At 33.8% G+C, this 246,608-nt stretch overlaps 2 protein-coding genes, 2 long non-coding RNA genes and 1 other non-coding gene across 16 annotated transcripts; 3 read left to right on the top strand and 2 right to left on the bottom strand.

Annotated features, from left to right (window-relative positions):
- Nucleotides 1-7,330: 7,330 nt before the first annotated feature.
- Nucleotides 7,331-231,833, bottom strand: LOC119067177 (cAMP-specific 3',5'-cyclic phosphodiesterase). 12 transcript variants are annotated; one of them, XM_037169998.1, is made up of 15 exons: nt 230,556-231,829; nt 193,382-193,458; nt 170,443-171,755; nt 40,947-41,123; nt 35,725-35,763; nt 30,151-30,255; nt 29,890-30,052; nt 29,717-29,810; nt 11,990-12,312; nt 11,648-11,912; nt 11,374-11,488; nt 11,121-11,283; nt 10,806-11,051; nt 10,611-10,724; nt 7,331-10,005 (listed from the first exon to the last, which is right to left on the bottom strand). In XM_037169998.1, exons 3-15 carry the CDS (start codon nt 170,529-170,531, stop codon nt 9,898-9,900), a joined length of 2,001 nt encoding a protein of 666 aa, XP_037025893.1. In that variant the 5' UTR covers nt 170,532-171,755; nt 193,382-193,458; nt 230,556-231,829; the 3' UTR covers nt 7,331-9,897. The 12 variants fall into 12 exon arrangements, with proteins under 12 accessions (XP_037025893.1, XP_037025895.1, XP_037025892.1 ...); XM_037170000.1 differs by lacking the exon at nt 230,556-231,829 and adding an exon at nt 202,568-202,761; XM_037169997.1 differs by lacking the exon at nt 193,382-193,458 and having other exon boundaries at nt 230,556-231,833.
- On the top strand, nt 17,021-20,487 carry LOC119067179. The gene is made up of 2 exons (XM_037170004.1): nt 17,021-17,437; nt 20,192-20,487. The coding sequence occupies exons 1-2, from the start codon at nt 17,147-17,149 to the stop codon at nt 20,450-20,452; spliced, it is 552 nt and encodes a 183-aa protein (XP_037025899.1). The 5' UTR covers nt 17,021-17,146; the 3' UTR covers nt 20,453-20,487.
- On the top strand, nt 40,644-41,322 carry LOC119067181. The gene is made up of 2 exons (XR_005085884.1): nt 40,644-40,887; nt 40,937-41,322. It is a non-coding gene; the product is annotated as an uncharacterized LOC119067181 (long non-coding RNA).
- LOC119067607 lies at nt 94,591-94,722 on the bottom strand. The gene has a single exon (XR_005085972.1). It is a non-coding gene; the product is annotated as a U1 spliceosomal RNA (small nuclear RNA).
- Nucleotides 172,618-186,871, top strand: LOC119067182. Its single transcript, XR_005085885.1, has 3 exons — nt 172,618-172,628; nt 177,695-177,698; nt 186,684-186,871. It is a non-coding gene; the product is annotated as an uncharacterized LOC119067182 (long non-coding RNA).
- Nucleotides 231,834-246,608: the final 14,775 nt, after the last annotated feature.

Raw genomic sequence — 246,608 nt, 5'->3', positions numbered from 1 at the left:
GCTAACACTTTATTTGACTAAAATCCTCCAAGAAAAATTCAATAATTTTTCTCTTGATATTACTAATAGTGGATCTGATATATTCGTGACATAGCGACTCGTTTTTCTATACATAATTTTCATGACCTTGTAAACGTCAGACACGATCCCAGCTGTCAGAAATGTCGAAAAATATCGATTGAATTGAACGATTTTAAGGACTACTTGACGAAAAATTAAGTGTGGTTGAGTACCGTATAATGAAAATGATCTATTGATAACGTAAAAGAATAGTAGACGATTAAAAATAACTGCCGTAGTACCATTCTTGGATGCAAATAGTCACTTCGTTAATCATTATTACAAAATTCTTACAATATTTATAGTTGAAATGCTCTAACATAAAATCTGACAAAGTTGCAATGAAGCTTTGCACTTTTAAGTGCTTATTCCACTTAAAAAAAGTACGCCGTGAGAGAGCCATTAGAGCGCCGTGAGAGAGCAAACTGTCAAATAAACAAAGAAAAATTGAAAAAAATTCAATTTTGTCGCTCACACGGAGTACTTTTTTTGGTAAGAGGAAACTAAGCATTCAAAACAAATGGGGAGCCATGTAAACAGATGTTTTCTAATAAACTGTCTCGCCATTTCTAAAGGATACAGCGAAAGCGTAAGTTTTTGAGTATTGAAAAACACAGTATGAAAAAAAAACAATCATTTCTTTGAAAAACTAAAATTGTGTTACCGAAAAAGGGCCCCTTTGCGAAATTAGGGCCACCTGAAATTACTTCCACCCTAGTAAAATCTCGATTATCTCGATATATCTGTTCGGTACATAACTTCCAAATCGTCAAAATAAACATTTTAGACAGAGGTTCATAATCTACTATTTTCTAATTAATATTCTGATACAAAGATTGTAGAAATACATTAATAATATTTGATTTCGAAAGTTGTCAATACGTAATTTTCTGACACGATCATCTTCTGGTCATTTATATCATCATTTCTCCTTTTGTTTCATCATCTATCCATACATTTTCAGTTTCTGATCGAATACTGTTCCTAAAATATATTTGGATTCGTGTTCCTTACCTTACAGTGTGCGAATAGCGAAGAAGAGGCGAATAATGCGAATAGTCGTATTATAATACTTTGGCTATTATCACAATGTGCGAATAGTCTCTTCTTGGCTATTCGTGCAATGTACGAAAAGCCAAAGTATGATAAAGTAACTATTCGCCACAATATGATACAAAATGACTATTCGTATTTAAAAAGGATTTTTTTAGCGAAATGAATTCCAGAACGAGCCTCTGGAGAAAAACATTGCATGCAACTTAATGATAAGTGATTTTTTAGGCACAGGATGTTTATGGTCACACTCGGTCTCTTGCTTCGACTGCATCAATATGTATGACATCATTCATTCTCAGCCATACCAATGAAGTTCGTTGCTTATTTGTATGGACATTTGTCGATAGCAAATAAGTACCGATTCCGATAGGTTGATGTGCGGTTATCGGCCAATAATGGTGACTTAAATCAGTGTTAAGCTGCGACAGCATAAATTTAAGTAATACTTCCGAGAAAAAATTTCATAATTGTACGTGACTCCCTTTCCACGTATTTCTGTATTTACGAAAGGCAAATGTATCGAAATTTGGACATCTAGTCTACTACTTCTTCTGTTTAAAGTTTCGCCCATGCATCTCACAAAATAGGACTTTTACTTCAGATGACTAGTTTTTCCTTGAAGCTTAAAGTTTCATAAATATCGCTCAAAAATACCCTCAAGCACCGGTGCAGATTCCAAGAATGTTTGTCTGAACAATTCGTCGTAGTGCAAATTGTTATCAGAATCGTTTCCTTCTAAGACTCAAAGTATTTTTGAAATTTTACGAGATCTAGGAGTTTTAAGGAGGTGTGGAAGGCCTCCTAATTGCACGTATACATATAACAGCTGATCTAATAAACAAAGTTATAAAGTCTTCTTCATTTGAAAATCTTTCAATGTAACATCAACAAAGGTCTGGTCTGATGAGTACTGAATTTTATGAGGCGAAGTATATCGATGTGTGTCACACCAGCCTGTCACCAGCCAACTAAAACAAAAACATTACTTACCAATGGGACAAATGATGGGCCCCTTGATTGGGAGGACGTAAAAAGTCTCAGAAAAACGGTCGAATAAAAACGCATTTTGATTTTTATCTTTAATTTCCATTTTATTTATTTCATAGAGTCAAAGAAAAACATTTCAATATTTGGCTAAACACAAACAGAGAATTCATTCAAAACCTAAGTATAAAAAAATAGCAACAAATCAAACTTTAATAAATTCTTTGTTATTACAAACAGATTTTTCTTGTATATTTTTTGTGTATGTTTTCTATTTCACATTAATTTTTTTTTTTTGAAATTTATTTTCATGTTTTGTTTAGTTTTTTTTTTCATTTAACTATTCTAAATTCACATAACTATGTCCTTTTGTTTAACATTAAATGTAATTATAATTTCTTTTACTTTTTACCTTTCATTTTATTCTTTTCCTTTTACTTCTTCTTCTACCTTTCATTTCCTTTTCCTTTCTTTTCATTTCCTTTCATCTTCTTCAAGAAAGTTATTATTTTTCATGACGCCAGCGCCATTTAACGATTATTACTTGTTGGTTGGGTTTGGTTTTTATGCAAATTACATTCATATAATTGTTATTATATTTTAAATATATTATTTATTTACAAGAAGATACCTAAAAAGGTGAACGTTCATGAACAAAAATTAAAATCTCATCCGTTATTCATTAAAGAAAAGGTTTTTACAGAGACCAGTTTTACTACGTGAAGTTCATTGGTTAAATCAATTTTTGCATTTGAAAAACTATTTAAAAATAAATTGAATGATATGGAAAAATGATCGAACAACAACACTGTTTGTGGATGATTCGCCTCAAGGATGTGTACATCAGAAGGTAGAGCCAATCAGTATTTTATGTGGATGCGCGGAATCATGTCACATCAATACAAATGAATTCACCTCCCACGATGTAGTAAAAATTTTTATACAGAAAGTCGGATTTCATTTGCGGATCTGTATCGACGCACTTTTCAAAGTACAAACAACCTTGAGTTTGACATTCATTGATCAATCAAACAATTCAATTGTACAGCAATTTTAAATTGTGAATGTTTAGGAGATCAGTTCGCCTTTCAATTCTTGCACTTCTCGGCATTAATAAACGGTAACTTTTACCAAACAAAAAGATGCAAAGAGATTGGTAGATTGTTGTTGGGTAAGAATGAGGAGAGAATCCTCAACTACAAGTCTTCAAGTTGGTTTAGAATTGAATGGAAGATTCACCGGATTCTAACTGTTATCGATAGCGATGATAAAAATAAACGATTGGCTCTCGCTAATTAGATAGCAAAATATTTGTTAGAACTTAATGAAGTAATAGATTTTGCAAAATTATATTAGGTAGAAAGAAGTAACAGATTCGATATAATTATGCCATCTGTATGAACTTACAAAATTAAAAGACGAAAGATCTCCTAAAATTTGCCTTGCGACTATTACGGGAACCGGGAACGAATTGGACGCTTTATCTCTTCATAACTTCAAGTTCCAGATGTTGCTCGATACGTAATATTTTTCCCTGTCTAATTTTTGTCCTGTCTAATTTGATATATGCATGAGTAAGTTTGGCTATAACGTCTCTCCGTTCGAAAAAAAAGGAATTCGCCTAAATAGAGACAGACTTACTCATGTTCACATCAAATAAAAATTGTTTCTAAATTATATCTTGAAAAACGGTATTTCGACGAAAAAATTGTTTCTTTTTTCTTCTTCTAATTTCAAAGAAATCGTCACCTTACTCTTAGTTGTGTGAATATTTTTCATTTGTTTTCATTCAATATGCATAAAAATGACAAGAAATTGATATTTTGTTCACAACAATTATTGAATAGAACACTGCCATCAGACCGTAAAAAATAATTCGAAAAGAAAAATGTATGCGCAAAACAGTAGGAAATTCAAATAAAGGTTTACTTTTTATTGTTGATGTTGTTGCAGAACAAAAGAATATTTTGCTTTAAATTCAACCAACTCACTTTTATTAAGTGTTCCGGCTTTGAAATGCTACACTTCACCTCTTTATCTGACGTAGTCGTTCGCATTGACCACTAACTTTTCGCTCCAACAATTTCTGAAACCTCACATTTTAATGTGTCTTTATAGGCTGTTTGTCTCCACACACGATTCGCACGGAAAATGTTTCTGACAATTTCCTCGACAATTATTGCTCGTTGAAAGTATTAAGTCATTAATAGTAACGAATCAGCTGCTGTTGCGAATATTTCAGAATAATTTAATCAAATTATCTGCGGATAATTCATCAAATATTCCTTAGAATACTTGTGTCATCCATGACTTTGAAAATGCAGATTGAAAATGCATGATAGAATTTCTGGAAGTACCCCATTCCGAATAATTCTGGAAAAATTCAGAAAATAAATTTTGGAATTCAATTTCCCAAAAATTAGATGGCTTATTAGATTGTCTTAAAAACGAATCGTCAAGAAAAATATTTCTGTTTTGAATGACGTCGATATGAAGCCTCGACATCTATGAACAAATTACAGTTACTGTCTTATAAATCATGTACAGTGGTTTATTTTCTGAGCACAGCAAAACTATAATGTTCAGTGTTACTATTTCAGTAATAGTGGATATATGCTGCTACGACGGTTGATTTAATTTAACATTTAATTCGCAAACTATCTTGAATTGGAATACAAATTTGGAAAGACAACGCGCTAGGCGTTGTGTGTAGTTTAGCACTCCTGTAGCTAGAATCAAATAAAGAGGTTTACGAGCACTGTATATCAGAAAGAAAACTTAATAAAAGTCAGCCCTTCTTTGCTGCTCAAATTGACGAGTGTAATCAAAATGTGTATTGAGTTAAAAAGAACGTTTTTCTCATTGTTTATAGATTTGATGTTTTAAATATTAATGAATAATTTAAATTAATTTTTTTCAATCATTTTTTTATATTTTATTTTCAGGGATCCTGCCCTTATTTCATTAATAAAATTACAGTCGAAAGCAGTCAATTTTCAGCATAAATTAGCTTCAGCTGTTTTTCAGCTGATCCATACAAACAATCACAACCGTTTATACGTCTTTATACGGTTTTACCACTATCATGCGCGTGCGTGTAGCAGCTTCAACCGTATGAACAAGGAAAACCAGTTTTGATTGTATGTGTGGATCAGCTGAAAAACAGCTGAAGCAAATTTATGCTGAAAATTGACTGCCTCTGACTGTAGTATTTTTCCATTGTTTCTTTTTGTTTTATTGTTTTTCATTTTTAACTTAAATTTTTGTAGTGTTTTCTTGTTGTAATGTGAAAATTGTGTTTACGAAAAAAAAACAGCCAAAAAAATCAGCTTCGTGTTTCTTCCTTTAATTTCAAAAACCGAATATTCTCATTTCAATTGATTAATTTTTATTATTAAATATATTATTAAGCGGAAAAGTCTTTTCACATAAATATTTCTCATTCTAAAATATTTTATTAAATTTATATTTTTATGATTATTAAATTAAATAATTTAGTTTTCAAGGAAAGCTTCATAAATATGTGGCCAGTCGCAATAAAAAAAAAATTCACAACCATTCATGTCCAAAATTTTTTTTTATTCTTTTCATTTCATAATCAGTATAAGGTCTTTTTGCCATACTGTTCACATTTGATAAACAGAAGTGCAACGAAAATATTATTATTTTTTAACGTTTTACTGTTCATCCCTGCCAACCAACACAATGGCAAAAAGACCTCCGACCTAAATAGACTAGTTATGCCCGTATACATTGAATATCGGATCAATCGACCATTTAGAAACGGTTGGTGAACGATAACATCCAGTTTTATTGTGAACTCACAATCAGTGTCAAAACTACTGAAGTGAAAGTTGTTGTAATCAAACATTTAGGGGTTTTGTAAGCAACAGGAGTAACAGATGTGAACACTGCGATGTGCTGTGCCCGTCGTTTTTAACAAAATTCAGATTTGAATGTCATTCCAGACTCCACAAACAACCACAACGGGGCAGATACAGATGTAGTACATTTAGAAAATCGAGTCTGGTGCTCGAGGTACATCTTAATTACATTAAAAGAAGACTAACCACGCGGTTAAATTGATCATTTTTGGGATTGAAAACAGCCATTTGGACCTGTTCCGCAAACGCAGGCAAGCTTATAACAGATATTTATGCAACTTCAGAGGAATTCTCTTATGGCACAGTTCACCGTAGAAGAACGCTATAAGGCTGTTGAACACATTTGCGGACAAATTTTCAAATTTACTACACAAGGACAACCGTTTTCGGATAAATAAAATCGAGCAAACGAAGTGTGGCAGCTCAACTATGTAATATGAATTTGATATCATAGTCCTGAATGTGATATTTCATACCGGATCGTTTGAAAGTTAAAGAAAAATAGACTAAACTGGTTTCTACTTGACTTTTCGGTCATACTACTTATTGACAAATTTTTGTCATTAAAGAAAACGATTTTCTATCGCACATTGTACTATTGAAGTCGAAATTCTAATTACGATTCCACTACAATCAGTAGCAAAAAAATTTTGTGCAAAAAAGGGAACATTTTGGATACCTGAGACCGAGTCTTTGGATTAGCTACTTCTTGATAGACCATCCTATTCAAGTGAATCGTCATATGGATTTTTCCTCGATAAAGCTCGGTGAACCCATTTTTTTCCGACTATTTACGAACGTCAGGTAACCGGGTAGATAGGATATATTTGATATTTGGTAAGAAATGATTTTTTTGTAAACTGCCAAGCTTTTTTTAATAGAACGACCAATACATCAAGTATATAAAACCATATAGAAACTAAGAAAAATATTGAAAAATTCAGTGGTGCCACAATTTAATCAGATTTCCTTTCGTTGACAATTTTAATATTAATTTTATTAGTTTCTTTACTCTTCTTTCATTTTAACAAAGATTACTAGCTGTATAACTGGGTTTTTTCCACATTTTTTTTTAAATAAATATTTTTAACTTATTTTTTGAATAAAAACCGTATCACGCCAGCATGACTAGTTTCTATCATTTAAAACTTTACTAACTTTTCATTTAAAAAATATAATAAAACATTTTACCGTTTTAAATTATTTTTAGTTTTATTTTGTGTTTTCTTGTTTTTTTCGTCATTATATTTGTTTTTGTAGACTTTTTTCTGTAATTAAAATTAGTCTTGATACACACACCATTGTTAAACTCATTTTTTTGTTTTGTTTTTAGTGTAAATTACACTGTGTAATATTTTTACGAACAAAATTAAGTTCTTTCCTTTCATTTTATTAATAAAAAAAAATTGAAAAAAGAAATTGTAAAACTTTTGCTTGTATGATAGAAGGCAGAACATTCCAAAAGAAATACGAAACAAAATTTGAAGCAATCGATTTTTTTTTTACTTTTACTTTAAAATTCTTGTCTTATACCTCTAATATTTTTGGTAAATTCGAGTTTTATTACAATCAAAAACAACTAACGATGTCCAATGCAATTCATCACTTTCGACCGACTAAAATTAAAGTTAAAAATACAATTTTTAACAACAAAAGTCGAGGTGAATAAAATGGGCAGCGTATTACGAAATGGATCCGTTGAAAATGTTTCACATACATTACATATAGAATCAATTTTTGTGAATCCACAACTTAAGCCAAGTGTTCATCGAGTTGCTGAAACGAACTTTATACAAAACAAAATTTTAAAAAATTCAAGAAAAATTGTCGTCCATTTCAAATTGTAATTACGTTTCATCAATTTTTCAATATGTTTTCCATTCAATTCAGTAAAAATTATTTAAAAATTATAAATAGCAAGTGTGGTCACGTCCTCCCAGCTCGGCTGAATACTGGGCTTTTGCGCGGAAAATTGTAAAAACTTTCAAACTATATTTAACCTTGAAAAATGCATAAGAAGCAAACGGTGGAGGGTGGGTTTCAAGAACTGTCGCTTGATATCGCAAGGAGTTACGGTAATTTAAATAAAAAATAGACAAAAATTACTTCTAAGCGCCTTGGACCTTTGATAGTGCAGAATTACAATCGGTTCACTCAATTTCTCCATTAATTATGTGGCAACTTCATTTTATCGCGTGACCCACTATTTATCAAGAACTTTTATTCGCTCTGAAAGATGTACTGAACTGTAAATGGTTGACCAACATTTTGAAAATATCAATTCGAATAGTGTCTCACTCAAACGGAAGTGATATTAAAAGCATTACTCTGAGTGGGCAAATATGATGTGAACAAACATAGAGTGTTAAGGAATAGCGAAAATCAGTTAAATTTAACTGATCTCGGGGTCAGCTGTCCATTATTTGTGAATGAAAATAGTTATTTATTAACCAGCCGTCCGAAGTTTCAACTGAAATAAGAAAATCACTCTTCTCTCACCTACGTTGTGAACGATAAATTGAGTTCGCAGCTCAGTTATCTGGTTATCTGTTTGTCATTTCTTGTATTTTGACGTGCGTGACTGCGATATCAGTTGAAGTAAAGTAGTCAGAAATCACACTCCTCTACCACTCTATATTCGATTGGGTAGTGGTACATAAGACATTTCAAATACGTCAAAACTAGCGATAAGCTGAGCTTAACAGATGGCCAAAATAATTGATCGATTAGAGTAGACAAGCAGAAAGCTTATTTTTGAGAAAATATTTTCTTGAATTTCACGGATTTTTCTCGACAATTTTTGAAAACTTTCTCAAAAAGAAAAACCAAGAAAATATTTTCGTACAAAAATAGGTTATGAGACAACTTCAACTCCATTCATTTAACGCTTTTGGCCTGTCCAGTTCAGCTTATAACTAGGCGTTTTATTGAATAGCCCAATTTTGATGGTTCGATTTCGTAGTTGATGAGAAATAATAAATCGAATCTGTTCGTCGGTACAGAAATCAAGAGTCAGTAAAATTCACTATCAATTGTGTCCTCTGAGGCGATATGTTTCCAGACTTATCTGTTGTTTTTGTTGTTTGTATTTAATTTACTTTTGTTTTACTATAATTTCATTGAATATTTCTGTATAATATATAATATATTGTAAATAGTCGTACAAGGTTTTCTTTTTGTTCAGCGAAAAATTCAAATAATTTTCTTTTTATCGATTGTTAGAACACGGACATTTCTTCTTTTTTTTAAGAGAAATCTAAACGAATAAAGCCACACTCACACACAAAGTCAAAATTTTTTGTGTTTTTTTTTGTTATATTTCTGGTTTACCAATTATATTATTCTTTTATGATTTACTAAGCAGCATTTTTATTATAATTTTCTTTCTTTTAAATACGAAACAATCGAATTTTAACAAAGTTTTTTTTTCTTTATTTTTCATTTCTCTTTATTTCTAAAAATCGTCAGTTCTATGAATTCATTTTTTTAATTAAATATTTAGACAATTTTCTTGCTTTTACTTGTATTTATAGGTACATTTAAACACTCATTAGGAATTATCTTTTTGTTTTTCATATTTTTTTTTAAAACATTTTTTTTCATTTTTTTACTTTTACATTTTAGATTTAATTTCTCTTTGCAATATTTATTTTCCTTTTTTAGCATTTTTATTTGTGCAATTTCAATTTTTTCTTTTAATTTTATGTGAAATTATGTCACTGCTAAAAAAAAATATTAATTTTTTACGATTATCCAAAACAAAAGTTTTTTGTTTTTTCAATCAAACAATTTTGTTTTCTAAAAAAATTCTCTCTCTCTCTCTTTCTTTAAATTAAAACCGAAATATTCATCTGATTAACCAAAATGTTTGAGCTTTTTCTGAAAGCTTACGGCATAAACCCACTACTCTCCGTCACATTCCTGATGGATGTGATTGGCTTTGACTGACTGACGGCTGACCGTCTTCCTTATCATCATCATCGTCTTGATCACCTTCATTATCCGATTCTTCTAAGGTTACCTTTATAACCGAAAAAAAACACAAATAAAATAAATTGAAAATTCGAAATTATAAAAATCAAATCTCTACTGAAAAAACAGGTTTTCCATTTCTTTTTCTGTTGCTTTGGTTGCTACAAAATTTTACTTTTTCTGTTCCAAGTTTTTTTTTTTGTTTTTTTTAGTTTAGCCTCTATTGCGATTAGTACACATTCATTTTCTATATGTGGATCATTGATATTATTTTTAGGTTATAGTTCTAAAATAGCGCCAGGCAGTGCTATGTTTTATATTTTTAAATTGTTTTTTTTGTCCTTACATCAAAGCATGTAAATCCATCACATCTCAGTTCTATTCTAGTTTTGTTTATCGTAATATATTCGAAAACGCACAAAAAACACACACAGTTCTTTAGTTGGGGAAATTCTTTTTCTTTCTTCAAAGAAATGTTATAGATGGTAGAATGTCACCAGTTATATAAATATGGTTCGGCTTATACATTTGATTCATTCAAAGTATAAGTGTTGGTGGAAATTCTACTTTTAAAGGATGGTTGGTTCATTCGGTTTTTTTTAGATTTTGGTTTGTTAGTGGAGTTTTTGTTTGTTTTTATTTTTTTTAACATACCTGAAAACGAATCCTTTCGTCACCATCGTCATCACCCGTGGGTGGCGACGGCGGTATCATACTTTGATAGTAATCGCGATTCTCTTCCAGTGTATCTAAAATATCTTGTGCGTCCTATTAACAAAATCCCACAAAGACAAAATAAAAAATTAGAATTTGTTTTCGATCGATTCAAGTTTTGATTCGAAAACATACCGGATGTACAAGATCGGCCCATGTTTCCCACAACGGATGTACAATATAATCGATGAATCCCACTTGAGACTTTTCAATTGTAGCATTATGACGATCGCACATTGGACTAATGTCCAAACCCATTTCGCGTTCTTTGTCGCCTTGTTGAAAGAATTCCTCCATCAATAAACTGATCCAACTTTTGTATAATGGTAACGGTTTTGTTGGATTACTAAGATCAGCACAATGTACAAGATTTTCTAAGACCTGTGAATATGGTCAAATGGAATTAGAATTGATGGTCGTGTCATGGATGCAATTGGCAAATCAACTAACTTGAATTCGATCCGTATAATTATCTAATAATAGCACACCAGAACCGGCAACCTTTTTAGTCTCAACCATAGTCTTCAAATCGGCTAATAAGCTCATATGCTTCGACATGTCTGTCGACAGTACAATATCGATCACCATTTTTCGCAACGTTTGACGTTGTTTTCTGTAATAAATAAGCAAAAAATAAATAATTCGTTACAATTTATTTCGGTCGTGATTTAACGAAAACAAAATTCGCAACGACATGACTCACTTCTGTATATTACAAAATATATCACATCCTGTATTTTGGAGTAATTTAAAGGCAACAGCTAAATGGTGATTTTCCAAAACAGATTCATCGTTATACATTAATGCTAATTCCGAGCCTGAAATTATTGATTGAAAAAAAAATAAAAATTAATTACAAAGGACATCAGATGATATATAGCTTGTAGGTGTCCACTCATACTGAAGGATTTTCTTTTACAGAAACCGGAAAGTAGAAGAGAGTAAATTGCGAGTTCACTACTTGCTCCATTACTTACTTGAATTTATCAAAAATTGATTGGTTAAACCAGGATGATCGACGTCATGTATACAAGCTGCAAACAACGCTCCGCCAACTTCCAATGGTGTAAAGACACCTTCCAAAGCTGGAGTATTTAATAGAACATTCGTACTTTGGGCCACATCGGCCGCATGTAATGAATTGTGAAAAGGATTGTCTTTGACGTAATGATCTTCAAGAGTAGCCATAAATGTAATGAATGTTTTCGGTGGTATCATTAAAGCGTTTAATAAATCTCTACTCTGTATGGGGCGAAAACGATTGAAATCTTTAGACCTTTTGTCCAGTTTTTTTTTGTGTTCAAAATTCACATTTTTACCTGAAACACGGTAAAGGCGACACAGGTCAATGGTCTCGATAAACTAAGATCTCCAATTTTAAATATGTCTATGCCCCATGTGTCGATTTCTCCCAAATAAGTTCCTAATGCATTTTCATGCGGCGTTTCCACACCATGCGTGGGTAAACGTTCACCAGTAAATGAGTTTGTGTGTGATAATGGCCGCTTAACGCCTGATATTTGAGACATTGGCGGACCACCGCCAACGCCTCGTGGCGAACGACTACGTTGTTGAGCTTGTTGAGTAGCAATTTCATTCTCGTCGATACGCAACGATGGTAAATCGAACTCTTGTTGTTTATCTGCAACAGAGAGAAAATACATTTATCAATGGTTGTACGTTAGTAGATTGTTTGAAGACAATAGGGAGGCTGTTAGGGGATCTCCTAATAGATGGTAAATTTGTGTTCGAATTAAAAAACATTTAGCTTCGGCAATCGGCATCGGTACTGTACTGTTTACTGCAACTTCGCTTTTGAACTGGAATTGTGTCATGTTATTCCTTTCATTTACAGTCCCAGAGCTTGAGAGATAGATACTCGAGTAGAATCAGAGACTATTTTCAAAAAATTAATTTTTTAGTAAATTTTAGAAATTTTTCAAAAATAGGCCCTGCGTAAGAGTGACATCGATTTCAAAAGATTCTATAAAATAATGGATCCGCGACTGTTGGAACACAGTAACTTAACCCTTAACACCTTCTTAACGAAACCCATATCACGATAACACATTAAATTAATTAACAAAAACTGTATCAGTCATTCAAATTATGTTAAATTGGTGGTCGAAGTCCAACGAACCATAAAATCTATTTATTTATGCAATCAATAACGATGCCAAATGATGCATACAGACCAAAATGAATTTGAATAGATTATTGGCGATATATGTTGTTGACCCAAGGTAACGTTTGTGTTGGGGACAATTTTGGCTACATATTATTATAAGAATCAACAATTTGAGCGACAATTATTTAATTTAAAATGCAATTGCTTTTTGAACTGAAATTGTATGTACAAGGACAAATTAACCTAAGACATGACTATTAGGTATTAGATGAAACATTATTAATAAAGTCTATATTAAAGTCTATATAATACATTCTAAGGCTGAAAAAATACGAGCAATTTTGCGATAATGGATTCGACAATTATGCTGCATTTTCCATTGTTCCCATTGTGTTGAATATATGATTCCAATGGAAAACACAGCATAATCGTCGGTCCCATCAACGCAAAATTGCGCTTGTGTTTTCGACCTAACTGATATTCTGTACGTTTCCCGCAGCTCACACTGTTTATTGAACGATAGCAAAACAACATGTGTTTTCAATGAAATTTCAAACATGAAAATAAGGGAAACAGTGAAGTTTGCATTATTATGGTCTGTTATACGATCAATTCAAACAAATGGTAGAAGAACCATCTAATCTCTAATGCACGATACTACTTATAAGCATTATGTCCTGACTTGAATGCTTAAAAATTGTTTTAATTAACTTTCAGTCTACTGGCAGAAACCTATCTCTCATGAGGTTGAATAAATTACGTTAACTGCTAAAGCTCCAATTGCACTCATGGCCACTCTAAAAGTATTACGTAAGAATGATGGTTTGTACTCGGGCTTGTACGGGAAACCTAAATTAATCGATTGTAATATACGATAGTAGGGAAGAGAATTCCAATTTCAAACAATTTCAATGCAATTAGTGATTAGACATTCGATGCGCTATTTATAGTCAAGTTCTTAAGTCTTGTAAATAGACATGATTTAACAGTCGTAACAGGATCCAAATTGATTGATTAACTAAATGGATTCGAAGGATAAAATTAGGGGCAAACGAAAATTATTTAAACTACCTTGGGGATAAGTTTGTGCATGTTGTTGTTATTCTGTTCCTTTTGTTTAACTGGTTTGACTAAACATTTCCTGACCGCATGTATAAGTTCGTCATATAGTAGACACATACAAAAATACTATTTGAAAGTCGTCGTGTGTAACAACAACCTACGTTTAATTTTTTTTATGTTTCTATTGTCCTTCCTGGTTCGTTAATAACACCCCGAAGCCATTAATACCATGCAGACGATTACGGTGGAGTTCTTACTTTTCGCCCAGAGGGTGCAATTTTCAAATGCATTTTTCTTACATTTTATCTCTTAAGTTAATCTGGACTCGTCTAACACTACGTGTCGTTTAGGAAGTGTTACACAGAATATGAATATGAGGAATTTTGAGGAAGTCGACGAGAACACTGGAAGTTCACAGAGGAAATGAAAAGTATGGATGAAGGTACATAGTGTGCATGTATTGTAGCAAGCCTAGAATCCAGCTGAAAAACGTTTTCTCATTGTCGACAGTAGTCTACATAGTTCGTCTCCGAGAAGATCGCATAGAATTTAAAATTTCTTCAATAACAGGCCTCAAAGGCGGCCATAATATTTGCAAACATCTACGACAGAATTGAAGAATTTTTAACAAAAACCTGGCAGTATGTAAATTAGATGTAACTGAAATCGAAAAAAAAAATTGTTCTCTATGTTTTATATGAGAAAGTTACGCAGACGCGAGTGCAGTTATCGCAAAGTGTCTTTTCTGAAATTTCTATACCAACTTTTAGTTAAACTTCAGGTACTGAAAAATGGCGGTGATTAAGTAACATATTTTGTATGCCAACTGAGAGTAGATCCCACAGCACATTGTAACAGAAATCTTTTTTATCGGCGAAAGGAATATCTCCCAAAATATGACATTTACAGAAAAACTTTGTTCTAGAGAGTTGCGTCATATTGTTAGTAGAATATATTGCTCAAATTGGAAATTCAATATGGCCGCCACTAAACCGGAAGTTGGTTTGTATTTCACAAAATATGCTAATTAGAGTAAAACTTTGTTCTGGTGATCTCTTCTTTATTATTAGCTGAATATATTGAGCAAATAAAAAATTCAAAATGGCCGCCGCTAAACCGGAAGTTGGTCAATATATTACAAAATACGTTAATTAGATGAAAACTTTGTTCTAGTGATCTGTTCTTTATTGTTAGCTGAATATATTGAGCAAATAAAAAATTCAAAATGGCCGCCGCTAAACCGGAAGTTGGTCAATATATTACAAAATACGCTAATTAGATGAAAACTTTGTTCTAGTGATCTGTTCTTTATTGTTAGCTGAATATATTGAGCAAATAAAAAAATCAAAATGGCCGCCGCTAAACCGGAAGTTGGTCAATATATTACAAAATACGCTAATTAGAGGAAAACTTTGTTCTGGTGATCTGTTCTTTATTGTTAGCTGAATATATTGAGCAAATAAAAAATTCGAAATGGCCGCCGCTAAACCGGAAGTTGGTCAATATATTACAAAATACGCTAATTAGAGGACAACTTTGTTCTAGGGATTTGTTCTTTATTGTCAACTGAACATATTGAGCAAATAAAAAATTCGAAATGGCCGCCGCTAAACCGGAAGTTGGTCAATATATTACAAAATACGCTAATTAGAGGACAACTTTGTTCTAGGGATTTGTTCTTTATTGTCAACTGAACATATTGAGCAAATAAAAAATTCTGCCGACACTAAACCGGAAGTTGGTCAGTATTTTGCAAAATATGCTAAGTAGAGGAAAACTGTGTTCTGCAAACTTTCCATATTGTTTACTGAATGTATTGAGCGCAAATAAAAAAAATCAATATGGTCGCCACTAAACCGGAAGTTGCTTTGTATTTTTACAAAATATGGTAATTAGAATAAGAATTTCTTCTCAAATATTCAACTCAACCAAACTTTATAAAAGCTGATAATTGATAAAAAAAAATCTGACACCGACCGGAAAATAAAGGTCGGTTAAGGCTTTTATTAATTGAGGACCGGATGCCAATTTTGTCTAAAATCAATGTCAGTAACCAATTTTCTAATAAAGCTTGGCATGGGGTCTTGCCTGTAAAACGTTAACGCTTTAATCAATAGAGTATATTACAGATGCCAATTATTCCATTATTCTGATGACGACTTAATAGAATTTCGGCCAACAACAAACGGTGCTCCTGACTAGTTTTAAGGAATTTTTATGGAAGTAATTTGTTGAGGCTCAATACATGAGTCAATGTAGTGTTGTGTGCCGCGGTTCATTTGATGTGAAATGAAAAATTAATACACATACCCAGAAGGCTTTTGAGTTTGTTTCCATATACTTTCCTAGGAAATCTGGTGAGTTGGTGACTTTATTTATAGCTTGTAGGAGAGTTATTTTAATGTCAACCGTTTAAAATTCAGTATATTTCAATATAGTGGTTGTGCCTTTCACTAATCAGTTGACATAAAAGTTGTAACCTATACGTATATTCTGCGATGTTTTTAGTTTGCATAAGATGATAGCTTTGTGAGTGATCATGCTAGGAGCAGTGCTATGCCTTTACTCGTTATCTTATGCACGATCTTGTTTAGCCAACTTAATCGAGCTGTCATCTATTTCATATTATTTGTATTTGCTAAACATAACTTGCCCATATAATACCAAAAAACGCTTTCACAGTATCAGAGCTTTCGGGTGCATTTGGGCAAAGAAGCTTTAACATTAATATGCAATATGTTGAAAGGCTCATACTCATACACTCAATCAATTTATGTAACTCAGTATCATAATTTGCAAACTTTAGATTCCTCTGTTGCATTAATCGTTAAATGAATTTCGGTGCAAGGTACTCTATATGTTGTCCAAAGCTAGATGTTGAGGAGCTTCGGTACACTTGAAGTATATTATGACAAACGGCGTACGGCCTTGTGTATTATAATTACACATCTAGAGCCTAATCAAGTACTTTGCACTCGATGATGTCATAAAATAACCATTAATTTCTTGTGTTTCAATATTCTTGTTTTTGCCTAATCCCGCTCAAATGATACTGTGTTTCTTCGTCGTGTCGCGTCGTAAGAGAAAAGGCTATGTGTTGTGACCATCTTTCTTCTCTTTCATTATGACACATCATAGCAGCAACCTTTTCGTTTGATTCACTTTAAACGCAACGATTCGACCGACCGGTGCGATCAGTCGCTAAATATTTTCTAAAATAGTATTTTTCAATACTTTTCGTTTAGAAATTTTGTGTTTTACGTTTTACGTGTGCTTTCGAGTGAATATGGAGTACACAACAAGTCCGATTGATTTAACATACAAAAACATTCTACGGAAGTTCTTCATGGCGGACGAAAAATTGATTGCGCAACGAAACGAGAGAATTGAGAAAGCGTTCCAATTTGTTGTGCACAATACACCGAATCGTGACCTGTCTGAATATTTACAAGATGTCGTAAGGAATAAGGTTGCTTCTTTTGAAATAACTTTTTTCAAAAAGTGGCGAGCATCCAAATGCAAATCCGTAGCAGAGTTCGAGCAACAGCACGAGAAATGGATTCACCTGGATCTGAAGGTAGCGTACTCGTGGATAAATTTTTCCAAAACTTTTTTGTTCATTAATGACGTCAGCGAACAATTTCAGATGTGTAGAGTGAATGGTTAGCTTTGTTTTATCGTTATGATTACCTATAATGTAGGCTTTTTGTTTTTTTCTTTTATCAAATTGATTTTGTAGTCATATTGTCGGTTGCAGTAATAGAAAGTTAAACATTTTGACTGACTAGTGATCGTTTGACAATAATTCGCTTTTTGAAGAAGCTGATATATTTCCGCAATTAATTTTTAGGCCTGTACGAAGTCAGTGTAATACAAATTTTACCGTATATAGCAAACATTCAGTGCCTAATACTTATCGATCGAATTTGAGAATCCTTTAATTTTTTTCATGTGTTGGGGCCGAAAATGAGGGAGTTTTGAGACTCGGGTTTTTGGCCCGGCCCGGCTCACTTCGTTCGGGCTACAGTTCGCGAAATTGCCTAAAATTAATCGTCTAAAACAGATACACAAATAACTACTACTTAACTATTTCCCCTCAATGAATTTTGTGAAATAATTTAAAAAATATGCAAAGTTGACAAAAATAATTGAAAACAAATTATTAAATAAAGTGTTTCGTGTGGACGAAATACTACATTTTGGAAGAAGATATCCATTCAATGTTTATAATTAAACTTGTTCCACATTCGATATCCACATGTTAAAAGCATATATATGAGGCTGGGCTGTATGAAAAACGTTGTTGTTGCACCATAAAATTTGTTATAAATGTTTGTTTGTTGGCAACTTTATTTTTGTTCATTTTCTAAGCTCGAAAATTGCAAATATCCATATTAACGCAAATTTTGTCTATCCTTCATATTCTATTTTCGATTGGTGGAGGATATTAAACTACATCAATCGAAAATACAAACAAATTTACCCAAAAGACACCAGAAAATTTGTGTTTATTGTTTGACATTAATTGTGAGTAAGGTTAAAAAAATTCCTTAATTCGTCGATTGTTCAAAAATCGTGACACCAATTTTAAAGTTGCAATATAACTCTTTCGGACTTATGACACTAATTATAATAGTACGTACTCATAAAAATCGTTTTAGTCAAACAAGTATCTAGACTACCCTTAAGAGGCACCGGTACTTTGCTGAAAAGCATACATTTGGGCATTTTTTTTATAAATACGGAATTTTAGTTTACTTTTGATGATATCTTTCCACCAGAATCCTTTTAATTCAAAAATCCAAAAATTTACGACCGCAATTCCGACCACGAATGTGTTAGCTTTCAACAGAAAATAGATTTGGTTGCAGCAATTTGACCAGCTCTGAGAACAATGAGCAGTTTATGAAGTTTTCATAAACTGCTCACTTTTCTCAGAGCTGGTCAAACGACTACAACCAAAACAAATTTTTATTTAAAGCTAACAGATTCGTGGTCGAATTGCGGTCGTACATTTTTCAAAAAGGAATCTGATGAAAAGATATTAACAAAAAAGAAATACGAAACACTCAAATGTAGGCTACAATTTCAGCTAAGTGCCGGTGCCTCTTAAGGTGGTTCTAATATTTCTACATTTTTTACGCAACGACGCTTTAGCAACGAACCAATATCATTATCGTATGTATGTAGTATGAAGCTGCATTTCAATGAATGTTCAGTAGTGTGTGAGTGTTGTAATTGGAAATGAAAAATTAACCCTTGATATTCAGGAAATAAAACGATAGAGAAATGTGTGTGGCTCTGTGCGAAGTTATATTATGTATATATGCAGTGTACTTGGCGAGTTTGCTGAAATAAAGGTATTTTATACATTTATTATAAGATCTCATACTGCTCGTGCTGGTTCTAGGCATTTACTTGGAAAACAAAATTTTTGCTTTAGTCAAATATTTCATTTAATCCAAGTCAGTGTCTTAAGTAGTCAGTTCAACTGAGATGTCAAAGAACCTATACAGTAGTTGGTAGTCATTAGTGCATTACGTACGTGGTTCCAATTCTTTCTTTCCCCTTTGGGTTATATAAAGTCAAAGTCAAAATTTGAACTCACGTACGTAATAAAAGATTCTTTTGAAAAACGGCCTACCAAAATCGGACCTATTTGTCTAAGTCGATATAAATATAGGACATTTGGCTATAATCCACATTACAATCCTAGAGTTTTATAAAAGAAACCTGAATTATGTTTGAACATCTTGGAACCGAGACCCAAAAAAAGTCTGATTTTGGTGGATTATTTTTCAAAAAATCGCCGGACTGTTTTTTACGTGTTTAGGTAATGTAAATGCATATTTTATAACACGTAAAATCATAAAACTTAGTTTCACACTTTCGGCCAAAAAATCATTTCAACCAATTTTTTACCGCAAATCAAAGATGCAAATTTAGTTTCGAAAGTTTATCAGTTTACAGTCACTAAATATATACACAATCAATGTTGTATAAATTCATTGTCTTCCACATTTCCGTTTTTTTGGCCACAAATGTGTCATTATAGTCGATTTAGCATTTAATCTTAACCAAAAATATTTCACTAAGTCTAAGCCGGATTCTTAACAAAATTGGTTTGTCTGACAGAAACAAACATTATCTTACATTCTTTAATCCTGCAATGTTCATTACGCGTTACTCAACTTAAAATGTTTTCTAAAATGAATAGTAAAGTGTCTAAATATTGCACTACTGTCTGATAATGTTGTTTCTTCAGTCGAACCTTATTTTTAAAATAATAAAATTGCAAATATAATTTTTTTTTTATTAAATAATTTTTTAGCTCCCACCATCAATCACATCAGTAAACAGTCGTGAAACAACACGTGATAAAAAAGGTTTTGGTCAACTGTCGGACCGGCAGAAAAATCGAAGGGTTGACGAGGATTTGAATGGCTTTGATGTGGATCAATTATTGTTGGCATCGTCCAAAGCAGCGCAGAGTTCTAACGAATTAGATTTGTCGTACGTGTTGAGATTGCTGTATCATGACCACAATAAAGCAACTATACTGCGAAACCTCTTAAAAGAAAAAAAGCAATAAAGTCTGTAAAAATAAAAAGAAAACGAAAATAAAATCACAGCCAGCGCAGCGCAAAGTAAAAAAAATGTTTCTCGTTTTGTCTTTACTTTTCGTTTGCAAATGATTTGTTTGGTTGAGCCTCACTACAGTAAATATAGAGTCTCCGGATTTTTTTTAAAACATAAACATAAGAAGGGTAGAGAGAGTACGCAATATTTATATATACAATTCATTTATGATTCAAATTACCGTGAATACAGTTCATAGTACATTACTATACCAGTGAAGTAATTTGATTTCTCGTGTACAGTATAACGTTTTACTTTACGAGCGAGGGAAAAGGCTTTCACTAGTGAAGGAATAGCCACATTACCTCACTAGTAAAGTAATAGTACATTACTATACCAGTGAAGTAATTTGATATCTCGTATCCAGATGAGTAAAAGTATCCGAGGGCTTCGGCCCTAGGTACTTTTACTCATCGTGATACGAGATATCAAATTATTTCACGTGTAAAGTATGGCGTTTTACTTTACGAGCGAGGAAAGGGTCTTCACTAGTGAGGGAAAGGCCACATTACCTCACTAGTAAAGTAAAATAGATTTATAACTCCACACATATCTATCTCTACTACTGTGTTTCTGTATATCAATCAATACACTAATTCATAAATAGCTATCCTTGTTATTACATCTCGTGGGTAGTAGATGTTAGTGCCCAAAACGTTATTGTACCGACCGAGAAGCGAAAACTATTTTTACCGAAATCGAAGCTTTGAGTTGTGTTGTGGGAGATGATTCAAAACCATAAACTAAACATAATATGAACCCTTCTTATTGAGGTATATTGACACAAAAAGTACATGGTCGTGTAGGGTGTCATGGGACAGCTAATTGCATATACTTTCTACGCAAATGTTTTATATGGCTTAAAATTCATCTGGATTGCAAAATTGCAAAATTGATAACCTCTGTAAATTTCTAACGGTTCCCCTACCCAGAAACTTATAAACTTTAAACCGCAGTACGAGTGAATTATACGTTTACCTTTATGTTTGTAACACGTCAGGTCGAAGCCTGAAAATAATATCAAATTATGCAGCAAATTTATACATTAAGATACCGGGGAATATTATGAGCGTTATACACTCGTGTATATGAGACAAAACACGAGTGCAACGAAACGTTTAAGTGAGACGAAAGATGCAGCAGTATCGTTTCAAGATTAATCAATCGGAATGTTTTTTTATGTCGAATCTGAACCAGAAACTCACTGACCTGATTTTTTTAGTTCAGGTTCTGGTCGACTAAAATTCAACCTGAACCTTACCTGAAAAAATCAGGTTGACTGGGTTGACCTGTGCGTCAACTCCAGGTCAGCTTCTTTTTCGACAAAAAGTCAGAAAAATTTCAAACCCACTAGGTAAGCCTGAACCCAACTGGAACAGGTCAACCTACTCAAGCATTTCAGGTTTCAGTTTACAGACAGGTCCAAAACATCAAAACAGGTTCGAGTCAATATCAGGTCGTGACCTGGCCTGAACCTGATCCAGGTCGAATTGACCTGTTCCGATCCTTACTAATCTTGTGGGTACTATTACAAATTTTAGGTTACCTGAATCCTGACCTGAAAAATTTAACCTGCTTCGAGCTATACAAAACATGATTTCATATCTTTTCCTAAGCAAACGTTTCGTTGCACAAGACAGATAAGATCGTATGAGCGAAACTTAAATCTTCCAAATTAATTTATCTGTTAAGAACGATATTGTCGCGTTTATAACTATCTCTAGGGAAAATCTATTTTACTCTGGCTGGCGTCATTAGTGGACAACTACATCTCTTCTTGACTGTAATTTATTTTTAACTTTTAGCTTCCACCATCAATTATGTCAGTAGATAATCTACAGCGGGAAAACACTCACCAGAAGAAGAATTTTGTTGCACTTTCGGACCGACAGAAAAATCGTAGAGCCGAGGAATTCAGTGCTTGTGAGGTCGACCAACTTATACTCGCATCAGTAAAAGCCGCTCAGAAATCCAACGAAATGGATTTGGCGTACGTGTTAAAACTGCTGTATAAGGATCACGGAAAGGCAACGAAAATATTGAGTCTACTTCAGGTAGAAAATTCGTTGGTTGAGCCCACAAAAATAAGTCCTTTGCGTGGATTAACATATCTTTTGGACAACGGCCTCACCACAGCTCAATACACGAACACCAGGGCTATTTCGAAGGAGAATGGATCAAATATATTTCCAGCCTACAATAAAATCGCTGAGACGAAAAAAGAATGTCGACCACCTGTATTGTGTCAGTTAAGTGATACATCTGCCACTTTGCCGCTACAAGCATTATTAGATCACACTGTCTCCCGTTTGTTGCTGTTGCAAAAGGAAGTTATTGAGAGATTGAACGTCGATAACAATAATACTGTAACGTTAAAGTTGCAGGTTAAATGGGGCTGTGACGGATCTGCAGATCATTCGCAGTACAACCAAAAGTACGTCAACGTTGAATCCACCGGAAAAAGCGACGCCAATTTCTTCGCAACAACTCTTGTTCCTCTTCGACTAACGGAAGTAGATGATGGTAATACGATAATTTGGAATAATATGACCCCTCAGTCTCCTCGCTGGTGCAGGCCATTGCGTTTGCATTTTGCCAAGGAGACAGTGATATTTACTTTACAGGAGGTTGAGTTCGTTCGAAAGGAGATAGCGGCGCTAACTCCATTCATAGCCACGGTAGCAGGTGTCCGGATTAGGGTTGTGTATCAACTACATATGACTATGATAGATGGGAAGGTCCTGGCAACAGTCACAAAAACAAAGTCTATGCAACGCTGCTCCATCTGTGACGCGACTCCAACTCAATTCAATAACTTGGAAAATGTGGAAATACGCTTCAAACCAAAGAAAGAAGAATTCTTGGATTATGGACTTAGCGTTTTGCATTTATGGATTCGTTCTTTCGAGTGGCTTCTTCACCTGTCATATAGATATAAAATAAACAAGTGGCAGCTACGTGGAACGGCACTCAAGAACAAAGGCAAAAAACGTAAAGCATTGGTACAAAAAAGATTCACTGAAAAACTGGGTCTTAGGGTGGATTTTCCGTCGACAAGGGGAACTGGAAATTCAAACAACGGGAATGTCTGCCGGAAAGCTTTTTCAGATCCAAAATTACTTTCGAAAATTCTAAATGTGAATGAGAAATTAATAAGAAATATTAGAACAATTCTTATAGCTCTTTCCTGTCAGTTTCCGCTGAACGTAGAACGTTTCAACGAATTTTGCATGGAAACATCCCATCATTATGTGAAACATTACTACTGGTTCCCATTTCCCCAGTCCATCCATAAAGCTCTCATCCACTCGCGAGACATAATGCAAGCTAATGACCTTACAGTTGGAGCTCTAGCAGAGGACGCATCAGAATCATGTAATAAGCTTTACAGGCACAACCGTCTATTCCACGCAAGAAAAAATACCAGACAGAATAATCTTGAGGACGTTTTCAACCGTGCACTCGACTCATCCGATCCAGTCATAGCAAATTTTGGTTTACAGAAGAGGTTAAATTCTAGGCGCAGGAAGAGCCTACCAATTGAAGTTGTGGAACTACTGGAATTAACGAATGATTCAGACCTCACCGTCACCGAAGAGCAGGAGTTGGAGCAAACCAACGAAGAAGACATGGCATACACTAACGAGTATGGGCTACCTACAGAATTCGCTGACAATTTAGATGGGCTGGATTTAGACGAAGACCTCAGCTACGAGGAATACGACAATGAACAATGTGACGATGCTGAAGAATGTGACGACGAAGAATCTGACGACGAAGAATCTGACGATGAAAACTGTGACGATGAAGAATTTTAATTTTATTTCCTTTTTTCAGAAATTTTCATTTTTAATTTAAATTTTTTTATTTATCATTTTACCTCAGCTACGAGGAAAACGACGTTAAAGAATGTGACGACGAAGATTAGCACGATGAAGAATTCTAATTTTATTTCCACTTTTCAGAAATTTGTATTTTATTTTTCATTTCTATTCCAATTATCATAAATTTTTAATTTTCTTGTTTATTTTAAATTTGTAGATTTAATTTTGATATTGGTAGAGGTTAGTTTAGTTTGATTGATGCTGGTTGCAATTAGATTTTTTATTGTTTAAATTATAACTTGAATTCCAGGATTAAGGATTCGGCGTACGACAATTATGAAAAATTAGGAATTATTACATTTCTGTTTTATGTAGGAGCTGATATTTCTAGTCCCACACATACTGACGTCTGTTATATATTGAATAACATTTTTGAATTTTTTCCCAGTCGAAATTTTTGGCCAGTTTATTGGGATAAAAGCCAAAAAACCATTCAATATATTGAAGTTTTTAATTTTTTAATTTTAAAGAATTTTTTGAGTTGAATTTTTGTTCCTGACTACAATTTGTAAAACTGATATATTTGTTGCTGGTCAATACCAAATGATTAACAATATTATGATGGTAACGACCAATAACAAAACTCGATTTTTAGTTTAGTTAAGTTTAATTGATGTTGGTCTTAATTAGATTTTTTTATCGTTTGAATTATAACTTCATTTTCCAGGTTCAATGTACGACGGGTGTGAGTTATAGAAAGAAATTTTTTTGTTAAATAATTTTTTGAATTGAATTTTGGTTTTGTTTACAATTTCTGAAACTGATCTTTTTGTTGCTGGTCAATATCGAATGATTGTAAATACTGCGCAGTGAGAACTTCCAAAAAGAAGTTTAACTGTATTATGATGGTAACGACCAATAGCAAAACGATTGACTCATTTTTTGTAGTTTTGAGAAAGCTAACTGAAATTTTCAATTCAAAATTTCCTTAATAAGAAAATCTACTTTGAAACGCGATATACTATCGACTTTGTATTGGCCATATTTAATACATTTCTTTAAAACATTATGTCCCGCTTTCGTTATTTGTTCAATCAATTCAACTTACGATTAAAAGCGAATCCACAGACCAACGTTTTCATCAGTTAGGATATTTTGCGAAATACTGACCAACTTCCGGCTTAGTGGCGACCATTTTCAAAAATTTGCTCAATATATTCAGCTGACAATATGGCGCAACTCTCCAAAGCAAAATTTTCCTCTACTTAGCATAGTTTGCAAAATACTGGCCAACTTTCGGTTTAGTGTCGGCCACATTGAATTTTTTAATTACTCAATATGTTCAGCTAACAATAAAAAACAAATCCCTAGAACAAAGTTTTCCTCTAATTAGCGTATTTTGTAATATATTGACCAACTTCCGGTTTAGCGGCGGCCATTTTGAATTTTTTATTTGCTCAATATATTCAGCTAACAATAAAGAACAGATCACGAGAACAAAGTTTTCATCTAATTAGCGTATTTTGTAATATATTGACCAACTTCCGGTTTAGCGGCGGCCATTTTGAATTTTTTATTTGCTCAATATATTCAGCTAACAATAAAGAACAGATCACCAGAACAAAGTTTTCCTCTAATTAGCGTATTTTGTAATATATTGACCAACTTCCGGTTTAGCGGCGGCCATTTCGAATTTTTTATTTGCTCAATATATTCAGCTAACAATAAAGAACAGATCACTAGAACAAAGTTTTCATCTAATTAGCGTATTTTGTAATATATTGACCAACTTCCGGTTTAGCGGCGGCCATTTTGAATTTTTTATTTGCTCAATATATTCAGCTAACAATAAAGAACAGATCACCAGAACAAAGTTTTCCTCTAATTAGCATATTTGGTAATTTATTGACCAACTTCCGGTTTAGCGGCGGCCATTTTGACTTTCCAATTTGAGCAATATATTCTACTAACAATATGACACAACTCTCTAGAACAAAGTTTTTCTCTAAATGTCATATTTTGGGAGATATTCCTTTCGCCGATAAAAAAGATTTCTGTTACAATGTGCACAGTAACAAAAGATTAGAAACTGTTTAAAGTTCTGCAGGTTTTCAGTCTTAAACGTTGATCAATTGCAGAACTAAACCAATCCTCTTTTTCGAAAAAGCAAGGAAAAATAAACTGAGAAACGGATGATGTCTTAGATCGGGTATTAGATTGCGGTTAACGATCCTAAAAGATCGGAAATTATCAACACATGGAAATTCTCATTTGACGTTAGGGATTTCGTAATATCTACAATAACCATCAATTACCGTAAGCAGTGAACCAATTGATTATGGAACCGACTGTTTATCACCACCATTTGGCTGCTGATTTACGGATAGTTGCGAGTTGCGACCGTAATTGGCAATCAACTTCTGGATAAATAAAAGGAAATATGTTTGGCACAATTTTGTCAAGTTGTTCGCCCCTGGCAAAAAATTACCTTGATGTCAAGGATTTATGTAAATTTTCCTTGATATTTTTGTAGTTTTTAATAATAAAAAACAACTCTCAACACGTAATGGAAAAGATCCGGTATCTATGTACTTCCTGGCAATTTAATCTCCAGGCTGACACTGCTTTCATTTGTACACAATGCCTGAACTTGAATGTGTAACTAATTTATTGAAATCCATTAGACAAAAGTCTGTAATAATTGATCATTATAATCAACAACATTCAAGCCAATGGAAAAAAGACTATTTGCGTAACTAAGAACCTACGAGGAAACTCTTTTTAGCCCCGTACGAAGTACTGGGGGCTTATAAGATTAATATGCCGTTTGTAACACGTCGAATTGGAAGCAGACAGTAAGGGCAAAGCAGTTGGTTATGTTCATAGACTACGAATCCGCAATAAAAAAACCGTCCGTCCGTCCGTCCGTCTGTGACCCCTCTAGCTTGAGTAAATCACAACCTTTTTTCAAAATTCTTTTTTTCCCCGATTGGTATCGACAAAAGTAAGGTCAAGTTCGAAAATGGGCATGGTAGGGTCGGCCCTTCCAGAGCTAGGGCCCTATAGGTGTTTTTCAGTCTTTCGACGATATCTACCGAAATACGCACGCAATGGCTGCTTGTGATATATCAAATGAAAGGTATTGACGAGTAGAACAAAAATACTGAACATTGTTTTTGGGTAAGATACAACGTGGGCTTCTTGGGAGGGCTCAAAGGTCGGTACTCGGCCCTAAGTGTTTTTTGCACATAAATAGAGTAAATCTCATTCGATTTTGCTAGATTTAGTTTTTTATGGAAGGTAATCGAATACCGAAAAGAAAGTGTCGAAAAAAGTTTCAAATTTGAGCCCTTGGACTAAGGCCGGTACTCGGCCCTAAGTATTTTTTGCACATAAATCGAATAAATCTCATCCGATTTTGCTAGTTTTTGTTTCATTTGATAGATAATTGAATGCCGAATAGAATGATGGCGAAAAAAGTTTCAAATTTGGGCCCTTGGACTAAGGCCGCTACTCGGCCCTAAGTGTTTTTTGCACATAAATCGAGTAAATATCATCCGATTTTGCTAGTTTTTGTTTCGTTTGAGAGATAATTGAATACAGAAAAGAACGTGTCGAAAAAAGTTTCAAATTTGAGCCCTTGGACTAAGGTCGGTACTCGGCCCTAAGTATTTTTTGCACATAAATCGAATAAATCTCATCCGATTTTGCTAGTTTTTGTTTCATTTGATAGATAATTGAATGCCGAATAGAATGATGGCGAAAAAAGTTTCAAATTTGGGCCCTTGGACTAAGGCCGCTACTCGGCCCTAAGTGTTTTTTGCACATAAATCGAGTAAATATCATCCGATTTTGCTAGTTTTTGTTTCGTTTGAGAGATAATTGAATACAGAAAAGAACGTGGCGAAAAAAGTTTCAAATTTGGGCCCTTGTACTAAGGCCGCTACTCGGCTCTAAGTGTTTTTTGCACATAAATCGAGTAAATCTCATCCGATTTTGCTAGTTTTTGTTTCATTTGAGAGATAATTGAATGCCGAATAGAATGATGGCAAAAAAAGTTTTAAATTTGGGTCCTTGGACTAAGGCCGCTACTCGGCTCTAAGTGTTTTTTGCACATAAATCGAGTAAATCTCATCAGATTTTGCTAGTTTTTGTTTCGTTTGAGAGATAATTGAATACCGAAAAGAACGTGGCGAAAAAAGTTTCAAATTTGGGCCCTTGGACTAAGGCCGCTACTCGGCTCTAAGTGTTTTTTGCACATAAATCGAGTAAATCTCATCAGATTTTGCTAGTTTTTGTTTCGTTTGAGAGATAATTGAATACCGAAAAGAACGTGGCGAAAAAAGTTTCAAATTTGGGCCCTTGGACTAAGGCCGCTACTCGGCCCTAAGTGTTTTTTGCACATAAATCGAGTAAATATCATCCGATTTTGCTAGTTTTTGTTTCGTTTGAGAGATAATTGAATACAGAAAAGAACGTGGCGAAAAAAGTTTCAAATTTGGGCCCTTGTACTAAGGCCGCTACTCGGCTCTAAGTGTTTTTTGCACATAAATCGAGTAAATATCATCCGATTTTGCTAATTTTTGTTTTATTTGAGTGGTAATTGAATACCCAATGGAAAGTTGGCAAAAAATTTTGGGTTTCTAAAATAATGTCGTAAATTGTTGGTTTTATTTGAGAGGTACTTCGTACGGGCTTTCGTAATTGCGCTCTGCGCAATTTTAAAAATGAACACTTTCAGTAAATTTGACCATGCCCAACTTGACTTGCATTTTGGTAACAGACGCATTAGAGGGTTGTAGACGTATTAGGAATCCGGGCCTATTACGGCGAAATAGGATTACGGGTCGTACGGGGCTAAGTCGCAGCAAACGCTCCGACTGTTCTGATGCCTTGTTTTTGTGTGAGTGTTATGCAAGGCTTTAACAGGGGAGAAGAATGTAAGAGATAAAAATAATAAAAAAAAATGTACGAAAGCTAAAACAGCCATGAGAAACACACGAAATTCCCGTCGAATCTTGTTAGTGGAAAATATTTTCTCTTCGTAATTTGCTATTTTTGCGATGTGAGCTCTTCGTGCCCTCAAGGGAAAGAAAAACTTTTTACATTTATCTCTACTTATATGTTACATTTTTACAATATGCTTCTGTTTCCTACTTTTGATGAATAGATAAAAGGTGCAAAGGAAAATCTCGTTATATCAGCACGTAAGAGGGTATCGAAATATGTATAGACATGCGAAATGTTCGGAAAATGTATGTAAATTGGTACATACGGAATGCGAGTGAAACAATAATTTATAAGATATTTATACCAAGGGTGTTCAACAGATGTGGTTGTATTATGTGTTCTCAGATTTTTATATTAAAAAGACGAACAAAAAAAAAACTCACCTAAAAATGTCGAACAAATATACTCGGATATTTGATTTCCTGATTTGCTGGATTCACTAAAGTGTGACAATTCTTTATTCAGCATTCGTTTAAACTGTTGGCATAAATTAATGAAATTTTGAGTAAATAATTGATCGTTTAATGTGCATGCATGCCAGCTAAACAATTCTTACTTTCAACGAAGCCATGTCCGAAACACTACGATGTGTTTGAATTGTTTCCAATTGATCTAAGCACCATTCTAATTCTTCCATTGTATCGCCGGCCAATCGCAAATACGCCTCATCACCAGGTACAATTGGCTTTTGTAGAGGAGTAGCCGCAGCTCGTTTCGATCTGTTGAGGTGCCATTGAAATAAATTAACAAAATGTTAGAAAAATTTCGGGTCAAAGATTTGTTGGTTCAAATTTTTTTTTTTTTTTGTCAAACATACTTAACCGACGATACATTGGTGAGACTTAAAAAGTTGTTGCGCACTTGACGAAGACTTGCCAATATTTGGGCGAACGGTGTTACAATCAAATCTTCGCCACCATGACTGAAAATTATATTTGAAATTTTATTAATGAAATGGCTAAAACTTGTAGAAATGTTTCATTTAAACAGCGACATAAGATTATCGTAATGCTAAATTCACAATGAAAGCATATAACAGAGAAAAAAAGAAGATTTGTATAACGTTTCTGTTAGATGAACTTATGGGTGCATTTGAAATGCTTTCGGCGTAATACTTTGAAATTATGCAGGCAGTGCAGCAGTGAAACATTTCCATAAAGGAACGTGAGTCAACTTGTTAAGAGCTATAATCTTGCAAGCTTTTTGTTTCTGTTGAATTTCAATGGCATGAAGGGAATTCCATTCGATTCAAAAGAAGATCAAACTTCGAGAATAAAGCAATAAAAAAAATTACTTTTAGTGGTTTGGCCTGGCATAGTGATTGGAAGCTTAGGGAAATAGGTGAAATGTGTCACGTCCACACTATTTCTTTATTAGCAAATATGAACGTGTTTTCCAATGAAATCTCAGTGGTTGCGTTTGGTTGAATTCACCAATGAAATCTCAATTGTAAAGAACAATTCCACTCAACTAAGAGTCTTTCGATAAAATTATGATTTTTGTTCAATGAACAGTTCATTTATCCATATCGTGTTGTTCATAAGAACTGACTATGAAAAATGCACATAGTGAACTTTTTGGAAAAGTACTAAGCGGCTCCTGAGCGAAGTGAATTTTTCGTGCCAACGTAAGATCATCGGCCTGACTTATAATTGTAAATGGTCAAAATTAAAAAGAAAATAAATTCAACGCCCTTTTCTGTTAGAAACGGGTAGTCATCTGTTATGGACATCAATAACAAAAATAATCAATGAACTGTGGTTGGTCTCGTCTTATATACCAAATGTACGATTAAACAAATCAAGTAACAGATTTTACTATGCTGGTGCATGTAATAAGGCTATTACATGTATAGGCAATAACCTTTACATCACTCGCATAGTAAAACGTAATAAAGTGATATCTCGTATCACGATGAGTAAAAGTACCTCGGGCTGCCGCCCTCGGATACTTTTTCTCATCTGGATACGAGATATCACTTTACTTCCCTTGCATAGTAATGTACTATTGCAGCAAACACTAAGCAATACTTTAAACAATAGAAGTAGCAGATTTAATGATGACATTACGATATGTTTGTCGTTTATGAAAGATTGAAAATTGATTGTGTTGATTGGTATAAGTTAAGATGAATGGTCAGCATTTTTCGTGCATAGGAGATTTCGAAGGGGGAAAACAGCTAGACTTGGTATTTATTGTAAGGTGTCCGACTTCGGAGTAAATGAAAGGAATTCGAAATGTGTGGAAAACTATTTTGTCAGGTATAGTTTCCCTTTCTGGGAAAATCTTCTCATCAAATCTACTTTGTGTAACGAAACCGATGGGCGATAGAAGATGGATTCGGTTTCATTTATCCGGTTTCCATACGACTATGGAAATGGTAATGCTTAGTGTTACGGGATAACACGCAACGAATGCAATGAACAAAGTTTTCTGGAGCGAAACATCAACAAAATGTATATGTATAACCGAAGCAACGTGATATAAAGTATTAGTGCAAACTGTATATAATGTTCTGGAAAACCAACACATTGTTATGTCAATGAAACATATTGTTGGTAATTGAGGCTTTCGTTCATTAAGTTGCCAAAACCGAATCATGAGAATAGTTAGCAAACTTTTCAGCAATTTAAGCACAATTGACCGCAATAACAATAGCAATTCAAATGGTTGAAGCGTTTTTAATGGACAAAACAATGCTTAACAACTTAAGAGGATTCATCTTTCTACAAAGCAGCTTGAACGGCTCACCACATGTGCTGGGAAAAGAGGTCTACGAAAACAAAAAATTGGGCTCATCGTTTTTTGTGATGCTGTCGATAAATTCAATAATTTCGGAGTAATCTTTGATTATGCTGATTCCGACACAAAATCCAAATAAAATAAAAATAAAAATACTGTAAACCTAGAGCGATAACGGGTGAACGATGAATCCATTTTACTAATGCAGTGAAACCATTCCAATTCACACAACTAACTGACCTATCAAAAAAGAAAATCTTACGAGTGTCAAACGATAGGAAATCCGCGGCAACTGTGACCATTTTGACTTGTTTTATTGTCAAGAGAAGAAACTATAAAATTTAAAAGTTTAGAACGAAGAAACGTTTTCGGATACAACACTTTATCAGCAGGTATGCTGTCGTAACGTCATTACTTATTCTCTTTAATATTGGTATTACCACTCTGAACTTCAGAGACAAATTTTATTTTTCTTGCGTCTGCTTTATACGATTTCTTTTTCCAATATAAAATGGATACAAAGTTTCTTTCTTTGGTGATTAAATAAATGTAATGAAACCATATAAGCAAAAGTTGACTATCACACGCTATTCATATTATGGAGTACATTACACATCCGAAATGGAACGTCTGGTGTTGATTGTTGAAATTGAATTTAGCTTCTGGATTATTTTATACTTTTTCGTGCCCTTTATTTAACATAATAAATAATTATTTTGTCGATGTTCGGAATCTATTTGAATAAATTATTCCTAATCAATTGATTAAATCATTTTTCCCGTATAATTTATAGTAATCGAATGAGGATACAGCACCATGTAAAACGTATATTGATTTGGTTTGAACATATACCCGCCTCGTGGGAACACTAATCAACAATATTTATAAATTGTGAAAATGGTTTTATATGATCAAACACGTGTCGTCGTTCACGTTCCAGATGTGTGTATACTATATGCGGTGAAAGGTGATCGCCATGCGTGAATAATCACTGTTGTTACGAGAGAAACAAATCCAAACTATTCTGCAGTGCCGACGAACCATGCTACCATTAGGTGAAAACCTGACAGAACAAACTCTATAGACGAGCACAATAAATAAAATTGAAGACTAGAGTCTTTGAATAGCAAACGAGTATTTTAACAAACTAGCATGGCGTAAATTTGTTCCGGCCCCAGCATGCGATACTTTCTCAGAACATCTCGTGATGGTAATAAATATTGTTTTGGATGTCTGTCTAATGTATACTGTTTGCAGAACATGGCTGGTTAAGCATCTCTTTAAATAATATATGAATGCAATATGCTTGAGTTTAACATCGCAAATTTCTCTAAAGGAACAAAGTATTTGGATGCAGGAATCTTCAACACAAGCAAGTGCCAACGGCTTTATGCATTATATTGGGAGCGTGTGCACCTCATGAACATTTGTTCAACGACTCTTATTTTTGAGCGTTTAGTGGGGCCTAACGTTGGTAGAGTTGTATATCTCCGCCATCATATTCAGTAGAAAATCCAAGTTGGTGTTGAAATGCCAAATGATAAATTTAATTTTCAAATTATCGACTCTGTGTATGGCATGACAGGCCTTTCAATAAATACAGGTTTTTCCGATTGGATTCTTCATTTGGAATCAATACTTTCATTTCCACACGGAAAATCCCAATATACGTGTGAGATCTATAGCACCCCTATTTTTTGTCATATAGCTGTGATATGTATATTGCGAAAACTGTAGTTAAAATAGCTGAGTAACTTATATTATAGCTGTGAGCCGCATTTCAAATCTATCACGATAAATAAAAAAAAAATCCTAAACTTTCATGAATTTTGCGGTCACCCCATCCCAGTACTAACCGCGCCGATTGATACTTAACCCGAGAAACCGACCGTCACCTATGTTGCTGTTGTGCTAACTTTTCTTGTGCTTTAACACGTTCTTATTTCGAAGCGTTGCTAACACAATATAAATTCTGCAGCTTTATTATGCGGCACACATCCTAATTCAAGTTTACAGTTTTCATATTAAGCATTTTTACTTTGGTGAGTACTTGGAGCATTGTTTTAGGTTCCGAAAGAAAGTGAATTGAAACAGCGTGAAGAATCGCCAATTCAATTATTTTCTGTGAAATGACGATTTTGATTTTTAGGAGCAATACTTGGCTAATTACTTAATTCGTTTCTAATGTAGTGAAATTTCTGATATTTTCATTCGTCTGTGTTTCTACGGATTCTGACTATTGAAAAGGTGTTACCATAAACCTGATGATGAAGCCTCATTAGAATAAGCCACGCTATTTTAGAACAGATTTTTCTTTATCCATTAACATAAATATCAATTGAGCATCAGCACGGATGACTTGAATGCATGGTCCCATACATTTTTTGATATGCAGCCCATACGTCAAATATGCGTTACACAGCTATACTATAGAGTACACAGCCACAATATGCAAATGCTAGCTATAACATGTGTTGTCGGTGCGTAATGTAGCTGTGTAATCCATAATATAGTAGCGTAACTCATATTGCACGTAAATAACCAATGTTAATAGAATATGCGTTCAGTAGCTATATTTTTATAAGTCTTGCAGCTACAGCCAAGGACAGTCAAAGAAGTGTATTTTTATGATTTTCGTGTTTATCGATTTCAGCTGTTTTAACAATACAAATTACAATGGCAAAACAGCTGAAATCGATGAAACACGTATAGGAAAGAAATGCACTTTTTTGACTGTCCCAGGCTGTATATTATGAAAATGGCACATTATAAGTTACCCAGCTTTTATCGAAATCCACTAATTTTCCGTGCACATCAACTTCCACACGTACTGTGTGACGGCAGACGAAAACACTGGACCTACTCTCTCGTTAATGCATATACCAACTATTTTTCACATCGGGTAGTGGAACAATACCAGGGCAAGGGCTTATTATTGGGAATTGTAATTCTGAAAGTTCTGACAGAATCCGAAATTCTGAAAAAAAAAATCAAAATTTTTTAAAAACACTTTCAGAACTATTCTGAATTTTTCCGAATTTTCAGAATTTCAATTTCTAATAATAAGCTCTGAATAATTATGGCATTGCTTTCCGACTGATATACAAAATCGAACAAATTTACGCCACGACGAAGAGTCTAAACAATTTTTTTTTTGGTAGAGTTGATATTGGAAAAATAATAGAAATAACAAGTGAGGTTGCCGGGAATACAAATAAATGTTTCTGTGTGCACGTAACGGTCAAAACTATTTCTACCAAAGCAATGCCAACAATAATTGTGTCTCTGAAACAAATTTTACACATAATGGCCAAACGGTGATATTTTTACAAATTCAATAGATCTACACAACGAAATCAATAAAAGCTTTTTTTTGTACAAATTTAGAAAAAATAATGGCAATTTCACACAAAACGCACCATATCGAATGACAAAGTAAATGCAACCATAAATCTACGTATATAAATGGAATGAATTCGAAATACAAAAACAGAAAATGAAAATATAAAAAAAACAATCAAAGCTACAACTTATAGATGATGGAATAATATGAAATCAATTATTTGCCTACACAAAATAAAATTCAAAACAAAATGAACAAAAAAACGATGTCGATGGTATTTCTAGAGGAAAACACTAAAATACATACGATCGATCCACCAGGACTTGTTGCTCTGGCTCTTTGAACCTGAAATAACAGGTAAATTTAGAAAGAATTTAACGAGTTAAATTGTGAAAAACTACAGTTTTGTTTTTGATGAAATAATTTTTTTTTGGTTGAGAATATTTTGATGCAAATATTTCGTTTTTTTTTGTAGCAAATGATTTTCTATTTAAATTCATACTTTTAAGGAAGTGACTTTAAATTCACATGAGACCAGTCGTCATGACAATTTTTTCATTTTATTTTTCGATACTTTGTATAGCTGAGACGAGCGATCTCTTGTTCGCTATATTGTTTGATTTTATTTGTCGCAAAAGTCACATTTATTCAAATATATCGCTCCATCAAGCTAAACCTTTTACCCTTATAAGCAGACAGAATAAGCAAGAAACGAACTCCCATTTTACGTGAAAAAAAATTTCGAAGTCAACTCGACACCATCAATTTCTGAGTAATCTTTTAGCATGTAATCATCGAGACCGTGAAAGTTATTGAAATGGTAAACACTTGATGAGTATTACATTTGAATTCCCTGTAATTGATCAGGTAAATAAAACAATTGACGTGCGTCACTTCCAGCACTGCCTAACCAATAAAATTATGACTAAGTCATGGACGATACATTATTGATGGACATACTTCAGGAGTGCATGCGTTATGAATGCTGATGACGTTAATTTTTCAAACTAAATAAACAGAAGAAATTATATCCCCGCGACCAAGTCTTATTCGACTTCAGATAATTTGTACATAAAGTTGTGGTAAGTGACGACGACATTCGGAGCAATTGAAAAGATTATTATTTTAATGTTGACCGAGACGTTGACGCAAATATTTGTTTACGAGATTATTACCTTGAAACCAACACCTTTACACCACAATAATTACTACGTTAGAGAAACCAACAAATTTGTTTTTTCTCTATTCACTACAATTCGACTGATAGGTTTGTTAATGATGACAAACCTATCAGTCGAATTGATTATCGTACTGATCGTAATATACAACATATGAATCATACGGAAATAATTTCATAACTCTGTCGTCAAATGACTTTTTCCCCCGAGATGTAAATGCGAACTACTGCTGGTATCACTGTACCGATTGACGTATTCCCTTGGCGCAAAATATTTATGTTTGTTGCAATGAGCCTGGTTTTTTTATATATACAAAATAAATTAACGTTCTATAGCTGATTAAATATATCAACTGGCTACGATTTATTATACAGTGATCTAGAACAGAACCCTTTTATCTGCAATCCATTAATAACAACTTTTCAATTACTGTTGATGACATAGACCGCTGCAGATAAAATTTAATTAAAATTACAAATTCAATAAAAAAATATCATCAACTTAAAGCTGACACTGCGCTTCCATTTGTTCGTCTATCATTTTTGTAATGTTTTCAGTTGATTTTTTTTTTTCTTTTTTGCTTACTTTGATTGGACATTCCTCCCGCAAATGAATTTTTCTCGTTTATTCACATTTAAGAAAGGTAATTACATTCTTCTATTTCGACAAAAAGAGAAAAGAAAATTTTAAAATGAGAAATGTAAGATAAATGTTCCTCGAAGCATTGAAACGAAAATTAATTTCGAAACGTTCGTCAATCGTCAAGCGAATGTCTCATTACCTACATATAAGCGCCAGGGGAAGACAATTTTTGTTCGACAGAATCAGATAATTAAAGCATCGTATACAAACGAAAGTTGACAAAATTCTTTTATATCACGTATACCAACCAATGATAAAATGCACACACACCCTAGTGAAAATAGAGTCGGAATTTATTCGAAGCAATTTTCCCTTTTTTTAATATAAAGTTTTGAATTGCTAATAAATTACACTAATGTTACGTTGATTGAAAACTTGGAAAGTGTAAAATGGCCGAGCTGTTTATTTATAAATAAATAAAAGATGAACAGCAGCACAGTCGTTGAATGTAGCATAAAGACTACGTTTCTTAATAGAAAGTTATTCCTTAGCTTATATAATGGAAATGTAATATTATGGTAATGAAGATGTTATGCCGAGAAGGAAGCTGCAGTAATAAAATTATCGTTGGCTGAAAAACATATTTGCCCGAAAAACAGATTTAATGGATTTTTTCCCATCGAAACGAAAATCCTAATTATTTTTTAAAGGAATATGCAAATTGAAAGATTTTTCTTTTTGATTTCATCTATTTATATTCGCAAGAAATAAACACAACATCCGTGGTCGTTTTTTGTAATCGTATTTATCTATAGATTTACTAATCTAACCCTAAGATGCGGGTGCAGTAATCTTCAGTTCTTGAGATTAAACTCTCACTCAAGTGTAGCTGAACTAAAGAAATCATTTGTTCTGAACTTCATCTCGACTAAAACATTCATTTTATCGAACATTAAAATCTTGAAATCAGGATGAAATACAGATTCGACATGCTTGACGACGAAGTATAGGCTTCAATTTTGGAATTTTGATTTCCAAAGGAAGAAATTCTGAGCTTACTACTAACAGCGTAGTTTGAGGTATTTTAAGTTAAGATGTTCTAACTACGGCCCTGGACATTTTGGAACAAGGAAAATATTTTTTATTTGAAATAGAAAAAGTTTAACTTCAAACTAAGTAGTAAAACCTCAACACAGACGAAACCACAAGTCCACGATATGACAAATGGACGAGTTTACAACAATTTTTCTATCGTGCGGTGGGTTTTTCGAATTCAACCACATAACGAATTATACAAACAAATTTTGGAGATTAGTTGTACAATTATTTAAAGCAAAAGTTTATGGGAAAAGTTTCAGAATTTTCCATTCAAAAGTTAATGCTCTTAAATTTAAGCAAAGAAGAAGAAGATTTTCAAAAAAGAAAATATTTCCATGCTTCGCACAACACAGTCACTGACTCATCAATTTACGTTACGTTTTTGAATGGAGAGAACAATTACAAAATTCTGATTACCGTTTCTTATCTTTTGGGGATTGAGTTGTAGCGTTACAATATATGTAGTTCAATGATTCACGTGAAGTGTTTGAGTGTTCAATTGAACCTGTAAATATTTGCCAAACAAATATCCACAAGTTTCCGAGTGATAAATTTTGTTATTTTCAAGAAAATATTTTTATTTTCAGCCATATACGATTCCTTTCCATTCCAATTTTGAGGTTGTTCATCTTCTGGATTTCAATCCATTTATTTTTAAATCTTTTTGACACTCTACATGGAATTTATAAGACATTTATCAAACAAAAGATTTTATTTAAAAACAGAGCTTGATCAATTGGGGTTAGTAATTGTATTACCCATAAAGAGATAACAATGTTTCCAAACAGAAATGCCAATAAACTTTTATTCCATATGAAAAATGTTACATTAAATTCGATTGGTAGATTCCCTAGCACAAAAAAAAACAATTTTTTTGGCTACCAATTCTGAATTTAAGAGATATGCACTGTCATGCAGTAACTAATTTCAAGGGTATTTGCTGAGCTATATTTTCTTTTATATACAGCACAGCTGAAATGGTCTCAATAACAAGAACCATTTCTGGCTACAGTCGAAAAAAAAAGATGAATTTTAGAATCGGTTCAGGTGGTTTCTCTAAAACTAAAATGTCTGAAAACCTGGAAACTGGTGAAGTGTGAAGGGTGTAGTCCTGTTTATTCAGGTAATCATTTATTCGTGATTTTATTATCACAGAACTAGCCGGTGTCGTATGGATCTGCTAATCCTAAAAATTAGTTTCGTTACTTAATACAACCTCCTGGAGAGAAGCTGTACCACATGAGGAAAATGAACGCGTGAGAAAAATTTGGCATACATCTTAGAACGCGACACCGATCCGTTAAATAAATTCCAGAGTTTCAATGTAATCAAATTCTCTTCAGCTGATCTTGTACCGTTATATGTTTCAGTGTATATTTTCTAATACGTCGTTCGACATGTAGGCACGGCTAGTCATCTGCTATCGACGACGAGGATAAAAAGAATCGATGAACTCTGGATAGTGTCGCTTTATAATAGCAACATTTATGCTAAATAAAAATGAAGTAAAAGATTTTGCAATTAGCAGATGTATTATATATACATCATAACGTTACTGCCTGTGAAAGAACGATATGAGAATGCTTTTTGTATTGACTCAACTTTGTCAGTATTTAAAGATTAGATTTTAACTTCCCAGTCACTTTGGATTTTTTTCCATTTAAAATCCAATCAGGATTTTTTCAGATGCTATGAGCACACCTTTTTCGCCATAAAATTTAAAATTTCCCACTCAATTATGGTTTTTTTGCGCCTTTGTATCTAAGTTCGATAATCTGAGGGTATGTATGTTGGCCATTGCTAATTACTTGATAAAAAATAGATGATTCTAATGACATGTTATTCCACGTATTTGTATGTAGTATAACATTGATGCTTTTGATAAATATTTTTACTCGATAACGAAGTGGGCATATTTTATGTGTGTGCTGCCGCGGTAAAATTTGTCTATATATTATGAACATGATTTGAAAAAATTTCTTGTTTGTTATTTTCCTTCTCCAAACATTAAACTGGAAATATTGATTGTAAATATTTCTCGTATACAGTTATGGTATACGCAAAGTTGTTTTTCATTTCGGTAGTATAATAAGACAAAACTGAAATCAAGAAAGGGTTGGTGATGATGCTAATATGGTGCAGGAAAACAGTGTGTTTTAGGGATACACAGTATAAAAATAATGCAGTAAAATAAAAAAATTTGTTAAATAATTACTTGTGCTAAGGTAAGACATTGATAATGTTAGCATGGTATACAAAAGAGTAATGAGAAAATTTATAATATTAAGGTTCTTGCATTCAATTCTTTATTCAGTGTTGCATTAACATTGAAATATAGAAGTCTACAAGTATAGTGAGTATAATATAGAATTTGTCAGATCAATATTTAATAAAATACAACAACAGTATATGTACACACTGTTCGTTATACAAAACTAATGTTATGTACATCGTATACATATATAATATAATAAGTGATTGAGCATACTATAACGTATAAATAGGGTAAATAACCATGTAGCTTAAAAAAATTCTTTCTTTTAAAAGAAAAGAAAAATTATTTCAAATTACAAAATCAAAGACAAAATGATGTTGACATCTAACGTATAACGTGAGTAATGGAAACAAAAATATATTTTTTTAAAGAAATTTTTTTACAGTTGAACATACCTCTCGCTGGCAATGCTTGAATTTCGCGACATTGATTTTGGTGACATTTCGAAATCCGAATCGGATCGGTATAAGAATGATTCTCTACGTTGTGGAAGATTTTGTAAAACAAGTCCGGCACTTGGAGATCCACCCTCCAGGGGTGATCGAGCGCCTTGTCCATTTTCAACATCAAAACTGCGAATGAAAGAGATGAAAAGTTGTTAGTAAAAAAGTGTAATGCTGGTTAATTTTCAAAAAAATATAGGGAATTGCTTAATTGATTAGTTGTCTTGTATATGTTATTGGAAGCGGTATTCAAAGCCATTGAAATAGTAGTAATTTTCAATGACATTTTCGGTTGACATTTTTAGTACTAATTTGGAAAGTTAATTGTTTTTCGATTAAAACTAAAGTTAAAAAAAAAGATTAAGAGCAATCGATGGTACGTTATAATGATAGCCCACAGTTGTGCATATTTTTTGTATTTCCTTTTTCAACTACCTATATAAAATTGCAATCCCGGCCAAACATGTGTCAGCAACAAATATAGAATTGTCTGTGATAATTTGACCAGTTTTGAAAAAAAAGTGAACAGATTGAGCAAATTTCGGGAAAGTGTTCACTTCTCTCAACACTGGTCGAACCATCCCAAACGCAAAACTATTTTCGTCATATGTTGAAGGAAATTTTGCGGAAAGGATGTCAGAATGGCGAACAACAACCGGAGTCGATGTTGAAAACACATCACTTGCAAATCCACATAACACACTAGTTAGGAACAAAATCTTATGTGCGTCAGTGGGATGTTCATTTTTGCAAACGTCACATTTTAGCACTAGTGCGTTTATATATGCGAAAATCACTTTGATCACATTGCAGTAAATAAATTTTATTATTTTATTCAAAGCTAACACAATTGTGGTCAGGACTACGTTTTTTTTATAAAAACTGAGTGTCACCAAAAATACAAAACAAAAAGGCCATAACCTCAGCGTACCATCCAGATTGTCATTAATCGAAAACCTGTATATAATAATTTACCGATCCATTACAAGGTTTTTTTTTAATTTAAAAACCAATGCACAAAAAACCCAAATCCATTTTATTTTTATATAATTTTCATCGACATTTTTAATCCAATTATGTAGCTAAATTTAAAATATTTCTCCATAAAACATTCTTTCACATAAATCATACACAATAACTGCATTATCGAGTACATATTGCTGCCGCACATTCGAAGTATAAAAAAATATAACACAACGGTCGTTCCTCAATTCCACTTAAAATCTCCACTGAGAGTGTAATACAAGAAGCTTGAGTCAATAAAAAAAAATTTACTGTAAATATTTACAAGAATCTAAACGTTTGTTATGATTTGCTATGGATATATTAAAATAACAATCGCTTAACATGGTAATTTTGGGTTATTTATGGCGGGTATGAGAAGTTTTTTTTAATGTTTTTTTTTTTATTTTAATTTTTTATTTAACATTTCGATCTTTTTTCATTTCTTTTGGCAATTACAAATTGATGAAATAAGTTGGTCTCATGATGCGAACCTTATTTTTACTATTTTTATTTTATATTTGTTGAAAGAAGTGGATCGATACATTCAGCATTTGCGTTCAATTTGTGAGCATAACAGTAATCTGATGTCTTTCCCGAGGGGCGGATAATCGTTAGAAATCCTTCGTCACCCGAAAATATCAAACAAAATCCTTCGTGGATACCGTCATAGAATTAGTGCTTCCAACAATTTCAATCTATTTCATCATATTCGAATACATAATGTATTACACATGTGACGTCCTTTTGCCATACATATGTAATCGTAGTATTTATGGGTGAAATGATTAGCATAAGTTGGATTGACATCCTCAGTGAAACTTTCTGAAAATATTCGAACGATTTTCTCTTTAATCACTCGAAGTGACTCTGATTCCGCCCCTCGGTCAGTTTTACAAAGAAGACAAATAATTCCTCTGTGTTAATATGGTTACGAATAATAAAAAAAATCGAGGAATAATTGTCGTCATTCTTCGCTTTCAATTAATTCATTCAGCAGGATTCACTTGTCGCAAAATCTATGACAATAATTTGAACAGACTCATCAACGCGTCATAAAATTTCTAGTGGATCTTAATGTGTACACTAAATAATTCATTGAATCCGGAATGTCAATTTATTATTCAGTGTTTACCATTTTCAAGTTAGCTGCTAGAGCAATTAAGCAAAACATTTTCCATAAGTTTCTAGCGACAAAATGAATAATAATACAAGAAAATGGAAAATCTCTTTCCGTCTTTCGAAAAAAGCATGTTATTATAAAGAAGTTCTTCGATTCGCGACGTGACAATTAAAGCTCCAATAATAATTTATTCACACAACAGTTTTATTCACGAAGCAGGAAGTAATTATTGAAAATGTTTCATTTAATGAAAAAAAAAAACTTTTGTCACATTTTGTGTCTCCTCATTGCTGTGTCATTGCTTTATATTGGCAGCTTTTCCTTGGCTGGTATAAACTCTGTTATGAAATTATCATTTTGTATGTGACAAAATACATTTTTAATTTTTTTTTTTTCAAATACCAGACTGATATTATGTTGTACTTTAGTTATATCTCGTTATTTATTTAAATATGACACATTATTGGAAAACAATATAAAAAAATAATTATTTTTTTCGTCTTATTTAATTATGAATAAAGAAGTAAAGACAAAAAAAAAGTTCGTCGCTGTGTGAATATATAATTATGTTGGCTGGATATCCATCCATACCATTATATACTCAAAAATTTGAATATTATACCGACACAATTTCACCAATTTTTTCCTCAGAAATGCTAACATTTTTTCAATTAAAATTGCTAATTAATTGCACAAACATTAAAATTTATAAAACTTTTAATTTATATCTAATCTAACGACGACCACATCATTTGTTATTTATACATCCATCAACGCGTTGATGTTACTAAAAATAATTTTTTTCGTTTTCTTGATTACTTATATCTGTTCCATTTCGTATGTGTATCTAAATAAAAGTCGTCTATGGTTAGTATATTATATCGCTGGAAAAGGTGACTTCCTATATCACATTTTTGTGTCTAACTATATTTTATATTCACATTTTAATCAGAGGTGTTCGTTTTTTTTAACTTTCAAACTGGCTACAAATATTTGTGGTATATTTTTACTAGACTTACTAAAATGAACATTGGACGATACGTAATAGTATTAATTTAATCATGAATATTGTTGTTTTTGTTTTATCAAAGATAAAAAAGTTGTAAAACAATCCATTCAAATGTGGCTTTAAATTTGGTTGTGTGAGTTAACTCAGTTCTTCATAGTGCACACAATTCGATTAGGTCAAAATCAGTTCAGAGACTGATCTACACCACCAATAATCAGTACATATTCAACAGTTTCTATTGTATTGTTCCAAAATACCCAGGCCCAAACTGGCAACGGTGGGCTTTTACATGAACATTTCAATTTTTTGATCCTTTCACAATTTTCTGAATGCATCGCCCGGTGGGCTTTTCGGAAGTCGGTACTGATAAGAAATTCTGAATCTTGAGGTGGTTCATTGAGTACAATAACTGTAGTGATTTCTTATATATTAAAAATAGTTTTGTACCAACATGAATTTACACAGAATTTTCAACATTTCAGCGGTTGTGAACATCAAATTAATAAATCGGTGGGTTTAAGATAATGTTTGCGGTCAGTTTAAGAAATTGCATGGCACGAAACAGTCGAAAAAAAAAACTAGTTTGGAAACATTTAACGCAGATTCGTTTTTATGTTTCTGGAACCCACAAACATTATTCACATAAAATGAATTTGTGCCAAAGTAATAGATTTAGTCAATACCGTGTACAATGAGCGCGCCTTATTTGTAAATACCAAATCAAGTACTTGAACGTTTAAGAAACACAAGTAATTATGAGTTGAATTGTGGTGGAATTTGAAGTGTTTTGAACGTTGTTTCTCCTGGCGTTGATTCTCTTAAATATGTCATGGCTCTAGCGGCTCTACGTTCATGATGTCTAAAACGCCCTAGTATGTCGCTAGGTCCCATTAATTCCACAACACTTAGCTAACTAGCCCTACGGAGTCACACTACGCAATGCAATGTAAAACTCAATCTGTTTGTGGGTTTTATATAAAACTCAAAATTTTATGGACGACCATAACTTTTGGTATATGACAGAAGGTTTGAATCGTGCACAGAATTAGCCATAATTGTTTTTAGTGGCCGTGCAGAAGTGATTTGCAAGGTGTTCTCAGAAAGTAATCAGTAGAAATTTGACAATTAGTTTACGTATAGCTTCAATAAAGCTATATACAACCCAGTAAAAATATATTAAATATAGAGAATGATATAGATGCAGGACAACGTCTAACGTTGAAATCATACTAGCCAAGTATTATTTAACTCAAACAAATTAATTTTATTTGATCTGTTGGATACTCTGCTTGGCTAATGTCTTATGGCGCTTTTCAATGTGAAACCATAAATATTTACCCGTCCTGAATCTACAAAATTTTTCGAATAATTAAATTCAATCATCAAGTACAGCGCTTACACCCAAATTGGATAAGTTAATTAGTCACAATGGCTCGTTTTTCAATATAACACAAAAATGAATCATTCTAATATAGTCGAAATGGATCCCATGACGGACGATATATTATATTCTGAATAGAAATTAATTTACACTGTTCAAACTTAAACAATAAGACTTTAAAATCCTATATAAATCGCAAAAGAAAATGAAAATTGAAATCTATCGTCAATCTAACCTTCCAGTTGTTCGTCTTCGTGCACCAGCAATTGTCGTGCGCGGTGCATATCTACGAATTCTTCCACTAGACCGACGATGGCTATTTAATCGCGTACCCTCCGAACTTCTGCGGCCATCGGACAATTGCTGTTCCGAAAAAACAGATGTCGATATTGTCGATGCAGTTGAATCACCACGTCGCTTGAACGTACCACTCGATGACGTTGTGGTGGCCGATGAATCACTACGTGAAAATATCGAATGACGGGATTGACCGAGTGAAGACAGTTTGTCTTTAGATTCGGTAGCTGATGAATTGGATTGGTTGGCCTGCTGGTCGTTCGATGGTTGATGTTGATCAATAGGTGGCGAACGTCTCGTCCAACGTATTGACCGTATAAATGCGAATATTAGAAAAAACGTAGCAATCATATCACAGCCATTTACATTTTTTTTGGTAATTAATTTGATTATTTTGGTAGATAAAAATGTTTTCTCTTTTCGATTGCTTGATTTTCCACTATTTTTAGTTCCATCAATATTTCTCACTTCTTTTTATTATTTTTTATTAGGTTTTAATCAGTCTTGTGTTAAGATAAACTTTAGTTGTTGATAGTACGTTACCGAATAACGGTACATACGGCGCAGTGTACTTCAACAACATTGATTTGAAATTATCCGCATCCAACCACCTTATGAAACAATTTTTTTTTTACTGAGTCTCATTTATTCGAGCTCATTTAATGGTTTTATGAAGTCACTGAAGATAAACTAGACAACACAACGTTTTTTTTTGTTGGTTCCCTCGCATGCATAACATACATTGTGACCACTTTAACTCAATCATCATTCATTTGAGAATTTTCAGAATATTTTTGTACCAACGACGGTTAAGTTCGTCAATTTTTTTTAGCCGCGTGAATATACTAAATCGATAATGTAAAACAATAGTGCTTCGAGACAAAATATTACGTAGTCGCAGTTCCTTTGGAGAATCATTCGAAGCCATGATGGTAAGAATCGCATTGTTTATGTGCTTTGAAGAGCTTTAGAGAGCTTTGACATTCTTTTGAATTCCATTGAAAAAGTGGATTATTTCAGTGGGTGGGATCCAAAAAAACTGAAAGCTCTCGAAAGCTCGATAAAAGTAAAGACATAAATGCAATACGATGTTTTTAGTTTGACATAGCAATTAATCTATTAGAATTTAGAATTCCTGAGCTAGGAGAATATAGGACGAATTTAAGCGTGGAAGCTGAATTTATACGGGATAGTGATAATGTGTAACAAGTTGGTAGGACAACTTGACATAGGAAATTCAGATGTAACATCTTGTCACCTCCTAGTATTAGCAGACATCAGCAAATGGCTAATAGCCATATACAGCGTACCACCTTACAGTTAGCATTTATTTAAAACTATTAAGTCTCACTAACCGAAATAGAGAAGAGAAACAATTTGGAAGACTGCAATTCATCTGTTTGAATTAACAACGACAGCAAAAAGAACGACAAGCTTATATAGCACAAATTCCAACGTAAAACAAATGAAGTGAAAGATGTCTCATCAATCTGTTGATACTTGTTATAGATCAAAAGAAGAAATAGAACTGATAATAACCTGCTGATATGTTTGTGAGTCTATGAAATGTTTAAAAAAATTCTGGTCTTCTCTTATCTTCCTTAAAACCCGAGAAGAGTTCATATTGATGCTATACCACACTGAATCAACTTAATTTTGGTGGACTAAATACTGACTACTGTCTAGCCTGTACTGTCTTGAAAGCGATTTTCACAAAATTTCGTCTTCGAATGAAATGTTCTAGAAACGATTCGAACTTTGTTTGATCCACATTTTACATTTTAATTTTTTGACATAATATCTTAGTAGAAAGGGAAATATTCTGCGCTCTAAGAACATTTCTGTGAATCCCATTGACTCGATGTTACCACAAAACAGAGATTAGTGAACAGTTTTGGCTGCATTTGTTTTGTATCGAGATTTGAGTCCGTGCTTGTCTAATAAATGCATTCATCCAATATTCATAAATGTTTTTCAAATGAAAAACAACACTGAGCAGACTGCTATAGCAAATTTGGTAATAAAATTTATCGGAAATACGGAGAGTTTCAGTTTTCATTAATAATCATAATGATTTTCGTATCCTGTCGTCCTTATTTAAAATAAATTCCCATTAAGCCATTGAACAGTAGACGGATATCATTAATTATTTAATCTACCGCCGATGCGAGAAAATGTAGTAAATCTCGGAAAATTGTGATGGAAAATTGCTGTTTGTTATGCGGAATATATATTAATATTCCCATGACCTCTGTTATTATTAAGGGTACCCCATCACCTTGATTTCTTCATTATTATACATGACTTACCCATTTCCATTATTTATTCCATTTTGTGAATGTAGTTTTATAAACAATTTCATTTTGATTTATAATATATAAATCGTCAATATCGTTTGAAATGAATTGTGAAGCTTATTATGAACTCAGAGATATTTTTTTCTTTCGATTATAATCGTATGGTCGGTTCGAAATGAAATCTTTTGATTCTCGTTGCATTATATTTTTTTTCACAAAACAAATTTTTATCTCATCTAACTTTCGAACGAATAATTTCTTAGTTTTTGTTTTAATGTATTGAATCGTAGAAACTTTGATGTGCGTATGTATGTATAGTAATACCACTTGAATGATGGATTTTCTGTTTCAACATATCAAAAATGGACCGAGTTTCTTCGTCGGTTCTCTTCTTCTATTTGTCAATTATAATATCTAACATGTAAACACAATTTAAAGCGTCGTCGTCGTCACAGATTTGTTATGAATAAAAATTTAAAAATGTTTAATTTAAATGAGCTAAATTCTTGCATAACAGAGTAAATATAGCAAGAAACCACGTGATGGAAACGCATCATTGAATCTTGGCAGATTCATATACATATATACCACACATCACATTGTCACGTGTACATCAATGTAAGAATAATAATAATAAAAGCAAAAACACACAACAATAATATTCATGTACTGAATAACTGTTTTTAAACTCTGAATTCAAATTAAAAAAAAAAAAACAAATGAATTGAATGTTTATTTTTGTTCGTATTAAAATTTATCGAAATTTAGCCTTTATGTTGAAATGAATGTCAAAGAATAATCCATCATGTTTACATAGTTAATGTCAAGCAATTTTAAGTGACAAAATTAATTGAAAAATAACATTGTCTCCGTCCAATATAAAAAAAGACGAATTTTACAACGTTCAGCGTAAATGCTTTTGTTTTATTTTATTTTTTGTTCGTTCGTGCCTTTTCTCGTCTATTATATCAAATTAATATGCCCGTCGTCAACCGATACAGCGTTTTTCATCTGCGCAACAAAAATCAGACTAAATTATTTCTTTGGCTTCATTAATTTATCTCTCTACACTGCTTCCCACCCAACACATAGAACTAAAAAATATTGAATTGATGATTGAGTTAAATTTCAGTTGTAATTTTTTTTCTTTCGTTTTCTTTTTGCTTAAACAATTTTCGTTTTACACTTGAGAAACACTACGCGAAGATTTTTAATATTTCACTTTAGTCATTTAAATGAAGTCAAAAAAAAAATTCTCAAAAAATTAACATTCATTACAATCTTCATTATTTTCATATGAGTGTTACGATATTCTCCGTTCGAATGTGTTAATATTAGAGCACTGAGAACAGTGGCGTAAGGTAGACAAATTGCTTGAATGTGGAGATTTTGACGTTGACGGTTCACTCTCTAGACTTTAAGACCAATTAACACTGTGTGGAAATGTGGCCTACATTTCGGCGTTGAAACATTTAAATATTCGATATATTCACTGTTACAAACATATAGTTTGAAGAAAAAAAAAATGAAAGTGTGTCTTTGGCTTTGTAATATTAGTTCTCACATTAAGAATGTGGCTGTTTGTTATAACGTTAACACTAGTTGCTTTAAGAACGTCAAACAGTTTCTGTTAATTTTTACCTAATCGTTATTACAATCAGTAAACTTTCCACGAAGTGTTGCGAACGTTATTCATACAAAATGTGAAAGAGAATTGTCGTCGAATATTTATTGTTTCACCGCCTAAATATAGGCAACATTTCAGTGTAGTACGTACTGCTCTTAAAGAATGAACACTTTATTATAGTCATGACACTGATTTTTATGCGCATTTAAAGTACCCAGTAAACAATTTAAAAAACAAACATGCAGAAACGTAGTTGATGATCTTCAGATGCTTTCAATTGTACAGATAGGCCCAGTAGTAATAGAAGTCTGTACCTATATCAACGCACACACTGATAACCTACTGCCTGATTCATCGTTCATTACATTATTAAGCTGAGATTATATACAACGACCAACCAAAAAGACGAAATTTAAAAGATTGGATGTCGCTCACAAAAATCTTACAAAGTTTCCAGTTTTTCGAAGCTTTAAATTGTTATTGGATATGGACGTTTTTACAACTCAATCATCTTCGAAAATCGAATTCTTCAAAATCTTCTCGTTCGTTCCTTCAATGTCATTCTCTTTCATCAAAAAAAAAAAAGAAATAGGAAAAGTAGAAATGTACACAAACTTGTAACATTTGTTTGTACCTGAACTGCGTGCTGCTGTTTCAACGGAAACTGATCTTTCACAAAAAAAAAAATCAATATTGTGGCGGAAGTGACAACCATCAACGAAATGGTACGTATATTTCTTGTCCAATAAATTTCATTTCGTAGATGCCACAATGTGACGATTTGTATGTTATATGTTAGATAAGATTAAACACTCTCGTGTCGTAATATCCCATGGCTTTTTTCATTCGAATACTGTATGCACTGAAGTAAGGCACAGGTTATACATCGAAAAACTTATTCTTGCCTTTAATTCGAATTGGTTTTTTCTTTCTTTACTTTTCACCTATTCCACGAGAACACGAGATTCTGTTCGAAATTAATCTGAAGAATCAGGAAAATGCTCAGTTTTAATTAAAATTGTAGCCACAAATAGAATAAAAAATTGTATGAGCTCATAACGGTGGAGGTAGTACTGAAATCGAGAACAGATATAGGTATCCAGAGCGACAGTTTTAGGGTTGAGAGAAAGGCATCAGTACAAGAAATGTTAAGAAATTGGAAATAGTTTGTTAAAAGAGTATTAAACCGAGCACGGTGAGCATCATTTGTCTTTGTTCACAGTAAAAGTGATGTAGGATTTATAGTCGCTATGAACCGTAGAAACCGGAAATTTTCTAGATCTAAATCATTTAACATTGCAACAAGAAATATACGACTTTTTAGAATTGCAATCTCACAGTCATTTGTTATCCACAACGACAACAAGAGCGATAAACTCAGGTTAGTGTTATCTTCTGTAGCAAAAAAGGCATGTTCAATGTATGACGGAATAGATTCTGCATATCGAACATTAAAGAAGTAACAGACGCAATGTTATTTTGACGAGATATTACTTTAGGATATGTTTGAAGACCATGACCAAATAATCAAGTCAACCAGCAGATCCTAAGTTTCAAATTTCATAATTAAAAATGTACTTAGCATCGTATGAACTTTCTTTTTCTTCCTAAGTATCCATTATAGAAGAAAAATGACTGACAAACCACGCGTTAGATTTTTTTATTAAAAGAGTTTTTGCCTCGGTTTTACTTAGCTCCATTAAACAAACTTAGGTCACAGTTTTTGTGCAGTTTTTATTCGACGTTAAGAGCATCAAAAAATTTTACGATAGAGTTCACGTTATCAAGTTGACAAGATAGCGTTTATGGGTTTTTAATATCGGCATGTGTCGTCTGTGCACCATATATACATCTATCCTAAGCATAAAATATTTATACCAACATTGAAATGTTTTTCATTTAAATATTAAAGTTTTAAGTCTTTATGGAAGACATTAAACTGTCAGTTATATTTCTTCAAAGAGATAAAGAGAGTATGAGCGAGAGAAAAATAAAGAAATCCGAAGAGAAAACTTTCCTTTCTCAACACATATACACTTCTTGTCTCTTTTGGGCGGTCTATTTTTTTTTAAAGAAAAAGTAATGACATTGAAAAATTGATTAATTTTAGAAATTCATTTCAAATCTCAATTTTTACCCCTTGACGGAACAAACTCGGATGGAAACGCGAGTGTGCATGGACATTAACAAATTGAGATCTATTCAACATCTGGGGATTTTGATTCTTATTTTATGATTTTGCCCATGGCAGTTTCAGCTGTCCAATAATTTTGTTAAAGATCATTCTGAATTCTCATTTTAATGCAATCAAGTATGGCATTTGATTCTACAGTGTAATCATCGAATTGGTATACGAATAGAGAAGTGACACGATAATTTATTTGCGAAATGTGACTAAGAAAATGTATGGCAGCACTGCGTCGCGTCAGTGCTGCAATTATTCAGCTGAGTTGACTGTTGAAACTTGAAAAATCCTGTGTTCGGCTGACTCTCACTGATTTGAGGTTAATACAAGTTCTATAGACTGCGTCAGTCTATTTATTACTGTAGGAGATGTGTAATAGTTATTTTCCGAACGCATGCTAAAAAAGCCTTTAACATAAGACCTTCACTTGGAAGAAATGTCATTTAGCATTTAGAAAAATGTCAGGATTTGACTCATTCCAAGTTAACGTCATAAGTTAGGAACAACGATTTTCCTAAACGACATGGGAAATAAGCGACGAAGTGGATCTCAATTCGAGATCATAATGTTCGATAACTGCAAACTTTAGATCCCTTTCTTGCATAAAACGTTGTATGAATCTCGGTGCGAAGTACTTTATTAGGCTCACGATGGCCTGTGGCCGCGTGTCATAATTACACATATAGAGCTAATAAAGATCTTCGCACGCGATGCCGTAAATAACTATTATATGCTGACGGCTGTGAAATAAAGTTGAAAACGATTTAAAACACGATTAGCCGTTGTCAAACAACTGTGGGGGTGAAGCCTAAATTTATATTAACCGAATAATTGACCGTATCGTCAATAAATATAATACAGATGGCGTTGTTTGACTTTAGCCCATTTTTTAGAAACATTTTAAAACTGTGCACTTTCTATGAATCGATTCACATTTTTCAAGCATCTATCAACTATTTTCAACAAACTGTCTAGAGGAAAAGGTTATGTTGATAGGCATTTAAAATCAACAAATTACGCTCGAGGTCTGTGATCGAATAATTTTTTTTTTTTTACAGAATTGTATAAATCCAAATAAAACTAGAATTGAAAGACGTTCGTAGCTGTGTAAAATAATGAAACAACTTCCAATGCAGTGAATGATGCGGATGTGCGAAATGAATTAGACATTTCAGAATTTCGGCTTTAAAACTAATTTCCGAATCAGCTAACATGAACCCCTTCTAAATGTTCCGACAATGTGGTAAACATCATTATCATTCTTACAAAAGTAAAATACTCATACAGCTAAGATGATTCCGTGAAATTTTGTTGTTGCTGTGTGAAATACAGTGTCATGATATGAGCGATTAAATTTTATGATCACATTGATTACCTAGACGAAAAGTTTCGAACATTAAAATTACTTTGTATGTTTGCTGTTGTAATTTGAACAATCTAATGCATTGTTGCCTGGTCGCAATTAACGATTTTTGGGATTTCAATGACACGCATCCACATTTTTTGGGTCGTATAAGGCTGTATGTGTTGTGATTACCATTGAAGTAGAACGCAATCATTCTGTGCGTAAGAAGAGATATATATTTCGTCCTCTGTTAGATACCCATTTTTGCAGACCTTAAAAATGTTTTTTTAGTTACGTTCAAAAAAAATCAATTTGTCCGTCTAATACACACACTTTGTTTGAGGTGAATCCCTACATACAATGTGTGAAAATTGTCCAACTGAGTGCGCAAAAATCCGCTCAGTACGACAATAAAATTTTTAACGACGTTTTTCTTTTCAATAATTTGTTTCATTTCTCAACCTTTAGAACTTGATAATGTGTAAAGCACATAGTGGAACCGAGAGCAATCATTTTTCGAAATCTTCTGTACATCAAATTGATTTCACAATACTGTTAAGCATAATTCTCATTTTTTTTTAATGTATTATACGTAAACGAAAAACAAGTCCAAAGACATGGCGCTATATATTATATACCGTACACCAATACGTCACCGAGCAAATAAACAAGCAAAATATAAATTCATATATTTTCATTGTCATGAATTATATTTTATATCGTAAACAATGCGATCTAATCCACAGATACACAAAAATCAAATAAAATTCATCTTTTTATGGTTTTATATTCTAATGTGGCAGAGATGATGATGAAATGGTACTCGATGTAAATTATATTATTTTTTGTCGACTTGTTTTACGTTGCTTAATATTGTCATTTCATTAAAAAAGGTTGGCAGAAATAAAATGTGTTATGTTAAGGGATCGGCTCATCAATAACCCAAAAATTGAAGAAAATTATTATCCACAAAACCATAATCATTTTTAGTGTACATTTGGTATGTGAAGCTATTAAATCTGAACGTTGTACTCATTTTTGTATTGAATAGAACCCTGCAGCCTATACACTGCAGAAGGTATTATCAGGGTTTATTTTCCCATGTTTTTGGGAATGAATTTTCGGGAAAACGCACTTAAGATTCGTCTCTACTGAAAAGCTGTTCGCCCTTTAAAATCACTTACATTATCAACTCTTTGCCTTGTTATTATATTCAAATAAATTGCCAGAGGCAATATCGACAGCCCCGTACGAAGTCAAATTTCATAAATACCTATTTAAACAGTTATATACCGCTATATTTACCTATATTTTGCTATAAATAAACACAGATGAATATGCTATCATATAGCTCTATATGCCTCTAGCAATATAGCTGTATATAGTTATGCCCATATATGGAATGCTTGAAGCACCCACACACATAACCAATTCCTTCTATGTTAACAGAATCTCTCTAAGTACCATTTTTCCCGATATATTTCAATTTTACTAAAATCCAATATGGCCGCCGGAAGCCATTTTGTTAGGAGACCGGAAATAGCATTGTCGCTTTACATTCATTAATACCTTTCAAACAAAAAAAATTCATGAAATTCGGTCAAAATTTACTCGACAAAATTTATTGACAAAATACTCCACGTTCACTGTACAGCCGAGTAGCCGGATAAGAGCTCACTCCAAGAGACCTAGCTCACGCTACGGGGAACCTAATCTCTAAAACTTTTTTTCCATGAATGGTACAGTCAATACCTATCTAACAAAGCGAAAGTAGACGAAATATGTTCAAAAACTGCTTGGCCCCCTGTACCTAGTTTATAGAATTTCATGAACTTTTTCTTTGTTTGAAAGGTATTAACGAATGTAAAGCGTCGGTACTATTTCCGATCTCCTAACAAAATGGATGCCGGCGGCCATACTGGATTTTATTAAAAGTGATATATCTAGGGAAAAATTGTACTTAGATAGTTTCTGTTAACATGGAAATAATTTGTTATGTGTGGGGGGTTTTCAGTGATTCGTTATATGGACATCTATATACAGGCAGGTAGAGTTATATAATAGCATATTCATCTGTAAAATGTTTTTTTATATGTAAATATAGCGGTATATAGCTGTTTAAATAGGAATTTATGAAATTTGACTTCGTACGGGGCTGTCGAAATTGCCTCCAGCAATTTATTTGTGTATGATAACAAGAAAAAGAATGGATAATGTAAGTGAAAATTACCTAAGATAGCTTTTCAGTAGAGAATGAAGTAAAAGAAATGAAGAGTTTCACAGTAAAGGCTTTTGATACGAATAGGTGTTTCGTACGGGTCGGCGTTAGCTATGTGTGTGAAATTATGAATGTAATTACGTTACATTTAATACACATAAAAAATCGATAAGACCTGACACTCACCATTTTCGAGTGAAAATTATTTATGCGTCTGCCGCTGAAAGTATCAATTTTTCTAAATTCCCTACCCGCTTTCGCCCATGCTTTTGAATTAAGAATTTTCATTCTTGAATAATCGTTGATTAAAACTTTTAAATATGAAGCTTTCATAAACCAACTGCCCTAACAATTTACAATTGTGACAGGTATTTTAAATTAAGTTAGACTTTCACGTCTTAACACAAAGGAAGCGAAAAAAGAAAGAAATAAAAAAAAACTCCTGGTGATGAATGGTTTACCAAATTTACGAAATTTGAGATGGAGACGAAAATATATATTTGATTTCCACGAGGAATTGCCGTTCAGCGTGGAAATCCAATTAACATACAAGTCATAGAACGATTTTTTTTTGGTTGAAATGCGATAGAAATGGTTTTTAAGAAGATTTAAGAAAAGTGTTTCCGTCATCGATATTGTTATCATTTTTGTTTCTATTATTTTAGACACAAGACACAATGTGAACATTTACATTGCTTCTTTCTTTCGTCGAGGATATAGAAGAAAGTGTTACCTATTCAAATGCAAAACATGCATAGAATCTCTTAAATCTGCTGTGTTCTGGCTACCCTGTGTTCGTTGCATTAAGAAAATTTGTAAAAAGTCCTTCATTGCCCTTTATTCATACACAAAACTGAAAAGCCCGCTTTTTTTTAACTTTTATGCAATTCAGTGATGATATCTACAACTTACACATCCTGTGCGCAATGTTATATGAACGTATTTTATCACAGTAGTGTGATAAAGGATTTGCAAGGGACTTTATCGCACTAGTGCGAGAAAAGTCACGTGTTGCTGATGTCAAACTATGAATTTCTTCGATATTTAAATGATTTTCTTCATCACGAAGCGTATGCTGGTATATAATCGCACACGACGTCTTGCCAACTTCGGCTTCGCCTCGGATTGATAATCTGACATCTAGTACGATAATATAAATTCATACGATTCTTGTTCCATAAATAACTATTAGTTAACGAACTGGTAAAGTTCAACTTAGTTACAGGGAAAAAATCATTGCTTTCAAACCCAAACGAAACAAGCAGAACTTCTAAAATTGGGCCTTTTTAATCGATACTGTTAAACCGATTAGACTTTCCCCACATAACATTTCTATAATCCAATTCCGTTTCAAGGATCAAATCAATTTATTATTTTGAGCCAACGTCTAATATCTTCACTTATTATGAAAAATATCAGGAAAAAAAATCTTTCTTATATTTCCTCACAAAATGTTTATGATTCATCGCCCGTTTGTATGGATTTCTGTATCTATAGAAAGAGACATTCTTCCGACAACAATTCAGTCTGGTGCTACTTACTTGTGTATTTTACTGTAGTGTTGATATAAATGGTATTGTACGAAATTGATTGAACTTTTTGATATGAGAAAATATGACATGAATTTTTCGCTTTTAAAATTTGATCTTATCAATTTTGTATGATGTAATAAGCTCTGACGTGTGTGTATGTGTTGTTTTGATTTGAGGATTATTAGGAAAATTTAGAGACATCGAAATTAGGATTCTTTTCCATTAACTAGCAAGATAGTAAGCAAATGTTTCAATCTCTATATTTCAATCAGAATGATATATACCAGCCAAAAACGCAATCTATTCGAAAAATTGTTGCTCTGCACCTAGAGAGTAACACCGCAGTTAAATATAAATTTTTCCGTTTTGTGCTATTTATGAATATACATATTATGTATAAGCAATTGTTTATGAAACTACGCATAGAAGGTGGGAATGATACAGAGTGTACCATTCATAATCAGCCTTATTATTAAACTGCTCTTGTTATACTACCGCCGGTTGGTGGTATAAATCGTTTTATGTTCATACGTATTTTTAGTCTGTCCGAAATTAGGTTATAGCAATTGTGCATTTGAAATAGATTCTTTTGCGATTGACGACTACAATATGGCAGATTGGGATGTAGGTATCGATAAGTGAGATTTGTCTGAACAGTTTTGTAGGTCACCGTTTTCCAATATTGAAAATGTCTAACAAAAGGACTACAGTATCTTAGTATCTCAGTTTAATGATATCAGAAATAAAACAGAAAAACCAAAACGTATCGAACGATTATGCGATTATAAGAACATCCACTGGCGAATAGCGTTCCACGGAATACTTGCTACAGATAATCTCAATTGCAATCCAAATAGACATACATTCTTAGGACGATGGGTAAAATCAGAGCAGAGGACTTTTATTTGTTGTTGAAAAGATCGTTTTACTGGCTGTACAATTGTGGGCAGTCTTAATTTTCTCTTACAGTTTAATAAATGAGAGGATAAATCCTGTAATAAATTTAAAACAACTAACGTTCAAAGAAGGCTATGCACCTGTTATCAACATAGACAGCAAAGAATTGCCGCCTCATGCAAATGTTCTGTTTAATAACCAACAATGGAAGTAAAAGAATTTGTCACATGCGATACTTTACACAAAGAAAGTAACAGATTTAATGATAGTGTACGCCTCTGAACCACATTGCATATACAAAGTGTGCTGTCTTCTTAGAGAAGGTTGCTAGGCTACACAGCATATCCATCTATAATTATATCAGAAAGAAACTGACATTCGTGCGCTAAATTCAGCAATTAAAATGTCTAATTTGTTCAAAAGTTCGTATCCTTGACAGCATAATGTTTTAACGAGAATTTGATGTGGAGTATAAATTTCGTCTGTGAAAATGTCTGTATGCATGCATACGAGTGTAAGGAAACATAGAACAATTTTCAAAGGGAATGAATTTTAAATTTGGAGAAATTACCGAATGCATGAATTTGTCTCTAGAGAATGATAGCCAATAGCGACTGAAACCGTTCTGTTAGAGAAGCAATAAATTGGTAAATTGGTCTGGCTTCATACATCACAGAGATGAGATGACTGTGAAAATATGCAAAATACGAGACCATTTTTTATCCGGAATACATATTCCCCATCTCTACATCATCAGTTGTTCAACACGTAAGTCACACGTTAGATTCCAGGACTAAGACTCAACTATGTGCTCCGTTAACAAAACGTAGACTAATAAGCTTCTGCAATAAAACACAAGTTGAAGAAACAGCTCCGAATTTGCTCGTCTCTTGGGTAGTGCAAAAAATAAACCAACGAAGTTACCTAAACATTTCGGTTTACCAGTGTACATGTACAAACATCCCCGTTTGGCCCAAAATGGTAATTGATATTTTTGTTCCGAATCTATAGGGAATTCACCTTTTTCGAAAAATGTTACTGGTCGATTATATTGTCGTTCTATTTGCGGTTGAAAAATTGATTCTGCATTACATGAAGCCTATACACATCGACGCAACAGAGAGCATACCGATGACGACCATGTTTTAATACGCTTCCCATTCAAGTTCAAATTCGAACAAATTAATTTAAATTTTCATCGATAAGGGAAAAAAGAAATTCTGTCTATATTCAGAATTGTTCGTGTTCCATCCTCCCCACCCGTTCATGTAATGTAGTTTTCATTCGTGACAAGAAAAGCTTATAAAGTTTTGTCAATAAAATTCACAATAAAACTTGAAAGATATTGCTAAAATTTGTCACCTATTTAAATTGTTTGTCACGTTTGTATTTCCTGTATTTCCGATTGCCGGAAAATTGCAAGAAACTACGTTGTTATATATGATGTACACATGCAACACTAAATAAATTTCCTCGGATATGTACACATGTATGGATAATAGGGGTGTTCGCCGTATGTGAATGCTTGCTTAAATCGCTTACTTACAGAACCCGTCATATATAGTATTATATCTACGAGAAATGGATGGAACAGCATGAACATTATAAATCTAATATATAAAATGAACAGCAGTACAGTATTTTCAAATTTACTTTCCGCACATTGTGTTATATTTATTATCGGAAACCTCATAAGGTGTATAACGCGTATTGTCGCGAATACGAAAAAAAAGCTCATCATTTATGCAGAAATGAGAAAACATAAAAGCGAACGTTGGGAAATGTCGCTCACTGACTCTCTTTTTTTTACTCCATTTATCTCTCTGTCTGTCTTTTCGTTCTCTCGGCAGTACGTAAGCAACATGATGGTTTAATTTTCAGAACAAGGAGCACCATTTTCGCATCGAATTTTCTTTGACACAAAACTTCTCCAAATATTAAATGTATTGACTAGGCACAATATAATTTTTATAGCTTTGCTTTACTTTATATTATCCCCTTAAGTCATGTATTTAGTATATAGGTGTATAATATAGATCTATCTATCTACCTCGAATATTGTACAACTTCTAACATGAACTTCCTTTTCAATAAAGGATTTTTTGTTGTTGTGGCTGTTGCTGAAATGGATGGGGAAAAAAAAGAAGGAAATCAATTTTAAATCTAAATTTACATATAATAGGAAACAGTGTGTAGTAGTACGCTTTATGTACGTGTACGGTGTGGTAGCTATAAGCAACAACAAGAACACCCAACACCCAACAACAACAAAATCTGAATTATGATTCAAGAACGATTCACTGTGCCGAACATAAATAACATTATTATAACATTATGAAGGACACATCATCGTTTTCTGCGATCGTTGTCTTGGTAACTTTGTATGAATTTTCCTTGAAATTGTGGAAAGGAAAAAGAAAACATATTCCTCTTTTACGTACAAGTCAGAGGATAAGACGTTTAATTGGATCGCAAAGAATATATCTGAAGCATCTATAAACTTTCAGATATTCCAATAATGAATAGCTTCTTGCGCGTCACTCAGTTCCTATGAACATAAATTTACTTTTCGAAATGTGTTGCAATTCGATGCAATTTTCTTTAACAACATTGCAACAAACTTTTTATATGCAAAGACTGAAAATGTTTGTAGAAAATAAAAAAAATAAAACTTAAGAAACAAAACAACTAACATTTGCAGAAAATATTTGACTTTAAACCATTTTGTATGCAATATGTTGTTGACTAAATGGTTGTCATATATACATACTTATCGAGCTATGAGACGTTTATATTTTATTGGCATTTGATACAGGTGCAAGTGTACACTTTGAGAACATTTTTATGTTGCAGATTGTTGCATTTGATATAGAGGTATTCGCTTGGATACATCCAGATGAAGATGTGCATTGTTGGGCAAAAAGGAATGATTCAGTTGACATGCTCTTTATAGTGGGATCAATCACGTCCATTTTCAATTGATAAACTTTTAGAGTTTGTAAGGGCAGTCTTTCCTATAAACGATGTTATTCATGACCTCTGACCTCTATGAAGAAAACGATAAAAAATCAAACACTATGAGACAATCTAAACGAAAGAAGTGACAGATTCAGTATGACTATAGTGTGATTCGTTTGCCGGCTTATAAACACATAAGAACAGGAATTGTTTTAAACGTAAGACTTAATGTAACCGACGTGAACAAAACTGCAAAGCGGATTAAACAAATAAAAATAGTAAATTTTTCAGTAACACTTAAACGAAATCATTTTTATATCAAAAGCATATCGTCACAATGGGTGTTCGTTAAGTGACAAAAACGATCGTTGTACATTTTTCGGAAGCGCAATAGATTTGAACGTAAATTGGATAATGAGTTTTCGCTCTGCAAACAATATAAAATCTGCAGGTCTGACTTTTGTTCAGTTCAGACTCCGTAATTGGAATTTTTGTTTTGCATTTTTATTTGATTTACTTTGGTATAAAAAAAAGCGTAACAATGAGATGCACGCACACCGTTTATTTTTCTATGACATGACAATAATGTGATTTTGTTTCTCGTTAACGTATTTCCGCACATTTTTTTGGGATATGGAAAGCAATTTGTCTACGCCAACAGTGACAGAGATTTTTTTTTGATTGTTTGAATGTAACCTAATTTTTCGCGAGTTTTTATTTTAACGAATTGAACCCATAAGTTGGGCACTCAAAATTTTTGTTTAAAAAAGTAACGAAATTGCATACAATATCCCACTCATTTTATAACAATTTCGTTCATAAATGTGGTTCTTTTCCTGTGCATATACTTTCAATTTCATCGTCTAATTTTAGAATACTATACCAATTTATGTGTAACATGTAAAATGATATTTTAACCACATATCAAGACCGTACAGCTCGACCATACCAACTATATATGTATTATGCCAAAATCGGATTCGTTTCAAATCAATAACAACAAATTTATGTTGTAAAAAAAATCAATTTTCACATCATAGCCACAAAAATGAAAGCACTAGCACTGCTGCTCTATATATTTATCATATAGAAAAAAAAAACTTTGTCTTGTCATTAGATACTTGTTTTCAACGTACTTTAAAAACCATCGTGATCATATATGTACATTTATGCTTGCCATTTATATAAATAATTTATAAAAAAACAACCAACAAATCGCAATCTATTTACATTTACACATTTTATACGAACTCTCGGTACACAAATCTTTTAATATCGTACAGTGAAATCATATATGCACGATACAACGAGTCTACATTTTTATGCCTAGGAGGTATACACTATACTACACCGTTGTACACGATTGTACGAGAGATTCAAAATGTTTACTGAACGGCTAATATAAAAAAAATAAACGCGAGCGTAGGTACCTCTGTTAAATATAATAACGTTTGTGCAGAGATACATACAGCACACAGGTCGTGTATATTTCTAAGAAACACATTAACTACTATTACAAAAATTATTATCAGTTGAGTCGTTCGGTGACAAGACTATTACAAATTAAGGTTCAAATGTTTTTTTTTTGTTTTCTCACACACATCTTTTTTTTTAAAAACATTTTTTTCTGTGTCTCCAAATTCTGTGTCACTTATTTTGTGATTATTTTCAAAACTGAACTTTGTGATAATAAATAAGCTCAACGTTCGGTTATTATGATCTTCAGCATAGACGAGAGAACATTAATTTTCAATTTAGCGTATATTCATATTTGATTATTACCACAATAATCTATTCTCTATGTCCCATGTACAGATATACATTACGATTTATGGGCTAACATCATGGCACAATATACAAACAGTATAAGAAAATTTTCTTATGTTATTCTCTTTTTCCGGTTCACAATAATTTTTTTTTTGTCCGTGTGCATTTAATTCAAGTCGGTAAAGTCAGTCATCGGCAAAATAATTCATTTGCATCAATCAAACGTTTATTTATTTTTTATTTAAAGACACTGTTACAGTCATTCTAATTAAATTATTTAGTGAAATACTCAGTTTTTAACCACAAATTTTCACTGGAAAAACGCGAGCCGATGCACTGTTTCGATACGGCGCCATCTTTAAACTGTGATGTCACACAGAGTCTCGTGAGTGAATTTTTCAAACGCTTTCCTGATTATTGAAATTGGCTTAGAGAGAAAAGCTTTCGGTTTTGAGAGCTGAAATTCATTCTCAATTTTGATATGGAAACTTTTTTTTTATCCGTGTCTGTTTTGTTATTATTATGCCATATCACTGGTATAAATATAGATGTATGTATATCAAAAACTGAAGACGTATGGTTGAATATAGAAAAGATTTTTTTTTTTTAAATAAAGGCTGCTAAAATATGAAATATATTTGTTTGTTGTTGAGTCAAAGAAAATATCCATTGAATGGAAAACTTAAGAGGAAAATAGGTCCTTTTATGATTTGCGTGTGTCAGTCTGTGTGTGTATGTGTGTATGGAGAAGCTGATGTATGAGACCAAGACCAACATCTTTCAGTATTTCAGTATAATTGTCATGTTATTATTTATGTGCCTATGCCAAATGAAAATGTTTTTCCTATATATTTTCTGTTAAAGCTTTGTGATGGGGTCGGATCTTCGGTATGCGTGATGAGAGCTAACAGCACAAAGGTACAAAACATTTCATTATTTACTCGTATGTCTCTATAAGTATAATATATTTGAGCATTTTTATATATATTATATACCATGTACCTGTACACACCTTATATGAATGAATGATTCATTCATTCATTCCACACTTGGAATTGTCGTAGAATGAATATTACCATGTGTAGAATGAATGAATGCGGTATTAGATAGAACATGTATAAATGAACCCATAAAAAAGATTTACGTTTTGTCAATGTAGAGTTTGAAATTTTGTTAACACAAATCCTAAAACGATGTACGGTATAATGGACAACGTATTTACAACAAGCTAATGAATTATTCGTTTGTAAAATTACGCTTTCATTGAAAAAAAAAATTGCCATTGGCTACAACGTTTGTGAAGTTAACATTTTTATAATTGTCGGACATTGCTAATTTTTTACATTTTCGCATAATCAAAGGAATAGGATGTATAAGCGCGCTATCTTTTTTCTGTTTGATGTGGATGAGCATTTGACGCAAGTTTTTGTAAAACGCTTTGTCCTAATCGGCACTAATCGGTCCTAAACCTAAGTTGGTGGTGGTGGCTTAATCTGCTTAAACTGAATTTGGCTTCTAATTCATTGGTTTTACCACACATCGTTTCATGGCATTTATTTTCAAAAATAATTTCTTTAACAAATGAACCGCGTAGTTCCAGTGTGTAAACAATTATAAGTAGCTACATTTGAAACATGTACATTTATAGCCCATTAGCCAGAGTTTATTCTGGATGCAGTTGATGAGTAGTCGTTTCTACAAGTTAGGGACAGGACAAACAGTCTACTTCTTCATTTACGAAAAAAATTGGAATCCACCCACATCAACATTCCCTAAACTATATATATCCTTCAGCCGTTGTGTATGCTCTTGAATACAAAGCATTGATCATCTTCCTGGTTCGGACCTTAAACGGAGATATTAGATGAATAATAAATAAAAATGTGAATTATTCCACTGAAGGTGTGTGCGACATCAACCGAACAAATCGCTAGACGTGACCAATGGTCACTGACCATAGCAAAAATATTAAAGGCAACCGTTAACCTATATCTAACAATGAATTCATATTGCTATGAGAACAAAAACCAAATTGAAACGAACGAGAAGCACTTTTAAAGGGCAATAAATGTCTGTGACATCCATAATATAACTTCAACTTGGGTTATGTAATTACCATTCCACGACTTCATTCGTAGCCTATAAATTGTAAAAAAATGACAAAAAACGACATGCAACATGTGCACAATCGCCTAATAAAAAACAGAAACTTTTCACATCGTTTGTTAAAGTATATATTGTGCAATGTGGGTTAATAACGGAATACAGTAAACTAAGTGCAGTTGAACTATAACTATATTCCGGTTATACGGTTGTTGGTTATAGAAAATGATTGAAAGGATTGGAAACAATGGGTGAGAAAGTTGCGAGGATAATTGTCGGTTCGCTTTTTTTTTTAAATATAACATTCCTCATTTGTTTTTATCGGTCCTTATTCAGTATGAGAAACATTTCTGATTTTTTTGAGAATAGGTATCAGAGTTACTTCAATTTGAAAAACAAATTTACGGAAAACTTAGTTTTAAACAAAATTTAGCTTCTTAGTGAAACTGGAGCTACGCGGATCATTTGTTACAGACTTCATTTTATGAAAAAATAAATTAATTGGGACTAAATACAAATACTTCAAATACAAACTTTTAACTCGGCTTCCACGTGAATAATATGGCTGCGTACTTTATTTCGTTACAATCCGTAAATATTTAGGAGGAGAAAAAAGATATCCACTTTATTTTCTGACAGTTCGAGGATCTGCTGAATAACCTAGACTAAACTAGAAGAAAAATATGAAAAAGAAAGGAATGATTCTGTGAAATGAAGAATTCATCGGCGGTGCTATGCTATCGATTCGTAAAGTACCCTCTCTATTCTCTTCTGGGATATGAAAGTATTTCTAATATTCTTCGTCAATTAAAACCTTAAAACCAAAATTTGAACAAAAAAATTTATTTCCTAAAGTCGTCAAGTGAGAATATCACAAAATATAAAACACAAACATAGTATAATGGGCCTACAGAACTTATACCATGACATCAATGTCTATTTAAATAAAACCATTGAACTGTGCAAGCGAATTTTACAGTCAAATTCTCAGGTCGGATCAGTTAGAACTTAAGGTGGGTGACCGGAAAAAGCATAGAGTTGAAAGTAAATTGCCTCTCGGTTTTTGTGTCTAACTTTTCTTGGGATCTATTGATTAATTATAACAAGATTATCATAAAACAAAAATCAAATCTTTCTACAAGCACACATCGTTTCATAATGATATTATATGATCCGTCTATAAACTGTACACAGATATAATAGCGTGGCAGGTCCACTCATAAATGTCTCGCCTATATTATGGATTTTCAGTGTTCAAGTTTAAGAGTTGGAACAAGCCAGAGCAATGTCACCATTACAACAAATTTTTCTCTCTTACAAAACGATATACTTCTGTGAACGAAAGGAAGAATGCAACTGGTTCAATTTTTTCTTTCTTTTTCAAAATAGACCCATAGACGCAAGACTGAAGCTGTATTTGTTACAGTTGCATGCATACATGTAATGCTTAAAATAGTTTTTGTGTCGGCAATGTAGATATTGAGAGCTAACGTGATGCAATTTGCATAATATTTTATATATACGTTCTTGCACCAGTTCCACCTACAATTTTCGCATAGCTGGGGATACATGGAAAATCTATATCTCGTTTGGCCCGGGAACTGTTATGCAAGTGAAATGGTGTGTTTAAGCTTTAGATTTATTGACACTAACATTACGCTGTAACAACTATATTTTAGCATACACAGTTCGATGTGAAACTCTAATTAATCACCGATTTGCCTCGGCTTCATTTGACCGTTCAATAATTTAATTTCACATTTAAAAAGGGTTACATAGGTATACTACGGCGCAAAGCGAATGGTAATAGGAGAAACTAGAAAATTCAATTGTAAATGCAATGAGCATTTCGTTTTCCATAAGAAATATGTGCAGTTCAGAGGTGGAAATGAAGTCTCTCTTGCCTGCATCCATGAAACGAGTGCAAGAAATTGATCTTTTTTTGTGTATACTCCAAACCGCCATTTAGTTATATGTGTTCGTATGTCAGTTCACATCTGATTGTTAGTAATACGATTGACAAAGCGAATATAATCGCGGACGAGTACGACAAAATTCACAAGCAGAACAGGGACATGGGTGATGAAGAGTTTGAAAAATTGGTGACATCTGAGATACACAAGTTTACAGCGTTATCCGAGTCTACCCCACCTAACCCATTTTTAACAGATTTTGATGAAAAGAGTCTCAAGAATTAAAAAAATCCTGCGGACCAGATGCCATTCCGAACATTGTTCTGAAGAAGCTTCCCCCCTCAGCGATAGAATGTCTAACAAATCTGATAAACTGTATCTTACGCGCAGGGCATTACCCTACGTCTTGGAAATCAGCTCATGTTATACCGATTCCAAAACCGGGTAAGCCTGCAAATGAGGCAAAAAACTTGAGACCTATTAGTCTTTTGAATAGCTTGAGCAAAGTACTTGAAAAGGTTCTGCACAATCGTATGCTGAACTTCTGCGATGTTAACGACTTGTTGCCTAACAGCCAATTCGGTTTTAGGAACAAACATTCGACAATGCATGCGCTCTTGAGATTTTACGAAGAGGCAATCATTGGCTTCAACGACAAAAACGACTCATTTACAAATTGATAAAGTTGAATTTCCCCACATATCTTATCAAAATTATATTATCGTACCTCAAGGATAGAAATTTCAGGGTTAAGTTGGGAGAGGCATTGTCGAACCCAGTAACTGTAAACGATGGGGTACCACAGGGTTCTATACTGGGGCCGCTACTGTTTATAATATTCATGTTTGATCTGCCCACACATATGAACACTACCTTGACAATATTTGCTGACGATACGAATACTTTTTCGACTAGAGTATCCCAAAACAAAGCGAGATCAAATGTTCAAGGCCATCTTAACAGGCTACAGAACTACTATGAAAAGTGGAAGATTAGAGTTAATGCCGGAAAGTCCGAAGCACTCCTTATTTGCAGGGCCAACTACCTGAAATTTTCAGAAGGCGTATCTGCTTTGAGAATCAATGATTCGGATATACCATTCAAGAAAAGTGTTCGTTACCTGGGTTATCACATACAACCCAACCTTAAGCATAACGAACATGTGAATAGAACGTTGCTGAAAGCATACTCAGGGTTGCACAAGCTTTATCCAATTATGAGGGTAAATAATGGCATTTCACAAGCTGTGAAGATTAAAACTTATCTAACCATATTGCGACCGGTTCTCACGTATGCTATACCGATTTGGCATAATTTGCCTAAGTATCTTATAAAGAAATTGAAAGTTTTTGAGAATAAATGTCTACGCATGGCAATGGGTTTTCGAAGGTCAGCAACGAACTTCAAGTTTATATCTACTGAAGAATTGCACAGTATCACGAAAGTGCCAAGGCTCAATCTATACCTGTATGACTTGGCGAGGAATATGCTCAAGAAAACGTATTTACATGATAACATTGTCATAAGTCAATTTGGAAATTTTTCAAATGAACGATTTGCTAACAGCACTTACAAGCCTCCCCATGTAATACTGAGGAGTAATGAATCCAAACTATTATCTTTGTAGACGCTCATGATAGTGTATCGATAATGACAGTACTTGATCATAAAAATAATAGCCACTGGCATGGCATATTGATAAATCTTGATTTGATTTGGCTACTTATAGCCATTCGACTTTTGTCGTACCCCTTAGGCTAAGCTTTCTTTCTATATATATAAAAAACGAGAATATTGATTGTTTTTTCGAGTCTTTTTTTCAATCCTCAGGTGGCAACATGTACCAAAGAAATTTCTAAGACAATAATAAATCTCACCATTTTTCTGAATTGTCAAGTTTTAATAACTAATTAATACAAAAGTGTAAAGAAATGTCGTAACATAAATTTGAAAAAGTCTGGAAGGCTGTAAATTTATCTTTATCTAGAATATAATTTTGTGCATATTTTCTAATTTGATTGAATAAACGAATTATATAAAAAAAAAAATCTGAGTGTGTAATGTTTGTATTAAATTCTTACTACTTGATCACAAATTCAATTTCTGTTCACGAAGTTCATTTTCGGGATGACTTTTATCAAATTATATACAACGCCGGAATCGTTGGCATGTATTTGTTTGTATGATTTCTGACAACGCACTTCAAGCATGAGTGATCATACTGGTCAGCCGCAGAAAATACGCTATTTTACATGAAAATGTTTTTACAGAGTTTGTATCGAATTTTGCAAATTTTAAGGTCCGCTATAGCCAGTGTGTGGAAAACGTACATCATCGAAAACTGTGTCCGGGCATGTGGTTGATCCGATTGAGCCCGGGAACAATGTTCTAGCGAAATGTAGAGCTTAAAAAACTCTACAAAACTACCGAAGAAACCGATGGTCCAAAAGGTGTCACTGCCAAGATTACCATCGAAAATTTGACCTTTTGATTTTTGAGACAAATGATTATGTTTAGCTTGTGGTTTAAGGTGGTAGAGGAGGTTGAGCACTGCCAGTACACAAGGCTCGACACTAGGCACGTCCCGGTAGGCAATTCACCTGAAACCACTTTTTTAACATTTTTGAATTGAATTTTTTAAGAGTGCCCACGTCGGAGTCGAGGACACCTTGGCCAATAAGTATACATAATATTCCATGACAGTAGCTGAACTCTTTCACAAAATATTTGCGATTTCGATGGCTCCATCAACCACATGCCCGGACACACTTTTCGATGATCTACGTTTTCCGCACACAGGCTATCGCGGACCTTAAAATTTGCAAAATTCGATACGCCCTATTACACATTTTTACCGGTTTACTTGCAAACGTTGCATACTTTTATCTGTAGACGTTACATTTACAGGTAAATTTCATACACATTTTTTACCAATTTGATTCTAACGTAATGGTCTTGTTTTTTTTTCTCAACGTAAATTTTCTTTAAAAATTCCCACGGAGCCCAAGGAGTCCTACTGAAACAAATTAATATTCCGAAACATTACAACACGTGAAAATATATTTGAAATTACTCATATTCATTCTTCTACTGTATAAATGTGTTAAACAGACGGCTACTTAATCAACCAACATTTAACATATTACTTTGACTTACGACAGACTACTTCAAAAATGCCTTGACAAATTCAAATTTAGCTTAAGTAAGTTACTTACATCATTCAAAAATATGTTTTCCAAAAAAAAACTTACATCAAAACTGAAATTTCTGCATAATTTACTAAAATACACGGATGAAACTTTAAGTTAAATCAGAAGGTGCTTAGTATTCGGATGCGACGCTTTGAATGATTCGACATATCTTTGAAACATTTAAATGGTTTTCGCAAAGCTTTTCCGAACGTTGCAAGAAATTCGAGATGAATTTGCGACGTTTGGACGTTCTGTGCTTTATATCATTCGAAAAAGTGGAATTTAAAAATAGAATTTGAGATAGCAGATATAATATATACACGATAGGAAAACGTCAGGTAAGCGAAGAGTGTGCATGAAATATAGAAATATAATAAAAATTGTATCAAATTTATGTTTGCAGAAGTCAATAATAAACTTTCAATTCGCAACTGCGGAAACTTTCGGAAACTGAAGGACATGCGATGAAGCTTTTTCTTATCAAGTGTGTGTATTTGCAGTCATTTATTAAATTGATATGGAAAAATAAATTTTCTAAAACTTTCGCCATAGCTCCGCACGGTAACTGAGTATTTTTGATTCAAAAATAAATGTAATAGAGCAAAGAAATACGTTTTGATATGGAATAGGTGTTTTTCAACTCAGAAAGTATTGTAATTTATTCTTGAATATCCTTTTCTTTTCCAACTACAAACTAAAACACTTGAATTTCATGTAAATAATGGATGAAGAATAAATACAATCATGAAAGCTTATATGTTTCACAAATAGAATACAATAACTCAAATACGTCTAGCAAAGGAGGGTTTTTCTCACAAAAAAAAAAAACTTTTAGGAACATAAATCTTTCGTAAGAAAACGCAGACACTCGAATATATGTTTGTTGAATTTTCATATCAACCGTATAATTTGTGATGGGATTCGACAAAATCTATCCAAAGTATTAAACGTCGTTGGTTGGAGAAACTATGGCTGTGAACACGGATAAAAGTCCGGGCTTAGATTTAAATCTGTTTGGGATTTAGTAAAGCGATCGAATTTCTTGACTTTAATTTCCCTCTGGAATTACTTTCATTTTACCTTAAAGTGGCAAGTCCTAGAGAAATCTATTTTAAATCCTTTGGGGCCTTAATCAAAGAAAATGTAGATGTGGTGGCACCCTCTTATTATGCGCACCCAAAACACTTTTTCTCAACTCAGTGACGAAAAGTAAAACTTTCGTTGCCCTTTATTGAGAAAAACGTTGTATGTAACTCGGTTATAAACGCTTCTTTAGACGCTAAAGGAATTCGTGTGACAAACTATCGGTTATTGTTATTTAACCCTCAGTTTTTTTGTATAATGTAGAGAATGACATGGGTTTCAGACTGTTTCCAGAACAAGCTTTAAAATGATGAACGATGTCTTTGCATTTTTGTATTTCATAGAAAATAGGCCAGTAACATTTTCAACAATTACAATCCAATTGATCATTCTCATAATTTTTTTTTAAATTTTTTATCAATGCAGAATGTAGTTATGAGTAAAAAAATATTCTAGGATATGCCTCGAAAATGTGTGATGATGAGTTTGTGAATATTTAATGGATTACTCCTGATTTTACACGACTTCTTGAGAATCTTAAATCTGTCATTTAAAAAAAGACGAGCCATTTTCGAGACATGTCGCAGAACAATTGTTTACTCAGGTTTATATTCGGCATCGATGCGGAATGAATAAAGGGAATTGGATTGTAATTGTGACTTTTTGTTGTTCTCCGCCTGTATTTAAAAAAAAATCGTGAAAATAAGGTAACGTTAATGGTTTGTTATACGACTGTATACCGACACATTTGGTGTAGGTATTGGACACTTTCTACTTTCGTGACGATTTATTTCCGAATGCAATTAACCTAAAAACATTAACCTTCAACAAGCTTTCAATGCTACAGTTCGCAAAATTACATTAAAAAAAATAAGTATTAAAATCAATATACGTCTCACCATCAAGCATTGACGCAAATTAATCAGTCTGCTGTGTGTTGTTGCTAGCAAATTTAAATCCCAGTCATGTTTATTTCTAAATAAAAATTCCAGCATATTCACTGACCTTTTACACCTAAAAGTGCACTATTACTACCCTCCACTTGGATTATATATATGGATAAATCAATATCACCCCAACACGAAAATAACTACGAAACACTTTGCTTACGATTCAAACTTCCTTTTTAATCAACTTTAAAACAACAGTGGTGATGTATTCATAAATCGATATACGAAATGAATTTAAATTACGAGATCTTTCAAGCCGGAAAATATTTTCGGATCTCTGCGTCATACACACACACACAACATAATTATACAAATTTTTGAACATACTCATCCAGACATAAACAATGGCAACCTGTGTGTATTAAACGTAAAACATAAACGTATGAACATTTAGCATAAACTCGATGTTCAAATGGATTATTGAACCGGAAGCAAAAGGTTTTCGATGTGAGAATGTGTTCAGCGATAGAGCACAGAAAATTCTCGGGACTAATTAACTTCCACTCAATAAATTTTGATTGAAACCGTAAAATGTAAAACCCTTTTCGGGATAAATTCGCCTTATTATTCATATAGAATATGTTCTACACACATTTCACCATACACTTCCCTGTAGAATATCGGAACGACATATTTTATTATTACTTAATGTTGGCCGAATCAGTTGATGAAATTGTGACATCTGTTGGAACCTATCCTTTGTTTGTATTTGATAGGTTTTTTGAGAGAAGCGGGTGACATTTTAGAACAAATTTATTTTTAATAAAGTTTGTCTCAAGATTTTATGTGGACAAGTAACAACAGACCTGAACAAAACGATGAAGTAAATTTAATCTGGAAAATATGAATTTCCAAGCAAGTAGACACCCATAAGTCTCGTCTGGATTAAAGGGGATTACAGGGGGAAAAATTGGAGGAGGGGTGACATAGCAAAAGTAGGACACACAACACGGTGTGCCTGAACCAAATTTAAACAAAAAAATTTTGAAACAAAAGTTGTTTGTTAGGACCCAAAAAAGTAAAATACGAAGAGAAATCAGAGGTGCAAAATTTTTGATTAAAATTTGGTTCAGGCACACCGTGACAATCATTAAGAAAGTGGAGCAAAGGTATACAGGAAGAATAGAGCCTCCGCATTTATGATGATTACTAATTGAAACTAAGTTTTCAACAGAGATGGCGTTTTGTTGACGGTCTGGTGACAGTTCAGATAAAAAAAATTTGATCTTCTCAACTCTTGTTTTTCCCATGGGGTGAACAAGAGTTTTTTTTTGTCTTTGCAACTGTCACTTTGTTTTGATTTAGAAAAATGGCGGTGTAACAAACTGATGTGTTGTTTCGTGGATAAAAACGGTTATTTACGCCACTCACGGAGGAAAAATTATTGTGTTCGGGGAGAAAAAAGGAAATTCCAACTCCAGCAAATAGCGAACTTTCGCTCTTGTTGGAATTTTCTGTTTTCTCCAAATAACCATTTGGTATGCATATTCACAGAGAAGGAATTCTAAATATCTGATTTGAAAGCAGAATGGATTTGATGGTAATAAAATGACTATACTGTGTATAGAAGGTACTAATTCAATTTTTATCGCAATCGTAAAATTGAATAAGGATTCCGAGGATAGGGATTATGTTTTCAACCTAGTGTTATTTTCTATCGCTTATAATCGACCCTGTTAAGATACGCTGAAGTCTTTTGCAATGAAATGTCAGAAACATCTTACCAATTGCTTCAACGTTTTATTCACGCCGTAAGTGTGCCTAACATTTGAATTTTAAGTGAACGATTCGATGAAAAAGTGAACCGAAAAATACATTTCAACGCTTCATTGTATGAAAATGGCGCTACGTTAGAAAGACCTCCGCACTTTCCATTTTGAATTTCGACCGCACTTACGGCGTTAATTGCTGAATGCGGACCAATTCTACGATAAATTTAAAAAGTAAAGAACTAAATTCGATCTAGACACATTATTAAGAATTAATCCAAGCGAGATAGTTACAGAGAAAGATGTCATCGATTCAGTTCAAAGTTTGGACCAAAATTATCAAATTATTTTCATTTTGTAATTGAAGCAACATGGAATTTTGGCAACACTTACAGGTAGGGAAAATGAGTTAAATGTGTTATGTGAAGGTCCTTTCAACGCAAAAGATGTGAGACTGTCTATCCGAGGCCAGGCCGAGGTTGACGACACATGTACGAAACGACGTCGTCATTTTTATGTTATCGCAATAGGGTAATTCCCAAACATGCTTTGAACATTAAAACTTCCTCCACAAGGCCATGTATAAGGACATTTTATCATTTCATATTCATATTTATATTTATCATTTATTTATCATTTCATATTTGTCCCATATAATGTACTGTTATATAGTGTTCCCAAAAGACAATTAGTAGTAAGAAACAAAGTGGATCTTTGGTGCACTGGCGCCTCGTTATGTTTCGCAGCTGTATATGCTAATTGCTAATTTTGAGATCATAAACAAAACCTGTCGAAATCAATGTAGACTTCAGACGTTTAATAAAATCCATTACCGAATTTACGCTTGTTAGAAATTTTGTGAATCATTATACACATACATATTGAGTAATGACTATCATCAGAGATTAGCTCTGATCTGAATAGCTTTCTCTCCATTAATTTACGTTCAAATTACAAAAGGAACCTAAAATCCATCTGCTTGTAGCATAAATAAATAAGTTGAAAATTAATCACATTTTACGTAGCGAGTATATTTCATCATGTATATTTGAATTCCTTTTGAAACTTATTTGCTGTATTAAAATCTCATTGAAATAAATATTTTCTCTTCATTATAATTCTCTCTTAGCATACCTCCAAATGTTATGGTTACTTATACAAATATTGTATACGGTTACGTTCATCGAGCTTTACACGAGTGAAACAACTGTAAATTTTACCTAACATAATTTATTTAATCCAACTTTATATGCATACATACAAAATCGAAAACTTTTTACATCGAAAATGTTTTCTCTTTTGCGTTTTCAAGTATTCTTTTGTAGAAAAACCCTTTTTCCACTCAAAAATGTTTACCGGATGATATCTCTAAAGCCTATATATATGCCATCAGTGGGTTTATAATGTGATTGTTAATGCTGTGTAATTTCAGCTTTCGGTACTTCACTTATCAAAGTAAGTAGAGTCTTTTGTACTGAGTCAGATCCTTCATTCTGCGTTTCATGTGACATTGTGTTAGGAATTTCAGAAGTTGTGGAATTCAAAGAAATTTTACGTTTTGATGTCACGAAGAATGATTACATTTGATCTATGCGATTAGGCAAATTTAAAAGAAGATAATAGATTATCAACCATATTGCATCTCTGTTATTGAAAATGCCGATGAGCGATGAGCTCTAGGTGATGTTGGCTTACATAGGCAATCTCGGTTCTCCTGTAGGGGCACCACAAATTTTTCAATGCGTCATTCTTTTCGCTATATTTTCTTGTGAAGTTATTCTGGTAGAATATCCATGAAATGTCATAGCAGTGAAGTTGGTTGCAAATGAATAGAGCTCAGACATTAGAAATTCTAGTACTAGAAATGTAACAGAGATGTACCAAAGAAAAACTATTGCATTAGAGCTTTAGTTTTCATGTTTCCAAACAGATTCTTCCTTGGGCGAAACAATAAAGAAAAATCGTTAAGAGAAGTACTAGATTTAATTATTAAAGCTCAAATATAGTAGATTTTCCAAAATTTCTATTACGTTTCGTCATAAAATTACTAATGTCAGAGATCTTTTTTTTTGAACTAACTTCACTGCAATAACGTTACATGGAAATTTACCAGAGAGAAGTTATTTCACCTGAAAATAGAACGCAAAGACTGATGTACTGAAAAAAATTGTGGCGCCTCTACAGGCCAACCGACGTTTCCAACGAACAATATAATCGGGTGCGAATTGTCCAAAAAAGCCGTTTCGCTCATACAGTGAACGACATCTCAAATGTCTCACTGTCATTTTTTTCAGAGAATGTCATTGTGAATTTGCAATGACACAATAAAATTCTCAGAAAAATTTGACAGTGAGACATTTGAGATGTCGTTCACTGTATTGAATGTGAAAAGCGATTTTATGGTTGATTATCGTAGATGCATCGACCAGTAACTCGAATCGCGATGTTGCCAAGCTGGGATCGGCCTGGCAAATCCTATTACATAAAGAGTTATGCTACGGCATTTAAATTCAATTTTAAAGAGCCGAAAGAAGTTTTAGATAACGGCGGCTCCCTGGTCCAAACCAGGCCCATCCCAGCTTTGTAACGTTGCGATTCGAGCTCGTGGCCGACCCACCTACGATAATCAATCATAAAAATTGTTTTTCACATTCAATATGAGCGAAAGGACAACTCGCACCTGACCATTCAGGCGAGACTATGAACGGTCAAAATGAAAATCCGAAAAAATGTGTGAATTTTTTAGTGAAGTTTGGGTAAATATTTATCAATATTAAGGCGCGTACAAGAATTGTATTTCATTCACTGACGTTCACTTTTGTCGCTCAGTTAATAGTATGTCAAAGTTGACTGTAAGGTTAGATTCTACACGGCCGATTTTGTCAGTGAAACTTGACATTTTTGATGTAAAAAGATTTTCGTGTTGATGAATAATAATTCGAGTGATAACATTGTGTTCAAATAGTGAAAATCAATTAATTAAATTTTGTTTTTATTGCAACAACAGTTGTCAAAATTCACTTTCATTAACTCAGCGCATTTACTGAGCGACGAAATAGAATTTCTTAGGTAGGCCCTGGACCGTGAAATAATTGGTGAAATGTTACAGAGATAGTGGATTACGTCCTCGTTTGGAAGGAACTTTTTGTTTTGTCAAGTGTATCACTCAATGAGTCGTTTTCTGGGGGTGCAATGAGTAAACAAAATGTTAAACTGAGAGATGGAAATAACTACTGTTGCTCGCCTTGATGGCTTGCTTAATCAATAATTTTATAATTTCTATGAATAATGGTATAACTGTCGAAATTATTGGGGTAAATGTGGTATTCTATGTATACATCATGCAGAACATTGTATGTGTAAGATGCCAACTACACTCGACCGTATACCGCAACATCGAAAATCTTTACTCGTAGTCGTTCAACTTTAACACTCATCCAAACAACAATAAAACCATTTCTTTTCTGCTTTTATTTTTCATAAGATAATATTGTCATTGTTTGGCGTTTGTTTGTGGCAAATGGTTTTATTATCGTGTGTTCTGTCAATGTGCGATAAGATTGCTTTTGTCTGAAAATGTCAAGTAAATGTAAAAATGTAATTACACCATCAAGGAAATCAGTGCCGTTTTTGATAAAACGCCTGATGTGGCACAACTGGCTAGTCGTAAAACGGAACATTTCTTTTCTTTCAATTTCATTTTAAGGACTGTGGAACACGTTGATTAATTAAAATTTCTTCATTCACGTCAGATTTTCTCATTAAGTTCAGTCAGACCTGGTAATATTTTCATATTGTCGTTATTGCGACTCACTCAATTACGCAAAGTGCCCGTTAATTAAAGAAGGCACTGCAGAGAATCACGGTTAACCATGTCAACTATTGCATGACCTTTGAAAGACCATTCCATTGGGGAGGTGTTTACTGGTACATATTATTCTAACGAATTAGTTCACGCCGAGGTTTGCGCTTAACATAATTTCCCAAAACGAACAGAGAAAAAAAAAAACGAAATCGCCGAATTAAATCTAAATGGAATAGCGTATACGTATATACTCTCCGTATACGACGCTTGAACTTTAGCCCTGGTAACACGACTCACAATAATACATTTTTATATTCGCCGAGGAATAAGCAATAACGAAATGCCAACACAATTCATATAATCTTGGAATTGTCTTATTTTAGACTTGTCTCTGCTACAAAAATGTTATTCAAATAAATGTCATGTTCACAGTAACGCCATTTCGTTTTATATGTCTACAAGTTATAGTAAAAAAAACTAATAAGAAAATCTGGAGATGTTAAGCTGCAACCGCAGATATTTATATTGCTGAGATTGACAACGGTCGTTTCATTTTTGCTCATGCTGTCCACATTTCGGTACACATTTTCGGTGATTATTAAAGTTTTTCTAATGAGCCAAAAAGAAGTTTTTCGTTCAAGATCTGTTTGTCATATGAAGCCACAGTTTACTAATATAATCATTTGTGTAAAGGAAACTAAAACCCCTTTTTGCGATTCGATGTATAAAATCGTCTAAAGATTTAAGCAAAATGATAAAATATAATGCTCGCAATATGCATCTAAAACTTTAGATATGTAATCGAGTCCTCGATGTAGGTATGGTTACTAGTGACGTAGAATCCGCTTTGCATTAAGAAAGCAAACGTCCACCACCCACATTCGAAACAATAAATTCCAGAAGATAAAGCGATAAATAATAAAGTTGCATCAAAACCTATTTATATTGCACGTAACAGCTACGCTTCTATCTCTTTCCGTTGGCTGGTGAATAATGTACAACAATATATCACATGTACACATAGTTGCATTGGGTGTACACTGTACTACAGTGTAAAGTTTATATAGTTTTCTTGCGGTTGAAAACATTTCAAATAGGAACGAAGAATGATGCAATTCTCTTTTTAAATGTGCCCAATGACACCGGAGAACGTGCACGAGGAACTGTATTTTTTGTACGTCAAACCATTTCTGGTAGGTATACCTAAAACAATTTATATTATTCCATGCCGTGATAGTTGGAAAATTAGTTTTATCGTTTTGATTAAAGGCTGCTACATTTTTCGACCTCAACTGTGAATTACTTGGAAATGATTAGTTTAACATTTAAAGGTCTTATCCTTCGTCGCGTGTAAGTAAATATACGCTTAAGAGTTCAAAACTTCCATGCCAGTCATGATACTGACACGGACTGTCAATAAAAGCAAGCATCGCTACACAATAAATTGAACAGCACAAAGTCGCTAGGGTCAAAGTCGTGAACAAGTTTTTCTTTTGTGTTAAAGAAAATTATTTTTTTTGTGAAAAGGAACGTAGTCTTTGTTGTCTTTTATATTTGTTTACCAGCAACGGTAATCTTCATATTATATTACATCTACATTGAGATGTGATGGGTAATTATAAAAAACAGCCATCCTTAGATCTTCCTCCTTTTATCAACATTATGGAAATCATCGTCAGGTCTCTCTATTTTTCAATATTACACGTGATTCTAATGATTGCTGCCGTGACGAGGTGCATCCTTGATTTTACCTCTAATATTTTGCTAGTTTTCAAACAGAAAATTTATATCGACCGATTTCGAGTAACCTTAAAGACATTCGTTCCAGGGCCGTAGCCAGCTGTGGCGCAGAAGAGCGGCGTCCCCTCTAGAAAAATTTGCGCCCCTTCTGGGATTAATGAATTTTCACATTAAAATATTTTTACGAAAGTTTCCAAAATTCTTTTCAAAAAAATTTTCGCTGCGCGGCTAAGCAATTCACTTCATAAGGTTCAAAGTAGTCAGTCGTTTTGAGTTCCTGTACTTTGACAAATTATTTATTCTAATCTCCTATTTTATCTCCACATCACAATTCTACAGGTTTAGCGTTCTAGTACACGCAAACGCTATGTCAAATTACAGCAACTATTATCAAATCATTTACGTTGTAAATTTACTTCCGATGACAGTTTGTTGATTTCTTAAACTGCTCTGAAGTATAATGACATTTTCGGTTAAACTTTTAAAACGACACAACAAAATCCATATTCGGTTCTTAAGTGAAAATTATATTGAAGTGATGTCCTTCCTCAATATTCAAACCATTTTTTCCTAATCGAAGAGCTGCAATTGAAATTTTCTTGTTGTTCTTGTTGTCCTAAGAAATTTTGGTACATTGTTTATGGCTAAAATGCGTATTCTTATGACCACACCGTCGATTTCGACAAATCGTTTTTACCCTGAAAGCTGTAATATCACTACAAAACATGGAGTTTTACATTTCAAGAATGAGGTCTTAGCTAACACTTTCTGAGTCCATATGAGCACATAAACTGTAAAAATGTCAATTTCGGTATATACTTCGCGATTTTTGGCACTAGAGTGCTTGATATCTGTTGCACCATTGGTCGGAAGACTTTTATACATATTTCAAAGTTCTACAAATTAAGACAGGGTTTTTAGAATAAAAAGCTAAAGCTCTTAGTTAATAGAATAAAGTTGAATAGTACCTGACATGCTCGGAATATGCCCTCTAGTCATGACACCCTCTTCTTCCCACTTAATAAAAAAAAAATCTTTAGGGTGCGCGCCCCCTCTGCATTTTAAGTCTGGCTACGGCCCTGATTCGTTCTAAATGCTGAGATGTTCTGGCTAAAAGAAAAGTTTCACGAAATGTTTTTATTCAAATGGGGCCTCCCTGTCCGTTTAGCATAATGTTATTAAGGGAAAAAATATTGGAGAACGGAGAACATTTTAAGAGACTTTCAGATTGACTTGTGATTCTTTGATTTTGTAACATTATTCGATGCCCACGGTTGTATTGGGGCTTAGGGAAGATTTTAAAGTATAGCCTAGCAGTAAAAATGTTACAAAAAGAAACCTTTTTCTTGTACACATCTTTAAGAGTCTAAATTCTTCTTCTTTTTTTTCGTTTCTCGTTAATAAAAAATTTGTTTTCAAATTCAATATTTCGAAAAGCAAAAGAAAAAATTGCTGTGTGTGTCGTGCAAGGTTCAAGATTACATTGAGAGCAAAATACGGCAGAAAACAAATGAAAATTCAAATGTTTCCTTGAGGCATTACAGTGTGTCATGTTATACAGATATAAAGAGTATATACACGAACGAAAAAACATGTATGGTTAGTAATTTGGAATATTAGCTTTTGTTAACAAAATATTTATTTAGAAAAGAAAATACATTTGAACAAATACAAATGAAAGAAAATCAAATCAAACAAACTAATGATCTTCTTTTCGATTAAAATCCATTATGAATGGCATAGTTGTGTGCAAAGGTATGTAGAGGTGAAATTCTTTACAAAAACAAATTCATCAGAGTTTGCCTCTCCCTCTCTCACCAATTTTTTTTTGTGCAAACAATACAGCAAAAGTAAATGGTACGAATATGTGTAGCAGGGAAAGTATCTTATCAATTTTAATTACTGCATAACTCTCATCCAGAAAACCTTAACCATATATTTCGTGGAATCTTAAAGCACTTAATTTCGAGTTTTCGGTTCTCGCAATTTTTTCCTTTCGGAAAAAGTAATTTTTTTTTGCTGAAAATGAAAATTGGATGATATTTTATGCATGGAAATGGAGCTCATGTATTTAAATAGACACTAATGGTTTCTGAGTTGGTATTTCGGTAATAATAAACTAATTAAAATTATAAACGTACTAAAGATGCAATAAAAAGCCGAACATTCGGCCCAGTATTCATACAAAACAAATACTTTTATCGTATCCATGGTAACTTTTTCTGTTACAGGCGTCAAAACGAAGTTTTTCTCTTGAAAGCTACTAATGGTACGAGGTAGTAATCGTACAGCGAAAAAACCGAATTTCATATCATTGCAGTCAAATGAAACTATGAAGATTTAAGCTTCAGCTGGCTACATTTTAAAGTTTGTTTTCGCATCCACTTTTTAAGAATGAAAATGTATGTTGAACTCATTAGTTTACATTGAACTTGTCGGGGGAGACTTGGCATATATTCCTTGTACTTTTAAGAACACAATAACCCATCGCCACGTTAGGCACTGATATTGTGAGCATATACCACGAAATAAGTTTGTAGCTCGGTATGTGCCATTTAATTAGGGAAGAGGAAAAAAGACTATGATCAAAAAACGATTTATACACGTTTGTATACCTGCACATGTCGCTGTTTGACCGACCGTTAATGAGAAAGTCTGTCATTAACATGCAAACGCACAGCACCAGGATTGTATGCCCCACCTTCAAAGTTTCACCGAAACAACTTGTTTCTGGCACAAACCAATTTGTTATGAATCCAAAATTTACTCTTTTGCTTACTCGAAAAGCGACCGAAACTAACGTGCTAAATGATAAAAAGCTGGAATTTAAATTGTCCACTTCTAAAAAAATTAAACAACCAGACATTTTCAGTGGTTGGTGAACTGAACATGTTTTCAGCAATTTCAAATGCATAGCAAATCGGTGGTGTACTAAGCTAGTTATGAAAGTGATGGAATAGTGTGAGTAATTCGTTCACATGAACCAATTATGCCAGAATCCCGGTAATCTGAAGCATGCTGTTTATATCAGTAATTCAGGGATCAATTTTGAAAATGGAACGTATGATTTGCAATTGTGAGTGTGTGTGCGAGAGTCTATTGTGTTTTTTAATTCGATTAACATTACTGAAGCATTTCAATAAAAAATATAAGCCTCGGCCTTGTGATGAGAGAGTTCGTATGTTTCCGCACGAAAACCACCCAAAAAACCATTTACCATCATCATCATCAAAAGCAAATAGCATAAATAATTGGACAATAAATAATGTCAACAGCTTTTCGTAGATAAACCAACTGTTTTCTCGTTCAAATGATGCTTGTTCATTAAAGCTTGTTGAACCTGATAAAAAACAAATACCATCCCTCTTCTCGTATTTATGTCCCTTTTTTTTAACGCTTATGTATTAAAACATCAATGAACAAAATAAATATGGATGGCATGAATATCTCTACGGCTATATCGTCGTCTATGTATAAATAATGTGAGACTAAAGCTCGCAAAAAAAAGGTGAAAGACCGACTTCATTTAACCATTTCACATAAGTAGTTGATGCAAACCGAGCGTTACGTAACAAAAATAACTGCAGTACTACGATTTCCGATTCGTTTTACTCAACGACACAACGTTTACCTCTAACAATGGAATTTTTATTTACTTATCGTTGCAACAACTCACTAAGTCTCCTATATAATACCCATCCACTTCTATTAATGATTTCCATGAGGTTTTGTTAGTTCGACAACTTGATCAGAGACTTTATATCAATGAAAATTGGAAAAGGTAAATAATTCCTTGTTCTCCTCTCAACGGAAAAAAGTTACACTCCATTCACAGTGGTGTATAGTTTCGTAAAAGGTTTGCGCAATAAATATAGCTCGAATTTTGCACAATCAGGGCCGTAGATACATGGGAGCGACGGTGAGTGCATGAAAATTTTCTCATATTGACTTTCGCCCAAAATGCAATGAAAGGGTACTGAAATTTGACTTCGTGTCGGACAACTGTAATACACTGTAAAAACCCATTTCATACGATATATTACTGAGGGATTTTTTTGAAAGCTATTTTTTAGCGACTTAATGTTCTTATATCCACTTTCAACAAAAATCCCTCACTCTATTTGACAGTTGTCGACTCTGATCCTGATCTTTTTTGCTTGAAGTTTGCTTGAAGCTCATATTGATTTTCGACCAAAATTCATTGCCAATTTTCTCACAAAAATTTATTGCGAACTATTTCGAACAATGTTAAACTTCAATTCAATACGTTTTTCCTAAAAGAAATTCAGAATTGCTTATAGTTCATCTTGAAAAGATGGTCGTACTACGGCCCTGTAACACACGGTATTAATTGGATGGAATGAGTTCTACGACTGTAAATTATAAAAATTGTCTGTAATTCGTATCGATCGTCCTTACAAATGAACTATACAGTCGCTGTAGCTGTGCAATACAATTTGTGGTAGCATTTTAAGTCAATGTAGCACAAAAATTCCGTTATGTTTATTGGAATGGAACGACGTACAGTTTGTACAATTAAAATAATTGCCACGGTCCTTTGAAATTCGATACGATTGTGAGACTATTGGATTACAAGAAAAAGAATTTTAAATAATCTTCGTTATGTGAACGGTAAATGCATTCAAAATTTCAGGTAGTAAACAATTTATTGAAAAGCCCACACAGTTTTCCGTCGTGCGGATCTGACACCTCAAAAATTTGTAACATTTTTTAGCCCCGTACGAAGTACGAAGGGGCTTATAGGATTACGATGCCGTGTGTAATTGATGGAATTCGAAGCAGACGGTAAGGGCAAAGTGTTTGCCTATGTTCATAGATGACGAATCCGCAATAAAAATTTGGGCCGTCTGTCCGTCTGTCCGTCTGTCCGTCTGTCCGTCTGTCCGTCTGTCCGTCTGTCCGTCTGTCCGTCACGTCGATATCTTGAGTAAATCAAATCCGATTTCAAAAATTTTTTTTTTCCCTGAAAGATAGTCAAAATAGTGAGGCTAAGTTCGAAGATGGGCATATTCGGGTCGGCCCTTCGTGAGTTGGAAATTTCTAATTACTGCTACCTCTACAGAACGTTTTTCTTGGTTATGTCAACCCAAGTCTTCGATAATCAAAGCGAATCCGAAATCGACGATTACGAGGTCGACGAAGACGAGGTGTTAAAATCGGACCCTGAAGACAACAATAATTCAGATCTTAACAACACGGTCACTAATTTCGGGAAACTGGTGGTAGAGAAGTACATCGAAGTGAATAACGATCGCAACGCAAGCCTCAGTTCCACTACAGTATTTACGTCGACTGGCATTGAAAAGCCGAACAATAAGCAGATTGTAACGAATAAGGAGCCCGACGGTAGTATAATCACCACTCCTGAACTAGTGTTGAATCAATCCAGTAAAACCGACTGCAAAAGAGGAAGAAGCGCGAACAATACACCATCCGATTCGCCAAATCCAGCCAAAAAACATTGTCCGATTATCAACATGCTTCCATCCATGGCTGATGCCCTCAAAGCTGATGGAGGTGGACACATGGTGGACATCGTATCGCTCAAAGATGGTCATCCGCTAACTAAAGATCAAACCGACCTCATCAAGGAAAGATTGACCACCGAGCTTTTTACTAGAGATAACATCTCAAATATCAAAATCGAACCACCGTACTTCGATGGTACTAAATTGCGCGTTATTTGCGCGAACGTTGACTCGAAAGAATGGCTGCTAGACACAGTTGGCAAGCTCGAGAAAAAAATCGAGGGTATCGAAATCGGTACCAAAGAATTAGGCGTTCCGCCGAAGATGATTACTGTCACTATCACAATGCCAGTCAAAACATACGAACCTCCGGTCCTATTCAGTATCATAACAGCTCAGAATTCTGTCGACACAACTTATTGGCGCTACATGTCGCGCACGAAAGCAACGAACGGCAGACAAACCTGGTTTATTAGTGTAGATGAAACGTCACTAAAGCAACTCAAAGAGTTGGGCTACCGCCCGTATGTCGGGCTGGATCGCATCAAATTCAGTGTGCAGAATGGAAATCAGAAATGAATTGCAGACATTCGTTATCGAATTATTGTTAGCCTTCATAAGTAAATCATTATTACCCGGCAATAAATGGCAGCATACTTATTATCGAGCTTATTATGAGTCTTTCATTATTGAAGTAAAATTTAAGAAAATAAAGGCATCAAGAATAAGAATTTTCGGCCTGCTGGTAAAGACAACGAGGACAAACACTGACTCAGAATTCCGTCTCAAAGGTAAAGTTGTTCTTCTGAATAAACCATCATAACAACCCTTTACAAACCTACCATGCCGCAACGAAATAAAAAATTAGAATTTTACCAAATTAACTTACACAAGTCCGCCACACCCACCGCCGACTTAAATAGGATCCTCAACAAGAAAGTATCATTCATTGCCCTTCTGCAAGAACCTTCCTTTAGATCAGGAAAAATCCAGGGACTTAATAGGAGAAGAGGCAATGTCGTCCATGCAGTAGGTAAAGGCTCCCCTAGAGCTTGTATTTACATCTCAAAAGACTGGACAATACAACCGCTGTACCATCTGTGTACCAGAGATTTAAGTGTAGCTCGTCTAAGAGCTAAAAAATTTGGCAATGACATTGAATTACTGATTAGCTCTGCATACTTTCCATATGATTCCATAGAAAAGCCACCTACAGAAGAATATATGAACTTGATCAACTACTGCAAATCGAATGCAATTCCCCTAATAAGTAGTATCGATGCTAATGCTCATCATCATGCCTGGGGAAGCAAGGACATTAATGAAAGAGGCAAAAGTCTCCTGGAATTCATTCTTTCCTCAGACTTAATGATCAATAATGTAGGATGTAAACCAACATTCGTAATTAAAAACAGATCAGAAGTTCTAGACGTGACATTATCGTCGCCCGACCTGTTCTCGTATATCACGGGATGGAAAGTCACTGACGAAATTCTAACTTCGGACCACAAATGCATCCGGTTTGACCTAGATCTTGATACGCAGCCACCACTTCTCTTCAGAAATCCAGCGGCGACCAACTGGAATACTTTTACTCAAACTCTGCAGAGTAAACTTAGCCCGGAACCTACCAATCTAGTTTTACTTAGTACTGACGATGTAGAAAGAGAAGTGGAAAAAGTTCACGTTGAAATCGTTGATTCATATGAAAATGCATGTCCTCTTCACAAACACAAAGCAGGTCATTCACTACCTTATTATACATCAGAAGACAAAGCATTGAGGTCAAAACTTCGTCGCGCCTTTAACGCAGCAAAATCGCCTTTTAGCAAGGTCACCTGGGACGATTTCTATAAGATTCAACGAGAATACAAAATGGCCCTGAAAAAGAAAGAACGAGTTGGCTGGAAAGTACAATGTACGGCTATTGATAACCTTAGAGACTCGGCCAAAATGTTCAAAATTCTATCAAAGGACCCAGTCCAATTAGTAGGATCTCTACAACTCCAATCAGGTAATTATACTGATACTCTAGACGAAACGTACAGGCATCTTGTAGCCTCGCACTTCCCAGGCAGCAGAATCATCGAAGGTGAAGAACCTCTGCCGGACGTTCCTCTAGGAACAGCCATTCCTAATGATAAACTAATTCAAGAAACAATTACAAATGACAGGTTAACTTGGGCAGTAAACACATTTGCACCGTTCAAGTCACCAGGCGAAGATGGAATTTTTCCTGCTCTAATACAAAAGTCCATTCATCTTTTCGTTAACAGATTACGACAAATCTATTCCGCTTGTCTCCACCTAAAATATGTTCCCAAGAGGTGGAGGGGAACCAGAGTAGCATTCACACCTAAGCCAGGTAACATTGATTACTCCAAAGCGAATAACTTCAGGCCTATTAGTCTGACATCATTCTTCTTGAAAATTTTGGAAAAACTCATTGATCGTTATATTAGGGACGGACCACTAAGTATAAAAAAATTACAACCGCAACAACATGCCTATCAGCTGGGCAAGTCTTGTGAAAACGCACTGCATAATCTACTTACTACTGTAGAAGCTGCGCTACTTACAAATGAATACGCACTGGGATGTTTTATAGATATAGCTGGCGCTTTTAACTATATCACGTACCTCGCGATCGTGAACGCTTGTCGTAAATTCGGTATTGATCCAGGTATCACAGATTGGATCTTTTTTATGCTAAAAAGCAGAATTGTCTTTGTTCGCTACGGTGAGACAAAGCTAACGATTGTAGTCACCAAGGGCAGTCCACAAGGTGGAGTACTCCCCCCTCTCTTATGGTGCATGGTAATTGACGGTCTAATTGAATCACTTAATAGCCGTGGATATCAAACAGAAGGTTTTTCCGATGACTTAGCCACGATCCTAAGAGGCAAGTTCGTACCTACTCTTTGTGATATCCTTCAAGGAGTTCTGAACGAGGTGTCGAAGTGGTGCTTGGAAAATGAACTCGAGGTTAATCCTGGTAAGACTAAAATGATTCTCTTCCGGAAAAGTATAAGAAAAATAGAAGCTATCAGAGTACCAACCATTAACGGTATACCGATCTCATTGGTGGACGAAGTGAAATACCTAGGGGTCATTCTGGACTGCTCATTAAGCTGGATACCCAATATTGATTATCGCATTCACAAGGCTACCATAGCACTTTGGCAATGTAGGAAAGCATATGGCAAATCGTGGGGCCTTTCTCCTAAAGTACTCTATTGGATCTACACTTCGGTTGTTAGACCTATTCTACTCTACGGTTCCTTTCTATGGAACCACAAGTGTTGCCTTAAAAATGTCATAGATAAGCTCAATAAATTTCAACGATTGGCATGCAAAGCTATAACTGGAGCATGGCACTCTGCTCCCACTGCAGCTTTAGAAGTAATTCTCGAACTTACTCCTCTGCACATTCTGATAGAAACAGAGGCACTTTCAGTGCTTAGTAGACTCAAAAGGGACTCTAATATCAAACTTAAAGACGCTGGACATTCAGCAATTTGGTACAGGTCCAAGCAATTTCTTCCAGTCATCCATTTGAAGACGGACTACGTTAACCCAATGTTCAAATTCGAACGCAAATTCACACTAAATATACCTGAAAGATCCCACTGGAAGGATAGCCTACTGCCACTGACAAATGGCATACAATTTTACACAGATGGCTCTTTGATAAATGATCAAGCGGGAGCAGGTGTCTTCTGCGAAGCGCCGAGAGTGGAATTGTCCATTCCGCTAGGTAAATATAGCTCCATTTATTTAGCTGAAATCGCGGGTATACTCAAATGTTGTCATGAAGTCTTAAAGCTTAGAACAGTAAATGAAGTGATTTCAATCTACACAGACAGTCAGGCAGCCATCAAAGCATTTAAATCAGTCAAAATAAGTTCGGCTCTGACCCTGAAGTGCTGGCAATCACTAGATGACATCTCGGTTGATAACCAAGTTAACATCACTTGGGTGCCAGGACACTCGGGCATTATAGGTAACGAAAAAGCAGATGAACTGGCCAAACAAGGGCACAAACTGCTATCGAACTTATCCCTGAACCATTAATAGGAATTCCGCCATCAATTATTAAGCGCGAAATAAACAGATACAAATACATGAAATCTACTAAGTACTGGCATGAACAAGAAGGATGCAAACAATCGAAGAATAATGTTACACTGCGTAAGAACCACTCCAAGTTTCTTCTTAACCTTAGCAGAACTAGGCTGAAAGTTTATGTAGGAGTCATGACGGGTCACTTTGATTTTAACAAGCATCTTACGAATATAGGAAAACGACTGGACTCAGGATGTGATCTATGTGGAGCACACATTGATTCAGCCGACCACTACCTATGCCAATGCCCAGCATTTATCCAGTCCAGGTACAAATGTCTTGGCAATTTTACACTTAGAATCGGTACTATTAAATCACTACACCCAAGGATGTCCTAAGCTACATATGTAGTTCGGGAAGATTCCGGGAAAAGTACGGAGTGTAGTATTCTGGCATAATGACGATACATGGGTGGCACAATGGGTCCACAAGAGGCCTACGTGCATATCTGTTTAAGCAATTGAACAGATGCCCTGTTTAATAAATAAATAAATAATAAATAAGTGATTTAAGGTCTTTTGGTGATATTTATGGCAAAATAAACGATGGAAATGTAAATGACACGGCAAATGATAGGTATTGTTAATACCAATCCAGGAAAAAAAAGTTTTTTAAAATCGGGTGAGTGGACCGTGAGTTAGGGCCTTAGAAGTGAAAAGCTGCTAGGGCCCTATGTGTATTTTACATAGAACTCGAGTAAATTTAATCCGTTTTTCGTAATTTTTGTTTCATTTGGAAGGTAATCGAACGCCGAATAGAAAGTTGTTGAAAAATTATTAAATTTGGGTCCTTGGACTAAGGCCACTACTAGGGCCCTATGTGTATTTTACATTGAACTCGAGTAAATTTCATTCGTTTTTCGTAATTTTTGTGTCATTTGGAAGGTAATCAAAGGCCGAATAGAATGTTGTTGAAAAAAAATTAAATTTGGGTCCTCGGACTAAGGCCGCTACTAGGGCCCTATGCGTATTTTACATACAACTCGAGTAAATTTCATCCGTTTTTCGTAATTTTTGTTTCATTTGAAAGATAATCGAACTCCGAATAGAATGTTGTTGAAAAAAAAATGAAATTTGGGTCCTTGGACTAAGGCCGCTACTAGGGCCCTATGTGTATTTTACATATAACTCGAGCAAATTTAATTCGTTTTTCGTAATTTTTGTTTCATTTGGAAGGTAATCAAAGGCCGAATAGAATGTTGTTGAAAAAAAAATTAAATTTGGGTCCTCGGACTAAGGCCGCTACTAGGGCCCTATGTGTATTTTTCATATAACTCGAGCAAATTTCATCCGTTTTTCGTAATTTTTGTTTCATTTGGAAGGTAATCAAAGGCCGAATAGAATGTTGTTGAAAAAAAATTAAATTTGGGTCCTCGGACTAAGGCCGCTACTAGGGCCCTATGTGTATTTTACATATAACTCGAGCAAATTTCATCCGTTTTTCGTAATTTTTGTTTCATTTGGAAGGTAATCAAAGGCCGAATAGAATGTTGTTGAAAAAAATTAAATTTGGGTCCTCGGACTAAGGCCGCTACTAGGGCCCTATGTGTATTTTACATATAACTCGAGCAAATTTCATCCGTTTTTCGTAATTTTTGTTTCATTTGGAAGGTAATCAAAGGCCGAATAGAATGTAGTTGAAAAATAAATTAAATTTGGATCCTCGGACTGAGGCCGATACTAGGCCCTATGTGTATTTATACTCAATAAATTAAAATTTTAAGGCTATTTGAAATTTTGGTTTTATTTGAAAGGAACGTCGTACGGGGCTTCGTAATTGCGCTATGTGCAATTTCTAAGATGTACACATTCCATAATAATTTTACTTTAACTACTTTAACCGGCGCATAGGCTTACGGTCAAAGTAGGGTGACAGACGCACTAGGGTCACGTACGCAATAGATATACGGGTTTGTACGGGGCTCAGTCGCAGCAAACGCTCCGACTGTTCTGATGGCTCGTTTTTAAACATCCATAACACGCCAGAAGCAAAGTACAATTACGTTAAAGTAAAGGATTTTCTGCCTCCCAAAATGAACATTTATTTTCTGAATGTCGTTTGTTCGACACACACAAAATTCCTCATCGCAACGGCAACATGGATTAGCTGTTGCCCACCCCACTATTGACACACATACTCATCCGAATGTGTAGCACATCATATATAGATATACTGAAATGGTGAAAATATTTCGTTTGATCTATTTATATGTATGGTAGAAGATGATGGCAGAAATATTCATCTCTTTTGAAACTTTGGCTTTCAAATTTCGACAACAAAAATGTTAATTGAAAACGTTCATGTACGGAAAATATGAAAAGTTTTCGAATAAACTTCTGGTCATTTTAGATTTTCCATTTACGATATTCAATTGCGAAAATCTGTTATTGGTAGAGCAACGAAAGGAGCACGGATATGGGTTGAGAAGCAACGGTCGGTTATAGCGATTTTGTTCGAAAAAGAATCAACCGATTTTTTTAAATTATTGTGCATCTCAGATTAATTAATGGAGAAATTCTTAAAAATATTGATCGCACTTTTTGATGCTATGAATTCAACGATATAATTGGAACATGAAAATAAATGTAAAATTAGAAAAACTTTCAACTTACGGAAATATGTCTGCCTCGCTGCCGGGAAAACTAATTCTTGGTGATAACGGTGACCGATGTCGCTTCAGCATCATATCATGTAAGCCGGGCGGAGCATGTATAGGACTTAAAATAGTCAATTTTCGATTCGGTGGTGCTAACAGTCCACCGGACAATGTCAGTTGAGTTCGTATTCCCGTCGACAATTTCGACATTTCAATTGTCTCAGCGGACTTCGATATCAATATGGACGATTGCTGCAATCCTTTCGACGTGTGTTCGACACACAAAGTTCCTTGTTCGTTTCCGTCATCGATCTGTGTCGATGCACTGCGGATGCATTTTTCATGCTTGGAACCGGATGTGATGGCACTGGTGCCGGTCTCCGAATGAGCCGATGTTGATCGAACGAATTGACGGACATGTTTCTGTTGCGCTGTCAGAAACGTAGCACCATGAGATGACGATGTGGAATCCGGATGTTGTAGGAAGCTTTGAAATTTTCCTTTTGTTGTTGTTGATTTCTGTTGGACATGTTTTTCGCTGGTAACGATGTTGGCACTGGACTGAGCTTTGTGCTGTTGAATTAATGAGCTGGTTGACGAAACGGACGACTGTTCAACCACTGTACTGGAAGTACTTGACTGTAAGCTGTGACTGCGAGTACTATGTGAAATACTGCGACTTGTCACTGACACTTTACTCTCTTCTTCCGAATCACCGGGAGCGGTTACTATGTATTGAGGTGCCTCGTCAACAGACATTATTGTTAGTTACGATCTTTAATCATCGAACACTTTGAGCAGAATTTATGGATTTTTATTCACTTAGTACAGTATTTGTCTAGCACATTTAATCCTAAGACAAAGGAATACACAAGATCATGAGATTATGTTCTTTTCACTAAATGTCCGTACTGTTAGAAGCAATTGTTTAGTGGAGTTGTTTTTCTTTGGATAAGGGATATTCAGTGCAAAAAGATTTTTCTCTTTTATTTTTCCTTTTTAGGAAAGAAAAACTGTGTACACAACACTGAACATGCCTTATCCAATTATCAAGTTTTGGTAGAGCTCCGTTATTTTGTTAGGTTTAATTGGGTGTTGTTTACTTCTAAAGTGGTACACACGGTACGAACATGTTGCTATGAAGGTATGAATCTGAATATTACGAAGTGAACTTCTACATAATAATTATGCTCGGACCAATTGTTTAGCATATTGTACTGTTATACACGTTTTTATCACTATTTTTTATGGTGTTGCCACTGGCTTTAACTATGATTAAAATATTTTGTTTTTGTTTTTGTTTTTGTGAAAAGGCAGAGACAATTTTTGGGAAAAGTTTTTTTTTTCCTTTTTTTCTCACATTTTCCAACACTTTTTCCATATTTTCCTAAAGATATCCATATCTTTCCAAATATAAATTTTGGGAAAATTAGGAAAAAATGGGAAAATGTTTTCCTAAGAATAGTCCCTGAAACTGATGTTCATGGAACACTTTTCGGATTGTTTGTTTTATTTGTTTCTCATTATTATTGTTTTCCTTTTTTTTTTGCCGTCGACATATTTGCTTTTAAGTTGACGCACAACATTTATTAATGAAAAGCTACAATGGATGGCTACCATATTGCATATGAAATTTAAACATTTGTATGGAATCCAACAGTGAAGTGAGATAAGAAAGTTTTCACATCCCAGTTTGACAATATTTTAATGGTATAAATTCATTTTCAACTATATATAGTTGCGGAGTGATGCAAGGTTAACATTGATAAAAATAAAAGCAGTGGAAAATGCTGACTCAATCCAATATTTTTTTTTTCCTAGAAACTTTTACGCTATAATTGGAGTAACGCCATAAAGGCAATGATAGTTCAAAATTAAAATAACATCCTGGTACTCTCCAGTTACTTCACATCAAATTTTTTTCTTTGTTGAAGTTTGGCTTTACTGCGTCAAACCTATTTATGATTAAAAATTCTGTTTGTTTTTACAACTGCCATAACATGTATGCATTATGCATGTATGCATAGCACTTGCAACAAAGTCTCATGTGTATGTGTATGCAAAAATTGTATGATGAATAATAAACAGAGAAATTAGTTTACCATTTATGATTAGCTGAAGCGGCTGAAGCGTTAGTAATGACAACAAAATCGAAACAAACAAACACACCCATACACACCGTAACCGTAAAAACAGCGACACAAAAGTTTGATTTTGTGTTAATTTCGCTTGCACTACGCTCAAAGCGTATAATAGGGAATAAACTTTTCATTAGCAACAACGCCCATTTATTCAAATTTAAACTCGATAAATGCCGTCAAGCTCTTCCATTTCTCGTTCAAGCATCCCCGCTTTTGTTTGTTATGTTTTCAAATGAAAGCTTCAAGCTTATTCTGCTACATTCGTTTGTATTCAGCAAAATTTTATCATTTAATTTGGTTGGCTGATTTTGCAATTTATTTCTTCAAAAAAAAAAAAAAAAAATGTTTTTGTTAGCAAAAGTGACAGAGTACATTACCGAAACTAGGTATGTGCCAGTATAAATCCGCATTAAATGTTTCAAAAATGTATACACTTAATGGAGAATTACCGAAATGAGAATGTGCATTCAACGGAGATTATGAACGTAACCAAAAGATGGAAGGGAAACATTTTATTATCAAGCATTTTGCCTGGAGGCTGGAGGTCTACAACACTGTTTGTATACTCGAATACAACATGAAAACATTAAAAGAAATTAATTTTTGGCCCAGCAAAATTACTGTGAAGTTGAGTGAATTGATTTTCTAGAAAACCCCGAACATTTATTCATGATTGTTGCAATAAAATTAAATAAAACTCTGACGTAACTTTGCTAGTCTAACTTACATACATTATAGCACTTCATACACTTGTCTTTGCGCAATAAAAAGCTGAAAAATTATGCTTTTTACGTGGTAGGTGATTCGTATGCATAACAGTAAAGAAAAGTACCCGGGTGGAGCAGTTAAACTTTTTCTTTTAGAAATTAATTTTCCAAATGCGTAGTCATGATATTCTAGCTTTCACATCGTGAGATTCCTACCTACACGAATAGAAGAGGAAACAACATTCATTTTTACATAAGTTTTAGAAATTGGAACAAACACGATTTAGAACGTTCTCTGAAACGGTTAAACATCGGATGTGTTTGGGAAGTTCCTATTTAAGTTCGAATATTCTTCATCCGTACAAAAATTGTTGTACTATGTTTCTTTTTGGTTATCGGGTTTCGGGCTTCGTACGACCGAGTTGCAAACATTATAGCTGCGATCGCCATTTTCAGCCCAAGCTAAAGTGCAATGCAAAGGTGTAGACTAGGGGAAACGACCTTATTGATCATCGTAGTCCCGACGCCAGGCAAGTATGGACATTATTTCATCAATGTCACCTATTTCCAACTTATACTCTTTCTGAATCGACTTCGCACCAAAGACTGTTTTTGGGAAAATATTTTCTCAAGTTTTAATAAATTTACTCACATCCGAGTATTCAGTCCTTTACCTCGGAGCTTTTCAGTCCAGTTTTGCTTATATTTCCAGACTTTGACATTCATTTGTTGTAACCATTCTAGAACGCTCGGTTCGAGAAAAACTATCTCTCAATAAAGTATAATTTAGAAAGAGAAAATGATGTAAGTACTCAACAAATGGAAAACTAGGATTTTTAGCTAATATAAAAAAAAAACAAATTCTCATTTGAAGAGAATCTCTGCCATTTAAATATCGTATGGTAACATTTTGTTCGAAAGACGCAACGTAAACTTCAAATCCAATTATTTCACGAGTAACAACATTTTGCAACGATGAACTTTCAGCTCAGCTTATCTTCAATTTGAAACAAAGAAGTGACACCTTTCAAAAGGAAAATGCAGGTGGAATTTTGTGTGAGCGCACAAATCTCATTACAAAGTCAGACCCAGTGATTATTGCAGCATCAAAATCGGATTAAGTGCACATCTTATAGTATTTTCGTGATGTGATTTTGAAATTATTTTCATGGTATAACAAACTACGCCTTCTTGTGTTTCATGTGTAGTGAATCGTGACTATTGGAACGCTGTGATTGTACGTACAATACAATACACATAAGTTTTCTAAACGTGTTTCAAATGTTAAATTTCCATCTCAATAACTACAGCAACTCTATCTCCATGTTGTAAGTGAAACGTGGCCGAATACGCTTAGGCAATAAACCAATCTTTAAAAAAGTTTTCACACTAATAGCACGTCTGTCTACCTTTATTACAGAAATCGAATACAAGTTTAACAGGTGAAAAAGATACCATTTGAACTTCAAAGAAGCAACAATCATTTATACAGAAATGCCTCGTCACTCTCACGCACCACACACACTACAGATTAGATCTCATTTTCGTCTTGTTTGATTACGTCCTTGTTTGGACATTGTTGTTTTGATGATTTTATAGGTGTCGGCCTGGAATCCCACCAGTCAAAATACCAATGTCTAAACGATTCAATACGTTATTTAACTCGCGAGGCTTGCCGAAATTAAAAATTACCACAAATGTCATAATGAAGGTCCCTGGGATGCTGCGAGTTTGAAGTTTTATACACCCTGAGTGTACGATGAGATGTACTAATTGAATCCGTGAAATTGGTCCCGGAAATTTTCTAAAATACATCGGATGCATAAGTCCATGGCTATAGTGTGTACGAATATCTCGTCTCGGCACCCAAAACAGTCGATTTTTTACACCTGAGACATTTACTATAAGACATACATGCACGTGATTATTTGGAATGCTTAGATGACAAACCTCAGGGAGTTATTTTTACTCCTTAATCAATAAATGGTAAGGCTGTGTAACAACAACGTGACATTAAAACCGTTTTAGCAGTTTTTCCCAAAAGAGCTTTCCTTCACGAGTAGGACGAGTACATTTACTCTACTTGGTTAGCAAAGTTTTAATTTAGATTGCCATTTGAACATCAAACAATGAAATGTGTTGCAGTTAAAATAACGGATGTGTGATACTCTGATATTTAGTTTTTCAATTAAATTTTCATTTTATGTAACGTTCGCAATTAATTCTGTTATCTGGACACTGGATGTCATAGCAGGTCTTTACGTAAAATGACACACATGGTGAAAAGGATGCCATTTTAATTCAATAAAACAAATTTAGTGCAAAAGAAGAGTTACATACAAGGCAATGTTTTCCAGATAGTGGTCACTTTAGAGCTTCATAATTTTACAGAAGTTGTACTAAGTAGATTTACCGTCGATGCTGACGTGTAAGTAACACATGTGTGTAATTTCATAGCAGACCGAATGGATCATTCTGCATTTTGCCATATTTGTTTTCCAAAGACTATTTTGTGGCTGAAAATGCAACGTATGGTATGTTCTTTTGTTGAAGAGCTAGTATGTCTTTATTTGGAATTGTGCACAATAAAATGTTGAATGTCAAAAACTTGAACAGTAGTTTCGGACGAATAAAAGAGTGAAACTCTTCACCCGCAGGAAAGGTGCACTGTACATTGGCTTAATACTTTTCGTATTTTCTGAAGCTTAACTTTGATAGAGATGTTCTTAGACCCTAAATATATGAATGGTAAAAAGAAAAGTAAAATGGACGCGTTATGCAAGAACAGAGGAAGTACGACAGTGACCCTTTAATTTCGTTACACATACGTTTGAGGTTTTTGATTCGAACATAAAACCCTTAAAGTGATTCGAGCAGTGAAAATTTTCAGAAATTTTTCAAGAGTTTCGAGAATTTCAAGATTTATTGAGAAGTTCGAGAACTTGTAGAACTCAAATTCTTGAATTTATCGAAATTCTTAATTCGAAAATTTTCAAGAATCACTAGCCCATGATTTCTGTATTGATATAGGTTTGTTCCAAGTAACTGTAAACACGAAATTTGACTGACCGAACGAACACGATTTCATCCACAGAGCTCGGTTTTCATACAAATATTGTTGAGGTTATGTCTCTATGGATGAAATTTGACAGTAATTTGACAGTACGTATGGCATTGGAACAGACCTATTGATTTAGCGATATTTGTCTTCTGAACCGAGTCAACAATATGGAGCCATCTCCCCCCTATTGGTTCTATAGTCGATGCAGTTAGTTTTGTTAGCTAATTTTAAGTTTTGACTGTGGGCGCTAGAACATACGGTCAAATTTATGACAAATGCCGCTAAATTTGGAGTAGGATTATGTGGTATCCACACATAAATCTAGCTTCACAATGTAACGGTTTTCTACTTTTAGTCTAGGTTTTTCCAAAGTCACTTGAACATAAACAAAAGGGGACCAACGACAAAAGATTTTCCGAATCTAAAATATTCTCAAACATCCAACAATAGACCGTGAACAATGTGCTGAATCGAATTGGAGAAAAAATGTATCTCGAATCACATCAATTTTCAACGAAATATAAAAGCAAATAAACGAACAAAATTTATTATGTCCGACTTTTCATTCATGCTCATGCCCGGCACGATTTTACTGAAAAATAAATAATTTGGGTCATAAATATTGACGTAGTTCACTATCTCTGTGTCTTGTGCAACGGAATTGATTTGATATCCACCAGAATTTATCCAAAAATCGGTGTAGGATTTGTTTAAATTAAAAAAAAAAACTAAATTAATAGTAAGCAATCAAATGGAGACTTTTTAAAATAAATTGCGTGTGAAAATGTGTGCTACAAAAGCCAACATGCCAATTACTTTCGTTATTCCAACCAATTTTTTTATTTTTTGATTTCTTCATCGACTTTTGTGTAAGTCATGTATTTTCGGCTCATAAATATGCTAATTGCCGAAGTTAAATCTGCCGAAAAATGTGTGTGTTTATAAATTTGTCTTGGCTACATTGTGTTTAGCGTTTATTTACACACATACGCAACGAACACAATCTTTTATCAATTCATTTACCTGGTCAGAACGATAACCAGATCAACGGATGTTATTTTAAAATTAACAAATAAAATAAAATATTCCGTTAGATCTAATTTAGAACTACACTCGGTTTGTTGATTGGTAGACAAATAAAGTACTTCGTGCACACAAAGAACGGTGGCAAAATTCTCGACCGAGAAATGGTACATTTCCAAGTTACATTCCCTTTAATCGATGTTTTTGAAAGAAAAAAACAACAAACAAAACTTGACCCAAAATTAAGCTGTTCGAAAATTGAAAAAGTTACACGCTATATGCTTTTTCCAAATACACCATGTAACTGTCCCACAGAGATAATATTTTTATTTTTTATCTCTGGTTGCAGATGCTACTAATATTTCAATCTGATATATTTTTCGGTCGTTTTTGTCTATGGATGTACGCGGCGGGTGTACCACTTTACCATAAAAATTGTCGTAAAATACCATCGATGTTAGGCAATTGCCGAAGACAATTAAAAGTTACTATAAACAGAAAAACGTTGTTGCCGAAAACTAACTCAGAAAATTAAAAAACGAGTCGATGTTTTTGAACGACAATAAAAATTGTTCTAAGTTACGGTTACGCCACTTACGCCATCTAATTTTTCACAAGCATCGTGTAGACATTAATAGACATTGAAAAAGTATGAGTTTTTTTGGCAATATTCTCCGAGTTTTCATGTTTTACTGCACTTCAAACATGCGAGAGATTTATTTTTCCTTTGATCGTATGGGAAAACTAAACTGTTTTTAATGTTGAACCTTCGTTGTCTTTGTATTCAATGCATACCAAAGAAAAGAAAAACAATTTCGAAGCCATTGAAACATAAAATTAACTTTAGAATTTTATGAAATTTTTTAGTTTGATCAAACATCAAACCGTTAAAGCTATGAATATGAAAAGTGAAATATTTTGACAGTAATTGCAATATCTCATGAAAGAAAACCGAGTTTGATTAAAAGCGAATGCCATTATTCAAATTGCCAGCAATGATGTGAACGGATATACAGTCAAACCAAGTCTAGTGTTTTCAGATGTGCTAGTGTTTTGATCAGCTGGCCCACAAACACCATAGCACTCTTAGTATGCAATCCATAAACAAGCTACACACAGTATTTGCTAAGTTGATGTCGTATTTGTATAGACATTAGTTTATAGTGAATAGTTAAAGGCAGAAAGTGGACATGTCTAATTAGAGAATTAAAAGGAAAATTAAATTCATATATTTAGCTTCTTTTTAAACAAGCTGACAGGCTGCTATTGACATTGTCAGTCTATTCAAAGCTCAGCTAAAATAAAATTTCTTATAATTGCATTTTCTGCATTTTACAATTATAGTTCAACCATGTCTACGTTTGCTTCTGCTGTTTCACCAACTGGTCCACTCATACCGACACACTGTTTATACGGATTTCATAGTCATATAAAATCATATAATCACGCGCATATGAGTGGACCAGCTGGTAAGACAAGTAAAGGAAACTTAGTTTGTGTTATCATTCTACAGTAAAAACTAACAGAGAGCGTGTGTTTGAGGCTGATGGTAATGCATCTTGATAGAACATAGAAAATTCTTATGATAAAAATTCATCTATTCTCTTCGTCTGAAGAATCGACATCGGCACGACCATAAAACGATTTAAATAATGAAATTTTTGTACTTTACATTCACGCCAAGTCTTTCATACTGTAGTCGAATTGGTTTACTAGTATATATTCATATCTACTCCCGCAAAGCTCACAACTTTTGTTTTTTAAATTATTATACAGTTAAAAAGCAGCGATAGTAGAAGAAGGTACACAGCGAAATATTGTTTTACAAAAATGAGTATGCACGTACACGTACACGTACAATTCCAATTAGTCGAGATGAAAATCATATTCCGTATATTTGAACACGAAATTCAATCTCCACCGAAAAAAGCGAGGAAAATGTACACGATGGAGTCGTATATTTATTCGGTTAGTTTACAGATACATATTTTCACTGTATCAACCACCTGGTTTTCGTTTGTGATAAATGTTAAAGGTGATTTCGAATGTCTTTGTTTTCGTATCTAATCGAAAATAAAACCGAGTGTTTACACACAGTCAGCACAGTAGTAAATTCTAATTTCAACAAATGACTCTGATATATATATATACGGTATAGACAGCGGATATGTAACAAGGCCAAGAAAAATTCAACCGATCAGCATCCAGTGGTATAACTTATTTATAGCCCAAATGAGTGACGATGGACTACTATTCCATCGACAAACACAGTGCAGATTAAATCTCGGTGGTTGGGTATTTTTTTCGTTTGTCATCCTTGCATTTGCAGCGTACATCACATGACCTATCCTGACAAATGTTTTTTGTTTATCACCCCGCAAAGTCATATACCACCAAAATCTGAATCTCTATGCAAAGTTTGTCAAACATTTGTGGAAGTTCAGTAAATGTGATATGTGCAGACACACAAAAGTTTAGCGATACTTAGCCCGAGGACACTTTAGAATCCAGACATTTTCAACTATAAGTCAAATATAAACCATAAATTAGCATCATAAACTTCTTTATAAGCCATAGAAAAACTTTCATATCGATTTTGTCGTGCAAATAACCTGAAACAGATGCGCGCTCTACAAAAAAAAAAAAAACATTTTAAAAAGAAAATATTTCGAAACGAAAACCAACGTTTCTACCTTCCTCGGGAGTGGTTTAAGTTTCTTTTACTAAACATTTATTCAAGTTACAAACAGCATATATGCAACTATTGAGTGTGCACATTTTGTATCCGTTTCGGTATTGTTAGGAAAAAGAAGAAACGACTGGTGCTTTATGTGGAGAACGTTTTGGACGTTAACCTCAAATTTTATTCGGCGCAGTACAAGCTCTACATTAAAAGTAGCTTTTGTTTTTGAGTTTGTTCTGAATCTTCGCCGAATAAGTGGAAAAGTTAAACGAGATATGCATTACAAAATAATATTATTCTCACAAACAGTCGGAAACAAATAGCAAATAAAGGTAAGGATACACTTCACGGAAAAAAAAAATTGTTGAAAAAACGCGGAGACCACACAATTTAGCGAAAAACTATTCTAGTTTTATGTATTCAATTCTAATAAATTTCAGATGGTTTCATCTCTGAACCAGGGACTACTTTTGTTTGTTAAGCTTCGAAAAACTTCGAGAAAATCAGGAAAATTCAAGAAACCAATTTCGGAAAAAAGCCCCCCAAGCAAGAATCACGCTAAGCCCCATGCAATGACTTCATTTTAATCATTATTCCAATTTCTAAAACATTATTTTATGCTTATCACGAACTGTGTACCCATCCTAAAGAATATGCCCACTTTTCCCAGTACGAAGGATTAATATTTTAACTTGTTGAAAATATATTTCCGGTTGATTGAAAGTGTATGTAAGAAAGTATATTTCAGGAATATCAAATATCGAAATATTCCATTCTGAAAACCTGAAATTCCAAATTGGAAATCTAATGTCTACAGGAGCAGAATAAAGGTAAGGCGTACTTATTTCATCTTTTATTCATTGATAGGATAGTGGGGGATGGGATGTCTATCTATATCTATAAATATGTATATGAAGGAAAAAAAAACAAGACTCATTGTCTGTGTCACGGTCAGTGAACGTTAAGGTAAAGGGTAGATTCGTTCATCAATCCACAATATACACGCACAACAAAGTGTATGTTGCAATATACATGTCCTAACTAGAGAGGAGGAAACAGAAATTGTTTGTAAAATACATAGCGATTTTCATAGGCAATTATTTGCGATATATTGGGAAAGAAAGTTGAGTGTACCTTTTCATATGCCCCGCAAGAGAAAAACCACTTTCATTGCGGTATTATAATGGAATGCATGGGATTTCTGAAGTTAAGTTACGACATGGCAAAGTAAAATAGCATTTCCGCAGGATATCCTTAAGACAGGTTTGTTCTTATCAATTATGCATATCACGTAAATCAACAACAAGAAATTATTCTTTTTTTTTCTTTTTTGTTTCTATTCAGATTTTAATGAAAATAAAATCACAAGCAATCCAATCGACAAAGCAAATATTTTATTAAAAAAGGAAGTTTATGTAAAATTCAAATCTTGCCATCATATCAGAAACCATGAAAAGGTAAACCAAAATGTACTTTTCATAGAACTTCTCTTTTCTTCTTCACTTTTTCTCTTCTCTTTTCTTGTTATGTAACACAACTTTTCTATAGAAATTTTTGCATGAATATTTTGTTATCCTGACAATTACAGATAAATTTGCTTTAAAAAAAAACGAATTACTGACTATACCCTCCCGCATGATTCGAGTATAAGTAGCTTAATAAATTTTGTATATAAAAAAAAATCTTCCAGACTTTGTCGTTCTTTTCAGGGTTACCTTTTACAATAGAAACCTTAAAGGGTATAATTCAATAAGATCTACCGAAAGATCGCCATCCTCACAGAAAACGTTTCCATCTTCTGTTTCTTTCCCTTTTTATTTTGAATAAACACAAATGAAGCTAAAAGTCACGAAATACAGGTGCAAAAAAATGGTATGCCGAGTAGGGTACAAAGAAAACTCTGATGAAGTTGACATTGTTGCTGATATAGAAGGAGAAAAAAATTGACTTTTCGTTGAATGCTCATTAATTTTAAGGGTGAGATCTTGAGCAGCAATTACATTTAAAATGTAGGTAATTCTGTTTGTCAAAATATTTACCAAAAGTCTAGAGCACAACATATATGCGATATACGATAAAATATGTTTTATTTAAGCGCACCCAAAGTGCTACGAAATCATGTCGTTGAATTATGGTTAACGACGGTAATATGAATTATTTGGATGAGGGTTAATACAAAACGTTTATGAGATCAGTTTAGATAGTGTTCGTGCGGAGGGTTTCAAAGTGTGTAGCGATTTAAAAGAAACACAGATTAGTCATAATGGATGTTCATTTTTTGTCGGTTTGAAATAAAGTTTAATCGACGCATTAAATACAATACGTGCTCAGTCACGGTGGAAGGTTGCAGGAAACAAAAAATAACCTTTCAACATTCCAACGCGAGCAAAAAAAAAGCTACAATTTTCGTGTCTCAATTACGTCATACACACCCCGGTTAATTATTTATAAAAATCAATGATACCATCACTCATATTTGCGTAATAAACAAGCGAATGTTCCTATTCAATTCACGCACATCTGCAAGCATAAACATTTATGAATAAAACAACAAATCCAATGCTAAATTTGGATCAATTTATGCGAAATCATTTTCTGCCAGTGTATCAAATGTGCCTATGGGTTATGAAATCGAATTAGTGTTCCTTCCTTGTCATCTATACACACACATATGTATGGGTATATTTTTCTCCCATCCGTCTGCCATTAATGACTTACTGTTGCCGTGACATATGAAAAATATATTCCCAAGCATTACAAAGTGCTTAATATCTTCCTAAGTTTTTTACAATTAGGGAAGATGCTTAATAACATGATACATACATACAATAACACTTGACTCCTACACTCCACAACTCTGCTAAAGAAAAATCACCTCTATCACCACCTAAACTTAACCTTTATGGCATGTGTAACCTCTCGTTTTATGCCGTACACATTATGTTATGGTTTAGCATTCTAACATTTTAATTATGCTGTGAGATCAGAGATAATTTACAAGTATCACCGAGTTAAAGCGTTACGCTAATAAATACATGAATAGCAATATCCTTTTGTGTCACGATTTTAAGGACATTATATTCGTTTGAAATGGCTATTTTGATACGTCCTTCAAACAAATTAATTAAAGGATAACCGCACTATTTATAATGTTATAAACATCAAACTCTACGTACGAATTTGTATCTTCCTATGGTTTGTGTCGAAATCAATTGGGAGATTGGATGCAAACAAATTAGAGAATGTCAGATTTTTCAACGCTAAATCCGTACGGTAATGCCAACTGGCATTTTGTTTGAAAAAAATCCGTCTAAAGAAAATTTAATTATTTTCGGTTCATTGTTAAATTTGCCTTTATCGTTGACATTTGCCATTACCGTAGGGATTCAGCGTTAGCGTTAGTGTGTGGGATTTAGTGTTAACAAAATCTGACGTTCTCTATTAGTGTGTACACTCTACAGTAAAATTACGATTTTGTTGATCGAAATCAATTTATTGAAGGAAAGAAATTCAATCGAAATGGAATTAAATTTCTACATTTTCTACATCTCGGGCACAACTTTTTCCAACTTTTTGTTTTGTCTTCCTAATGAAATATAATTTCACCGAACCACCGATTGGAATTGTCCAGTAAATTCTGAGAAACCAGGCTGTCGATTTAATTTACCCCATTGCACGGTATTCGGCAAATATTTGTCCGAAACTTTGAATAAATCGAAAACTTTCGAATGAGCCCTGAAATTTTTTTTTGTAGAAATTTTCGATTTTCCGAATTTGTACAATATTGCAAAGGGGAAACGTGTTTGAATGAAAGGGAATCATTTGCGAAAATTGATTTTATATAAACAAGTGGTAATCTGAAAAGCTTCTAAAAGTTTTACGGAAAGTTATAATAGGTAAATTTATTAACGTCTTGAAAACGATTAAATTTCATTGAGATATAAGAAAACTATGGACCGTAACTTGTTCGTTTGGAAAACCGGGTATATTTATTTGCGTTAAAACTCTTTCGTATGGATGGGTTTTTAATTTGGCATATTTCATAATTGCAGTTGCAAATTTTTTTGTTTTTGTTTTCGTTGAAAGCTCGGAAAAAGGATCTTTTTCATTAAAAAAATGCTGTCAAAGTCGTTGGATGATAAATACGGCGCTCATGACGGCAGAACCTAAATCGTCTTTCAATTTCGAACCAATATTCTCTGGTCATCTAGCCGACAAAAATGAGTTTAAAAAAAAACCTTCGACACCGCAATTCTACCATCTAAACAGATGTACAGATAAGCTGTCAGCGTTACCAGTTATTGGTATTTTGTTCCCCCTACTTTTATGTATTTCGATCCAGTTAGCATATATAAGTAAAACAAAAACTCCAGAAACGATAACTCTTATTTTACAGTAACGTATTAGATTCTATCTCTGTGCACACGGAACGGATAAGAAAAAGCAAAGTCTCCCCTTTCAGAAGAAATCCTTCTAACATATGTAAATTGAATATATTTAATATTTATGAAACTGTCATGATGTCAAAATGTCTTATGTCTTATACGTCTGTGTGACACGGCGAAGCCAACCAAAGGGAAAACTGTTTAACATACACATTATACTTCATTAAACACAATAAATGCGACAATGTTACATTATATTGTCAAATATTGCCATGCTTTAATATCAAATTAGTCACATTAAATTGGACTGATAAATCCATTTCTTCGAAAATCTTCGTTAATTCCATTTATTTCCGATTTCCGTATTCCATTTGGGAAACAAAATGCTAAGTGGAGAGAAATACTTCCTCTGCTTTGCTGTTCCGTTTTTTTTGTTTGTTCTTCTTTCAAATACACAGATCATAATCACGTTACTTACGTCATTTATTCAGTTCAACTTCATACTTTTTGTGTGTACATCTTTCTTTTGAGCCGTTCCTTTAAGAACAGTTGTTTATCTCTTTGTTACAATTTTTATTATGCCTCCTGTATTGAAACAGCGATGATAAAAGGGAAATCAATAAATTTCCCAATAAAATAAAACTAAATTACGGACACCATAAGGTATATTCCAGCACAGAGAAAAAGGTCCATCTCTCTTCATTGTAATTATAGTCATAGGGAGATATCGAAAGATAAATTGAATCAATGTTTGCAAACAAAATGTGGAAATTTTCGGTCATCTATCTTGTGTGATAATGGTTTATTGGTATACATAAAAGCAGAGAGCAGTAGGGCAAAACCGGCAAAACATAAAACTCTATTGCTTTGTTCAGATTAATTGGAAACACTCGTAAGTAAAATGACAAAGACTTTCTACATTTTGTGGTGTTTAATGCAATAATCTTCATTGAGAATGTGATTTTTCAGTGCTAAGCAATCGGATACAATCGGACAAAATATGTAAAATCTACAAGATGTTGCAGTGGCGACAAATTGAGTTAATTTCGAGCAATTATTGTATGATTCACGTTTGTCCACTAACTTCGGACATTATCTTATGAAAATGTTACATTTCGACTGACTTAAACAGTGTCTATTTTTCCTTAATTTTTTCAAATTTCCCAAAACTGTTTTTTTGAAAAATTAAGGAAAATATGGAAAAACCTAAAAATATTTCGGAAACTTCTTCTACCAAAATTGTCTCTGCATTTGAACAAGTCTGACATTATCATAAGAAAATGTTGCACGATTCGGACTGGTAGAAATTTGTCAAGGAATCGTTTCAGCCAATAAACAATCCGGAATAGAGTTTGACTGCATTTCAACGGCAATGCATGAAACAGAGCAGATATAAATTTAATTGTGGTTTTAGCAGAAAAGTTAAATACATAGCAAGACGAATAGCTGGTTCTGGTTCCTGTCAGAGTATTTCACAGTTCATGAATTTAGCTCTTCGATAAACTGGTAATTTGTGTGTGAGTTTGTCGATAAAGTCTGACGGGAATTGAGCTACTATCCCTCCTTTTTTTATTATAATTTAAGGGCCTAAAAATTGCTAACAACATTTCCGCACAGCAAAAGTTGTTACAAAGGGTGCAAACTCAATTGAGATTCACCGACTACGTTTTTTTTTTTGATTAACTTATCGAACGAACCTTATTTACGTATACAAAACGTGGTTACTCTAATAAAAATCCATTTGTCTACCTTTTACCGAGGTTGATAGATGAGGTTATGGAAGATGTGTAAATCTTTTTTCCCGTTATTTCTAATTAGAACCAAACTTTTGTTGTAAAAACGATGAATTACATCAGATGAATGTAGTGTAAATTCAAATTGAGAAGAAAAAAATAGCCACCGCAGACATCTAAGAGTATACCTCCGTATTATCTTTCTGATTAATGTCAGGAGAAGAAACGATTTTTCTTTGTAGTCTATTCCATATGAGGGTCATTTACCCTCAATGCCACCACTTGAAGGATGTAGCAGAATATAATTCTCTCATGTTGCAGGGATGACTGCGGATCAATCATTTCTTTACTATAAAAAATTAAAAGACAAAAATGTTCGTATGCTTCCCGATAATTGGGAGGTGGGTGGTTGTTGAATAACATTTGTATTAAATACTTTGCCATTTTGAATCAAAACACTTAAAAATTCAATTGATAGAGAACTACAAAGTAAATCGTAAAAACGAAAATCAATTCTACGAATTTTCCTTTGTCGAATTAAACGAACGTAGTTATGAATACACAAAGATTCTGACTGCTCCGATTCCGATGACTCACTATATAATCTACAAAATTGTAGAATTGGCGACGTAATTACGTTTAATACAAACTTTCAGACAATACCAGCAAATAGTGAGTATCTATCGATTCTAGCGAATGATTTTCCATTTCGTTTAAAAAGTTATAACTTTTGTTTCTGTCTAATGAATAAATAAGAACACAAGTGGAGTGTTAGTGAATAATTTGTGCACGGAAAAATTATTTGGATATTTTCCAAATAGCTAAATTTGTTGACTCTTCACCGTGTAAAGTCGCACGAACAATAAAACCCGAGTAAAATTGGGTTTTCCGACTTTCGAGTGGAAATAATAGCATGCGAGTGTTAACAATGTCGACGGATTTAATGGCGATGATTCAGAACATTCAAAAGATATGGTTACACAAAACACATTCGAAACATAAAATTGCGGTTTGTTTTCAGTCAACATTACAGCTTTGAATGGCTGTGACATAGAATGCTTGGAAAACCAGTTTAAACGTACAAGATTCGCGTATAAGTTTTCGTCATTATTTTATTTTTGAAAATGTTATTTCAGCAAATTGTGTATAGCTTTCGTAACGAGTAACACTTTAAGGGTAAAACTGCTCAGAAAAGTAGGAAAAAAGAGTTGTAACGTAACACAAAACTCTTGATTTTTCAATTAACCTTAATTCCGTCTGTAAATTCAATTTCCTTCCCAAATTAAAATTTTCAATTTTTACTTCACCTTCAGCATCAATTTTAGATAAATTATCCCGGTTAAATTAATAATTAACTTGCTTTTAATCACGTCGTCATTTGATGTGAAGCTGATGTCTGAGTCTTAAATGATTTTCTCTGCTCAAGTCAAGCTGTTAATGCTACTCTGGTACCAAAGATATATATATACATACAGGATATTAGCTTTGGCAGTTCTTGCATCTTGTTCATTACATGTTACATGTTGATAAGCATTTTACCATATTCAAACAGTTGAATTGGCCTTGTCGGTGTCAGAAATTTCAGCTAATTTAAGAAAAACGTAAGCTCGTATTCGGAAAATCTAATCGTTACCTACTACACATTATTGTGATAAATATTTACTTATTCAAGACTGACATTGAAAGGATTCTTCAAATTCTATTTGCTAGTTATATCGACCCCATTCAGTCTATGAGTATCGGTTACATTAAGCGGACAACATACGGGCCAGCTCTTTAGTTTGTTTATGCGAAACATTCTATTTTGTAGTATAGCGACAGAACATTGCATGAATATAGGAAAGTTGGTATTTGAATTGCTGGGATTGATAATTACAATTGCCCTTGTGTTTGTAGTATTCCGCCTTGAGTAGATCAATATAAATGGAAGAACGTTCGTATGCAGAAATCTCACTTTTAATGTAATTGTTATCTTAAAACAATTCCCAAGAATAATTTCAACATTTCCATTGCGCACATATTTACATAATTTTATTACGGCCGTTGAATCCATACAAAGAATCAATAAACATAAAGCGGTTTTCTCGTAAGTGTCCATTCTCCACTTAGTTTTCATATTTTGCGCACAGACCTAAAATGGAATTTTCGACAAAAGTTTCGGTAAATTTTTCCACCTTTGACGGGATGTGTATAACCGAATGTACAATACAGATTTCCAACTATTTAGAAGTTGGTGGTTTCACAGGGTTTCACTTTAAATGACTTCTCTTTGACCAAGTTTGGATCGTTCCTAAGCAAATATTGACCTGCGTCCTCATTTTCGGTTGATACATACTCGTGACGCACGTATATCATCTTTTACGTTATTTCAAAAGGGCCATAATGAAATATAAACTTGAAATATACAGTTGAGCTGAGTGCCAAAATGGCAGGTGAGATGTCGTTAAAATTTGCATTTACGATAAAAACGTGGCAAAACCGTAATTTTTGTGTTGCATAAGACGGTATATTGAGGTACAAATTCACGTTGCAACGTTGGAATTATCCATCATATTTGTCACTCATTGAAATCAAGAAATATAAAATTATTTTGGTTTATTTTGGGGCGATCATTTACACGTGAGATAGAGAACAGGTTGTACTAGATTATCGATTACAATCTATCTACGTACGATAGCGACTGTGTTCTATTTTGTTAATAGAAAACTATCGCGCTTTTCATGTAACTCAGTTTATGACCAAACAATCAGGGGTTGGTACTAAAAAATAACGCGAAAAATAACGAGGGCTTTTATATGATGAGGTAGCTGTGGTCGTTATCACAAAAGATCTACCGAACTGCGTGTAATTTTCATTCAAAATTCTAGTATAATTTCAGTTCAAATTTCGTGGTCTGCGTTACTTCATAATTATATAACCTTGACTTTTATCAACCCTAAGTCGACGTTAGATGTGACCTCGGGCAGAAGCATAAAAACGAACGAAGCAAAAGATTTCGTATCAAAAACTCGATTTAACTTTAAAGAAAATTTGTCGACAATATGCCGTTCGTAGAAAGAAATAAGTTTCAGGGAAACGAAATCCGAACCGTCAAAAACAAAATTAGTCCCGACTAATACACGACGCAACGTAAAAAAAAACATTATAAAATCTAAATTTTATCACTGGAAAGGTTGTACGACAAAGCCTAATGAATATGACGAAAATTGAATAAGTCGCGTTACTCATGTTCAACTTCAGCAAAAATTATTAGATTAGCATTAATATACATTATATGTATGTTAACATGATTCGTAATAGATTGAATATGGAGTGGCTTATCCCACGTTAACGAAAATGCTATTAACGCTCAATCAGAAAATTATAGCCAATGATTAGATTAGTGAATAATGTGCAAATGCTTCATTTACAAGCAAAAAAGCTTGAAGAGTGTTTCATTTCGCTAGAAAATAATATTTATATCTTTGAACAGGTTGACGTGGTTCGCTATATATTCACCGTTTTATTACTGAATCCAATGACTCGTTTAAATGAGATATGAACTCTTTTTTCTTTCCTCGAATTTATGTGTGTTCCTCTGTTCACACGGCTCATTGTGCCAAAAAATTTGTGTGAATTTGTAACATAGTTCCGAAGATATGGTTGAAAATAATTAAAAAATAATTAGATATGCTACTACCACTTAATGGAAATGAGCCAACATTAATTTTCAGGCTGTTTAATTAAAGACAACACATTCCAATGTGAAATATGTGCTGCTCACGAACAACCGAATGCTAACATTGGGGCCCGAGCATACATACAATCATAGCAAGTGCTAGTGGCCTATGGATATGGTAAATATATGCAACTCCAAGGGGATATGCGGACCATTATCTGTGGTGAATATGGTGACAAGTTGTTTCATTTTGAAAAAACATGACTTTTACTTGCATACCTGAGATCAAATGAAAGAATTGTACTGGAAAACAATAGATATTGGCGCACAGCAAAAGTTATATCCTCGGTCACCCTATACAATAAGAGAAGAATTTGTGGAATTTAAGGAATGCTACGAAATAAGCTCAAGAGTGTAAAATAACGATGAAAGATCAAAGCTACATAGCTCACATATAAGATGTGCTATCTCGTTCAGCGGAAATACCGTTTGCATGCATTTTGCACCGATCTGTAGGGGCCCTCAAACAGCAAAATACCATTTTCCCGAGAATTTTTCACATTTATCATCTATATCATCCGTACCATAAAAGTAGCAGACAATTTTATTAAGTTTTAAGTTGAACAGTAAAGAAAAGTGTAAGAAAATCGCATATTCGAAAATAAAACCCGTTCCGTCGTTTAAAACCGTATTTTCTTCTCTAACAATTTTTCGTTCAGTGTTATATACTCGGGGGGGAAACTAACGTTGGCAAAATAGTTTTTCTTAAATATATCGGATATTCCCATCATTATTTTTCCGATTCCCTGTGGGAAAATCATAAAATTGACTTAAGCTACGATTTCTCGGATGGTACTGAACTATAGGTTTTGCCACGAAAGTTGGTAGAAATTTTTAATATTTTCTTAACTCGCTTGCATCTAGTAACGATTTTTGATTGAGCAATTGATCAAATTTAAAATTTATTGCATTCTAGTAAAGGACAAAATTGAAGAACGTACTCTTCGAAACTTTAAAATTTACGTTGGTGTTATAAAAGCAAGAATGCATGGGAAACGAGAACGTAGACACGATATGTGATGTAAATACGAAAGATGATGGTACGTTGCTGAGGAAGATATGGAATTGTGTACGTTGTACATGTTGAGGGGACAAGGGAATTTTCACAGGAATATGTCAACATCTTTTCAACAAACAAAAGCGTCTTGTATGCTGAACTGACAGGAGTATTCATAACCGTTTCGAAATTACCTTCTCATAAAAGTAAACTTTTATAAAATGACTTTTGTCACCAGATAGGTAATATTGTACACACGTGGTGTAAGAATTTAAGCAAGGTGTTGAATTCAACGAATACATCGAAAGGCGATATAATTATAAAACTGAGGATCTGTGGTGCTGGAACCTGATTTTACACCAGGCCAAAGAGTAGACGTAACACTATTGAAGGAAATGAAGTGTTTAGTATACGCCCGTACGCTCCACAAAAAGTCAACTCAATAATTGTAAGTGCATGAATATTTCATAGTAGCAATTGTAACTGGACTTCTTCGCATTGTTTCCCCCCTCGTACTTACTTATATTAATAACACACACGAGGAAAGAACATAAAATACTAAAATGTTGTGTGCAGTAAAAATTTCTAAAAAGAAAAGTTTCAAGTCTACCGTTAAGGCATGTCAAGATAAGCTCTACATCATCTTGATTTTTTTATAGCAAAATAAAGTCTCCCGATTCTTAGACTTTGCTTTATCAGCAACATACAAATCCTAACGCAAACATTATCACAGAATCGGTGAAGAAAACAAAATTCAAGGCAAGGGAAAAGAAAAAGAAAATGAATCATAAAAATACGGAAACGGTCGTGTAAGTGTAATGCAATAATTTTTTCGACAATGTTGGTTGTCGGTAAACAACACACAATGAGATGAAATTCTACACTCTGTTTTTGTAAAAAAAAAAAAATTCCGATCGATTTAATATCCATTTTATTTTCTCGTTAATATTCTGTGTTGTAGAACGCTCATCGGTAAATAAAATTTAGAGAAATACAAAAAAAAATGTTACTCCATAACAAATTAGGAACAGCTGATTGCTAATTTCGATTTCAATGTCTTCAGACACAACGGTATTGATTTGATTTCAAACCAAATGTTACCTTGTCGTGTTCAAGTATAATTTACTTTGGAAAATATACAATTTTGTAATCTGATTTTAATCGGTTCTCGGTTCAAAAAAAAACAGAACGAAAAAAAATTGATATCGGTTTTGACTGAAACATGTCTGGTTTAAACAGTATTAATTGATATATGTTTCATCATAACACACTCTTTTTTTAAAGTTTATTTATTTATATGGGATATGGGATAGAACACATTTAAAAGTCGTATATACGACGCGACATGATACAGCGCTCTACTCTGTCATGTGATAAAACTGATTAACTGACTTTTAATCGAAAATTATTCAAACAATAAAAATGTTCGAGTAGTTTCACTCGGTATATACCAAATTTTCGCCAGCAAAAAATAATAATTTTAGTACACAGAGACGTACTTTACTACAATACATGTACATCGAAGTTTCGCTGTTTCTATATTTAAAAAAAATTAAACTTAAATTTTTTTAATAAGTTACATAAAACCAGACGACAACACCATCTTAAACGTGTGTTTGAAAACGTTTTATAATAACTTTTACAAAAATGCAAAAGATCTTGTCAATGTTTCTGTGATACACACGACATATACAAAACAATATCTCAACTATTATTATTTTCTCACACCACAACATTCAATTGGAATGTTTTCGTATTAAAAAAAAACGACAACAGACCAAGGTAAAAAAAATGAAGAAATCCCACGCCGCGGCGACACACAGTATCGCGAATTCAAATTTCGTTGCCACAAACAATATTATTGTGTGTGACGAACTTTTAAAGTCAAAAGAAAAAAAAAACTGTTTAAACACAAAATTCTATTATTTTCTTCAATGTTTCAATTCCATCACATCACTTTATGAATAAAATGTTTTTTTTTTATTATTTTATTTCTTCCTCAAACAGAACATTTAATATATAGTATCCCTTAATCAATCAAACGAATAACAATTACACGACAAGCGATAAAACAAACAATAAAACTTCGATTAATTACAAACAGCGAATCAAACTCAAATTTCAATGCTTCGAATTTAACTGTGTGTATACTTTATTGACCGAAGAGTTATCTGAGAGTGAGCACCAATTTCTTTCCGATATATTTTTTTTCGGTGAACATACACAAAAAAATATATATAAATTCGTCTCTCATACACGTGGTGTGTACCCCAGAACGAAGCATTTGAGACTAACCATGGCGCATTGTAGGTAGCAAAATAGCAGCGCGGGTTTCGTTAAATTTAGATGTTGTACTACGCATACCGAGTGAAAAACAGTGAAAATGAAAAAAAGATGTTTTCATCCGTCTGATAATAGGGTTTGCCAATGATCATTATATTATGGGAGAGTAAAATGGGTATAAGCAATGGAAATGGGTGCTTATGGAAGTTTTGATTTTATTTCGACTGGTTTCGTTGGACGTTACTTTGATTTTTTTTTATATACGTTCTGGTTATTTTTTTCTGTCGATGTAAACTGACCACCGAAGTAAAGAGTTTGGTGCTGTTGCTGTTTTTTCTTGATGTGATAGTAGAAATACTCATAAAGTCTAGTAGATAAAATTCAGTTCGAAAGAAATGTGCTTAACGATTTGAGGGTACCTCGCTCTACATTTGTTACCGTGCGTAACATAGTTTGAATTTCGTTCTGGATAGTTTGAATTTTGTTCTGGATATCTTAAAATGCAAAATAGTGAAAGGTATAATTTATCTGTGTGAAAGAGATATGTAATTTTTCAGTGGCATAATTTAAGCGGCAACAAAACGGATTTAAATTTAGAATTAATAAATTCTCACAGTCCGCAGAATTTGTTCGGATGCATTTTAATGCATGAATAAATGGTTATAAAAAACATGTAAATGACAAACACTTTGCGTAAATAATTGGGTGAACAGCAATTTCATCCCCATTCATATAAATTCATTAAACGGTACCGCTACTATTTTACGATGAAATGTTATAAATGGTTTTATTTACAATTGAGTCAAGTATTGGCCGTGCTAAGTGTCTCGTTATATTTTTTTCTCGTGTCGATGCAGGACTTTTTTTTAAAGAAAAGATTTTGTGATTTACATAATACAGAGAGTTTGAAAGATTTGCGAATTGAAACGAATTCGAAGTGAAATATTGACCTCATTGATGAAAACCATATCTTATGCTTTGAATAAAATTGTTATAAATTCCATAAAATTCTTAAAAAAATTTATTTCAGGATTTTGTTAGGCATTTTTAAAGAATTTTTCGGAATTTAGGAAATATGTTAGGACACATCGGACATCGAACTTTAAAAAATATGACATCGTGTTCGTTCTATGGGAGTTAGATTAACAAGACAAACCATGGATAAATAGATTACATTCAAATAAAAATGCTACAGTTTTGTACAAACTCCACGGAAAATCCTGATATGCGTGTGAGAGCTATAAGTGGACTTAGCACCCCAATTTTTTGGCATATAGCTGTGTAATGTATATTGCGAAGACTACAGTTAAAATAGCTGTGTAATTTATATTATAGCTGTGAGGCACATTTCAAATCTATCACGAGAAATAAAATTTTTTTTTCCAAACTTTCATGAATTTTACGGTCACTAAGTACTAACCGCGCCGATTGATGCTTAACCTGAGAATCCGACCGTCATCTATGCTGCCGATGTGCTAATTTTGCTTGTGCTTTAACACTACAAGGATTGTTCTAGGTTCTGAAGGAAAATGAATTGAAACCGCGCGAAGAATCACGAATTCAATTATTTTCTGTGAAATGACGAGTTTGGTTTTTACGATTTGGCTAATTAACTAATTCGTTTCTAATGCAGTGAAATTTCTGATATTCTCATTCGTCTGTGTTTCTACGGATTCTGACTATATTAAAAAGGTATTACTGTAATCTGATCATCAAGCTTCATTACAATCAGCCAAGAAATTTTAGAACAGTTTTTGTTTGTATATTAACATTGAGTCCGACTTGAATGCATGGCCCCATACATTTTCTCATATGCAGCACACAGCTATATTTTTCATACGTCAAATATGATATAGAGTACACAGCTACAATATGCAGATCCTAGCTATAAAATGTGTCCACGGTGCATAATGTAGCTCTGTAATCCATAATATAGTTGTGTAACTCATATTGCATGTAAATAACCAACATTAACAGAATATGTTGCTATATTATGCAGCTATATTATAAAAACTACAGCTATATTATAAGTTACACAGCCTTTATCAAAATTCACGGATTTTCCGTGTCCAGATTCTTCCATTGACTGTCGAATCACTGATACAACAAATAAGGTTCTTATTAATACCGATCATTTTGTCGGTCATCGATCTGTTTGTCAATTTTCAGCGACAAAAATGAAAGACCAACTCTGTTATCGGTCTCTCTGCCTCTCTTACATACTAAAATCTATGTTTAGTACAAGATTTCGTACCACGGACAAGAAAAATTGTTTGAGCAAAGGCCGTAGTATATTTAATTATTGTAACCCAGAGTTGCCAATCAATCGCATCTCCATGTTCGTAAATTCCTTTTTCATAAATTTTTGTGATACTGATGAGCTTTCGAGCGTTTTAATTCTGAATATACCTAAAACAATGCTTGATTGTAGGGACAACAGAAATTTTGCCCTGTGAGTTTGAAATTCTTTCAACCTTTGTAAAGAAAGAAATCGCTACAACAGACACAAAATTATAACAAGAAACCGTTCCACATGAAATTAAATCGAAACTGTACATTCTGTACATGCGCTACAAAGCGTCGGTGAATGTGTTCCAACAACAGTAACACTATCGTATCTCCAAGAAATATTCACTTGAACAATTGCAAACTATTTCCAATTTTGAAATTCTTTCGAAATCTTTCTTTTCAGCATTATGAACGACTTATTAATCGAGTTCCTCAAATCCGCAACACAGAACGAATATAGATCCGATAAATTTGATAATTTTTTTGTAAAAATGTTAAAGTTTTGGTTTGTAATCGAAATGGGACAGGAATGAAACACCAACCACAATAAATCTGAAAATGTGACTTTATACCGCGGACATTGTACTGCATTGAACATACTCAAAACGAAATGGATTCTCACGTACTCACATAAATCATAGGATTTATTAGATACGAGAGTGTATATGTCCAATCCATTTAAGAGAATTAGGATCATAATCATAAATTTAAGAGAAACATATACACCAGACGTTGACATTCTTTAGTTTTGTAAAATGAGGTGTGCTGTGAATAAATAAAACTTTGTTACCTGCCTGCAGCCACAACTTTCGACAAGAATATTTAAATGAATGTAACTGTTACAGTTGTTCCGAGAGTTGTTCGCTCGTTGGCGAAAAATTGAACATTATCACAGAATTTTAATTATGTCTGCAATTTTCATCAAGAAATTTCTACATTAGGATTCCTTGAATGTTTGAAAATTACGTCCTTGTGGGAAAGTTACAATGTCTGGTGGCAGATAAATTTTTTTTATTGCAGTTTATTATGTCTACAGTGGCGTCGCAATCGAAATTAATCACGGCACATTTCGTCGTTAAAGCTAATTCGAAGTACCCTATCGGAGAAAGCTGCAGTAAAAAGCCATGTTACAAATGTTGAGAGATATTCTGAAAATTGTATTCGACTGATCAAAATGTAACAATAAAATCGTAAGTCTAATAACGTGAAAATCCGTACGACGACACAGCAACTTTATGAAGCGATAAGTAATTTCAAATTAAAGGTCATGAGCAATGCATGAATCGGAAGCCAGTCATTATAGAATTATATGCTACAACTGCAACAGCGAATATAAAAGGCGAAAAGATATTGTAGAACCGACAATTAAGCTTAGATGTGTCAACGCTTTTGCTGTTACAAATTATAAAATACAAATGATGGAAACGATGATAAGACTATTTTGCAAAGCACAACACATATACTACATCCATGTTATACCTACAGAGACAGTTTATACTCACAGACAATTTAGACAGTTTCCATCATGTGCTAGACGACACAGTGTTATTATTTTCATTAACTTTGAATATTCATTGCCACTGAAGTATCATCTGTGTTTGAAGTGTGACATATCAAGTTGCAAATATCCATATAAATTGGGAATTTCTGTCAATTATATGGTGTGAATATCGTTCAGCTCTGCGTAAATGGTAGACTTTAGTTGTACAAACAATTATCAAAGGTGGAAGGGAAATTTATCATCGAAAAAGGGAAACACACATTTACGTCGTAGTCAAGGGGACAATGAGTTGAATTTTTTTTACGTAGTCCCATGTGACTAATTAGCTATTTAAGCATCTGTTTCAGCCGATTAATTTTAGGCAATTTCGTTCTCTTACCTCAAATCAACGTTCCAAAACAGACACGTTTTCAACGGAACATGCCCTTAAATGGAACAAAGTTTTAAAATGACCTCGTTGCATATAAGTTATTTTTAAAATCAATCGTTACAAAACAGATACAGTCGAAGAAATTTAGTTTTCGGGTTTTCCAAAGGTATTAATCTTATTTAACCCACACTTTATCCCACAACAATGGAATCCACAAATTTAAATTTAGTTAACTCAGCGGTCGCAATGACGGCGCTGCAGTCACGATTTCAAAATGTGATATAGGGTGGATAAACTAAATTTTGGTTTTGGTTACATTTTCTCTTGGTTTTTAATTATTACATCAGGCTTCTAAATTAAGAGTACCTTTATGCAATATAAACCGTTTGAGTTTGAAAAAAGATGTTTTGTATCAGTGAACGATATAGGAAAGCGTTCAGTACGTCTCAACATACAAAAGAACGTAAAATATAATTGAGCATTTAGCCACCCTACGTCCGTCATCGCTTCTATTGTCTTCAAAAACATATTGTGTGCTTGTCATGATATGTATCAGACGTTTGTTTATTTATGTGTGTCATCTAAAATGCTGGCCAGCAAAATTTTGATCATTAAATTCAACGGCAAAATTGATCAAAATGTTAAAATAATTGTGAATAATAGTGAAGTTAATGTGGTTTTGTTTTCTCTTCATAAAGGAATTTGCATCAGTTCGATGTAAAGTGCGGAGCACCATTAGAAAAAAAAACTTGTCGCTGAAGAATGATCAAAAAGTTGCTGGACGCAGTAGCTACAATTAATGCTTTGCAGGATATAGAATAAAAATTAGAGAAACCCCAAGAGCCATCCATTTGAAATCTTCACAATCATCATTTCAACTAAAGGCTTTTTTTTAAACGAAACGCAGATTCGGAACATTATTTTCGCCAAATTACAATTTGGCATAGGAAATAAATTCAACTCTTTGTATAAGTGAAGCTCATGATTGAGCTCAATCATGAAAACAGAATCTGGTCAGGAATAAGATAAGAATATGAATATATGACGAACTTCAAAGTTCCTGATTTATAATCCTGAGATGCCTGCTCATGCAATTATGCGATTTACGATTTCCAAAGAATTTTAATATCAACTTTTAGACAAAATAACAATTTCAAAGTCTGTTTTCTATTTGATTTATTTGATGTATTTCCGACCTCGTTCTAGGGTAATAAAATTTTCTGTGGATTATTTGTAACTTCATGAAAATATTAAGATGGAAAACCTCAGAAACATTCACATAAAAATTATGCTTTCCTAACTAATGTTGAAATAGCCTTTTTGCACTCATTAGGAACTTAGGAAAATAACTACTGGGCAGTCGAGACGGTTTACTTGTAGTCCGAAATTATATTTTGGCTTCGTAGAACACAGATAAACACAAGAGAGAGGAATTATATGATATGCAGTACATACTGTCCCGTACAATCTTTTTCTAAATAAAAGTTATAGTCAAATCGACAATATTGTATTATTTGGCGATTTGTCATATTTTGGAGTTTCTTCACACTTTGGCGATTTTTCTTGACAATTCATCATATTTAGTTGATTTGTTAAATCATCAAGAAAAGTCTCAGAAGTGTGAAGAAACGCCATAAAGACAAATTTTCAATTCTCTATGATCCTTGGAGTTTCTTTACTCTTTGGCGATATTTCTTGGTTTTTCTTCACATTATGGCGATTTTTCTTGTTGATTTAACAAATCAACCATAATGATGAATTGCCAAGAAAAATCGATAGAGTGTGAAGAGAAAAATCGCCAGAGTGTGAGGAAACGCCAAAGTGTAAAAATACGTTTTTGAAATGTCTCTACATTATCTTTCGTAAAATGATAGTGTCCTCGGGATCTTTCGTTAAAGTATGAATTCCCTAGGATCGAACAAGATGCCGTTACCTGACGTAAAATAAGAGTTTCCTTAGGATCGAACCAGGCAGCTTTTCGTAACTTTTATAAAAGGATAGATTCACTAGCTTCGAACAAATAACGCCTTTTAGATAAATTTCGTAACAGGATAAATTTCCAAGGATTTGTTTAATCACCACGAAGAATCGCCAAAGTGTGAAGAAACGCAACAAAGACAAATTTATCATTCTTTGTTTTTGCCGGCGTTTCTTCATCCCTTGCCAATTTTTTATTTTTGGCGATTCTTCATGGGAATCATGATTAATGACGGCTACGAGCTTTAGCGAAAACGAATGAGATGTTCCGATCCGAATCTGCGAGCGAACTTCCGTTTCGTTAAAAAAAAGCCTTTAGTTGAAATGATGATGATGAAGATTTCAAATGGACGGCTCTTGGTGTTTCTCTAATTTTGATTCTATATCCTGCAAAGCATTAGTTGAAGCTATTGCGTCCAGCAACTTTTTGATCATTCTTCAGCGACAAGTTTTTTTTTCTAATGGTGCTCCGCACTTTACATCGAACTGATGCAAATTCCTTTATGAAGAGAAAACAAAACCACATTAACTTCACTATTATTCACAATTATTTTAACATTTTGATCAATTTTGCCGTTGAATTTAATGATCAAAATTTTGCTGCCGAGCATTTTAGATGAGACACATAAATAAACAAACGTCTGATACATATCATGACAAGCACACAATATGTTTTTGAAGACAATAGAAGCGATGACGGACGTAGGGTGGCTAAATGTTCAATTATATTTTACGTTCTTTTGTATGTTGAGACGTACTGAACGCTTTCCTATATCGTTCACTGATACAAAACATCTTTTTTCAAACTCAAACGGTTTATATTGCATAAAGGTACTCTTAATTTAGAAGCCTGATGTAATAATTAAAAACCAAGAGAAAATGTAACCAAAACCAAAATTTAGTTTATCCACCCTATATCACATTTTGAAATCGTGACTGCAGCGCCGTCATTGCGACCGCTGAGTTAACTAAATTTAAATTTGTGGATTCCATTGTTGTGGGATAAAGTGTGGGTTAAATAAGATTAATACCTTTGGAAAACCCGAAAACTAAATTTCTTCGACTGTACGTAAATAACTACTGTCACGTTTAGTTTAATTTGCCACCACTGATGATAACATTATACCGCCGACAATAATTCGCTTTATACTGCAGCAAAATTCTATGGAAATGAATAAAACAAAAGTGCATCCAAGACAGTAAAAATTGAATGACCTATATATGCCGACCAGTTCGATTCAGATAAGATTACCGTCTTAGTCAAATTCATTCCCGAAATTCATTGATTACGCAAAATTTAAAACAGCGATTAACCGTGATTACTTGGGACAGTTATAAATTAAAAAATCAAGATTTGTAGCTGACTGGCGATTTTTGACCTTGTTAATCAGTGGTTAATCACGTGAATCCCTGCGTAATCCGTGAGCCACCCCTCGCAAATCCCAATATATATTGACAATGTTTCATCAATTTTGCACTTTTGACAGTATCTACTTGACATTTTATCTGTCAAACCATATGGAAAGTTGTAATATCGTGTACATTATATGCGACATGGGTGTAATGTCTTCATATGACTTTTGACGAAGTGTCCCTCTACAGGAGCGCAGACAAAAAATTCTTAGAAACTTGAAAATTGATTTGCCGACTACAAAGGAAAAGTTAGAAAAAAGTTTCACTCTCATGCGTTATTTGACGCGTGAAATGTTTTGCCTATTTACGTTGTGGATGCATTCAAAAAGAGCGTACAGTAATGTCCAGTGAAGTTCACTGTAAAAATTGCGACATGTATTTTTTAAACTTAATGAAGAATTACTGTACGAGCTCTTTCACGGCGAAATATTTTTGTGACGCATAAACATATTTTCGACGCGCAAAATCAAAGTATAAATTAAGTTTACTGGTAATCGTAACTACTAGTTCTCCACTAGTATGGTATAAGTGCACTCTAATAAAAACCGACTAAAGGAAACCATCTGGTTTAATTCGGGCCAAACATGACATTTGTTAAGTAAAAAGCAATCAAAAGCGTCTGCTTCATAAAAAGAAATTATATTTATAGCATTGAGCAGAGAAAAAAACTTAATTAAATATGAATCACTTTTCCACTTTAGTAAAGTGTTACATTAGCTGCATCTATTATTAATATTGTTTTTTTGTGTGTCCCACATATAAGTATTTAAACTCACATCTGTCCCTTTTCACGTTTGCAGTATATGCATGTATTGTCAGAGGTCATGAACGTTTAATTTAGCATAAATAAAATGAAAAGAACAACGTCATCACTGACATCAAATTATTGATTATACTTTTTTGTCTACGGAAAATTATATCTACAACTGAAAACTCTGATGTTACTTACATTTGTTATTAATACAGTGGCCGACTTTCAATTGTGTGCACTATTTTAATTCAGCTGTTTGACCAGCTGGTCCATTCAAACAAACAAAGTCAGTTAATTTTATAATCAGGAGTAGATAAAAATGGCAACAGTGGTTTGTTTATTATCGCTACCAATAAAACTAAAGAGAGTGTATTAGTTGTTTTCTTAATGCAAATGTTTGCTTTGGTTGGTATTTTGTGCCATGGATATACAAGAGAAGAAGGTAACGTCGATACAGCACTAAATTTTAAAATTTTAATTTAAAAAAAATAACAAACTGTTGCCATCGTTATATACTTTTGATTATAGAATTAACTGGCTTTGGTTGTTTACATGGACCAGCTGAATCAAAATAATGCACAAAATTAAAAGTTGGCCACTGTAAAAAAAAATCTGGTTTTTATTGTCGCCATACACACGCCACGCCGCAACTTATATTATGTAAATTGTTTATTATTGTACGTATTTTGAAGGACGTCAGAGGAAACCTGCCTGTAACAAAGCAACCTCATGATAGCACTTATATGCTTACTAGTGTGGAAATGTACACTTCGCTTGATAAACGTCACCTACGGATGGGTTAATGGGAAAATTCACGTGATACTTTTTAGTGATGTTTATAAAATGAGACTTTGGTTCATTTTCTTTTATTATTCACCCTCAACATACATATAGCATTATGTGTAATGTGTACAGACCAGACCACATAGTATTATATGCATGCGTGCTATTCATTACCCAACGTAATGGTACACGTAATAGAAACAACTGAAATTACCAGATAATAACCAGATATTCTCAAACGATTTACTCACCGATAGGATGCTACGTAATGGCTTTTTCAGATTCCGTACGCACACATTGAGCACATTCCGTGCCATTACGTTGGTTCAATTCACGTTTAACTTTCACAATAGTCTGAAAGGACTTGAGAATGTGAATGTTTGAAGTTTCGAACAAGGTTTTACCGATTTGGAATTCAATGCATTACCGCACCGGATCGAATTGTGTAATTGATTCGTTCAAGTAGCTCTAATTAATTTTTCGACCGACTTCTTCGGAACGGAACACGTTCAATGGGATATCTTTATGTACGGATACAGGACACAAGAGAGCACATAAAATCGAGCTCCAAATGGGTTCTGGCTCCCATCAATTTTGTTCACAATAAAAACAACACAAAAATGTACAAATCTACGTTACAGGCGGAGGAAATAAAAAAGTCATGAAATTACAATCCAATTCTCTTTTTTCATTCCACATGTATTACCAGTGTCATGTATGCCTATTGCACATGCATATTGACTTTTTTATTGCATATTGACGTGAATACCACATGTGTAATGAATAACATCAATTGGATCGTAATCGTTGAAAATATCACTTCTTTATATTCTCACACTATATCACCTTATACCTACAAGAAAATAACGAAAGTACTGGCTGTCAAAACCATAGAAATGACCACGCCATCTGTTATCATTTCTCTGGTCAAAACTGAAAGCAAGTCACAGACGCACTATTGTTGAGTATTGACTATTGTTGTAGCAGTACATATACTTACTCATCAATAATCAGTCACCATGTAGTCATCCCGTATCGGAATAGATTAAACATTATCAATTGAGCTCAGAACTATATTCTCCTATAACGAAGTAATAGATTTTCGTACTAGTCAACAAAAGCCATTAAAAGGTTAATCAAATCAACTTTGTTCCAAGTTACTTTCTTCTGGCGAAATAGTAATTTGCATACTCACAAATGATTATCCATCTACTAATCAACTAATTGGTAGAAGAGTTCCAAACTAAAAAAATGAACTTGACGATGAATCCACTCCGAATACTCACCTGGAAAATAAAGAGAAAAAAAAATTATTCATATTAAATTGAATTGAATAGATGTAAATCCAATATGTATTGTATGCGATGAAATGTAATGAATCGGGTTTCAATGGAGCGAATTATGTAGGGCATATTTTACTGAGGTACAGAATAATAAATCGGATTCGGTAACAAAACGGACTCGTGAATTGTAATAAAATGAATACAGACAAGAATGACCTATGGACAAAACAAACTGTGCAGAGGTATCCACGAAACCGATGGGCAGGCCACCTGAATGATGGACTAGTGATGGCTAAACGAATCGCAGAAATACCATGACAACAAATAGCATGGGATTGGGACAGATGAGACTCGGTTTTGTTCACTTTTTTCTTGTTTTAATAGGACAGAATATCCTGCGCATATTCGAAATGTTCGCCCATATTGGAGATAAATACCAAAACTCCATTATTTTTGATATAATATGATCATATTTGCAAAGGTTGATGCGGTTGGTGGTGGCAAAAAAAAAGCAAAACCATTGAATCATGACCATTGCAGCCACATTTTTTAATTTAATTTTTGATATAGTTGGATTTTCTGGGACAAAAGATTATGTTGTCCGATGGGCGATTATCTCGCATTTGCTAAAAAAAACTCTTCAACTCGATTACAACACCGTTGCATCATTCTCTTCATTTTGACTACAATATCGTCCTTGTATAACCCATTTGTTACAATAAGTCTATTTTGGTCAGTCATATTCGTTTAGTTTGGCATAAATTTAACAAAGGGTATCGACAAACAAGATATTTTGATTACAACCAAACTAGATGGGATCAGTAGATTTGTCCATTTCATCTACACTGGCATGACTATCAATTTGCTGCGTAATCCTTTTAAATAAACTTTTGCATAAATCTCCAATTTATTCATCTAAACGTTGTGGTAAAGGTATTACCCATGCTATTCTAGGAAACGGTTTTTATTTCTGACAAAAAAAAATTGTGTAACATAAATGCTATCAGATTACCACACCATAAGCGTGTATTAACGTGAACTGAAGCAATTTGGAATAAAATTGAGTTTTTTAAATGGATTTCATTGCGACACGGATCGATGACGTACAACATTATAGGTTAAAGAGATAAGGCTACTATCCAGATTTAAATTTTTCATTTGTTATTATATGGACGTATCGCACATTTTAAAATTTATATTTTTATGGTTGTTGGATGATTTATTACAGACGTGTCTGTGTGTAATAGTCTAGATTAGAGAGGAGACGTAATGTGATGCAATGCATCAATTTTAAGATTTTATTAACAGCTCTAGTAAGAATTCCATATGAGCGACGTTTTGACTTAGTCAATCAAAAAATCGACGAATCAAAATAAAATCAAAAATATGGATCATATGCATTGAGGTGTAATGAATGAGTCTTGTCTTCAGATAGTCAAGTTACAAATTGTTCAGGTTTATATTACATTTTCTCGCTACAAGGTCCCCATTGGACTCTACAACAACGATACTAGCCTACAATAATATGTTGCTCCGTCTAGTTTTGAGAAAACAATAGGTAATATCAACCGAATTTGCGTGTAAGTTAAGTTTGCTTCAGCTGTTTTACCAGCTGGCTCACTCAATAACACACAGTGCTTACGTGTGCTCTTGTGGTCTTACCACTTCCATGCTCATTGTTTGTATTTCTTTCGCAGCTGACCAGCCCAAAGTCAATTTACTTAGCATCCCTAAGGTTATAATAATCCACTTTAGACACGAGGGAAAAAAATAAGTCATCAACATGACCAAAATTTTAGGTTCTCTTCAAAATCTTTCTTGTGTCAATTCCTCATTTACTATTAACGTAGTAGTTAAAGGAAAGTACAAATGAATAGACAATTATAGACGGAATTCCCTTGTTTCAGAGATATGGCAGCCTGGGCTTCCTCAGAACCCAACAGCCGCCATATCATCACATCAAATTAAAGTTTCTCTGTAGGATGCTCACATTCCTACTTGCTATAGTTTAATAACCGTTTCCAATACATGTGTCTTTATCTAGGAAGTGATTGTTTTTATTTCTATCGCAATATCTACGCCAAACTACCACCACCACAAAGGAAATCCATATCTACAGCTTAAAAGAAATGTTTTCACTTGAAAACAGTACGATGCGATAGTCATATGCAACGGAATTTGAATGGAATAGAAAGAATATTGAAATTTTAAATAAATTGAAAAAATGGAGGAAGGAGAGATACTTGTATGGAGTTGCGATAGCTGAGCGTAATCGGTTTACTTTAGGTAGACACTTTTATTATTCTGGCAGACCATTCAGCATATTCTGTTCGTATCGATTTTCACAATCGCACTTTGCATAATCCGTCCATTTAAAACATGTAAACGAAAAGAAGAAGCTAGATACTTCTAATGTAAAATGAAATTGCAACATTACGAAGTTTGAAATGTCGCACAGTCGAATAAATCTACAAGTTAACTATACCGCAAGCACGAAATAACAAGGATTGTGAAATTGATAGCGACGATGTTAACTTACCCATAAACGTGCTATTAATATCACCATATCATATGTACGTTTTGTACATCTAACCTAACATCAAAGGATTGTATAATAGAAATTCAGTTAAAGTATACAAAACTTTTCAATTTAATAGATCCAAGAGTTAGTTCTCGGCACAGGAAAAATCTCTAAATTGAGAAACGGAACACCGGATGCTCATCTGAATAAAATATAAGAACCAAAATGACGACGTCATCAAATAGTTACTTTTGTTAAGGGAAGAATAGTAGATTACGTTCATGTAATCGACATTGTCATTTTGACCAACGGGAAGTTTTTATAGCCAAAGTGAAGACAGGGGCTTGTTTACTCACTTGACAAACCAACAATGTCCAAGTAATTACGTAAGCTGATTTATAAGCAAGGTCTCGCCTTTATTGACACTGCTTTTACACAAAGTAGCCTAATGACTCAGTATTCTAGACAAAAAATTTTCATGAAACATGGATTCGGATTCGTGGAGATTTCATTTTAACGTTGCGAATTGTTGGATCACACTAAGACACTCCTAGTGGTTGTTTTAACGTTGCAACGAGAAAGTGCAACGGACGCTGTCTTCAACATCACACAGTGTACAGCTAGCTGAAGAGAGAAGAGGCAACCTAACTAGTGAAATGACAAAAGATGCTGGAATAAAAATAATCATCAGAAAGCGCCAATTTCGGCAGCCTAAATTGTATTTAAATGAATCTAAATGTTTAAGAGTACAAATGTAGATTACAAATCAAACCGACCTTTAGAACGACGGATACTATTGTCTCTATCACTGACAAATGGATCTTAAAGTCTTTTAAAAATTGCACAAAACACTTCGACAACGTGCCTCTGGCACCGACGTACAGCCCAATCACTTCTATATTGGCGATGTTATACTTTGAGCTGAAATACGGGATACAAGGTTCATAAATTTCTTTCTTTTCGAGATCGACGGAGTTGAATTGGTCGATGTCTGATTCCATTCTAATTGTCGGGTCGATGATGAAACCTCTATTCGAGATCGGATTGTATGCGAAAATATCGACTCTTCTGCTGACGCCATTGATGTCTATGCATGCCACTTCCTCCAAAACAATCCAGCCTCTCACCCTGAGTTTCGTTGCTAATAGGGACCTGATGCTGTGATGACGATTGTTACGTAAAAGCTCACCACGCGGACATTTGCCAAGGATGTGTCCTAACGTTTCAAACTCGTCAGTGTCTGCAACGGCCATTGCCTTGACCATTTCTGGGGTTTGTTCTTACTGTGAGGACGTTACCAGTCATCTTAATTGCGTTGGTCCATTCGGACGTAGAATTTAGTTGTCTACCACTTGTTCGCGGCGGTGTAGTCACTGAACTGAGCAACGCCACGTCCTTTCGTGGGGAGAGCGCACCAGTCGTCGTATTGTTGTTTTTGCAACTCGCTGCGAATGAGCTTGCATTTTCCTTTGCTGTGTAAGTTGGTTGGTAAGAAGACTGTTGATGGTTGTTCAATATTGAAGACTTGAAATCTTCGGAAAGTGGTAGTTTATCGAGACAGAAACGTTTCTCGGCTTCACTGTTTCTCACTAACGAGAGTACATCTACACCGCAATTTTGTATGAAATCGCTTGAGTTGAATGCCTGGAATGCCAGCGCAACCAATTGATAAGACAAGTACCTTTCATAGCTTAAAGGCTTCATAATTTCTTAGTGAAATGGTAGGGGGTCCATATATTACTGTATTAAGAGCACAAAATTTTAAGAGCACATGTTATCAAAACCGATATTTTTTCACGCAGTTTCACGCAGTTTTCACATTTGAAGATGAAATAAACTAAATCTGAGATGACTAAGCAATACCATAAAATCGTTCATGGACTTACGGACATTTTCGTATTTTGATCTTCAATTACTTGTCCGAACACCAACATTACCCGAATTGTATAGATAGATGCACACAGAGGCTGTTTTTGGGAAATCATTTTCCCATATTTTCTGGAATTTTCCTAGATTTTCCCACATTCTTGGGAAAATTCGGGTAAATGTTGTACCAAAAATAGTCCCTGGATGTACGATAAAATCGATTATGTGAGAAAAGGTACCAAAATTGAAAAACTGATTGTACCATATAACAGAAATGCTTTTCAACTGATAAGAGACATATGACAATCACATCCAATACCATTTTTTTGCACAGTGACCTACATTACTCACTGACATAGCCTGGCAAAAAAACTATTCGTCACAATCGATATTTATTGCAATCGATTAGACTGCCACATTTCTGCCTTTTTTTCTTGGAAAGTCTGCTAAATATTGAAAGTTCCATCTTCAGCTGGAATATGAATTGGAAAATGATGGAAATGTTATATGTTACATTACATATACATATAGTGCCTATATATACGTAGGCACGCGTCAAAACTACGTTATGCCTCATATAAATTTCGGGTTGTGAAATGAGCAGAGTAGACGGAATATGTAATCACATACAGAGAAATATTACGAAAAAGTTAAGTACAACTTAGTCAACCACAACTAATGCTGGTAAACACTTTCAAAGTATTTTCGAATCGTTAACGATCTTTTCACCGTAACAAGGGAATTCTATCTCGACGATTTATTTTCTTTTATGCTATCCAGCTCTCGATAAAAGTGTTTCGATTCGATTTCGTTTTACTGAATTCAAATTGCAGCAACAGAAAATCGAAATAGTCAACATAATAGAAATGTGTTTTTTTGTAGAATGAAAGTATTGACTTCCTCTCGATGATTTGGTGTGGATTTGAAGATGGTATACGTACATTCAGTCGTGTTCGAAATATAATAATTTATTTCGACTAGCTTAGATATTTATCATTTTCTGCTGACTTCTGAATACATTTCTTTTTTACCCAATGGTAGATTTGATAAACATAAATAATTTCGGACTTTTATTTTTATATTTTGCCGATACCATAATAAGGAAGACAAGAATTGACTATTCGCATCTCAAGTATTTTAGTGGATACTACTGGCATTCGGGTGATAGAATTATCGCAGAAAACGGAACTCTTTGGAAAATCCGATTACCTACACGCCTTACTTCGATACGAATTCATATGACTGGAATATCGTATTTTGCATTTCTGTCATTCACTGTAGTGTGTACGATATGTGTAAGTATTACGAGAGTTTCACTGCACTCTGTTAAAAATGGGTAAAAATCTCACCTTCAACAGATAGATCATGGAAATCTAGAATAGCTGCCACAGCTATAGCACTAGGGCCGGACTGGTAACCAAAAGGCGCAACAGACATCGCCCGATCGCCCAGTACAGCCAGTCCGGGACTGTAATAGCACTCCACACACAAAATATTTTAATGACAGATAATATATATTACCCGCTAGGGATATAATTCTGCTTGTAAGATCTCTAAGTGAAATAATTTTACACTAACAATATATACAAATCCTATGCGATAAAAAATATCATAACAAGGTGTGTTGTCAACCTCGGTTTCGCCAAGGGTTAATCGTTTTTAAATGTTTTGCGAAAATTCAAACATTTGTTGGGAAAATAGCTGTTACTTCACTCAATTCTTGGATGAGGTAAGACATGCCGAAAAGAGTTCATTTCCGCCTTTCAATTGCATTAAAGCTTTAAAAAAATCAATTAAATCAATTAGTTCACTTCATCATAAACTTATGAAGTGAACTCCACGAAAAGCTTTAGAAGTGATGCTGTCAGTTTTACCAATAGATTTATTTATTGAACGTGAAGCGTTGACGACGTCACTGAAACTGAAAAACGGAAAATCGGAAACAATTCCAGAGCTAATGATGAGCACCACCAATGTGTTCCACAATATTTTTTTGATTTCACTATCCCCAGTAGAGAAGAATGGGAAAGCAATGTCAGTCTATAAGATCCTAGTGACGTAACTGAGTTTACAGATTGATCTAAGACGACAATCGGACCTGGAGCGGGAATATTTTCTAATACAAAAATCCTGCTCCCTGAACAGGCACTCATCGATAACTCAAGCCGAAACATACGGAGAATACAAAGGACTATCATTAGAGCGACATACTCCAAAAATCACAAAAACGGATGGAAGAACCTTTACAACTGCAGACAATCAAAGATCTTCATAAAAGGACCAAGTATTTCCTAAATTTCTCTAAAACAGTTTTACGGAAACAAATTGGAACTATCTCGGGACACTGCAAATTGTAAAAACACATGCACACTATGAGATTGGCGACGTCGGCTACCTGCAGGTGGAATATGCAACACTGGCGTGGCATCGATTGAGACTATTTGGAACAGCATTTCCGAACCAGGAGCAAATAAGTGAGCTTGCTAGTACAGTTAAGATACGTTCGTCGTCCAAAATTTTTATTTAAACGATGATTGACAGTTAGAATTTTTGGACTTGTGAGGAAAAAGTGGAAGTAGAGTTTTACTGTTCAGCGAAACTTTGTTTCTGCATAAAACAATTTTGGTTGTAAAAGGGGCCTACCCCGTATTTTATATGAATTGCATTGCAATATTCCTTGGAACCAATAAATAAAATCTAATCTGATGATAAAATCACCCGTAAGTCATAGAAAACTCTTTAAATGTGAAAATGCTTTAAAAAAACCAAAATAGAGTTCATCACAATTTATACAGTTACACCTACTCCATCTGACATGAAAATTTATTTGTAAAATAATTCGGATCGAGAATTAAAAAGCTTTACAAGCTTGAGTAGAAGAAACAGAAGCCAACACACTCAGAATGAGCTTTCTAATGAAGCTTTGATAAAAAGTTGAACGTTACTCCATTGGTCATCTGTTGTTTTATCATCATCATCATCACCAGTACCACCACCATCATCAATCCTATGTAATGGTATCGGGATAAAAGATGAAAAGCCTCGTTTTCGTGTGTTTATTGACCTCATCAAAGTCTATGACTTAAACCTCATATTTAGATTCAGAACGTTCACTTTGTTTTATATCGTGTACTAAAAATAATAACCTAGACAAGGAATCATAGTGGTGAAACAGAGCGACATCTATACAAAGTAAATCTCCGATTTTCGAAAATATGTAAAGCTTCCAAACGTTTCAAAGTCAAGCCAACAGATTTACAAAGCTTTTAAACAACACTTACGAAGAAACATATTAACAGTTTGGTCAGTCACTAAAGAAGCTTTTCGTACAACATTTGTATTAAAACAGCTTTTTCCAATCCTAGCAATTGATTAAAAATGATTTTTTTTGCGAGTGTTCAAGAACATTGCTTGAAGAAAGTAATGATTTTCGCCCTAATTAATTCGTAATTGGTTCATCTTAATTAAATTGTAAATTTTGTTCTTTCTTCTTTCATTTTAGTCCGAGCTTCAACCGCAATAATGAGAAAGGATGCAAAACAAATTTTTAGCAAAGCTGTGTAATAATTATGGTTTTTTTTAATTTGATAAATTATGAATCTTAATCAAGGCTTTGGATGGCGTTTTCTGTTATGCAAACATTGTCCATTTGAATTTGAATTTTTTACGTAAATGCTACGAAATATAGAATCTTTTATAATGTCCCGATGCAGTATATACACTCTCGATGTACCCCATTGTGTAATTGTATCAGTTATTGACAACGACGACAATAATAAGCGATGCGCTCTGACTTTTATATTTAGTAGAATTATTTAAAACAGTGTAAAATAAAAGATGTACTGCCGCCATACCATTTCGGAATTTTTACATGAGCGGCTGTACGTTTCGAAGTTTAAACGAACTTATAACAAAAATTGGTGCATTTTTGAGACAATTAGAACAATTTTTTTTTGTGCTTAGAATGGTGTTTTACGTCGATTAAAAATAACTTATAAAAACATCAATCATCCAATGGATTGTCCAATGCATTAAAAATTAGGCGATACTTAAAACAAACGAAATAACAAATCCAGCGATTATACCATGATACACGCAATATAAATTGATATAAATAGACCAAGTTTTTCTCGTCTATTAGTTTATTGGATTCATTTTCTTGTTACATGTATACAATCATCTTCTACTAATCTTGCGTTAAATTTATTTAGAGCACCGAGTTTGTAATTCATTGCCTTTCAAGGCAATGATTGTGGTTGCACTTTGCGGCTAAGAAATGGGACTAATCGTCCACTGACAATGTTGCATGTAAGTGGTAAAATCGTAAATTCAGGTCCAATGAAAATGATCATAACAAACACAATACAGAGATATATAATTAAGAAACCAATCAACACTGCATAGAATCACCGCAAGTGAACCAACGGTTAACTATTTTTAGAGTTCATGGTGTGATTATGGGAGAGTCGTTCCAGCTATCCCGTTACAATGCCATTGTTGTTCATGTGACCCGAGAAATTGAATGAGGTCGGTGGTTAATTAAATGAATTAACAAAACGAGTGAAAATCATTTCAATTTGGGACATTTTATGCATTGTGATGAGTTCAGTGACTATTTTTGCGAAAGCATTTTGTCATATTTTCCACATTTTCCTAAATTTTCATACATTTTTCCATTTTTTTAAATATTTTTTTAAAAAGAAAACTAAGGAAAATAAGGGAAAATTAGGAAAATGTTTGGCCAAAAATAGTTCCTGGGTGAACTACACATAATTCAACGTATAGAAATGTAACGAAATATCATAATTTTGACGATCATAACCAGAAATTATGAAAAGTATTTTCCAATTTGAACTATTTTCAAAGCTTAAAATGTCTCCATAAAGATAATATTTGGAAACGAGTTCGTTACAATATTGTATCCAAATTCGCTTGCTTCGGAAGATGAATCGTAACATTTTACAGAATTGAACTTTAATTGGAACAATCGATCGTATTACCAACGTTGGCTATCGCAGAGCCCTTTTCTTTCAACTATGGGATACTTATACTAAAAGCTGTATCGTTTGTGAGCTTTTCTTGTCTACCTTGTGAAATGAAGTTCTTCGACAGTCTGCCGTCGATTACCACTACGTACTGTATCGGTGTGTGAGGTTCTGCTAACAAGAGAACGCAAAGATCATTTTCTTTCAAAATGTATGGAGGATTTCGGTTTTATCTAGTTTATTCAATTCCTTTGATGTTTACACAATCGAAGTAAATTTTTACTCATTTCCATTGTAATTACACACAAAATAACACTGGATGCAGTAACTTACTAGGCAACAATTTAATTAGAGCTGATAAAAACTAAATTTGTTCATACATTTTGACAGAAAATGATCTTTGCTATTCACGTTTTCTTTTGTTGTTCCGTAAGTCATGTTTTTGTCGGAAGGTGTCGCCCACTTCTACCCCAAGTGCCAATTAAAAGAGGCAAAAATTTCAATGCGATTCTCTCTATTCATTCCACATGCGTAACTACATGAGAACAACGCTATAGATCATTTTCATTATACAGTACCCGTCCACGTAACCCCACTTTAGCTTTCGTCAAACAGTCCTTAACGTCAATTAATTGACGTTAACTGCATTCAATTCACTGGTTTTTACATGAAAAGCATTCGTTCAATTCATTCTATATTTTTCGACATGTCTGACAGCTGGTATCGTGTCTGACGTTTACGTTCTTCGGACGCTGGGAATAAGAGGTTAGCAAAGTGCAGCAAATAACCGGGCACGCTGGAACCGGATTCTCGACCAGGCCAAAGCCCACAAGTGGCTGTAGCGCCGGTAAAGTAAAGTAAGTACGTATGTGTATGTACATGATGAATTGGATTTGAATTTTCGCTTCTTACAGTTCTCTCTCTGTAGCACAGTTCATGTTCATATAACTCACAAGTCACATTTTTGATCAGACTTTTCTCTCTCAATTTTAATGATATTCTATTTAATGGTGAATCATATTTATTCGGATAATTAAACTCATAAATACATTTTAATTATCACATATCACTGGACGAATTAATAATGATGAAAAAGGTGGAAGAACAATTAAATGCATATACATTTTCAATTAACCGTCATTTTTGCATTGACGAAGTGGATACTTTGTGCGTAATACTTTGGTTTAATGACATAACATTTTCGTTGGTAGATATATGAATTCATACTATTTAGGTGCACCGTGGAATTTAAATTTCTGTTTAAGCCCGTGCATAATTTAATCAAAATTAATTAATTCTATTATAGATGTCCGGGGCTATAAATTTAACAGAAAATAAATATTTCAAACAAGCGGTCTTGATTCACAAATGAAAAATAAATAAAAATTACCTCGCATTAATGCACTTCGTCGAACATCGAATGTCAGTTGAACGTAAACTCTTTTTGCGGCTCGACGTAGAATATAAATTTGAATAAAAAATGAAAAATTGTTTCAACAACATAAACGTTAAACATACAAAAAAAAATCATTTTACAGTTTAATCTGTAACAAGTTCATTGTCCAGGTTTGTAATTGAGTAGCTATAATACCTTTTTCATCGACAGCAAGCACAACACCTAATATGATTATTGAATCCTTCATTTCTTTTGATCGGTCAATTTGTTAGTACGTACGAGTCTTGCGACTCTGTGTAATATAATATATTCAAGATTGATCTTGAGTTTTCGTCACGTGTAGTGCTGTATACAAAAACATACACGCTCCAAGACGAAGAACGATAAAGACTCTGCAAAACTTTTTTATGACGTATTAATACAAACGCTTTGCAGGCTTTATCGTAAAATAATCTTGCTTCAAAGCAGGGCCTATTTTTCAGATTTTCTAATGAATTTTAAAGAATTTTGATGAATTTGATGAATTTTAATGAATTTTAATGAATTTAATGAATTTTGATGAATTTTAATGAATTTTAATGAATTTTCAAGAATTGTGATCACAGTGCTGTATATGAAAGTATTTCCAGGATTTCTCATTAATTACAAAATAAAATAAATATCTTAATTCTACGTTAGTTACAACTCGTTTATGACCTGTAAATAAAGATTCAATCTGTTTCCGAGCATCATCGGATCTCTAGATGTTCACACTAAACAGCCTCGATGAAGCTACTTCAAACATTTGCTTAAATATTTTCTAGCCTTTAAAATCGGCATCAGGGAATCTGACACACAGTGCAAAAAGAACGCACTTTTGAACTACGTAAAAGGTGAACTCACACGCGTAAGTTTAATGCTGCAAATGCTTTTTAGCCCTGTCATCGACTTTATGACTCCTTTTACAAAATGTTGGTATTAAAAAATTGTGTGCGAGTTCACATTTTACGTAGTAGAAAAATGCGTTTTTTTTTGCATCGTGTGCCAGATTACACCACGCCTTAAAATCTAAATGTAACTTTTCATCACCATGTTACCAAAAGAATTTGTACTTAGAGCTTTGTTTGATAAATCGGTTAGTTGAAATCGTGAGTCGTATACAGTGGCTACCAAAAGGCGCATCGGGCGGATTGGCTGAAAAGGGCTCAGAGGCGCCTAAATAAACTTTATGCGGAAATGGTTGACGTGCTTTATGTCTGTATACAAAAACCGCGTAAATACAATTTCATTATGTTATATTTTACAGAAATCTCGATTTCCACTTATAATAGACAGTTTGCGCGAATGACGTATAATTCAAAAGTCAACTTATAAGTTGGAAATTACTAGTGAACTTCCAGAACTTCTCGTATGAAGATGTGACTTATAATTTCTAACTTATAAGTTGACTATTATTATTATTAATAATTATTTGTCATTTGCGCAAACTGTCTAATTGGAGATTAAAGATTTGATAAGTTTTTGAAATTAAATTTGACGTAAAACTCAATTTTGAAATAATAAAAACTGTTCATTTTAGAGGCGTTCCGTAGAACAATTTTTTGCTTAGAATAATGTTCTGCTTCGAATTTTTCATAATTCCTCATTACACTTTGACGTAAAAAGTAGAAATTATAAGCTATAATAAGTCATACGATTTTACGTTACGCAACTTCACATGTGAATTGTAAGGAAAAATTGTATTTTACGTCGCTTGCGAATAGTATCTTTATCATTGCGGAAAACACCGTTTCTATTCTTAATCATATAAGAAAGACGAACGTGAAAGCCTATATTTTTAGAGTACAGCTCTAACTACTTGAAAAGCTTGAATTTGAAAAAAATTGATACTGATAAACCTATTAAGCTCACTTTAGCCCTGCGTGGATAAATTTTTGCTAAACTTTTTATTTTCCAACAAATTTGAAACGGAAACGAATTTTAATGAAGCTTAAAGAAATTTAATGAATTTTAATGAAAATCAATGAATTTCATGAATTTTCATGAATTTTAATGAATTTCATGAATTTTCATGAATTTTCATGAATTTTCAAGATTTTTAATGAATTTTATAAATTTTCAAGAATTTGATGAATTTAATGAATTAAAAATAGGCCCTGCTTCAAAGTTTATTACACATTTTACACTTTGCAACGACTCATTGACTCATCACTTGTCATTCAGGCAGGGCATTATTGTACGAGATATTTTACGTTAGATTATGTTGACTAATCAATAATTTGAGTGTATTAATGCATGCTCAAAGTTGAGGAGGCAAGTGCAGAGTGCAAAAGAGAACAAACAAGCTAGTCGCAGTGTGTTTGGTGCCTGCAACGGTGTACACACTGAATGACTCGCATGACGTAACCCTAATACGACTAATACATACGTCTACAGACTGCACTTGTTATCGGTCCTACAAGGATGTTAGTGTTAGTCAGTTCTAAAACCAAACAAATCAAATCAAACAAGTCAATAGGATGGGCCCACCAGTCTCCGGACATGTAGTCTGACACCTACTGTTCTTAAAAAAACGTTTATCAAAAGAGCAATAGGTGTCAGACAACTAGTATATATCCGGATATTACCCTAGTACAAAAACTCTTTGCACGCACAATGTTCCGAAAGCACAATCGGAAAATTATGAAAAATGGGCTTTTGGGAATGTCAACAAACGATATTCATAGTAGCGTAAACAGTCCAAGGTCCAAGTTGACTTGATTTAAATGGATTCTACATACGCACGAACACCTTGTAATGCAAATATTTATTGAGTTATTGTTGTATGGAAGATATAATCTTTTACTTCATTGGCCATCGCGTCATGTATTTTGCTATCACGATGCATCGTTAACAGATGAAAAAGAAGTCCGCATTTTTGTTGGTTTTAGATTCGTCGAAACAAAGAAGTTGATGTTTTCACATCATTCGGTCACATTTTCAGATAATAATACTCATTTCCTAAATTCTCGTAAATTCTAGTAAATACCATCTGTGTGATTCATCGCGGACGCAGTTCACTGTAAGCCAATTCATTGAATGTTTTCCGACTATACAAACCGGTGAGTATTTGTAAATAAATTTTCTTATTATTTTCAGAAATAATATCGAAAAACAAATCTATTTTTGAAATACATTTTTGGTATTTAAGTTTTTAAGGATATTTGTGGCACAGTGCCAGGCACTTCATTATTATTATTATTTTCACATTTGCACATCTCGTGTGTGCTTCATACAAATTTAAAAAAAAAAAATTGCTCGATAATTCAAATGGTTTATATACATTCTTAATGAATGAATTTGATTTTGTGTCACAATTTTAATTTTATTATTATGCGACCCACTTCTTTTTAGCTTATGAGACAATTTAAACGTTTCAATTCAACGTTGGTTTTTCACTCAATTTAAATAATGTAATTTAATGTCAATTAAATATTCTTTTGTGAAGTGCACGCAGAGCAAAATTCAATTAACTTCTTTATTTTATATTTTTGGTGTCGGTGATTAGGATCAACCGTATTTGAAATTTAAAAAAAGCCATAGAGATGTCAATAGGTCATTATGCCAGAAATCATATTTTTGGCATAATCTACTTGATATCATCGAAGCTAAGGTTTTTAGCTGAAAGTTGCGGTAGCCGTGAGTAGCTTTACATGTTAAAAAAATTATTCCACAAATGACGTTCCACGAATACCGTGATTTTTGCTATGAAGTTTCTAATACCACCAAACTATCGGTCTGTCGATATTATATGAAATACCACAAACCACAGTCACCATAATGCGAGCCTTGATGTACTGGAAACATTGAATTTAAATGCGAAAATCCATTTAAAATTAATTAATTATTGATTAATTACGTATCGCAATTAAAGGGAGTTGTGAAATCCAAAAGTGGAGATAAAACAAACAGTTTCGAAGATAAAATTTTGTTAAAGGAAGATATTTTTTGTCACAAGAAATATTACTTTTCATTAATTACGATGCCAAAGGGACAATCTTCACTATAAAAGTGATATTTGCTCATTTCTATGAATAGGCTTCAGGTATTAACGCTTCGAAATTCAAAATATTTAGATTCTCCAACATCCAACTCTCGACCAAATACCTTATGTAACAATGGAAGTCAAACTTGGGTTTATTGTTCACCTGTACATAGCGAGCAAAAACAAAAAGCCGGAAGTATGCACTAAGCCATTTCAATTAAAAATGTAATAAAATCATGCCACTGTCACTGCCCTCACAACTTATATTTAATAACAATCCGCTGGAAATCTCACTTGTCTTGGATTCGTATCACCTAAAATGTGATTATAGTAATTTTTCTGTAAAGTAAGGTATGCTTAAACCCTTCGAAAGTTTTTTTTTTTTTAAAACAACCGAATATTTGATACCCTCGCATCTAGAGTTCATTAAATTTGCATTAAAAAAGAGGTTGATTCTATCGCTATGATGTTTATTGCATAAACAACTTTACTTCTTTTGATCCTAAGTGAACATTTCACGTAGCATCTTTTACTTCCCTACGTTTAATACATCATTCTAGCCGGAATTCATCTCATATTTTTGTTGCCGCTGTCCATAACACGTTATGTCCCAGTTGTCATATTTAAATTAATAAGAAGCGAGGAAGAAAAGAAGAAGTGGAGAGGCTTTTAAAAGATGGATTATAGATCTGGTTATTGGGAAATGATCATCATTGTCACATGTCTCATGTTCGTTTTCACTGTATAAGCAATCGATCTAATGTTCTTAATTAAAGGATTGTTCTTAATTATTGTGGGTGACATTCGACATTTCGAAATCACCTTGGACCAGACTTATTAGTCAAAAGGTCAATTAGTATAAATTTCAATGAATAAATTTCGTACACAACCAGTCGCGAATTTATTCGCGAATGAAACATTAAACTTATTGCTTTTAACTTCCTACATTCTAATTAACAATTTACCTGTTGCCATTTGCGCCAACTTCCTGCTATTTTCTAATAATTTCTTACGTAAGAAAACCTATAGTTTCTTTCCTTGTTCAATTATTGGTTAGTATTTGATGTGCTAAAGCCTAAGTACCGAACTCTTGTTGGATATTGAAATATTTTAATAGAAATTCAACAATAAACGTTTAGTAAACGAATCAAGTTGATTGATAAAAGCTTCAGCAAGGGTAAATGGCAAAACATGCTATGGTATCAAGCAAGTAATATAGCTACGTATACGGTATTTCCGGCTACCATTCCGGCATAATGCAATGATGATGCTTTATGATTTCATTTTGCTCATAGCAACGCAAACACATCCAGATGCTGTTGTTGCAATAGTTTGCTTAACGCAAATACCAGGCGTTACACAAACGATATAAAAAAGCATTTTACAAACAATTTACTTTTTGTGATGGAAATGTAGAGAGATTCTGCTCGGTCAGTTCAAACTTCAAAATATTATAAATTCAAAAGTTTTCGTTGTGGGTAGGAGAAACTTTGTCGGAAAATTATACCACAATGTAAAAGTTAGTTTCTGAATGGAAGGAAAAAGAAATCATAATTTAGCCGCAACATTGGAAGCATTAGGCTCTTGATGCCTTTTTACTTCCGATGTATACCTAAACCTATACATTTACCCATAATAAATAAGAAATAAACCACCTACTAAACAGAGCAGTTGACATTATGGACACGGGTCAATATATTTGGAAAAATATTTTCGATTTTTGCTGGAAACTTTTCTTAGAGATTTTTATGTGTTTTGTGTTAACTGTCAGAGGCTGTATGATATGGTTAGTCTGAATCCCAATAAGTTATGATACATTTCAATATGGACATTTCCCATTAAACATACACTCAAATATGTTATTCAAAATGAATAAAATACGCTCGTCGTACTAGTTGTGGCTCAAGGTAAATGATATGTTTGTTACAATCAGTATTTCTTCAAAACATACTTTTTATCTTCAATTTGCATCACTAAAAGTTTTTTTGTTAAATGGAATTGGATCACCTCAATAGAAGTTGCAGTTTTCAAAAAGTCCAATGTTCTGAATGAACCGATATGGTAATGACACCTCTAAGTAGATCACAAAGTCGATGACATAAACATTTTTAAATTTTCAAAGGGAATATCCATTGAACCGTTCAAATTTCAATATTAGATGTCTCCGTGAGAAATGTCGTGTTCTTCAGAAACAATAGTATTTCACATGACTAGGGATAAAAAGATGAAAAGTAGAGTATTCGTGTGAATTTTGTTGATCCGAGGCGAAGCCGAAGTCAATAAACACACGAAAACGAGACTTTTTATTTTTATACCAAGTTATTTAATGGATTTTACATGCTGAGGCCGTCGAAAGACGTGCTTCAAACAGGAAAAGTACGGTTTTCGACGCATGTAGCATCGCGACAGTTGATAGATTAGTGTTTTAAAATTAGCACTTCATGAACTAGGAGGACCAAAACTCAATCGAAATTGCATCATACGCATTGGTTTTCAACGAATATCTGGCGGTGGGGATTAGCATCTAGCTTTATATATGTGATACAAGATACGAGTAAGAATTTTTCACTCAGTATGGTGTGTGTCAGACATTTTGTACGACATTATAAAGGCGATGATATTTCATTGAAAATTATATGTCATCATCAACATCATTTTACCGAATAAAAAATAGGCAAATGAGGACATTGTAACACAATAAGGTATGCATATGGTGCTGAAACTCACCGGAAACTGATACAAGTGAAAACCTTGACAAACGGATGAGATTTAGTGTCAATTAAAATATTTACAATTCGAAACATTTCAACCACATTTTCTATTTTAAGTTTTAATTAAAATTTCTGCTGAAAAATTATATCAACCTCTTGCACACCTGACAGTCTAGGCCTCGTTAAATTCTCCTCCAACCAATTACAAACATTCAGTGGATGGATATATGTGTGAAAACACTAACGTACAAAAAGTTGCCTTCATAAATATTTAAACAAATAACCAAATTAATTTTTATTTCTTCCACAGAGCAATTTTAATTGAATTGATCTTCGAATACACGTTTTCAAATGCATCATTATTGACCGTTATAGCGTGGCAACGCGTATTATTTTAAGTGGTGAACTTTAATTTTAGATTTTTTTTGGGTTTTTTCATTTCTTTTTACAAAGTAAAAAATTAAAATGAAAATAAATGATTGAGAGAGAAATCAAAATAAACTTTTTTCAATGTGAGGAGCACTATGTATATATACTTTTCGCGCTATAATTTATTATGTTTTTGAGTTAATAATGAGAATTTATGATAGTAGCACGCAAAGTTGGTTTTTAGTGACGTAGTTTAAAAGAAGAGAGAGAAAAAACTTTAATTGGGCAGACAAAAAAAATGTAGCTGCATTAAAAGCCAATTATTGGATTTGGTAAAGTGATTCTACTTCAAGCGGAATTGTGAAAACTGACACATTTTCTGTTTCTGTTCACACAAAAAAACCAGCAAACCACAAATCAGAAAATGTTTCAGTTTTCAAAATTCCGTGAGTGTAGGTGAGACTAGTTCGAAATCTGGGTACGTGTTAAGGTTGGCGTCCACACTGGAGCTTTACTGATTATCATTATCACGTCACTAAAAAGCTGTTTCGAAGGTTTGATTTTCGTTATACCTTTGGATCAAACTAAGTTACTGTGCTGAGTCTTTTTCATGAACACTGATGTAAATTTTAGTTGATCTTTCACAGGATAGTTTTTATAATTCTAGTCTCTCCTTCATTCTATTTACTTAAGAGCCAATTTGGCTATTTGCATCAAAGGGTTAGTCAGCGTACCAAGTACGCACGAAGAAAGTGCTGATACAAGATCGTAGTGAATATACTTTGTACCAGTAAACCAGTCAAAGTGCCAAGTTTAACATACAAAGTAACGTTGCCTGGATATTTTGAAAATCACCAATATAACACTAATCGGTCCGTTAAGATTATATTTCATCAAATAGAAAAAGCACGCCAGACAGTCATTATTAGTGAATCCAGTCGGTAAAAAATGTGTACTAAATTTACCGGTAAACACTTACTGGTAAATTTCATACAGACATATCTTAGCGTTTGGATTCACTACTAATTTATTACTGCAGAGAAAACATGTTTGCACATTTGCACATTAAAATTACTAAAAATGACTATTTTTCCCAACTATCCTTAAGTTTCCATAATTTTCTCAATATTGGAAAAATGTGGGAAAATCTGGAAAAATTTTGTCCCACAAACAGTCACTGATTGCTAACTCCAAATTTATCATCATATCATCAACATCATCAAAAAATATAATGAAAATCAGAGACTCTTTAAATTACTCACTTCACTACCAACAAATCCTTAGGAATCCTTAGCGAAACGATTCCTACTAGACACAAAATATGCAAATCAGGGAATAGAATAGGTTCATATGTTGATTTACAAACACTATCACTGTTTCTTAAGATGCTTCTTTTGTGGCAGTGTGTAGCCTTAAGTTTTGTTTGTGCATTAATGGTCGCTGATTTCCTAAGTTTGAAATATTTATTTGGAATTTAAATTAATTACAAAATTGAGTACATTTCCTTCCATCGTCAACATGGGCGGGGAAAAGTTTTTGGTATTCAGAACCCAACAACTAATGCGAAAGTCTCTGTGTCTAAGATATTAAATTTTGTTACTTACAGAAAGAAATACAATAAATTCTACCAGCATACATCCATAATGAAATTCTTAGCTTACGGTCAGAAAATGCCACAATAATTGTGTTTTTGTTTAAAATTAGCTTGGTAAATTCTTTTTCATAAAAATATTTCTCTTTTTTTACAAATAACACAATACGCAATTTAAAACGTGATTCGAATAGACAATTTCACGTCAAAGTTATACGCACGAAATTTCATATCAAAGGACTGATATTAGGGAAGAATGTTCCCCACTAACCACATCACACAACAATTCGGCTTTCTTTGCTCGAGTTATTTCAATTTCATTCGACATCACATAATCTTTCAGTAATTTGAACAAGTCTTGGCTTAGCTGATTAATTAAAATCTAAGCGATGCCAGACATGTTACAACATAACATATGTACATATTTAAGCAGTTTTGCCTTTTCACTTCTTTCGTAACGACGTCGATCGTTAAACAGAGCTTTGTAGTAGACGGAAAGTTATATTAAATATGGATTTTGATAAAATAAAACTATGACACATTTTTAATGTTGCTTGTTTGTACGAGAATCTTTGCTGTTTCTGAAAAATAGAACCAATTTGAAAAAGTTCCTTTGAAGTCTCTATATGTGTTAGCAAGTTCGAACTATAACATAACACAGTGTTCGAATAATAGAGTACAAAGCACGAGAAAGTACACATGGTTTGTGTACATAAATCTTTACTCGCAGCACAACCGAAAACTCGTCACGTTGGCATTATCGGTACGACTCATTTTCGCAGAGCTTCAAAAGGAAAGTGTACTACGTTTTGGTCGGAAAATTGTTATTTTGACATTTGTGATTGCATCCCTAGTCATCGGCTCGAGCAGCAAACGCTATGCTCGGCAAAATAAAAATGTCCTAGACACACTGACCGAGTAAACGAACTCACCTGTAAATTGAATTCACCGGGAAAATAATCTACTATTTTTTGGAATAGGAAAAATGCTGGTGCGAACTAAAACTGGTGGAAAATTTACCTTGTCCCTTTCGGGAAACTCGATATTTACAAGTTTTTATGATGATCTGGACAACCCAAAGTCATTTCTTGGTTCATTACGTAAAATCATATTTTGGGTGAGAAAAGAACGTCGACAAATTTCAAGTAACCAAATTAAACTTAACGATTATTATGCTCCACTATTTCCATACTTAAGTTCTTATTATAATACATAATGATGGTCTTGACATTTTGAATGAATAACACAAATATATACGAAATATTAATTCGAAGCTAAAACACCCTAAACAAACTAATCAACTTTAAGCAGAGACATGAAGGATTAAGTTTATGGTTAATGTTGTCATTTGAATTCCACATTTGATCCAGCTGTGACCTATTTTAGTATTCGGTTCAACAAATGTAGAATTTTAAGTAGTTGTATGTTGTGGCTGATGAATTGAAGACGGTGTCCATTTATGAATGTGGTTATAAATTGCCATAGATCTGACGGGGGAAACTATGTACGAAATTAGAATTTTAAAATTTCAATGAAATTCAATGGTGGTCACGTCAGATATCTCGTACTGTACACCCGCCTGAAGGAAAGAGTTGCGAAATTAGTAAAGGGAAAATGGTTTTCGCAACATCGTTTGCAACTACTTAAAAGGGCTGACTTGTCAAACTCGTCAATTCCTTATCAGAAATGCCTCTATGGCAATTTCATTTTGATTTAATGCTACCAGATTTGGGTCAGATCTCTGTTCCGAATGCACTAACAATTGGCAGAATATTGGAGCTATAATTATGTTAGGTAGGAGTACCTCAGAATCATCAGAATAAACAGCCTGTTCAATTTAGAACTTGAACCTGTTTCGTGACTTATACAAAGTGCTACAACCAATTGTGGTAAAACGACGAAAAAAACCCTTTCCATAGGTATAAAACAGTGGTTAAATAAATTACATAACGGTAAAACAAAAATCTAACGAAGTTTTACCAGTAAATAGTTTTAACCGGAAAAGTTTTACCGGGAAAAGTTTACCGGAAAATTTTTGTGTGTTTGCCAAATTGTATGGAGAAACATTCCAGAATGTATAAAGCGAAGGGAGGTTCTCTTAAGTGCCCATTCCACTTAAAAAAAGTACGCCGTGAGAGAGCCGTTAGAGCGCCGTGAGAGAGCAAACTGTCAAATAAACAAAGAAAAATTGAAAAAATTCAATTTTGTCTCTCACACGGAGTACTTTTTTTGGTAAGAGGAAACTAAGCATTACGTAAATAATGTATGCAATTTGTGAACAGATTCTAACTTATTTTTAGATCATTCCAATGCATAAATTTTGAAAGTGTAATCAGTTTATTTGCATTGAAATTAAACAATAGAAATCGAAATTATTGGTACACTGGGATAGCCTTGAATCGTTAAAATTGCGTTCTTATTTTGCTCTTAATTACTTATGAAATAATTTTACTTTTGTTTTGTAAGCAAATTTTTTAATTTTTTTCAATAGTACATTTTTCGGAAATAAATGAAATAATAATAATAAAAAGGAAGGTGATTGGAAGGTGAAAACGGGTCGGTGTGGTCATAAAAGCTACCTGTATACTATACAGTGTATAGTGTATAATTATCTGAGAAATCGACATATCCTTTGTTTGAGCTTCATAAACGTAAAGGGATACCACGATAAATCGTTATTTTTATGGGATAAAATCGTTCCGTTAGCTCTATTATTCCACAATACAAAGAGCTAAGAACCTCTACTGTTCCATGTAAACCTGTTAATGAAGTGGCTCGCTGTAAATTGTTCCTAATTTGAACAACATTGAAAACAATGTGAAACAAATAAAGCTTAGCATTATCCTAACAATGTCCTGTAATGTATTGAATCTTAAGCGACTTATCTGTGACAGTACATCTTACGTTCACACACCACATATTTATGCAAATGAATGGATTCATGCGTACGGGTCGCATGTTGCCCATAAAGCATATGATGGTTCATCAGTAGCCAACAGCCCAAGATTTTTCTCGTCAAAACAAAACTGAGTTTGACTTTTGTGCCTTCAATATCCTACTGAATTACGTGTTCATGGGACACATTTATCCGAACAAATGGTATTGATTTATTACCCAACCAAAAAAAATTGAAGGAACAAGATATTTAAAAATGACCATATCGTTATTGGACTAGGCCATCACTTATTGACTGTTATATGTTATAAAAAAAAAAGTTAGAGGAAATATTTCAGCAAATTGTATTTATTAGGGACTGTATTAGGTATCCCAACAAAAATCTCTTCGAGAAAAGTGTGACGCAGTCTTTGAAATACAATTTCTAAAATGAATGATATCGCTAGAGTTGACGCTTTCAGCTTCGTTACGCAAAAATTCAATTTTACACCCAATTAGTTCAAACAAGCTGGCTTAGGTTTTCTCATCATCTGCCAAATAATTTTTACAAAAAAAAATTTAGACTGGAAACAACCAAAATTTTACCAAAAAAAATCTGCGTCGCAAAGTTTCAGATGTTCAGGAACAGACCAGCAAGAAAATTTATCTGCCACATGCGACGCAGATTTTTTTGGTAAAATTTTGGTTGTTTCCAGTCTAAATTTTTTTTTTTAAATTATTTGGCAGGTGATGAGAAAACCTAAGCCGGCTTGTTTGAACTAATTGGGTGTAAAATTTAATTTTTGCGTAACGAAGCTGAAAGCGTCAACTCTAGCGATATCATTCATTTTAGAAATTGTATTTCAAAGACTGCGTCACACTTTTCTCGAAGAGATTTTTGTTGGGATATCAGTCGTTTTAGAAGTGTACTCAACACTGCTTTTTATAACAGTTTACAGTTTTAATTCAAAAATTTTAAGAAAATCGAAAATTTGACGAAATTCGAAAATTTGACGAACTTTGACGAAATTTGACGAAATTCGAAAATTTGACGAAATTTGACCACATTCGAAAATTTGACGAAATTTGACGAAATTCGAAAATTTGACGAAATTTGACGAAATTTGAAAATTTGAGAAATTCGAAAATTTGACGAAATTTGACGAAATTCGAAAATTTGACGAAAATCGAAAATTTGACGAAATTCCAAAATCTGACGAAATTCAGAAAATTTGACGAAAATCGAAAATTTGACGAAAGTAATTCTCTATCTGCCACCATTCAAGAAATATCTCCAAAACCCCAATTGACACACCCATTTCCAACTTTCGACATTTTTCACATATGCCCCTCTGTTCTACTCGTAAAACTCTGAGACTTTGCAGAAAGTAACTCTCTATCTGTCACCATTCAAAAAATACCTTTAAAAACATTATTGACCCACCCATTTACAACTTTCGACATTTTTCACATATGCCCCTCTGTTCTACTCGTAAAACTCTGAGACTTTGCCGAAGAAAGTAATTCTCTATCTCTCATAACCCAAAAAATATTAGTCCTTTCATCCTACGCTCGAGTAGCTCAAAATTTGGTCACTCTAATCACTCTAGCTCAAACGAATCTGCCCCGATTTTTTAAATTATTTTTTTGTTCGAATCGTGTTACGAATACCTTTCATTTGATGGGTCACACGCCTCTGTAGGTTTCAATACAGCTAAGCTACAACCGAAAACGCGTTCCCGACCCTCGAAAACCTCACTCAGAAACCACTTCGAGGCCAATAAAACAAAATTCTGGTTTTTCCTGGGGTAATGGCGTATCACATTTTCATTTTTATGCCCACCCTGAGGTTCCTGCAAAATTTCATGGAGATTGGCTGACTAGTTTCCGAGATCGACCGTCGATAGATAGACAGATAGACAGATAGAAACATACAGAGTAAGTTGAAAGATTTTGATTGTTTGGAAAACGTTAATTTGGTGCATTTTCTATCAAAATGACCAACTTCAAAACGATGTATCTCCGGCAATTTTAAAGTTACATAGTCGAGTGATAGCTCGTTTTGCTCGTATTTGAAGCGCGAATAAGATAGAATAGGATTTGTGGTGATACAGGTCAAAGGAAAGAAACTTAAATTCTCGCCTATATCGTTCTCGTTCTTTTTTTGGAAGTTAGACTGCGTCAAGTCCTCCGCTATCGCTCCGGACATGATAGATACGTTCCAATGAGGATCGAATAGAAAATCATCCGATTCGTTATTTTTCAATTTAAATGAAAATTTGATATTGGATACCAATTTCTGGGTATATCTACGACGACCTTGTATTTATCAAATTTAATAAAGAAAACGAAATATTGAATTATGTCAGTAAATTGGTAAAAAATGTTCTTTTTTTGGGAGAACAGCAACGAAAAAACACAATATATAAAAGTCAGTAGCATTAAATGTCGTAATTTTATATTCCTTTATGTAAGGGGCTCATTGACAGTATTCTATTTTGCGTTTATGATATCCACTTATGGTTGCCTTTCCCGCCCACTCGATTTTACATTTTGTAAGGATGTGGAAAAGAAAATTATAAAAGGATTCCTCTGGAGCTTTAAAACAATTTCTAGACTATTTTCACTTGATGTTTGTTTTATATCTTTTCGTTTATTGGCGAATGACTTACATTGAATTAATTATGGAAATTCTCAAGAGATAAGAAGATTTTTTTTCTGAAAATCTGTTTGGACGAAAATAAATTGAAAATATGCAAACACATTCCTGTAGAAAATAATAGAGACAAGTAGGACGCCCGGTTTTTAAGCCCGGGCTAGGGAATTTATAAATATGACTACTGTTGTTAGTAGACTTTTAAGCCGGGTTTGTGTAGAGTTAGATTGTTGTCGATAGGTTCTAATATTTTTACATGCTAGCGGGTCGAAAATCGTTCTTTTTGTCGAATTTCATGAAATTTCTATGACGTGTATATATTGATGATTCGATGACCCTAAAATGTAAAATTCACTACAAAACTCGGAATGAAAAGTAGCGTTGACGTGTGTTGCCGCGGTCAATAAACACACGAAAACGAGACTTTTCATTTTTATCCCGAGTTGTATAATGGATCTTTCCTGTTGAGGGAGTCGAAAGTAGTGCTTGAAATCTGACGAATCAAAGCTTACATCCGCCGCTGATTAAGATTTCAATTAGAACTTATAACAGTAAAATATGCCCAACAGAATACTAAACGCTAAAAAATTTAACAAAAAAAATGTAGTCCCGCTCATCTCTAGCTTCACATTTAAAATAGATCATAACATTTACAAACTGATGAACAAACAAACGGCAATAGATTTTGTGTGTATAGCGCGGCATGTACATGAGTTTCCGTTTCTTAAATTAAAAATTTGGTTGACATATGTAGGTAGATTTAAATATTTGCACAATTTCAAAGGCGATATATAGATGGAACTTGACCATACTCAATTCGTAAAATTTATGTAAACATTTTTTAAGAATGAGCAGAGCATGATGAAACACGAACAAATATTTAGTTTTATTTAAATGTGTATTCAACAAAGTATAACGCATTTTTTTAACAACATCAGGCGCGTCCGGTACCTTTTGGTTGATTTTTTTTCACCGCTTTAGTCGGTTCTATTGCATTACTTTATAGAAATTAACATTTAAATTTCTACTATTTTGATTAAACTCAACTGTAAATAGAAACATCTCTACGGATAACAGGCGGCCGAGTCAAGAAAACGTGTCGAAATCATGAGACGTTAAATTCAAATTCTCAGAGCGAGATATGTTCATTATGCAAATAGATTATCACTTTGCACAACAGGTTCGATGGCGGTATGGGTTCTGGACTCGGTCTTTGGTCTCCAACTTAATATTATTCATCCTCTTCTTCCAATGTTTGACTTTTAATTGAGACTTGAACTTTGTGAATTTGTATGGGATGACAAAATTTGTTCGTATCAAACTGGACCATTATAAAATCGTGCAAAATTTTGACTTAGGTCGTTATTTCTGTAGAGAGTGTGCCATTTGTATTTAAGCTATTAAACCGAAACAGATATGCATGGTACAGACCAATACCAACTATCGACCGCCTCTTGCCTATATCATACCTTCGATATTAGCAATGAATCAATCTCAATTCTAGATTGAGCCATGGAACCCATTTATTTACTCTGTATATATTATGGCAACATTGTGATGGCTTCATGACGATAAGTTTGAATGAGATTTGACAATTTTCAGAATTACATAACCCATATATCAGAACTGAATCACACAAATAACAAGTAACATTTTTCCGTTCATATCATTCATTCTTGTCAACATCTTCGATTTCTAATCAATATCTTCATGCCCATAAAATATGTTCAGCAAATAACAAAACCAAAACTTTCCATTCCGAATCTCTCTCTCGTTCGCTCTGCCCCTTGGTAGCTTATAAATATCGTATTATCCATTGCTATTATTCAAGCGCCGAGTATAAAAAAAACGCAAACTTTCAATAGGATATATACAACATTCATTGTTGCCCACATTAAGCCACCATTTAATCCACATGTTTATGATATTTTTGACAATATCTCGCCGAAGAATCGCCCAATCGATCTCTTTTATTTCCATAATACTAACTAGCAGCTTTGCCTGTTATAACTTACGCATCCTCTTAAGGGTATGAAAAAAGCTATCACATCGAAAATAAAATAGGTCACTCAACCATTACAATGTTTGCTTCATTTTTTCTCCATATATACCTTTGGCTACATTATATCATTTGATAGGGCAATATATGGTGTAACGAGCCCGGTAGGTACAATAAAACACACACCAAGTAAATTTCGTATATATATCACCTTTAGCATCTTTACTATTGAACATAAATACAAATATTGGCCAAAATATATTGGGTTGTGTTCGAGACGCACAGAAAAGGTCCCCGGTACAGATTCAAAAGAATGGATGAGACACTTTGTCACAAGGATGGCTGAGTGAATATCGCAGGGTATATATTATTGTATGGTTGGGTATTGTATGGTAAGGCTTCACCATAAATAGAGAAAAGTTGATGTTTGTTTCATTTACGTTGATATTTGTGTAGTCACTTTTATCATTGTTTTCAATTTGTTTTGCTCGAAATTGAGATACATTGCTTGACAACATCACGGCAATAGGAAGTTGCTAAGCAAAGTTTTTCGCCATTTATTGTTACAATACATTTACAGACGATAACATTATGCGGTAAGAATGACATAATTAGATTTTAAGATGGAAACAAAGGGTATGGCTGTGAGTGATAAAACAATGAACTTATTTCCGATACAACAAGCTACTTCGTCATTTGCGAATTAATGTCTGATTTAGAGCGTTTCCATTTTGATAATCGATAAAATGTTGCGTGTAACATTTTCCTCTTACCGAAAACGGCTCAACTGAAAATGAATCGAATTGCGTTGAAGAATTGTGGTTTTGTTTAGTTTGAGAAAAGATGATGAACGACTCAACGTTAGGGAAAGGAAAACCGGAACGTTTTGACGAAACCGGTTTTCGGTAATACCGGACCATGTAATACCGGTATTACCGGTAATTTCGGTATTTCATATAATCTTACTTTCTTCATAAAATTTCACTATATACCCACTAAGACTTAATTATGTGATTCAAAAAGACATAAGATCACATAAATGTTGTGATCACAACCATACTAGGCACACGAGGAGGCGCATTTTGAAGACCCAGAAGACCTCTCGAAGCAGGATCTTAGCTTTTTCATTCACCACATTAATTTGTCAAAAACTTTTTCTTGGCTGAATTTGCATTGCTGTTTTGAAGTACCGCTACCGAAAATATGCCAAGTTTAGGGTCGTGCAATGGTTCATAGATCAGAACAGAGTGAGTCCACAAAAATTCATAACTTCCCTAGGTGACGAAACTATTCTTTTTCATTTATTTATGTTTATCTTGTACAAATTCACTGAAGTTACTTCATACTGGTATCTCCTGCATCTATCGGGCTCATCTAAAAAATTGGAAATTTCGAAATTGTTATCACCTGAAAATTTTGACAATGTACTTTTAGTGGATCGCCAAAATTCAGTCGATTTTAAACCAAGGATTTTTCTCGATTTTCACTCATATCATATGGACTGGAATTCTTTGGAATTGGAGTAGTAATTCAGAAGAGATATTTCGAAAATGACGCTGAATTTTCTGCATTGTACTACAAGTGTTTGTATTGTTTAAAATAATTTAATTTGTGCTACTCTAACTCTAACGTGGAAATCAAGGGTTTAAAGAAAAAATTCATAAGTCATTAGGAGATTTATCTCACTCCTCAGTCGTTGGGATTTAGAAGGTCAGTCAGTTTTAAGTTTTAACCCAAGCCTTTTATGTAACTGCAAAGACTAAATAAGGTTTAAGTTCCAATTTGATGCCGATTTATTCCAAACATTCTAAAATTTCTTGAAATTTTACTATTTCCTTTATTTATTTCCAAAGTTTTTGATGTCAAATACTACAATTTTCAAATAATTTTAAACTTTAGTAAAAACCGGTATTCAAAATTCTAAAACCGGTATTCGGTATCCCGGTATTACCGGGATTACCGAAACCGTTTATACCGAAATCCCTTCCCTACTCAACGTTGAGTTTTGAGAAAAGATTATTTAAATGAAATAGACGATCGCCTCCTAAGTGAAGACAACATTCGGAACAGGATTACATACGGTCAGTGGCGCCGAGTATAAGTGACCTTGATTTGGTGAAGTTCAGAAAGAAAGTATTGTCCCCATGAAAAGGTCAAAAAAACATTTTGCCTCCAGACCAAAGTCGGCGCCTCTGCATACGGTATTGTATGAATAAAAAAAAAACATTCGAGAGTTCTGCAAATGAAGGGTCTAGTGATAAAGTAAATCAGAGTTTGATATTTTCCAAAGTCTTGAAAATGGAGAGCTGGAAATGGGAACAAGTTAGTGTTACTGTGGAATTTAAAAATACAAACTGACACAAGCCATTAAAAACAAAGAAATGAATTTAATCCCAAAAAGTTGTGACGAGCTTTCAGAAGATATGAGAGTGGTTGATGAAGTATGGGTCAAGTGGTTATGCTTGAATCGTATGAGTTCATTGTTTTTTTGGAATTGAACAGGTCTGACTACAAAAGTTGAAATATATTTTACTTCCAAACTTATTTCCAAACAGGTATACGCAATGTACTATTCCTTCGACACAATACACAACTTTGCTCTAGTTTATATCTCTAGTCCTAATTCCGAGTCACACTAAAAAAAAAACAATAACTGTTTTGATTAAGTCTTGAAATGCTTACATTTTTGACGTTTCTGGTTGGGAGAAACATCAAGATAGGGAGAAAATCAAGAGAAAAATTAGTCCAATCAAAAAACGTTTGTTAACAGCAGCTTTGAAACCTCTTCGATTGCTTTGTATAATTTTGCTGAAGTTGGAAACAAGTTTTAAATGCTGAATTATATCTACTAGAGAAAGTGATTCATTTATTTATGAAAAATAATAATAATAATCCAGCAGTCAGTGTATCCGTTTAGTGTGTCAATTATTACATAACTGGATATTTGAAACAAGAATTTGTTTAAGCTTTATTGATCCAAGCTTAAGATTAACGTCAGTTCGTTAACACACGAAAACGAAACATTAAATTTTGTCTCTTGTATTCACGTGCACACAAAATTGGTACACTGTCATTGATGTTTCTCCCTTCTAATTTCTTATCAAAAAATGAACGATGAGGTCATTTTAACAGAGATTTAATGTAAAATGTTGGACAATACTAGTTTTAACAATTGGACATGAGGTCTTTTTTGAGAGGTTTGTTTTTGGAAAAAATTGCAAAAATGTACCAAAATTAAAAAAAAAAAAAATTGGTAAAGGTTGTTACATTTTTAGTTAACTCTAAAAGAAAAATCCAAAATCTCTGATTTTGACTATGATGTGGTATACTAGACAATTTAGAAGGTTGTAACTGAGTAACTGAATATCCAGGCACACACAGTATACCGTCTACCGTCTACCGTCTCTAATTTTGGCTGAACGATAGTTGTCGTAAAAACTACCAGAACATTATTCGACTAAACCTTCTTTTGAACAGAACACCGCAAGTATCAACTCACCATCGTAAATTGTTCAACGGTTTCTGAAAAATAATGAACACATCTTTGCAATATAAACTCTTATCGAAGGAAGTACACTTAATGCTCATTTTGTATCAAATTTTATGACAATCCGATGATTATGATTGTGATTGTTTTCATCATGTTCACATCCACATTCGATATGACGGAAGAAGGAGAAGTAAAAAAAGTTTCCCTTCCTAACTTTTCAGGACCGTAGCTGCTAAAGGGCAATGTGCCACCATGAGAGTTGTATAAAACTGGTTTTAATTTAATTTAATTTAACAAAATAATAGTACATTTCGTACCTAGGACTATAGTCTTTTTTAGCGTGTGAGAAGTTTCCAGATTCCGAGGTCTGGAATCGAATACGCTAAATAAGACTTTTAGTCCGTGGTACGAATAGTATTTTTCATATTGAACGGAAAAAAAGTACGACAACGTCGCACTTTTCAGGTCCTAGTTATGAAAAAATATTTTTGCCCTTGACCACCCTAATGCCCATCTAGCATCGGCCCTGTAACTTTTCTCAACTATATCATACAAAACGCAGTTAGATTTTTTACATGCTTTTCTTTCCCCTGGGGTCGAAAGTGGCTTATTACACACCTGGGGAAAACAAGAAATTTGGTTTAGGTTTCAAAAGCATGTAATAGCTATGAAATAGTATTTTACATGACTATGGATAAAAATATGAAATGTAGAGTTTTCGTGTGATTTCGTGTGAACACACGAAAACGAAACTTTTCATTTTTATCCCGAGTAATGGATTTTACATGATGAGGGCGTCGAAAGAAGTGCTTGAAACATGAAAAGTACGGTTTTCGACGCATGTAGCATGTAAAATCCATTACATAACTCGGGATAACAGATGAAAAGTCTTGCTTTCGTGTGTTTATTGACCTCGGCTTCGCCTCGGATCAACCACATTCACACGAAAACTTTACTTTTCAACTTTTTATCCCTCGTTATGTTATAATATATTTCCTACCTAGGACTAAAAGTTTGTTTTATCGTGTGAGAGGTTAACAGACAGAGGCGTAGGCGAGGTCTGGAATCAAAATTCGCTAAAAAAGCTACTCCGTGGTACGAATAATATTTTTCATATCAGACGAAGTCGCACTTTTCGGGTCCTAGGTATGAAAATAACTATTACACCGAGAGCAATGCTGCAATTTGGTAAAAAGGAAATTTGTGTTACTAAGAATGTAAAATTTTCCCATAACCCTTTTTTGTGCTCATTTTCTCCGTACCTATATACCAGCTAAGATACCCAGCTTACAATCCTCACAGATGTTCACTTTATGCAGGCTATGAATGGTTCTCCATCAAAATCCAAATTATTCTTTGTGTTTACTATTATTTTGTAGCACACGGACAATTTTCATCGTTTGATGTGTTAACATTTTATTATATGGATGGGCCGACGGGGGGTGGGAATTCACAAAAAGCACACACGGGTATGAGGATTTGCGTCCTTTTCTATTTTCTAATAAATAAAAATAACTATACAGAAAAAGAATCTCATGGGATCTGAAGATGAGATACAAGCTTTTTTTTGCTACCTCAATATATTTTAATATATACACTTGTACTTTGGGTTAACATTCTTATCATCTTATATTCAACGACAAAAATAAAAGTGCTGGTGGCTGTACAGAATGATTTTTTTCCCGTCTTATAATTGGAACAACACAGAACATAGTCTACCCAGCTACCAAATGTGGGTACAAAAAAGGTTTTCCTTCCAGTCGATTCTCCAAAGTCTTCTGTGTTCTTATAAAAGTTCTCAAAGGCTTGTTTCGTTTTTTTTTGTCATTGTTGTTTATACATATATAATAAGTATCGTCGGGCGACTATGAGCCACCGGGATGGACGAGGAAACAAAAAATCGGGTAGATAAATTTTACACAAATATTGTAACCTTAAGGAAAGAGCGAATGAATGAGTGGCAGTTTCTTTTCTGACATACAATTAAATAAAAAGTATTAGGTTTATCTGGAGGATTTTGATTAGATATATACGTTTTTGTGTGCTAAATTTTCCGGTATAGAAAGTTAGGACATTGAAGTAGGTCTCAGGCTAAGAAATATTCAAGTTATATTATGTAATTACGGAAGATAAATACTGTGTGAGTTGACTGTAATTTGAGCAGTTACCCATTTTGCACGGTAACCCTTTCGACTTCATAATGAAAATTCAACTTTATTTATATGTCAGGTGAATAAAGTTTTCGTTAATATTAAATTGTTAAGAAGCGAAATAAAATTAACGAATGAGTGTGGGCTCTGGCGAAGAAAACAAAATTGGGAAATAAGGAGAAACGGTTAGACGGGGCACATGCCTGAAGAATAAGGTAATAATTTTGAAATACTTAAATGGAATGGTAAAATTTTCCCGAAAAGTTTTATGAATTATAATTTGATGTCCGATTTTACCTGCCTTCACTTTGTGCGAAATCATGAACAATAAACTTTTTGTTGTACACGATTATGTACAGTGCAGGAATGATAATGCTCAGCGTATTTAGCGTACTTCACAAATTAATTCCGAAGTTCTTTTAATTTTCATTGAACGTACATTCTTCAACATTTCTTTTCTGTTCCTTTTTTCCTGTGCGAAAACACCATGGGAGGTACAAAAGCAAATTTTTGAATAATGGCATTTGAATTCCGATTGACGTAAGAAGACGACCTCAAGTGAAGTCATATAATACAGCAGTCGATTCCCAATTGTTTTTGCAACGAACTTGTATGAGCTCGTGTAGGGCAGACAGTCGAGCGGGTATATTAACGACAGTTAATGGCAGGGGCACAGATATGCTAGTTATCTTCTTTCAACTTTTTTCTTTTCTTTAGTACACATCTGCACCTGATCCGAAAATACGAAAGTTTTCGATTAAATCAAAGAGAAGACTAAAGTTTGTGTGGTTCATAAAATGTCTGCCAAGTATTTCGTATGGAAAATATATCTGCAGCTTAAATTCCATAAAAATTGTGCGACGTAAATTATGAAAGTCGTTTTTTCAATTATAATCTTGGATATTGTGGAATAATAAAAAACATATTTTTTATGTGAAAGTCATTAAGACACCCCATCTGATCCCATAGCAATGACCGTGAAAGTAAAATAATTAAAATTTTTAGACTTGTGTCTGTTACTGTAGGTACATCTCAAGGAGTGCAAATTGAATTTGTTTACGGATCCATTAATTTCGACATTATAAAATGTTCCCATAAACATGTTACCACCTGCAAACGATGGTAAATTTATCGGTGTTTCTTTCTAATTCCTTGATCTTAACCCATTGGGCTAGTAGAATTGCTGGCGAAGCAAAGTTGAACACCAATAATAATTAACAAAGGGAAATAGGTTCACTCTGAAATATGACGCAAACGTAGAGTTCCCGAAATTTTTCTTGCGAGCCCTTGTAATAGGTGAATCAGTTATTGTTAGGGTTTTTTTATTCTGAAAATTTTAAACGATCGCAATTAATTTGACTGTAATCTATAATCCTCCTTTGTGCGGTGAGTAGCTTAACGTCTCAGATGAACATTAATATTTTTAGACCCGTACGAAGTACTATGGTCTTATAGGTTTACTCATACGTTTGTAACACGTCGTATTGGACTCCCTGAGTAACGGGGAAACCTATTGTGGTTGTCCATAGATGTCAAATCAGCGGGAAAAAATGTAGCGGTTTAAACAGCTGCATTAAATTGGAATTTATGAAATTTGACTTCTTACGGGGCTGTCGATATTGCCTTCGGCAATTTCATTGTGCATGATAACAAGGAAAAGAATGGGTAATGTAAGTGATTTTAAAGGCCGTTAGCTATGTTTTTTTCTTCCTTCTGATATTTTCTGTTTTTCTTTTACTTTTCATTTATTCTTGCGGCGAATGTCTATACATCCAGAGGGAAAGTATAACCATCTTAGCTTTTCCTGGGTGTTATGGAGGCATAAAACCTATAAAAATAAATTTAAAAGCCCTTTTTTCACATTTACAACGCGGTTTTTCCCTTTAATGAAAATTTCACACTGATATATGTTAAAGAAAAGCGTTGGTGTGGTTTCGGAATTCGGTATTGTACTTCGGTGTGTAAGAGATGTGATTAAATGGCAATAAAAACGTCGGCGTGAGACTGGAATCAAAGCAATAAAAAATTATATTGCACATGGGAATTATACCGCCCTCCATTTCATTTTCCCTTGTACAATCAAAGGTTTCGTTTTTTTATGTATATATTTGGGCTCAAGCTGAGCTTCCGTTTCTCATTCGTAAAAATTTCTTTGTGAAACAAAATATAACGTTTTCGGAGCAACATTGGCCACGTTCAAGTTGTTTGTTCAATCACCAGTTTTTTTTTTCTTGCTAGGTGTGCAACAGTTTCGGTATTTTATTTTTTGACAAAAAAAGAAGGAAAATTCACATACCACAAAATCTTACGGCTAAAATTGGATTGATTCAAAAAGAATCGTGCAATACAAAGTGAAAATTCAAGTGAATGTTTTTCATTGATTCTCTTTGCAAATATTTCGTTTTATTGGTATAAAGGGTTGTCTGCTCTTCGAATGGAATACCATGACGTTCGATTGGGTGTAAATCAATATTTGCAAAATTACTCTCCACTTATTAACAAAGAAGGTAAAAGAGGTATTTATAGACATCAATTGGAATTGAATACATTTGGCAATATTCGAACCGATAATGTAAATAAATACAACAGCAACAAAAATCTAAAATTTCATCGAAAATACTGAATGTAACTGGAAATTGAATAAATTGATTGCAATTGTTAAGATTCAATTGATGGTTAAATCATTTTTTACCATTGTTCCCATTCATGTATAGAACAAGCGACAATCTCACCCACTCATTTGATTTACAACAAACAAATGTATTTTACTAAATAAATAATTAAAATGTAATAATGTTATTAAACAAAGCTTGCATAATATAGTAAGGTGGTACGATCTCCCGAGCAAGTTTCAGCGAGGATGTATTTACATACAACGCAGAGCAAACAGTTGGTAGAGCATGTTGAATCTGATACCAATACGTCTGGGGTCAGTGGATGCTTTCGGAAGACAGAAGAAATGAAGTGATAGATTTTCGGTCGAATTATCTCCTAATTTACATATTTGAAGTAGCAGATGACTTTTACGAATTCTGGCAGATCAAATCAAGGTTCTGAAAGAAGAAGTTAAGACACTTGGAAAGACGTCTACCACCGAAATTTGAAAGTTTCAATCTATGATTTCCATAAAAAGAAAATTTTCCTACGTAGTTTCCTACCAAACAAGAAGACCTTGCCTCAAATCATCCATCTACAAAAGTTGACAGACAAATTTAAAATCATTTGTTTGTCACGGGAGTTGTGGTTGTCACACGATCTACAGCCAATATTGTTTTTAAATCGAGCCACTCTACGGGCATCCCAACAACAATTATTATTATTTTTAAATTTGATGATGACAGTCTGTGACAAAATTGTTATTTAAATTGAATGATCTAGACGATGAATAATAAAAAATCAATTTATAGATGAAACTTTAATGTCGTTGGTAAAATGGATGAATGGTAATTGGCATAAAAATTTGCTTATTTATTAACCTACATGCACATGACACAAAAATGCAATCGTTAATCAAAAATAAATGATCAACAGAAAACATAGATTTTTTTTTAAATAAATTTTCATATCAGTGGACTATGAAAGTCATGTCAAATAACTTGAATTTAATATTTTTAGAATGGAATTATCCGCTAATGGGAAATTTCATTGCAAATGTGCTGGTGACACATTGCTTATTGAAGAATAACAAGTTTAGGTAGGCTAGTGCTGCAACAGGGTGAAATAATTCATATGGACTTACTGACTTGCCAGGAACTACTAATGAAAAATTCCGTTTGTGCAAATTTAAAGTCTCAATGAGCCTCAATGAAATTATTGAAAATACATATCATGGTATGCCCGGAGCACATACTTTCGTGGTTTAGACGAAATTAGTTATCGGACAAAAATTATCAGTGCGATCAAGATCAATCGGCCACATGCGGTCTCCATGGTTTCATGGTACAACTGCCCATGTATATATGTATCCTCAACGAACCGTGGGACAAAAAGATAAAGAGCAGAATTTTCGTGTCTACTTTGCTGATACGACGAGGCATAGCCGAACTATTTTTCGTATAGTATCCTACGTAGCAGCTTTGATCTGGAGCATGTTGTTGGTGGTTTTTGTCGTTCGAAATATTTGCCCCAAAACCGGAATTCAAAATTATTTTCCTCTCCGAAATTGTCAATTAAAATTGATCGTATTTGTTCCCACATTTTGTGTGAGAAAAATTCCAAAATTTGATTCCAAGGCAGGGATAATTACCTATCGAATGGTATAAAATTCGCCGAGTGCTGGGCCATAGGTCGAACTCCGCATCCATTTGAATTTTTTCTTCAGTTTTTCGCATAGTATCATATGGGGTAGTAGAAAATATTAATAGAACCAAAACAAAACGCAAACCAAAGAATGGACTTATTCTTAGATCTCACATATTGATCGAATGATGCAACTAATGGCGAGGGCTGACCCTCAGATATGTCATTTTAATACGAAAAAAAAAAATTGTCTAAACTTAATTTCACTTTGGAAAATATTACACTTGTAAGGGAACTTCGGTGCTCAAGTGCAACCTGGTGAGATCACAAAGACAAAGTAGATCAGAACACAGGTTAAATTTTAATCCAATCTACTACTTCCACAGTTGTTAGCTGCATAAATGCGTCTCAGACCACCCGTATATTTACATGAGAACAATGGTGTATTTCGTTCTAATTGGTTTTGTTTTGCTCTATTTTATGCCAGCTATCTTTTTCATAATTCGTTAGTGGGTTCGATATCATACCGATGACTTTCGCTCTTTCCGGAATTTTCATTTATATTATCATTTGAAAATTATTCTTGACCAAATTAATAATGCGACTTGTTGCACCTTTGAGCAATATGTGTCTGCTACAAACCATTCGTTTTTTTTTTGTCTTGTTGATATACCGTAAGATATATAGACGCAGGACATCACATATCTTAACAATAAGATACCATTAGCAACATTAAAAATCCTTGTTCTACCTATAGGTGTCATTCGGAATTTATGTTCAGCATACATAAATGATCGGAAAACGTATTTAGATTTAAGTATAGCGTGTACTCGGACTTGTTGTACTGAGTGTGAGGTGTGTGTCTATGTGTGTGTGTGAGACAGAGGGAGAGAAAGAAGGTTCTGGAATAAATGCTAATTTATTGGTATTATCGCGATAGACGTTGACTATACAACACATATTACGAGGCTCACTGTGGAATGTTGGGAATATAGTATTCATGCAAGAATTTAGCTAAAAAAATTTACTAAGTGAAACACAATGCACGATACACAATGCCTTCACTGCTAATTAGATTGGTATCTTACAAATATACCAACCATTGGTTGTTATTGTAATGTCCGTATATGGTTTTACTCGGGGACAATTTTTAATAAATTTATTGGGAAAATTTTCTAAAATTTACCGTATTCTGCCAAAATTACCAAATTGGTAAATTTTGAAATTTGCAGGAAATTTTGGTAAATTTATCCAAATAAATTTATCATAAATATGTCCTGGTTTCACTCAACTCATTTGAATGTTATTGTTGGTGGGGTATAATTTCTGCAAATTTCATTCCTACAATAAAATTTTCGAATATTGAGTTTCGATTTATCGTCAATTGTGTTAATCGAAATTTTTTCTTTCTTCTTCTTAGGAGCACTAAATCTTCTAAAACCAAATTTCATTGTAATGTTAAATTCATGATCATTATTGGCTTCTGGCTGGCAATGTATATTTGTTACTGTAATTTTAATTAAACGAATTCATTACATTTATCCATCCATAACAACTTCCTTATTAATCGAATTTCTGCTTCGCATAAAATCCATAAAAGTTAATTGTTTTCCTCGGCTTCATTGGATTCATTATCATTACGTAAGTACGATGGAAGAAGAAAAAAAAAATTGTATGAAAGAAATTGCAAGTTTATCCTCATGATAATAAATCCATCCACCACATTACATATATAAATACATATGGTCCGCAGCGCTACGTTATAGAGCAATCCATTTTCTATATAGCCACTCTATGTGCTTAATGATATTATAATATTATCCCATCTTCTTGCCGAAATAAAATCATAATCAGTGATACTATCATCGTATTACTTTCATAAGTCGTGAAGTGAACATGTTGTGTAGCTCAAATTTGTGTACATTATCCGTACAGTATTTTTATTCTCGTGTGTACTTCACAAGATCTAATATAAATTTTAGTAATCAATTTCCAACTTAGCAATCTAAACTAAAGTGAACACGAAAATTCGGTTATCATTACAAATGAGCTTAGAGTTAGATGCTAATTAATCAGCGACAACGTAACAGTGAAATTTAATGATTTTGGAGTAACAAACGATGTAGAATGGGGATCCTCTTGCCATAATTTAGTTAGCAATGTCGATAATAATACGGTGGAAATTCCACAAAACAAACCTCAAATTTCAACAACAGCCGGATACATTAGAAGTCATTCATAAATTAGGTAGTACACTCGAAAAGAGGAGGGCAGAAATGACAGTAGCTCGTCATTTTTCTCAACTATATCCAAAATATATACTGAGAAACTGAAATTTCTAATTGAATATTATTCGACCTGAAATGGAAGGCTGCACTTCCAACTACATTTTTGATTAAAATTTAAAAAAATGTGATTTTATAAAGAAAAAAAATTACTTTACTAATTAAATGGCACGGAAATTGTACAAACATCCTGTTCTGAAACTGCAATTAAAAATATTTTCTATAAAGTTCACAGGAAAATCTTTTTGAAATAAGTTTCCTTGCCGTTTAATAAGTGTTTAATGAGTCTCATTTAATAAAATTCGTATTTAATACACTGAATGCGATTGCAACATGAAAAATGCTATGCGGTCTATAACGGAAATGCATCACTTGTGTCAAAATCACACCTGTCAAAAAATTCTTGGTCGAGTAAAAAGCCAAATTAGAATTCAATTAAAGTTAAATGTCTCCGTTTTTAGTGTTGTAGACAAAATGTGACATTTGTTTCAGCTGGTGTTCAAATATTAGGGTGAATCGATTTAAAAATTTTGATTTCAATCCAAAGTGTTTTGACCATCCCGCTGATCATTTTCTAGAAGAACTTTTTTTTTATTTTTTGTTTTAAGGGTACAACCGGCCGAGCAATTTTTAAGTAGAGCATTATTTACGTGTAAACATTTATAGTATGACAACATTTTCCAATGAGAATTGGTTATGTGTGTGTGGTGTTTTTGGCATTACATATAATATGGTCATCTATATTCAACTATATACAGCTATATTGAGCTATATAATAGCATATTCTTCTGTGTAATGTTTATTTATAGCAAAATATAGGTAAATATAACGGTATATAGCTGTTTAAGTAGGAATTTATGAAAGTTGACTTCGTACAGGGCTGTCCATATTGCCTCCGGCAATTTATTTGTATATAATAACAAGGCAAAGAGTGGATAATGTAAGTGATTTTAAAGGACGAAAAGCTTTTCAGTAGAGAAAAGTATGAAGTAAGAGAAATAAAGAGTTTCACACTAAAGGCTTTTGATAGGAATAGGTGTTTCGTACGGGTCGGCGTTAGCTATGTTTTTTAATCGATCCACCCTATTACATATTACCGAAAAATGTAGCTTTTGTAATGGTAGATGCAATTGCATTGAGCTGTGGTATTTTCGGTTTGGAAAATGATTCCCTCACTTTGCATATTAATGGCAGCGACGAATTCGGCCCAAATATTAGCAAATATTATTTCAAATTCTACACTTAACATACGGTATTTGACCGAGGGTTGCGATAGCGAAAACCTGACCGTGAGTTGCTTATGGAAAGTTTCATATTAAAAAAATACTTTATTGGCACTCCAGGTAATGAAAGCCCCATTGTGGTGCAAAAGTATTCGAAATTGTTTTGCATTGACATAAAAATGAAATTCGAATTTTGTCGAGAGTAAAATAAAACTGAAACATATTTGTTTACCGGAAGAAAGGACATCTAACATTATTCGAATGGAACATATATCGTAAAAAACTTGGACACTTAACAGAGTCTGTAATGCAGATACCAAATCCGTACATTTCTGAAACAATAAATACCTGTGTCAGACCAGTTATAAAATGTTAATGTTAATAAAAAAGGGAATTACATCAAGTGGATATCGTTTCGTTTCTTTGAGAGATATTTCAATCATTTATAATAGCATGCCAAGCATTAAATTCAAATTTCTTATAAGGATATCCGTACTTCCTTCCTTAACCACACGATATATACAAGCTCACATTTTGAATATCTATACAAGCAAATTTCACATAAAAGGGAGATATATATCAAAATTATAACCAAGACGATCTTAACACACAGCCCATAAACAACAAAAATATCTTATTTAAGATAATATTTAAAAATACCCGACAGACCCAACCCCGAAAACACATATTCATTCATATAAATATAAACGAAACAAATTCAATATCAATATTTCAAACGAAAAGCGTTTTAACGATGAGGAGAGAGAAAGAGAGAAAGGGTGGAAGGGAGAGAAATGTAACACACATTGATTATTATTTTCATGGGAACCCCATATTACAAAAGCTTTGCACACATGACACACTTGGAATGCTACAAATTGTTCACTTTGGATTCATTTATCTATACCAAAAAATTACTTGATTTTTACAATTTCGAAGCATCATTCGAAAGTCCATCCAATCAACTGAGATTAAATGTTATTTTTTTCTTGGTTTATTTCTAAAAAAAAGGATTAGCAACAATTGTTATTTCTATTTACAAAAAAAAAACTTATAAAAAGAGCGAATAGCAGGTAACATTTTCCACCGATGATACTGCCATTTATATAAGGTACATACATTTACGTCAGAGACCTGTTGAACCGCTAGCATCGCGCATAACCCGAAAAAAAATGTTTTTTCTTCTATATCAAAACCTCGATGGATGTGATAAAACCATAAAAATGTCATGATACGTCCTATAATTATTGTAGTAGTTAGTTAATAAATGAAAAAAGAGAAAATATCATTTATATTTCTGGACACGAAGAAAAATAGAAAAACAGTCGGATTTTGATATATGTGGGTGGTTTGTACAATATTCATATAATACGTTTGTATATGGATGAGAGAAAGAGAGTTGGGATGTATTCTATTTGGGGGGGGGACTATATGGAGTGTTTGGTTTAGATGTTACTTTGCTTTGATTGAGCTCGTTATAAAATGTTTATTCAATTGGTCTTTTATTTGAAATAGAATTTCTGTTTGAAGTATTCTATCGAGATGAGAATGGAATTAGAAACAAAAAATAAATAAATATGAAAAAATGCTTGCATGTATAAATAGATTTTGGGTTTAGAAAGGTCGGATTGTATATTATTTATGTTTGACAGTGTTGTATAGAATATGATCGTAAAAACGCTAAACGCGTGGAATCGGTCATAAATTTGAATTTAATTTGGCAGGAGCTTAAAATTAGTTTCATTTTTTTTTCGTGAGGTGAAAGAAAATATTTTCCACTTCTAACCGTTAAACTGTACAATGTTTCAAACTTATTGACAACATAAATGAACCTTGACTTAATTCATCAATCCGTGAAAATTTACTTAAAACATGACTTGTGGGAGGGAAAATTTGTACCGTGATTATAGTTATGTGTTAACAACCATTGTATGGAAAACCTTTTATACACACATAACTACCTTAACTGAAGCAACCAAACGAGACAATATTTAATTGAAAGCAAATCCCAACGAAGGCCTAAATAAATATTTTCCAGGTTTTATTTACTTTGCTTGTTTTATTTCAATGAAACCATTAAGCAGTGTTTAACAAATTTTTTTTATTGTGTATGGGTTTATGGAAAATTTGCGGTCGTACCTTCCAATGAATATTCTATTTGAATTGGGTCTACGATGGAAGAAAGTAACAGATAAAAATGTGAAACGAAAATAAACAACCGCAATGTTGGATTGTACTTGTGAATTAACTGCACGAAATGTTTACCGGGTGAGTTGCAGGAAAAGGCGAATAAAGAAGTCCTCAATCAGGCACATACATTCGGTTTTTCTCCTTCGATGTTGCTTCTTTATGCATTTAGCTCCGCAGTTTTTTTAAAATAAATTAAAAAAAAGGCGAGAACGTGTGCGTGTTCTGTCACATTTCAGCAAATTCGCTATAAAAGCCTGACACTTTCTAACGATATAGGATTGAATTCGATCAAAATTTAAGTTATCTTTTGCAGCAATTATGTAACTGATTAGTAAAATGAGAACCTGCTCTTAGGGCAACCATTCTAATTTGAAATCTATTGCTATTTATTTACTCACAGTTATGAAATTAATCTATGAAATTCAGAATACAGTAACTCACATAATCAGGGAAAATTTACAATCTTCCTAGTCATAGCACCATTTTCTACTCACATTGTTTCCCTTATTCGATATTTAATTTCATTTAGACATTGTAATGCGATTTCAATCCATTTCATTTCTATTGAATGAAGCCATCGATGAAAAGAAATGATGTTAACATACGAATGAATTAGATTAAAATTTCACAGTAATTTTATAGTAAAGAAAGCTAATTTTATGGTTCCATTAAAACAAGGATTTCATGGCAAGATTGTTGATTTTAAGTAACACACATGATCACACAGAAGCGTCAACGTTCCTCTTCATCTCGAGTTAAGAACGATAATCTCGAGCTTATCTCTCTAAGGTGTTTTTACTTATCTTGATATATCTGTTCTCGACAGATAAAATGTGGTATGTACCTATTGCCAGACTGTTATTTTGGCGTGTAGGAATTATTGCCCACGCCTTCGGCTCTGGCAATAATGCCCTATACGTCAAAATAACAATCTTGGCAACAGGTACATAATATATATTACAAGCTATCAACTCTACACCGATTTTTCTGTAGTCATGACCGATAAAATAAGCCATTGTCCACTCTTAGGAATACGAAACCTCGAGCGAAACCATGTAAATTTTAACTAACTTCACACTAATGTACATGCAATAAAATCGTCATTTTCCCGCCATTCCCATGAATGAAAATCGAAAAACTAACATAATGTAACTGTAATGAATGCAATTCACCTTTATTAAATCCTCCGTTTGTTTATTTAATTTTTATTTGAAGGCTTCATTTAAAATACAAAAAAAAACTGATCCAGACTCACTACAGTTTATACTTCTGTTAGAGGAATCAACATTAAAATAAAAAATGTTTTCGTACTTAATTGTTTGAAGTTATGCTAATTTTACATTCGTGCGCAGGAAATTGAATAATTTCAACATTTTTGGTTGCATGAGTAAATTTTTAATATTTAATCGAAACAGATTTTGTCGAAATTAATAAAAATTAATTGGACATAGGTTCTGTGGAATGTCGATCGTTGTATCGTTCATATATTTTAATGTTTATGCAGGGCGAGAATCACAATAACCGACAATTTCAATCTATCCATGTTATTTATCCTGCATTCGGATATCGACATGTGAGACGAATAGAAAGGCTTGAATCAAAATTCTCGATTCCAACGGTATTACATCAGAACAAACTACAGATTCTGTCGGAGAATACCCTTACTTCCAACCTACGACTACAACGAATAAGAAACTTAAAAGCTTAAACGTCACATGCATCTAGTTTTTTGTATGAACTCCATTAAAAGAGCTAGGTCATTTTTGTCCTTGTCCAGCTGTTGTCAGTAAAGCACATATTTGATTGCGAAAATGGTTACCTTCAACTTGACCTCATACATTAAAAAGTAGTCGTAATGATTAAAGCCAAAGTTAGCCTAAGTAAGTAAAATTTCAGAGGGTATGACGTCTACACAATTAAAGATTGCGGCTTAACTTTACTATGTGGTGGTTACCACAAGTTAATTATAAGATGCAACATAGCTTCATTAGATTAGACAGTCAGATCGACGTTATTGATTGATGCTGTACGAATTTTATTGTCATTGCCGATTTAGCACTTTCTCTCCAGCGGGGTTAAAATACAACTTTCCTTAATCGAACTGTTTTCAAAAATGGAATGGTGAATCGATGCTCGTTTGTATCGTGGAGAAAGACGGTAAATCTCACTTCGCTTCACTCTGGCCCCAAACATCAATCTTGTTGGCAATTCCTATCTTCTCCCCTATGTAAACAAATAACTATTGTTTTAGCTGACAGCGATCTAATATCAGTATCTCAGTCAAATTTATGGAAAGTCCTTAAAAACTCAATTAAATATGAAGAAAATCCGTGAAAATTGACAAGAACTACTATGTCATAAAATCTTGCCAGAATCTGTAAGTTCACTAGAAACCCTTCGGAAAATCCTCAAACAAGTTTCTTTTTGAGAATACTATGTCGTTCATCAATAACTTGCCTGTGCAGTTTGTTTTACAACATATTTCAATTCGGTAGTGCTGGTGCATAGGCTCATTTTCTGTTCTCCGCACAATGATCTACTATTTTACACATATATGCACGAAGTGCGTCAATCGTCTCAATAAAAATGGTTATATACCAACAATCTGGCGAAATGTTTAGTCTAGACAAAGCGGAAAATACTTTTCGTATGCAAAGGGCATTCTAATAAAGTGTGAAATTTAAAATTTATGAAACTGAAAGACATTATACGATAATGTTATCAGTAGTAACACTCAACAACAGCAACAAAAAAACATTTTTGAAACAAAAAACCGACAAATAAATCATCTTTGATAACAGCAAATATCTTGTGTATTAAAAAAAAACTCTAAAAGAAAGGGAAAAAAATAGTAATAATCGCAAATTGATATGCATCGTAAAATATGTCACAATAAATAACGTAAACAAATCCAACCCGACCACATCATAAAATCCATTACGGCATTGGTTTCTATAATAAATATATGGAAATATAAAATGGGTAACATTAAAATTGTACCGCGTCAAACGATGTGAGATTGAGAAATATATTTATATTGGAGCTCCAAACAGTACCGAACAAAGTGTACATACATATGTGAGTAATTGGTGTTGGCACACACACAAAACATACACAAAAAGTCTCTTTTTATATTTTGGTTATCAGTCGTAGTTCTATTCAAATTAATTATGATCAAATAAGATAAGATTGAGATTCTTATCGAAAGAGTTAATTCAACAAGGGGATACGTATGTGAGTAGACTGTTCCTTTTTAGTGTTAGAATTTATTTGATCAAAATGTTCAACTTGTGGTTTCTCAATGAATTGAAATTGGAATAAATTAATTCGGTTTTATAAATATCACACATAATGGCCGAATCCGACTAGTTGAATATAGAATTATAAAAATAATCTTGAGATAAAAAAAATATTAAAAATAAAACTCATAAACATGAAGCAAGAAAAAAAAAACACTCACCGAACGTTTGCTAATGTGTGTCGCCGATTTTTCAGGTATCGACTGTGATACTTCTGTAAATCACCAATAGATCCCTGTTCGGCCTGCATTTTTGGCAACAAAAATCCACTTAATTGTATTGAATTCGTACTATGAACACTATTGCCACCCACTGTAGCACCACCTAAAACACTACTACCACACCCACCACTAAATGTACCCGTTTCACTAGATGTCGTCGATGTCACTGATCTGGTTCTACCTTTCGTTTGTTTACGATTTTGTTTTGTACGCGGCGACGGTGAACTTGAATATTCATCACCAAATGTTGTATGACGATCAGTTAGTCGTGATCTTTGCGTTAATACTAAATGTTCTTTAAGTCCAGCACAATTATCGTCCGGTGTTGTTTGATGGCTTTGATGGCTTGATTCCAATTCTTCCTCCTCTTCAATGTGAGGCAACGGTGATGTTTGCGACTGGCACAGTCGGGTTGTTTGTAAATTAATTGACGGTTCGATAGTTATGTTCGTAAAATTATTGTCCGACGATGATTCGGGTGAACTAAGGGGGCTTGTTGCGGGGGCCTCTGAGCCCCCGCGACAAGGCAAACAACACCGAAACACTGTGCCACTTAGAACTCAGTTTAGTTGGTTTTTTTATCGGATACACTTTGACGAATTTAAATGTACAACTGCACTGACCGAAATTAAATTGAAGAAAAAAATAAATTCCTTGGAACGATTTTATCGGTTCGAACACATGTTGTCTCTTAGTTGATTATTATTGTGATTATTTATTGTTGTGATAAAGAAGATGATGTTGTTATTTGATGTAATTGATGCAAACAATTTATACATCGTTTATGATGATGAAGACGATTATGACAACAGAATTTATTTATTTTTTATTAATTTCCATAATTTTTTTTTTCTTTTTTTTTCTTTCTTTTTCTTCTTGTCGTGCACTATTTTTCCGATGTCAACAGTGTTATAATGATAACCATCACACTATTCAAACTTATGTCGTTTATGATAATGAACTTATTGTGCCATTTGATTAAAATTCATGTCGAAAAAAAATTATTTATTCGATATTACACACGAAAACAAACACTGATATACCAACGTCACCACCACCGAACGGCCGTATCAGATGGAAACTCTTATCGGAATTTTTTTTTCTTTTGATTTTCCTTTTTTCTTCATTCATTATCAACCCCATTTTCGTGTAGGTAACGTTGTCATAATGTGGCTTAGTTGTATAATGTTGTATAAAATGATGATGTAGTGCGTCGCTGATAATTTATCACATAAATCACTCAGCACAATATTCTGAAAATATATAAAAGGCACTGATATAAATAGATCTTTTACCATTATAACAAAGTATATGTAAAATTTACGAACGAAACGTTGTATGAATTAAAGTAAAATCATATTTTCTATGCTCTAAATAGAGCTTGAACAGAACGGATAGATATAGAGTCTGTGTTTTCATTCTTTTGATAAAATAGCAAAATTATTACACACTATGATACGACGACGACGACGACGACGACACGATGATGATGATGACACATGGATTGTCAAAATTGGCGAATAATATTGAATTTAATAAAAAAAAAGTTTAAAAAATTTCTTCTTGTCAATGCAAGACTATAGTTTTCAGTCAAAGAAACAAAATGGAAATGTTCAGCTAAAATTTTTTTTTTTTTTGAAAATGCAGAACCGTCACCAGCACAATAGAAAATACTAAAATTCGTAGTGCACTGTTGCAGATATCAACCGTATCAAATTTTGAATCTCATTAACGGCTTTCTGTTTATATACCTGTTGAATAAGTACGAAAATTGTATTAAATTTATTCCCATTCATAATTTACACCTATTGTTATTTTGGTTATATATATTTTATGAAAAAGTCCGATAACAACTTTTGAAACAAATTTGATATAAATAACTTTCAATGCATCTACTAACAGTTTGTCGAAAATTCACTGTATGAATGCAAGGGTGAAGGCAAGGGACTTTACGAACTGAATTGAAAATAAATGCATTGGCTGCTCTCTGTTTTATAATGTGGAACATAAATAATAATGGTGAACATAGTAAAATTTTATTTGTTTTACGTGCTTATCTTTAAAAACGTAAAAAAATGCACCCAGAAAAATATTGTTCTAGAAATGTTTGATTCAGATAGAGAAAAGTAGTGGTGCCTAAATGGATTTTCATATTTACGCACTAGTGCGGAAAAGTGACGTTTGTACTATTCAACTAAATTCCTTTATTTAAAAAAAAAAATCTTTTAACAAATGAGCCCCGTAGCTCAAGCATGTTTAACAATTCTAAGGAGCTGCATATTGTAAAAAAGGGGTACATAAAATCTTGGTTTTAACTGGTACCTAAACCGAAATTTTGAGTGATTAGATCTGAAAATTGGCAAAGCCGACGTTCACATCGTATGCGCGTGTTATAAGAATAAAGGTCACTGTGCTACCTTCACGGACATGAAAAAAGCTATTAATCAACTAACAACGTGAGGTATTAGTACATTGCTAATCAGAGGGATAATTGATGAAAATAGTACTTATTGGGTGAATTTGAACAATCCGAGGCGAAGCTGTTGTGAGGAAAATGTTATAATACATCTTGGGAGAATTTTGTATCTTGACAAGTGAGTCGACAAGTGATTATACATCTAGTGTCTAAAAGAAAACATTTATGCCACTCAGCATCATAATATGCATTTGCAAACTTTGCCTCTGTGGCATAAAACATTGTATACAACTCGATGCAAAGTACTTTATTAGGCCCACGATGTATATTATGACGCACGGCCTGTGACCGAGTAATTACACATCTAGAGCCTAATGACGTACTTTGCACCTCGATTGCATAAATAACCACTCGGTTGCAAACTGAGTTATTTAGTCTTGAAATGTTTTAATTTTTTTTTTGTTTTGTTTCAGCACGAACACAGTGAGTACGGAAAAGTAAGATGTAAGTAAGATGCTTGAACAAATCAGAAAAGTTTTGGATGCATTTTTCATGGCTTTAAGTTTGATCAGCATGGTGAATGTGTAATGTGAAGACTGTATGTTTGTGAGTAAATTATGTCTATTGTCTATTTGTTTGTCTATTTGCAGTACGTCGATAGTAAAGAAATGTTTCAGCTGGGAATTCATGAAAAATGAAACACAGTAGAAATGAAGATATACTCCCAATACATCGCTAAAGTTACATAAAAAAGTGCGAGAATAGCATGAGTTTTCTTCATTACATCAGGTATAAGAGGTAAGGAAAAACAAAATGATTTCATTACACTTTTAAAATGATTTTATTTTTCCTTCAATAGTTCCAACAACAAAAAAATGAGTGCTGATTAAGCTGGCACAACACTTAAAAAAAAGCTCAGCATTCTTTCATGCTTTGACTGACAAAAAAAAAATGTGAGCGACAGAAACGATTTTCACCTCTTACGTTTTTCAATTAAATAACGGAATTTTCTTTGTGTGTAGCAACCAACAAAATGTTGCACGTATGCTGGCTCGACGGCTAACTTTATTATAATCAATTTAATCTACATACAGAGCGTATTCTACGTAAATTGCAAATGGAGTAACCATGAGGAAGTGAGACTAACGAGTTCACTAAAATAGTTATGCGTTTTAGTGTTAATAGAATGCATATTTGTTAGTTGTTGCTGTTGTTGTTGCTACTTTTAAATTAAGATCATCAGCTAACTAACTCACAATAATTCGGTTACAGGATTGTTTATTTGCAGGTGCATGGTTAGAATGGCTATTACCTTCTCAGATCCTAACAGCGTAGTACGTACGGGTTAAACTATAGTTTCATTTTAGATTTTCAATCTTTTTTGCGGGTATGAACGTGCCGTGTATACCTTAACAGTTATATGCCTCGTTTTACGGGAGTTTGTATCGCGCTGATTAAGTTAAAATTGGTTCTAAAAAATAACATTTCATATCCTTCGAAAATGAGTCTGTGCTCGCAAGTGTGAACATCCATTCACACAGGACACAAGTGAGCATACAGTTCATTAAGGGGAGGTCATAGTATTCTGATTTAATGTCTGCCTTACGATGAAACTGTACAAAACAGTAGATAGACTTCCACATTCCACTTCCAAATAGATATAAACGTATGCAGTCATGTTCCAAGGCTTAGTGAGTGATATGAATAACGTAGTTGTTTGGAATTTTATATTTTTGCGCTCAGCTCAACCTTCATACTTGTCAAAATATAAGCTTTCCAAACAAGGACGTAATCTACTATTACTCGCACCACCCCACGGAAATGTTGTTTGCAATCTGTGCTGTTATTTATGCACCTTGCAATTTTTTCTGACATAATTAAATCGTTAAGCTGTCGGTAAAATTGCAACCTCTTTTTAAATAAGATGGGAAGGTAGATGCCAAATGAAAATAGAAAATAAATGCTAACCTTCATCACCGTTGACTAAGCTCATCTGAATAATAAGTTGTATTATAGTTCAGATGGTAAACTTTCGCAATTGAATTTTATGAATGAATGGTTAATATTGTTATCTAGTTATACGTTCAAAAACAACATAAGCATGCCCGAGACAGCCAAGCAGTTTGTTTTTTTCGTTTGCATATATTTATGAGAATTTAATTTATGTTTTCCTTCTCAGATAATTGATGAAAGAAAGCTTTTAACAGTTAACAAAAATGATACCTGACATTGATATTACGTAAAAAAAAGTAACGTTTGATGTGTGGCTTCGAAATTCGTCAACATCCGCATGTGAAAATTCTGAACGAACGTTTTGTATTTCGTTAGCTATTAAAATCCTATTATTCCGGATCATAAAAATGCTCATTCAGCCGAACCCATCATTTTAATGTCTACATTTCCCAATAGTAGACTATTCATAAATTTAAATCTTTGGGATCCTTATCGTTTACGTTATATAAATCATAAAATGGGTTTAACCGAAATCGTCCCACATATCCCTTTACCGTAGATTCGTTTTTTTTTTCAATATTCATAAATACAATTTTCGGTATGATACTATCGTAATACTGTAGACGTGAACGAGAAGATCGACAACATAATAAGTTGTAGCTGAAAGCGAAGAAATTTCAATTTAAAGATTATAGTGTCGAAGGATCAAATTAAGCTTAATCTAATTGCTTAATCAACACAGTCTCAAATATAATTTGGAAAAGGGATCCGAGTTCATTTTCAGATTTCGATAAATTAGAAGAAATTTTGACTTTAGATAGAAATTTATTTGTCAAAAATATGGTTCAGAGATGTGAAGTGTCGCCAATATTGTGACACGTCAAGTATGTAGAAAATAGATTGTGTCTGCAACCGTTTTTGTCCTCATTTTTCAAATACCGCATTTAACTTAATAACCGATAAGGAGAAAAGGTTTTGGTTAGGAATTGGGGTGTATTTGTGTGACAACGATTCAACAATTAAAGAAAAGTTCGTAAGAGTGAGGAAATTGGATCAAAAATGTTATGTGAACGATCCCTAAAGATTTTTTGTGGTTTTTGTGTTTTCATTGTCTTTTTATGAGAAATAAAAAAAAAACCCAAATCGTCGGTGTCACGACAAGCGGAGGTAAACTTTACAACACAATGGAATTTAATTGTGTTTTTATCGGATGTGTCTCTTTGTCGTGAAGCCGATGTTATAATGGACATAGCGAAAAGAGTGCTTTTCGTGGAACGCTTTACTGCAACCATAAATTCTGATTTTTTTTCACATTTCTGTTACATCACAACCACACTGACCAAACAAACAAAATATAATTCATAAATTAATGAGCATTTATACTCTAATGAGATCACGGGCAATTTAATTCTCGTGCAAGCATTTCATCCATTATTTACCGAAAATAAACCACAAAATTCAGTGACAACGCAAGTCCAATCTAATGTGTAATTACGAAATTAAAATTCATTAAAGTCATCGCTTTTATGTTCGCTGGCGTATTATACATGTACGTACACATATAGCATGCATATTGTGGATGCTGAAATAACTTAAAAACTTTTGGTTGGTAACGTCATTTGAATGAATTTTGGCTCGGAATATTAAGTCGTCTTTTAGTATTCGAATCTTGGAAATATCGTTAAATGTTTCATATTTTACGCTACATCAAACTAAGACATTTCGTTCGGATAATACCTTCAACTCGGTGGGTGGCTCCAGATAGAAATTGGTATAAATGTTATGGGGGAGAAAGGAAATGTGAATACGTGCAGCAAGCAGGAACTAATTTTAGGTTTTAGTTATTTCATTATGTTGCATTATATTTTTGAAATCCAGGTCTCATTAGCGTTGTGATTGTGTAATTTTCTACATTCGCAATTACGCACAATATCCATTAATCACAACAAAAATCTACATCCACCCATTCGTTGGTGACACACATTTAAACGGTAAAAGGAGCAAGTAAGTAAGTCTATCCGATTTGATACGTTTTTAAATAATTTGCTTTTATGGATATTTTGTGGGGTTTACAGATGGTTTTGTGTCATCTGCTATCCTCAGTGATGACAAAATAGTTATTTACGCAACAGTAGGAACAAGCCAGACAGATTTCATTTGTTTTAATTGCATATGCATATGCTCTGACAAAGTATTCGCTTTACATTGCGACGTATAGAGTCATACTCAAGACATATCGAAATAATACAAAATAATAACAGAGACTAATCAACCATGATTAGGAAAAACCATATATGTTGAATCACTCAGGAGATCCCGAGACCCATAGGCAGTCAGTCCATCCCTCTTGCTTCTTCATTCGACAATGACAATGTAAATATGCTTCAGTCGGAACGGAGCAACAGTTTCCTAAGCTGAAGCCACACCTTAGAGTTCGACTTATATGACGAAATTGATCCCTCATGTAATTAATTACTTCCGCTGCATCCAATGTACTCTAATATTCTACCATTTCGGATGGATTTTCTTTACTATTATTTTGACTTGATAAAAGAAATGGAAAAATGGATCTTTCCTTGTTTAGAAGTTAGTATTCAACAACACTTACTTGGATGGAAAACGAAATTCACCAACGTTTTGCTTCCAAATATCTTACGGGCCTAATTAATACATAGGTCTGGTAGAGAGTAAACATCATGTACAAAGATCGACCAGCTGTTTCACAGCAATGTACGTTGAAATTCGTAGACTATTTCTATTCGATTACAGAAGTGTGGTGTTGTATCGTACAGAGCACCGATCGAACAATATTCGATGTAAAAGTTTTGTTTCAGTTGATTTCAGGTCCGGACTGGACATATATGGCAATCCAACGGAACCTCTTCGATCTTTTTTTTATTGTTTTGAAAGCAATTTCACTTAATTCCCGGAACAGTCTTGTCATGGTTCATTGCTAAAAACAAGCAACAACACAATACCTTAAGTAGCAACTGACCTAACGAATCTCTCTTCTAAAAATTTATTACGTTGTACTAAAACAGATCAGAAAGTGCAACGTACCCCAGTGATGGTGTTTATGAAAAAAAAAAGTATTTCTGTGTCAACAAATAATATAACTTTTCATTTTGACTTCAAACGAAGTCGAAATGCGTAGTCAGATTTTTGTTTTTGAAGTCTTTCTTATGAATATTTTTCCTTTTACCTTAGGCCCATCAAAACATTTCTTTATCTTCATCAACAAAAGAGCGGCATCACTGCTTGTATTATTAGAAAAAATGCTATACACTGAAGAACTTTAAAGAATTAATTTTCTTTTTGCGATATGCGACACAAACTGTACAATAAGAAATATTTCAGCGATGAGTAGAATGTATTTTTCTTCCTCTCTGGTGAACTTGTCGACAAAAAACAATAACAATTGTATCAGCCAGTATTCGTATAACCATTCTTTCGTGACACATTTGTGCTGAATATTTTTTTTTTCTCCTTAAATAATTACCGTGAACAAGATAAACGACAGTTTTAACTAAAACATTCAACAGTAAACATTTTAACTAATTAGTTTGGCTTGTCAGAAACACTTTTATACATCTAGTTTTCGTATTAATATTAATGATTCATTTCATTATTATCATCAGAGAAGCATAGGAGGAGGATTTAATACATGAAAAGGTGCGGTTGATGTCCTGATGATAGATTTATGTGTGGAGACGAAAACTTGTTTTATATTTGTTAATGCTTCGTTGTATTTAATTTAATATTTTTTTTATTATTTTACTCGAAACACATATTACAGCAAATAGAATTCGGATCAAATATGATGATTGATTACATTAAAAACGGATATATTCAAAAACGACAGACAAAATACAACGAACGGAAAACTGTAGCTTGCCAAAATAATAATAGTAATGAAAAGCAGTGTCTTCTAAGACAAAATACATCAATCAAGCATCCCACACTCCCACAGCTCCCAATTTACCTAAAAAAAAATTTTACGTAAAACATTAGAGGAACTGCTGAACGTTAGGGAATATTCACAAATTGCGTACGTTCATTTCACTACAGCGAGCAGAAGACGTTTCAATGAAGCGATAAATTGTAGTGACACCAACACCAACCGAAAGAAATAGGCGATGGGCTGGTTCACTAGTCTTAAAGTATATGGTTCATTCCAGCAGCTATGCACATTACTTCTGGGAATTTTATAAAAAAACACAAGAGTTTCATTGGAATTCTTTTGTTGTTCTGTAGAGTTCCATTGAATTTTTTTTTAATTTTGAGAATTAATGTGGATAGCTGCTGAATTTAACCATCTAACAAAATGTTATGTTAAAATGAAGTGAAGTGTATCAAACCATCGTCTTTTGGCAGCAGTCTCGATAAATGATTCGCAGTATTGACAGGGCCTATTATTTGGGAATCGATTTTGGGAATATTTGGGAATTTTGGGAATATTTGGGAATATTTGAAAATATTTGGGAATATTTGAAAATATTTGGGAATATTTGAGAATATTTGGGAATTTTGGGAATATTTGGGAATTTTGGGAATATTTGAGAATATTTGGGAATTTTGGGAATATTTGGGCATTTTTGGGAATATTTAGGAATTAATTCCAAAAAATTAATCCTTTTGAATATATTCTGCCAAAATGTTAGGTTTCTTTTTTTGTATTGTTATCAACCAGGCTTTATGAGTCGTGTCTAAATGCCACTGACATTTAATGACATCCATCAGAAGTTTTTTTTAGAGTTTTTTTGAATTTCGACTGACCGAAATCAGCCCCATTTTTTTCGGAACTTTCTTATATGTAGTGGTAGTATATAAGAAAGTCCCGGAAAAAATAGCGCTGATTTCGGTCAGTCGAAATTCAAAAGAAAGCTAAGAGTAGCTGTTCACGAGTGACTTAGGAATATCCAGCGACATTACAGCAGGTATTTTCTATCGTATACATTTCTTCAATCTTCTACTTCCCAAATATTCCCAAAAATTCCCAAAAATTCCCAAAAATTCCCAAATATTTCCAAATATTTCCAAATATTCCCAAAAATTCCCAAATATTCCCAAATATTCCCAAAAATTCTAAAATATTTCCAATTATTTCCAAATATTCCCAAATATTCCCAAATATTCTCAAATATTTCCAAATATTCCCAAAAATTTGGAACCTCGGACGTAATGTGCTTGACGTGATTAGGCAATGTCAATGCATATTCCTTATGAACAAAGTGTTATTTTCACTGCACTTAACACTTAAATCTTTTGGGGTTCCTCCATCGGCTTAAAACAGGTCATTTTGTGTATTAAAAAGTTTATAAGGATAATATCCACTGATCGTTCAAATATTTAAAGGGTAGTTCCTGAGTGAAAAGACATCTGCGTTTCTACAGACGACTTCTTCACTTCAGTTCAATATTTGGGAATTTTTGGGAATATTTGGGAATATTTGAGAATATTTGGGAATATTTGAGAATATTTGGGAATATTTGAGAATATTTGGGAATATTTGAGAATATTTGGGAATATTTGAGAATATTTGGGAATATTTGAGAATATTTGGGAATATTTGAGAATATTTGGGAATATTTGGGAATATTTGGGAATATTTGGGAATTTTGGGAATTTTGGGAATTAATTCCCAAATAATAGGCCCTGATTGAAGATAAGAATAATATTTCAGATAAGTGAGTTAGTTAGTTTATTTAATGTCATAATATGAGTATGAGGCCTATGATCCTTTTTAAGTACATTTTTCATTAGGATGGTCAAGCTAACGCAAAATTAATCGGAATGTTAGGAATACCCCAATGAAAACTGAATAACACAGTGCTTCCAAATTTTCCCAAATTTATAATTTAAGAAGCCTCTCTTTTGAGTGCAGCCAAATAATAGGTGGCGCATGTCGGCTGGGATAGCTTACGTGTGACGACAATTTGTTTTTCATGCCTTGGGCATAAATTACGGAATTTTTCTCGTAATTTAAGCCCTCCTCATGAAAAGTTGTATACGCATCTGTTGTGGACGGGTTATTTTTGGCATTTTCGCTTGTCGCCCTCACTTCGTTCGGGCTACAATTCGCGAATTGGTCTAAAATGTACCGTCCACAACAGATACGTAAATAACTATTTACTTGAAAGAGATTCTCTCAATTTTACGTACATTTTTGACACATTGCTTTCAATTTTACATTTAATTCTCTCCCATTGGTTCCACGAAAACGAAAACATCATTCCACAAACGCATTTCATCTCAGCTGAGAGGCGCTACTTATCATCATTTGTCTGTTTTGAGTGGGAAGCCTGACAAAATTGAAAAGACAGGCAAACGTAAAGTATGAAAATTTATGTAAATATTTGTGAAGAATATTGTTTTCGTAGGACGACACAAATAAACAATTATGTTTGAACAAAATTTAATTTTCCCTTTCTTTTCTATTTGTTCGATCGAAAAAAAAGTGAAGAAGAAGAAGAAGAAATAAATAATCCAAAGATCAACCAACGCATCCAACAACAATATCGTCGAAAAAAGACTGTGTTGAAAGAGTATACAAACCGTTTGGTAAAAATGAAAAACAGTGAAGTACAGCTCGTCAGAAAATATACAACACCTATTCTTATGCCCCAAAAAAGATTTTCGTTCAGTCACGTAAACATTCTATCAAGAATCATGGAACAACTTTCGGAGCTACACGGGCTCAAATCCTATATACCTCTATCAGGTGAGTATGCTATGAATGTGTACAGATGAATTTGTCTGATGATATTTATTTTTCCTCTACCTTGAAGGGAAACATGTCGAAAATGTTCTATTCAGAGCACCTTTTTCGTCGAAACGCACAAGGCGTATGGTTTAATTTAAACTCGTTTTACGTGGCATTGTTCATTTGATTCGACTTAATTTTTTTTTTTGGTGGTAGTATATCTTCCGAAAAGTTAAAGACACGGATATAGTATTCGGTTTTAAATTTTGATGGATTTATATTTGCCAAACGAAAAATTCATCACAGAAAATGAGAAACAATAAGAAAAATTATTATTTGAAAGTTCCAATAAGCTCCGATGAAAATTGAACTAATTAAGTTTGAACAACTCGAATTCAAAGTTTGCGTAACTTCATTGAACGGATTCGGTTGAAATAATGGTTTGTGGTGCAAAAGATGTTGTCTACACTAACAAATTAATACTCGTTGGTTCTTGGGATGGTTTAGTCTCATATATGTATAATGTTCCTTTCGCTAAGCATAAATGTTTCTACAGAAAATTAAACTCATGCCACAAAATGTACACATGTCGGAAAGGTTCAATTCAATTGAACTGTGTATTTCATTACAACATTTGGCTCATAATTTCTCTTAGGAACTCTGGTAGCCGCAATAAAACTTTATCTGGATATAAAATTTGAAATTGGAATAGCAATAACAAATTTCACAGCTTGTTAGTTTCATAATCGTTTTAACCGATTCCTATGGAGTCCTACACAGCCTTGTTGAAAAAAAATCTGACTGACATAATTTTTCCATTTTCAACCCCACTGAATCGCTAAAATTCTCTTGTTACCTTTGGAATGTAAAAGTTTATGTGAATTTTGAGAGATTGCTTTTCGTTTTGAAAGGGACGAACTGCAAGTCTCGCACATGCCAAAAAGAAAACACGTTCTCACTGTAGTGCTGAGTGCTGTAAAATTTTAAAGTTTGAATTTTCGTTTTCGTAAAAATACTGCAATAGATGAAAATTCAAGAATGCCGGCCAATAGAAGTTAAGATCTGACAAAATTAATTGCATAACAGACGAATTTTGAATTCGTTTATCTAGAGAGTAGGATACAAATTACCCAAATGTTGGTCATGCTAAGTGTAACAAGTAACTAATCACTCTCCAAAAATTCATTTATTTAGGTTGTCGATTCTACTGTCATCTTATTTGATCGACGGAACTTCCTACAGTAGTCTTTTCCTAACTAATATTAAAATATCGCGACTTCGTCGCTTACTTTTACGTCGTTTAGGAAAAACGTTGTTCCTAACTTATGCTAAAAGGCTTTTTTTAAGAAACTCGATTCCCCTAATTCGCTAAAAAAGCATTTTAGCATGCGTTAGGAAAATAACTATTATGCTACTCAGCATCTAATGTTGTATGCAACTCGATGCAAAGTACTTTATTAGACTTTCGATGTGTCATTATGATACGAGGTACTTTGCACCTAGATTGCATAAATACCTATTTATGTCTTGCACGTTGTCTGTAGTAGGGATAAATCGAATGAAAAGTCATATTCACATATGATTATTGACCTCAGCTTTGTCTCTGATCAACAAACGGATTCTTCTACTATGCACGGTCTCGTAACAATCATGAGGGTATGGGTGGTGGTTGATACAGTCGACTCACATTATTATTTGAATTGAGTTTCATTTTATTTTTCATGTCCAAAAACCCTGCGGGACGTAATTTTGTTAAATCTTAGCTTGAACTCCGAAATGGATTAACTCTCAATGGAACTTAATATTAGAATGGTGTGTCTGTATACAAACATGCACACCACCATATTAAATATGTGTACAAGTTGATCGATAGTTTAGAGAATAAACAAATATTGCAGCTATATAAATGCTTATAGCTAAATAAATAAGGCAAGATTATTATGTAGGTTGGATCTCATTTAAACATACAAGCATACATGATTTGGAATCAAAAGGAGAAAATAAACTTTCCTATTTATAGTTTGGATGAAAAACAAAACATTTTTTTTGTGTGGAATTAAAATACTGTTGACCTTAAATATTGTAACAGGGAATGTCTCCGTTTCTGGTATATAAGTATATTATGGTCGGGATGTTACAGTGGGATTATTTTGTGTATTCGTGTTTGCGCAATAAGTCCAGATCTACCTTCAAACAGAGCGTATATTCAGCACAGCATTTACGTGATGATTTTCATTTAATCTGAGTTGAATACATTTAGTTTCCATGATTTTTTGCTTACAATAGACGCTCAATCAGGGAGGTCCCGAAAAACAACTAAGTTGTGGAAAAATGTATGGAGTCTCAGATTAATCTTACTACATTCCTCTATGATGAAAAGAAAAATGTGGAAAGAATCAAGGAAATCGTGGTAAGAGTACCGTTTTTCACAAAATTATATGAATCATATTAGACAGTTTGCGCAAATGACGCGACGTATATATTATAAGTTGGACATTATAAGTCACATCTTCATACAAGAAGTTCTGGAAGGTTACTTCCAGTTTCCAACTTATAAGTCATTTGCGCAAACTGTCCATTATTTTTCTTAAAATTCGGTAATATTTCACAACTGGCTGTTCTACTCAAAAAATCTAATAAATTGTCAGTGTACTCAAAAGTTTGAAGATTAACAAGCTGACACTTGACTTTTCGTGGAAACATTAGCGAATTATAAAAAAAAATAATAGAGGACTTAGCACTTCATGAAAAATCCGTCTTCAGGTGTTCTAATTGAAATTGAAGAGATATGTTAGTACAATATTCGTCATATTTGTTCTAAGCAGACATCCTCCTTGAAATGACCAGCGAAAGATCTGCGAGAAAGTTAAGTTTAGTGACATAAATGTCGAATCACTGGAAGCTGACGACCTTTGTTTTTCTCGATTTTCTTTATCACTGCCTCAAGCTATGAATTGTCTATAAATCTACGGATGGATTGCTGAAAATAGAGCAATCTCGTTCGACGCTAAAGTCATGTATGTTTTCGGGAACCTTTCCCGAACAACCTTTGACCTGGTTCGTGTCTAACTCTTTATCAGGGGGCCCAACATTTTTGGACAATTTAATTTTCTCATATCGCCAATTGCCCTAAAGTTTATATTTAATGTTTTCGATAAAATCATACCGAATAATCTCTGTCTATATCGATACCCACATAAAGTATAAGTAAAGTTTAGGATCCTTCAATAATAGAGCAACAAAATATAACAGAACTCAACGAAACAGTTAAAGTGAATTTTTTTCTTCTATAATAAGAAGTTGTATGAAACCATACGCATACATCCTCCATTGGTATGCTATTCCCTCAAAACTGGTTTTATTTTCGTACTATAACTTTGATGGATGATGTATGTGATTATTAACATTCCCAATTGAATTAGTGACTAAATGCTATACGTATAAAGCTATATGTGGGAAAAATACGGAATTACGTGTTTTATGATTTGGTACTAAAAGCTGCAGAAGGTTGCTAAATAATCGAATTATTGCCGTTTTTTTTTACGTTGGGGTTGTTCACGAAAGATTTCCAGCATTTTATGGATGTAGCCATGAATTACAGAGTAGAACATTAAGATTTTCTCGGAGCTTTCATAAGAAAATGAAAATAAGATCTACTGAGCGGACATTCGACAGTTAGTTTTGATGACACTGTTAATCCTATATATTGATTCAGAGATAATTGAAGGGGTGAATGCGGTTGAACAAAAATATACACTGTAGCGAAACGAGTGCTATATTATTCATTCATCGACAAATTGCGATAGCTTGCGGGCATGTAGCATATATATAGAACACGTTCCAAATCTCATTTTCATTTTGGTTGTGTTTGCGAAATCTTTGCATTTTAAGTTGATTACCTTCCTCGAAGCAACAATCATACCGAAAAGCTTTAATTTCATCGTTTCTACCTACACACACAGGGTAGTGTTATGTTATCGCACCAATTTTGTCTCCCGACATTTTGTCCAAACAACACAGATTTTTCTTTTGTTGAATAAATATTTTCACGTTTTCTTCGGGTTTTAATTAAGATTTATTTCTACACAAACTCGGGTAACGATATCCAGATTACAATACACATTTATATAATAACACTTTGTGTGTTGTGCGTATATTTATGAACTCGAATAAATGTTTAGTATAACACAGCAACAGTCAGTAAAAATGAAATTATTTTCTTCACCGTCACTGGTTCCCAGTCGAAACGGAATATTTCATAAAATACACCTGGTAGATGTTTCTCTGTTCCCGTACAACACATAATAGCTAACTATGTGTACATGTTTTCTTCTCACCCGCTGGGTGGCTGGGTATAAAAGTGCTTATCATTCAACAATGTTTTTACTTAAAAGATTGGGTATGATTTCTGTGTGTGTTTTGAATGTATTTGAATTTTGAATCAATAAAGATCCGCCAAAGGTAATGCTATTATACATTTCGAAAATCCTAATGCCGAAAGAATTTATCTCGTTATTTTTACCGTTTTCTCTATGCAAGAAAAATATCGATTTTGGAATTGCAAATCTTTACATAATTTTCGATTAAATTAAAGACTTGCGGATTTAATGTTCCGTATAAATGGGGTGTGAGGGATTGGTTTTCAATTTTCTTTTTGTATTTAATTTTGATTGAGACGCTTTGTTTTTGTACGATAACGAAAGAGTTGACACATCGTTTATCATCGTTAAATCGAAGAAAAAGGAAACCAAAACATATTGAATCACTCAATTTGAAGCGTTTTTTTTAAATAATATTTTTCTATTCCATCAAATTTAATTGGTTTGAAACTGTCGATAACATGTGAACTACCATGCAAAAAATATACTGGTCATGGTCAATGACTCTCGATTCATTTTTTATTTCGATTAATTTATCAACTGTCTAGATGAGACCCCATTAGTCAGAGTTTATTTTCGATTATCTTTTATATTTTCTAATATTCTGGTAAATGGGGTTATGTCCTCAACACCTGCCCTTGTCGCGCTTTTTTTTAGACCCGTACGAAGTACTGGGGTCTTATAGGTTTACGCATACGTTTGTAACACGTCGAATTGGACAAAATAAAAGTTTTTGGAAATCGGATGACCGACTCGTGAGTTGGACCATTTGGTGTGAACCAGGTACAGGGCGCAAAGCAGTTTTTTCTTGTAGGTCAGCCAAATTTGAACGGATTAGGACTGTTTGTGTTTTATTAGATGTTTATGAAATTATGTTCACCGGAGCGTAAGCTAGGTCTCTTGGAGTGAGCTCTTATCTGGCTATTCGGTCCTACAGTGAACGTGGAGTATTTTGTCAATAACTCGAGTAAATTCTGACCGAATTTCATGATTTTTTTTTTGTTTGAAAGGTATTATTGAATGTGAAGCGTCAGTACTATTTCCAGTCTCCTAACAAAATGGCTGCCGGCGGCCATATTGGATTTTAGTAACATTGAAATATCTTGGGAAAAATGGTACTAAGAAAGTTTCTGTTAACAGAGAAGTAATTGATTATCTGTGTTGGAGGTTTTCGGCATCACATATATGGACATCTATATATAACTATATAAATCTATATTGAGCTATATACAGGCATATTGAGCTATATAATTGCATATTCATCTGTGAAATGTTCATTTATAGTGAAATATAGGTAAATATCGCGGTACATAGCTGTTTAAATAGGAATTTATGAAATTTGACTTCGTACGGGTCTGTCTATATTGCCTCCGGCAATTTATTTGTATATGATGACAAGGCAAAGAGTGGATAATATAAGCGATTTTAAAGGGAGAATAGTTTTTCAGAAGAGAAGAAAATGAAGTAAGAGAAATGAAGAGTTTTACATTAAAGGCTTTTGATACGAATAGGTGTTTCGTACGGGTCGGCGTTAGCTATGTTTTTTTTTTTGATATTTAGTCTTTAGGGCTAAGGACTGAAGTCAAAAAATTGTTTTAAATATGTTCCTTCGTCTCTAATTTTTTACATGTTTGACGCGCGCGAACACGATAATTATTGAAAGAAATAATAAGTGAGAATTCGTTTCCAACGGCTTCAGAATCAAAATTTTTTCAATCAGACCCCATTATTTTGTTTGATTATGAAACTCTTTTGTGCACCAATCAAAAACAATAAATTGTTACTTTGTCATCGAACGGGAACAAGTCAACTAATCGTCTAACACGAGCTCAACTAGCAGATTCAAACGGAAAAGTTTCAGATTTAATTTTCGGTTTTTTCCCTAATTAATAGCGAAGTAATGCACTATTATCAGTTTGCGTAAATACCGGCGCAGTGCTGAGTCTTTTGATAGATTTCAACCTTTTTCCATTAAAGCTTCAAAATGTTTGCCTTATTTTCGAGTGACAGATAATCGTACTGTGGTTTTCAAGTATTTTACACAACTTTTAAAGATTTTTCTGCAAATTTCCAAAACTTTCTTTGATTTTCAAGGAATTCCATACCCTTGAAAGTATTTCTTCGGATTTTCAGCGTATTTGAGGATCTTTTATCAAAGGATTTTCTTTTGAGTGCAAAAGAATTTTCTATGTTTATCTGCCCCTCGCATAATTCCATCTTCATTAGCTTCAAATCGAAGGAAAATTTCGTTGGCCTTATTATTCTTTAATACGATAGTATGTCCTGAGTTTATGTATCTTTACATTGAGTAATCGAAGTTCTTGCAATTGAAGGTGTTGAACTAATAAAAAGTGTAACAATCGACAAATTTATAACTTCAACATATATTTCAATTATCGGCTTGTCTCACCGGCTGGTTCGTATATTTTTTAATGCATTGTTATGTGCTATTTCTTGTGTGCAACCCTCTTACATCATGTGCACAATGTTCCACATCCATAACAATACATCTAGAAAATTCAAGCCATCTGGCGAAAACAGCTAAAAATGTAATGTCGAAATGGTCGATTGTTAGTCCAAAATAGTAATAACCAGAGATTCGTTTTGGTGATAAAATTCCTTTCATATATCATGTGTTGCGAAACGGTCTTTCGCCGTATTGTGTGTAAATTGTTCAAATTTTTCGCTTATTCTGTAATGCATTCAATTCTGCACAAACGAATTTGCTTTGTATTCGATTTAATTAGACAAATAATGTAATGCCAGTGCTGTGCTGTAATAGTTTTTTTTTAATGTTCGGCATTCCAATTTGGATAGATTTTTATTCAAATTGCTGTTGGCATATTCATTCGTGAAATGGAATTTTCTTGTTTCTAATTTTATTGAAAATTTTGTTTAGTCATTCAGATCAGTTGGACAATAGTAAAGTTGAATTCCCATTCTTGTATGATAGTATGTCGTGTTACATTGACCGTAATACTGGAGTACTGTTGAGGTACACCATGACCATCTGCACTTAGATCTTAGATTATTCAACAAGTTCTATTATTTGGTTTATGAAGCGGACACCAGCCAACCAGACTAACTCTCAACATTCCCCTCAATTTTCTATTCTGTGCGTAAAATTGTTATAGGTATGTTCACGAAAGGAAAAACAGTGCTTGATGAACCAAAGATGCAATAAAAAAGCAAGTTACATATTTGGTAGACATATTCTGCTCTTGTATAAATTTCAATGTAAGCCGTCGAATTTGCTTTGCTCGATAAACCCATTTGAAATTCAAATTTCCCATTTTACATATCTAAAACAGCAAATATTCCGAATGTATATAGGTGGAATTGCATTTTCTCAAATATCTTACACAAAAAAAGGAAATGCATTTGCTGGCCATGTCGTATTCAGAGGCGATTAAAAGCAATGTTAAAATACAAAAAGAAAAAATTTCTGATGTACGAAGTGATACTGCTTTAAGCGAAACGTTTTATGAAGTAGAGTCGTTTTTATGAGCAAAAAAATTCACTTTTTTGTCGTTCACTTTTTCTTGCAGTTATGCTTAGAAATGTGTGAGTTCAGTTCATATGAAAATTTTAATTTAATCATGTGGAATGTGGATGCTTTTAAGGATTACATATGGAAAAGACTGCACTTATGCGGAATATTTCAAGCTCGAGAAAAATGATATAAATAGAAACGAGCGAGGTGAAATATGATATTAGACTGATGTGAAATACTTGTGTAAAAGAAAAATGAAAAACTCATAACGCTTTCTTGTCAAATTTGCTAGAAGTTCAGTTTACCTCCATTCAATACCATTCCTGAAATCGACGTAAGATGTATATTGCAACAATTGTACCTCAGATATTTTCAAGCTGTGAATTCGTTCATGCACAAAAGACTTACTCTTCTGTTCAACTTAAGTTTGTCACTATGATCGCCTTTTTAAATGACAGACAACAATTTATACTTAGGACGTCAGGTGATTACAATAATTTTTACCTTACTAGAACAGTAATACGGCCATTACTGCCGTACGGCAAAGCCTTTACCAACCTCGTAAAGTAAAATAGCATACTATAACTAGTTATCTCGTATCACGGTGAGCAAAAGTACCTCGGGCTGCTGCCATCGGATACTTTTACTCATCTGGATACAAGATAACTCGTGTTACTTCCCAGTTATAGTAGTCTACTATTTTTCGATGATGTACGAGAAAATACCTCTCGTTTATTTAATTTGATTCACATTTTCGTTTTGTAATGTAGTTTGCAATCTGAACAATAATCTTGTACAATTATTAAACATAAAGCTTATGCAGAATCAGTAACAGCTGAACTTTGCCAGCTGATCAAGAAACATACTCTACTTGTATAATATACAATCAAAGCACAGTCATACGTGTTATTTGGGCACATAGATGACCTTAACGTATGTAAGCACTGTATATAGCTTGCCTTTGAATTGTTTCCGATACAAAGGTATTGTCTTTGTCGATCAGCTGTTGCTGATTCTGCTCAAACTTCACGTTTAATAATTATCGATAAAATCCAGACAGATATTGTTTATGATCTGCATACACGGAGGGAAAATTTAATGCAGATTCGTATCATTTTATGGCTATGGTTAGATTTGACTTGTGTTTCAACGGATTCTGTTAAAGGAAATAAACTCAAAAATCGATGGAAAAAATAAGAAACGAATGAACAATGAAAAAAGAGACTAGATAGTAGGGTGTAGCGGTTTTACAAAATGTGTTAGTTCTGTTAAGGCTCAGCCGAAAATCCACTCAGCTGGTCCATCTGATCATTTTATGGAAGAAATTTTTTTTTCAAACTTTGATTTTGTGCTGCTGCCAGATCGATTTTTGAAAATTTCGTCGTTTTCGGTCCATGTCACATATATCGATTTTTTACGGTGGGCTCGGTGTACATAAAAAGTTGAGTCAACATGGTAATCTAATCTCCAGGCTTCACAGATTATTTTATAAAAAAGATCAAGTCTAAAAATATTTTTTGAGTTCATGACTGATCGTCAAAGTTCCCCGATGGTAATTTTGAGACTTTAATCTCGCCACAAAATTTGATGAAAATGTGCAAAAATGTAAATTAAACTTTAAATATGCTAAATGGACCGCGGTGAGTCAAATACAACATCTGAAATGCGAAACTTTCAATTTTAAGCGTTTTCTAAGCTAATTTACGTACTGTTGACAAGTTCTAGAGCCAGTGGCTACGTCTCTTTACATTTTCAAATTTTGATGTATTTAATGTTGTAAATTAGCTTAGAAAACGCTTAAAATTGAAGGTTTCGCATTGTCAGAACCTGGGAATACATTATAAGCTAAAAAATTATTGATTTGAGGTAATTCGACTTTCGCCACCAATATTCCATGTACCAAAAACACAACTTTTTGTCAGATAAATATCAAATTTAGGTGTCCCAATTCAAATCAGATGTTGTATTTGACTCACCGCGGTCCATTTAGCATATTTAAAGTTTAATTTACATTTTTGCACATTTTCATCAAATTTTGTGGCGAGATTAAAGTCTCAAAATCACCATCGGGGAACTTTGACGATCAGTCATGAACTCAAAAAATATTTTTTAGACTTGATCTTTTTTATAAAATAATCTGTGAAGCCTGGAGATTAAATTACCATGTTGACTCAACTTTTTATGTACACTGAGCCCACCGTAAAAAATCGATATATGTGACGTGGACCGAAAACGACGAAATTTTCAAAAATCGATCTGGCGGCAGCACAAAATCAAAGTTTGAAAAAAAAATTTTCTTCCATAAAATGATCAGATGGACCAGCTGAGTGGATTTCCGGCTGAGCCTTAAAAGAACTAACACATTTTGTAAAAACCGCTACACCCTACTAGATAGTCGATAGCAGATACCAACGCGACTCGTACGGTTCTACGAAAACTGTAGCGTTTTAACACAGTGCCGACAATTGCGGCTAGTCAGATTTCAGCTCCCTGGATTTTTGTTGAGGAGTCCAAAAGAATGTATAAAAACATGAGCCGTAACTCAGCGAGCCGCAATTATCTTTAGTGTGTTAAGAGTAAATGCCAGATGTGTTAGAGAACACTGCATGTTAGCTTTAGACAACAATTTTCTCACTCATACTCATATATAACAAGTAAGAAAACTGTGTTTTTCAGTGTAAATAAATTTCAACGGATGTCAAAATGTCTTTCATGACTATGTTCTGTTTTACTAACGACATTGGGTATATAATGGTAGCGCATATGGAATTATATGAATGACAAGCATACTGAGAATTTCTGAATTCTACCACTGCGCAATCAAAATTTCGGTAGTTTCTTTTTCAGCACTCAAAATCAACCATCAGATATGCAGTTTCAATGGGATAGTGTCATGACAGATTGAAATGACGTGTTCTCTTAAACCATTTAGAAATGGCAAGAGTATGGTGGTGATGTAATCATTGAATCATTTCAAATCGGACACTTCTGTTGGTCAAAGTACCGCCTATAGTTTCATGCAAAATCTTTTACTTCATTTGCTTAAACATTAATTTTTCACAGTTGCTATGACTGCACGCATACCACGTCGACAGGTAAAATTCAGTGAACACAAAATAGTTATCAATAGTGAGAAAATTTGACTCTTCCAATTTTGATATTTTTATCCGTGTACACTGTAGGTACTTTCAAATATGACATTTTTTACGGGCAACTTTTTATGGCATCTAAAATTGTCTGTATATTGTGTAGTAAATTACTACTTGGATTTGAATAAAATTCACTTTGAAACAAAATATAGACAAAATTTATCGTAATTTAACCGAACCCATAAAACCATTCCCCGTGTTCCTTTAACATATGAAATATTTGCTTCAGGGTGGCTACCACAAAATAAACAATACAGATAAAAAACTCAAAAAAATTTATTTTATAAAATAAACATCGCATTTTGACCCATATCTCTTTTTCCTTTGCTGTTTATTAATTCAAATTTATTTCAACCTTTTTATCCCATAATAAAAATCACCTTCCTCCATCATCGTATTACAAACAAAGAAAGACAATAACAAATTGACAAAGAACAATAGAGGTAGTGAATTTTTATTTTTTTTATATTTTTTTGACATAAGACATTGTCACAGAACATTAAATATCATTTTTCTCGTTTATTTTATCGCAACCTACCATTCAAGCAAGGGTTGGGGGTATGGTTTGATGAGGGCGAAGTTGCTATTGATTTTGTATTTAATTTTTCATATTGTTGGATCTGCGGTTTTATATGATCTGGTGAGCTTTTCGCTCTTACAATGCCATATTGTTTTTCACTACAAGTTCATTAAGTTATGGCTTTTTTCAGAATTTTTTTTATTTTATTTTTTTTGAAAGGTGGAAAATGTCTGTGGTATTTTATAATTGTAAAATATTCACTTTACCTGGCACAATGACATTGATATGATATCAGACAACACAGTGGTTTGATGGTGTGCAAAAACGGTGCATGAATTTCGAGCTACAAGGAAAACCAATTTAAATGAATTTCAATGAATAAAAGTTAAAAAACAAAATGTAAACTGGGTTACTAGGACTAGGCGTCTTTCATAAAAGACGTTCGCCATTTTCTCCGGTTGTCTAGAGTACCCTCCCCTTACCTATATTCACATTTCTCCTAGTAACATTGGACACAACAATTTATTTTTGGCACAACATTTTCACAAACGTTCCAAAGTTTTCTCACCTTTTCCCAATTTTCCCATGTTTTTCAAAAAATGTTTTTCGGAAAAATAGGGAAGAGTAAGAAAATGTAAGAAAAATTGGTAAAAAATATGAAAGTGTTTTTCCAAAAATAGTCCATGAAAACGGACGTCTTTAATGAACAACACCCTACAAAACAATATCCAAATTTTCCTTTATCGAAAAATATTTTCTAAATTATCAAGAATTGATCTTATAGATTCAGTGACAATAATTTGTGATGAATGTCGTTCATCCAATGTCGTACGAACGACAATCTCATTTTGATTTCATATTGTTAAACAAACGAAATGGAAATTCATTTTTAAAATAATAAAGGGAGAATAAAGAAGTAAATAAATGAAATGCAGACGCCTGATAAATGCAAACAGAAAAAAATTACCTTACATTCAGCTCAAAATGAATAGAACGATTTGGTGATTTACGGTGGTTAAGTTCCACATATTTTGCACATAAAAGAATTCATTTAAAGGTAAAATTTCGAGGTTTTTCCAATTATCTAAAGAAAGGTGGAACGTAGCTTAGATTTCGTCATGTGAGTAATATGAGCGGTACTACTTGTAACTGTGTCCCAACCATGGTTACATATTATATGTACTATAATAGTATATCATATGCAAACAACATGACATTACGGCTGCCAAGTATGCATGAGTAAGGAAATGTTTCACACCGGATGCGATCATCCTCTACAATAACATTTCACATTCTAGATTCATGTTCTCAACGATTTGTTATACTTAAATTTAGTAGCTCGAATATTAAGATATAGTGGAAATAGTGTACTGAGTTCCTTGAGATGTTATTGATTAGTGCGTTAATATAGGTAGCACTGTATCTTCATCTTTGATTGCCTAAGCCTCTATCCAGTAGACAGTGTCCGATGTAATTGTATTGCTTGACTAGTACAAAGTTGCATACAATATGCTCAAGGCACGGATGCGTGAATAAAATCTGCTGAAGCAAGTTGTTGTCAGTTTTAATATTACTCTCCAACAACGTTAAATATCTGCTTTCATGTTAAAGACTACCCCATTGTGAAAATGAAAGCATTTAAAATGATACCAAAAAAACCACCCCCATGAAAGTGCCAAGGAAAAATTCGATGAAGAGACTGATGGCTTTATAAGTGAGAAAGTACGGCCGCCTGATTTGTCTTTGGGAAGTTTGAAAATCACAGATTATTTAAATTTGGGTGACTTATATCAACCTGAAGTCAATATATATTGATGCGCGCGTAGAATATATTTTTAATTTATATTTTTCCTTTAACCAATTTATATTCATCAATACATTTTGCTGTGTATTCTATTTAAAATTGAAATTTTCCTTACCATCGTGAACTAAAACCTCATAGCTCTTTGCCCATATTTTTTTTATAGATACAGTTATACACCCAATTTTCCTTTAAGAAAAACAAACATAAAATTAAATTAGACTCCGACCCCATTTCCCTTTCATACTAAGCCCATAAAAAAGCTTTTCTTTTTTTTATATTTTTATATGTACAGTTAGGATGTGTATGTGTGTATCAATCCTGTGTGTATGTATGTTCCGTCTTTTTTTTATGTATGTATGTAGCATACCAATGTTGCTGCTACGTTTTAATAGTCGCCATATTGCATGCGTTTTCCATATAGAAAAATATTATAGATATAAGTATGTATTCTACACACCAAAATGACGTCAACAAAGTAGATTTATGTGTTATGAAAAAAGAAACTTAAATTATTATATGATATGTGTGATGTTGGTGATGGCGAACGATAAACGAGTCAACGAAATAATAAAAAGAATATTGTGTGCTCTAGCAGCACAAACGTTGTTATTATAGGCTAACACGAGAAATAAAAAAAAAAAATATTTAAAAAAAGACGAAAAAAAAATCAAAACGCGAGCGTATCTATAATCGTCGGAAGGAGTCAAGTAAAAAGAAAATTATTTCGGCACCCATAACCCATTTTAAACCATGAGCAAAATATAAAGAAAAGCAGAGAGGAAGAAAAAAAAAAGTTCAAGGAAAATGATCTTGTAAATGGTGATTTTATTTTATGGAACAGAAAGTGTGTGTAGAAGAAAATATTCCAAATTATGCTAAGTGTATGAAAATAAAAACAGATTTGTGTGTACGAAGGAAAAGGATTTATTATGTGGCATATCCATATATGTTGTGTAATGTCCCATTCTTTCATTCTCTTTTTTTAATATTCCATATATACTATAGGTAGCGATTTTGCATTAACATACCTTACATATTTTGTGCTTTTGATATCAAGTACTTCACTTATGCTGTTTCCATAAAAATAAGGTTACGTAAGGAAAAAGTACAACATACATGTGTGCGTACCTACAACCATATATGTATGCATGGATGTGTGTGTGCTTGTACCGTTCTTTACCGTCATCCAAGATTTCATTCACAGAGCTTTTACATCATGTTTATTATAATCTCTCAATGCTTTGAAACGTTTCAGACAATGAATAATAAATAGAACAGCTTTTTGAATACATTTCCAAGATTGAAGACTTTTTAGTTTTGAGGTTTAAATATGATGAACTTTTCAAAGAGGATAGTCGGTATTATGTCAAAACATTTTAAAGCTGAGAAAATAAAAGCGAAAAAGCAAGGAACAATGACTTTTCGTTACTGGATGACGTCAAATTCATTGAGGCCGTATGTGTAACATATTTGGAATGAGATACAATTGGAGTTTAAAACTCCGAATTTTTCTATTAAAATTTGGAACTAGGCTACTTTTAAGCAAAAAAAAATCGACTTTTAAGAAAGAATGTAAATTGCAGAATGTAGTACAACAAAACATTCGACTCTAACTGTATCCACTGAAACCAAGTGTTTGGGAAACCACTGTAACAACAAAGACTTCTCACGACTGTGCTGTGAAGAAAAGGTTTTAAGGTTTGTTTTTTTTTTTTTTGATACGATAGTCAAGTTATAAAAAAGTTCTATCGACTTGAACACATCATCTTGTTTTTACATTTTTGAGCTTTTATTCCTTCACAAGTTGTGAATGACGACCTCGGACAGACAGTTATCCGAAAAAATCTTGACAGCTAAGAGATGGGGGTGTCAGTTGTACGAGAAGAGTACAAAAGCTGATGGAGATGGTGTATGTCCAAAAGCTTACGCTAACTTTAAGATTTTTTGTTTAGTTAGGGCCGATCATTTTAAATCGATGGAAACAGGTCACAAACGAACCGTTCGTACTGGCCAGTCAACCAGTCATCATTGAAATCTTTCCATGATGTCTCCTCCACCTAAATCTTTCCACATCCACTCAGAGTTTTTTTTTTAAATTGGCACCGTCACGGCAGCACATCTAGAAGTCAACATAAGACGAATGACAAAGTCACAATTGAATTAACTTAAATTTGGTCATAAATGTTGACCCATCCCGAGTACGATGGCTATGTATTGTCATTGAAGCCGCGCAAGGAAGTGCACCGGCTGCGTACATGAAAGACGCATTTTTACACCAAGCTTTAAACAGTTTAAAATAATAATAAGAACACTTTGTGTATACGATCTGCAGCCTTAGAACCTTCAATTCGTAAAATAGCTGCATAATTCGATTAAACTCCATCCGATTCAATGAAAGTTCATAATTTTAAGTGCAACAAATGAGGTTAGTGTTTCTTTTAATGGTTCGATACAAAATACACTAATTTAATAGACTGCGTTTCATTCATTATGAAGAACGGAGAAAAAAGAAAAGAAAAATACAAAGTATACTGTCTGGTTCTTGCACTGGACGATGAAGCTTCTTATTTAATTTAAAACTAAACAACACAAACACCCATTACTCGTCAGATTCACTGCGTGTGTTGTATACGAAGACAAGCAAAACTTTTTATGGTTCAAATAAATCAATTACACCGCAAGCCTCAGTTCCTAAACGAAATAAACAGTTGTTAAGTTGTAACTTTAATTCAATAGTTCTTCTGACATTATTGTTCTGTTGTGTCTGTGTGATTTTAAAAATAATTCGTCACTGCAATTTTACACAATTAGAAGACAATCGACTTAAAGTTTCGCTAATGAACCATTCTCCAAAACATGTATTGTATGGCATCAGTGCACCTTACACAGCAAATTGGCTAATGGTTCATTGTTATACCGCCATGAAAAAAAAACGGTAAAACGGTAACCGTGCTACAGATAGACAATGTTGATAATGAGTAACCTTGAGAGAGCATGCCGATAACGGTTGACCATATAGCGGTTTTAACGATTCAATCTGGTACTTCTTTTATTTTGTTAAAATAGAACTACAGATACTCCATGTGCAGCCAGTACAGTGTCATTATATTCCATAATAAATTTGAAACATAGATTTGAGTTGTTTTTGCTGCATAAAAAAACTAGAAGCAGAAAACTTTATTTCTTGAGTGCTATTTCAGCGTATTTGTAAGTTCAAAGTTTTGGAAATAATTTTATGGACAAATCTTTGATTTGAAGAGTATATTTTTCATATTTATCAACGAGTTGTAGTGGACTTGAAAAGTCTACCATGATAACGAACAAGTTTATATAGTTTATCCTGTGCATATACTACAATTTAATGATTCTCATCACTTGGAAAACAATTTTCTCAAAACAGGAACGCGCGTACTTTATTACTCCATCAAATTCTTAAATTCTTAAAGTCCTATTTGATACTTCGTAATGGTAGGTTACATTGGATGCTATTGAAGTAATTCGTTACATGGGGTAGCAATTTTATGGTAAAAGCAAAGTCTCAAGTGTGTTTTTGAGTAAGAAGTTCGTTGGCTTGGATATGCAAACTACACTTGTACCAAAGCAAGTTTCTTAAAAATACACAACATAGACTGCGAGTATCACAAAATCGTTTCCGAATTAACGAATTACGTAGTAGCGTCCAAAGTATTCTGTTTTACTGCCAAGCACATGCAAAGATTGAATTTCACATAAAAATTCGTGGAAAATTAGCCAAATAATTGCACATGTAATTGATTCTCTTCGCAGGAAGCAAGTTGCTATGTAATGTTTCATTTTCGCATGGGGAAGGCAGTAAATTCACTTTACTTGCAACACCCTGCGACGATGAAATTTTCGCAAACGGCACACCGTTCACACTTGTAATAATTTTCAGGACAAGTAGAATACCTTACGTGATTGTTTGGAGATTGTTATTTTGCCACGAGGGATTATAGCCATTCGTCTCGATAAATAAAGATCTACGACACGGTTTTGATTTCCCTGTGGTCGAAAATGGCTTATTACATTACAAGGGAAAATAAAAGAGAACAACAAAAGTCCAGTTTTCGTGTGATCGCTTCGCCTCGGATCAACAAACTTCACATGAAAACTAGACTTCTCAACTTTTTATCCCTTGTTATGTAAATTAGTTATTTCATACAAACTAAAAAAAATTACGAAATTGCGTGAGCTTTGGGTTTTCTTTGTTCTCGACAATTTTTACTCTGTTTCACTTTAGTAAAGGCAGGTCGCTTTTGTGTTCATTACATAACATTAAATTCTATGTACGTCATGCAACAACTGTGCATTCCTATGACCCGCTTTTAATAAATGAAGCGGTGGTGGAACAGCAAGTTCTTTCGGTATTTTACATTAGCATCAAGGTTTGATGATGTGCAGTAAACTTTTTTTTTCGTTGCTTTTTTGTGAGTGAATCATTAGTTTTTGTGAACACAATTAAAGTAGGACGTTAAGTATTCCACCTAAAAACCGGAAATTGTGCAGTTGCATGACCAACAGCGACAGTCGACATTTCAAACTTTTACTATCATGCAATTCAATGGCGGAAATGAACTCTTCCCTGTCTGTCTCTAATGTTTTATAATGTGATAGACTATTTCATTCAATGAATTTGTACAAGAAATAAAAAATGGAATTTTCGATCAAAAATTGTATTTCCTCAGCCGCTCCGATAGTAATTTTTCAAATTTTAAATTAAATTTTCAACACCACAGTCACTCACCAATATAAAATGAGCCGACTACGACGCGACGACACATGGATCTCCTGAAAACAATACATCACAGTAATTGTCAGTTCTCACTTAACGTAACTAGTTTACTTCCTGCATTGATTATAAAATCCATGGATACAACATTCATCGATTATATTTTCCAATAACAAACAATCGAACTATATGGTTGAGAAAGTGGACATTGAGTCCTATTCTATTGCTTATATAAGTGAAACGGAACAGGTAATACACATATTGCAAAAAAAAAAAAAACAACGCAAACGAAACATCGAGATATTATATAGTTGTATGCAGCGGCGAAAGAGACACACAATATTAGACTGGAAATGTTTTCGAACACTAACAGTTTATTGTTACTGTGTAGGCCAGGGTCATATTAATTTTTTATTTAATGACATGGGTGAAGCGTTACAATATCCGCACATGTATATAGTTGTATGTTTATATGAGTTTATTAACGGACCTGTTGAACTTTTCGTTAGCAGAGCAATTTATTTTCATACATAACATAACATATAAATAGGGAGAGCGAGAAAATAATGACGTTCCTTTAACAAGAGCTTTTCAAATGAAAATATCAGAATATGTATACCGGAAGTCAAGGTTAGTTGTTCTAAAATATATGTACAAGGGAAATTGTGTAGGTATCTGATTTTTAATTAAAAAGGAGCTCGTGAATTCGTAATGACTATTTCAAATCATTAACGTCAAGAAAAGTAATTTCGTATTCTATTTTCTCTTCGAAAAACAACTTTATGGTCGATTTTTCCTTCATCCCAGTTTTATCACATCTTCTCCGTAATATACGGAACTGCTCGGGTGTATATCAGAAAAAATTAATATCAAAAATGTTTGTTCTTTCTGCCATTTAATTTCATACAGCAATGAACAACACAGCTAAAACACTCACAATTTCATTCCATATAATAACATAAAAAAAATGATTCCTTGAAGGGTAATTAAATTAACCTCCTTTCATTAGATCCTTATCAGTCGGAAAAGTGGCTGCTATTATTCCTTTAAGTAGCCAGCCTATTTATGCAATATTATTTATTCGTTTAGAGGATATATGGATTTGGGAGCAAGATACTATAAAATGGCAAAATTGGAGAAGATAATATTCGAAGAAGAAGAAGAAGCCGTATACGAATATAAGGAAAATCAGATCAATTCGGATGTTATTATATATAAGATATTATCCAAGGCTGAATCGATGAGATATCCGTATTAACAATTCGTTTACGTTTTGGTGCTTCATTTAGGCCAGATATAGATGTTTGCAAGAATATTTTGTTTGCTATATTGCTTTACACACAATAGCTGCTGAAAAGCGGTACCAACAGAGACGTATTTAGAGATAAGGGGCCGTTCATAAATTACGTAACGCAAAAGTCAACATTTTTCAGACCCCCCCCCCCCCCGGGTCTGTAACGCTAAAAGGGTCAAGTTTGACCCAATTTTGTTAGAACCGTAACGCTTGCCTCATACCCCCCCCTCCCCCCTCTAGCGTTACGTAATTTATGAACGGCCCCTAAGTGAATTATAAAACATCTATGTGAGTTAAGTTTAGCTTAGTTTAGCAGTAGTTTTGTAGATTGGACGCTCGTACCTATCAAAAATATCCTCCGATGAAAACACAATAGAATTTCATTTTCATTCAAAGTTGGTCAAACAACGTCGTAATACCGAAGATTTGTACTGATTGTTGTCGAACATCCGCCGTTTGACGACTTGTTTTAGTACTCATAGAGTGCATGGTCTGCTAGCAATATGAAGCATTTAGAACAAGGAAGGAGCTTGTAACTATTCAGTGTCTTCCACTTACTAATTTAAGTCCATCTACTCACACACGTGGCTTTCATATACCATATTGCATTTTCGTTATACCACCCTCCATACCTAAATAGCAGATGTCTTTGTGAAATTAATTTGCACTTCGTATAGAATTCACCTGAGCGTATAAGTTCTCTGTGATATAAACTACCCACATGAAAATAGCTGTAACTACTTTGAACCATTAGTTGATCAAAAGACAGAAATTCCACAGATTTATTACCAGTTTGACTTTATAATCGATTAAGTAACCGGTATAACTCACCCATTAACAATGTTAAGTATGGTTTCCACTCAACAAAAAGTACTCCGTGAGAGAAGTAAAAGTTCAATTTTGTTTCTCACACGGAGTATGTTTTTGCTAAGTGGAAATAAAGCCTTAACATCTTTAATGTGATATGGAGGAAAGTTTGTCTGTAGTGAAAAGTGAATCTTGGTAGACTTCAGCAGTAATTAGTGAGGTTTTGAAAGATGATATAGACGGGGAGAGATAGTTAGGGATTCGCCACTGACTTCATTACATTATAAATTATGTCTCTGTGTGGTAAGAAAGATTCACATTATGCATCAGTTTGGAGAGGGAGTTTGGTTTTATCTTTGGATCGACATATAAAAAATGATATGCACCTGACTCTAAATGTTTTTTTTTCTGACCAATCTCTCAATAGTTTTTAGTTGGAAAAACTTGTCCCACTAACGCGGTAATTCGAATTACTTGTGTCATTAGACGTTTCAAGTGAGCTAACAGTACATGTTACATAAATAGATATTTCACTAAAATCGCACACGATAGCATTTTTGTACTGACACATTTCCTATCGAAATACGGTCAGTGACCAATTATTCCGCCTCTTGTCAAAAATGAAGTAAAACTCGATTTAATTTCGATATGGTTTGACTTGCAATCTATTGCATTGAAAATATTCCGAAAACAAAAACAATTTTCATTCCATCATTGTCGAACGAAAACTCGATTCATTTCAGTGTCTAGAGCGCATTATATTACCGTCGTCGCTGGTTTATATTTTACATGAAAATTACCTTGTACTGCCTATATCAATACTTGGCACAATATATATTTGCAGATACATAACTAAATGCGAGAAATTCCACTATATTGCAAAATATGATAATATTTAAACTTCAACGAGTCATGACAAATCTTCTGCAACATTTATAAGTAAACACTTCAAATTCTGTGATTTGAAAAAATTTATTTAATTTTATATTTCAAGTTTTCCACCAAGATTCTTTAACCACCTACCGTCGTCAAATGATTTCTGTTTTCACAATATTTTTTATGACATGAAAAAAATTCTGATTTAAAAAATATTCTTGCTATCTTAAAAAGGCGTCAAAAAAGTTATACTTTTTGTTCCATTGGGCACGGTATATGGTTGAATGAATTTTAAATGAAAGTGTGGTTGTCAAATTCGCTGTTTATAATAATAGAAATGTGGCTATTTTTATGAAATTAGTGTCAGCGATTTTTTTTTAATTTCTTCGCGAAATTACTATAAATTTCTTCGCGAATTTACTGTAAATTTCAAGAGTTTTTGATTTCTTGAAAAATTTTGTGAGGTGTTTTGGAGAACTTTCGGAAGCAGTAATTTATTTGTATACCAGGGACTATTTTTGGGAAACCACTTTCCCAAATTTGCCTAGGCTTTGTCTTTACTCAATCATCTTTTCCTGTCTCATACGGATATTCATCTGTTATCGATAACGACACCAAAAATAATGACAAGCTCTTGGTAATATGGTCCTTTATACAGTAAAATGCAAGTTAAAAAAAATTGAAGTACAAGATTTGAAATCAACCGAAAATACTTTGATTGATGGAAGTAATAGATCCGATAATAATATTGGTTATTGCTGCCGTTTGTAACAGGTTAAAAACATCGCTACCTGATTAGTTTTCGAAAGATCTCAACAAATACCGATTTTGATGAACACAGTGCTCGTAGATAAGTTACAATCATGATTCTAAAATATCAACTACTAGCGCCACCTATGTTCGAATAGATCAATCATACCGTTTATGTTCGTAAATTGTAAAATCTCTCTAATAAGATGGGTTTGCACAACAGGCCACATTTTAGCGACTTAGGTCGTATCCTATCATATTACCACAAACTGCAGGCAATAAGTGACAGATTAGAATTAGATAATAAACGAATAATATCGGACTCAATAGCGCAGTGTGTAAGCCGAGACTTCACATAGAATTACTGGATGACCAGCAGATGTTGGTTCGAAAACTCAACCGCAACACAATAATGACATCTGATTGAATCGTCTTAAACACCTGTGTTACATCTGTGTTACATGTAATTGTTTGTTGGTAATGTTATTTAGTCAGTTAGGCAAACCAACACCTTCTCTAGCAATCTAACTACATTTATTAAGGTGATAAAAATGCAACTTAGCCTTTGCATTTTACATGGAATTTTTAGGAATCGATAATGGTGTTGTTGTTGTCGATGATGTGTATTGTTTTAGCAATCGAACCGAATTTTCTATCTCATAAATTAAATTGGCGAATGAGAGTTTCGATAATCATTTCCGAAATTATTACATCGATTCCCTCGTCGATTCCACAATTTTTGTATTTTATCTTTTTTATCCTCCTTTTCAAAACAACATACAGAAATTTCCGTTCCATTATCAATTTTTTTCTTCTTGCCAATAATATTAAATTTCTTCGAAAACGGATGTGGAGAGAGAAAATGCTGTATGTACGTGAAAATATAATGTTTGGCATAATCGCAAAAATGAAAGGTACATACGAAGAGTACTTCAATATTTATCTTAACATAAAACTCAACTACACATATTTCATAACGAAGCGCACTGGAAACGGAGGCACATTATTCTGTAAATATTCATACATTTTGAATGTAGTTTGTGAACGGTTTGAGATGGGGTAATTAAATGAAAATGGAGATTAAATTACATTAGATGAACATGTTCGAGCTTACTTTATTTCGAATCATTTTCATTCATCTATCATCTATATGAATATATATGCGGTTGAGACTTTCAGACGGTATGTACACTACACAGTACACACTCATGTACATCGAGATAAATTGAGTCGAATGCTGACATTTATTCGTCTTTTAATCGGTTAGACCTGAAAATGGAACCTGAGCCAGCTAATGAGTTAGTTCGAATTAAATGTCGATTAAGGTGGCTCAAAATTTATGTTATTTTAAAGCACCTGACCCGTGGATGCATTCAGGCTGGTCCAGAGAATCTTTTATGAAAGAAACTTTTCCTATGCCTGGTTCGGAATTCACGTTATGCATGTGGTCCCTAGTGTTAGGTCATTACAACACCATGTAAAAGTACCTTCACTAGCTATAGCAGCAAATGGTAGCCGAATCTGTCACTTAAAAATGTATCCTCCCGGCTGAACAATAACCATACGCTAGTATTATTATTATCCTATGCCTCAAGAGCATTATTTTAAAAGTATTTTCAAAAAGCTTACATGTCCAAGATTCTCTATTAGATCACCTATTCAGGCATACCACCCACGCTTTTATATGGCATGATTTGTCGATTTTGCTCGCATGTCGCAAGTTCGCAAGTCGAAATTTTTTGACAATGTGTCATGGTCGGAAAAACTCACTGACCTCCGACCTCCAACATCCTGGTGACATTTCAAATTCATTTAAGTATTAACTTCAGTAATGGTTATACATCTCGCATGTCAGAGAAATCATTCAACGGTGCGCGCAACCTTCTACCACACCGAAAATCAAATCATATTTAAAACAAAGGTTTCTTCCATAAAAGATTTTCTGGAAGAGCCTGAAAGCAACCAGCGGTCAAGCATTTTAAAATAAAATCAAATAAATTATTCGACAACGTATGATAACAACGAAAAGACAAGCTGTAGAAAAACCATAAAGTTGTAACTTTAATGTTGAATCTTGCTGTACGTATCTGCGATTAACATTTGTTTGTCTTCGTGGAATATTTTACGTAGTTTTATTTATTCGGTTGGTCAATAAAGACTCGGTACAGTGTTGGACATCTAGCCGCCGATTGTAAGTTTGGGGCCGTTCATAAATTACGTAACGCAAAAGTCAACATTTTTCAGACCCCCCCCCCCGGGTCTGTAACGCTAAAAGGGTCAAGTTTGACCCAATTTTGTTAGAACCGTAACGCTTGCCTCATACCCCCCCCCCTCCCCCCTCTAGCGTTACGTAATTTATGAACGGCCCCTTTTGATCATTGTTAATAAAACTGTTTAAAACTTCTATCATTTATATACTCGTTATGGAGAAATGAGAGAAGTTGGAGAAATAAGAAATTTATAAAATGTCGATACTTTCGATTTCGAATGTAAAAAACGGTAGATATCGTTCTAACATCTAACTTGTTTTTAAAGAAGATTTCAACGATTGCTTTGCTATGTGATGCCTCTTCCGAACTCATTTAGAAGCAAATTTATTCTTCGAGTTTAGTTAGTTTACAGTATACACCATTCTTCGGTGATAAAGTTGCGTACAATTCCTTAGTCTCAATCTTTTTTTCCGTTGATGGTCCAGGTTCCAATCGATACATTAAGATTAGTTTTGCGATAGTCAATTGAAGCTCCATATAATATAAGCAAATCGCAATCCGAGGCAATTTTTCGGGCTTTATAAATGGATAAATATTAAATAAAATTGAGACCAATACGGAGCACTCAACTTACCCAGCGCCAAATTTGAAAATTTTGACCGTCCGCCACACAAAAAAAAATCGAATAACTGACTGACTGGGCGCTGTTGTACGTGTCCGAATTGGCTGGAGTTCCCTATTAACTGTCTCATTTGAATCGTGCAACAGTTTACTTTCGTTTATGTGAATAAAATTTGAAAATTTTGACCGTCCGCCCTACGACATTTTTTCGAAAGAACTTTCTCTCCGGTCGAAATTCTTCGGGATCTGGCACAATGTCGGATCATTGTGGATTGAAGAAACTGCTGTACATACGGCCATTCCTTCCGGTTACCTTGATTTTCGTAATTCTCATTGGCTACTCTTGTCAAAAACGGTGATACAGGTGGAAACATCCTAAGCGTTTCCATGACTCAGCAGTGGGACTTCAGAAACAGTAGATAAACTGACGGTTCCATTGACCACAGCTTTTCGAAGTTTGGTTCTCAATTCTTCTTGAATGTTTTGATGATTCGCAAAATTGGAAAGTTACTGCTGTTGTTTCATAAGAAGCGAGTAGAAGAACCATTGCATTTGTCACAATCTCTTCGTTTGACAAATTTTCACCATGCGATCCTCGGCTTATTAAATTATTATTTGACTTAAGAGGGCAGACTAGGTGTGAAGTAGGCTATATATTGAAAAATTGGTTTTAAAATTAATGTAGACCATTTAATGAAAATCTGTTCCAGCAATTAGATGAGCAATATGTTTATCTATCTCTAAAAAATGAAAAACGATTTACAATAAGCAACAGTTGGAAGAAAACCGATTTCCAAAAAAATATTGCATAGCCTAACTTTAAGCGACGTTCATATTTTGGAAATCGGTTTTCTTCCAACTGTTGCTTATTGTAAATCGTTTTTCATTTTTTAGAGATAGATAAACATATTGCTCATCTAATTGCTGGAACAGATTTTCATTAAATGGTCTACATTAATTTTAAAACCAATTTTTCAATATATAGCCTACTTCACACCTAGTCTGCCCTCTTAACAGCCTCGGATGTCATCTCTAAATCCGTATGACCAGATGCCTTAATTCTCTTTGTTTTCATCAATAATTGCGAAAAATCAAAAAATTGAATTTTTGTAACTTTTCGATTTTGGATTATCCTTTTTGCGAAATCGTAGACAAAACCTTCTGGTGACCATAGCATATAAAACCGGAATTGTTCCCACAAAACCCTCAGCGGATAAGCTTTAAATGACAGCGGCTTGCTAATATTGATCTATCCAAGCGTGGACTAGAAGCTTCTAAGAAGTTTTTATTTTCATGTTTTAATTTAAGATCAAGCCCAAAAACGCATTTGATCGCACAGGAAAACATGAACTCATAAATCAAAGATTTCAAATTTATCTCTTCGTCACCGTTCGCTTTATCACCAATTTTGGTGACGAATTTGTCTATTGAATCCATCATCAATGGCTCCATAGCATTCAGTTCAGAGGGTGAAAACGATGGTGTCATCGCGGCACGTATATTTTTCCAACCGTTGTAATTAGCCCAAATAATCATATTTTGTAATACTGGAACCGGATGAACACCGCCCTTTTGTATTAAAATCAAAGTTATCTGTTAACCAGTTCTTGTAGAAGTAAATTTTATTTTTTCATTGAACTGATATGTATTTACCGGTATGACCTTATTTCTATCCGTGAATTTGTGAAAATCTTTAATCAACACAGAGCGAATCAATCAATTCAATGTCGCTGACCAATATTTGAGGTCTGCTGCCAAAAAAGAATCCGACGATTGGTCCATATTTCTTAGTCCACTTGGGAAATAAAGAGTGGGACCCTTCACGACTAATATCAATTAAATTGCCAAAAATAAAATTTGGTTCCGGACCGGGAATGCGCAATCTTTTAAATATTGTCAATTGTCGTTGCTGTTGGTAAAATAAAACAAACAGCAGAACAAATGCCAAAGTTAAAATCAACATGTTGCACAAATGATATTAATTTCAGATGTTAAGCTTAAGCAGCTATTACATGTAACGAACCGAGCGGCAAACTGACTTATCATAAAATGTTGAGTATAATATATACAATCATTGGCAAGTAATTTCAAGTAAAATACACATTCTCTTAGAGGCGATTCATAAACTACAATTTAACTCTTTGATCATTCCCCGAATACTAATGTTTCACTAATAATTAAACATTGTGTGTCAATCTTATTATAGAGTCAAAGTTCAATTGTGAACGGATGCGGTCTCGACTGTTAATCAACACATCTGGTGCCTATGCATCTGTTGCATAAATCGTTGTATGAATCTCAGTACAAAGTACTTAATAAGGCTCATTTTGCACTTTTTACTCGATGTGGTATAAATAACTATTTTCAATATTAAATTAGGTGCAATTTACTTAATTATTACTAATAATGACGTCATTAATCAACTCAAGATTATATAAGGGCCCATTCATGCTAAGAATGATGAATTTTCGACAACCTCTCCCCGTTACACGCAAAAAAAATTAATTCATTGCATACACACACAATAAGACCATATGATCATTAATATTGGATGAGTATCATGCAATTCATGCAATTCAACCATGAACTAACAATCGGATTATTAATTATAAAAATGTGCATACGAAACTGATTTAATGATAATTACTACTTGATTTGCATATTGGTTTTCAATAGCCAATGTAGTCAAAACTGGTGTCAGCTATAGCTGTAGAGTCGAAATAATGACATCACCGATCTCATAAGAAAAAAGCAGATCGAGTAACTTTAGGAGTGTATGAATGATACAACTTTCCTATTCACTTAAGATGGCACTCACCACAATATATGCGGCTAACAATTTTTTTTTTACAAAAATTGTATACGCTGGCACTATAAAGTTCGTCATATATATGGTCAGAGACACTGTGGAAACATACTGCAAACTTATAAGAAACCTTAAGTGAATAAGCGGTAGGTCGTCCCTTGGTATAAAACTTTGAATTCCTTTGTTGTGGATAGAAATAAGAAATGTGTTCAACTAGATAATAAAAGTGAAAGTTGCGTTTTTCCAGGTGATTTATGTCATTCGGTATGCACATGCCCGTTTACTGTACTCTCAACAATGTCAAAAAACGGCTCTCCATTTTCTTCACTATAGTTGAGCAAACAAATAACACATTCTTCAGAGACAAAAATGCTGTTTTGGGCGTGTTGTTCATCTTGTTCGGAAAAGGGATTATTCGGTGTACGTCGCTAAACAATCTCAGTACACTGTGTTTACCCTTCGCATATATAATTTAGGCAGAAGATTTTCCTGCACCAGCTTTCGTGAAATGAATTTTTCGCACAAATGAAAGTGATTGTGACGAAATGTTTTTGACATCAAAATAAATTTTTTATTTTCCTAACATGTGCCCTAATGGAGATTGTTCGTAAAAGATGTGAAAATAGTCAATCTGAGGCGAGGTCGAGAATAACAAGACATCGTAGGTGCAAAACTTTAGTTAAAGCTCAACTTAGGAACAATGTTTTATGTACAGCAGTTGGCTTTATGGACACGACTTTGAACCAGTTGATTGCGTATCACGATCATGCCAGACTGACCAGAAGCAATCTTGGGATGAACAGACCGATTTTTTACACATCAACATATTCAAGTAATGCCGAACAGAACGAGCCGCTAAATAGAATGCAAGATCATCACGACAAGTACTTTTTCGGTTGTGACATTTTTGATGATTCATTTAGGTCGTTTAAGAATTTGTTCATGAGCGTCGGAATGAATATGGAATTGGATCAGTAGTGACTGGAATGATAAATGGATATGAGATTTGAATTTTCTTTAAAGAGTTCTGTTTAAGATTTGTAAGTGATTGATGTGTTATTGGGTCGAAAAGCCTGCAAATTTGGCACATTACGACGCTGCATAAATAATTATTTCTTAACTCCGTGACAGAAACCAAAACTTTCGTTGGCTTTAAAAAAAAGGTGTATGCAACTCGTAGAACTATCTTTCTGTACTTGCTGGTATTAATAAATCCCATTACGAAGTTAGGATTAAATTAAGAGGCACCGGTACTTTGCCGAAAAGCATACATTAGGGCGATTTTTAAATACTGGATTTACTGGGAGTTTACTTTTGATGATATCTTTCCACCAGAATCCTTTTTCAAAAATGTACGACCACAATTCCGACCACAAATGTGTTAGCTTTCAACAGAAAATAGATTTGGTTGCTGCAATTTGACCAGCTCTGAGAACAATGAGCAGTTTATGAAAATTTCATTAAACTGCTTACTTTTCTCAGAGCTGGTCAAACGACTACAACCAAAACTAATTTTTATTTAAATCTAATAGATTCGTGGTCGGAATTGCGGTCGTACATTTTTCAAAAAGGATTCTGATGAAAAGATATTAACAAAAATGAATTACGAAACACGCAAATGTAAGCTACAATTTTAGCGAAGTGCCGGTGCCTCTTAATTGATTTCTTTATTACATATCAATCACATCAATAAACAGAGCTTGCTTAAAATCCACTCTATAACCCATTCAAGAACAATGTAAACTGTCAGAACTTATAATTGTAATTAATACGAAGTTACCGGTTACTTTCGGTAGTAAAAACTTTTGCATGCACAGTGCACATTACATCAGGGTCTAGCACACACTTATCATCAGAAAGTTTCCAACGTCTTAGATGATTATTTTCAGTGAAATATCAGAACTCAAAGTTTAATTTTCATTTGTTCGAATTAATTTTAATTTTCGTCTATGGCTGAGTTAGATTATATTTATATAATTTGCTAAGGTAGATAAACCGTTCTGTGTTCATACCAAATCCATAACAATATATTATGTCAAGGAAACCAAATCGGCCGCAAGGCAAACGAACATCAAAATCCACTTCTGGCTAAAGAACAGCGTATGGTATAGAATTTGATGTTGTTGATAGTCTTCACATCGTCTCTCTGCTGCTGTTATCGTGGTACATTATATTTAGATGTATATACTTATTTGTTAGAAATAAGATGACTTTTTCTTTCAATAATTTATATTTATCTTTTCCTCGGGCTTACAGGAGCATAAAAAAGTGGAGTATTAAGTAGCAGAAAACGTAGAAAGAAAATTAATTCCGGTTTCGTTTTTAGAAATTGTTAGAGGTGGGTACGCAGTTTGTTAATTAATATATGAGAAAAGAGAGACGGCACACTCGAATTGAAATGAAAGTATTGCGGTTAATTAACATGTCAAAGAACCGATAGGAGCGTATACACCATACACACACGCTTAAAACGAAAAGGCAGCGAATTATAAATTGAAAAACAATTAAAATAATTCACATTAACTGTTAATTTTTCACCTCAAACGTGAAGACTTCTAAAATATTTCGAAGAAAAACAAACAACAAACGAAACGCTGTTCCAAGCGACTAATCATTTATTAAACAAATTCAATGTCAATAATTGTTTTTACTTTGAATTGTCTTCGCCGGCTATGGTTTGGTGGTTTCTCACCATGCCTCTGTTGGTTTTCCTTTTAACTTGAAAATGAAAAGTAAAATCTTTACAGAAATCTATTGCGCGGTGAAAGAAAATTATAAATGGAAAGTTTTCTTAGCATGGTATACAATGTTCAGAGCGTTGAATAAAATGTTTAATGAGATGCACCTGTTCCAGTTCATTAAAGGAATATTCAAGTAAGAATTAAAAAGTTGAATTGTAGAAGACTCGTTACGTAAATAAGAAAGAGAACGGATTTCAAGCAGGGCATATTTTTTAGGAATTAAATTCCTACAGTGGCCAACTTTCAATTTTGTGCACTATTTTGATTCAGCTGGTCCATACAAACTAACAGTCAGTTAATTTTATAATCAGCATTATAAAGCATGTGACTTTTGTTGGTACATTTATTTGGAAAAATTTGTCCAACAATAAAAACTTTGGTAAATTTTGAAAAATTTCGGTAAATTTTGGAAAATGTCGGTAAATTTTGAATAATTTCGGTAAATTTTAACAAATTTTTCATAACGGAAAATTAAAAAAGAAAAACAAGCCGTCAGAACAGTCGGAGCGTTTGCTTCGACTGAGCCCTGTACATCCCGTAATCCTATTTCGTCCGTAGCTATACTACGTCCCGTATAATACGTCCGTAGCCCTAATACGTCTTCAACCTCTCAAGTGTCCGTTATCAAAATACTTCCGTAACCCTATTGCGTACCTGCAATTATTGCCTACCTAGCCCAAGAACGGCATGTGCAAATTTACTGAAAGTGTTCGTGTTGAAAATTGTCCGTACGAAGTACCTCTCAAATAAAACCAACAATTTACGACATTATTTAAGGAACCCAATTTTTTTGCCAATTTTCGGTATTCAATTACCTTTAAAAAGAAATAAAAACTAGCAAAATCGGATGAGATTTACTCGATTTATGTGCAAAAAACACTTAGGGCCGAGTAGCAGCCCTAGCCCAATGACCTAATTCTAGAATTTTTTTCCACAACACGCTATTCGGTGTGCAAGTACTTGACAGATAAAACAAAAATAAGATAAATTTGATGAATTTTACTTCATTTTTACCGATTTATATCGTTTTTATTAAAATCCAATATGGCCGCCGGCAGCTATTTTGTTAGGAACCCCGGAAATAGTACGACCGTTTTGCGTTCGTTAATACCTTTAAAACAAAAAAAAATCATGAAATTCGGTCAAAGTTTAAACAAAAAACACCACCTTCACTGTACCGAGTAGCCGAATATGAGCTCACTCTAAGGGACCTAGCTCACGCTATGGTTAACCGAATTTCATAAACTTTTTTTTCTCTGATTGGTACAGTCAATACCAATCGAATAAATCAGTCCTTTTTTATTTCAAATCGTAGTTATTAGTATAAATATGAAAGAACATTATAATAAATAAAAATCATCTAATTTTTTTTTCTCGTATGTGGCCAGAATACAAGCTGCATTGCCTCGTTGAATAGCTATTATAATAATCTGTTCAAATTTAGCTGACCCTTGTGGGAAAACAACTTGGCGCCCGTTGCCTGGTTCACACCAAGGGCTCTAACTCACGGTCATCCGAATTTAATTTTTTTTTTTGCCGATTGGTATTGTAAATACCTTTACTCCAGCCAGAGGGGTCACAGACGGACGGATGGACGGGCGTCATCTATGAACTGAACATAGGCAAATGCTTTGCGCTAACCGTCTGCTTCTAATTCGACATGTTACAAACGGCATATTAAACCTATTAGCCCCCAGTAATTCGTACGGGGCTAATAATCCCTGATACATTGAACTAGTCGAAAGTCACATAGCTAATACTTGCAAAAAATTATCGAGTGCATCGTCTGCCACACCTAGTTCATTTCAGCAATAACTTGTCATTATCAGATAAAGCCAAGTTAAGTATGCCGATACTGTGTCTTGAATCTCCATTTATTTTACAATTCAAGGATGCAGCTATGCTTCACATATATAGTATACTTCGCGGAATAGAACAAACTGAATAGCTGGAGGGCAACAAACCATTTAACTTGTGAGTGTGAAGGAGTGGTGTTAAGAACTAACTGTTCCATAACATTCATACACTTATCGTTTGTTTACCCACAGCCAGCGAATGGGAGTTTCATCCCATCTATGTAGTGTTAATATGAGTTTAGATGAAATGTGAAATAAAATAGAGAATTTGGCGAGACCGATTTAATAATCGAGCGTATTCGAACAATAAGTTTCTGAGCTTCTGATAGTCACACGGTCGTTTAATTTAAATTATCTGGAATGACTTCGCTTGAGAGAGCGCCGTGAATTTGTCTGATCCACCGAGCTAAATTTCATTTCAATTAAAAACGAAAATTTGACGAAAATCTATCAATAAACTTTAATCCTCTTCCCGGAGCGCTCAGCTCATACCGCAACAGCAAACATATAATGGTGATGCCACATGTGTATAGAGCGAGAAAGACGTAATTATTTCACTCCAACGAATTTTACACGAAATTTCCAGTGAATTGTTTTAAGGAATCCCTTTTCTCTACTCGCTAGTGAATGTGTAAACACTCAAGCGTAACACATTGTTTAAAAGGTACAAATATGCTCATAATAAAGGACTCAATTTTGTTTTATATCTCTAGATATAGCATACATACATACATATAGCACGTCTGAACACTAATCTAATAATATTTTTTCTGTCTCGCGATGCATGTACGTATATATACGATTTTACGACTCCACAGTTTGATTCGAATCCAAGCCATGGTTTCTAGTGTATTCAGCAAAAAAAGTGCTGTCGATGTGGTACATCGCATCGAAATAAGAAAATTCAATTTTTCATTGATTCTGTCCAAAAAATGTTTTTTCTTCTTCCAAATTTTCTAATGGGGAAATGCTTTTACACCCATACACCCATACATTAGATACAGAGATAGGCAGAAACTATTGTTTTTACCTGGAAATTGTGTAAGCCAACAAACGAACACACAACGTCAACACACGAAAATTATTACATCGAAACACTAAACTTCAGTAAATTTCCAACTAATGGCTGAAAACAAACATATTTTTTATTTTATATCTCTGGGCTGAAACTTTATTATGTTTTCTTTTCTTCCTATTCCACAAGACTTTTATTTCTTCTAACTATATTCCATTCTGGTATAGCACACGGGCACAATATATTTATTTGGCGAAAATACAATGAAGCAAACATATTGTAGGGTGAATCTATGTATATTATGTATGTTGTAACTTTAGTTCAAGCCATAAATTAAATTTTGTTCGGGAATGGAATGGAAGTTACTATCCGGAGAAATATATGTGTCGATATTGGGTAGGGGAGTTTTCTAATTCCACTTGGCATTTACCTTAACTAGCGTGTACATAACGTGTGCGTTTTGTATACATTAATGTTTTCGGTATACAATATTGAAGTTGTAGAAGTTAGCGGTGGTATGTATGTCGATTTTATCTGATTCCCTTTCGACGACTTTTCCAATAATACTGTTTTCACATAAATATTCACTTGTTGCTGTTCAGTGAAGCTTTTGGGCCTCGATATTTCTTTTAGTTGAGGATCGTTCTGAAAATGACAACTTAATTGGTTACATTTGAGAATAACACAACAGCATTTCGAGTTCATTATTTTAGTAGCCGCATTGTCTGGCTTGCCTAACATTTTTTTTAAATGACTTACAAAAGAAAGTCTCACCATTTATCACGAGACAATAATTGAAAGTGTTGATCTATATTCGCTGGATACATCTTGCAATTGATATTTTCTTGATCCGTAATGAGAAGGCAAACACACACGTTTGGCAGTCTCAGCAAGTCACAGAAATCGGTATAGTGTGAGTAGCTACAGTGGACGTCAGTGAAATTTCGATAGGAATTTCCTTCAGCTGTTTTGCAGGTTGTACACTAAACGAAACTGCTTACACGGGTGGAATCTTTACTCGCTGATGGTGCTAAATCCGTGTAAGCAGTTTTGCTTGGATGAGTGGACCAGCTGAAAATCAGCTCAAGCAAATTCCTATCTAAGTTTTAGTGATGATCGCTGTAAACTCTGTCTATCGTCTTTCTTTCTTGATTGAGAGGAAGTCTCTGCGCTACTTTCCACAGTCAAATTCCAATTCCGTCATTTCAACATTTTTTAATGTTTAAATATCGACTTTTCTTACTTCAGTGATTTATCATTTATCAAAAGAATAAAATGGAACGAGATAATTAACATTCATTTGCTCACTCAATGAAAAGGATCTATATGTACCCTCCAGTGCCGTTACCTTCTTTTACCGTTTTCTTTTTTCTTCTTCTTCCCTACTCTGAATGGAAATTAAAAAGCTACTGCCTTTACGGTGTGGGTTATAGTACGAAAGATATTTCCTGCGAAATGCTGATTCTTGAAGTGTTCAAATTCAACTCCATAATTCTCGGTAGTATATAGCGATGTGCTGTATATATTAACGTAAAGTATAAATTTCGAGCTAATTTACAAAATCAATTTGTTTCATTGTACGTCGTTCCCTCATAAAATTCTTAATATTACCGTTCAAGTCTATCTGCATTCTATACATCACAATTGAATACATTGTCGTAGAGCGAAATATGTGTACGTCTACGTATTCATTTCGACATTCAGCTGTTAGCTGTTCTATGTAAGCGAGAAAAGCGAGAAAGATACGCACTTAACCGACGAAAAAATAAAAAATAAAACGGAGATGCGGAACAAACACGCGATTAAAATGGCTTTTCACAGAATGGAGAACGGCTTTCGGAAAGCGACCGTTATTACACGATGAATATTCTATGAAATTTCAACTTTTGCTTGGTAAAACTCCAGAAACATTGACGTCTATTTAAATTTTCAATAGAACCCGGTATACGCCAATAACACAGGCTAATATGCATGGGAATGAATTGTCCTGGTTATCAATTCAGCATTCCATTCGGTGTTAATGAATTTCAAAGCCTCAAATTACTATTGCAAAAACCGAAACGAACCCATCATCGAGCATCAGGCGGTGTAATAAATGTGAAAATAATATTCTTTTGTTTGAAAATGTGGTGGCATTCGAGGGGGAGATTTTGTCGAAAGCTTTGATGATGTAGTAAGAAACGGAGATTTTGGGTAATATATGTAAGATATGGAAGAACACTTTAGCCGGATCTTGTTGATCGCTTGTTACTTGAATTACATGGCTCATACAATGTGTCTACTACGTGCTGCAATACGTAAGTAGCCCGCGTTCAGTTCGACCGTGCGTTCAATCTAAAACATTTGCATTTACAGTTACAAGAAAATTTAGTCACTTTTCAACCTCTTTGTGAACTCTCGAGGCAAAGATCGACGACCGATATATTCAACTAGTGCACGGTGTGCCTGGCTGCTTGAAACAATTCAGCTTAAAACATGCATTGCATATTTAAACCATCTCACATCAAACATACAATCTACGACATGATTCATAAATCCTATCAATCTATCTTTAGCTCCAACATGCAGAACACGAGAATTGAAAGAGAATTGGAAAAAAGCTCCTTTAAAAGCAATGAGTGTTGTTAAAAGGTATACACTTATGTAAATGACACAGTGCTTTGTGTGCACTTGTATGGCATAGACTCGGTAAAATGCATTATATTTCAGCGTCAGGAACCTATTTTTTTATACGGTTTAGTGTTGTGGTCCATAATAATCTGCTACTCTAGTTATGGTACAACTCTTTTGTTATATTGGTTATGGCAACAATGTTTCTGCTTTGGAAATTATTCTATTCAAAAGTTTTATGCGAAAATGGCTTCAGATAATCCTTCACACTACCACAATTGGGTTCGGATTTTTTGTTTTTGAATTTGCTATAACGAATGAATTTTCAGAATAATGTAGCTCAAGGTAGAGATTGTTCAGTGAGATTAATTTAAATCAGTTTTCATATTGTTGGAATTTCTGGTTCTGATGGTTGATACAATTCTCCACAATGCGTTATTGTTTTTGACAACCCCCTCGTTACTGACGACCATAATTTTCGAGAAAAGTGAGAAAACTTTCCAAACTTTTTTCGATTTTATTGATTTTCTTAAATCTTACAAAATTTAAGAAAATCGAGAAAATTCTGGAAAATTGAGAATATCCAGAAAATTTGAATAGTTTTTTCAAATTTTCTAGATGTCGAGAAAATTCACAATTTTGTTGATGTTTGAAATGACAATCGATTTGGATTTTTTTTCTTCTCAAATGTAGTAATTGTGAAATCTGATGAAAATGGAAAAAACTTAGACTAATCATGCCTTTACAACCATCCTCTGCACACCAACAACTTCACTTAATATAAAATGAAGAGCACAGGTACGCAGATTGCCAGAACTGAACTCCTCGTCACATCCTCGCACCTTTGGCTTCGAAAGAAAAGCTCTTCGGAACGACAAACAGAGCAAAGTGGCAACAAAGAGAAGAAAAAGCTGTTTCGACCTCGAGAACTAGCGGCGGTCCTAGAGTGGACTGACCATCTTCGTTGCTTACGCTAGCCTCTTACACAAGACAGTGACAAACTTTACTTTCGATCAAGTGATTTAAAGTTTTTTCAGATTAATTACCATCGACTGATGGAAACTCGGACATCGTTGGAAGCAACAAAACAAAGTAAAACGAAACTTTACCACAAAAAGAAATTCGACTACGAACGCACCGGCAAGATTCACTCTCCAAAATTGACGAACAAAAGAAAAAAACAATCTCTTACCTTTACGTCATCAATTCCGGAATTGTCCACCTCGACTCAGGAGTTTTCTCTTATACCAAACATATAATTGAAAATCGAAAACCGCAAGCGTACCCAGCCAAAATCGAAAAATCGTAACCAGCGAAAACCGAGACCGTATCGTTCGAAAACCGAGACCGTACCGTTCGAAAACCGTTGACAAAATACATCAATTTCACAAAGGCAATTCGATAAGTTCGATCAACCAATAGAAACTACGAATCAGCCACAGAAGAAATATAGTTCTCGAGGCCGAAACAGCTTTTCTTTCTTCTTTTTTTATCACTTTATGTGATGGGCAAGGGAAGAGCTCTGTTTGTCGTTTGAAAGAGTCTTTTTTTGAAAGACGAAGGGTATGAAAGGGAATTCAGTTCTTACAATCTGCGCCCCTGAGCTTTTCGTCTCAGGTTTAGCAAAGTTGGTATGCAGAAGACATAATTACTCTAAGGGAAAAAATGAGTCGAGTAGGTTCATAGATGTGGCGAAAAATACTATTTTGGATAGCTGGTCAAGGCTCTTCTCTTTATCTATGATGTAATCATCTACTAATTTTCGCAGTTTTATGTACTAGCGTTGTTTTGTTTCGTGTATAATATGTACTTTTTAAGGTAGATCACCGTACACATTTTTTGTCATGAATGAATCAATCAATTGGGTTTTTCGCTTATATTCTCAGGAGTATAGAGCGTACAACAATCATTGATGAAGAAAATGGGAGGTACTGATCGAAGAAAAACACAGAAAAGTTGGACCAATCCTTATGGTCCACCATCTTCCCAGTTCTTGCATTTAGGGATTTTGAAGGTTTTCTGAGATTTTTTTTTGAGTTATGATGATTTTGAGGTGTTTCTCATAATTCCAGCGGATTGGTCCGAAAGTGCTTTTCGCTAAATATTTTTTTATACGAAAAGTACTTCTAACGGCCTTTCATATTGGGATATGCCAACGCATTTCAAGCAACAGTTTTTCGAGTTACACCTGCCAAACTATTTTGCATGAAAATTGTTTCCAGATTTTTTTACATATGCTTGAAGTGAGTTTACCTAAATGAATTCTCTCCGTAAAGTTCCCTAAAGGTTTTTGCACTCTGTGGGGCTACAGGCACACTAGCTTTACGTACGTAACAGGTATACGGGATCGTACGGGGCTAACGCTGCAGCGTCTGCTACATTCTCCACATGTTTTTGGAATACGTTTCTACTGACTCTACTAAAAGCCCTGTAGGCTGCAGTAAAAAGAAAATGTGGCAGGTGTCCATCAAAGTCCCAATGTGAATAAACTTCCTGAGCAGAACATTGCGAGCTGGACGTCTCGTGCTCAATTATTTAATAAAATGTATAATTGTGCCGAATGAATGAAGATCAGGAAATCTCATTGTGTACGACATGTGAACACATAAATATAATTCGACTAATCTGCTCTCCACATTTTATGTGTGCTTTCTAAGTGTGTCGATCAATCAATACAAAAAAAAAATTGTGAACTAAAATATCTTTATTACCATCTGTTACCATCAAAAAAGTATTTATTAATTACATAAATGGATCCTCCATAAATATTTAATTCGTTTAATGGTAAACTGGCGTGTTTTTCTGCATTCCCCATTGAGCATTGTTTCACATAGACATTAAAAGTGTGTATGGTGTGTATAGATATATAAAAACATAAAATAACGACAATTTTCCACAAAGTACAAAATTAAGGATTTGAGGTAATGTAATTATTGTTTATACATGGTTGTTGCTCGAAGGCGTTGTGTTTATTACTCGATATTAAGACTCTAGAGAGAGTGTTGTTTGATAAACTGTGGAGAGGTTTACGTTCGAAGGGTTTCTGTTTAGATGATATATATCGTTCGAAATCCATTTTATATGTGTTGCTTAGGAGCTACGACTGTGAAATTGCTGTATTATGAAGTAGGTAATCATAAATGTTAAATGATCTGTTCGAGATTATCGAAATAATTACTCTGTGTCTAGACACCAATATATCTCGAAAATAGTGGATATACCTTTCGGAAAAATAAACGTTAGGGAAAAAAATCAAACTTTTTGAATTTGGACTTGAAGCTTTCAGCATGTAATCCGCAACGGAAAAAAAAACTGAAAAACCTGTCAACACTTTAGAATATTTGAATAAATTGATTTCAATATATATACGAAATTGGATTGGCAATTTTGCAAAGATGCTTTGAAGTTAAATATACAAAGAGCAGGATATAAAGCTTTTTCTACGAATTTATATTGGTAAACGCTTGCAACTTGCAACACATTCCATCACTTCTTCCGAAATCAATATAAAAGTCTCAATACAATAAATGCATTGCTTGCTGTAGCATATAGCTCGGATTTTCTATTTGAAAACTGTGGTACAAAAAAATAACTTTAAATTACGTAGACAAACTTAGACGTATGTAAGTATATACATACAGACGAATGGAATCTTGTGCAAACAAACTTACATTATTTATGTATCCTTTTCACTCATACCGCGCGAAATTCAATTTATCAACAATTCTTTGTCAACTCTCTTGCTATAAATAAAATAAAAATTTGTTTTACTACAGGAAAATATTCACACAAAACACAAACAAAGAACAGGGTGTTGTCGGCGCTTAATCAATGTCTCAAGAACCCAAGCGAATCGGTTTTTGCCGATGGTTTCGAACACAAATTGATTCACTGAGCACTTTGTAAATGAACTGATGAATGTTAATTTTACGAACCACGTATAATATGGAACATTTTACGAATCATGGATGAAAATGCGATGAACCGAAAATTTTAGTTAAGAAGTTGGTTGGTATAAGTAGCGAAATTAAAACTTATCGAAGCAAATTTTTCCAATCTCATCTTACAGCTTGAATACTAACTAGGACAATTTATACATAATACTAAATGGTATCGTGAATCTTGCTTTTCGTATTCATTTCATTTTTACCATCATGTCTTATATTGTAAGTAGGATCTTGTTCGAGAGACTCAACTACAGGAGGCACGTTTTTTTGTCAAAAATATTTTAAGTACCGAACCCGATATTTTCAAATTATAAATATCTTGGCTGAAGAAGCTGAAATTTCTGAGTATTTTTTGTTAACAGACAAAGACAGTGAAATTTCAGTATGAATGTGCTTCAGCTATTTTTCGCCTGATACATTTTTGGATTGGATTGGATTGTATGGGAAAGGGGTTAGCCCAGCACCTAAGCCTCTAGTGGGCCTGTTGTGCTATTGCACAAGTCACTTGATCATATGAATGGTGATTTTTTCATCATATCTCTCCCGACTCAGATAGTTCACAGATCGACCGTGTCAACGTCCCATACGTTGTGAATTCTTTGGGCCCCGAGTGGTATGCGAAGAATGATGACTAATGACTCATGCATGTTCCCGAAGAGCGACTAGTCGCTCATAGATGGCGCTTATCCTACAGCATATTGTATATTGCGACTTTGTTACCAAGTGATTAGAATAAAACCAGGCGAGCATTGTTGCACCGGGAGTCGAACCCGGGACCTCTTGGGTGTGAGTCTTATGCTCTACCGATTGAACTACCTGGACCCTGATACATACATAAAAAATCAAAACTGGTTATACTTGTTATACTTACATGCGCATGGTCCACTACCGTATAAACAGTTTTGATTGTTTGTGTGGATGAGCTGAAAAACAGTTGAAGCAAATTCATGCTGAAATATCACTGCCTCTAACTGTAGTTGAAATTTCAAAGCTGGTCTGGACTAAGATGAATTTGATACAGCTACAGCTTCGGAAAATATTGTTATTGAGTTTGATATGGTGGATTTTGAATTCATTGACAGAATTGCTATGCAACAGCAATGCAAAATGGCTATGAGTAATTTGTTATCGACAAAGATTGTATAAATTTACATTCATCATTTGATTGACTTGGTTAAACCAAGGTGGTTTCGTAGTAGCAAAATATATGTCAAAACTAGTGAAGTAATTGTAGATTGCGTATTTGCTTTAAACTTGTACGTTTAACTAATGGATCCATTGCCATAGCCCACTAGTCACGTCAACAAATATTTAATTATAGTACATTACTATACCAGTGAAGTAATTTGATATCTCGTATCCAGATGAGTAGAAGTATCAGAGGGCTTCAGCTCGAGGTACCTTTACTCATCGTGATACGAGATATCAAATTATTTCACGTGTAAAGTATGGCGTTTTACTTTACGAGCGAAGGAAAGGGTCTTTACTAGTGAGGGAAAGGCCACATTACCTCACTAGTAAAGTAAAGTACTTAATTTACTATTTCTGATACCAGATACCAGATACCAGTTATTTTCACGGATGATACTGAAAACGATAACAATCGTTATAGCATGTGATACCCACTTGCTTGAGAATCTACTATTGGATAAATCTGTTGACAGTGTTTGAAGTAATCTCGGTGTGTTTGAAGTATAGGCGACATACGTTGGAACGACATGACAAAAGCACAATATGATTTGCTAATCTATATAACTTTTCAAATTCCGAAATTTATACCCAGGGAAACACTACTGTCATTGACGGAAAGGGAAAACGAGCGAGTAAAAAGTTTTTAAATCAACTGACGCATATTTGAAATGAATACCCTGTGGAAAACCAATCTACATTCAAAAAAATAATGTTTTTTGCTTTTTATTTCCCATTTATTACATTTGTACATTTGATGGATATTTATTTTGAATTCGCCAGTAACGACGAGATGCATACTGATGAAAGTGAAGAGTATGATTTTGTTTCGGTTTTAATATTGTTGTTGAGTTTGTCGTATAAATAATTGTTCATTTCGTTATTTTGGGAAAAAGAAATCCGAATAGATCATAAAATCAACAAAAAGGAAATGCTAAAGGGTTCCATGAAAACGAGATTTGATGCTACGTATAGTGTATGGTATTATATATACAATAAGCGACAATAAGGGTAAACCATTATGTTTCGTAAATATGTCAATTTCGTAGACTCATGACATTTCACCCATGTTATTAAATGCGAAATGTTTACGAGCACAGCATACTTTCTAGAATCACATTTTTGAATTTTGAATATGTTCTAGAATTTCATAGAATTTGGAACTAGAAAATTAATATGCCATTAATGCCAGTATGTTTACGACAACATTATAAAACATTATGGTTGGCCTCTATTGTGATGAGATGTTGTACCAAATTTGTAATTTCACTGGAGGGCAACATATTGTTTTGTTTTACTATTTTCTTCATCAAGAATACTTTACCAATATCTGTTTCAAGACGGAATTCTGAGAAAATATACTTTACTGTGACGGAAAGATGAAGTGGGTGACATTTAGAACTTTCCTAATATCGGTTTAACCTTTCACACACGGCAAGCATTAGTATAATTATCAGATCGGTTTCGTTTTATCGTTTTCTGACGTCAGCAGTTTTAACATACATATCAGGTAAGCGACAAACTCTACTCGTCTCGCACTATAAAAATTTTATCGAATTTGATATAGGTATGACGTTTTTTTGTTGCTGTAAAAAATTGTAGAAAAATTGCCAGCGTTTGGGAAACAAATAGTATATTACTATACAAGGGAAGGAATTTGATATTTCGTATCCAGATGAGTAAAAGTGTTCGAGATGTTTGGGCCGAGCTTCTTTTACTCATCGTGATACGAAATATCGAATTATTTCCCGAGTGTAGTATGACGTTTTTCTTTACGAAGGAGGGAAAGACATTTCTCTAGAGACGGAAAGTCCATTTTCCCTCCCTAGTAAAGGAAAAATTAAATTCTTGGAAAATGATCCAACGGTATAACTGTATTTATCAGACCTTTACAATCTTGAATGTTTCATTTATAATTTACAGTTAAAGGCAGTGATATTCCAGCATGAGTATGCTTCAGCTGAATAAGGATCAGCTGTTGCAAAGTTTGCACCAGTGAAATTAACTGACTGTAGTTCGGTTGCCCGATCTTATATCATTTATTTGTCTGCCTAAAATTTTAGAAAAAGACTAAGAGACTTTAAATTTCCACCTATAAACAATGGTTGAGTCCAGCAGAGGAATGAACGTTAAAAATTTACAATCCATTGAAACTTTGGTGTAATTAGTTTTTTTGCAAGCTAAGGTGGGCGTTTTTTCCATATCACCTTTGCAGAAAATGACACGGTATTCTATTAGAACAACGATCCGGTTCAACAAATAGATTATCCGACGATATAGGAGTAATTCATGCTACGGAAAAGGTTACCTTTCATAAGCTTCAGCTTAATGAATCCGATAAATATCTCTACTGTATTTTACTTGAAACGTTTGCGCCATTTGTGTGTTTATTGTTTCTGCAATATTCCACTGGCAATTAATTAAAACAGGAATATTTTAAAACCAAAAATATCTGGCTAGATTTCTCAATGGACCCTGTACAATTCAATTTGTATACATGATGAATAATTTGGAGCAAAATGCTGTTTTCATTTCGATATCCATTCGCTTATAAACGAATTCTTTTTTTTTTGTTTTGGCCCATGTTTGATTATCGTCATGAAAAAAGGATGTACTACATTCGAGTGGTGGTACACCGGTACCCAAACCACTTTTGTTCTAAACAATGCAATCGAAATTAAAGTTTATAAAAGCAAATAATAATTTTGAAGCGATCCGCCAACTGCAGACTTTGAAAAAAATGTTTCGTACACAACGTATTTGCTATAAGAAAATGGAATTTTTTACGTGGGCAAAGCGGTAATAAGAAGTTGAAAATTCAAATTTTTTTATTACTTCTGGGGATATCAAGTGCATTTTTCTACGGCATATTTTAGACTTGATTCGATTTGGCTTCGCCTCGCACTAGTCCTACAAGAATCCACTTCGTATCAATCGCAACCCAATCTGCTCTTATGTTTCAATAACTCGTTTGTATACTATGCAGTGCTTCTGTGTGACACAGCATTTCCAATACAAAGCCAAAGAAAATTCCAAGAACGTTGTGCGGTATTAAATTTCCATTCTATCTCATTTCAGAGACAATTTACTAAATAGAAAATTACTTTATCGTCGTGTGCGGAGGGACTCACTCCATCAAGATATTATTGTGATAAATATATCCGTTAATAATAAAAAGAGAAACAGACAAAGCACATTGACACCTGACTTTAGCTGTATTCAATGTAATTCTATTCGATTTTCCCTTGTTTTATTGATATATTTTATTTATATACCATTCTGACTCCGTTTGTTGTTGTTTTTTTTCGGTATACACACGGAAAAGCATTCCTTTCAATCACTTGTGTCACAATAATTGACATGTTTCGATTTTCTTGACATTATTTCGCATACACTGACTTATATGTAAAAACTCTCCGATTTGTCTCAAGTGCTATACAGTAAAAAAAAAAATTAAAAATTTATACAAAGCAAAAATATTGTTAAATTGCTCAATCTCAAAATAGTGGAAATAATCCATTAAACATAAGATTTCTATTTTTAAGATGGAAGACCTATTTCTGATGCTGCTTACATGGAATGAAGAAGTATAGTAGTAGGAGAAAAAAAAAACACGAAATCGATTTTTACAGAAAATTAGAAGTTGGTAATTGAATGAAATGAAAATTAATGATTTGTTGAAAATAGAAATTTAAGTGGCGTAAATAAATTACACAAAATCAATTTTTAAATCCGTCAAATATATGCATAATATACCATAAATGATCTGAAATTCATTATTTGCAAGAAAAATATATTGGACCAACTGGGGCAAGGAATGGGTATCAGCCAGGGGCTATATTAAGCGAATTAAAATCCATCCTTTCTAGATAATTCAAAAAAAAAAACTGCTCATAAGTTTTACGAAATATATTAAGAGTGATATCGCGAAATCTTTGAACAGCTTTGGGACAAGGGGTCATGGATATTATTGAGTTATAGCTCATTCGATTCGTTGAACTATTGCGAGTAAAAAGTAGTACTACGTTTGGTGATATTTGTTTTGGTGTCGACGATCGAGGTCATGAAGTAACGGTCTGCCAAAAGAGCCCGAAAATCATTTTATCGCGATTAGTCGAGTAAAACAATTTTGAGAAAAAACATTTTTAGCTACCCTTATAGGCCTAGAAGAGACGCACATTTTGAGTATACACACCACCAGGTCCATGTTGACCTGTTGGTGGTATCAATGATTTTAGGTGATTTTCCCGAGTCCCTGACCGCTATCAGTGACACAAGTCCGTGGCATGGCATGTATGGTAAGATAGCCTAGCCTCTGTAGTACCATGCCATGGAAAACCATCCTTGTTTTAGTTTATTTCACTTTAAATAACAATTTTATTAATAGTATATTACTTCCGAGGTTCCAAGTTGTATATTATTGATAAGTGGGGTGTTACAGCCCGACCCGAAGGGTATTTCCCACTTGTCAAATAACAACTTGGAACCTCGTAAGTACAATGCTTTACGTGATTAGGCAATGTAAATGAAAATGAAACATGCCGTAACACGTAAAAACAAATATTGAACAGTCTCAGAAAAAGTCCAAAAATGCTTTAAACCCCACTTCTATATAGAAAATAGTCCAAATAGATCGAAATTTGGGTTGCAAGAGTGTGTGGTCCACGTGGATGCATCGAGAAACTTTTTATTTTAGTTGATCTCACTCTTATCAGTATGAATGAAAAACATGAAAAACCTCAAAAAAGTGATAAATTTCGTCGATTTCGGGAAGACTTCCACTAAAGTCGCTCCAACCCTTTGCAGTGAAACTTATCCAAGGATGTTTTTCCATGGCATGGTACTACAGAGACTAGGCTATCTTACCATACATACCATGTCACGGACTTGTGTCACTGCTTGCAGTCAGGGACTTGGGGATATCACCGATTTTTTCACCTAAAATCATTGATATCACCAACAGGTCAACATGGACCTGGTGGTGTAAATACTCAAAATGTGCGTCTCTTCTAGAGTAGCTAAAAATGTTCTTTCTCAAAATTGTTTTACTAGACTAATCGCGAGAAAATGATTTGCGGGCTCTTTTGGCAGACTCTTACTTCATGACCTCGATCGTCGACAACAAAATAAATATCAGCAAACGTAGTACCACGTTTTCCTCGCAATAGTTCAACGAATCGAATGAGCTACAACTCAATAATATCAGTGACCCCTTATCCCAAAATGTCTGATTTTGTTCGATGTTTTTGATATCACTCTTAAACGTAACACAAATAGCTATTTTCATAACAAGATAGTAAATGGGAGTGTTTTGCGCCCTAGATATGAGATTGCCGATACGAGCGAAGCGTGTTCAGCAACACATCGTGTACGCCAAACCCCCATTTGCTACTGTGTCTTATCTACTGTAATGTCATAATCACAATTAAAAACTAATTTAAAAAATCGAACTGAAATATCAACACGCCATGACACCGTCAAATATTCATATTCCCCACAAACAAATCTAGTACACTGTCAAGAATCTGCCAATTTTTCAGTGAATAAATGTAAAAATGATCGAAGCTCACCGTGAATAAATGAAACATTATAGAAATTTTTCAGCTCATAACTTGACGTTCGTTTCACATCCTTTGCTATGCTTTCACCAGGAGGAATATAAAGATGGTCGTTCGACTCACTCGTACATATAAAATAGAAGATTCTTATACAATGGAATGCACGTAGAACGAATATATCGATGGAAACAAACAAAACAAAACCCACGAAAAGTAAATGCTTATTTTGAGCTGAGTTTGTAAAATTAATTGTCTGGTATACCGACAAAGACAAAATTTACAGGTGTTTCATTATGACCTTCGAACTGAATACGTAAAAACACGTCTAAATATTAAGGAATTTTTTGGGAATTTAATTCCTTCAAAATAGACCCTCCCCTGCAAAATGATGTCGGGTTTTAACGCTGCCTTCTCCATTCTGCATTCTTCAAGTCACAATAATTTTACTGGATTCTACAACGTCTTATATTGTCCCGGTATTGAGGCGTAATTATCTTAATTTTTCACAGACGGCAAGTACATCACAAGAGAGGTTGAATCTTCTACTTCTTTTTTGGGTTGAACATTTTTAAGAGGTTGATGCAACATCTTTTACTTCATTTGTTTTAATGTACCTTATAAGATCGAATTAGCAAGAGCTTATCACTGCTGTCGATAACAGATGACAAAATATATGATATTCAGTATCACCCATTGAAAGCTCCTTACTTATTTTCGTTGTCACTCTCGATAATAATAGATGTATAATAACCGTCTAGTCTGCGAAATGTCCAGTTGATTCAGATTGTTGCCTTATGTCCGTGACACAACTTTCAACATCATAAATATGAATATTATTCACTGTACGTTTCAAATAACTCAAAATAGCAACGGTCGAATTACCATTACAAATTTGGCACTGATATCACGTTTCGAGTGTGTTGTGTGTAGTCATGAAGGATACTTAACGCTCAAATAAAGACGACATACGACTGATTGTGCTTCGAGAAACCAATGACTCTTCACTTCGAGTCGGTTTATTGATTGATACGACGTTTGTGAAACATAAATTTACGATCGTTTCAGTAGCAAAAAATGTGAAAATGTGTGGAAATTGTGTATTATTTACAGTAACAAAAAATGTAATTTATAGAATTAACCGAGGAATATTTAGATATACTTTGAAGAAGAAAAAAAAACGATAAAAACGAATGTCTAGTGGCGTTGAATCAACCAACATGATGCGATATTTTATATCATTTTGAGTATACAGTTTTTTATCGTCTAGCAATCTTTTTTTACCATCTACCCTCAAGGCGCGGCTCAGGGTATTGTATGTCGGTGTCGATGTTTAGCAACGTTTGATCTGTATGAACTTTATTCAATATTTGGATAAGTGAGGAATGATCTCAATTTATTTGTATAAAGACACAGTTGTGAAAGATTGCTGAACTACTGAGAAATACCGCTTTCAATTTTTTCTGTCAAGACGCTAATTACAACCGACACGGAATTGTCATGTGTGAAATAAATTCCTACTGTTACAGTTTCCATTGGAGTTTTTCTCCTTCTTATTCCATAGAAAGACCTAATCTAATATAAAAGCAATGGCAATTTGACAAATCAAAGTTTTGTGTCATTGCTAGAGAGTGTTACGCCAATTTCCGTTTTCTCGAAACGTCCTAACCTTTCACAGACGACAACCAGTATGAAATGTTTTTGTTAAAAAAAAACTGTAACAAAAGGTTCGGGACCAATTTTTAACTTGTAGCTCTTTATTTACTTAGTAATCACAAGGAACAATTTTTGGGAAATTTAAGGAAAAAATGTGAAAATATTCTCCTAAAAAGAGTCCCTGCTAATCACTCATTAATTTCAAGGTTTATTATTTGTTACCTGGATAACTAAATTCAGTAAGTGAATGATTGATTTCATTGATTACAATTTCTTTCTCTAAATTTGTATAATTTAATTTTTCGGTTACTCCTTTAAAGTGTCTCACAGTGGAGAACCATAATTTTGTTACTAATGTATTTCATGATGAATAGATAAATAAACAAACAAACTCAATACTTGATGGTTGACAATGGTTAAATAAAATATTAATTTTGTTAAAAATAGTCAAGTCAGACTTTATCGCTTATTTTGTCATCGCCGTCGACAACAGATAGCATAGCCGTTTCCAAATTATCACCTCCATCATCGGCGTGACGTCATTTTGTGTACGACCCCCAAAAGAAGCAAAATTTAATGACACCAAATATTCAGCTAATTACTTTCCAAACTCATGCAATTGTTGGAAATGTCTATCATAAACATCGCACCTTTAGCCGAAAAATAAACTCGCATCGAACTAATCCGAACAAATTGGTTTGCGTTAAAGCAATAAGAAGAGATTATAAGTCGTCAATTTTTGTAATTTAATCAAGTCTTCATTACCCGCAGCAGGTTCTCAATTTAATATACTCTTTGGTTGTACTTCTAATTTATTAACTTTGTACCAGGAGAATATCTACCGTACAATACAACTCAACATATAAATACATAGCAACTAATGTTCACACTCTCACAGGTAAACAATGATGGAGACTAAGTTTAATTGATTAATATGTATGTGATGTGAAAACTTACCGAATCCACTATCTTCGAAAAACAGTATTATCCTTTATAAATATATCCAACACACTAGCTTTCGTATGTATCATCATATCGCATATAAATGTTCTCGTGTATCGTATATCGGTTTCGTCTATATATTTGTCAGTATATCTTCCAGATAGGAAAATCTCTCTTCACTATTCGGTGTGAGTTGTCTATATAAATATTCTTTTTCGGCGTTCGTTTTCCTTCTGTGTATTTTATTTTAATCAAAATTCACATACACTTGAAATAAACTTTTTTTTTTCTTCTGTGAACACACGGACAAACCAATCGTCTTTATTTCCAGGTATTATTTTGATAAACAAATTCTCTAGATTTAGTAGAAAAATGACGAGAATATTTTAAAATTAAGTGCAAAGCAAAAAAAATGATTTTTTTGTGATGCTCAAAATGTTATTTGATATACTCAATGTACAAGTATGACTGTTTTTCTACACCGCAGGAAACAAAATCCTTTTATCCCATAAAAAGTGTACTTTTTTTTTCTCGATTTTTATTACATTTTGTCGGATGGAATATTTTTGTTCTCTTTTAGACAATCGATAACACAATCATGGAACCCATAAAAATACACAAAAAAAAATGAATTTATCCTCGACTCTTGTAACGAAGGATAATTGTTTTTACTCTGATGAGTCGGTTAAAAAAAATTGTTATCAACGGGAAATGTTTTATTTTCGAAAATGATCAATTGCCATCACCATCGATAAACTGACTCAATTTCGGCACAAGAAAACCCGAACAAAAAGAACAACATTTGCTGTTTACGCAATCCAAAACTCATATACCGTGTACATTACTATACATCATTGTTCCATGTGTCGAGAAAATGAAATATACGAGAAAAAAAAAACGTCTGTTCCGTCACACACAAAATTTTAAGTCCACCAAAACAAAAAATTTCCGTAACATTTAATTTAAGCCAGCCAGAGTGGATTTTTCATCAGCATCGAATTCAAAGTTTACATTTTCATGGTTTTGTTTTTCATATTTTTTTTCCTCGTTTTTCTTATTTATTTTTCCGTTCGAATCAAAACAACACCATCAGCATTTTGAACATATGAATTCGGAAAATTGTCACAAAATTTTAGAAAAACACACACAATAGCGAAAATGATTTTTGTTCTTGTTTGCTCTTTTCCTGATGTGTAATTTCCTATAAAATTACTTTTTTTCTGGTATTTCTTTTTTTTCCTTAGACTCACAACCGTTGTACTACATGATACAAACACACTGAGCAGAGTGTATGATGTGATTGTACTTGTGCCCGACCGAACCTTTTACTATATGCCATATCTTCCACTGAGAGTCAATCCATGGGAGACGATATTATACCATCAAGAGTTTTTCGGTTTGGAAAATTCTATCGTGCATGTGTTTGTGCGGCGGTGTGTATATTTATAAATGTGTACAACAATCGGGCATATATAACACTCTAACCGCTGAACTGGTAACGTAACCAAATTTTTCGTATTCCGATGGATTTCTGATATTTCCAAATATTGTTAAAATGAAATCATTTTTGCTATGCCGAAAATGGAACCAAAACGAACAATTTGTATCATAAACCAAAATGTAACATTACGAATGGAGAAAATGCAAAGGTTCGGTGCTGTTATCAATACGATATATATTTGCAGAAGAATACAAATATTTATCTCTTATACGGAGAATTCTCCATAAATTTCTTTTTGACAATTACGTCACAGATGAGCATTCCGTATTATGGTGTCGGAATCACTCTTTGCTCTGCCATTCGTAAATGCGTGAGAGTGAGAACTCTCTTCAATTTGTTTTTCCCCGAATACATTTTCCATCAGCTCCATATCAGTAAAAAAAATAACTTTTATATTGTAGCGGTCGATGTGCGCAGAACAAATTTTCTCTGTAGATATTTCTCCTACTTTCACATCACGGATAACACTTCAACATGTAAATTGTTCTAAAATCCCACTAGAAGCCCGCGATTTTAGGCAATTGCTGCAAGTCAATAAAAATGATGAATTTTATAATAGAGAAACGAGACGTTCAATTCGACAGGGTACAATAATATAGGAACCGTCCACACGAGCAAATAATATCAAGCTACCGAGAGATATTCTACCCCGTGTTTTAGGTTTTACTCAATTTCAAATTGACCGTTTGTTCGAGTAGTTCGGGCATTTGATTAATTTCCTGTTATCATTAAACTGACATTCTCATCATTGGTACCCATCCTTTTATATTTCGGTGCTCGTAATTTTATGTTCTGGCTCACTTAACTCTTTTTGATCAAAATTCGTCCTAATGTATTCACTATTACCTCATGTTATGATTTACAATTCTAACACATCAGACGACCAAGATATGAATCCCGTTAATTTATTCACACTTGTGCCATCTTTTATTTATCGCCAAACACTGTTTGGTATTAAAACTCATAAATAAAGAGGTCATCGTAAAATTTATTATGGATATTGCTTTGTATTAGACGAGGGCCTACAAAGTTTCTGCAAATCCAAAAAGGTTTGCATTTTGTGTGAAGGGACTGTTAAATTGGCAGTGTTTATAACTAACACGAAGTTTCAGTTATTTAGTCACAATGACTTAGAAGATTTGATGCGTGTTGGGAACTTAAATCCATCTATTTATAAATTCAAAAATAGGTAACAGATTTGATGATTAAATCGACGTTCGTTTTTAGTGACTAGCAAATGATTCACAGCGGCTGCTTCGAGGGGTGCCTCACTTCCATTTAATACACTAAATCCATTTAATCCAAAAAAAAATCTTTAGTTTTACCGGAAATAATTAGACAACCCATCTAAAAAATTGTTAAACTAATTACGAAAATTAGATCTGCTCGATCCCCAGGGTGTTTAAGTACTCGTGAGATTTATAAAAAGTTGTTTAATCCTTTCAATCCGTTTATTCCACGTTACACCAAAAACTTTAAAAAGTGGAATTTTACGCTTGTCAACGTTGTACTATGAGTTACAGTACGTGGGTTCGATCAAAATCAAGCATTTTAAAGACTAAAAAGTATTTGAGTAAGATGAACTTTTTTCCAATTTAATCCAATTTTTATTCCATTTAATCTAGAAGTGTGTCACCCCTCGGGCTACTTAAGCTTTTAACTCACAATCGAGCTGAGATGATAGCTACTTTATGGAAACGGTGGGGTTTTTTTTCTCAGTCTGTGTACTTTAGTGACGTTACTGTTCTGAATTGTTCTCTGAATTACCGCTATTTAAGTTTTACTTTTTCGCTACATTCTTATACCATTAGAAGAATTTATCTTCATCAAGTGGTGGTAGTTTCTTCATGAAAAAGAGGTTTCTGTGCACCATCAACGTCGCTGGTGGAAATCACGCCACTAGCAGTTAGCATTGAAACGATTTAAATAGAAAAGGTTCCCATAGTAACGCAAGTTTTGATTCCTCGAGAGAAATCCTTGTTAGTGACAATGTTAACCTTACAGTGTGTCGTTTTTTTCGTATACATTAAATAAATGTGTAAAATCTTCAGGCGAATATATATGCATTTCATCATCTGCTTCCTTACTCCGCGAGGGAGCATAGGTTGTCCACAAAACTTCGCCATCGTATTCGGTTCATTGCGAGTGCCTTGACTTCCGTCCATTCTTTTTCGGCTTCCCTCGCTTCGTTGACGACTGTTCGCTTCCATGCGGTGTTCGGTCTACCCCTCTTTTGCGTCCCGTGCGGGTTCCAGTCCAATGCGGTTTTCGCAATGCTTCCAGCAGGCCGCCGAATGTTGTGACCGATCCAGTTCCACTTCCTTCGTTTGATCATTGGCTTCATTTCCTCTTTATATGCATTTAGTATACAAAAAAGGTTCCCTTACTGAGATTCTTACATAAACACAAATTGTAAATTTGCTAAACTATAATCCTAAAATAAGCAGGTGTTCCACTGACTTTTCCAACTTTTCAGTTTTTCCAGCTATTTTGTATCTTTTACAGTGCGAGAAAATAAACAAGTCACATTTTCAACGAATGCAATCCGATCGAAGTTGTTCAATCCACATAATCCACATGCGATATACACGTTATAACACATTATACACACGTAAATGTCGTAACATTGGTAATGCATGTGGATTGAATAAGGTGAATTGGATTGTAAATGTAACTTCTTATTTTTCCTCACCTGTACTCCATTTTCGGAAAATAACTTAAAAATTATTTAAAAAAAACCATCTCAGAATTGCAAAGCTAAAACTAAAAATGTAAGGAATGGCAAAATTGTGAAACAGTCAAATTTTAACTTAGTACTCTCGCTCAGAAAAATTTCAAAATTTAAGAAAATTTGCGTGAATTTGGTTTTTCTTTCCGTACAAATTTTGCGTGGAGTAACTGTATATGTATAAATGGTCTAGAGACATGGTTCTTGGAGATCCCGAGAGCGACTTCTCTAAACTACATAGTTCACGATCTCCGACCAGGCCCGAACTATTAGTAATTTGTGAAAGATTATTCGATGCTTTAGTTGGTGAAGAAACTTTTTCAACAGAACAATGCACAGGTCTCAACTTCAGTTCAAAATCTATCCTCAGCTCATTTGACGAGCTCTTCGGCTACCGATATGTATGTGATCGTATCGTGTTGCATTATTCTTGAAAATCAACAAATGGATTACACTACCTCACAGCCGAAAACCATTTCTACGCACATATAAGGATTATGTAACATGTGAAAAAGGCAAAAAAGAAGAAGAAAAAAATGTCGCAAGAAGAAAAAAAACATCAAATAAATGTTACAGTAAATGAAATGTCGCACATTTCTCGAATGTAATGTAGTAATGAAAAGGAAAACATTTTCACTGTTCTTGTCGAGTTCTTGTGCCTTTATGTCTAAATATAATACGAAACTCTCTCAAAGGTATTATATGTACACCAATACGTAGCTGGATGATATGCAAGTCCAAGGTCTTTCCTACCATTATCGCATTTATGCCATCCAATCATTCCTTTCCATTACTTGTGGTTCGTTTCCTGTCGTAATGTTTAACTACACACAATTTTGCTGTAGCAAGGTTTTTTATTTTGATGACATGTAATAAGATAGAGTCGGTTCGGATTTTGTGAAAATTATGGTGAGGTCGACAATAGTATATGCTTATGATTTGTCAAAAGTTTATAATTTAAGCATATGGAATGGGAGATTTTATAACACCAAGTCGTTTATCTTAGTGTAGGTACCTAGTTTTTTTTTAAAACCGGAATAGGTAGTTTGGTTCTACACGAAACATTTCCTAAATTAATAATTCATATTAGACACACTTGGTGTTATGTATTTGGGACCGTATTACGCAAGAAAAATGTGAGGAAAACCAGCCTGTTTAAATATTCACAATAGTGAAAATGTGGAGCTGTGTCAGGAATCTACATCCTGTTTCATGATTTTGTAATTCGGTTTGTTTTATAGTCGATGGAATATCTCTAACAAAAATTAGTCTTTGACATCAGGTTTACCTTAAGTTTGCAACAATTGATTTTTCAATTAAAATATCAGGAGTATTAGGACCAATAAAATGTGCGCATTTCGGGGCGTTCAAATTGGACTTATTATACCCAGATGTAACCTAGATGTAACCCAGATTTGACCTCGTCTCTTTTTATGTCAACGACGAGAATTTCATAGAAAAGAGTGTGAGTTTTAAAAGAATTCCAAGCTAAAAAAACCGCTTTACCTGTTACAGTCGGCAAGCATATGACCAGTATTTTTATAGAGTCTATTACTTCCATCGATCAAAGTATTTTTAATCGATTGATTTCAAATCTTGTACTTCAATGTTTTTAGCATGCATTTTACTATATATAAAGGACCATATTACCCATACCTTGTCATTATTTTTGTCCTTTTATAAGTAGTAGCAGTTCGGCCAATCATCTGTTCAAGTCTCACCACTGACCGATAAATAGTTTATATAACAAACTTTCCATTTATCATACGGTGAAATCTAATTGCTCAGACTAGGGCACTAGGACAACAAGTATATAGCGGATGGTTGTATAACTGCAGGTATATAATCTGATCAGTGATCTCAATGAAATTTCCGAGGAAATTTCACAATAGAAAAATTGGTTCATATTGATTAAATTGAACAGATGGTAAATTGGAACGAAAAGGAAAGAAACGGGTATTGGTCGTTGATTACGTGCACATTCCCCACCCTCAGTTCCAAGTGAAGAAACTAAATTAGTGTTTGTGAAATGAAATACGTGTGCAGCACATTTGTTTTTATGTTTGGCTAAGAATTTAAACATGTTACGTTCAGGGGAACTTCGAAAGCCTTTTGTATAAACAAGTTCATTTTTTACCGTTTTAAAATTATAATTCTTATCGCGTACTTCTGAATAAAATGTCAATTTTATTTAACACTTGCATTTGAATGCCGACATTTTAATTTAAATACTTTATTCAAAGCATAAGGCATTATTTCTGAAGATTTTTATTTAAATTTACAATGTGCAGCCTTCATCTGCTGAAGTTTTTCTTTCTTTCATTTTTTTTTCACCCGCTTTCGTTCTGAACTACTTTTATGCAAAAATTAAATTGATTTTTTGACATCAACCAGCAAATACAGTTACAGCCAACCGAATTTGTGTCAAAGTCAGCTGTTTTACCTGGTCGTCCACTCATACCACTCGCGTGCGTGTTACTATGAAATCCGTATAAAGACGTTTGAGCGGTGTAATTTGTATGTATGGACCGACAGCTGGTAAATCGGCTGAAGCAAATTTACGCACGAGTTTAGTTGACGTTAACTGTAGTTCATTAATATGAAACGGTTTTAAGATGTGAAAAATGAAGGTTGAGAATGAGTCTTTGTTGTTGGTAGCTTTTTGAGTAATAAGATTTTTGTTTTCAATTTCAAACCGGTTTTCGTTTAACTATTTGTTTACGAATCCACCGAAAACAGTCTCAGTACTTATGTCTATCAGGCCAATTCCAAAAAAGTATTGAAAAATGTTCGACTTTATTATATACGTTGCTCTGGTTTCGTGACTATTTTCTTCCTCTTCATGCATGTGCTTTGTATGCACATTTGATTATTATGCACAGAATGATTGAGAGACAAATTCTTCAAGTCATGTACGACTGTGGTAATAAGAGTCATGACAACGGGCTTTGTGTACATAAGTATATGCCATTGTTCATTTCTTGTTTTATCGTGTGGTTCAGTATCCTTTAACGTCATTAAGAAAAGAGTAGAACATGAAAACCGTTTTTTTTTCTCACCAAAGAAAAGCAATTATTGAAACACTTTCTTAACAAAACCTAAGCTTGGGCTTACCATCCACTACGCAATGTGAAACTGTATGGCGAAAGTGTAACAAGAGAAAATGTGTATCCAGCATCTAAGTCTAATCAGCTATATTGTGATGTTATTCGAGGGTACCCCAATCTGATTAAGATTAATAGGATTAATACAACCATCCCCATCAAACATATATCGCTTAATCATACTATTTATGATTATTATCGTATTGTATACCCAAACCGACTACGAATATACTTCTCGGTACATAATAATTTCGCATGACGAGAAATTGTCTTGTGACAACACAATACACAAATATAAATTTGTATTAAATGAAGCACCCTTCACTTTATTCCACAGTGCCAGTTATTGATCCCGACTCAACTGTTGCACAAGGGCGCAAGGTTCGAATGTAAAATTATGTTTATATTATGTACATGGGTATGCGTGTGAAGTTATATTATTGTATATATAGTACAAAGTGTGTATTCGATATGTTATACGACACTTGTCGTTGGTATTATACAAACCCCGAAGCTTATAAATACACACATTTCGTGTATAAATTGGTATATGTCTATATGCGGGTATATAGAAAGCACACACAAGAAAAAAACAACGAGAATCCTTAAATATATAAAGAATCCAAAGTTAAAATGGAATAAAAACGGATGAATGTTATGTACGCTATATACATCACATGGTACGTCAGCTGGTCGAGCTCTTACTGTGCGCAATAAAATACAACAATTTTGTAGTCGTAGATCTTTATGATAAAACGGAACACAGTTTTGGTGACTGAGATGGATGTAAGAAATATTACCCGGCTATCAGGAAATTCGACGTGCCAGTCTCCTCCGCACCTTTGATTTTGATAATAATAAAATTAGTTGCAATTTATAAGATCTGATCATCTTGAATCAGAGCCTATTTTGGGAATTGCAACTATAAAAAAATCTGAAAATTCGTAAAAATTTCGAATCTAAAAAAATCGCAATTTCTCCGAATCACAATTTAAATTCCCTCTAATGATTCTTGTCCACAAACTTTCAATTTGTAAATGAAAAACAAAGAACAAGGTACATCGATGCTTCGATATATTCGACTTCTTTTGGACTTTCGGAAATTAACAACGGTCTCCAAAACCGACGTCAATCAATTTAAAACGTCTCGCAGTGTGGGACAAGTGGGTTGGCCTGTAGAGGCGTCACATTTTTTTCATAGTACATCATTCTCTGCGGCTTATTTTCATGTGAACCAACTTGACATTTGTCATTACAGAACAAATGTCACAAGCAAGGATTCGACTCAGTGTGCTAAGAAGAGTATTTCAAGCTGAATTTTGAAAAACAAACTCCTCTGAGTTGACCACGAAGGCACGGTCAGCAAAACTTTCTCGTTACTTAAAAGAACACGTTTTGTGTAATAAACATTTCATTTGGAAAAAATCCGTTGAATTCATCCAGCTGCCTTCAGCTGTTCTTTCAGATTCTAGATTCCACATTACGATTGATACACTTAAATATTTGACAGAACTCCCAAATTGTTAATATTTAGAAAATAGGTTTTCCAATAAACTGTTGCTTTTCACACTCTGGGGCTCTTAAATCGTAAGCAATAAAATTTGATAGTTCTGTCAAATTTTATGGCCGATAAGCTCTAGTATAAGTAATTGCTTGGTACACCTTTAACCTTTCACAGACGGCAAGCATATCAGCAGTTATTATCGGATCTAATACTTCATTTGATCGAATTATATTAAAGCAAGGCAGAGTAAAAGTAACCCAGGCAGGAGCGCTTGTTTGACTAGGGACCTGAATAATCTAGTTTGGCTGGGGGAATGGTGTTAGGACCTCCAGTTGTTGTGTTGCTTACACATCTAGTAGCCCTATATTTTTTGCGAATTAAATTTTTCAACTTATGTCAGTGTTCGTTTGAGTTCATTTTCAAACAGTGTATTAGGTCCCTCATTTGACGTTTCAATAATGAACCGCTCCTGCCAGGTTTACTTTTACTCTGCTGTGATTAAAGCGAATGATTTCCGATCTTTTACTCATATTTTTTTTTGGCGTATTGGTGCAGAGTTTGGCGTTTATTCCAGCTGTCGTTATCGATAACAGATGATAGACGTCCGTAACAGGTGCATAATAAAAAAAAATCTTACTCACGACAACACCATTATCAACACCAACACTTTCACTGCAGATCCAAATTCGATTCGGAACATATACAAAATCGTATAAAAACAAGCAATGCATCGATCTATTCCATTCTCAGTTCAAAACCATCGTTATAATTGTACAATTACCCTTTAACAAAAGGCAGACGTATAAATACAAGAATAGAATTAACGATTCCACAATAGTAGAACTGTAGAACATAGAGTTATTGTATGGTGTATGTTTCGAGAAACTTAATTGGGAGCTTTTGATGTTATTTGCGAAACTAAAACCGAAGAGCGAGCCACTAACTCAAAATCCAGTGTTGATTCTCGAGAGCACTACTTATTCTAATTAGGTCCAGTACCAGTAATGGTACTAATGAATATGCGTAGTACTCACACAGCTTTCGTGTAGATTAATTAACTTTGGAACTGAAATGAAATGATTTGTAATGAAACTTAATTGTAATATTTAAAGATATTTTTTATCGGAGCTTTAGTGCGGGAGATGAGGCTTTCTCCGCCGACAATAAATAATTTGGGTAAACAAATGATAACGGAAAATGCATTGAATTCTCGTCCGAAACCGAGCCACTATTGATTTTCACTCAAATTCGGAGGCCAATTTTTCTTGAATTAAAAAAAAAAGTGTTTTAAGGCTAAGATCGATCGAATTCGTGTAGGACTTCTTAGTCTGCGATCCCCAACTATTGCATATACAATACCGTACCATGTAATATTATAATTGTTTCGGCCTTGTAACGACCTTCTTATATTTTCCTTTATTTAATTTTGTTGTTTTTTATACTCTTTCGTAAAGTTTAGCTAGAACATTACGCTTGTTCTAATGAAATGCCGAAGGCTTTAAACTCTTTTATTTATTTTAATCCAGATTTTCTATTCAGTTAATGAAAAATAAATTGCATTTTTATATGGATTGGATAATAAAAGTTAGTAAATCATGCGACTACTATAAATGATGGTAGTCATGCATGAACATTTTTAATTATTTATTTTGTTTTCTTAACCATATAAATCTGCATTACTGGCGTATAGTAGACATTTAGCATTGGATTAATCAGTAATCGTAATTAATGGATCATAATAGTAGCATTTTATTTCGACGATTAAATGACTGGTTGCAACGAGTATAATTTCATATTCGAACCGTTAATTGAAAACTAAAGCGGATTAAATATTGAACATCACAGTTAAAAGCACTTTGATGGCAGTGGTTTAGTGTGTATATTTCAACTATACATCGCTCTGCAGTTTCCCATTTAACAACATCTCTCTTACGACTTTACGAGTTCTGAACATACGTTCACTTTATACCAGAACATATTTCCGATAAAAACATATATTGTTACCCGTTGAAAGGACGCTATGTCAATGCTGAATTAAGTTAAGTGAAAAGCGACAGCGACATTTCCTTCTGTTTTTGATGCACTTCAATTGATTTAAAATTTGCAATCGTTTGCTATCTTAGCACAACTAAAACTGTAATTTGAATTGTAAATTTATTGTGCACAAACATTGCACTTGTGTCCTTATGTCCTATAGGAAATGAGAGCAAGGAAATTAGCACCAATTGCGTTATGAAACTTATGTAGTTTGAATTGTAAAATATATTGGAGTTGGACATATTCATCGAATCATTAGCTGTGAAAACTCAATCATTGGGTTGATTTAACTATATTTTGTCGTCAACCATGCAGAGCTTTGAATTTTATAAAAAAAAAATGTAATTTCGATTGAGCAAGGGTTTGTATGGAATCTTAAATTACCTAATTTCCTTGACTGTAAGTCATGGGTCTTACAAAAGAAAATGCACCGTACGTAACACGTTCACTATGATTAAAAATGTATTGAAATGTGATTAAAAAACGTTAAATGTAACAATTTTGTGCTCTTGTTAACACAATAACTTAAGCAATGATCAACCGATAAAAAAAATTTGATGAAAAATTGAAATCCTCAGATCAAGTTCGAAAATTGGTGGTATTGGTTCAACCATCTTGTTATTGGCGGGGTGTATACTCCTCGTAATCGATAAATTAAGTGAGCAGTCGTTCCTCGTAAATAATTATTGTGAAGGTTCGATCAGCTGCAAAATTCTGTACAAATCAGATCTTAAAGTTAGGTTATGTCTCGCACAAATGAAAATTACTTCAACTCAAGTTTCGTGTTCGATCACAATTCGTACAATTTACTAGGCCCTACCTTTTGGGCGGGTCAGGTCCCTTGACTGACAATTTTAATAATATACTTTTAATCAATTTCATTTTACGTTCTGTTGTTAAACTTCCGAAACATCACAAATAATTGATTTAAAAACCTTTGCTTGAGTCTAAATTCTTTCGGGAAGTACTTTTCGTGTTCTCAATTTTATTGTAAATTTGCGGCAAGATTTTCAATCAACCATAAGTCATAAAATACAAGGACTCGTGTGTCATTCCATTCATTTGAAAATGATTCAGAAATTTGTTTTTCATAAAATTTCATACAGCTAAATATCAAAAATTAGTTAATATCACATTTTTGTTTTATGTAGGATCTGATATTTCTAGTCCCACAGACTCTGACAGCTGTTATATTGAATGAAATATTTGAATTTTTTTCCAGTCGAAATTTTAGAGTGTGGATCTAGAAATTATGTAGAATCTGTTGAAAACGAAAATGTGATATAAAGTAAATTTTTTTAAGTGTACATTTTTTATACCGTGAAATCTGCTACTTTTGCCTGTGAGAGCTGACTATCACCGTGATAGCTGACTATTATGCTCGCTCATGCGTGATAGCTGGATATAATTAACAGCCAAAATCAAATTTCATCAAAATAATCTTTTTCGATTGATTGAATTTCCGATAAAATTAGTAATTAGTAATTGCTCAAGTTATTGTGTTTACAAGCAAAATATTGGGACAAACAATTCCGTTTTTCATAACATATCATACCACCTTTGGGACAAACATTTTAGGGTATTTTCCGGCATAAGGCCCTGACTTACAGTCAAGGGAATAATTTAATTCAACGCGATTCGATCGAGGAACATTATACCAATTTTACGCCGTACGAAAAATCGTTGTTGCTTCTCCGATGATTTTACGGAAAGAGAAAGTTGAATTTTAGGTCAGTGAGAAGTTGCGCCCAAATGAAAGGTTTCAGTGCTGCTGGCAGTAACAATCTGGAAGTAGTTCTCAATAGAAGCCTTTTCTGCTCTTCACCCAGAAAAAGAAAATTCAGACAATACTCTGGGTATGTGTAAAATTTCTCGGAGAGGTGTAATATACTTAACTGACGTATATGATACGTGGGCACCGTTTTCTATTCATGAGACGTATTGAAAACGTAGTTACGTATTTCGGTTGTCACATTTGAATATTCATATGTTACGTATTGTGGTGATGTACGTGGAATGTGAATAACTTACGAGTGGGACGGAAGTTAAACCCTCATCACGTATGTTAAACGTATAAAGGGATCCAGACGTCCCCGGTTCAATTCCCGAAGAAGTCAATTTTTAATTTGAAATATTTCTTACCAATAACTCTTTAAATGTATAATAACTACTGTCAAAGCGAAATACGTCCCGCATGTGTTATATTCGAGCTCGCTGTATAACTTACCACACTTTTTAACAGGGGGCACGAATGATATACGCATAGCACGTAGGAAATTTCGCTCAGTGTTTGTTAACACGATAAATTGAATAAATCAAAACGGATTTTTGAAAACTTTTTTTATTCGATGAAGTATTGAAAACCTTAGATCAAAATGGGTGGTGTTGGCAGGAAAAGTCAATGTAAATTTCTTGCCAGTTATTTATGGTGCTTCCTTAATAGCATTATCAAAGAAAGACAGTGGCATTCGTCCAATCGCAATCGGATGTACATATCGGCGTCTCGTTTCAAAATTGGCCTGTAGGGACATCGCAGATGATTTGTCTAGCATTTTACGACCGAAGCAGATAGGGTTTTCAGTCAAAGGTGGTTGTGAAGCTGCTGTACACGCAACAAGAATTTTTGTGGAATGTAATGATGGAGCTGAATTGATTATTAAAATCGATGTCAGAAATGCGTTCAACAGTGTACTGCGGAAGGTGATGTTGCAAAAAAAGAAAAGTTTCCAAGAATATATCCATACGTGTACCAATGTTATGCAAATCACTCGAATTTATTTTTTGGAGATTGGAAAATAGATTCTGCAACCGGCTGTCAACAGGGTGACCCTTTGGGTCCTCCACTTTTTTGTCTGGTAATTAACGAATGCATCCAAGAACTTGTATCTGAACTGAACGTGTGGTATTTGGATGATGGCACTTTGGGTGGTCGTGGAGAAAACGTAATCGAAGATTTAACACGCATCAAACATAAATTTAGTCTTCTAGGACTTGAGTTAAATTCTTCAAAATGTGAAATCTACTTCCTACCAAACCTATCAGAACAAAGAAAAACTGAAATTTCATCTCAAGTTAACAGTATACTACCTGGCGTAAATATATTATCAGACAACGAACTGACATTGCTTGGAGCACCACTGACCGCTAATGCTGTTCAACCGGTTATCGAGAAAAAAATGAAGATGTTTTCAAGCTTCATCGAAAGATTGAATGTTTTAGAGCCTCACGTTGCGCTTTTTCTTTTGCAACACTGTCTGTGGATACCGAAATTCACTTACCTGCTTCGATGTTGTGATTTGTTCAAATTTACACATTACTTGAAGATTATGGACAATGAGCTTAAAAAATCACTGGAAGAAATTTTGAACATCGAGTTAAGTGGAAACAGTATTTTGCAATGTTTTCTGCCAATCAAATATGGAGGGCTCGGCATTCGATTGTTAACATAGCGTTACCAGCATTCATTTCATCATTCAATAGCTCATCTGGTTTGATTAACGAAATACTTCCTGAATCGATTATAATCAATTACAACGATTTCGATTGCGCATTGAGTCTTTGGAAATTTTTACATCCAATCGCCGATGTCCCAGTAAACGGAAATTTACAAAAGTTATGGGATCTGCCTTTCATCCATGAGACTGTTGAATCTGTTTTTTAACAAAACCAACAGAAATCAAACATACCATCAAAGGAATGAAGAAGAATAAAGCGCCTGGTCCAGATGAAATTCCGAATGTACTGTTGAAGCAACTTCCGATGAAAGGCATTGTATACCTCACTTACATATTCAATGCATGCATGCTTCTATCTTACTTTCCGAACGAATGGAAAAGTGCATTAGTATCTGCAATACCGAAATCGAACAAAGATCTTACTAAACCAATTTCATATCGACCGATTTCTCTACTCAGCACAATCAGTAAAATTTTCGAAAAAATTTTGCTGAATCGAATGGACACCCACATCAACTCACACAATATCATTCCGAATCATCAATTTGGGTTCAGAGAGTTTCACTCAGCAGTTCAACAAGCTTTTCGAATTGCTCACCACGTTAAAAATGCATTCGGAAATAAAATGTCTACAGGAATGGTACTATTCGATGGGGAAAAAGCATTCGACACTGTTTGGCATGATGGTTTACTACACAAATTGATCAAATTGAAATTTCCAATTTATCTAATTAAAATTATTCAATCTTTTCTTGCCAACAGAAGTTTCAAAGTTAGAGTGAACCGTTCGATCTCCAATTCGATGAATGTACGTGTTGGAATACCTCAAGGATCACGGCTCTCTCCTAAACTTTACAGCTTGTTTCTGAGCGACTTTCCGGAAATTGCTAACATCATTATTGCATTTTTCGCAGATGACCTCGCGATTTTAACATCTTCAACTAACCGTACACTAATACAATCACGACTGCAACACGCATTGAACGTGATTCATTCTTATTTCACTAATTGGAGACTAAAGGTTAACCCTGAGAAATCGCAATCCATATTTTTCACCCGAAGAAGAAAACCACAATTCCTACCAAATCGAAAGCTAAATATGAATGGTACTGAGATAGATTGGGTTACACAAGTTAAGTACCTCGGTATTATTTTAGACAAGAAACTGTTATTCACCAATTACATTACTAACGTTATCGAAAAAACACAAAAATACATACGAATTTTCTACCCATTCATAAACAGAAAATCCAAGCTTTTTACGAAAACTAAAATTGTTCTATTCAAAGTTGTATTCATGTCACTGATGCTTTACGGGGCTCCTGTTTGGCAAAGTTGCGCGAACATTCACAAAAAGAAATTACAAACACAACAAAACAAGATCCTCAAAATGATGTTAAATGTTCCCTTCTATTTTCGAACGAGTTCACTTCAAGCACTCACCAAGATTGAACCAATAACCGAATTCATTGAATCGATAACAACTCAATTTCAAGAATTTTGCCGAAGATCACCGAATCCATTAGTACATGAACTCATCATTTGAAAGAGATTTTAATGGCTCCAATGGGTCGACAATTAACATAAGTGGTTTTTTTTATAAATCAATTTTCCACTGAAGAACTTATAACTTTTCACCAAAATTAAATATCTCCCAGTGTATTCGATCATTTCCAAAATTGAGTTGCAAAGAAGACTATTCTAATCTTTTTTTTCAATATTTATAATTTCAACGAATT

Source organism: Bradysia coprophila, assembly GCF_014529535.1.
Source record: "Bradysia coprophila strain Holo2 chromosome X unlocalized genomic scaffold, BU_Bcop_v1 contig_12, whole genome shotgun sequence".
Taxonomy (NCBI): Eukaryota; Metazoa; Arthropoda; class Insecta; order Diptera; family Sciaridae; genus Bradysia; species Bradysia coprophila.
This window is presented reverse-complemented; position numbering and strand designations above follow the sequence as displayed.

What these genes read in the sequence shown, in the direction of transcription:
- LOC119067179 (XM_037170004.1), top strand. Translation starts at nt 17,147, where the DNA reads ATGGAGTACACAACAAGTCCGATTGATTTAACATACAAAAACATTCTA. An exon ending in GGATTCACCTGGATCTGAAG is followed by an intron (nt 17,438 to 20,191) that starts GTAGCGTACTCG and finishes ATAATTTTTTAG; the next exon opens with CTCCCACCATCAATCACATC.
- LOC119067177 (XM_037169990.1), bottom strand. Translation starts at nt 92,095, where the DNA reads ATGTCTGTTGACGAGGCACCTCAATACATAGTAACCGCTCCCGGTGAT. An exon ending in CGGACATGGCTTCGTTGAAA is followed by an intron (nt 29,811 to 29,889) that starts GTAAGAATTGTT and finishes TTATGCCAACAG; the next exon opens with TTTAAACGAATGCTGAATAA. An exon ending in ACGAAAGGATTCGTTTTCAG is followed by an intron (nt 10,006 to 10,610) that starts GTATGTTAAAAA and finishes TCGGTTATAAAG; the next exon opens with GTAACCTTAGAAGAATCGGA.